The sequence below is a fragment of the Microtus oregoni genome, unplaced genomic scaffold (genome assembly GCF_018167655.1).
Source record: "Microtus oregoni isolate MIOR12 unplaced genomic scaffold, Mior012 000074F_001, whole genome shotgun sequence".
Classification (NCBI taxonomy): Eukaryota; Metazoa; Chordata; class Mammalia; order Rodentia; family Cricetidae; genus Microtus; species Microtus oregoni.
The window spans coordinates 418,104-706,461 of record NW_024543988.1 but is presented as its reverse complement, the minus strand read 5'-3'; the positions used below and the strand labels follow the sequence as shown (position 1 = coordinate 706,461).

Genomic DNA, 288,358 nt, shown 5'->3' with positions numbered 1-288,358 from the left:
ACAACTCCCCCTATGAAAGATCCCAGCTTATCTGCTGTAACGTCACTTCACAAAGCTTTTGACGTACGACTGTAAGTGCAGAGTAAGGTCAGGGTCCCTGGCTGCAAAACAGGATCTATATATCCATAGATTAGGACAGGACATCAATTAACAGGATGTCTGTTCCCATACATCTGTGCTGGGAAAGGGGTTGCTGCAAAACAGGATCTTTATATCCATAGATTAGGACAGGACATCAATTAACAGGATGTCTGTTCCCATACATCTGTGCTGGGAAAGGAAAAACCCCCTGTGCCCCTTGCCCCATTCCAACTGACCACTAACGATGCATTTGCTTCTGTAATCTGCTTCTGCTGCCCTCTTTCCTATAAAAAGACCTTCCCCCAGTCTGCAGGCGCGCTTGTCTCCCGAAAGACTAAGCCGCCCCAGGTACCTGTGTACTCAATAAAAGCCTCTTGCTGTTTGCATCCGGAGAGTGGTCTCGCTGTTCCTTGGGAGGGTCTCCCCGGTCTGAAAGACTGCCTACCACGGGGGTCTTTCATTTGGAGGTTCCACCGAGATCTGGAGACTCTTGTCCAGGGATCACCGACCCACCACCGGGAGGTAAGCTGGCCAGTGATTGTTTCCCCTGAATATCAGTGTTTCAGTGTATCCGTGTTTCGGTGTTCTGTGTTTGCGCTTGCGACTGACTCTGTACTAGTTGGCTGACTAGGTCTGTATCGGGCGGACGCGGGGGGAGCCGACGGGCTCGCACTCCCGACCGCAGCCCTGGGAGACGTCTCAGGGGCATCTGGGGCTGGATGTGGTGCCTGGCCCATCGGTAACTCTGTGAATCCTTACCGAATAGGATTGTTTGGGGCGCCCCCACAGTCCGAAGGGTATGTGATTCTTCTGGGAGACGAGGAATCCGGATCCTCAGAGTCTCCGTCTGAAGTTTTGCTTTCGGTCTTACGCCGAAGCCGCGCTGCGCGATTTTGTGTTGGTCTAAGTTGTATTTTGTGTGTTTGTCTGATTGTTACTGTCACCGCGGTTGAGAGAATGGGCCAATCTGTAACCACCCCTTTAAGCCTCACTTTGCAGCACTGGCGAGATGTCCAAGACATTGCAAATAACCAGTCACTGGACATTCGGAAGAGACGTTGGGTAACTTTCTGCTCCTCGGAGTGGCCCACATTCAATGTGGGCTGGCCTCGGGATGGAACTTTTGACATCAATGTTATCTTACAGGTGAAGGCCAAGGTGATGGATCCTGGCCCTCACGGGCATCCAGACCAGGTCGCATATATTGTGGTTTGGGAAGCAATGGTTTATGACCCACCGCCTTGGGTCAAGCCCTTCATCGCCCCAAATCCCCCTACCCTCACTTTCTCTGCACCCACTCTACCCCCTCCACTCCTTCCCACCCCTACGGGACCCCCGCCCCGCTCCTCCCTCTACCCAGCCCTCACCAAGTCCTCAGGATCCCCTATCCCCAAAGTTTTGCCTCCAGAGGACGACTTGCTAATGGACCTCCTCACGGAGGATCCTCCCCCGTACCAGGAGCCAGCCCCGCAGTCTCCGAATGAGGCTGACCCCACTGAGAGAGAAACGCCTGCCTCTCCTGATCCTTCGCCGATGGCCGCGCGCCTGAGGGGACGGAGGGACCAGCCGCATGCAGCAGATACAACCTCCTCACAGGCATTCCCTCTCCGCACGGGAATGAACGGCCAATTGCAGTACTGGCCATTTTCCTCCTCGGACCTTTATAACTGGAAAAATAATAACCCTCCTTTCTCTGAGGACCCCTCTAGGCTGACCGCATTGATTGAATCTATCTTGATCACCCATCAGCCTACATGGGACGACTGCCAGCAGCTGTTGCAGACCCTGCTGACTTCGGAGGAACGGCAGAGGGTCCTCCTGGAAGCCCGGAAGGAAGTCCGGGGACCTGATGGCCGCTCCACCCAATTGCCTAATGAAATAGATTCTGCCTTTCCCCTTGAACGCCCCTCTTGGGATTTCACCACGGTGGAAGGTAGGAATCACCTAGTTCTCTATCGCCAGTTGCTCATAGCGGGTCTCCACAGGGCGGCTCGACGCCCAACGAATTTGGCTCAGGTAAAGCAGGTTATACAGGGGTCAGAGGAAACTCCCTCTGCGTTCCTTGAGAGGCTTAAAGAGGCTTACCGCAGGTATACTCCTTATGACCCCGACGACCCCGGACAGGAGACCAATATCTCCATGTCTTTCATTTGGCAGTCAGCCCCAGATATCAGGCGCAAACTGGAGCGCCTAGAAAACCTCAGGGAAAGTTCACTCAGGGATCTGTTAAAGGAGGCAGAAAAGATTTTCAATAAAAGGGAGACGCAGGAGGAGAGAGAGGACCGCCTCAGGAGAGAAGCAGAGGAGAGAGAGGACCGCTTCAGAAAAGAAGCTGAGGAAAAGGAAAAAGAGAGGGATCACAAGAGACATAAAGAAATGACTAAGCTTTTGGCCACCGTAGTGTCAGGGCAAAGGCAGGATAGACAGGGAGGAGACAGGGAAAGGCAACCCCTTGACAAGGACCAATGTGCCTACTGCAAGGAAAAGGGACATTGGGCAAGAGATTGCCCCAAGAAACGGAGAGGGCCCAGGAGATTCGGGCCACCCCGGACCTCCCTCCTGACCCTGGACGACTAGGGGGGTCAGGGCAAGGAGCCCCCCCCCTGAGCCCAGGATAACCTTAGATGTTGGGGGGCAACCCGTCACCTTCCTGGTCGACACAGGAGCTCAACACTCGGTGCTAACCAGGGACCCCAGACCCCTGAGTGACAAGTCTGCCTGGGTCCAAGGGGCCACTGGTGGAAAACGATACCGATGGACCACGGATCGCAAGGTTCACCTAGCAACCGGTAAGGTGACTCATTCTTTCCTCCACGTGCCCGACTGTCCATATCCGCTCCTAGGAAGGGACTTGCTCACAAAATTAAAAGCTCAAATTTTCTTCAAGGAAACCGGAGCACAGGTAGTTGGCCCTCAGGGACAACCCTTACATGTGCTGACTCTCAGCCTAGAAGATGAATATAGGCTGCATGAAAAAGATAGTACCACTGCGGCCCCCACTGAGGCTTATTGGCTGGACCGCTTTCCCCAGGCATGGGCAGAAACCGGGGGAATGGGGCTGGCCAGACAGCAGCCCCCTCTAATGGTAAGCCTCAAGACAACTGCTACTCCTGTCTCGATTAAACAGTACCCCATGTCTCACGAGGCAAGGGAAGGAATAAGGCCTCACATCAAAAGGCTTCTTGATCAGGGAATATTAGTCCCCTGCCGGTCCCCTTGGAATACCCCCTTGCTGCCCGTGAAAAAGCCAGGAACTGGGGACTATAGACCTGTACAGGATCTAAGAGAGGTCAATAAACGGGTGGAAGACATACACCCGACAGTTCCTAACCCCTACAATCTGTTAAGTGGACTGTCACCCTCATATACTTGGTATACCGTCCTGGACCTCAAGGATGCATTCTTCTGTCTGAGACTGCACCCCAAAAGTCAGCCTATATTTGCTTTTGAATGGAAGGATCCTAAATTGGGGATTTCGGGACAGCTGACCTGGACCAGGTTGCCTCAGGGTTTCAAAAATAGCCCCACCCTGTTCGATGAGGCCCTACACCGAGACTTAGCGGATTTCAGGGTGAGGCATCCTGGCCTGATGCTGTTGCAATACGTTGATGACCTCTTGCTAGCTGCTACCTCGGCTCAGGACTGTAAAAAAGGAACCGAAGCATTACTACAAGCTTTGGGGAACCTAGGGTACCGAGCTTCTGCCAAGAAGGCCCAAATATGCCAACGGCAGGTCACCTACCTAGGGTACCAAATCAAAGAAGGACAGAGGTGGCTAACGGAGGCCAGGAAAGACACAGTTATGAAAATCCCTACACCCCGGACACCCCGCCAGCTGAGAGAGTTTCTAGGGACAGCGGGATTCTGCCGGCTCTGGATCCCCGGATTCGCGGAACTGGCAGCCCCTCTGTACCCACTGACTAAGCAGGGGGTGATGTACTCATGGGGATCGGATCAGGATGAGGCTTTCCAGAAAATCAAACGGGCTCTGCTCACAGCCCCAGCCTTAGGCCTCCCTGACCTGACTAAGCCTTTTGATTTGTTTGTTGACGAGAAGCAAGGATATGCAAAAGGGGTCTTGACCCAGAGGTTGGGGCCCTGGCGGCGGCCAATAGCCTACCTATCCAAGAAGTTGGACCCCGTGGCCACAGGATGGCCCCCATGCCTCAGAATGGTAGCAGCAGTGGCAGTCCTCACCAAGGACGCTGGCAAACTGACTATGGGCCAACCTTTGACCATCCTGGCCCCACACGCAATTGAGACTCTAATCAGACAACCCCCAGATCGCTGGCTCTCCAATGCCCGCATGACCCATTATCAGGCCATGCTCCTGGACTCGGACCGAATCCATTTCGGACCAGTGGTGGCGCTCAATCCTGCAACCCTGCTACCACTCCCAGAGGAGGGGGAGATGGAACAACACGACTGTCTCGAGATCCTGGCGGAAATGCACGGGACCAGACCGGACCTGACGGATCAACCCCTCCGGGATGCGGATGTCACCTGGTACACTGATGGCAGCAGCTTTCTGCGGGAAGGTGAGCGAAAGGCGGGTGCAGCGGTAACCACGGAGACCGAAGTGATCTGGGCACAGTCTCTGCCTGCAGGGACTTCTGCGCAGCGAGCAGAGCTTGTCGCCTTGACACAAGCTTTGAGGATGGCAGAAGGTAAGAAGCTCAATGTCTACACTGACAGCCGATATGCTTTTGCCACTGCTCATGTTCATGGGGAAATATACCGAAGAAGAGGGCTACTGACTTCAGAAGGAAAGGAAATTAAAAATAAAACAGAGATCTTAGCCTTGTTAAAAGCTTTATTTCTGCCTCGAAAACTGAGCATTATACATTGCCCAGGACACCAGAAAGGAGACAGCCCTGAGGCTCGAGGAAACCGGCTGGCTGATGAAGCCGCTAAACAGGTGGCCCTGCAGGCTCCGCTAGCCATACTGCCCATGCACCAGGATAGGAGAGACCCCCTCGAATATGATGAGGAGGATCTGAAGCTCCTGGCAGACATGGGAGCGGAGCAGGACCAGAGAACGGGCAAATGGACATGGAAGGGAAAAACAGTGATGCCGATGGCATACACTTATAAGATGCTTGATTACTTACATAAACTGACCCATCTAAGCCCCCGAAAGATGAAAACATTGTTAGATCGGCAGGAGACTTTTTGCTATTTACTGGGGCGAGACAGCATCCTCCAAAAGGTTGTGGACAAATGTAGAGCATGTACACAGGTGAATGCAGGAAAAGCCAAGGTGGGACAGGGGGTGCGAATTCGCGGTCATCGACCAGGAGTACAATGGGAAATTGACTTTACCGAAGTAAAACCAGGCATGTATGGATACCGGTACTTATTGGTATTTGTGGACACCTTTTCGGGATGGGTGGAAGCCTTCCCGACCAAGCATGAGACCGCAAAGATTGTGACCAAAAAGCTACTGGAAGAAATCTTCCCCAGGTATGGCATGCCCCAAATGTTGGGCACTGATAATGGGCCCGCCTTCGTCTCCCAGGTAAGTCAGTTGGTGGCCAAGCTATTGGGGATTGATTGGAAATTACATTGTGCATACAGACCCCAGAGCTCAGGACAGGTAGAAAGAATGAACAGAACTATTAAGGAGACTTTGACCAAATTAACGCTTGCAACTGGCTCTAGAGACTGGGTACTCCTACTACCCTTGGCTCTATACAGGGCCAGAAACACTCCAGGACCCCATGGACTTACTCCCTTTGAAATACTATACGGGGCGCCCCCGCCCTTCATTAATTTCTTTGATTCCAATATTTCAGACTTTGCTAATAGTCCTTCTCTGCAAGCTCATTTGCAGGCACTCCAAATCGTGCAACGTGAGGTCTGGAAACCACTTGCTGCAGCCTACCAGGAGCAATTGGACAGACCAGTGGTGCCTCATAACTACCAGATTGGCGACACCGTGTGGGTCCGCAGGCATCAGGTTAAGAATCTGGAACCCCGCTGGAAGGGACCCTATACCGTGCTACTGACCACCCCGACCGCGCTGAAAGTTGACGGCATCGCAGCCTGGGTCCACGCGTCGCACGTCAAAGCAGCCAGCCCTCCTGACGAAACCACAACCGGGGCATCATGGAGGATCCACCGCACACAAAACCCTCTAAAGATAAGACTCTCCCGTACCTAGTCTTGATGATGCTCATAACCTCCCCCCGCGCCCTGGGAGAACACTCAGTCTCGCCCCACATTGTGGGAAAGAGCACCTGGACCCTCATAGTAGCCGGTACAGATGTGATTCTCAATGTTACAACCATGAAGGGACCCAAGAATCTAGGATGCCCACCCGAAATGAAAGCCAATCTAGTCACCTTGTTCCAGGCAGTGGGAGGGCAAGTTCCCGGTAACAATGCTGATTGGTATGCCTGTCCGGGGACCCGGAGCCATAAACGATGCTCACATAGCACGGCCAACCAATATTATTGTAACGCTTGGGGCTGCGAAACCTCCTCCTGGGGATCCCTGGCTAGCTCTTGGGGAACCCCCCAGGGAAATGATCCCCTACACATAGAATACTGGGATAAGACCCCTTACCCCTCCGGCCCAAACATTCGCCTGACCTTTTCAAAATGTAAGGACCAGGCCCCTGCCCTAACAGGATCATGGGGGATCCGGAGATACGACCCCACCGGTCCAGACCATGGAGCTATAATCACTCTCACTTATGGCTTCACCCCGGATTCTCCATCCTCGTCCCTGGGCCCCAACACAGTCCTGGGCGACCAACAGGCTCCATCCCCTCCCAAACCTCCCCCAGCGCCAGCCCAACCCCCTTCAGGAAACGCCACCCCGGCACTCTCCTCAACTTCTTCAGCGGAGGGCTCGTTCCCGTCAGTGCCCGCTCCGGCGGTATCCGGAACTGGGGACAGGTTGGTCGGCCTTATACAGGGGGCATATCAAGCCTTAAACCTGACCAACCCTAACCGGACTCAAGAATGCTGGCTCTGCCTACTACCTAGGCCCCCCTATTATGAAGGGTTGGCACTCATGGGGAATTTTACCAATCAGACCTCCCCACCAGCCCAATGCTCCAATATACCACGGCACAAGCTGACGCTATCGGAGGTGTCAGGAGAGGGCCTTTGTATAGGAAAAGTCCCACCCTCACATTCACTTCTCTGCAACACCACACTAGCCCTGCCCCAGGGCACTTATTACCTAACACCTCCCAATGGCACTTACTGGGCCTGTAGCACGGGACTGACCCCCTGTGTGTCTTCCTCAGTCTTAAACATATCCTCTGATTATTGTGTGTTAATTGAGTTATGGCCAAAAATAACTTACCATGAACCAGAATATGTGTATGCTCAGTTTGAAGGAAGACCTAGATTCAGGAGAGAGCCAGTGTCCCTCACCCTAGCCCTCCTGCTTGGGGGATTGACTGTTGGAGGCATCACGGCAGGGATAGGGACCGGAGCAACAGCCCTTGCCGCCAGCCAGCAGTTTAGGCAACTACAGGCAGCCATGCACACTGACATAAAAGCCTTGGAGGAATCGGTCAGTGCATTGGAAAAGTCCTTAACCTCACTGTCTGAGGTAGTCCTACAAAACAGGCGGGGACTAGACGTACTGTTCCTGCAGGAAGGAGGACTTTGTGCAGCCCTAAAGGAAGAATGCTGCTTTTATGCAGACCACACAGGATTAGTCAGAGACAACATGGCAAAGCTGAGGGAAAGACTTAAGCAGAGACAGCAGCTCTTTGAATCTGACCAAGGCTGGTTTGAGGGACTGTTCAACAGATCGCCCTGGTTCACCACCCTGATTTCCTCCATTATGGGACCCCTAATCATACTACTATTGATTCTGCTTTTCGGACCATGCATTCTCAACCGGCTAGTACAATTTATGAAGGACAGGCTGTCTGTCATCCAGGCTTTGGTCCTGACACAACAGTACCACCAACTTAGACAATTTGATCCCGAGAATAGGGATACCGCAGCTGAGTAAATAAAGGATTTTATTCAGGAAAAAAAAAAAGGGGGGGGAATGAAAGACCCCCACTCACTAAGCAGCAGTAACGCCATTTTGCAAGGCTTAAACTTTGCAGCAACGCAAGTAATTAGAGCAGGGAAGTTCGACTTGAAAATGAGGGCGGAGAAGCCAGGCAAGATATCCGCAGTCAGCCGGTCAGCCATCTGGCCTCAAGCGATAAGGAACCCGCAGCTGGCCTGCTCTAATGAGAACATCCCGGTTGCTTAGGGAAACAGGATGCCTATAGTCAGTATACGTGCCCAATTTAGAATATCAGTAATTCACAGAAGAGACAACTCCCCCTATGAAAGATCCCAGCTTATCTGCTGTAACGTCACTTCACAAAGCTTTTGACGTACGACTGTAAGTGCAGAGTAAGGTCAGGGTCCCTGGCTGCAAAACAGGATCTATATATCCATAGATTAGGACAGGACATCAATTAACAGGATGTCTGTTCCCATACATCTGTGCTGGGAAAGGGGTTGCTGCAAAACAGGATCTTTATATCCATAGATTAGGACAGGACATCAATTAACAGGATGTCTGTTCCCATACATCTGTGCTGGGAAAGGAAAAACCCCCTGTGCCCCTTGCCCCATTCCAACTGACCACTAACGATGCATTTGCTTCTGTAATCTGCTTCTGCTGCCCTCTTTCCTATAAAAAGACCTTCCCCCAGTCTGCAGGCGCGCTTGTCTCCCGAAAGACTAAGCCGCCCCAGGTACCTGTGTACTCAATAAAAGCCTCTTGCTGTTTGCTGTTCCTTGGGAGGGTCTCCCCGGTCTGAAAGACTGCCTACCACGGGGGTCTTTCAAATACACAGGTACCTGGGGCGGCTTAGTCTCTCGGAGGACAAGCGCGCGCCTGCAGACTGGGGGAAGGTCTTTTTATAGGAAAGAGGGCAGCAGAAGCAGATTACAGAAGCAAATGCATCGTTAGTGGTCAGTTGGAATGGGGCAAGGGGCACAGGTGGTTTTTCCTCTCCCAGCACAGATGTATGGGAACAGACATCCTGTTAATTGATGTCCTGTCCTAATCTATGGATATAAAGATCCTGTTTTGCAGCCAGGGACCCTGACCTTACTCTGCACTTACAGTCGTTCGTCAAAAGCTTTGTGAAATGACGTTACAGCAGATAAGCTGGGATCTTTCATAGGGGGAGTTGTCTTCTTCTGTGAATTACTGACATTCTAAGTTGGGCACATGTGCTGACTATAGGCATCCCGTTTCCCTAAGCAAACGGGATGTTCTCATTAGTGCAGGCCAGCTGCGGGTTCCTTATCGCTTGGGGCCAGGTGGCTGACCGGCTGACCGCAGATATCTCGCCTGGCTTCTCCGCCCTTGCTTTCAAGTCGAACTTCCCTGCTCTAATTACTTGCGTTGCTCCAAAGTTTAAGCCTTGCAAAATGGCATTACTGCTGCTTAGTGAGTGGGGGTCTTTCATTCCCCCCCTTTTTTTTATCATGGATTTAATCATAAATTCATGTGTTTAAAGACCTCTACGTCATTCTGCTTTAATATCTGATATTGCTGGGAGAGTACCATGGTTTGGATAACTGAAAGTCTGTCTTTTATAAATTGCACCAGGCGATTTAAAATGTAAGGGCCGATTGTAAAGATAAGAAGTAAAATAAGTAGGGGCCCAGCTATAATGGAAATTAAGGCTTTTAACCATGGTGATTTATTAAACCATCCTTTAAAATATCCTTGTTGAGAAGATAGTAGAACATCTCTAGGGTTTGCAGAATAGCTCTTAGCAAAAACTATCTGAATGAGGCTTGAAAGTAACTACATGGTAGACATTGTGAACCACTGTAGACCCGAGAATAGCACCCAACATTGTGGCAATAATAGTCTATTGACTACAAAGAGCTTAACTCAGCCCTAAGAAACACATGGATGCCTTCTCCCAAGAGGCAAGTTTAGTATTATGAAGACAAATCTCTTTTGCTGTAGACACCGGGAGTGTTGTTCCTCAGCTCCAGAGAATGTGCCGGAGAAGTCAGTTTCGGTCCAGCTGGCACCACATGGCATTTACGAGTTTCCATTGCATCCCGTAGCATCAGCTTTATCCAAATGTACAGGGTTGTGTCCATTGTGAGAACTTTAACAAACAATGAGAGAAAATGCAATACAGGATGACAAATGTTTAAAACAAAACAGAAAGCCCTAAAGCCAGAGGACAGCCAATGAGGACATAAATATCTTTTTGAGACTGACCTTACCCAGGCTTCACATTTGTAAGTACAGCATCAAAAAGTTTTAACATCCCATTGATATCTATTTTATTATATATTAAATTACATCTGTTTACCTTTTGAAAGTCATATCATTTTATAACCCCATAGATTAAAACAAGATTTTCCTGTAGAAAAACAAAACCTGTCAAGAGGTAAGGAGGCTTTAGGTGTGTTTGCTTCTCTCTGCAGTTATCTGCACAAAACGGTCTGATCTGGAAAAGTCTCAAACTGTACTAAATAATTCCTGTCAATAGGTCCCAGACACACAAAGGAGGAACAGAACAGAATTGTCTTTTGCTTCTGCTGTCTGATATTATGCTTCAAAAGACATTAAAAATGAGCAGAGCCCTGTGGGTTTCTGACTTTAGGAAAGAAGAGCCTTAAAGGTGATGTAAGCCCATCTTACAGCAGATGTGCCTGCCCTGTGCAAGCCTTGAGCTCAGGATTCCATCATCAAGGTCAACCATTGTCAGCAGATACATGAGCAGCAGCTAACTAGCCAGGCAACAGAGCTAGTGGCAACGATGCCGGGGTGTTTTGAACCCAGAACAGGACAGGAGGGAGGGAGGTCTGTCCAGTCATTTTTGCTGGTCTCCAGGGCCAATTATATCAATTTGTTTTTTTAGAATCTTACTTATCCTATCTATCTGACCTGAGCTTTGAGGTTGGTAAGCTTAAGTTCCAATTGATCCCCAATGTCTTGGCCACACCCTAACTTGCCTGGGCAACAAAGGCAGGCCTATTATGGGACATGATTATCTTGGCCATCCCAAACCTTAGGATGATTTTTTTTTTTTTTGATCTTCTTAGCCATTACATTGGGTGTCTCAATCTTGGTCAATGTATGATGGCTATCTTCTTTGGCAAATGCGTGGCCTCCTGGAGGCTCAAAATTTCCGCAGATGTCAACAGTCCTTTTTGTCTGTATATTGCTTTATATATATATATATATATAGGTGAGGGCAAAAGCATACCTGCTGTTAGTATAGACGTTTCCTCTGCCATCTGTAGAGCTTGTATCAAAGCCACAAGTTCAGCGTTCTGGTCGGGCCACCATCCCTGAAGGGAGGCTACTGGCCCAGATCATTTGCTTCCTGTCCACCAATGTTGCCCCCGCCTTCCGCTTACCTTCGGTCTTCTGTACCTGCTTAGCTCGGACCGCCAGCCTTGTACCCCTGGCAAGCTTCACCCTCATTTTCGGTTCTGCCTGGCACAGCTTAGCCTGCCATTTTGCCATTCGCCTGTCCTTTAGGCAGATGCTGGTAGGATCCATAGTCCATCGACGTCAGCCCAGCACAGGAGCAGTAGTCTGGCACAGGAGGGCACCTGTGGTAGCATGGTGACTGCTGTATCGCAGTCTGACATGGGTGAGGGGAGCAAGACTGTAGAGTGAGCAGTCAGGGCTCATGCAGGCTTTAGAGCAAGCACAGCATCAAGGCAGTTGCTAGGAGGTGAGGATTTCTTCAGCGGTGAAGGCAGGGAGAGGTGGTCATCCTGGTGAGGAGGGCGTGGTAGAGGCAGAGGCAGACAAGCAGCCTGTGTCTCCTGCAGAACTGAAAACAGCAGCGAAAGCAAAAGTCCCTCGTTTGGTCAACAAAAGGCTTTGGTCATACATTCAGAAGTGACCAGGGAGGAACGAGTCATTTATTTGTCTTTTTCCCAAATTTATAGTTCGTAAGGTGTCCAGTTTGTATTCTTTACTCAGTTCCAGTGTCCCTCTTTATCTGTCTTTGATCTTCTGTTGCCCAGGCTCCTAATCTGTCTGAGTCCTATCTTTCTTTTGCTTCCCGCCTCTCTCTCTCTCTCTCTCTCTCTCTCTCTCTCTCTCTCTCTCTCTCTCTCTCTCTCTCTCTTTTTTTTTTTTCTCTCTCTCTCTCTTTCTCTTTCTCTCTTTTGTGGCTACTGCTGTCTGCTGACCTTCAGAGGTTGGGTAAAATGCCTGTAAACTTTCATTAATCATTTAAGGAACACAGATTTTAACTGGCCCCTGGAGAACCTCTCTTATCTCAGCCGAATTAGTGGGGTGCCTTGCAGCCCCCGCCTGAGATTTGCCATGAGCCCAGCATTTTGACTGTCAGTTTCTCCCTTTAGAAGAATGAAGATAGATCCATATTTTTCTCTATGCACAAAACTGAAATCCAAACAAATTAAAGACCTTAACATAAAACCAACAATATTGAACCTTTTATAGAAGGAAAAAAGTTTAAAATTTATTTTAGCAAAGGATATAATCAACAGAACGTAATATCAACCTGTAGAATGGGGAGGTATCATGAGACATATAAGGAACTTAGGAACTTAATCCTCATTAGTACAATTACGTCACAGACCAAAACTGTAAATTCTCAACAAATGAACTTGAAGTGACTGAAAGATATTTAAAATTTGTTTAAATACAACATCCTTAATCATCAGGGAAATGCAAATTAAACAATTTTGAGGTTTTATCTTATTCTTGTAAAACTGACCAAGATTAAAAATATCATTTGACAATTTATGCTTACAGCTACTTTGAACATTAGCATGGTGGACTTTCAAAATTAGATAACATATTACCTTAAAAACTTAGCGACATCCTTTATATTATCATTGACAGAATCTGAAAACAACTCAAAATGCACCTTTTTTATATTAATAATAAATGAGAATCTTCGCCATGTTTTTTTTTTAATAGCCATAAACATTATAAAGAGTCAAAAGGACCATTTTAACTCAACCTCATCATTTAGTAACACCCCCTTTGCCATTGTAGTGGGGTGAGAGGCTTTAGCAGATCTTTGTCTTGTGGGGCAACTCAGGGCCCCCACCTTATCACAAGCATTGTGAGCAGACAAGTGTTAAATTCAGATCTAAACATGGGCTGGCTTAGAAGCTCAGCTGGGCTGTTCATATGGCCCCGGCCCTGTGCCAGGCCTTCTACAGCAATAGTTCTTGAAGACAGTGTAGTCCTGCATCCATCTAAACAGAACTGGGAATTTACTTTTCTTCTAGACACACTGCATAGTAGTTTTTTTTTTTTCAAATAGCATATTATTTTAAAGTGACTTAATTTAATTTTCCCAATTTTTAAACCAGAGGCTTTTACCTGGATGCAGCACATGATGACTGGTATAGAGCATCCCCAGAAGACAGATGTTATTAGGGCTGGCAGGCCCTTTTAATGTCAGCTTATTCCATTAGCTACTACTCCTGAATCCATACTTATCATTTATCAACAGCCACAGGGAAATTTACTTGCAATCTCTTGCCCTACTGCCAAAATGGAAAGGTCCAGGTTCTTTAGGGGACCTTTGCTTTTTAATAGGGTATCCGACCCCAGAGAAATAGCCTACTGCAGGTTCCCAGGCTTAGTTCTGTGACCCTGGCGCTAGCACCAGCTATTTCCCCTGGGCAAGGGCCACAGATCTTTAGTACAAGGTTTTACATGGCATTTGCAGATGGGGGCTGCCATTCAGTCTCTAGCACCTTATTTTCTAAGGAAAACAAGCCTTCTCCACAGGGAACCCCACTGGGGATCCTCCCAGGACCTGGCTTCAGCCTCAGCTCTGTCCACAGTGAGCTCCTAGTTGTATAGCACAAGCTTCCCACATCCCATCTCTATACTCACAGCAATCTAGCAGCTTTTCTCTGAATGGGATTCCAGAGGCCCCAGGAGGCATTCCCTCCAGGGAACTTGTGAGGTCAGGATTGGTCCACTCAGTTCCTCTTAGCCCTCACACTGCCAGTAGCAGCTGGGAAGGCCTTTGCATTGGCTGTAGGGGGAGGGAACACCTTGGACTGTCTAAGGCAGCCCTCCTCCCCCAGTCCTCCCGTGCGGTGCTGGTGGACTTCAGGTCAGCAAGGGAGGACGTCATTTTCAGCACAGGGATTTCAGGGGGGGCCACGGCTGCCCCCTTCTCTGACTCGGGCCAGGGTTGCTGCCATGCCCCGCCCTGCGTCCTGCTGAGAGGTTTGCTCAGAGCTGGAGCCAGTTGCCCCGCCTAGGCCTGGCTCCAGGCTGTGCCTCAGGAGATCACAGTCCTGTTCCCTCCCCCCTCGCGACAGCAAGCAGGGCAGTTCAGCAGCAGAGCCTAGAGAAGTAAAGGAAGGGCAGACTGTCTGCATTTCTTTTGGATTTTCCTAGAGTTAGGGTCAAAGAGATGGTTACTTACTGCCCCATGGTACCAGATTTAGACTCGAGTACAAACAGATATACAAAACAAAGAACATATTAAGCACAAAAATACACAGACAATACAGATGCGCAGGCGCGGTTTCGGCATAATGCCGAAAGCAAAATTTCAGACGGAGACTCTGAGGATCCGGATTCCTCGTCTCCCAGAAGAATCACGTACCCTTCGGACTGTGGGGGTGCCCCGAACAATCCTATTCGGTAAGGATTCACAGAGTTACCGATGGGCCAGGCACCACATCCGGCCCCCAGATGCCTCTGAGACGTCTCCCAGGGCTGCGGTCGGGAGTGAGAGCCCGTCGGCTCCTCCGCGGTCCGCCCGATACAGATCTAGTCAGCCAACTAGTACAGATTCGGTCGCAGGCGCAAACACAGAAACACTGAAGCACAGACATTCACGGAAAACAATCGCTGGCCAGCTTACCTCCCGGTGGTGGGTCGGTGATCCCTGGGCAGGGGTCTCCAGATCTCGGTGGAACCTCCAAATGAAAGACCCCAGTGCTGGGCAGTCTTTCAGGCTGAGGAGACCCTCCCAAGGAACAGCGAGTCACTCTTCGGATGCAAATAGCAAGAGGCTTTATTTAATACACAGGTACCTGGGGCGGCTTAGTCTCTCGGAGGACAAGCGCGCGCCTGCAGACTGGGGGAAGGTCTTTTTATAGGAAAGAGGGCAGCAGAAGCAGATTACAGAAGCAAATGCATCGTTAGTGGTCAGTTGGAATGGGGCAAGGGGCACAGGTGGTTTTTCCTCTCCCAGCACAGATGTATGGGAACAGACATCCTGTTAATTGATGTCCTGTCCTAATCTATGGATATAAAGATCCTGTTTTGCAGCCAGGGACCCTGACCTTACTCTGCACTTACAGTCGTTCGTCAAAAGCTTTGTGAAATGACGTTACAGCAGATAAGCTGGGATCTTTCATAGGGGGAGTTGTCTTCTTCTGTGAATTACTGACATTCTAAGTTGGGCACATGTGCTGACTATAGGCATCCCGTTTCCCTAAGCAAACGGGATGTTCTCATTAGTGCAGGCCAGCTGCGGGTTCCTTATCGCTTGGGGCCAGGTGGCTGACTGGCTGACCGCAGATATCTCGCCTGGCTTCTCCACCCTTGCTTTCAAGTCGAACTTCCCTGCTCTAATTACTTGCGTTGCTCCAAAGTTTAAGCCTTGCAAAATGGCATTACTGCTGCTTAGTGAGTGGGGGTCTTTCAGGTGGCCTTAGATTCTACCTGAGCCTGGTGGCACACACATGTAATCACAGCCCTTGGAGAGCTGGAGGCGATTTGACGAGAACATCAAGGTCATCCTCAGCCACACAGTTTTGTTCTGCTTTGTTGTTATCTCTTAGAAGCTTGTTCTTTTCAAAAGAGAGACAAAAAAAAAAAAAAAGGAGCAATCCAGGTGGGGGTGGGGGGACTGGAAGGAGTGAAGGGAAGGGAAACTGTAATAAGGATAGACTGTACTAGAAAATAATCTATTTTTAATAAAAGAGGGAGAAATAAATACAAACAGACAGATTTAAAATAAAATCACTATTAAAAAGAAAAAAAGTTTCCAGCCTGAGATATATGAAACCTTGATTCAAAACAATAAAAACCTATAATTCATGGGCAGGGGGTTATAGCTTAGTGGTAGTGTACTTGATGGGCACTCAGAAGTGGAAGAAAAGGTATGTAATTGTGTAATTATGTAAGTAGCCTTTTCCTCTACAGTTCTCAATGTGACACACAAATATAGGTCAGGGATAAATATGTTTACCTTGCCTGCTAGGATAATCCCGGTTTTGTTTTGAATCTTCTATGTATATCCTGTATACATATTCTGGGAGGGGGAGCACATGGATGCACTTGAGCTATGGAATACATATGAAGGTCAAAGAACAAAATTAGATTTTCTGTTTTTTTTTTTCCTCTCTCTACCTCTGTGAGCACTGAGATTGTAGATGTTGGATACTGTGTCCATCTTATTGTGGGTTTCTGAGACGTGAATTCAGGTGCTCTAGCTTACTTGGCAAGCACTTTAATCACAGCCATCCGCCAGGATTTGGAATGCCTAGCTGTAACTGGGTAGAATTAAAGGCAGAAAATAGTGATCAAGTTTCCAATAGTTAAATGTGACTGACCAGCCTGGCAGGAAATAGATAGTCCCAAAAATCCTAACATCCCCAGGCTTGGAAGAAGACCTGGGAATGTTATGGTTTTCTGTCTCTTTAAGAGACAAGCCACGCCCACTCCCCTCCCCATCCGCTGAGGCAGGCTGATCTTCAGCTTCCGGCCTGAGCTCGATCTCTTTTCCATCTTCCTCTCGGAGAGGCAGCTTCTCTTCTGCCTCTCTCCCCATTTCTCTGCTTCCCTCCTTCTCTGTCTCTTTCTCTCTCTCTCTCTCTCTCTCTCTCTCTCTCTCTCTCTCTCTCTCTCTCTCTCCCCTTCTCTTTTCCCCCTTCCCCCTTCATAGCCCCCTGAATAAATATTCAACCTCACCTAGCACAGGCTACAGAAGATGTTTGCTAGATACTGATTTCTTTCAGATCACTCCTCTGATTTCTTACCCAGTTTAAGCCCTCATCATGTGGTGTATGCACGTGGTTGCCATTGTTTTATACCTTTGTGTCATCTGGCAAGTTCCCACAATGCTCTGGGCCAGATCTCCATCTTGCTGTGATGTGTTTGACCACAAATTGACCTCATTTGGGGTTGATGGGATTAGCTCCTGCTTTCTGGATCTACAATTCAGGCTTTACTGCTGTTAATTTTGTTTCACATAGCTGAACCCTGTTATAGTTCCTTCTCCGGGGAGAACCACTCACCTGCCACAGCGGTACATGTGTTTCCTGTAGAAACATAGAGCCCACTCACATACACACGGGCAGCTGCCATGTGCACTGTGCTAATGAAATAATCCTCCCCTTGCGTCTGTGAGTGCTCTGCCATTTTCTTGTTGACACACTTTTGTTTTTCTCAGTGCTAGTCACCACTCACAGCTGGCTTCATGACCAGCTCTTTTTCAGGACATACTCTCCCTAGGCTGAAAAACATTGGTCTAGACCAGTGGCCTTTGGCCAGTGGTGATTCTGCCCCAGAAAGGAGATTAGGCAACGTCTGGAGACATTTTTAGGTTGTCAGACAGGGCTAGGGAAGGAGTGGTATAAAATAAAACACAGAGATGGGCCCATCACAAACATGCTTGATCTCCAAATGTCAAATGTGCCAAGGCTTAATGTACACCTTTAATTCCAGCACTGGGGAAGCAGAAACAGGTGAATTTCTGTGAGTCCGAGACCAGCATGGTCTGCAATGTGAGTTCTGGGACAGCTAGGGCTACTCAAAGAAACCCTGTCTCAAAAAAACAAATAATAAGCAAACAAAAAGTACTGAAACTGAGAATCTTAATTTTACAAAGATTACCAGAAACTTCTAGAAAATTTTAGCTTCTCACCAAGCGTGGTGATGAATGCCTTTAATCCCGGCATTTGGGAGGCAGAGGTAGGTGAGTTTGAGGCCAGCCTAGTCTACAAAGTGAGTTCCAGGAAAGCCAGGGCTGTTTTACACACACACACACACACACACACACACACACACACACACACACACACACACAAATCCTGTCAAAAAGAAAGAAAGGAAGGAAGGAAGGAAGGAAGGAAGGAAGGAAGGAAGGAAGGAAGGAAGGAAGGAAGGAAGGGGAAGAAAAAGAAAAGAAAGTTTAAACTTTTCTCATTCACCACCAAGCTTTTGTAGAGAAGCAGGTGAGCATGCTCTCAGGTGAAGCTAGATAGGACTTGCTCTTTCTTCCCACTTGTTCTGATTACTCTTGCTTACCTGAAATTCACCGGACTAAAGAGGGGAGGATATTTTTAAATATTTGCATATAACTAATGAGATATCTTGGGAAAGCAATTAAACTCTAAACACTAAATTCCTTTCTCTTTCACAAATACCTTACTCAAAATATCCTGATGGTAATTTTTTTCCTTTTTATTTTTTAACATTTCTTTATTTATTAGAAAGACAGCATGGGTGTTCTGTGCGTGTGGAAGTCAGGGAACAAGTTGCAGGAGCTAAGAGTAGGTTCCAGGGATTGTATTCGGATTATCAGGTTTGGCAGCAAGAACCTCTACCTGCCGAGCCACAATTTCCATGTGTATGTGTAGAGTGGGTGTCTGTGTAGACATGTCTGAATGTCTGTGTGCAGGTACACATATGTGTGCCTGTGGCAGACTAAGGAGAATGTCATTTTTCTGGGGTCATTTCCCTCCCTGAAACTGGACCTTTCCGGTTTTACTAGTTCATCTAGACAGTTTGCCCCTGGGTTGCTCTGTCTCCACCTCCTGTGTCCTGGGATTACAACTAACTACAGCACCTACCCGCTTTTTCACGTGGGTGCTAAGTAGCTGAACTGCAGTTCTCCTATTTGCATGCCACACGCTTTATCTACTGAACCATTGGCCCAGTTCTGAAGGTAATTTTATGCATTATTTTGTTATAATTTAATGCATGAAACAAAGCCACATGGTATGGATTTTTTCCATGACATCTCAATTTAAAAAACATTTTTGTTGTTGTTGTTGTGAGCTTAGCTTTTAATGGCTGAGCTATCTCTCCAGGCCTCGGGGGTTTGTTTGTTTGTTTGTTTGTTTGTTTGGCTGTCCTGGAACTCGCCCTGTAGACCAGGCTGGCCTCAAATACTCAAAGATCCGCATACCTCCGCCTCCTGAGTGTTAGGATTAAGGGCTTGTATCGTCACACCTGGCACAACTAAAATTATTTGATGTCTTAGAGAACTTCTAATTTTTGCAATAGGGGCGTTCAAGCTGTATCTCTTTCATTCACACACTGTAGAACCCCAGGCAACAATATCTCAGAGTGAGGAACACTGACTGCACAGTCTCGATTTTCTGTCATCAAGGGCTGGTTCAGGGTGGAGTGCAGAAGCAAGGTCTTTCTCCATGCAGAAGAGTATTAATCAGATCCCTAGATCGCAACCTCTGGTGACCACTTTTCAACCCCCAAATCTGAACCTGCTCACTGCACCCACCTAGCTATGTTCTGGAGGGGTCCTTCCTGTCTTAAGGGTGCCCCTTTGGGCTTGCTTTAAAATCAAGATACCTCTTAGCAGACACACAGGCAAGCTTTGCTTCTGTCCTCTTTCCCTGGTCTGAAAATGGCACAGGCCTGACTCCCCCAAGGCGTCTTCACTATAGTGTGTGTCTCTCTGCTTATTTGTCCACTCTTGGCTCCCTGCTGATCATCTCTGCTCCATCCACCCCAATCCCCACCATACCATTCTCCCAGCCAGACTATTTTCTGCTCCTGGAAAAAATTCCTCCTTTCAAGCCCCTGTCTGATCTTCTCTTCCTGGATGTGGTAGCCTAAGGGATGGGTTTAGCGCACCCTGTCTTCTTCCTCTGTCATGATTTCCCAGCACGGAATATTTGCTATAGAATTTCTCCAGGACCTTAACAACACTAAGACTAGGATTTCCTTGTTCTCTGAATATTTGATGTGCCTGTCCAAATATTTTAAAACTCCCCAGGGAGTCTACCCTGCAGGCAAGTATGGAGAAGGCTGGTACCCTTTGAGCACACTGTGCATATGTCCACCATATTCTGCTGTAGACATCCTAAGCACCTCCTGTTTTATCTGTTTTATTATGACACAGAAACCATCATCACCCTTGGGGAGGCATTCTCCTGTAAGTTAATATTGGCATTCGGATGCATGCCAGCTTCTCCTAGGGAAGCCATAATAGATTGTTTGATGAGAGGAAGAATCAAACAACATTTAAAAAATATTTTTCATATGTGTTTCAACATTGAACATACTGAATGGAAATGATATAGAAAAGATGAGTGTGGGCCCCAGACAAGGGCAGTGATCAGATTATGTAAAGAGCTTCATATTTTTGACCACACCCATCAAGTTTGCTTTCCAGCTGGGAGCCGGTGAGACTGCTCGACCACCAAGCCAGACAACTTGAGTTCAATCCCCAGGACCCACGTGGTAGAAGGAAGAGAATTAACTTCTACAAGTTGTCTTCTGACCTCTGCATGTGATCCACACAATGCAATAAGCAAATAAACAAACAAATAAATAAAAGTCTGCCCTCTGGCTATGTATTTTAAGTCAGATCTGGTAGTATGGGTGTCTGAGGTTGAACACTTCTTGGAGCTGTCCTATATAGTGTAAGGTGTTTGATAGTGTGCCTGGTCACTACTGTGTATATGTCAATAGTGTCCCCGGTTATTACAACCAAAATTGTCTTCTGATACTGCTAAGTGTCCTTTGGAAAGACAGAAATGTGTTTCTTCTTTACAGTTTTGAGCTGCATGAAATAAAAATGTTCTTAAGATAGCTTGTAAGCCAGTAACTTAAGCTGACTGTCCTCTGTTGCACTAAGACAATTACCAAAGAGCTTCAGAAGAAGAGACAGAAGAAGAAGAAAGTGAGGAAAGACACAATTCAGGGGCTAGGGCAATGACTCAATTGGTAAAGTATAAGAACCTGAGTAAGATTTCTCCGGCAACATGGTGAGTGGGGTAGTTAGTACCTGTACTTAGAAGCCCAGGAGTTGGAGCAGAGACAAATTTGCTGGCCAGCTAGTCTAACCAATCAGCTCCCACCCCCTGTAACTCCCCTGGCATTGATTCAATGCCCTCTTCTGGCCTCCAAAGACTCGCATCTGCACACAGGTACACAGCCCTAAGCAGTCTGATGGAACCATGCCAGGGACTCTTTGAGATGCAGAAGAGACACGCTGTCCCCAGCTCAGCTACACCTTGCTCTTCACACATGGCTAGTCTCTGGCATCTGAAAAGACAGGTTCAGGGAAGGAAGAGATCAAAGGGTCCCTAAAGACAACAACACGTGGACGGATGTAGCAGCGTAAACGAATGCAGACAGAGTGTAAAAAAATATATATAGCTTTAATGTAGAAATAGACTTACAGAACCACCGTTCCCGCGGAGACCAGGAAAGCAGAAGCGAGAGCTCGGAGCTTGCTCGCCAAATTTATAGGCAGACATTAGCCCGAGGCGAACACGCCCCTTAAGGGGCGGGACTTATCCCTACATCTCCCCTTTTTGTCTAAATAAGACAGAACTAAACCAAATACAACTACATACAATAACAACAAATAATAAATACAACAAACAATATTGAGAACAAAAGCTTTGCTAAACATTCTATCTCAAGAAGTCCAAATAATGTAAAGAGTAACTACAATTATATAATCTTCAACTCAGTCAAAGATCTGAGAAGGGAATAAACACTACTCAACAAACGAGATATATCCAAAATGTGCAACAATTGACAGAGACAACTGACTACCTGGGCAATCACCCAAAGTCTCGTTTGCAACGTTGAGTCAACCAATTTTGGCTAAGGCCTAACATAACTGACATACCATTATTAAAGGCAAGGAACTTTTCAAAACTATCTTACCCTGTCTTGGCAGGATATGACAGTCCTGTTTTATCCATTGATGCACGCTCTGTATCTGTGTCAGTGGTTGAGGTATGGGCATTTCTTTGCCCAAAGGCCAGTTCTGCCAAATAGAAAGGCTCCAGGTGGAGTGTTTTTGGTGCTCAACATTTTCTCGGGAATAGAGCGGTGTTGCCAGGAGCAATTGTGTCTCACTATCACGAAACTCTGAGTTAGATTAAAGGCCATTTTCTACAGCTCTTTGAAGAGGTTGAAGATTATCTATCTATACTGAGTATAATCTCTATATATCTAAAGAACCTGATTAGTCTAATTATAAATGACAAACTTAGATGACAATTAGTCTATATAATTCTCAATATCTATCTAACTTAAAGAATAAGACAATAAACGACTGTGAAACAAATGAGGACAATGACCTCCAAATATAAACAATGTACAAATATACATTGCAGTAGGTAAATATATATCAATACACAAATATTATATAAGTATCTTAATCAGAGGTAGAAATGTACACTGCAATATGGTAAATATATACAATATATATATATATATATCAATACAATATATGTCAATACATAAAAATGTTTTAAACAGAGGTAGAAACATGCATGCGTACAATAGTCAATATAATTTAACTTTGTATCAATATACAAGAATCTATACCAATATATTTGTCTATTATCCCATCATCCCTCTTTTTTTTTTCAAAATGATCCCTGAGCTTATAAAATTCCTCCCCCAACCCTCAATCATATACTAATTATAATCAACCCCTAAATGATGTCCCTAAACCCAAGGGCAAACTTTACTGGGAGAGGGGACGTCGTTCTCTAGAATTACTTCCAGCTGTCATAGGGGCGACGTTCTTTTTGGGGGATCCTGTGAAAGTAAAATGATGGTTAAATTTCAAGATAATGTCTTTTAAAATTGCCAATAGTCTCTGAGTATTTTGTGCAGGTCTGGCCAAAATGTTGTATAAGATGTGCACCATTTCAGCTAACCAAGTTGGAACTGTCTTGTGCAGCTGGTACCCAAAGCAGGTCTTGTAGTAGCGCTATCAGTATCATGACGTCATATCAACCAGGTGGAGTTGTTGTTATGGGGCCCCATCTTCTTCCTGGAAACTTCAAATGTCACTTCAGGAAAAACTCATTGTTCATTATGAAAAACTTAAACATTAATCATATAGACATATATAGACATATATATATATTCAATGAAAGACATGATAGATATATTCAATGAAAAGTATGATAGATATGAAGAAAAAGCAAAGATGTTTTCTAAACTCATATTTCTTTCTGTCCCATATCATGGCTCTTGACATGAGACAGAAACTCCAGAAACTCTGGGTTTTTCTCTTACTAACAGGCTTGGAATTGGAGAGGGACTGAGCCAGAGTCCAACTTCAAAACCAGCTTTATAAATTTAGAAATATGGTTTAATATTACTTACACAACCCATTCAGTTGTCTTGATATTTCCTATTGGGCAGGTATTTTTCCATCTGTCAGTAACCAAACATCCAGGGTCCCTTGAATTTCTCAAAGATGAGTGTTTTCCTGTGGAGATAAGAACAGAACCCTGCCCCCATTCTATATGTTTTTCTTACCACCTGTATGAATATCATTGTTGTGGATGAGTTGTCATTTCTCCTTTCCAAGAGGTTTCTCCTCTTCAAATCGAAACTTTATTAATTTTGATGGTATCCACAATTTTTCTTCTCCTGTGGAAACAAGAGCAAAACCCCTTCCCCAACGTAGCACATCTCCTGGCTTCCACTGAGAGGTCAGCACATCTTTGAAATAAATCGGTTGATTTAGTTCAGCAGACTTTTCCATTATCCAATGTCTTTCTGCTGCTGTCGTTCCTTTCTCATTAGCGTTAAGAAAATTCAAGGTTAATAAAGCATTATGTAATATATTTCTGGGGGTATTTTCAGTCCCTTTCTGTTTGTTCAGCATATCCTTTATAGTACGATTTGATCTTTCTATAACTGCCTGACCTGTAGGATTATTTGGTATACCTGTAATGTGTTTTATATTATAATAATCAAAAAAGCGTTTCATTTTCTTAGATACATATGCTGGACCATTATCTGTCTTTATTTGCGCAGGTATACCCATGATGGCCATAACTTCCAATAAATGTGTGATTACTGAATCAGCCTTTTCTGAGCTCAGGGCAGTAGCCCATTGAAAACCTGAATACGTGTCTATGGTGTGGTGTACATATTTTAATTTGCCAAATTCTGCAAAGTGGAACACATCCATCTGCCAGATTTCATTCCTTTGGGTGCCCTTTGGATTAGCCCCTGCAGGCAGTGGCGTTTGGTTATAGAAAGAACAAGTAGGGCATTTCTTGACAATCTCCTTAGCTTGTTGCCATGTAATTGAAAACTCTTTCTTCAAACCTTTGCTATTAACATGATGTTTTTTATGAAATTCAGAGGCTTGTAGCACACTACCAATCAATAATTGATCAATTTCTGCATTACCTTGTGCTAGAGGACCTGGCAGACCTGTATGGGATCGGATGTGTGTTATGTACATAGGGCAAAGCCTGTTCCTGATCAAATCTTGAACCTGGAGGAACAATGAGGTTAGTTCAGTATCATTAGGTATAAATTCAGCAGTTTCAATATGTAAAATAACTCTTTCTGCGTATTGTGAATCTGTAACTATATTAATAGGTTCTTTAAAATCCCTTAGCACCATAAGAATGGCATATAATTCCGCCTTCTGGACAGAAGTATACGGACTTTGTTCCACCTTATCCAAGTCTTCTGATTTGTAACCTGCCTTCCCTGATTTATTGGCATCAGTATAGAATGTACGGGCTCCAGTTATTGGAGCATCACGGACGATTCGAGGAAGAATCCAAGAAGTTCTCTTTATGAAGTTAAGCCGCTTGCTTTTTGGATAGTTGTTATTAATGTCTCCCAAAAAATTAGCACAAGCTCTTTGCCATGGTTCATTATCTTCCCATAATTTCTTTAGTTCATCAGCAGTGAAAGGCACTATAATTTCTGCTGGGTCTATGCCTGCTAGTTGACGAAGTCTCAGCTTGCCTTTTATAATTAACTCAGAGACTTTTTCCACATAAGTTTTCAGTTTCTTACTTGGTTTATGTGGTAAAAAGATCCATTCCAAAATAATATCATCTCTCTGCATTAAAATTCCTGTAGGAGAAATTTTTGATGGTAGTATGACGAGAATACAATCGAGCTCTGGATTCACCCTGTCCACATGTGCCTGTTGTAATTTTTCCTCAATCATTGTCAGTTCCTTTTCTGCTTCAGCTGTTAATTCTCTGGGACTGTTTAAATCCTTATCACCATCCAAGGTTTTGTTCAAATGAATTATTAGATCAGGTGTTATTCCAATAGCTGGTCGTAGACTGGAAATGTCTCCTAACAGTCTTTGAAAGTCATTAAGAGTCCGTAGGCGATCTCTCCTAATTTGTGCTTTTTGTGTCTTAATTTTTTGCAAACCTATTTTATAACCTAAATAATTAACAGAATCTCCCTTCTGAATCTTTTCAGGAGCTATTTGCAATCCCCATTTAGGTAAAAGTATCTTTATTTCTTCAAACAGTCTGTTCAAGGTATCCATGTTTGAATCGGATAACAAGATGTCGTCCATGTAATGGTATACTATAGATTTGGGAAATTTCTTGCGTATTATTTGCAATGGTTGGTTCACAAAATATTGGCACAGGGAGGGGCTATTTAACATACCCTGGGGGAGAACGGTCCAGTGGTACCTCCTCGAAGGTTGAGAATTGTTGTAAGTAGGCACTGTGAAGGCAAATTTTTCTCTATCTTCTTTTTGCAAAGGTATAGTGAAAAAACAATCCTTTAAATCAATAACTATGAGAGGCCATCCTTTTGGTAATAAAGAGGGCAAAGGAATTCCAGATTGCAGAGGGCCCATAGGTTGAATAACCTTGTTGATGGCCCTGAGATCTGTCACCATTCTCCATTTACCTGATTTTTTCTTAACCACAAATACAGGAGAATTCCAAGGGCTGGTAGATTCTTCTATATGTCCAGCATCTAATTGTTCTTGTACCAGCTGTTCTAAAGCCTGTAACTTTTCCTCAGCTAAAGGCCATTGCTTTGTCCATATTGGTTTCTCAGTCAACCATTTTAGAGGCAAGGCTGTTGGTATCTCTGAAGGGACATCAATTGCTTGTTCTTTTACAGCCCGAATGGCCGGTTTTCTCAGTTTGTAATATCTTTTAATATTATTCTCAGAAATATAGGCTCTAGATTTAGCAGGAATGTTAATTTCAGTATTCCATTGTTGTAATAGGTCACGACCCCATAAATTCATTGCGATATTGGCTACATATGGCTTTAATTTTCCTATTTGTCCCTCTGGCCCTATACATTCCACCCATCTCGTGCTCTGCCTTACTCGAGATAGGGTTCCAATTCCCAGGAGCTGAACATTTACATTCTGAAGAGGCCAATACGGATGCCAAGATTCTGGGGTAATGATACTTACATCAGCACCTGTGTCCAGCAGGCCAGTAATAAAAATGCCATTTACACACACTCTCAGTTTAGGTCTTTGATCATTTATAGAAGTTTGCCAAAACACACGTAACTTATCTTTCTGATCATTATTGCTTGTAACAGTAGGCATGGGGCTTCCTAATTGTCCTGATGAGGTACGTTCTCTGCAGAAACTGGATATGACTGAACCATGTTTGCCATGGGGGCCTGTGAGGCCCCCCCTCTCACGTTTCCCGGATGTATCAGGTTGCCTTGTCTATCTCTTGTAGACCTGCATTCATTCGTCCAATGTCTGCCCTTTCCACATCTTCTACATAAACCTGAAGGCTGAGTCCTCCTATTTCTGTTATTTCTAGAAGATGCATTATTATTATTATTTCTGAAAGATGCATTATTATTATTATTATTATTTCTGAAAATCCGTTGTCTACAATTCCTTTTAATATGACCCATTTTTCCACAATTAAAACATTTGGTATTCTGGTGTCTCCTTTTACCATTGGAAATTGCTTCTTCTACCCATGCTTCAGTGTCATAATCAAATGTATCAACATTGAGTGTATGCAAGACCCATTCTTCCAACGGCGCTGATCTGAGCTTTAAAGGACCCAAAATCCTTTTGCATTCCACATTTGCATTTTCATAAGCCAAAGACTCAATCATTATACGTCTTGCTTCTGGGTCAGATATCCCTATTTGTACAGCCTTAGTTAATCTTTGTAAAAAGTCACTAAAGGGTTCTCTCTGACCCTGTTTAACTCTGACAAATGATTCCATTCTCTGTCCTGGGTCTTGTACCCTGTCCCAAGCCCTTAAGGCTGCTGTAGTACACATGGAGAGTGTGTTTTCATCCAAATTAGCTTGTTCCTGAGGATCGGAAAAGAGCCCTTCACCTAGAATTTGATCTAGGGAAATGTCAATTCCCTTCGCTTTTTCCTGCTGTTCTAAGAGTCTTGCCTCTTGCCTGAATAAGCATTTCCATTTCAATTGCGGTCCACTCTCGAGTACCGCAGAGCTCAGCTGGAGCCAGTCTGAGGGGGTTGCTCTGCTTGTTGTGGCCCAAGATCTTAGCATCTCTTTAACAAAAGAGGCTTGCATCCCAAAAGTCATGACAGCCTGTTTTATTTCCTTGAGATCATTCATACGGACAGGCTCCCATGTATCCTCCTTGATGACCCTAGGGTTTTTGGAACCAATCACCTTCTCTGTTGTTATTACTGGAAAGGCAGGTAGAGCTGTAGGTAGAGCTTTGTGGAAATTGTCCCGGAGAGACTTACCCACAGATGTAGTTAAAATTTGCCTTTCTACCCTTTGCTCTTCCTCATCAGAATTTAGAAATTCCTCAATCTTTTCAATTCTATTCACCATTGCCTTCTGCAATGTCTGAATCTCCTGTCCAGAATTATGTTCCAAAGCCTTCATTGAGGATTCTAAAGTATGAAGTTTGTCCGTTAGAGATAACATCTCATCTTTGGACATAATTTTTATGGCATAAACCGTGCCTTCTTGTATTGACAATCTTTCCGTCAATCTGTCATAAGCTTTAGACAAAATCCGATTGTCACATTCAGCAGTTTTGATTCTCTCAGTTAATGTTTCATTTCCTACAGAAAGGGACTGAATCTTATGGTCCAGATCAGCTGTTCCCTCTTCCATAGTAATGAATTTCTCCTTAACATCAGCCTGAAGAACTTCAACCTGATTCTTGAGAAGATTGTTGTCATTCTCAATTGTTTTTAAGCGTTCAATCTCTACCTTAAGAATCCTGGATTCGTCTCGTAAAGACTTTATCATATTTCTATTATCAAACCATTTGGTGCCAATGAAAACTACGAATCCCAGAAGGATCCATATATGTGGGGTGATAGACACCTCTTGTAAAATCTCCCACATGGTACAATTAAAAAAATCATTAAATTCTTGAACAGTAATGTGTTCAGACATTTTATTTATAAAAGAAAATTTTTTTACCTGCAATGATCGGTCCCTGCCAGTGGTGGTCTCTGTGTTTTTGGAGCCTGTCTTAGAACTAGCTCTTGTAGACCAGGCTGGCCTTGAACTCACAGAGATCCGCCTGTCTCTGCCTCCCAAGTGCTGGGATTGAAGGCGTGCACTACCAAGGCCTGGCAGGCCTCAAATTCACAGAGATCTGCCTGCCTCTGCTTCCCAAGTGCTGGGATTAAAGGCGTGCACTACCAAGGCCTGGCAGGCCTCAAATTCACAGAGATCTGCCTGCCTCTGCTTCCCAAGTGCTGGGATTAAAGGCGTGCTCTACCACTGCCTGGCCGGCCTCAAACTTGTGATCCTCCTGCCTCTGCCTCCTTCAGCAAATCCTACCGGCGTGGGCCACCACAACCGGCCAAGTCACTTTGTAACAGACCAAATCTGACACTGTGGCAGCTTTTGTTGCAAAACCGCAAGTACTTGAGCTTCTGCTAATTCAGGCAGTGGGGTTCCACTGCAAAACTTAGCCAAGGCAGGCAGAATGGGCCTGTGTCGCCGAGTGTGTCTCGGACTTGGCACTGGGGCCGGAGTCACGAACTGAAAAACAGCACTCCCGGGTGCTGTGTTAGCTAGCGGGCTACCCGCTTGAGTCGGGGGCAAAATAGCCCGACGTTGGACGCCAAAATGTAGCAGCGTAAACGAATGCAGACAGAGTGTAAAAAAATATATATAGCTTTAATGTAGAAATAGACTTACAGAACCACCGTTCCCGCGGAGACCAGGAAAGCAGAAGCGAGAGCTCGGAGCTTGCTCGCCAAATTTATAGGCAGACATTAGCCCGAGGCGAACACGCCCCTTAAGGGGCGGGACTTATCCCTACAGACGGAGGCAAAATGGAGCAGGTGCAGTATAGGGAGGGCAGCAGTGGAAGCTCCAGGGGACTTAATACTGAAGTCCAAGAACCCTACCACTCAGCTCTACCCCCTGCCCTCAGATTTCACTCTCAAATCACCAACTCAGAGACAGTGAACAAGAACTTCGGGTTAGAGATGGCAGACTATTATACCCAACCTGTCTGATTCCCAGTTAATTATAAACCATGCATGATCTCACTTGTTTGTTTGATGAAGCGGGGTCTTACCTTACTGCCCTAGCCTTTCTAGGCTAAAATGATCCCCCTGCTTCAGCTTCCTGAGTAACTAGAACTACAGATACATACTACCTGAAATGGTTAATCTTGACTGGATCTGTAATCAAGTAGAAGACAGGCAGGTCTGTGGAGACTTTTCTAGGAAGAATTAGCAGAAGGAAGATGCTCCTGCAGACTGGGTGATACCTTTTACCAGTGGCTCATGTATAAAGGGGTCACAGGAAAAACATTAGTGTTTTTCCTGCCTACTTTTGCTTCTTGCTGGTGAATGTATCTACTTTGTTGATGCTGATGATGCTACCATCCTTTGCTAGGGACTGCTGAGATGTCCAGGTTGGTAAGCCAAGCAGCTACCAAGTTCTCAGCCTCTCAGTATACAAGGCAGTCTGATAAATTAATTTTCATTTTATATATGCATATATATATATATATTCATTCTTAAAGGTTCTATTCCTCTAGATAGTCCTAATACCCCACCATGCCTGAATTCCTGGGCTTAAACTTAACATTTTAAAACACTTTTTGCTGTTTACAATGCCAGCATATTCCTTTTAATTTTTTATGGCATTGCAATTTCCTATGCATTGAGACCACACCTTTCTTCAATTGCATTCCTTTTTTATTGTCTCTGTTACACATTTCTTGGTTGCTTCATAAAAAGAGCCAAAATAAATTAGCAATTTTTAATGTCTGTGTGGGGTCCAAAAAATAGTCATTACATAAATGTGTATTATTGGTCCCTCACTTGAAAATATACTGAAAGTATTTGTGGGTGATTTTGAACATAACTGGCTGGGTGGGTGATGTGGTCTGACAGAGGCAAGGTGTGATGGAAAAGGGTTGTCACCCTAAGCTAGTTCTACCTGTCACCATTCTCTCAGGGTATCTGGTGTACATGGAGTTGAACTATTGAATCTGCTTAGCTCTTGGTGTTGGAACTCCAAGGTGAGATACTAAGGGTCAGGCTTCATGGCACACACTGCATGTTGCTACAACACATCCCGTGTTTAAAATCGACCTCCAGGATGTCAGCATGTGTCAAAAAATTGTGACACACTAGGTCTCCCAGGAGATACCATGGGCCCCCTTTGTTCTGGCTGTTGGGCTTTATTGTTACACATCTGCAGGCTCCAAGAACTACAGGTACCATAGCTCCAAAGGCATTGCACACACCACAGTGGTGTGGACTTACGCAACAAAACTGTGCTATCCACCTGCAGCCTTGCAAGCAGCTCTCAGCTACTGGAGGTTCCAGGGTTAAACACGGAAGCAAATCACATCCCCCTGCTCCAAGCTTTTCAAGCACTCTTTGTTCTCTGTATTTTAGCTAAATACTGGACACAGACCTTACTGGCTAGATAGAAGCAAAACCTCCAAATGCAAATGCCTTAGGCTCGGGAATCACAATCCTGCCTCTATTTAGAAAATGGCATTGTTTTTGACCATTAGAAACCTTTCACATAAGATATCATTTTTGTTCTATTCTTGAGAAAGATGTGCTGACTTAGCACAATTCTTGCACTGTAGCTCAGCATCATTCTTTGGCAGGAGGGACTGATTTGCATAAGACTGCACGCTGTTGCCATTGATGGGTGTCTGAAGTCCTGTCTTTTTGCTACTTCTGTTTATCAAGACATATACTCATTACTTGTAACAAGGAGTGTTTGGCTGTACATTTACTGTATAGTCTTGTGGGCTGCAGCTTGCCCTTGTTGAGCTTGCCCTTGTTCAGGTCAGAACATTTCCAGTGTTTCACTTAATTAATTGTGTGTGTGTGTGTGTGTGTGTGTGTGTGTGTGTTTGAATTGTGAGGGAGCAAGTGTGTGTGAGAATGTGTGGATGCCTGTGTGAATGTATGCCATTCGTAAGCTAAGGCTTATTACCAGGTATCTTTCTCCATGACTCCCCACTTTAATTAATGAAGCAAAGTCTCTTGCTGAATAGAGAGCTCAACAATTCAGCTAGTCTAGCTAGCCAGGCAGCTTGCCCAGGTACCATCCTTTCTCCAACTCCCTAACTAGGATTTCAAGCCAGCTACCATCCCATCCAGTTTTTTGTGTGAGTGCCTTGGATCTGAATGCTAGTCTCATGTTTGTGTGGTGAACACTTGCCCTGCTAAGCCCTTCCCTGTGCTCATCCACTAATTATTTTCCTTTTATTTTTATAAGCATTGCCAATCTGGGCTCAAATTCAAATGATCTCTCTGCCTCAACCTCCTAAGTACCTGGGGTTGCCAGTACAAGTCAGTGTGTCTGACTACTTTATCATGTTCTAATTGATGAGTAATGATTGCAAGTATTGATGGGAAGTCAGGACATTTTTTCTGAAGGATGCTATTTGGCCAACATTGCCTAACTTCTCTGAAATTCTCTCTCCCCCTCCCTGCCTCTCTGTTTTTTTTTTTATTTGTTTTGCATGTGTGTGTGCATTCATACAAGTGGAAATGCACATGTGTGCACCTGCATGTGGAGGCTAGAGCTCCACCACCAGTGTCAGGAACTGTCTATCACCTCTCACTGGGACCTGCAGCTCACCAATTAAGCTACACTGGCTGGCTAGCAAGCAACAGGGATGCAGAGTTGGGATTAGAGGGACCTGCCATCACACCTGGCTTTTTTTGTTTCTTACAAGGAGATTGAACTCAGGTTCTCGCGTTTGCAAGGCAAGTTCAAGGCAAGCACTTTACCCACTGTGCTATCTCCTCGGGCCTTCTTTGAAATGTATAATTTTGCCTCAAACGATGTGTTACTTTCTTTATTTAAATCATGAATACATTCTAAAATTCAAGGGCACCAGAATTCCTAGATGCAGTCTAAACACCACTAAGGCAAAAGAGGAAAAGAAAAAGGAGAGCGATGCGTAGCTGACTGCTTAGGAGCTTCTGGAAGCTCTGCAAAATAGGGATAAATCTACAGTTTACCTGGTATTTCAGAGCGATGTGTTGGAAGTAAAATTCATTCAGTGCTGAAAAGCCTATGTATTCTTTTAAAAATATAGTTGTGTATATGGAGGGCAGAGGACAACTTACAGGAATTGGTTTACTCCTTTAATTATGTAGGTTTGAGGAATGGAACTCAGGTCCTTGGAACTGGCAACCCAGACCTTCACTCACTGCACCATCTTGTCAGCCCAGAGTCTTTTTTCAGAGTACAAATGTTCGTAGTCCTCTGAACAGCTTTGTAGTTCACACACTTCATAGAGGTGTCCTGTTGGCCCATACTGTACCCCAATCTCCTACCTCTAAAGAGAGGTGAGCTACAGGGCAAGAAAATCTTGGATCTTTCTCCAATGTCTCTGGGTAGCTAAACTTCTTTCTTCTTTTTTCTATGCCCTTGGCTTCTTCTCCATTTCTTTATTCTGAGTCAGCTAAAAGCAAGTATCAAGGGACCACAAAGGAACTCCCATGAAAGGCAGCATCGCACCGCCTGGTACTATTAAGAAATCGTTGTCTAGTCTAAGGATGTACTAATCAAAGTGAAGGGCTCCTTGGAGATTCTGAGACAAGAGAGCCCCATCCTAAATGTGATCAAGGTCAGCAGATAGGGTGTAGCTCGGTTTGCTTTGGAGCTCAGCCTCAACCTCTATATGAACCCCAGGAGCCTGCCTTGTCTGCACGGAGTCACTTTTCATAAATATCTGAAGGCGCAGGGGATGCCAACCAAGGCAGCTGCCAAAAATAGCTGACTTCCAGAGCTACAGAGAAACTGCAAGAACAGCGTAAAAGGATCCCGTCATTCCATTAACCTATTTATGCCAGATGGTGGACTACTCCTGGTTACAAGACATACCTGCATGTTGAAAAACATGGATTCTAGGGCTAACACTCTAGTTGAATTCCCTGCCCTACTGCTTGGGGTGTGGGGAGGGTGATGGAGGAAGGTCATTGGCTAATAAAGGAACTGCCTTGGCCCATTTTATTGGTTAGAACATAGGTAGGTGGAGTAAACAGAACAGAATGCTGGGAGGAAGAGGAAGTGAGCTCAGACTCCACAGCTCTCCTCTCGGGAGCAGATGCCTCAGAGAGATGCCATGCTCCCAGCTCCCAGGCAGATGCATGCGATGAAGCTCCGACCCAGGATGGACATAGGCTAGAATCTTCCCGGTAAGCGCACCTAGGGGCGCTACACAGATGATTAGAAATGGGCTAAATTAATATGTGAGAATTAGCCTAGAAGAGGCTAGATAGAAATGGGCCAAGCAGTGATTAAATGAATACAGTTTGTGTGTTGTTATTTCAGGCATAAGCTAGCCAGGCAGCCGGGGTGCTGGGGACGCAGCCCCACCGCCCTTATTGCTACAGGAGGGAGCCATATCAATAATTTTGGAAGTCTGGAGATTTCCATTTCATCCCCAGACTCCATAAACTAGTCTACTAAAAGATCACAAAATCACCCTGGCCTGGAGGTGAAGGGCTGACATCTCAGATACTCCTGAGGCTGAGGTAGGAGGATCACAAATTCATGGTCTGCCTGGACCACAAGGTGAGTTCAAGACCAATCTGCTCATCTTAGAGAACTTCTGTCTCAAAATAAGGCTAGAGTTCATTCACAGATGAACCAATAAAGAAAATGAGTGGAGGAACAAACCATCATGTTAAGGGAAATAAGCCACCCCCAGGAAGATGAATATCTCATCCTTTCTCTCATTGTAGAATCTGAACTTGAGGTATGGATGATATGAACGTATAAAGCAGACTAGAAGGAGAAGGAAGAGGTCTAAAATGAAGAGGAAGGAAGAATAAAGTGTGATGATAGAATATACGCATCTTGAAAGGAGAGGCTGATGGAGGAACAGGACCAACAAGAGAGGGGTGAAGAGGGACAGAGTATTGGATGAGAGCAAAGTATAATCATGTTTATTTTACAATGAAAATCATTTGTTTGTGTGCTAGCCAGAAAGTTAATTTAGAAAGACAAGGAAGGGAAGAGGTTGGCCTTGAACTCCTTATCCACCTGTCTCTACCTCCTGAGTGTTGATTACAGGGATGACCTACCACACATAATTTATACAGTACTAAGGATAGAACCAGTGGCTTTATGAATGTTAAGCAAGCACTCTAGCAATCTGGCCACATTCTCCAGCTCAGCGCCTTCCTTCTGAGTGCAGCTCAGATCCCCCTGCCTCTTCCTCTTCAGTTCTGGAACTAAAGGCATGAGCCACCACTTTCTGAATAGGCCAAAGTGAAGGGTGGGAGCAAAGAAAGGCAAAATCCTAATTCTAACAGGAAGGGCACCAATTTCAATACAGACAATTGAATATGTGTTCTGTCTGCTTGCTAAGCTTGGAGACTGCCTGTTGACAGGGCTGAGCAGGGGAACTTGTTGACTTTCAAAGCAAGATTACTAAGTAGAAATGTCTTTCCAGTTCTATTATTTGGATAGCTGACACACAAATTAAGGATCAGAACAAGCAAAGAAAAGGATCAGAGAAAACTGACATCACAAAAATTACTTGATCAAGTCTCTGCAGGCAGCCTCTAAGTAAAAAATGACCATCATCAAACCCGAGTAGAACCAGGAGAGCATCTTCGTAACTAAGCCTGGGAGATGCTTTTAAATGCCTCCAGGGTACCAAGGAGAAGACGTTAATGAGTTCCAATGTGGAAAACTGTATAAAGTTCTGTGCATATTGCTGACTCTTTTGGATCAGAAACAGTTTATGGGAACTAGGATGATGGCCCAGATGGTAACGTGTCTGTGGTACAAGCTTGAGGACAAGAGTTTAACCCCCCAAAACCCAGAAAAATACCTAGCACATTCCTGTGTATTGGGGAAACAGGAGGATCCCTGGGGTTTGCTGTATGTTTAGTGTTGCCTAATCTGCAAGTCTGGGAATTCAGTGTGTGTTCCCAAAAACAAGGTAGGGCCCACCCATAAGATGACTCAGCTGAGGAAGAGCTTGCGGCCTATACCTGACAAACAGTTCAATCCTTGGACCCACATGGTGGAATGAAAGACTTGACCCAAAAAACTGTTCTCTAACTTCCACACAAATGCTGTGGTACATGCACCCACACACATCATATATGCAATAATCATAATCATCATTTTTGAAAATTAATGTGGGTGACTCTTGAGGAACAGCGCTTGAGGTTGACATCTAGCTTCTACAGATCCGTGCTTGCGCACCTTTAGGCACATGAACACACACATATACACAAAAGAGAGAGGGAGGAACAGAGGTGGTGCAGAGGGCAGGGAAGGAAACAGGAAGAAAAAAGGAAGGAAGGAAAGAAGGAGGGAGGAAGGAGCGAACAAGTGAGTGAATGGACGAACTATGGGAATCTTGTTTTATTTCTTTGCAGACCATCTAGGTTTCTGATTTTGACAATCTCAATAAAGATGTTTAGCATGATCTATTATCTTCAGTGAGCTTCATCACATCTTGATCACAACTGTATTTCCCAAAACCTTGTTCCAATAATAATGATGATGATGGTACTAATAATAATCACACAATGAAGAAAAAAAGCTCTAAAGTTGACTGCAAATGTACTGTCTAGAGTCTACCTCATGGGTGTTATATGTACATTGACCCTTACAGCATAATGCAGGCCCTGTTAGCTCACTTCACTATTGGCTTCAAGATAAAGGAAAATGAACTTGAGCCAAGCCCTTTTATGGGAGAAGTACTGAAGTTTCTATTGCTCTCATTTTTAAAATTTTATTTATTTATTTTGTTGTTTGTTTGTTTGTTTTGAGACAGGGTTTCTCCTGTTTCTCTGCATAACCCTGACTGTCCTGGAACTCCTTCTGCAGACCAGGCTAGCCTGGAACTTAGAGATCTGCTTGGCTCTGCCTCCCAAGTGCTGGGATTAAAAGTGTGAGCCATCACTGCCCAGAACTCTCATTTTTATTTTAAGGTAAGATCTTACTGTGTAGCCCTAGTTGGCCCAAATTTGTAATCCTCCTGCCTCAGTCTCCCGGGTCTTGGGTTTACAAGCCTGTACCACCATGCCTAGTTTTGACATTTTGTTTTAAAATATAATCTCTTCCTTTTCTTTTCCTTTTTTTTTTTTTGTTTTGTTTTTCGAGATAGGGTTTCTCAGTAGCTACGGAGCCAGCCCTGGAAATTGCTCTGTAGACCAGGCTGGCCTCGAACTCACAGAGATCTGCCTGCCTCTGACTCCTGAATGCTGGGATTAAAGGTGTGCGCCACCACCTCCCAGCCTCTTTCTTTTTTATTGTTGTTGTTATTGGTGGTGGTTTGTGTTTTTATGTGCTTCCTGGGAAGTGAACTCGGGGCTTTGTGTATACTTGGCAGTGTTCTCCCACAGAACAATATAGTCCTAGTCCACTAAAATGAAACAAGGCAGGACTTGAAAGTCTTTTCAGTTTAGGGATGTCTGAAAGTCCATACAGTCCAAGATCCCTTACCTAAGACCATTAGTTACTTTTCACATTGCTGCGATAAAATACCCTGACAAAAGCAATTAAAGGGAGAAGGGTTTATTTGGGGTCAGAGTTTAAGAAGAGATACAGGGTGGTGTAGAACTGACAGAGCAGCTAAAAGCATGTGCTGACGACCCAGGTTTGGTACACATTACCACATGGAAGTTCAAAACCGTATGTAACTCCACTTCCGGGGGCATCTGACACCCTCTTCCAGCCTCCTTGAGCATCCTGATGCGTGTGGTACACTTAAATACATACAAGCAAATGCTCACGCATAATTGTTTTTCTTTTCTTTTTAATTTAAAGAAGGGATAATACAGTCCTTGTGGCAATGGAGCATGAAGTGAATGGTCACATTGTATCTGCAATCAGTAAGAAGAAAGAAGATAAGGAGTGGGGCCAAGCTGTAAAGCTTCAGGGTACACCCTAGTGACCCACTTCATCCAGTGAGACTCCACCTCCTAATGTTTCCACAACCTTTCACAACCCCACCAGCTGGAGACCAAGTGCTTAAACACATGTACCTATGGGAGACAGTTCTCATTCAAACTACACTGCTGTGCTTTAAAGCATAAAACAGTGCCTTTTACACAATGTGCCAAATAAAATCTAAATGCATAAAGAAAACGTAAATCAAATATTCCAACCATCTGAAGCAGGAATTATTACTTGGTGTACCAGGAGCCAGGATCTCCTGCAACTTCTGTTTCTCTTATTGTGAGGGGATTTGCTGCCCTGAAACAGTATACCTGAATCTGGTATGAAACTGCCTGGTAGCAGATGGTTGCATAAGCCTTGGTCCTCAACATATAACCCAAATATAAAGGATTTTAGATCATTTCTCAATTGTGTTACCATTGACCCAACATGTGGATCTGTATAGCTCAGAGTTTCCCAACCTCAGTCTATTGAGATTGATTCTTTTTTATTTGCTGGAGGCTGTATTAGGGGATTTCAGGGATGTACTGAAGAATGGTTAGGCATCCTCTCAAGATTATGTCAGGCGTCAAAGATATAGCTCAGTTGGTAGAGTATTTGCCTAGCAGGCATGAAACCCTGGGTTCCACCTACAGCACCATATATTCTAGGCCTGGTGGCACAAGCTCCTTAGAGGTGAAGGCAGGAGAATGAAGAATTCAAAGTCCTCCTAGGGTACATAGTTCAAGGCTAGCCTGAGCTACATGACACTGTCAATAAATCAATAAGAATACGCTAGGTATGATGCTGTATTCCTCTCATTATATCTGTTTGTTCTTAACCATCATGATTTTGCACAGAGAGATCCAAGAGTGTGCATGCAAATTAATAAAACGCCCAGAGATGGGAGTGGGGAGATTCTTCGAGACTTAGTCTATGAAGTCATTTCCTGGGGCAGAAGACAAGATTGTGGCCATTTATCTGCTTTTGAAAAAGACACAGAGGTAAGAAGCCCCAGAGAGACAGTGAACCACTCTTCACAGGAAATGCAAGTGATTAGTACAATCAACAACATCAACATTCATGCTAGAAAAATCAATACAAAAAAACATTCCCTCCTCTCTCACTCTTTAATTTTCCTGCGCCTTTCTTCCTTGCTACCTGCTTTTTCAATAATGTATAAATCTTGAGTTTCTACACAATGAGATTGAGGTCAGCATGGAAAGAGAAAGTGAAGAATCATTAATTTTATCTCGTCTAGTCCTTCGGTTATGACAGTGACAACAGCCTTCAGACAGATCCCCAGAAGCACAAAGTTTCCCAAGATGCTCACTGATTCCATTTTTACATGCCCCAGCACTCCCAACCATAACCTCTTTGGCAGGCTCTTACAAACTCATGATATTCTGAATGAAACAGCACACTTATACAGAGCCCATTATATAATAATAATCCTACATTAAAACATAGCAAGCACAGATGGTATGGAGCCCTTAGCCCCCTCTTTATTTTGTATTTCAATGACTTTTAGCATTTAGAGAGCTCCTACTGTGTGCCAAAGTCTCTGCTAAATGACAGGAAGATAATATAAAGATAAATTTAGAGGCATCTGTCTTTGAATAACTTGTTTTTTGCTATGATACATTTCAAAGAATCAACTAGCTGATTCATTGGACAAATTGGTTAGTGCATTAGCTCTACTACAAGCTGGGCATGGTGGCACACTTCTGTAATCCCAGTGCTAGGGAGGCTGAGATAAGACAATCCTGGGAGCTAACTGTCTAACCATTCTATTCTAATTAGTGAACCAGTAAACACCCAAAGAAAGTGGGTGATGTTCCTGAAGTTGGTCCCTAATGTTGTGCTCTGCTTGGCCTCCACATTCAAACACACACACACACACACACACACACACACACACACACACACACACACACACACACACACGGGGGGGGGCGGAGAGAGAGAGAGAGAGAGAAATATAGAACAAAAGAAAGCAAAACAGGAGCCACAATACACCATCATTATCGCCGTGATCCAACCTGTAGGCGACATCTCCATACTAAGGAAGGGCTCTGTATTCCTAGCAGCCCATGTACAGAAAGAACCATGATCACTCATGCATTGATAATGTGAAAACAAAAGGAGCAAACACATTAGCGCAAACACTGCCTTTCTTCCTGGAAAAACATTCTCTCCCTTATTTCCATGACGCCATCTCCTCCAGTACACGGAGCTAAAGGAGCAAACAATGTAGGCAGAACAAAGACAGAGAAATGAAGTACCTAGGAATACAAGCAGTGGGTGGAAAGTTAACTGTGTGTATAAATGCATACAACGGGCAATAAAAGAAGAGTGGAAAGGCTGGAGAGACAGCTCAGCAATTGAGAGTAGCTACCACCCTTCCAGAGGACTCTAGTTCAATTCCCAACACCCACATCATGTACCTACAAGTGCAGGGGGTTGCAAAATGAGACCTACCGTTGGGAACAACAATATAAACATGATGGCGGAGATATAAACAGAGACCAGTAGGCTCACTTAGAAATGCTGGTTTCGCTGGCACTACAAAATAACAAGCAGTTCCTCTGCTTGTATGCTCTGAAGTTTGCTTGGAAGAGCAATGATATATTGAGGAAAGAGGAGGCCTATGACAAAAAGAAAAAAACAGCTTTGGGCTTTAAGCTTGAGCAGCTATGAGATTGTAATAGCAATAACCAAACTAGGCAGACAGACACAGAATCTTCAAGGCCTATCACACTAGTCAGCGTAGTGTTTCAAGAAGTGGCAGTGGCAGCTCGAATTAGTGTTTGCCCAAAGAGCCTGGGTAAAAGAGACAGGTGACAGAAGTGTTCCACACTTAGATGGAAAGAAGCTAGGCACACACGATGTGGGCTTTTGTCAAAACCTGCCCAATGACCTATCTAATTTTTGAATTTTTGTAGGCTATGGTGGTATATGTGTGTACCTGCTTGTGTGTATGCACATTGTGTGGAAATTTACACTATGCACATATATGTGGAGACCAGATAGCTGTCTTTCTCAGGAGGATTCCATCTTAACTTTTAAGTCAAAGACTCTCACTGAACCAGTAACTCACCTAGTCAACTTGATAGGTCATCCAATTTGCCCAGACCCAAATAATCACACAAAACCTATAATAATTGCAACACTGTTTGACCAATGACCCAGGAATATTCCTCGCAACTCATACATCTTAAATCAACCCATTTCTACTTATCTGTGTGTCACCACGAGGTTGTGACCTACTCTGTTAAGTTCTGGCACCTGTCTCCTTCGGCAGCTACATGGTGTTTCTTTGACTCTGACTACTCTTTCTATATACCTCTTCTAGCCTGGCTATGTTCTGCTGTGTCATAGACCAAATCAGCTTCTTTATTAACCAATGGTAATAAAACATAGTCACAATATACAGAGGAAAATCCCACATCAGACAACTGAGGATTGAGACCTTGAATTTGATAGGGCACTGGGTAAGTTATCTAATACATTTGAATACCTCCATGTTAATATTTGAATTATCCATAAAAGTATCATATACTTCTTATTTGTTTGTTTGCTTGCTTGTTTGTTGAGACAGGGCTTCTCTGTGTAGTCCTGGCTATCTTGTAACTCATTCTATAAAACAGGTTGACCTCAAACTCACAGACATCTCCCTACCTCTGCCTCCCAAGTGCTGGGATTAAAGGTGTGCACCACCACCAGCAAAAATAGCAAATGTTTATTAAGATCACTGCTAAAATAAGCTGCAGAGAATGTCTATGGGGTTATGCTTTCCTTTTAAATATTTCAGGCTTGAATGTCTTAAGGATGTTTTTTCTTACCTGCAAATCCCTAGACATTTCCAGATTTTAATTTAGGACTTTTTAGTGTGTTCTGTTAAATCCTAATGTGTTAAACATTTATCTCAGCAGCACACATCTGAAATAAAAAACATTCTGTTGGTGAGTGTGTGTGTGTGTGTGTGTGTGTGTGTGTGTGTGTGTGTGTACGGAGATACTTAGTAGTTTTTTCTCAGTTTAGTTAAAAACACACATGGAAGTTACATCTCTTGGCTGATTGTGTGGGAGGTAACCACAGTATATTCCAGATACTTCCAGACACTTCTCCTGTATCTTTGGGTCAAGGAAATAAAAAACATTAGAATCTTAGGCTTATGTCATTTAGTCCAGAAACAATGAAATCTAACTAGTGTGGCCAAAATGGATCTTTGCTCAACATGAGCCCTTGAATCATGAAAGTCACCTTGTGTCATGTGCCAAAGCTACCTGCTATACTAGTTACTCTTCTTGTTGCTGTCATAAAACACCTGGCAAACAATTTAAGGAAGCGAAGGTTTAGTCTGTTCCACATGTAAGAGTATAGTCCATCATGGTGGGGAAGACACAGCAACAGGAAATAGGTCGTAGTTTTTTTTTCCCACAGCCAGGAAGCAAACAGTGAAGAATGTCTGGTGATTAAGGTAGTTTTCAGCCAGTATCAGCCCATGATCTCTAGGATTCATGAGCTCTGAATTATTTTTGCCATGAAGTATTAAGAAAAATCAGAAAGAACTTGGACATGGTGTATATGCTTGTAATCCAAGTACTTGGGAGGTAGAGGCAGAAGGATAAGGAGTTTGGGTCATTTTACAGTAAATTCAAGGCCAGCCTAGGTTAAATAATAATCTCTCTCAAAATAAAATAAAGTTAAGTTCTGGAGAGACGGCTTAGCAGTTCAGAACAATACTAGTTTTGTAGAAAAGTTGAGCTCAATTGTTAGCACCTACATCAGGCAGTTCACAGCTGCCTGTGACTCCAGTTCCTGATGATGCCCTCTTCTGGCCTCTGTGGACACTAGCACTCATGTGCACACACACACACACACTTTTTAAAAATTTTAATTTTTTAAAGCAGAAGGGAGCTGTACATATGCCACATAGAGTACCTAGCTAACTTGCTGGGGACTCCTGCGTTCAAACCCCAGCCCTACATAAATTAAATGTAGCTCACCAGGCTACAAAGGCAATTGTGCTCCCTGCCTGGTTCTTGACAGAATAAATTTGCCCAACCTTCTTCTATACTACCAAACATTCCAAGATCAGAGCAACCAATTCCTATGTTAAATGAACAGCTAACATCTCAGTACTCAGTATGCCCTTTTGAGAAACCCTAGCACAAATCTTGATAAAATACCCACTAAAGAAGACCAGGCTCATTCACTGGCTACTGCAGGTGCACAGGCCATAAGCACATTTCAAGTTCAGTTTGGTGTGTGTGGCCAATATGAAGCTCTTGCCCACCTGCTCTGTGCACTTCACATTGTTTCCTAGTTTTTGACTCTGGTGTTGTGCTTGCCCTGGACTCTGCAATCACGTAGGCAGTCCTGACAATATATATTCATTTCTCTTCTGACTTTTCCTTTCTTTTTGTTTAAATCCAGGGCCTTGCATATGCAAGTCAAGTGCCATAGCACTGAGCCACATCCCCAACCATTTGGCTTTTAAAAACAGATCTTACTACACTTAGGTGTATGCCTATCTGCCTGCCTCTGCTTCACGAGTGCTGGGATTATTAGCGTGTAGCACCACACCCTGCTGCTTCTGTTGCAACTCCAGTTTTAGCTTTACCCATCAAAGTACTGATCATCTGTGCCCCGAAAGAGCCCCAAGGAAGCATTTCTTGCTCATCAGTCCTCTGCAAACAGTCTTGCTGCAGTTGATGCTCTTGAGCTCTGTCAATATTCCCTTTCCGCTCATCCTTCATACCAAAGGAGCATGCTCAGCTGTGTGCCCAACAAGCCATGAGGCAGAAGATCTGGGTTCTGGCAAAACTCACTAAGCAAATAGCTCTTGAGAGTGGAGTATCAATAGTACAGCTTGCTGTTCTTCAGCTAAAAGAGATGCCAGGTATGTCCTATGTCTCCTCCAAGAGGTAGGAAACCAGGAAGGCTAAGCCTCCAGCAAACCACAGCAGTCCCAGCTTTGTGATACTCCCCCTTAATCACTGCCTCCATTTTCCTGTCTCTCTTTACATTATCTTATGGGGAAAATCATGGGGTTAGGTCACACATAAACCACTGTGCTCACACTAGATCACACTTAGACCTTTGGAGAAAACCCAAACCTAGAGACTGCTGTCTTTAAGCAGTTGAGGCATGAAGAATACATCAATTGATTAATGTTTTAAATAATGATAATTTAGGGCTGAGGAGATAGCTCAGTTGGTAAAGTACTTGCTGCTCTATCATGAGGACCTCAGTTCTATTCTCAGCAGCCAAGTCAAATGTCAGACCTCATGGTGCATGCTTGTAACCCAACAGGTCAGGCATCATGTGCATGCCCGTAACCCAGAGCTGGGAAAATGGAGAGAGGAGGATCCTAGGAAATTGCTGTCCCACCAATTCAGTGGAAATGGAGAGAGGACGGTCACTGGGGCTTGCAGTCCCCACTGTCTCAAAACATAAAGTAGATGCTCCCAAGGAATGAATGAAGCCTGAGGTTGCTCTCAGGCCTCTACACACATACACACATGCATGCACACATACAAACACTAATTTGACAAGGTAGAATGAAAGCTATTTAGCTTTTTTCTACAGTTGTTCACAGACATTTGTCTCCCATGGTCTAAAATGGGCTTTGACGAAGCCATGGGAATTGGTGATAGCAATGTACAGGTAGAAAATTACATACAATTACAAGGTATTTTAAAAGGGGGGGAGAGAAACTGTGAGATGGCTCAGGGGGTAAAGGCATTTGCCACTAAGCCTGACAATCTGTGTTTGATCTTCAGATCACACAGTGGAAGGAGGATTCCTGCAAGTTGTCATCTGATCCCCACCCACAATACACCTGCGCTCGCACAGATGTATTATACATACATGCACGTAAAGAATTTCTGAAAGAGGCATTTTTCCACATGGTTCATGAATGTAATATGTCACTGCTAAATCATTTTCTGTACAAAACAGAAATCTGACTCTGCTGAAAATATCTTCATGAAAAAATAATAAAAGAACATTAGAGAAGAGAGTAAGCATGGATTACCAAAGCGCAGTCTCAGTCACCTGACTAGCCAGGCCAGAGTTCTCAAGCAGAAAAGATTAAATATTGATTCTCAGTGGAGATGGAGAGAAAGCTCTTTGTTTCTTTATTTCTCTTTACTTTCTTCTTTCTTCATTTTTTCTTTTTTCTTTTTGGAGTGTGCGTGTGTATGTGTGTATTGTGAGTATTTATATGGTACATGTATATATGGTGTATGTGTGTAAAGTGAGTGTGTGTGTAGTACATGTATGATGTGTACAAATGTGTGTATGTATGGTATATTGAGTGTGTGTGCGTGATGGTATGTGTGTGTGCGTATATATGAGAGAAAAGGAGAGAGAGGAGATTGCTGTGTGCATTTTAGTGTGTTAGTGCATATACCCAAGGAGGCTTTCAGAGATCAAGAGAGAACGTTCAATGTCCTGCTCTATCATTCTCCCATTATGCCTTTGAGATAGTGTCTAACTGAACCTGATGCTAGGCTGCCAGCCAGCAAGTTCCACGGATCCTTCTGTCTCCACTGCCTCATTGTTCTTGAGTTACAGGTAATTGGACAACCCAACCATATGCTGTTTTTTAAATGGGTGCTTGCTTTTGTTTTTTAATTGTTTTATTGAAAATAAAGTTATTTTCATACAATATAATCTGATCACAATTCCCCATCCCTCACACCCTCCCAGATCCTCCCCCATCTCCCACCCTTCCAAATCCACACCTTGTTTTTAATCTCTCTTAAGAAAACAGACAGGCCAATAGAAAAGATAACTAGACAAACAAAAAAAACGAAAGAGCACAAGAAATGTATGCACACACAAGCCATAAAAACTCAAAATTGGAAATATGCAAGCAAATACAATATAATATAATATAATATAATATAATATAATATAATATAATATAATATAATACAATATACAAGTAAGGTTAAAAATGCCCAGACAAAGCATTATGAAACTAAAAATAATCTCCAAAAAATACCTTCAAGTTCATTTTGTGTCAGCAATCTGCTCCTAGGCATGGGGCTTCCCTAATGGTCGTTTGTATACCCAATGAGAGTGGAAATCACCTGAGTGCAAGTCAGGTGATCTAGGTGCTGAGCATTTGAGCCCAAGTCCTCCTCATGCTCCCAAAACAAGTACTGTTACTTATTGAGCCTTCTCCCCAGCCTCTCTCCTTCCCCTCCTATGCATCTCTATCTTTATCTCTTACATGGGGGAGAGGCTGTTCCAGTTTCCCCTGCACATTCATGATGGCCTTCCCCATCTTATAAAATAAATGAGTTTAGGAAGAAAATCTTACAGACATCATTTGTCACTGGGGAAAAAAGATCGCATCCCCTGCAGGGAAGATATATCTTTCTAGGAGTGCAAATGAAATTTGAATGTCAGAATTATTCGCTGTTGACATTAAAACTTAATGTACAAGCTTAGGGCTGAAATGACTCTTAGTATCTCTCATAGAGTTTTTTCTTCCTAAACATGATTTGCTCCTATTATAACAGATGGGAAAGTCAGTATCATATATAATAGATAAATGATAAAAACAAAACCAGCTTGGTTTCAGAAGGTGCTTAGGAAACCTGCACTTTGTGCTGCTTTTCTGCTGAGTTTAGGCACATCATCTCCTTTTCATTTTTTAAAAAAATAATTTTATTTAACTTCATTTTATGTGCATTGGCGTGAAGGTATCAGATCCCCTGGAAATGGAGTTACATATAGTTGTGAACTTCCATGTGGGTGCTGGGAATTGAACTTGGGTCCTCTGGAAGAACAGCCAGTATTCTTAACTGCTGAGACATCTCTCCAGCCCCATCCTCTCCATTTAGAACAAGAATAAACATCAATTTCTTAATGTAATTTTTTTAAAATAGGGAATGGTGGTTGACTTGGGCCATCTTAAATTTTCTCTTCCTTTTGTTCAGTGACTGCCAAAACCCTAATGCATGTCCACACTGTGCACACAGTGGCCTGCACTAAGTGGAGGGAGATGTTAGTGTCATCACCCAGGCCTCCTGCAATAGTATTAGCTCTTGGAAGGCCCTTCTACAGAAAGGTCCTCAAATATTTTCTGAAATATATCAAGCTTGCTTTTCTGTTGACCATAAGTGACAAAGAGACGAAACACCTGGTTTTTAGCATCACAAGAGTTTCTGATCCTATTGCAAAGAAACCAAGTAGTAAAGTGCTAGAGTAAGCTCTTTAATGTCCTCTCAGTGCCTTATATAGAAAGGGCAGCCTGGGTGCAACTAGGAAGTACTGAAAGCTTCAGGAGTGGAGGCTGGTGGGGAAAAGTTAGGTCATTGGTTACATGCCCTTGAAGGGGATACTGGAACCTGATCCCTCCCACTTTTAGGGAACTCTAACCCATGGAGTCATCACCCCAGTTCAAATAGTATTTCTTTTTTTTAAAGATATATTTATTTATTATGTATACAACTTTCTGCCTCCATGTATACCCAAACGCCAGAGGAGGGTGCCACATCTAATTACAGATGGTTTGGAGCCACCATGTGGTTGCTGGGAATTGAACTCAGGACCTCTGGAAGAGCAGACGGCATTTCTTTAAAAGAAGGTATTTTAAAATTCTTCTCTCATACAATACATCCCAACCATAGTTTCCTGTCCCTTCACTCCTCCCAACCGTCATCACACCCCCTTGTTGGGGGAGGCTGCTTGTTTGTTCCGGGACACCCAGACCCCCAAAATAACAACACAGAACACTGTATTATTTAAATCACTGCTTGGCCCATCACTTAAGCATATTGCTAGCTAGCTTTTCCATCTAGAATTAACCCATTTCCATTATTTTATATTTTACCATGATGCTCATGGCTTACTGGCAAGGTTCCAACTAGCAGCTTGCATCTTTCCCCTGTGGTGGATATGTGGCCTCTCACTGACTCTGCCTTATTTCTCTTCTAGTTTTCCCCACCTAGCTCTGTTCTGCCCTGCTATAGGCTCAAAGCAGTTTCTTTATTCATTAACCAATAAAAGCAACACATATACAGAAGGACTAGTCACATCACACACACACACACACACACACACACACACACATACACACACCGTTCCCCAGGTTCACTCCTCCTCCATTCCTCCATTCCCCTTAAAAGAAGGTTTTTTGAAATGAAATTATTATAGAGTAGACTAGAAGCTGGATGATAGCACATGCCTGTAATCCTAGCACTTGAGTGGCTGAGGCAGGATTGTGATTTCAGGCCAGCCAGTGGAACGACTAAATATGGAACCAGGCACAGAGGTGCTTGCCTTTAATTCTAACATTTGGAATGCAGAAGCAAGTAGTCCTTTGTGAATTTGAACTACATAGCAAGTTCAAGGTTAGCCAGGGCTATATATATTGAGAAAAAAAACAGCCAAATAACCCCCCAAAAACCCACCCTAAAATATAAAACCAAAACAAACAAAACACCTAAAGTTGAAGGTAAGGCCACAAAATATCATCATAAAATGTGGTCACAGAACCTGCAAGATAAAGTCACTGCAGAGAATTAACCATAGGAAACAAGACATTTGCAGAGCCAATGATGTAACTCAACTAGTAGAGTATTTGCTAAGCATGGACTTAACCATATCTTCAAACCCTTTTACCTCATAAAACTGGGCAAGCAGTACATGCCTGTAATCCTAGCACTCAGGAAGTGGGGTCAGAAAGATCAAAAGTTGAAGGTCGCTCATGTCTGATTGCAAACAATAAATAAAATAACTGAATATTGTATAGCACATGTCGATCTCTAAAATCCCAGTAGGGAAGCAAGAATTACCACTTTGTATCAGCCAGGGAGATGGCAGGTTCCAGACACATCATAGATAATAAGAGTCAGGGAATGTGGGCTTGATCCTGCTCCTAACTCCAAATGCGATTCAATTGAAAAGTTAATTTTTGCAGGATCTGATTCTCATTGTAAATAACCAAAGGTTCAGAGTTCAGATGGAATTGGAAAGTTTTGTCACCTATGCTTATTTCTCTGCCTGCACTCCTTGCCCTGAGATGCAGCTGAAGAAGGAAAATCAGTTCTCTGGCATTCTTCCATGGTCTTAACTTGGAAATGACATCTGATTGAATACCAACTTTCAAATAGGGCTTTGCAAACCTCTGTATAAAGGGGCAGTGGCAGGGCTGGAGAGATGGCTCAGTGGGTAAAGCTGGCTCCACAGCAGTTCAGATCTGAGTTCACATCCCCCGAAGTCACAGCAAAGCTAAATATGACAGCAGAAGCATCTTACAATTCCAGATACCCTGTGTTAGAAAGAGATGGGGGAAATCTTGGAAGTTCACAAGCCAGCTAGCCTAAAGAACAATGGTGAACAATGAGATCTTATCTCAAAAGATGAATGGTAAGAACTGACATCTAGCTTAGTGTAGTGGCCCACTCCTTTAATCACAGAAAGAGGCAGGAGTAGATCCCTGAGTTTCAGGACAACCTGGTCTACATAGTGAGTTCCAGGACAGTCAGGTCTAAGTAAAAAGACCTTGTCTCAAAAAAAAAGGAGACACCTGATATGCAATCTCCACACATGACCCATATTCACACATATGAACATATATACTCAAAGGACAGAGCAGGATTCTTGTATATTTAGTCCCCTGTTTGTTTCACAAACAGCCTCTGTCTTAGCTACCCAAACCCGCCTTGGTAGCCTAAAGCCACCATTTGTTATACAAATGGGCATGTGTAGATGCCAATAAAATTTTATTTATGAAAACCAGACAGTAAATTCATTGCAGTCCATGCTCCTCTGCTCTAAACTCAGGATTGAGGATGGGTTTTTGCAAGCTAGAAACTGAACCTATGGCTTCACACTTATGTGATGTACCACTGGGCCATATCTATCTACAGTCCTTGATTTCAAGTAACTTTAGATTGGGGCAGAATAATCTTTTAGTACACTGTGAATATGTGTCACTCTGATTGGTTTAATAGAAATCTGAATGGCCAATAGCTAGGCAGTATTTGGGGAGCAGAGAGGATGGTAGGAAGAAGAAGGGTGGAGTCTCAAGATGTCATCAGACAGAGAGAGGAAGCAGCATGGGCGATACAGAGTAAAGGTAAGAAAGCCATTAGACAGAAAGTAAATTAATAAAAATGGGTTAAGTTGTAAGAGCTAGTTAGTAACAAGCCTAAGCTATCGGTAAGCTTTTATAATTAATAATAAGTTTTCATGTAGTGATTTGGGAACTGGCATAAGGGACAGAAAAATCTGCCTACAGAAGATTGTCTGGATCTTACCACCAAAAATCACCCTGCATCAATGAGCCATTGCTGAAGAAGGAATCAGAAGATAGAGTTGAGAACACTGTCTGTGTTACCCAGAGCAGAAGCAGGAACAGGAGGTCCTATTGCCACACTTGGTTAGGTGTCACTGGGGTGAAATACCAGTTAGAAATAGGTAGGTCAACTTTGTATCCCTCCACCATGCCCAGCCCTTGATCAAAGCAAAGAAAGAGAAAAGAATCCAACCAAATTAATTCTTTGCTCCAAGCAATTATACAGGCCAAGGTTGATAAATTATTTAAAACAGAAATTAATTATTTAGTGAGTTTCAGAAGCAACATTTGTGTTCCTGCAGTCTCAGAGAAGGGCAGGCCAGATGCTGCCTCTGAACTAAGATGCACAGAAGCCAGTGCCTAGAGACTACAGGCTAGGAGGGTGGGGCATACCCCAATCCTTAAGGACTCTGTGCTTCTAAAGAAAAAAAAAATTGGGGCTTAGGATGTAGTTTTATCAATAGGATGCTTGTTTAGCATGAATAAAGCACTGAGTTCTATCTTCAGCATTATGTAAACCAGAAGTGATGGTGCACATCTGTAATCCCAGTGCTCTGGACACAGAAGTGACAATCAGAAGTTCAAAGACATCCTTGGCTACAAGAAATGCTCAAGGCTAGCCTCAGGTACCTAAGACCCTATCAAAAAACACAAAAGCAGGAAGAAGAAGAAGAAGAAGAAGAAGAAGAAGAAGAAGAAGAAGAAGAAGGAGGAGGAGGAGGAGGAGGAGGAGGAGGAGGAGGAGGAGGAGGAGGAGGAGGAGGAGGAGGAGGAGGAGGAAGAAGAGGAGGAGGAGAAGGAGGAGAACAACAACAATAACAATAATGACAACAAAACAGAAAAAAAAACAGGGCAAGTAAGATGACTCAGCAGGTAAAGGCACTTGTGGACAAACATAATGACCTGAGTCTGATCTCTGTGGCACAAGTGTGAGAAAGAAAACAAGCCCCTGAATGTTATCCCACACTAAATAATTAAGTAAATAGAAAATAAAAGAAAAGAAATCTAAAAGTAAAGAGAAAGGAGGTGAGAGGAACATCTATCAGTTGTCTAAAGGCATTGCCATTTTCATGGACCAAGAGGGAGTGATCTAGCCTGCTCTGACATATGGGCTGCTTGTTACCTCTGTGATCAGGCATACTGTGAAAACGCAATGTTTAGACAAAGCTACCACTGTGGTCAGTCACAGTCTGAGCAGTGCTTGCCAAGCCCTTTCCTGACAGAAGCTCAAACGAAGCTCATGAGCATTCTGCTGGGGGCATGGATGAACCTGTTCAGAGGATCATCTTCATGATTTCTTCACAAGCCAGAGTGTGCCCACTAATTTGTATGTCTCCTTCTTGTTGTTGTTTTAACTTCTGACTTGGAAATAATTGGATGGTCATGAGAAATCATAAAATAGCACAACGAAGTTCTTTATGCTCATCCTCCACCCTCCCCAAAAGAAGGGTGTCTTTCACAACTAGAGGGCACATTCCTACGTGTAATCCAGTCCCTTCTTCCAAAGACCTTATGAAATGTCACTTTTTACACATACTTATGAAATGGGTTAGTCTTTGCATTTCTATGACATCTTGCACTGTTCACAGACTCCTAACCCTTACACATGCACGCATGCACACACACACACACACACACACACACACACACACACACCATGGTATAATTCTGTAACTATAAGGAAACTCCAATCTTGGTCTTTTGGGAACTGGCTTTCTCCACTTATCATGGTCTCTTGAATATTTATGAAAGTTGTATTATGCATCACTAGATATTGTGCTCTTTTTATTGCTAACTCATACGCCACATTGTAGATAGGCACCACTATTCACCCACTGAAAGATGAAAGATATCAGGGCTGACCATGTGAGCTGATAAGTACTACAGATATTTGTAGGGGAATATCCCGACATTTACAGGGGAGAAACAATCTAGTTCACTCATGATGAGTATGCATAGAATCTCAGAACTTGATAAGTTGAAGTAGAAGGACTGCAGAGAGTTCGAGGCCAGCCTGAGCTATGTAGTGAGTTCCATGCCAGCCTAGGACATAGACTGAGACTCATCTTTAAAAAATAAAATAAAATAAAACAAAGAGGTGGCAAGATGACCCAGCATTTAAGAGCACTGCAGCTCTTCCAGATGACCTGGACCTAACCTGATAGCTCACAACAGTAATCCAACACCCTCTTCTTGTCTTCTCATGCACCAGACATGCACATAGAATGCATATATGCAGGCAGAACACATAAAATAAAAAAGTAAATCAAATAAGTAAGGCTAAACATATCTTCAAAAAGTGTTCTATTTGTTTCAACTTACTCTTTGAAGAAACTTACATATCATTCTGCCTCAGCCTCATCTTTTTTTGGCAACCAAGAATAAACTTGGTTCATTAGGATACTGAATTGAACAGGTCACTACTATATTTCTTTTGTAAACACGTGATATATGACCTTGACCTGAGTGAACTCAGAAATGTACACCTTAAACTGAGCATGCTCACAAATGCACCACAGTTCCAAAGTATGCTTTCTTGTAAGAATATCTATAGAATCCCCATTAAAATCACCACACTCTGGGTGAAACCATTGCTTTGTAAATAAGTCCAACCCACTTCATTTTCCTCCATCCTTTCCTCTTCTGGTTAAACTCACTGCTTTGTGCTCAACAAAGGTGAACCATTGCATTGTTAGGGTAATTGTTGTAAAATATTGTTTTAACTGTGTAAAGGTAAGTTTAATTTGTTTTACCTTGCCTGCCTAAGGCACCTGATTGGTTTAATAAAAAGCTGAATGGCCGATAGCTAGCAAGAAAGAGATAGGTGGGGATACCATGCAGAGAGAATAAGAAGGAGAGAAGAAGGAGGAGAGAATGAGAGAAAAAGAGATGGACAAGCCCATGGCCAGAAGCCAGGAAGCCACCAGACAGCCATGGAGACAGCAGAAAACTAAGACATGCAGAAGGAAGGAAGGAAAAATAAAGAAGCCTGAGACAAAATGTAGATGAAGGGAAGCAGGTTAAGTTATAAGAAGTAGGAAAAAATGAGTCCAGGCTAAGGCTGAGCATTCTTAACTAATAAGAAGTCTCCACATCATAATTTGGAAGCTGGTTGGTGGCCCCAAAAGAAAAAGCCTGCTACAGGTGATGGCTTGGTTTCTCTGAATAGGAATTCGGGTGAACCTAAAATTTCATAAATGCCCAGGTTTGACTGCTGGATTACATGTCAGTCCTACTGTCCAGGTTTCCAAATGAGATCCAACAAACATTTAATGGTTTTATTTTTGTGTCTCTATTCCACCTTCAAGGGAAATTGCACACCAGAATTTTGGGTTCCTGACAAGACCTATCATGGAATTTGCTGGCTCAACTGGAATCTTAGTCAATCCATTTATTTTATGCAGGATCTGTGCTCTAAGTAAACAAAGGGGAAAAAGAGAAACCAAAGAATTTCTAAGAGGGTATTTGTCAAGAGCCAGAGAGGTCTAGGAAACAATGAAAGATTTCTTTTGGCAAGTGTCTGATGAACAAGAATTTCCCAAGCAGTGGTAGGTGACACATGGTGGGGCCCCTGGGATTCCTTGGCAGTCCTAGCTGGAATAAAACACTGCACAAGAAAACTAGCCTTTCCTTTCTAACCCTTCCCTGTTGAATTTGGATCTGAAGCATATGGCTTGGGAGGTACATCAATGATCAAGGCTGGCCAAAGAGGTTGGCTTCTAGCTTCCATCTCTTTATGGAGTCTTTCTTCCATGGTACTCCACACACGCTATAGTCACAAGCATTTGGGTTATTTTGGTAACTCATCCTTTAAAAACTTAATTGTTGTGTAAAAATCTATTTGTACACTGTGGAGATGTGTTGCTCTCATTGTTAATATAAAGTTTATTGGTTGATGACTAGGCAGGATTTGGGGAACAGAGAGAATGCTGATGAGAAGAAGAGTGGAGTCAAAGACATCATGAGACACAGAGTGAGCAGGATGGAAAGTACATAGATGAGGTAAATGAGCCTAGGAACAGCACAAGGCATGCTCTTCATGGCAGGCTTATATCCCATTCTCTGGGAGGCAGTGAGGAGCCCAGCCTTGGGTGACTGTTGTATCCACCAGAAAGTCTGTCTGGCAAGGACATCACATGATATAACTCAAACAGTTTTACATTCTCTGTCTCCCCACCCAACAGAGCCTATTTTACATGCTGGCCAGGAAGATAGCATCTGCCAAATGCAGAGCAAGGACTATTTTGTTTCTTGCTACAACTCTAGAGGTGACCATGGTATTCCACAGAAGATATCAAGAAGTATCTGTGGAATATACTAATGCTGTATGTGGGAGGATGGCCTTGAACTTGGATCCTCCTGCTTCCACCTTCTAAGTATCGGGATGATGAGTGTGCAGGACCATGCTCATTTTATGTCATGTTAGAGATTGAACCCAGGGCCTTAGGCATATTAGGCAGACACTCTACCAACTGAATTACAGAAGTATGTAAAATGCATTCTGCAGGCATTTGATGGCTACAAAAACACTAGTGTTCAGGTCTCTTACTCTCATATCAATAGGTAAAATGGTTGTTAAAACAAAAATCATGAATCAAACTACCTGGGCTGTAAGACATTTCTACTACCGTGTAGCTATATGAAACCTCCCACTAGGGCTGGCTGAGTGTGGTGAGGGAGGCCATCACAGTAAATTCAAGACTGAGCAGGGATACACAGCAAGACCCTACTGAAACAAAGAAAGGGGGAGGGAGAATATCAAAGAAGGGAGGCAAGAAAAAGGAACAAAAGTAGAGAAGGAGAGAAATAGGGGAAGAAATTAAAAAATAAATAAATAAAAGGGGAGGAGATTGTTAGAAATAAGTTCAGGGTCACAAAGAAAGAGACTGCCACTACAATTGAAGCATCTGGACAAGGCAAACTTTACTCTTGATCAAGAAGGTGTTCTTGGAAGAGCAAAACTCATGAGACAGGAAGTGCATTTGGTTTCTAGTCTAACTCAGGTGGTGGCTGTGTCTTTTTCCTGTTGGCTGAGGTCCAACCTCAGAATCTTATTCAATTGGCTAACCTGAAAAGATATGGTGGGCAGGAAATGGAGGAGTAAGGGGGAAGAGGTCCCCGCTCCAAGGAGAAAAAAGTCACTGCTCTGAGCAAGCAAATTCCTAGACTAGAGCAGTGGGGGCCTTTGTGTAAAGAAAGGTGTGACTGGGTGGAGAGAATTAAAGCATTTGTGTAAAAGTCTCACAGAAGGGGGGAGTTAAATAGTATTTATCAGAAAAGACTCATATTTAATATTTCTTACAAGGAAATAAAATGATAGGGGAAATAGGAAATGTTCTTGACTACTGTGAGTTCTGGCCCACACCTTGATTTTATACTTCAAGCCTTCATAACATTAAGATCATAAAACTCCAGTTCTTTGTAATGTGTCATGGCCATCACAGCAGAGGAATGCCCTTTTATCATGAGACATTGACCACCGTCTAGTTGAGCAGGGCTTATAGCAGTCTCCTCCTAACTTAACACCTTTCACATCAGCACTGGCTCCTATGTGAAAAGGACTTCTGTGAAAAGACCCTTGCTTGGGAGCACTGATAGCCCACTATCAGTGTTCTTTCTCTAGAGAAAGCATGGTGTCAGTGAGAAGAGTGTGAGTGACTGCCCGAGAAGCTGCCAAAAAAGGCAGCAGTGCATGCTGCAGCTGCTTCTCCTTCTCTTCCTCCTCCTCTTTTTCTATCTAATGTGTGTGTGTGTGTGTGCACATGCGTGTGCGTGCATGTGTGTGTGTTTGTGTGTGTGTGTGTGTGTGTATGTGTGTAGTGCCCAAGAACAACAGAAGAGGGCATGTAACCCTTCCTTGGAATTAGACATACATACAGTCAATTATATACGAACAAGCATGGGTCCTGGGAACAGAATTCTGAACTTCTAGAAGGGTGGCAAACACTCATAACTGCTGAACCATCTCTCTAGTCCTGAGGTGTTTTCTAGATGTCCAGAAGTACTTGGAGAAATCCAGTAATGGTGGCAGGGCTATAATCTCAGCCCTTAGGAGGTAAAGGCAGGGGGATCAGGAATCCGAAGAAACTTCCTTTGATTCTCCAATGAACTCAAGGCCTGCTTGGGATACTTGAGACCCTATCTAAGTAAAGTAGAATTAAATAAAATAAAGAAAAACAAATTGTAGGAGAGAAAGATTCTCTCATCATGCTGGCTTTCCTAACTCTCATATTTAGTTTAGGAGCCCAAGGATTCCGTATTGAAATATGAGTGGTAAGTTTTCATTTTAAAGAAATGATATCCATACCAGGCATCATGGTATATGCCTTTAATCCCAATATATGATCAGCAGTGGAAGACAGATCTCTGAATTGGAGGCCAGCCTAGTCTACATAGTAAGTTCCAGGCCAGCCAAGACTACATATAGTGAGATACTGTCTCAAAAGGAGAAGGTAGAGAGAAAGAAGTGATACTCTGGGGCTGGAGAGGTGGCTTGCCAATTAAGAGCACATACTGCTCTTGTAGAAGACACGGTTTTGTTCCAAATACCACATCAGGTGGCTCATAGCCACCTCTAATTCTAACACTAAGAGATCTACAGTCCTCTTCTGGACTCTGCAAACACAGAGACATGCAATTAAAAATTGTTTTAAAAATCTTTTTTTTTTAAACAAAAAGAAACACTATCCTACGTATTCATAGTGTCTTATACTGTGACTAAAGCCATCTCCAGGAACCTTAGAGCTGGAGGATAGCAGGGTGAGAACTTTGTGAGCAGGAAGATATGAGTTGAGGAGCTCCAAGAAAAGTAAACAGAACTTAAATTGGGGAAAGGGCTGCTTCTTACAGGGGATTCCTGTCAGACAGGGCAAAAATGACTCAGCAAGGCACCCTATATCATGGTGTCCTTAACCCCCTAGCTTGGGACTTTAAGTTTGTAGTGGTGCCATGTTTTATTTTGTTTAGTTGGGTTTTTTGTTGTTGTTGCTTTTTAGTTGTTCATATAGTTTTTGGTCTTCCAAGACAGGGTTTCTCTGTGTAACAGTTCTGGCTGTCCTGGAACTCACTGTGTAGTTCAGTCTGGCCTCAAAATGCATGGAGATCTGTTGTAATAGGTTGTGGCTGCCCCCGTCCCTCCGCCTGGCTAGTTTACACTTGAAATAATTACACGGAAAATGTATTCATTTAAACACTGCCTGGCCCATTATCTCTAGCCTCTTACTAGCTAACTCTCATATCTTAATTCACTCATTTCTATTAATATGTATTGCCACTTGACTGTGGCTTACTGGCATGAGTCTAACCACCGTCCGTTTTGGGTAGGAGAATCATGGCATCTACATGACTCTGCTTTCTTTCTCCCACAATTCTTTTCTGTCTTCCCCACCTACCTATGTTCTGACCTATCAGGCCAAGCAGTTTTCTATATTAATTAACCAATGAAAGCAACAGATAGATGGAAGACCCTCCTACATGATTTCCCTTTTTTTCTGTTTAAACAAAAAGGAAAGCTTTAACTTTAACATAGCAAAATTGCATATAACAAAACAGTTATCAAGCAAGAAATACAGTTACAATATTTATATCTATTTTATATTTTATCATAACTAAGGAAAACTATAATGAACCATTCTTCAACTCCATCAAAGATTCCAGAAGGGTATAATTTTACCTAAGTAAACAAGAAATAAGCAACTTTCAAAACTCTAGAAATGACAGAGACATCTTGCTGTCTGGACAGTCACCCAAAGTTTTTTTGTACCGTTGGGGCATCCATCTTCAGCCTACAGGCCCACAGTATCCAGCAGACATTTCCATGAAGCAGGAAATTTCAAAGACAGTTCAGTCACTTTTTGCTGTGTCCTGCAGAATGTCTCATAGACTCTTTCATAAATCAGGAACCCTGAAAGACCATCTCACCTTTAGGCAAGTTCAGCAGTCCTCTCTCTGTGGGTTCTTCATGTCCAGTTTATACAACAGTCCAGGCAAGAGCAGTTTCTTGCCCAAATGGCTATCAAACTCCATAAGGAGCCTCTTCAATGCCCATCTTCCTCTTGAAGTAGCTGGTGCTACCAGGAACAGATGTGTCTCATTGTCATGAAAAGCCCTAAGTTATTAAAACATTAATTACCATATTCTGTAGTCTTTGAAAGATATGAAGAATGCTTATCTAACTGAAATATATCTCTATATGATGTAGGTGGGTCATCTGTCTATGTATTACTTTCATTGGTTAATAAAGAGACTGCCTTAGCCTTTTAATAGGGCAGAAAATTAGGTGGGCAGAGTAGACAGAACAGAATGCTGGGAAGAAGGCAATGAGGCAGATGCCATAGTTCTCCTCTCCGAGATGGATGCATGATGGAGGAAGGTCATTGGCTAATAAAGGAACTGGCTTGGCCCATTTTATTGGTTAGAAGGTAGGTGGGAGGAGTAAACAGAACAGAACGCTGGGAGGAACAGGAAGTGAGCTCAGACCTCGACAGCTCTCCTCTTGGGAGCAGACGCTTCAGAGAGAGACCGTGCTCTGCTCTCCCGGGCAGACGCGATTCAGCTCCGACCCAGGATGGACCTAGAATCTTCCCTGTAAGATTATCGGTGCTCACAGATTATTAGAGATGGGTTGATCGGGATATCAGAATTAGCCAGTAAGGGCTAGAGCTTAATGGGCCAAGCAGTGTTTAAATGAATACAGTTTGTGTGTTGTTATTTCGGGGCAAAAGCTAGCCGAGCAGGCGGCCGGGGTGCTGGGAATGCAGCCCCGCTGCCCATATTACTACAGATGCAGATTAGAATCTTCCCGGTAAGCCACCACCTCATGGTGCTACACACATTAATAGAAATGGGTTAATTAAGATGTGAGAGTTAGCCAGTAAGAGGCTAGAGATAATGGGCCAGGCAGTATTTAAATGAATACAGTTTGTGTGTTGTTATTTCCAGGTCTAAGCTAGCTGTGCAGGAGCCAGGCGGGATGAAAAGCAGGCCTGCTTGCCTCATCACTACATCTATATATCTAGAAAATCCAACTAACATGACTACAAGCTTGAGTATTATTGATGACTATCCATTAACAACCTATATTTCCTAATTATACATTACATTTTTAAATGAACTACACAATCACGATACCTTAATAAAGAGCAGAAATACATATAAATATAACAAAATTGACCTTATCCATACCAATGCAAATTATTCATATCTATATCATATCCCCCTTTAAATGTAAAAGAACATTTATAAACAATATTTGGGAATATGAATGCAGTTATTTCTCTCCAAACTGCTTTGTGCTGAATGGGGGCACTATTAATCAGATCTTTCATGGTGTAACCTGTGTGCCAGGTTCATCTCAGTCAGCAGTTGAGTGAAGTAATTTTTTGAGGGTGTTCACAGCAACCTTTCAGGAGGGCATGATCTATCATACCCATGTTGGGATAGAAGCAATCCACAGGGTCTCATCCTCTGTGAAAACAAAAGAAGACCCTCTCCAAAGCATCATATCCTTAGGCCCAAATTTTGAAGTCATGATACCTTTAGAACATGCATGTTGGATCAGCTTAGCAGCCCACACAATGAAATGTCTCTCTGTACTTAGCTCCTTCACAGTCAAAAAGTTCAAAGAAAATACAATATACAGAATCCAAACTCTGTGAATTTTCCATTTTTATGTGGCTTACTTTTCTTTATTTCTCTAATCTATAACTATCTGTACTCTGTCTCTTTAAAGACTTTACCCCCTTTTTAAGGCATCAACTTTATTCTCTATATTCTTTTTCTTTTCTCTCCCAAGCCTATGTTATATCTAACACTATGACCGATTTAGAGTTCTTTTATGTCTGAATCTGTCCTATTGCACAGTCTGTTTTCTAAGCTGTGACATTCCTAGGTCAAAAACAGGTACTGTGGGCTTGCCCCGCCCAGTCCAACATTGTGGAGCCACTTGTGACTGAATCAGGCTGCTCTGGATGTTGGCTCCACCTCTCTCCAATTTCAACATGGAGGATGTACCATTTTCTACTAGCTCTGGGACTGCCAGGTAGGAGCTGCCAGGTAGGAGCCGCACTCAGCACTTTAACTCTGTGACTGACTGTGCAGCACAGAAACTCTTTTCATCCAAGTTACAGCTAAATCTGACAAGAAGAGCACTGTGCAGTCTGGAAACATTTCTCTGTATGGCAGCAGAAATCCTACATGCTCTCCCACCTGCCTAAGCCTGATCCTGCCATATGCCCAGATGCAGGCAGGGAGCGCTGAGCCATTGGCATGGTCTCAGAGTACTTTCTTTCTGATCCCAAGTGGGCACACCAACATCCAGCCCACAAATGCTCCATAGCCGGAGTTTGCACCTGCAGCACATCCCAGGAAGCTGCATTTTAAAATGGTGCAGTTTTTTTTCCTGCTGAGGCTGCTGAGTCAGGAAAATTTCTCTGCAGCACACCCTAGCAAACAGCAAAAAGCTGTGTTAAACTCTCTCTCTCTCTCTTCTTTTTAAGCCCTCTCAGGTTTTTAATTGGATTTAATCCATCACATTGGAGTGCCAATTTGTAGTGAAAGGAGTGGTGAGCTGCTTCCCGCTTCCTGGCTCTCCGGCTAGTTTACAGACACTGCTAATTAATGTTACAGGATGGTGCCCAATGTGGATAACTGCATCTACTGAAAGCCTGAGAAAGCTTGGGAGAGAATAGAGTAAAGCATGTTTCTTGGTAGCATCAATTTCTTGGGTCTGCTCTGCTTGCTAGTGGAAGTCTCTCATGTAAGAGAGGCTTCTTGACTCAGCTTTAGCTGCAAAACCCTGCAGCTCTTTTAAGAGGTCCTGCCATGAAACACTTAACAGGTTTTGATGAAAAGCTGGACGCATGCTTTTCGATTTTCAGCTGTAGCAGGAAAAAAGCTGCACTGTTTTAAAATGCCAACTTTCTGGGGCGTCCTGCCAGGGCAAACTCTGACTCTTTCAGGCAGGCAGTCCAACTGAGTGTGGTCTGTGAGCAGAATGCTGCAGCTTGCTTGCTGGCAGGGACCTTGAAACACCATAGAGTTGTGGCAATAAAAATGGCTACAGCTGGTACCTCCTCCATGAGGCTGGAAAGCTAAGGGAATGGGCTGGATCTAGCCATCAAAGCCACAACTTTAATTCTCTCCATAAAGACTCATGTGATCAGAAAAAGAGAGATATACAGTAAAGAGAGATTCAAAGATGAAGAAAACCTCTAAATGGTTTACAGTGTGTTAAAAATATATGCAGGCTAAAGGTTAAAGTTCTTAAAAGTAAAAAAGAAAGAAAGAGAGTAGTTGGCTGTGGTGGTACACACCTTTAATCCCAATGCCTGGGAGGCAGAGACAGACATATCTCTGTGAGTTCCAGGTGTTGTAGCACACACCTTTAATCCCAGCACTGGGGAGGCAGAGGAAAGTAGATCTCTGTGAGTTCAAGAACAGCATGGTCTACAGAGTTATTCCAGGACAAAGATATACAGAGAACCTGTCTCAAAAAATAAAAGTAAAAATAAACAAAATAGAGGTTAAAATAATGCTGCACAAAGATGGAAAATACACAGAGAATCTTGATACTGTATGCTATTATGCTCTCTTTGTTTTGTTTGAATTCTGAGGAAGGAGCAACAGCTGCTAAAAGATATTTGATTATGAATGCTGCTGAATTAATCCAAGATTGGTATTTTGAAAATACCTTGACTTTAATACTGAAGTCAAAAGGTATGTTACTTTGGAAAAGAGATTTTGCTTTTGTTTCCACAGGAAATGAGAAGCTGTGGATTCATTCTGAATTAAGAAAAATCAAGTTCGATCAAGGAAGACCACCTGAGAAATCTCCGGTAGGAACAGATGGCCCAGATGTCAGAGTTCTACATCCAGAAAAGATTCAAGACTGCTGCCTGAGATGATCAAGCCTCACAGGATACTCCAGTCAGGACTTGATAATAACTCTAAATTTTCTTTAGGTCCTTAAGATTATCAGCGCCCCAACCAGCAGGAAGTAGCCTGGAATACTACACCCGCATTCCCAAAAAATGGACTATGGGTATTTTCCTTTGTTTAAAAAAAAAGAGGGAAGTGGTGCAGGAGAATTATCTGTATTCTGTCAATCATGTATTTTAATAAAACGCTGACTGGCCAGGCAGGAAGTATAGGTGGGTCAACCAGACAGGAAGTAGAGGCAGGACGATGAAAACAGGAGAATGCTGGAAAGGAGGAAGCCTATTCTTCTCAGTCCAGCCCAGACTTCAAAGAAGCAACTTGTGATCTGCCCTACTGTGAAAGGTACTGAGCCACATGGCTAACACAGATCAGAATAATGGGTTAATATAAGTGATAAGAGCTAATAAGTAGCCTGAGCTAATGAGCCAATCAGTTTATATCTAATACAGACTCTGTGTGTGATTTTTTGGGGCTTGCCGGCTGTGGGGTACTGGGCAGGACAGAAACCCCAACAAGCCGGCCCTTAATGTTACAGAGATCCACCTGCCTCTGCCTCCCAAGTGCTGGGATTAAAGGCATGTGCCTCCATGCCTGGCTAGTGCCATGTTTTTAAAAAGTTCATCCTTATGCATACACATAAGTGTACTGGGGGTGGGGGTTGTACATTTGGGTGTGTGTGGAATGCATGTGTGTTCTGATACCAAGTATTTCATTGTGTGTCACTTCTACCTTATTTTAGGTTATTTGAGATAGGGTTTCTCACTGAATCTGTAGCAGACTGACTAGGGTAGGCTGGCTAACCTGTGGACCAAACCCTAGGAACCTGTCTCTACCTCTGAGTACTAGAATTATGTGCATGAGCTACCACACCTGGCTTTTCTATGAGGGGTGTAGAACCTTACAGGGGCCAGAGTAAGATATTAGGTCCCCTGCTCTAACACACTCTACCTTATTTTCTTGAGACAGGGTTTCTCACTGGATCTGGAGCAAGGCTGGTGTCTAGAAAGCAACTAGGATCTTCCTGTCTCTGCTCCCTGGGGTAGAGGTGTAGACAGGCATACCCATTTTTGTTTTGTTTAACATGGGTGCCAGGGATTCAAACTCAGATCCTCAGGCTCCAGTGCTTCAGAAAGAGCTCTTGCCCATTGAGTCATCTCTCCAGGTTCTCACGACACATCTCATGGGGACTTTCCACATGTTCCACAGTTCACAGCCACTTAACATGGGCAGGGTACAATTTTAGACCCTTCTCTTTGTCTCCTGTATTCTGGGAAGCCCCGCAATGGCCCTTAAGAGTGTTTTTGTACTGTTGTCTTGGCTCAAGCTCCATGGTAATCCAGGATCCTTTCAGAACCATACATCCCATGTTGTCCTTGCTAGAGTCCTACTTTAAAGCTTTGTCCTAGGCTTCTCCATTCCATGGGCATTCTGGACATTGTAAGAGTAACTGAATCCAAGCTTTCAGTGTTTAGTGAAGAATTCTATAAGGATAAGGAGTTGGCAACTTTCCCAGTAGGGAGCCACCACACTGGGTCCCCTTAATATCCCTACATTCCTTAGGTCCCTACAGAGAACAAGGTATGCAATGTGTTCTTTGACTCCTGGGGAAGGGGGGGTCAAGTTTTCAACACTTCCTCTTAAGCAACCAGAAATTCCTGGGCCTGGTAACCCTTTGGCCCTTATTGAGCTAACATGCAAAAAGAAGCCTGTAGGTCTGGCCAACTGAGTGCTAGCCCTTGCTAAAATGGGACTTGGGCAGACTTCCCCTCTTTGCATGCTGGGACATCAAGCATACTAGTCACTTGGAGAGCCCTCTCTCTTCTATCATGCTTCTTTGTCTGTCCAGAGTGCTGGGACAGATCAGACTCCCAAAAGGCAACTAAGATTAAACAGAAATCTAATCCAAGTCTGTTTGATTAGGAGACAGGAGATTGCTCCCTACTACTCATTATCACCTGTGCACCTCAGCCATCGTCACATACTGCACAGACGCCCCACAGTAACCCCATCAGTTGTATCAGCTGGTGGCTTCCTCCCAGCCACCCGAGTGATATATTTCTCCGAGCAGATGTCCACCATTAACTAGCTCTGTGTTTGTCAAACATCACTTACCAGGAGCCTGACACTAATCTAAAGCCCTTCTACAAATATTACCACATTTAATCCTTGTAACACCACTGCTGACAGCACGGTTTGCAGAGCAGAATGTGGTGACCAAGCACAAGCAGTTGGCTCCAAAGTCCTGTTCCCGGCCTCTATGGAGGAGGCACCCTTATCTCTGCGGGGTGGTGAGCTGACTCAGTAGGTAACAGCACTTGCTGCCATGCCTGATAATCTAAGTTCAGTCCTTAGAAACCATACGATAGAAGGAGAAAGGGTGTCTTCTGAGCTCCGTGTGTACGCTGTGGCCTTTTGCTACATAAATAAATCAAATTTAATTACAAAAATTTTAAAGAAAGTCAATGGGCCCGGGTAGAAATTTTGCATAGTGGACTTAAATAAGAATCTTAGAAAGTGTAGTTGCCTTTTCAAGTTTTGAGTTCTGTTTTGATAAATGTATATAATAAGCCTTTAAATATTTTCATGATTAATTATAAATGTGTGTGATTTGCTGTGTGTGTGGGTGCACACAGAAGCCAGAAGTAGATATCAGTCATCCTTTTCAGATGCTTTCTACCTTGGTTTCTTGAATCAGAATCTCTCTGAATCTGGCACTCACTGATTCAGTAATACTAGATCTGCTAGACAGCAAGTCCCTGGGATCTACCTGTCTGGACCTCTTTTCCTGCCACAGTTCTGGAGTCACAGGTGTGTACTGCCATACCCAGTTTTCTAAGCAAGTACTGAGGATCTCAACTCAAGGTCTTACATTTGCATAGCAAATGCTTTAGTGAGAAAGCTCCTTCCCCAGCCCTCTCAAGTTCTGAATTTTCCGGAGTCCTCCAGTTTATAGCCTGATCAGCAAGGAAAGCCTAGAAGAGCAATCCCTAAAGAAGCTGAAGACACACCCAACCTCACTCCTACCCTGTACCCCCCAATAGCTACCCCTGCCAATACCAAGTTGAATGTAAAACTCCCACTTAATAGTGCAACTTCACTTTCACCCATCCTTGTTTTCTGCCATGAACACATTTTTGGGCTTTGGTTTATATTTTAGGGCTGTTGTTATTGTTGTTGCTGCTGCTGTTGTTGCTTTTCTTCTTCCTGCCTGCCTTACTCAGCTTTCTTGCTTCCAGGATTGATAACGAGCATGTGAATTTCCAACCTTTTGTATGTTCCTTGCTAGGAGCCAGCAAGTTCCTAATTAACAAAAGATGATGAATTTAGACTCTGTTAATTTGCATGACATGATGGTTTTGACAGAAGCTGGCAAGCTCTAGCCTGCGATCCACCAGGGCTTGCTAATCTTTGGAATGCTGGAAACACTGCAGAGACCTGGTAAAATATATTGTTTTCAGGTTCCAGAGCTCTGATAATTTTTTGCATACATGTAAATAGTTCATACTGGATTTTTGTTTGTTTAGACAGAGTCTCCTGTAACACAGGCTTGGCCTCAAACACCCACATAACCAAGTATGACCTTGAACTCCTAATCTTCCAGCCTCCACCTCCCTAGTGCTGGTTTTATAACCGTGCACCACCACGCCTAGTTTATGAGGTGCTACGGAGCCAATCCAGGGCTTCCTGGACTTTAACGTGCTGTCCTCCAACCACACAACTAATCCCGGCCCACTTCCTGTTTTTCCTAAGACTGACATACATTTAAATTTATTTCATCTTTTGTTTTTCAGACCCTGTGTTAAATTATCCCTTCCCTTCTGGTTCTTATGTGGGAGGCTGTGTCTATGTGCATGGTTGTGGGAGCACATGTGTCTGTGCAGTGCATGCACTCACAGAGACCAGAGCCGGAAAAATATCTGCCTCTTTGCCTTGAGATATGGTTTCTCTCGGAACTGGAAGCGGTCCATTTGACCAAGTTGGCTGGCCAGCAAACTCTCAGGATCTGCCTGTCTCAGGCTGCCAACACTGCATTTGCAAGCATGAGCATGACTGCCTTTTTGATTTCACTTGGATTCTGAATATTTGAACTCAGGACCTCATGACTTCAGAGTATGCGCCCATACCCACTGAGCCATCTCCCCACTCCCTAACCATGTTGTGTTTTTTGTTTTTGTTTTGGTTTTACATCATTTTCATGCTTGTATTTGCTTCTCTTTACATTCCCTGAATGAGTGTATCCTGCCAGCCATACCAGAATGGGTGGATACATTTTGCCTCTAAAAACCCTGTGCACTACTGGGAACTAGAGAGATGGCTCAGAGGTTAAGCACACTTGGTGCTATTGCAGAGGACCTAATTCAGTTTCCAGTATCTTCACAGAGACTCACAGCTATCTGTAACTCAAGTTTCCTGATACCCTCTTCTGATCTCAAATGGCACCCGCACACATGTGTTACACAAGCACACACTCAGGCACATGCATACGTACACACATACACACACAAATGTTTTTATAGAAAAAATTAAAAAGAAATCCTAGATACTTCCAGGGTTCTGAAAGATTAGAAACTTTATGTAACAACTGAGTCTAGGCAGAGAGGCTGTTAAAACAAGAAAAAGGTTTTCTGCATCATAGAGTACAGCTTTTTTTTTTAACTTACTAAAGATAAAAATAGCACAACAGGATAAATAAATATTCTGAACTTAGAAACAGAGACATTTGACATAAGTGCTCAGGTGTGTAGAGAGACAGTGGGACCAGGAATATGTGTGTTTGCTGAAGGAAAAACCTGGAAGTTGCCGATGTATACATGAGCCCTGAATGATGCTGTAATTACTTTTGAATTAATTGTCAGGAATAAATTAACGCAGGAATATGGCTTTGGGGTTGAATATACTTTTTTCAATTAACTATTTCAAGTCAAGTGTTTTCAAAAGTCTGTTGAAGTGTAGCACTAATAATTAATAGGCTCTGGTCCTTGAACCTCCTTTAACAAAGCTGGTAGGGCTTAGGGAGGTGGGTTGGTGGGTAAGAGCACTTACTTATTTTGCAAACATGAGGACACGAGTTCAAATACCCAGCACCCTAGTGAAAAGCTAGGCATAGCTGAATGTGTTTGAAACCCCAGCACTGAGGAGACAGAGACAGGTGGATCCCAAAAATTCACCTAGCTAATATGGCCAACTTTCATTTCAGGGAGAGACCCTATCTTGCGGTGATAAGGCTAAAGTGGTAGAGAAAGATTGCCAGCATCTTACACAGGTGTGCTCACCCACACAGGCATGTGCATGCACCTCTCTGTCTCCTACACACACAGTAAACAATTAAATAGATAAAGTTTCCTAGATAAATATTGAGTGACTATGAATTTTTTCCACAGTGCTGATATTTTTAGCGTGTGTCTAAAAATATGCTGTTGGATATTCCAAATATGTTCTTGAATTTCGTACCTAATTTCACCGTTTTGTTTTCCCCAACACTCCCCACCAAGTGCTTTAGTGACTGTGAATTTATGGCTTATCCTCAAAGGACACTCTTAAGATGACTTATTAACCTAAGCCAGGTTATTATATGTTCTAAGCTGCTGCACTGAAAGTACAGTTGCTGAAAAACATTTTAAATTTAGAACCTTTGTATAACATCACAGCAATTTCCCAAATGGCCTGACCTGGCGTCACTTTACCTTTACCCATGACCCATCTCTGCTAAATGAATCCAACCAAGCAGGAGCCACTGTGTCTACAAGCACAAAATGTTCAGTGGATGACTCCCTTTAAGAGATGCAAAATTCACTTGCGGGTGCTTACATCACCCCACTTAGACAGCTAGCATCTCACCCACGAGGTACCCAATCCATAGTTGAAAGTTGGCCAGAGAATCTGTTTCCCTCAGTCTTCTTTATGTCCTGTGGTTTTCCAGAAACATTAAAATAAAGCCACTGCCTTGGCCGTAAAATAAGTAGCTCTCGAGGGGTAGGAAGATGGCCCAGTTAGTAAAGGGCTTACTGTGTGAGCATGGGAACCTGATTAAGATCCCCTAAGCAAAAAGCCATGTGAATCATCACACATCTGTAATCTCAGTGCTAAGGAGACAGAGACGGGAACATCTCTGAAGCTTGATAAACTGTCAATGTATTTGAATAGGAGATCTTAAGCAGGTAGAGAGTGCTTGACAAAGACACCTGACACCTCTGGCTACACACAGAGACGGATAGACAGATAGACAGACACACACACACAATATGTAGCTCTCTACTTGGTCTAAATGAGGATTAACAAGAACAATAGGAAGGGACTTGGAATGTGGTGTACATTTAAGTGGCAAAGACAGTATCTCCTGCAACTACGTTAAGTATTATAACAGGCTAAACACTTGCTTGATCCCCGTCTGATGACACTATTGCTAGGTGATGGAGCCTTTAGGCAGTGGGAGGAAGTTAGGTCTTTGGAACTGTGCTCTTGAGCCTCACTTTTTTTTTTAAAGATTTATTTATTATGTATACAACATTTTGCCTCCATGTATGCTGACACACCAGAAGAGTGCGCCGGCTGTCATTACAGATGGTTGTGATCCACCATGTGGTTGCTGGGAATTAAACTCATGACCTGTGGAAGAACAGCCAGTCCTCTTAACCACTGAGCCACCTCTCCAGCCCTCTTGAGCCTCACTTTTGAGATTTCTCTAAAAAAGCTCATTTATAGGCCCTTTCAAACTCAGTGTCATGAGGATCAGAAGAACCTATGTGGGAGACACTTCATAAGTGACAAGGGATAGGTACCTGTATATTCTCCTGTGTACATATGGTTGTACTGTCTCAAATAGGATGTGTTTTGAGTTACTTGGTTTTATTTAATTTGTTTTTGTTTTTTGGTGATTGGGGATCGAACCTAGAGCTTCATTTATGTTAGGCAAACACTTTACTATGAAGCTGTATCCCGACATAGCCTTTTTATCTGTTATCTTTTTATCTGTTTGTTCATTTGTTTGAGAGTTTTTGGTTAGATTTTTATTGTTGTTACTAGTTTTGAGACAAGAGTGTGGTGTGTGTGTGTGTGTTTGTGTGTGTGTGTGTGTATGATCATATATAACACAGAGTGGCCTCACACTTGCCATGTAGCTGAGGATAACCTTGAATTCTCTAAGTGTGTGTATAGAGTTGGCTACATGTGCACACAGCTGCTGCCATTTAATGCCCTACTCAATCACTTCACCTTATTTTTTGAGACAGGATTTCTTTGAACCTGGAGCTCTCTGGCTAGACTAGCCAGGAAGCCCCAGGAATCCTCCTGTCTCCACCTTCCTTCCCAACACTGGGGTCACAGGTATGCATATTACATCCTGTTTCTCAGCCCTCTTTTTAACTTTGAAATACTTTTCCTACATTGCCCAGGGAGTTGTTGAACTTGCCATATTCCTGCCTCAGTCTCCCAAGTAGCTGGGATCACAAGACTGTGCCAGAAGACCTAGCTAAAAAGATGTCTTTACACTTCTTCTTTGAAAAAAATTGTAAAAATTTATTTATTTTTATCGAATCTGTAAGTGTGAGTAGTTAGGCTGAATTCCCAGTCCTCCCCAAATATTCAAAATTAAAATTAAAGAATAACAATTTTAGCAAGAGGGCAGGATTTTCCAGACCCTTTTCTTCCCATCCTCCTGCTCAGCATCCATTGTATGACAGGCATCCTGCTAAGCGTTTCCATGAGCTGAATTGATCCTTACTGCAGGCTCTTGTGACTATTGTACAAGGAGAATTGGAAACCAGGGTAGCAGAATAGAGCCCGGGGCTCCATGTCACAGTGCAGACCCGGAAGGCCAGCCCTGCTTTGAGCCTGTTCTTCCATCTGCCACAATCTAAATCAGCCCTCAAGGGCTTGTGCAGTCTCAGGGGCTGATCAGAACCACGAGATAAATGAGCCTTATCATCCTGAGACTCTGATTTTTATCTGCAAGTTAGTTACAGAAGAGGCTATTAAACATGCGCGGGGAGCCTTGGACCTAAACTTGAAAAGTTAAAAAAAAAAAATACTTGTTCTCAGAAATTGCTTCCAACCATGCCCAAGGCTGCCAGGAATCCAGCCACTTGCCAACCAAGATAGAGACCACAGTGAGAAAAACTAAGAGCTACCCAAGTGTGGACTTAGTTCCAGAGCAAAGAACACAGTGTCCCTGTACTGTTCAGCTTGCTCTGCCCTTTCTTCTCCCTGTCCTGTGAACTCCTGTAGGGCAGAGGCCAAGCTCTCATGGAAAGGAAGACACCTACAGAACTCTGGAGATAGCCGTGCATACTTATAATCTCTGTACTTGGCAAGTGGAAGCAGGAAGATCAGGAGTTCAAGGCCAACTTCAGATACATAAACAGCTCAAAGTTACCTGGGGTACATAATACCTAGTCTGCAAAAAAATAAATCAAACAGAAAGACACTATGAAAAACAGAAAATTAAAAGTTAAAGAGACAGCTTAGTCAGGAAGCAGGAGGACCTACACAAAAACCAGGCATGATGGCAAACACCTACATGCGGGGCAGGGCAGAAATAGCAAAATCCCTGGGTTAGCTGGCCAGCCAAGCTTGTCAAAATGGTGAGATCCAGTTCAATGAGCAATCTTTAAAAAAAAAAAAAAAAAGGAAACAGAGATAGAGGAAGACACCCAGATTCAATCTCTAGCATCCACACATACCTGTATAGTCTAGAGCACACGTGCACACACATGACAGACACACAGCTTTCTCAATATGGTTAGCCATGAATTATTTACAAGAAATTAGTCTGGGCCCAGGGAGATGACTCAGCAGGTAAAAGCACTTGCCATGAAGCCTGACCACTTGAGTTCAATCCCTGAGACCCACGTGGTTTAAAAAAAAAAAAAAAAAAAAACGACTGTGGGAAGTTATCTTTTGGCTTCCAGGCTTCATGTGTGGACACGGGAAAGCAAATGCATGCACACACAAACACAAAATAATATTTTCTTATTAAAATATATTTTTTCATACAGTATATTCTCATTCAGGTTTCCTCTCCCCCACTCCTCCTAGTCCTAGTCCCCCTATCTTTCCTCCCCATGGAATCCATACCCTTTCTGTCTCTCCTTAGAAAACAGCCGTCTAAAAAATAACAACGATAAAATAAAATGGGATACAATAAGATAAATCAAAAACAAACAAATTGGGATATGACAAAACAACCAAACAATACAAAGAGCCAAAAGAAACACATAGACACAGAGACACAAGCATTTACACACATGGGAATCCCATAAAAAACCCCAAACCAGAAGCCATTATATGTGCAAAAATCCTGTAAAGTAGAAAAAAAATGTCCTGACTTAAGATTATGAGAAAAAAAATCTCCAAAGATGCTGTTGAGTTTGTTTCATGTCGGCCATCTACTGCGGAGCATGGAGCCTACCTTTAAGAGTGGGTTGTTTTTAGTGAGATTCCCCTGGAGAGCACTAATTTTTCATTTGAATTCACTGTTTAGATCTCTACCCCATTTTTAATTGGGTTGTTTGGTTTTTTGATATCTAGTTTTCTTTATTTCTTCATATATTTTGGATATGAGGTCTCACTACTAATGTGTAGTTGAAAAAAATCTTTTCTGTATCTTGCTGCTTTCTCTGAATGATGGTATCCTTTGCTGTGCAGAAGCCTTTCCATTTCATGAGGTCCCGTTTATTAATTGTTGTTCTAGTGCCTATGCTAATGGTATTCTGTCCAGAAAGTCTTCTCCTGTGCCAATAAGTTCAAGACTATTCCCTACTTTCTTGTCTATCAGACTCAGTGTATCTGGTTTTATATTGAGGCCTTTGATCCATTTGGAGTAGAGTTTTGTGCAGGGTGATAAGTATGGATCTATTTTCATTCTTCTCCTTGCAGACATCCAGTTAGACCAAAACCATTTATTGAAAATGCTGCCTTTTTTTCTATGTATATTCTGGCTTCTTTATCAAAATTCAGATGTCCATGAAAAAAGTGTGTAGACTTATATCTGGGTCTTCAGCTTGATTCCACTTATCAGCATGTCTGTGGCTATACCATGAGTTTTTCTTACTATATTTCTGTAGTGCAGCTTGAAATCAGAGATGCTGATTCCTCCGGAAGTTCAGAATTGTGTTGAGCATAACTGGGTTTCTTGTGTTCACATATGAAGCTGAGAATTATCCTTTCATGTTCTGTGAAGAATTATGTTGGAATTTTGATGGGGATTGCATTGAACCTGTATACTTCTTTTTGTAGGACAGTCATGTTTTTACAGTATTAATCCTACCATTCTACGAGCATGGGAGATCTTTCCATTTTCTGATATCTTCTTCAATTTCTTCTTCAATGGCTTAAAGTTTTTACCAAACAAGTATTTCACTTGCTTGGTCAGAGTTACTTCCAGATATTTTATATTATTTGTGGATATTATATAAGAGTTGTTTCCGTGATTCAAATTGTTCATCTGATCTTGATTTGACCTTTCTAAATGGTGAATATTGAGAAAATTATCCTCTTTTGTTTTGTTTTTTGAGACAGGGTTTCTTTCTGTAACAGCTCTGGCTGTCCTGGAACTCACTCTGTGGACCAGGCTGACCTTGAATTCACAGAGATCCACCCGCCTCTGCCTCCCAAATGCCGAGATCACCAAAGGTGTGCACCACCACCACCTGGCAATTAACCATTTTTTTTAGATTTTCTAATTTGATGGACAATCCTGAGTTTATGTCTTGCCATCTACTCCTTTTGGGTATGACTTTTTTGTTCTAGAGTTTTCAGATATTACCAGTATGTTACTAAAGTTTCCAGATATTACCAGTAAGAGATCTTTCCATTTTTTATGTAGGCACTTAGTGCTATTTTGTCCCAGAAATTTGGTTATGCTGTGTATTCCTTTTCATTAAATTATATAAAGTCTTTCATTTTCTTATTTATTTCTATCTTGACCCACTTTTCATTCAGTAGAGAATTTTCATTTTCCATAGTTTGTAGGCTTTCTCTTGTTTCTGTTGTTGATATCCAGCTTTAAGTCGTGGTGATCAGATATGATGCAGGGTGTTATTTCAATTTTCTTGTATCTGTAGAGACTTGCTTTGTGTCCAAGTATGTGGTCAATTTTGGAGAAGCTTCCATGAGCTGCTGAGAAGAAGGTATATTCCTTTTTTTTTTTGTTTGGGTGAAATATTCTGTAAATATCTGTTAGATTCATTTAGTTTATGATATCAGCTTCAGCATTTCCCTGTTTAGTGTTTGTCTGAATGACCTATCTATTGGCAAGAGGCAGATATTGAGTGTCTACAGGAAGGAGGAAAGCAGGCTGTGCGCCTAGGATCTGCTTAGTCTCCTGCGGATGGGCACAGAGAGGGAAGAGAAGCCATGACTGTGGTCTGCTACAAAGCTGGAAGTGGGACTGGAAGAGAGGAGGGACAGTGAAGATCTGAAGATAGCCTACCTGCTTCCCTGGCCAGGGTGGTCTGTAGGCTCCCAGGAAGTGCCTAGGGTAGTTGGCGACTGAGACAAAGGAATGTTGTGGAGGAAGGCTAGAAGAGATCTTCATAATCTTCTGGAGACTGGGCAGAGAGTGAGGGGAAGTTACAGCAGTTGTCTGCTACAGAACTGGGCATGAGACTAGGGGTTTGGGTTTGGAGAAGGAGGGAAAATAAAGCTCTGAAGATTGCCTACCTGCTTCCCTGATCAATCCAGTTTTTGAGACAGGATCTCACTATGAAGCCCCAGCTGCCCTGGAAGTTGCTCTGTAGAGCAGGTTGGCTTTGAACTCACAGAGCTTCACCTGTCTCTGTCTCCTGAGTGCTGTTTTGTTTGTTTATTTTTCGTTTTTTTTTTTGTTTTTGTTTTTGTTTTTTTGTTTTTTCGAAACCGGGTTCTCTGTAGCTTTGGAGCCTGTCCTGGAACTCGCTCTGTAGACCAGGCTGGTCTCGAACTCACAGAGATCCACCTGTCTCTGCCTTCCGAGTGCTGAGATTAAAGGCGTGCGCCACCACCGCCTGGCTCTGAGTGCTGGTATTAAAGACATCTACTACTACATCTGACCATATTTTTTTTTTTTTACTAACGTGGTCTAACTTAACAGCATAAAAGTCCATATGTAATTTTTTTCTTTGGTGTTAATATAACTATGTAATTAAATTGTATCAATACTGAGTTGAAAATTGCCATTAACAATCATAACTGACACCAAAGATTACCAATAACCCTAAAAATCTTACTGTACTTATAAACAAGGGCTCTCCACTGGGAAAGCATTCATTTCTGAATGCGCTCATGTTTATTAAGGAGTATTTTATTAAGGTAGAACTCTAGCTCTAATTGTTAGACCCATAAACATAGCCTGGGAATCAAGAGCCAATGTAGCAGAGCAATCCCAGTGTGTACCCAGGAGGGACTTCATGTTGATCTGTAGATCCTGGCAGGAAACAGATGAAGTACTGGAAAGATTAAGTGGAGAATGTTATATGATGAAGGTGTTTGCAGGGAAAAGTGAAGCAGAGGGAATGAACATAGGAAGCTGTATATGGAAGATACCACTGTCGGCTGTCCTTTAAGCATTGTTCCTGGCTCTTGTCTGGGACTCTTTTAGGCAGAAAGTACTTTTCTGATGCTTTGACCTTCAACTTCTTCATGTGGTATGTCTTATAGAAACAGCTGTGGCAAAACACACCTAAGCAAAGCTTATTTTAGTTTACATTGAGATGGAGCTCATGTGCCTCAGCCTAGCCTCATACTCACTGTGGATCTGCTCTGATCCTCCTGTTTCTACCTTCTGAGTAATGGGATTAGGGTCCTGAGGAACACTTATAGTGCGCTCTTTGTTGCTATGATAAAATACTAAAACCAGCTTGGGGAGGAAAGGGTTGACATGGCTTACATCATTGAGAGAAGTCAGCCAGGAACTCAAGGCAGGAGCCGGGAAGCAGAGACTATGGAGGAGTGCCGTTTAATGGCTTGTTCTCTGCTTCTGCTCGCCTGGCTTCCTTATATAACCTAGAACCACCTGTCCCATTCTGGCACTGCTCACAGTGGGCTAGGTGCTCCTCTATCAATCAGAAATCAAGAAAATGCCCCCACAGGCATGCCCATGGTCAATCTAATGGAAGCGAGTCCTCTGTTGAGGTTCCCCCTTCCCATGTGTGTCAAATTGACAACCGAGGATAGCCATCAAGACCACTGTCTCATGCTTGGTTTATGTGATGCTGGGAATGGAACCTGGGCTTTGAGCATGCCAGACAAGGGCTCTACCAACAGAACTACATCCCCAGGCCCAAGGAGTGATGGGGGAAGGTCATTGGTTAAATAAAGAAACTGCCTTGGCCCTGATAGGTTAAATGCATTGGTGCATCTAGGTTGGCATGTACTTGGCCTTCAGAAGAACAGGCGCCAGTTAAGATATGGCACTAGATCTGGGAAGAATATATGCAGCTGAGCCAAGTCTAGTCTGGCAAGACTCCTCAATGTGAGCTGATGCATCAGCATTAGGAGCAAGGACTCTGTGTCTGCTGTGAGAGCAAAAACTCCCCAGAGGCACCAGGCAATGCAGTGTACAGGCACCAGCCACCACGACACGCAGCAAACAGAGAGAAGCTGAGGGTATACAAGGAGATGTGTGGTGATGAACTCCCCTGGAAGAGCACAGAGATAGAAACAAAGGAAGTTTATTTCATGCAGGGCCAAGGGAAAAAATACTGCGATCTGCACAAGGCAAATGCGTCAAACTGACTGCGGGAAAACAGTACACAGAGAACATTCAGCAAAGACAGCAGCACACCAGCACTCCAATTTGTCTCCCTGCCAAGTCCCAATACTGTGAGGAAAGGGTCTCCTGAGAGACAAGGAGATGCCGTGACATGCATTCCCAAGCAGTGGCAATGAGGTCCCCTTTCCTGCATCCAGCTTTGACTTTAAGGGCTTATGCAATCTGCAAGGGACACGGTGAAACAGTGGTAGCTTATGTGCTGTGCCAGGGCCCCTCAGGAAGCTAGTCCTTACAAGGCTGTGATCTTGATAGCTTGATGGAATCGAGAATCACCATGGAAACACACCTCTGGGCATGTTTGTGAGAGAGTGTCTATGTTAGGTTAATTGAAGTGGGAAGACTCACCCTTAATATTCCACAGGTCTTGGACTGAATAAAAAGAAGAAAGCAAGCTAAATACGAGCATCCGTCTCTCTCCGCAGATGCAATGTGGTGGGCTGCCTCAAGCAAACTGCTACCATGACTTCCCTACCATGATGAATAATACCTTCAAACTGTAAGTCAAAATAAACTGTTACTTCTGTCAAGTATTTTATCTCAGAAACAGGAAAGGCAATCCTCGGTGGCAGGGGGACAACCGAAGATTCCTTAAAGGCAGGAACCCACCATTACACATCTCTGTAAGCTTATATATCCTTAATAACTAGGAATCCGTACATATTTACCACTGTGTATGTAACACCCTCCCCTAAGAGATGTAATGAAGAGGAAATGAAATATGAAAGGATGGGTTGGGCCAATAACATTAGCATTTGATATTTATCTGTCACCTTGTGAGAGTCTCCCTGTAGCTGATCCCAGACAGAGAGAACAAACGTCTTTTCTTGGCTGTGTTGGTGGAAATCAAGCTTCAACTTTGTTTGCGTGAGTATGTTTACTCATGTGGTGCATGCATGTGTGTCTGATATGTGTGTAGGATTATATAAACCTGTATTTCTACATGAAAGCCAGAGGAGAATGCTGAATTCCTACTGTACCACTCTCTGACCTATTATTCCTTTTTAGACAGGGTCTCTTACTGAAGCTGGAGCTGGCTTACAGTTTCAGAGACTTAGTTCATGATAATGGTGGGGAGAATGTAGTAGGCAGGCATGGTGCAAGAACAAACAGCTTACATTCTGATCCACAGGCAACAGGCAGAGAGTGGGGGGGAGGGAAGAAGGGAGGGAAGGAGGGAGAGAGAGAGAGAGATATTAAAATCCTGCTTGGTGGGGGATTCTGATACTTCAAAGTTCACTCCTGGTGACACACCTTCTCCAGCAAGTATATGCTTCCTAGTACTTCCCAAATAGTTTCACTAATTGCATTAAAATATATGAGCCTATGGGGCCTATTTTCATTTAAACAATCACAAATATGTTTCTTTAATATTTGGAATTAGGCCCCTTCTATAGAAGCTCAGTGCCTCTACTGGAGGTCTTGGGCTAACATCAAAATCACAAAAGGCTACTAGGGGAGTAATATTCAAAATGAGCTCTAATGTGATGCCACAAGCCAAAGAGGAATCAGGGAGAGTATTCTAGATAGGCAGAATAGAATGTCTCATTCCCATGGAAGGATGGAGAGAATGGAGGGTGGACAGCCTCAGAATGCTTAAGGCCCAGAAAAGACATTCTGAAAGCAACAGGCTGCTGCTATCTCATTGCACTAAAAATGTGAGGAAAAACTGGATTCAACACAGTCAGGCCAGACAATTTGCTCCTTACCATCTTTGCTCCATTCAAACTTTCCATTGGTGCCGGTTGGTAGTGGTGCATGCTTTTAATCCCAGCACTTGGGAGGGAGAGACAGGCGGATCTCTGTGGGTCTGAGGTCAGCCTGGTCTACAGAGCAAGATCCAGGACAATCAGAGATACACAGAAAAACCTTGTCTCAAAAAAACCAAAAAAAAAAAAAAATAGCTAGCACATGAATCTGGATGTCAAGGAACAAATATCCTTAGTTTGACAGCATTTTCAGATAGTTTTACAAAACATCATTGTTCCCTGCGCCCTCTTCCTAGGTATTAGTTTCTTTTTTTTTGTTTTTTGTATTTGTTTGTTTGTTTGTTTTTCAAAATAGGGTTTCTCTGTGTAGCTTTAGAGCCTATCCTGGAACTCACTCTGTAGACCAGGCTGGCTTCCAACTCATGTTTGGTATTGCATGTGCCTGCCTCTGTCTCCTGAGTGCAGGGATTAAAAGCATGTACCACCACCATCTGGTCTAATAATTTGGTAGCTCATTTTAAGTTTTTTGTTTTTGTTTTTCAAGACAGGGTTTCTCTGTGTAGCCCTGGCTATCCTGGAACTCACTCTGTAGACCAGGCTGGCCTGGAAGTCAGAGATCCGCTCCTGTCTCCTTGAGTGCTGGGATTAGAGTTATGTGCCACCACTGCCCAGCTTTGTTATAAATTCTTTACTTACCTCCACCACAACCTGACTGCCATCAGATCTTCTCTGTACCCTAAGGTGTATAGGATGCTGTGGCAAATTATTGTCTGGAATGTTCATATTTGGAGTGTAGGTATGAGCCTGCAATGGTGCACGTATATAAGCCAGAGGACCACCCTGAGTGTTGTCCTCTCTTTCCACCTTTTTTGAGGCAGAGTGCCTTTGTTGTTTGGTATTGCATGTGCCAGGCCTCCTGGCTCATGAGCCTCATGGGATTCTTTTGTCTCCACCCCCATCTCACTGTAGGACTGCTATGATTATAGAGGTGCCCCCCACATTTGGTTTTCCATAGGTCTTGGAATCCTAACTCAGGTCTTTTACTTACTTATTTTATTTATTTATTTATTTATTTATTTATTTATTTATTTATTTAGGATTTCTGCCTCCTCCCCACAACCGCTTCCCATTTCCCTCCCCCTCCCCCGATCAAGTCCCCCTCCCTCATCTGCTCTAAGAGCAATCAGGGTTCCCTGACCTGTGGGAAGCCCAAGGACCGCCCACCTCTATCCAGGTCTCCTAAGGTGAGCATCCAAACTGCCTAGGCTCCCCCAAAGCCAGTATGTGCAGTAGGATCAAAAACTCACTGCGAATGTTCTTGAGTTCTCAGTATTCCTCATTGTCCGCTATGTTCAGCTAGTCCGGATTTATCCCGTGCTTTTTCAGACCTAGGCCAGCTGGCCTTGGTGAGTTCCCGATAGAACATCCCCATTGTCTCAGTGTGTGGGAGCACCCCTCGTGGTCCTGAGTTCCTTGCTTGTGCTCCGTCTCCTTCTGCTCCTGATTTGGACCTTGAGATTTCTGTCCAGTGCTCCCATGTGGGTCTCTGTCTCTGTCTCCTTTCATCGCCTGATGAAGGTTAATATTCATGAGGTTATTTTTATTTTTTTAGAAAGAAAACAAACTACCTATTTTCATTTTACATACCAATCCCAGTTCACCTCCCTCCTCTCCTCCCGATCCTTCTGCCTTTCCCCCAACCCCACCCCCATCCACTCCTCAGAGAAGGTAAAGCACATTGCTTTGGGAAAGGTCCAACGCCCTCCGTACTATATCTAGGCTGAGCAAGGTATCCATCCAAAGAGAATAAGTTCCCAAAGAGCTAGTACAAGCAGTAGGGATAAATCCTGGTGCCACTGCCAGTTGCCCCACAGTCTACTCCAGCCATACAAATGTCACCCACATTCAGTGGGTCTAGTTTGGTCCTATGCTTGTTCCTTCCCAGTCCGGCTGGAGTTGGTAAGCTCCTGTTAGCTCAGGCAAACTGTTTCAATGGGTGAATCCATCATGATCTTAACCTCTTTGCTCATATTCTCACTTCTCCCACTCTTCAGCTGGACTGGGAACTCACCCTCAGGTCTTTATGCTTGTACAGCAAGTGTTTTCCCCACTGAGCCATCTCCCCAGCCCTTTTACACTACCAACAGCGTTCATGTCATCTAATCTAGTATTGGATGGCCTTGTCTTTCCCAGGGCTTCAAGGACAGCCTGGTCCACAAGGTAAGTTCCAGTCTAATCAGTACTATATACTGAGACCCTGTATCAAAATAAAATTATTTATTTGTTTTATTTTATGTGTGTGACTATTTTGCCTATATGGATGTGTGTGTGTTTCACGGGTGCTTATGTGCCCATGGAGGTCAGAGGAGGACATCAAATCCCCTGGAACTATAGTTACAGATGGCTGTAAACTACCATGTGGGTGTTGGCAACATAGATTCTCTTGCAAAAGCAGTAAGTGCTTTTAACCACTGTGCCATATCTCCAGCCCCACCTCCCATTGTCTATGGTAATTTTTAAGATAAAAAATTATGTGCATAAGTGATTTGCCTGAGTATATGTATGCATGTGAATTATGTGAATACCCAGTGGCCATAAGAGAGCACCAAGAACTGAGCCACTATGTAAGTGCTGCCAATCAAACCCAGTTCCTTTGCCAAGAGTAGTAGCAAGTGCTGTTAACCTCTGAGCCATCTCCCTAGTCCCCCACGGTATTTTGTCACAGCCACAGAAAGCTAATACATTGATGATGAATCATTGTCCAACCCCACATTTTCTATTTTGAGTCTCTGAGCCCCTTAATAATTCTTAGATCTCTCTGCCCTACACCCTACCCCAGCTTTTTCATAGTTGCCTTATTTTGCATTCTGCACTGGAGACAGCAAATTCTATTATGAGCGTTGTATCTGCTCACATTCCTACACTCATTTCAGATAAATCTTGCAGAGGAATCCTCAGAGCTTCAATTTGTTAGTCAGTTGCTGTGTGCCATAGTTCTGACCACAGAAACCAACTTACCCCTAGGACAGGGATAATGCCGTCTCAGTTTTCAGAGGCCAAATGTGGAAAACAGCCAATGAAGTGACTTCTGCATGGTCCCAATGGCTGTTCATGATCTGAAATTCAAAGCCAGGTTTAGCTAGACACAGTAGCTGGACCCATGGACCCAGGCACTTGGGAAAGCTGAAGGCTGTGTGAGCTGAGGAGTTTAAAGCCAGCCCAGGAAGTATATCAAGACCTTAAGCAATAACAAACAGGGTTCTTGCTCTCACATGAAGTCTTCTTAGAAACGTGAGCGCTACACGAATTTTTTGCTACATCCAAAAGGTTTGTAGATTGGCAGAGTTTATTTGAAGTACCAAGGTCAAGGCTGTACGAACATCAAAGGGCTTCCTTCCTGTTCCATTGTTTAACCACTCTACATATCTGTTCTGAAAGGGCGTTTGTACAGGTTGTTCTTTCTGTTCTGGGTAAGATTAATACGTCTTAAGGAGCACTGAAGATCACAGCAAATGTATTAAAAAGCCTTCCCTACCATGTCAAACTGGCACTTGGCCTTGCTGCTACAGCCAGCGAGCCCCACAATCACAGGGTAACAGACAACTGTTTTATTGTCACCTTCTCTCACTGGTGCTGATTTCTTGAAAACTCCCACACTGGTCCTTCTTCTCAATATGTGGCTTCTTCTGTTTCAGACACACCTCCTACCCACCTATGTCTCCAGTTGGTATGGCCCTGTGAGTCAGTCCCTAAGCAGACCCTGCCCCGAACACTAACAACTCCCTGTCCTGCCTTTGCTGCTATCACCAAATACTTTGTGCTGGGTAAAGTATAATGAAGAAAGGTTTCAGAGACTAAAGCTCATGATTTGGTATGTGGTCTCCTCCATTTGACTTTGTTGGGTGCCTTGTAGATACATTTGAACATGGTACACAGCATCAGAGGTGGAGTTTGTCACATGGTCTGTTACGTTTCGTTGTACTATGATAAAATACTTGGTAGAAGCAATTTTATAGTCAAAACTTTTACTTTTGGCTCAGTTTAAGTGTTTGGACCATCATGGTGTGGCAGGAGCTTAAGGCGGCTGGTCATATTGCATCTGCTGTCAGGAAGCAGAGGGAGGTAAATGTTGGTCCTTGGCTAACCTTCTCTTTTTTTTGAGACTTGGTTTCTCTGTGTATCCCCAGGTGTCCTTGAACTCACTCTGTAAACAAGTTTGGCCCAGAACTCACAGAGATCTGCCTGCCTCTGCCTCCCTGGTGCTGGAATTAAAGGTATGTGCCTCTATCCCCCTGCGTAACCTTTTCTTTTTCATTCAGTCCTGGACCTCAGCCCTTAAGATGGTGCTGCCCACATTCAGGGTGGGTTTTCCCACCTCAGTTAGCCTAATCTAAATAATCTCTCATAGGAATGCTTAGATGCTTGTCTCCTACGTGATTCTAGAACTCTTTCAGGTGATAATCACTAGTAATCATTATACGTGGTGAAGCCAGACAACAGGAGTTCGGGTGGGAACAGGCTTGCCCTTTTATAATGACCCTCTTTCTTGGGATCTAATCCATTTCTATTTTCCTAATACGAAAACAATTGGGAGACTAACCAAACTGCAGCACCCATACAGATGTGGGAGAAACAGGGGAAACAGAATGCCAGGAAGTAAGGAAGAAATCATACCCCTCGGCAATGCACCAGTGTTTGGTGACTTAGTCAGTCATCAAACATCAGTGTTATCTAAGAAGACCCTCCGCTCCCAATGACCTGGAATGGTCACCATTCTCTAGCAGCTTCAGATGGGGACCTTAATGAAACAGGAGCAAGAACAAAACACCAACTCTGTCACTGCAGTCATTTGTTTCTGTCTACAATGTGCAGCCCCAAAATAAATGAGGTGGGGGAATCATCTTTTTAAAGCATCTTTCCATTGAAAACATTTACTGTCTACTGAAGCCCAGTTACTACTACAAATCATTCAGTTAGCAGCAAAATATTCCCGTTTAGTTTTGAACTTTGTTCTTCTATGAGAATATCTGTTTTTTTGTGGGGCTTTGAGGAGGAAATCAGGCAAAGTTCAGGTGTCTGGCTGACCCATGCTTTTGTTATGTTAGGCTTTGTGAAACAGGGCTAAATTCAGGCCTTCTTTAGAGGGCTTCTTTTAGGCAGTTCGATGTTTTCTTTATGTGAACTTTCCAAATGCTTATGACACCTGATGAACTCCCTTGGTAAAAAGGTGTGTCCTCCACCTTTCAGGGTTGCTTACTACTAGATGGTGTTTGGCCAGGGAGAGAAGAGACCTCCCTTGCAGGGCACACATCAAATGGATTTCTTTCCTATTGATCTGAAACTGTTTAAACAGACGATGGGAGAAGAAAAAGAAAGAACTCAGCAGGAAATCACTATAAGAGATTATGGCTTATATCTTATATGTGCCTCCTATCTTTCAGGCCCTGACTGGTCTCGAACTCACAGAGCTCCACCTGTCTCTGCCTCCCTTGTGCTGGGATCAAAGATGGGTTTTAGGTAGCAAGCTGGCCTCAAACTTGCTACGAAGTAGACGACAGCCTTGAGCTCTTAATCCTCCTGTCTTTATTTCCCAATGGCTGTGAGTTCGAGGCCACAGTTGTTTACATAGTGAGTTCTAGGACAGTCAAAGCTACATAGTGAGACCCTGTCTCAAAAAACAAATAAATAAAAACAAAACCCCATACAAACAACAACTTTTTACATTTCAGTAAATGAAGTTATAAATAAGGGGATCACAAAAGAAAACAATAAAAGACAGCAAATGGCTATAATGCCCCTTAAGTAAAAAAGAAATTTAGATAAAATATATCCTTTTCAAAACAGTCATGAGCCTCCTTCCCCCCACACTTAATTGCATTTCTTGCCACTCATAGTTTATTTGGGCTGAGTTTGTTTCTGTTCTTGTTTTTGTTGCTGGTAATACTGTTGTTTGTGAGTTCCCACTCTGTAGTCTTAACTGGCCTAAAACTTGTTGTATAAACCAGTTTCTCCCCAAACTCATACAGATTCACCTGCTTCTGCCTCCCAGTACTGAGATTAAGAGTGTGGGCTACAAGAAGAGGAAGAGGAGAAGAAGAATCAGCAGCAGCAGCTGGGCAATGGTTGAGTCTTTAATCCCAGCATTTGGGAGGCAGAGGCCTGTGAATTTTTGAGCTCAAGGCCAGTCTTGTTTACAGAGTGAGTTCAAGGACAGCCAAGGCTATACAGAGAAACCCTGTCCCCCAAAACAAAAGAACAAAACAAAACAAACAAAAAAGAAAAAAGAGTGTGGGCTACCACAACTGACTGAGTCTGCTTCTAATGGAACTATGTACATTTCTAGAAGATGGTATTGTGTCTCATTGTCTTATTTCCCCTACAGAACCATGAACTATACTTACTAAATATTGAAATAGAATTAAATGTACATTAGTTAGAAATATTTTCATTTCCAGCTTGTTTATTTTTGCTAGAGGAGACACTGAAATTTCTGTTCTAAGAATAGCTTTAAGTCCTTGCTCAGGAGGTCATGATTGCAGTAAGTGAAGTAAGATCTAAATACTTCCAGGTCCATTAGGAAATTATAACTAATATGATTTAAAAAGAACATTGGGTCAGACATTTCATACATATCTCAGCTTACAGTGGTTTAAGTTTAAGTAAACTTTGAATAAATGTTTTGCATGCTGAACTCAACTCCAAATGGATCAAATACCTCAAAATAAAACCAGATACACTGAACCTGATAGAAGACAAAGTGGGGATAGCCTAGATCATATGGCACACAAAAAGAGTTTCTGAATAGAATACCTTTAGCACAGGCACTAAAATCAACAATTTATACCTAATGACGCTAAGAAGTTTCTGCAGAGCAAAGGGCACATTCATTTGGACAAAGTGAAAGCCTACATAATAGGAAAAGATGCTTACCAACTATACATTGGATAGACGGCTAATATCCAAAATATATCAAGAACTACACAAAACAAAAACTGGACATCAAGGAAACAGATAGCAGGGTGGTACACACCTTTAATCCCAGCACTCTGGAGGCAGGCAGGTCTCTGAGTTTGAGGCCAGCCTGGCCTACAGAGTGAATTCCAGGACAGTCAGAGTTACACAGAGAAACTGTGTCTCAAAAAAAAAAAAAAAAAAAAAGAACCTAGAAAAAGAAAAAAATAACCCAAATTGAGAACAAGCCGGGCGGTAGTGGGGCACGCCTTTAATCCCAGCACTTGGGAGGCAGAGGCAGGTGGATCTCCGTGAGTTTGAGACCAGCCTGGTTTACAAGAGCTAGATCCAGGATAGGCTCCAAATCTACAGAGAAACCATGTCTCAAAACACCAAAAAAAAAATTGTATAGCCACATACAAATCAGTGTGGTGGTTCCTGAGAAAGATGGGAATCTATCTACCTCAAGATCCAGCTATACCACTGCCACTTTTGAGCATATACTGAAAGGGTTCTTCATCCTACCACAGAGACATGTGCCCAACTATTGCTGCTCTATTCATAATAGCCTGAAATTGCAAACAGCCTATATGTTCATTAACAGATGAATGGATAAAGAAAATGTGGTATGTTTACACAATGAAATATTACTCAGCTATTTAAAAAATGAAATCATTGGCCAGTTGGTGGTGGTGCATGCCTTCAGCCCTAGAACTTGGGAGGCAGAGATAGGCCGATCCCTGTGAGTTCCAGATCAGCAAATCAGCCTGGTCTACAAAGTGAGTACCAGGACAGCCAGGACTGTTACACAGAACAACTCTTTCAGAGAGAGAGAGAGAGAGAGAAAGAGAGAGAGAGAGAAAGAGAGAGATAGAGATAGATAAAATCCAGAGGTAAATGGATGGAACTAGAAAAAAGTCATCCTGAGTGAGGTAACCCAGACTCCAAATTACAAATATGGTATGTTTTCTCTTATATATGAATTTAGCTTTTAACCTTTAATAAGCAAGCTACAATCCATATAACCACAGAGTTTAGGTAGGTATAGAGTAAGGGATTGGGAGTGGGAAGGATTTCCCAAGGAAGGAAAATAGAATATATATAATCAGAGAGAAACAGGGGGAGACTGGGATGGGAGTATTAAATGGGGAGGAGATAGGAAAAAGGGAATAAGATAGGGCATATTGGGAGGGATAGCTAAAAGTAACGGCTATTTAAGTGGTCTTATGGAAACCTAACATAGTAGAAGCTTCTTAAAATATATTTATGTATATGAAGGAAATCTAAATGTTGTGGGAGTAGCCAACCATATATGATTTGAGTTATGCCCCACTCTGTTAGATGGAACCCAAATGATACTGCTTGGGAGGCTAAGAATATGAGACTAGATAGCCAAGGGACCTGAGGTAAAATCCTTATTACTACTGTTCTACTAAAGGAACCTAGCAATAAAATGACTCCTAAAGGCATTCTGCTATACTCAAAGATCAGTGTCGGCCTTGGTCTTCATCAGAGAAGCTTCCTCCTGCAATAGATGGGAACACTGGATAATGTACTGAGAGTGAAAGACCTTGGAACAGGCAATCTTAGATATAATGTCTCATCAAATCCCGTCTCTCAGGGCTCAGGGAGCTACGTGGAAGAGGAGGTGGAAAGGATGTAAGAACCTGTGGGAATGGAAGGTACAAAGGAATCAGTCCCTCATAGACCTGACATGTCTGCCACACATATGAACTGTGGCAGTATGCACATGCACAGGTCCATGTGGGGTTCCAGTGCTGACTGGAGAAGTCCCCCAAGAAGTTAGCTACAATCGACAACTGCTTACAAAGGAAGAATTCATTTTCTCCAAAGGAGACTTGCTGGTTATACAAATCACTCTTTTTTTTTCACCCCTCGAGACAGGGTTTCTCTGTGTAGCCCTGGCTGTCCTGGAACTTGCTAGCTCTGAACTCACAGTTGCTTCTGCCTCCAGGTGTTGGGATTAAAGGTGTGCACCAACACTGCCCAGCTACACACCGCTCTACCACTCTTCTGGGCAGGCCCCATTCCCAGAAGTAAATGGCCAACACAAAACAAACTCAACAGTATTTTTTTTGTCTCATAATGTTTTGGGGGGTATTTTTAAAAACCTTACATTTCTTTTGTTTATATATTATGGCTTCTGGTTTGTGCTTTTATGGGTTTTGTGTGTGTGTGCATGCGTTACATGTTTCTCATGATTTGGTTTTTTTTTTTTTCTGTTTGTTTGCCTTCCTTTTCCTAAAGAGAGAGAGAAAAAGAAAGTTTGGATTAAGATGGGGTGGAGAGTTGGGGAGAATCTGGGAAATAAGAGAGAAGAAACCATGATCATAATACATTGTATGAAATATATATATATATAATATATTTATATTATACACACACACACACATATATTATATGCTGGGATTAAAGGCATATGCCACCACCGCCCAACTACTAACAGAAAATCGCAATCTCAGTTTACATTATTGCATGAATCACATGACCTTTAACGCTATCAAGTGGCAGAACACCACACTGCATTCCAGTTTCTGAGTGCCAATGCACAGTATCTAAATGTTGATGCCTGCTGACCTTTCATCTGCTGAAATAGTTCTTAAAAACTCAGTTAAAATTAAATCATTGGTAACTTGGCAGTGGAGGTGCGCACATTTAATCCCAGAATTTGGGAGGCAGGGGAAGGTAGAAGATCTCTGTGAGTTCAAGGCCAACCTGGTCTATAGAGCTAGTTCTAGGATAACCAGGGCTGTTACATAGTGAAGCCCTGTCTCAAAACAGCAAAAATAAATAAATAGATAAACAAACAAACAAGTCAATCAATCAATCAATCAATCAATCAATCTTTGGGGCTGCGGCTATAGCCCAGTGGCAGAACACTTGCCTAGCATCCATAAAGCACTGAATTCCATTCGCAGCACCATGCAAAACAAGGCATGGTGGTGCACACCTATAATTTGGGTATTTAGGAGGTCAAACAGGAGGTCAAGGTCATTCTGAACTGCTTAGCAAAGAAAGAAAAGGGAAAAGGGAGGAAAAGAAGATGAGAAAAATGCCTTGGAGACATACTTGAGCTATTTTTCTGGATCCCTGATCTACCCTGGCAGGGTCCTCAGAGGACCCACTAACTGCCTTTTCCTACATCAAGGGGATGTCCTTACTCATCACCCAGAACATCAGACTCTTAATTGTATATTTACCACCTAATTGATTTGTTCCATTGACTATATGGCTGCTTTTGTGTCAGAACTATACTGTTTTTATTACTATGGCTCTGTAATATATTTTAAGATCTGGAATTATTCCCTCTGGCATTGTTCTTTTCACTCAGGATTATTTGGCAATTTTGTTCCATATAAATGTTAGGCTAGTTTTTTTCTGAGAAAAGTGAGATGGGAATTTTGATTGGGATTGTATTGAATTTGTAAACAGCCTTCAGTTAAATGGTCATTCACAATGTTAATTCTATCAGTTCCATGAACAAGGCATGTCTTTCTGTTTTCTAGTGTCTTTCCCTAACTCTTTCTTCAGAGATTTAAAGTTTTCATTATAGATCTCTTTCCCTTCCTTGCTTAGGTTTGTTCCTGGGTATTTTGTTTTCTTTGAGGTTTTTGTGAATGGGGAGTGCATCCACGAACTCCTTCTCTGTATGTTTGTTGCTGTTGTATACTAAAGTTATTGAGGCCTGGCAATGGTGGTGCATACCTTCAATTCCAGTATGCAGGAGGCAGATCTCTGTGAGTTCGAGGCCAGCCTGGTCTACAGCATGAGGTCCAGGTCAGTCTCTAAAGCTATACAGAGAAACCCTGTCTCAAAAAAAAAAGAAAGAAAGAAAAAAAGAAAAAAGAGAGAAAAGTTATTGATTTGTGCAGGCTGATTCCTTATCTTGCCATATTGCTGAAATTATTTATTATGTCTAGAAGTTTTCTGATAGAATTTTTGGGATCTTCAATGTAGATATCACGTCATCTGCAAATAAAGATACCCTCATTTCTTTTTCTATTTTGGCTTTCAATACACATTCTTGGTTATTTATACTTAGTGCTTGTCTATGATATGTGGTGGGATGCTCTTCTCTGGTCTTGTATACTTGGTGTTCTGTGTGCTTCTTGTATCTATGTATTTTTCCTTAGGTCAGGGAAGATTTTCTTCTATGATCTTGTTGAAGATCTAGTTTATGACACTGACTTGGGTTTTTTTTCTCTCATCTATGCCTATAATTTGAAGGTTTGGTCTTTTCATGATGTTCCACATTTACTGTATATTCATTTCCTGTATTAAAAAATTGGTAAGATTTTTCTTATATTACTTGCTTATTTGGTCTAGATCCTGTATGTTATTTTCAGGTTCCTGATATTCAGTCTTATGCTTGATTTATTTTACTTGAAGGCCTTCCTTCGAGTCTTCTAATTGGGCTACTGGGGTTTTCAGTTTCATCCTTGTTTTTGTCCTACCCATTCTTGCAGTCATTCAGTCCCAAAGAAATCACATAGAGATTTACATCAATTATAAACTGATTGGTTTAGTATCTCAGGCTGTTCTTATTAACTCATTCTTACATAGTACATTAACCCACTATTCTTGTCTGTGATAGCCATGTGGCTTGGTACCTTATTCAATGAGGCAGTCACATCTTGTTCCTCTGCATCTGGTTCATGGCTGCAGACTGCAGAATTCTCTTCCCAGAATTTTCCTGTCCTCATTCCCCGGCCTATACTTCCTGCTTGGCTACTGGCCAATCAGCATTTTCTTAAACAAGTACAAGAAACAAATGTTTACAGAGTAAAACCATTGTCTCACAGCCCATCCTCATTTCAGTTTGAGCCCTCTTTAAAGTTTCTATCTCTTTATTGAATTCCTGGATTTTTGCTGTCATTTCCATTAGTCTTATGTTTATAATTTCTTGGGCATTGCTCAGGCAAAGGATTTTCTGTAAATGCTTTCTCCTTGATTTCATTGAATTGTTTCTTTGTGTCTTCCCTCAAGTCCTTGAATTCTCTGATGAAACTTATGATTGTTCCTTTAAATTCGATATCCTGGGGTTCCTCTAGGTAATTGTCATTGGCAAACATTTCTGCAGAAGTGGTAGATTTGGAGACAAGATACTGGCTTGATTATACATACTATTGTTTTTGTGATGAGATCTAGGTGTGTAGACTTCTGTTGATTCTGAGTTTGTTATGGATAAGAGCAGCTTGGGACAAAAGAGAGGATGTGTGGGTGAGTTGGGTTGGAATTGGAAATGGCTTGGTGGAAGTAAAGTCAGGTGGATAGAGGGGCCTGTGCTGTCTTACTGGATGTGCTTTTTGGTCTAAGCCTGGAGTGTGGGAGTGGATCTGGCTGAATTTTGAGCTAGGGAGTGTTTTGGCCTAAGTCTAGAGATTGTTGGCTGTGCAGGACAGAATAGGCAGGTGTACTAAATGTGGGCCCCAAGCTAGATCTCGAAGGTTGCAGAGAAGATAAGGATGGGGAGGTCAGGGAGAGTCACCTGGCTAGACCTGGAGGAGGATGTGTGAAATCTGACTGTTGGATAGTTAGATGCAGCACAGAGTGGACCTGTCCTAATTTGATTTTCTAAAGGAGCGAAGTGTTTATCATTAGAGCCCTCATGATTCAGAAGCATAAAAGCTGGTATTTTAAATGATTTTGTGATTTTTAGGCCTTGAAGATGATTTATTTCTGATTGCTGCTTTTGCACAATTTGGTATACTGTCCGCATTTATTTAGATTATGTTTGGTGGGCTGGAGAGATGGCTCAGCCATTAAAGGCTAGGTTCATAATCAAAATAGATTATGCTCAGGGTACATTGTTAGTAAGTGCTGTTTACTATTACAATTTTTATATCTCTGTGTGTGGTGTTTGCATGGGCACACATTTGATTGTGAACACATGTACACATGTGTGCATGTAGAGGCCAGATGTTGATGACATCAGGTGCCATCCTCAAATATCTTCCTCCTTTTTTAAAACCTCCTGGGGAGCTGACTTCAGGTCCTCATGTTTACATGGCAATCTCCTTTACCTAGTCAGCCAGCTCCTCAGCTTGGCAGATGTGATGAAGTTAAAATGAGATCATGTAGGGTAATAGTGGGTCCTAAAAATCAAGCAATTGCTGTATTTGTAAGAGAAAAGAAGAGAGGAAGATTTAGGTGTGTGGATGGATGTATGACAGATATATAGATTTGTATACAGAACTTTGTGAAGACAGCTAAGACAGAGGAGTGATGTAACTATAAACTAGGGAACACCAAGGAGGCTGGCCACCACGGGAACCTGGAAAAGGTATAAAACACATGTGTTTACTGCTAATTGGGGCAAGCATTTTTAGGGGTAAAGTTCTAAGTTAACACATCTTCAAGGTTTCCTCCCTGTCTTTTCAGCCACAACTATCTGGAGAGAGTTGAACATGTCAGAGGCATTCCTGTCATTACAAGGGAAACCAAGCATGGCTAGAGGTATTCTTGCCCAACATTTCAACCTTTAGAACATTTTTTTTTTTTTTTTTTTGGTTTTTCGAGACAGGGTTTCTCTGTGGTTTTGGAGCCTGTCCTGGAACTAGCTCTTGTAGACCAGGCTGGTCTCGAACTCACAGAGATCCACCTGCCTCTGCCTCCCGAGTGCTGGGATTAAAGGCGTGCGCCACCACTGCCCTGCTCCTTTAGAACATTTTGCTCCATGAAGTTGAGCTAAGTATTGCCCAAATAGATGCCTGTCATTTTTTCTTCATAAACTGTATTAGAAATACATTTAAGATTGCAAGTAGAGAGACCATCATGCCAGCTGACGTGCCTGAACAAGGCAAATTTTTGTCTGGATTCAGAGGGTGTGCTCAGATACAGGCAGTGGTGGTGCATGCCTTTAATCCTAGAACTAGGGAGGCAGAGGCAGGTGGACCTCCAAGTTTGAGGACAGTCAGGCCTATGCAGAGAAACCCTATCTCGGAAAAACAAATTTTAGAAAAAGAGCGAACACACAGAGGCAGAAGTGCACTTGGCTTTTATTCTAACTCAGGTGGTGGCTTACCCATTGGCTGGGGTCTGGTCTCGGTCTCAGAGCCCTAATTTAATTGGTAGTCTGAAAAGAATTGGTGCACAGAAAGTGAAAGAAGGGGGGTGGGAGGGACCACATTGCTCAAGGCTATTAAATTCTTGGAATGCAGCAGGGGGCACTGTGTAAACAAAGGTTTTACTGGGTGGTGGTGGCGCGGATTAAAACATTTGTATAAAAGTCTTACAAAGTAGCGGAGGTAGAAATATTTGAACTCCTTGTCCTAAACACAAGGTTTATAGTATTTGATAGAAAAGAGCCATATTTTATATTTCTTACAACTGGAACTGTCAGCTGAGCAGTCTCAGGAATTTGTCCCTCCCTACAATGTTGTGCTTGTGTTAACTATCCACTCAGCATAATGTAAATCTGTTTGGTTAGAGATCCACACAGAGAGCCCCGAGATGGAAAAGGACTCTGTTGATGTCTCCAGTTTGAATTTTGAGCTTACAGAACCTTGGGAGAATATATGAATGGTGCCTTAAGTCACCCCATTTGTGGTAGGTACTTTGTTAGGGTAACTCTAGAAAATACCCAATAGGGTACTTGATACAGTAACTTGGAGACTGTTTTCTAGGTGCAAAAAAGATTATCCCATGTTCCTTTTCTTTGTTCATTGATACCCTTGCTTTATGGATGGACTATACACCCTGTGGAAGGGTGTCTGGTGTTTGTAGGTTTTGACAGCTGTAGACGAAAACCCCTTCACATACAGGTTCTATGGACCTTAAACTTTCATTCTCAAGTATACTGGAAGCTGGATACAGTGGTGCATATGCTCATGTCTTAGTTAGGGTTTCTTTTGCTGTGATGAAACACCATGAGCAAAGTAACTTGGGATGGAAAGGATTTATTTGGCTTACACTTCAATATCACTATTTATCACTGAAGGAAGTCAGGACCGGAACCTGGAAGCAGGGGCTGATGGAGAGGCTATGGAAGAGTGTTGCTTACTGGTTTGTTCCTCATAGTTTGCTCAGCTTGCTTTCTTATAGAACCTAGGACCACCAGTCCAGGGGTGTCTCTGCCTACAATGGGTTGGTTCCTCCCTGAACAATCACTAATTAAGAAAATGTTTAACAGCTGGATCTTCTGAAAGTATTTTCTTCGTTGAGGTTCCCTCTTTTCAGATAACTCTAGCTTGTGTCAAGTCGACATAAAACTAACCAGCCAGCCCATGACATACATATGTGAAAGTAATATGAGGTTATTGATCTGTCAAGAACCACAGAGTCACTGAAGCATCTCTTGAAGAACTTTTTTTTTTGGTCAATGTAATGTCATGCTTGACAAAGGATTGGTGTGTGTGTGCATGCACACACACGCAAACAGGTACTATTTATAATGAGATCATCCTTTATCCTGTGTTCATTCCCCATAGACCCTATTCAATGCTAACTGCAGAAGAGGAAGCAAAGGGAGAGAAAAAGCATGTAGAGTCTCATCAGGGATAGTGGAAATCAGGAAAGGACATGGCTGTGGTAAAGTGCTCATCTGGCAAGCACGAAACTCTGAGATTGATTTGTAGAACCACACAAGCAGGGAATAGTGGTTCACAGAAGATGGGGAATTAGAAATTCAAGATCATCCTCACAGAGACTTCTGGGGACACCCTGGGCTCTGTGAAACACTGTCTCAAAGGAAGAGGAGTAGGAGGAAGAGGGTGAGAAGGCAGCAATTTTTGATGTCGCCTGGAGAGATGGCTCAGTGGTTAAGAGCATTGGCTGCTTTTCCAAAGGATCTATCTTCAACTCCCTGAGCCCACAAGGTGGCTCACATCCTTCTGTGACTCCAGTTCCAGAGGATCTGATACTCTCTTTTGGTCTTCATGAACTTAGCATGCATGTGGTGCACAGACATGCAGGCAGACAAAACACTCACACACATAAAATGAAAACAAATTAAAAAATATTTTAGAAGTGGAAGAGGAGGAAGATAAAGAGGAAGAAGAAGATGAAGAAGACAAAGACAAGGACCCCTGCCACCAGTGTTACTGGAGCCATTGTCACCATTAGGCCTAGTGGCATGGCTCTGCAATCTTGGACTACTTGGAAGTCTGAGGCAGATGCATTGCAGGTTCAAAGCCCGCCTGGGCAATTTCGTGGCATTGTGTCCTAAAATAAAAGTATACAAATAGCTCTGCTGAGATGGCTCAGCTGGTAAAGGCACTTGCTACTAAGCTTGATAACCTGAATTTGATCCTCCATCCCCACAAGGTGGAAGGAGTGAACTGACTCCAAAATTGTCCTCCGACCTTCACCTATGACCTCCATGAGGCAGGTGCATGCACACATACAAATTAGTAAATGTCCAAAAAAGGGATTGCACATTTTCCTTAGGGTGAATGCCTTTTCTTTTTTTTTCTTGAGACAGGGTCTGACTGTCTGGCCAAAGCTTTCCTGGAACTCTTGCTCATCCTGCCTCTACATCCCATGTGCTGGGATTGCAAGCGTGCACCCCTACATACTTAGTGCCTCAGTTATTCCTTTGCTCAGCACTTTGTGCTATTATTTTGACTTTCTCTGGGTATATTGCCGTGCCTCTGAAACTAGCCCTTTCTGTTTTTCTGGAATCTAGTGCCATCACCAAACAGAGGGAGCTTGGTTTCAAAGGGCACCTGGTACTCCCTTTCTACCGTCATTTCCTTCCCTTGTTCTATTTTAAAACTAGCACACACTCTAACATGCACATGCACTCATACAGAAATGCAGCAATATATTTGGGGCCAGCATCTATAGTTCAGTGGTAGAGCACTTGCCTGGCCTGCATGGAGCTCTGCAAGATGGGCAAAAGGCATTATAATGTTTATCTTGACATATTGTAGGTGGCTGCTTATTTGTTCCAAGCTGGCCAGACCACAAAATAACCACTCAGAAACTATATTATTTAAATCACTGCTTGGCCAATCACTTAAGCACATAGCTAGCTTAGCTCTTATATCTTTGGTTAACCCATTTCCATTGTTTTATATATTACCACGAGGCTCATGGTCTACCAGCAAGGTTCCAGCTGGCGGCTTGCATCTTTCTTCTCTGGCGGCTCCATGGCAGCTCTCCAACTCTGCCTACTCTCTCTCTCTATCGCTTTCAACTTGTCTTTATTCTGTTAAGCCATTGGTCGAAAGCAGCTTCTTTATTCATTAACCAATAAAAGCAACACATAGACAGAAGGTCTTCCCACACCATTGACAATTGTATTTTTTGGTACCTCTTTCAATTTCTTTTCAGTTGTGTAAGAGTTATGTCACAAGATATAGTAAAAAGACCAAATTTTATTTATTTATTGAACTTATTTTTAGATAGGTTCTCACCATGTATCCATGGGTGGCTTGGAACTCACTATGTAGACAAGGCTAACCTCCAACAGTGATCTGGCTAACTCAGCCTCTCAAGTGCTGCAACTGAAGGTGTGCGCCACCACACTAGGACAGAGAACTAAGTCTTTAAAGCTACATTTATTTACCTGAATATATTTGTATGTGCATAGGCATGTGAATGGACACTAGAGGGGAGCTTCCAGGAGTTCATTTGCTTCCGTTCTGGCCTTTATGGATGAGTCACCTCTTCAGCCTTATTTTATTTCCCATCTATTGCTAATGTGTTTCTTACCGCATGAAGGTTAAGACTTCTTTGGGCACTGGAAAGACGGCTCAGCTGGTAGGAACAAGTGTTGTTTTTATAAACGTTTTGTTCTAGCACCACATGGACAGCTCACAATAGCCAGCAACTCCAGCTCCAGGGTTTCCAACACCCTCTTCTGGCTTACACAGTCACTTACACTCATGTTCAGAGACACATGGACACATAATTTTAAAAGTAAACAAAGAGAGGTCTTTGTATATTTTTAATGCCAATACTTTTTTCAGGCATGAGTTTTACAACTGTTTTCTCTGTTTTTGGCTTGTCTTCCATTCTTAACAATATTTTTGCAGAATTCCATAATTTTGATGAAATCAAGCTCACTTTTTTTCTTTCACGTTTTTGGTATTATATCTCAAGCCATCACTGTTGAGAAAAGAACAATCTCAGTCTTGCACAAAGGCATACATGAACAAAGTGAAAGCAATTCAACAAGTCAATTTCTTTTTGCAAAGTGTTCACCAACACACACACACACACACACACACACACACACAGTGTACCTTACTCTTTTTCCTCTTTAGAGGGCACTAGCTGCTTCTCTGTTATTTTAATGTTTTTTTTCCACACCAGCACCTACAGCAGACAGCCAGAGTAAATAAATAAAACAGTCTAATTTTCCACTCATGTAGTAGCACTTTGGAGAGAATTTTGTTAATTTTATTATTTAAAAAGGGGCCTGTTTTCTTGTCTTTAGTTCTTACAAAGTTGCGGTGGTTCCTATGAGTCTTTATTACAAGCCCTTGATTTAATTTTTTTTTGGATAGGGTCTTGCTATATATCCCATTCTAATCCTGCCTCAGCCATTCCAACATTTGGGATCTTATCCATAGCCCTCTACTAACTTTCTTTCTAAAACAAAGCAAAACAAGGGTTATTTAGTCGTTATTCTTAGGTCTATGTGTACCTTTGAGAATCAAGTGCCCCACATGCATGTAGGAGTCATAGGAGCATAGAACGAGGGCACAGAATTTTCTGGAACCAGCGTTTCTGGGGCAGTGAACTGTCTTGAAGGTGCTAGGAACTGAACCTTAGTCCTCTGTAGGAGGAGTAAGTGCTCCTAATCATCGAGCCTTCTCTTCACATTCCTAGTCCTTGACTGTCGAAAAGCAAGAACTGGGATTATTGCGATACTATATGGAGTTGGCAAAAGAGAATCAAACCTCCTACTTCGTTAGTCAGAGGAGGCCTGTAATAAAACCTAGTCATTCTGCACCCTATATGAAAAATGAGATTTTTTTCCCACCACTTTTCCATTCTTTAAAAATGATCATTACTTGCCAAGTAATAGAAACATGTAGGGAAGCTTTTAACCAACTTCAGTTTGGAATTACCAAGCACTAATTTGGACAAGGCAAGCCGGGCAGGCTAGGTGGGTAGGGTTTGATGCGCAGCTACTCGAGGGTCTGCGGTAGTCGAGAGCTGACGACCGGGTAAAGCCTGAAGCTGTAATGATGTCAACTTGTTATTTACTTTCCAAATCTGAATGACTGAGCAAGGCGAAAGGAGAATCAATCAACCACAATGTGACCCTACAGGCGGAAAAAACGCAGTGCTACCACCAGCATGCAGTGGGGGAAGGGAAGCACGTGTAAACCGGGCCAGGGTTGCATCATGAGCGGGCTCGGGTTTGCGATTGCACCCTTCTGTAATACCTCAGCATCAGTCTGCACGAGCTCAGGAGCCCGGGAGCTACGAAGGGCAGACTCAAGGGATCCCCACCAAATCCTTTGGGGTGGGGGGACTTCAGTGGCAGCCGATAGCTAATAAGCCAGTGTTCTGCTGATTCACAATTATGGAGACTGTGTAAGTGTGTATTTTTTATTGATGCGCTCTAATAACGGTGTACCAACAGTCGTTTGACATCTTTGACGTTTCGCAGCAATATTTTGCAAGGTAATTTTTAGGTCCGCCTGTATGATGGAGAACCGGCCCCTTAAAAACTCGCTCGGAGTTCTCCCCCCTCCCCCCCTACCACCAGAGCAACAAACGCCTAGTGTTCAAGGAAGGAGCAAGTGAGGTTAGAGTTTAAATTGCTGAGTGTTACTGGGCTCTTAGCACCAAGCTCATTAGAAGCCTAAGGGAGGGGCAAATTGATTTTAAAAATACTCAACAAGGCAGACACCAAAGGTGCTGAGGAGGAGGGCCGGATATTTATTTAATTGAATTAAAGCCGGGAGTTGGGGGAATCGTCACCAACGTGGAAGGGAGGAAGAAGCGAGGAAGAAGCGCCAGGGCTGGGCCTTACCAGCCATGGCAACAGAAAACACTTTGCCAGCGCCTGCGGTTTCAGGCCTGGGGGTGGGGATTTACAGATCTAAGGACCTCAGTACCGTAACATACCCCTCCCCAGTTTATTTGTGTTTTCGTCTTGTTCTGAAGCTTCTCCTCTCTGCTTTTCTGATTCCTGGCTGGGGGGTGTTTTGCAAAGGTCATGGCTGCGCCCGAGTCCTCATTTTTTTTTTTTTGTGGGTGGGCGTAGAGGCAACTTGGGGAGGTGCTTTAAATCGTTAGTTTTGAAGGAGATGTTCCTGGAGACGGGTTGCACGAGGACCTCCTAGGCCAGCTGGGCAGCTTCATCTTTGAGGTGGGGGATGGTAACACTTTCAGTGGCTTGGGTTACCATTCCCTCCCCCAACCTGCAGGGTGGCCCTTGTTCTCATCCCCCCCCCCCCCCTCAAAGCCACCTTGGAGTGCCAGGGTTTGGGATTGGGTATGTTTGTGGGGGCCCTGTTCCCCTCATTCCTCTCGGAGCCTGTAGAAAAAAAGCTAGAGACCGTGTTGGGGCCCAGAGGGCAAAGCTTGGGCTTCCCTCCTCCACCTTGGGCGTGGGGAGGAGTGGAGTGGGGGTGGGGAGGCTTTAGGGTGAAGAACTGCAGGGGTGTAAGTCTCTTCCTTGCCCCCGGGGGGGGGCTGGGTCTGGACTTGGTAGGGGTGAGGGCGGGCCTGGCGTCCTAGCCCTTCGTGGGGGAGGGGCTGCCGCGTGGGGACTCGGCCCCCCCCAAGGCGCTAGGGGGAGGGGCCGGCGGGGACGCGTTCGGGGAGGGTAGATCTGTAGAGTGCCTCCTCCAGGTGTCTGGGGAGGGCGGCGTGCTGGCGACCCCCTTGGCACGTCTCCCAACCAGGGTAGGCGCGCTCGCGTCCCTCCCAGCGGAGGTCACTTGGCCGTGTCGGTCCCTCCCACCGTCCCGCCCTCTCCCGCCGCCGCCGCTCCCAGCCCAGCCCCCCCAGTCTCGACGCTCGGGAGCGACAAGCCGCCAGCGCCCCCGCCCCGCCGCCGCTGCAGCGTCCTCCGGCCGCCATTCGCCACCGAAACTTTCCAGCGCCCGCTCTTCTCGGGGACTCGGTGGCGGGCCGGGGGCGGCGCGCGGCTGCTCCGGGGCGCCTGGCCCTCGTTGGCCTCTGCGTGGCCAGGGCTTGGTGACGGTGAACCCGCCAGTACGCACAGAGCGCGGCCACAAGTTGCACGGCTCGCGGCGAGGTGAGTGCACGCCGGGCAGGGGCGCAAACTTCTCGGGCCCAGGGGCTTGGCGGTGACCCCTATCGCGGAGGTCCGACCCTGGAGCTCCAGGAGGGGCAAATTCCCGTGTGCCCCCCCACCCCCGGGCTGGCGCGCTCCCTGCATGCTGAACAATACCTCCGGGGCGGCCGCTCCCCAAAGTGGCCGCGCGCGCGGGGGGCGGGAAAGGCCTGGGTGCGCCTTTGTTTTGGGGAGGGGGAACAAGCAAGTTTAGGGAAGCGCTGCCGTTTAGTCCCTGCATCTCTTTGTCTGCGGCTCCAGAGGGGGCTGACTGGGCTGACCTGGGTCGCTTTGGGACTTGGGGGCCGAGCGGGATCCCCTTGTGGGGGAGGGGAGCCCCATTCATCCTCGAGGCGCGGGCCGGCGCTCCCGGAACCCAGTGGACGCGCGGCGGCGCGCGGGGGAGAGAGAGGCTGGCCCGCCTGTGCTCAGTTTCTGAGGCACAAACTGTCAAGGAAGTCCAGGAGCCCTCTCCCTACACATCTTCTCAGGCCTCGACTCGGGACCAGACTTGGGGGGGTTGACACCGGTGAAGGGCGGCTCCCCCGGCTAGGTAAGGGTAAGGGACCGCCCAGCGCGGCCTGGGGAGGGTGTAAACCTGTTGCTTGGGGCTGGGGAGGGGTTCTCCAGATCTGCCCTCACCCACATCCCCGTCTTAGGAATTTCCCTTACGCAGAGACGGGTGCTGGGAGCGGGAGTTTATGTGGGAGGGGTGCGCCTTTGAACATTGGTGATCTCCGGGTTTTGAGACAACTTTAGGAGGCTGGAGGCCCGCCGGTGCTGGATGAGGCCTGGGCTTTACGTGCGTGACCAGTGCGCAATCAGGAGCTCAGGGCTTGTTTTTTTTTTTTTCTCTCTTTTTTTCTTTATTCTTTTTCTTTTTGCAGTGTCTGGCGTTCTCAAAGCCCTACGCACTGTAAATTCCGCAGTTAGGGTCAGCTCCTACCAAGTGTTGTGGAGCAAAACCTAAAACAGCCCCCCCCAACCAAAACCTAAGCCTCACTGCTAGTGCAAGTGTTTGTTTCTGTTCTGCTTTGGTGTGTGCGCCTTGACCTGACTTGTGTTTTGCTCGGAGCTAGTCCCTGGTTTAACTTGAAAGAGGACACAGGACTGACTGTAAGAGGAGTGAGCACCTTTTCCCCCAGGGCGTCAGTTTAGGATAGCAAATGGGTCTTGATGGCTCTAAGAAATTTACCATTTGAGTCATTTCTAGAAGACACATAGAAGAAATGAAAGAGTGTTGAGTGTAGATGGCGCTTTTATTTTTAAAGGGATTTCGTGTCCAAGTGTGCTGCAGATTTCCATGGAACCATCCATCCACCTGGGTAATTAGTACAACGATGAAAGTTGAAATTCACTCGATCCACTTATTAAAATGGCCCCCTAAAGCTTTTCAAGCCTTTAATCTCTCTCTCTCTCTCTCTCTCTCTCTCTCTCTCTCTCTCTCACACACACACACACACACACACACACACACACACACACACACACCTGTGGGGACTGGTATGGACGATTTGGGGTGTAAGGCTCCCATCTACACCAGGATACCTTCTTACTCGGGTCGGAGAACTCCATTTTGGCAGTACTACTAAAAGAAAAAGGAAGGCATTTTACCCCTTTTATGGTATTGGATAAATACTCATTTAAAAATTACCTCGGTTTTGCTGTTGGGTAAATGCTGGGTACTCTGCTAGGTCCAGAGAGTCACACCAAGGCAAGGCCTTTGGGGGACACTGGAAAATGGGGGCTGATTGGTGTTTAGTAAGGGTGGGCTACCAGGATCTGTGGGCTGCTGACAATTGCCTTTGATCCAAGATTATTGTGGTTTGAATGAGAATACCTCCGTTTGCTCATATATTTGAATGCTTGTTTCCCAGTTGGTGGAAATGTTTTTTGGAAGGTTTAGGAAGTGTGGTCCTGTTGAGTTTGTGTATCATTGAAGGTGGGCTTTGAGGTTTCAAAGGCCCACAGCATTCCGTTAGCTCACTCTCTCCCTGTGCTTGTGGATCAGATGTAAGCTCTCAGCTACTGCGCCAGTGTCATGCCTGCCTGCTGCCATGCTCCCTGCCATGCTGGACGGTTATGGACTAATTAATCCTCTGAAACTGTAAGTCCCAATGTGTTTTTCCTTCTACAAGTTGCCATGGTCATGTTATCGCTTCAAAGCAACAGAAAAGTAACCAGGACCATCAGATCAGTCCAGAGAATTAGAAATATCTTCAAGTTTTATATATTTATCTCTACATCTTAAGTTTGTGTGCTTTAGTAGGTGGTGTAGGGCTGTGGAATTGTAAATGATCCTGAAGTATGTTTTTGTGTGTCCTCATGTGTACATAGATGTTTGTGCACTTGTGTTTCTGGTTGCATGTGTGTATGCATGGTGGCAATCAGAGGTTGAATGTGTCTTAAATTGATCGCTGTCGACGTTATTTTTTCAGGCAGCATTTCTCACAGATCCCAGAGCTCACTAATTTGGCTAGACTGGCTGACCCCCAAATCCTAAGAATTCTCTTCACTGTTGGGATTATAGACACAGGCTGCAGTAACCACATTTTTACATGGGTCTCCAGGGATTAAACTCATGTCCGCACTGTACTGACTGAGCCGTCTCCTTGAACACCAGTTTTACATATCAGAGTCTGTGTTTTTATCTGAACTGTAAAAGAGCCCCCCAATTGACCAGTTGCTGGACTGTGAACTCCTGTAATTTTTTTGAGCATCATTCTATACATATAGAAAAATCAAAAAAAGGGGCTAAGGATATAGCTCTGTTGCTAGGCTACTTGCCTAGCCATCAAGAGGCCTGGTGTTCAGTCCCCAGCTATGGGTGTAATCTTAATATTGAAGAGGTAGAAAAAGAAGGTTAGTAGGGGCACAGCTTGGTTGCAGAGTGCGGGTCTCAGTTCCGAATGCATGGGGCCTTTGATTCAATTCTTATTACCTCAAGAAAGAAACAAAACAACAACAAAAAATTGTGAATTTTGGTGTGTGAATAAAGAAATAGACTTTATCACAGTGTCCCTACAATGAAGATTTTATTTTTTTAAAATTACATTTTCATTTATTTGTGTCTCTCTCTGTGTGTGTAAGTCAGGACAACTTGTAGGAGTGAGTTTTCTATTTCCATGATGTGGGTACTGGGTATCAAACTCAGGTTGTCAGACTTGGCACCAAGCTCCTTATCACATTATCATTATCATCATATTATCTTGTGATGAAGACTTTATAGAACTTTCTGCTGTGGATTATATTCACTGTTTCCATTTTCCAGCCAAGGAAATTGACATTTTTTTTCCTGAGACAGGGCTTCTTTGTAGCCCTGGATATCCTGGAACTCTGTAGACCAGGCTGCCTTCAAACTCAGAGATCTACCTGCCTCTGCCTCCAAAGTACTGGGATTGAAGGTGTGCACCACCATGGCCTGGCTGGAAACTGACATGCACTCATACATGGGGAGGGGGGGAAGGGCATGTGAATCCCATGGTCCAGCCCTTAAACTTGGTCTTTCTCTGCCTTCTTATCTATCTAATGTAAACTTTCCCATATGAGACAAGAGGTCTGTAAATTTCATTCCGTTTTCCTGCCCCCTCAGATCTTCATTAAATGTTGATAGAAATCTGTCTATTAGTATTAGTTGTCTTTCAACTTCTTGGAAGGCAGACCGTGGTGCAGGGATTATTTTCTTATATAGCTTTGCCACTGAGTCACGTGTGTGTGTGTCCTTAGACTTGAATTAGCTGAAAACACTTCTGGTCGATCGGAGTCCATTTTATGGATTCAAACAGCACATGGAACTAAACTAATAAATTAACATGTCTTATTGGACAGAGTTAAATGTGCAAAGGTTCGGTTGCCCAGGGCTGTTCTGGTATTACTTAGTGAAGTTTTCGTAAAAAATGTAGGAATTTGAGTGTAATTTTTGTAGGGCTGTCTTTTGATTTTGAAATAATTCAGACAGGTAGACTTATTTAAACAATCGTGTGTGTGTGTGCACGTGCGCATGCGCACGCATATTCATGTGTGTACATGTTCATGTCATTGGACAACCTCTGATACAGTTTCTCAGGTATTGTCCATGTTGGTTTTAATTTGTGTGTGTGTCTGTGCATGTGTGTGCAGATGTGTGAGCATGTGGAGGCCAGAAGTTGATATTCAACTTTATTTGCTTTTCAAACAGGGCCTCTTATTGAACCTGGAGCTCACCAGTTTATACACACTGGACTTAACTGGACTTAATATAAACCACCTGACCAGTGAGTGAGTGCCGGGGATCTTCCTCGTCTCTACTTCACAGTTCTAGGATAATAGGCATATACCACAATACCCTCATGGATCCTAAGGATCTGAATTTGGATCCTCAAGCTTATGCAGCAAGCACTTTACCTACTGGGCCTTCTTCCCAGTCCCCCCTCCCTTTTTTTCCTTTTGAGACAGGATCTCATCATGTAATTCTCATGAGCCTGGACATTTGCTTTGTAGACCAGGTTGGCCTTGAACTCAAGAGATCTGCTGCTTCTGTCTCCCAAGTGCTGGGAATTAAAGTGAAGTCACTTACCAGCATGCCTAGACCCCACCTTGTATTTTGAGACAAATTCTTTCATTGGCCAGGGGCTCTCCAGTGAGGCCAAGCTGGTGACCTAGTGTTCACCTCTGCACAGCTTTTTTTCCCTCCCACTGAGACAGGGTCAGTGTAGCCCTGGCTGTCCTGGAACTCACTGTGTAGACCAGGCTGGCCTCAGACTCACAGATTTCCGCCTGCCTCTGTCTACTGAGTGCTGGGATTAAAGGTGTGCACAACCACTGCCTGGCCAGTTTGCACAGCATTTATCTGGCTTCTGAGGATTAAATTCAGGTCCTTCTGCTTGTGCTGCAAGGGCTTTGCTAGCTTGACTACCTCTCCAGCTCCCACGTTATGTTTTCATGTACTTGTTTGTGTGTGAAACTGAGGAATGTACTCTACCATGGAATTAACTACACCCCAAAACTCCAATTTTACTTTTTTTTTCCTTTTGAGACAGGGTTTCTCTGTGTACCTTTGGAGCCTGTTCTGGAACTAGCTCTGTAGACCAGGCTGGCCTCAAAATTACAGAGATCTACCTGTCTCTGTCTCTTGAGTGCTGGTATTAAAGGCATGCACCACCACTGCTTGGTCATTTTTACTTTTTTTTTTTTCTGAGACAAGACCTCACCAAGTTACCTAGGCTAGCCTTGACTGGGTGAGTGATCGTCATGAGTAGCTGGCATGATGGCCCTGTCTCATCACACCTGGTCTGTGTCTAGTGTTTTCATTCAATTTCTTGTAAGCTCTGGGTACCTTGGTTTCTTTCCAGCTCTTTCTTGAAGCTGAAATCTTAAATGTTGAGTTTGAATTCAGGAGGTCAAAGTCTTCCAGATTAAAAGATCCACAAAAGACATGCTTCTACATGGTGCTAGTCATAACAGTCAGTTCCTTTAAAAAAGGAAAATATAGCTGTTAGTGTTTCCTGAACATTGGCCCATGACGCAAGGTATTTTTTTTTTTTCGAGACAGGGTTTCTCTGTGGCTTTGGAGCCTGTCCTGGAACTAGCTCTGTAGACCAGGCTGGTCTCGAACTCACAGAGATCCGCCTGCCTCTGCCTCCCAAGTGCTGGGATTAAAGGCGTGCGCCACCACCGCCCGGCTGACGCAAGGTATTTTTATTAGTTATTTGATGTATGCTTTGCATAGTTCCGTACATGTGTTAGAGATGTCATTTGTAAGGGAGGATGAGGGTAAGGAGAAACCCAACTTTGTGTCTACTGGAGATACTTTTTGCATCTGTTCTCATGTACTATTTTTAGCTTTTGATTTTAATTTTATTATTTGGATTAATTTATTCCTTTTCTCCCCCTCCCTTTCTTTCTGTTCTTTGAGTCAGGGCTTCACTACATAGTCCTGGCTGGCTTTGTAGACCAGGCTTGCCTGTCTTTGTTTTCCAAATGCTGGGATGACAAGTTCTATGCTTGGCTTAATTAGTTCATATTTTGTATGTGATGTATATATGTGTTCGTGTATGTGTATTTGGACACACAGATGTGTATGTATGCACATGGTTTCTGTGTACGCATGCACACACCAAAGGTTGATGTCAGATGCCTCCCTCAATCATGCCCCATCCTACCATTTTTGGAGACAGGATCTCTCACTGAACTTGGAACTCTTTCTCACCAGTTCTCCAGTGCTGGGATTCCAGATGTACACTGGTGCTGTTCCTGGCTTTCTCATGTGGATGTTGGGGATCCTGACATGTCTTTGTGCTTGGATGGCAAGCACTTTACTAACTGAACCATATCCCTATCCTCTACTTGTTTTATTTTGAGATAGAGTTTTTACTGTGTAGCTCAGGCAGGCTTTGAACTTGATGTCTTCCTAAATCATTCTCTCCCAAGGGCCCCACCTGCTGGTTGAGCAGCCACTAGACAGGGAGGTAGTTCCTCCATGATTGGTGTTTTTGGTTTTGTTTGTGTTTTGTTGAGATGGGGTGTGTAGACTAGGCTGGCCTGGAACTAGCAAAAGATCCATAGGCCTCTGCTCTCATGAGTGCTGGTATTAAAGGCATGTGATACCAAACCTGGCCCCTTGCTTTTTCCTTGAAGACTGTGAGTCTCCTTGCTGACTCAGCACTTTGCTGGCCTTTATGATGTGGACTTCTTTCTGTGCCTTCCAACACCCATCTTTTTATTTTGCTTGTTTGAGTTATGTTTCTGCTGGTGTGGCTCATGAGGCTCACGTGAGCCACAGAGAAAAGATGGAAAGAAGGGAAGGATGATGGAGGGTGAGATTTGAGGGGAAAAATCTTGCCTCCAGTCTTGTCTCCAAAGGCCAGTTCCTTCCTTCATGCTAAAAATAGTCATGGAAAAAGAAAAACGTTTATCTTTCCAACATTAAGAAAGGATAAATGTTTACAAAATGATTTTAATCTTGCTTCCTCATTGGAGCTAGTTTTTAAACGTATTTAGTGAAAGATTAACAGTTTATTGAATGTTGTGTACATGTGACTTTTTTTTAAAGGGGGGAAAGGATGAATTCTAGGTGTCAGAAAACCTGAAGGGGGCCTAGAGTCTTGTCTCACTCAGCCCAGAAACTGTGATGGTCTGTGCAGTTCTGAGGGATCACTGTAGGTCCCAGCACAAAGTAGGGAAATCTTGATCAAGAAGGTGGGGCTCAGAATGGGGAACCTCAGGAATAATTTGAGATACCTCTATACTTAGCAGGAAGCGAAGACAAGACCTGAACTATGGGCTCACTATAGATGGCCTTTTTGAGTCAGGCTTCCCTCAGTGGCTTACTTTGAGCTTGATCTCCTTCTGAGGCACTATTTATTTATTTATTTATTTATTTATTTATTTATTTATTTATTTATCACCTACAGAAGAGCAGCACCTCAGGGCAACCCAAATATCCTGATGGATATAGACATAGGGCCTCTCATACTTATCTGTTGCTTGGAAGAGAATTGATTTCAGATTCTTTGGGAGGCCAGTATGTGGTGTTAGGCACTGAGCCTTTTTTCCAACCCTTCCTCCAACTCTTGAGCAGTCTTTAGCCTTTCGAGTGCTGGGATTGCAGACGTGTATTACCCAGTTGGCACATAAGTGTTTGGGGGGCAGGGTATGTTAGTAGGAAATGTTAGTTGACAGCTGCCATAAGAATCTCAGAGCTCATGGAAAAAGGCAAGAGAGGAGAAATGGTCCTTGAATGGTTGAATTTCAGTCTTATACGTATGGGGAAGGAGGCTGCCATATAAACTGCCCTGCAAGCACTCAGAACCCCTGGAATCCACAAAACTGTCTCTATTTCTTGTTTTTTTTTTTTTTTTATGTCAAAGATGGTTAGGTCTAGCTTGAGGTCAGCTTCTTGTTATTTGTGATGAGGAAAATCCCCAGATAGCTCTGTCTCTTGTTTATGCAGACCCAGGAAGGAACTAGCAACACTGGCCAGCCTGGAATTTCATTGCCACACAGGTAGGCCAAGAAACCTGGAAGGATATAGTCAAGGGAATGTCTCAGGCTTTGGCTGGTTGCTGACTCTAGATGCTGCTTCTGTCTACATTTGCATAGCTTGTGGCATAGTGAGGTTTTTGGCATTGAGCCAGAGGATTGGGGACCATGCTGGTCATTTTTTTTTAAAACTTGACACAAGTCAGGGTCATCTAAGAAGAGAGAACCTCAACTGAAAAAAATATCTGCATCCAATTGGCCTGTGGGTAAGTCTGTGGGGCATTTTCTTTATTAATGATTGATGTGGAAGGGCCCAGCCCACCTGGGAAGTGCCATCCCTCAGCAGGTGGTCAGGTGGTTAAGGGTTGTATAAGAAAATAAGCTCTGCAAGCCATGGGGAGTAAGCCAGTAAGTAGCACCCATCCATGGCCTCTGCTTCAGTTCTGCATTCAGGTTGCTGCTGTTGTTTACTGTTATTGTTTTTTTTTTGAGATTATAATATAATTCAACATTTTCCCTTGCCTTTTCTCCCCCCAAACCCTCCAATATATCCTCTGTAACTCCAATCCCATGGGATCTGTCACTTTCTTTGTGTACATGTTTGTATATGCACATAGAGCACATACATACATGCAGGCAAAATACTGATACACATAAAATAAGTGAATATTTTTAAAGAGTTGTAATCTTTCTGTATAGAACTGCTGACAGGTATTTAATATAATCTAATATCTACAGTGGCTCAGAAGTGGTGTTCAGGCTGTTAGCTTCAAACTCTGGGCACTTGAACTTGCAAAGCTCTTGAAGTCGTGCCCATAGATCACTCATGTGAAAATAAGCCATGGTAAAACTACAGAATTCATTTTGTATTTGACTTTTGGGAAAAAAAAATGGAATGAATTCTTGTTATTTTTGTTGTTGAGACAGCAACTCTTGTTGCCCAAGTTGGTCTCACATTTACTATGTAGCCGAAGTTGGCCTTGAACTCCTGATCCACCTGCCTCAGCTTGCCAAGTGCTGGGATACTTTGTGTGCACTGCTGTGCCAGGCTCTTAAAAAGAGCAAATTCTTACTTACACTGCTCACTTATGTTTTACTTTGGGCTATACTTTTGTTTTCTGTGTTCTCATGGCAGCTGATATGTTTACTAGAAGACTCTTCATCTTGACAACTTAGGTCGTGTATTGGGTGGTCTTAGTTAACTTTTCTATTGTCATGACAAAACACCATGCCCAAGACAACTTAGAAAAGAAAGCATTTAATTTGGGGGCTTAACAGTTTCAGAGGGTTGAAGTCTATGACCACCATATTGGGGAGCATGACAGCAGGCAGGCAGGTAGGCATGGTGCTGGAGCAGTAGCTGAGAGCTTATGTTTTGAGGCAGCAACCCTGAGTCAGAGCAGACTAACTGGGAAAAGGGTGGGCTTTTGAAAATTCAAAACCTGTCCCTAATAACATACTTCCTTCAACAAGGCCACATCCCCTAATCCTTCCCAAACAGTTCCACCAGCTGGGGACCAAGTATTCAAATATATGAGTTTATGGGGGCTATTCTTACTCAAACCACCATAGGTGGCCTGCCAAGTGTATGGAGTCACTTGAACCTGTGTGCCCAGCAGTGTATATCTGTTTGTGTAAATGCGTGTACACGGTCATGCGTTTGCGCATCTATGTGGAGGTAAAAGGTCAACCTTGGGTGTCTTCCTCACTGTATATTTAAAGACAGTTCCTTACAGAACCTGGCGCTTGCTCATTTGCTGTCCATTCAGTGAACTCCTGGACTCTGCTTGTCTCCATGTACTCAGCACTGGGATTACAAACTACTACAGCTGACTTTTATATGGGTTCTGGGAAAGGAAGTTAGGTTCCTATGTCTATACAATACATGCCTTACAAACCACATCTTCTCAGGGCTAAGTGTTAATAATTAGGAAGCCAGACTTTTTTTTTTTATGCGCATGACCACTTTTTTCCTTCAGATTTGTTAAGGCTCAATATTTTATGTTGACTAAATGCTGGGGTTGGGATGAACAGAGAGTTATTTTTATCTCTGACTTGGACCGTTGTTTTTCCCATGATTAAAATAGGTACTATATGGTTAATATCAATAGAATAGGTTGTGTCTTACAGTTACACTGGTTCACACATAACATACACATTCCTACCCCTATAGTGAAGGTTAGGTAAGTGGAGATTCTCTTGGGCCTAATACCTTGTCTGCTCGCCATTGCTCAACTTCTGAATGAGACCTTACCTGGTGCCCAAGCAGCTCTCAGTTTAATGTTGGAAGCAGGTCAGCAAGATCCTGTGACACTGCTTTAGCTCTGAGCCAGCATCTTGTGTCTTTGTTAAGTGACAACACTCATTATCCATTTGATGATTAGCCAGACAATTGCATGATTGTAATATTATAATGTATTTCAGAAATCTGTTTTGAAGGCTGGTCCTAAGTGGGCTTTATCTTCTCAAACCTACTGATTTGTATTTCCTGTGTGCTGAAAGAATAGGCTTACTATGTGCAGGTGTTTCTGCACTGTTCTCGGAGTTGGAGGGGACTGGTCAAAGCAAGGGTAAAAGCTATTGGACCATGAATGCTCTTAAGTCTGGGAACCTGGCAGAGAGAACACAGAAGGAAGTGCATGGGCTGGTTACACTGTGGAAGGACTGTTGACAGAATTCACTCAAGAAATGCAATGGCTTCTTAGAAGGTGGCACTATTAAAATGAGCTGTCGTGGTTTTTTCATGGAAATAAAAATCAAATCATTTTTTTTGTTCAAATAATTGTATGTGAGATTTTATAATTATAAAGATCTGAAGTTAGCAAAATTATATAGCCCAAGTTAATTACATTAATGCGTTCAAACCAAATATAGAGGAAGATTAGCATGTCTATGTCACTTCTGGGCCTCCTAGCCTTAGAGCTGTCTTCTCTCCATTCTCCTTTCTTTCTCCCTTCTGTTCTTTTTCTTCCTTCCCCTTTCTCTTCTCTTCCTCCCTTCTTACCTTTTTTTTTTTTTTTTTTTTTACTGAGCCCATGTCTTTGTACATGGTAGGCAAACACTATACCACTGAACTACATTCTGAACATTCCAGTTAGCTGCCTTCTGGATGCATTTTATTTTAATGTTTTGAACATCCTAGGTCTGTTTTCAGGAAATTAGTTGAAACAAACTTTTTTGGGGGTTGGGAGTGCCAATTCCTTAAGCATCAAAAGCATGGGGTAATTTGCCAGCTCTTTGTTCTGTGGTACTAAGATGGAACCTAGGACACTGTGTGAGGTAGGCAGGTTATCTACCACTGAACTATCTTCTCCTCACCCCCATTTAAGACTAGCAGAAGATGACTCTGAATTTCTGTTCCTTCTACCTTCCCAATACTGGGATTATAGGTGCTCACCACCATGCCAAGTTTATGTGGTGCTGAAGAACAAATTTAAGGCTTTGTACATACTCTGCTAAGCTATAGCCAGAGTTTTTCCACTTAAACATTTTTTTTTAGCATCCAGGTGCAGTGGCACATGCCTTTAATGCCAGCACTTGGGAGGCAGAGGCAGGCAGATGTCTGAGTTTGAGACCAGTTTGGTCTGCAGAGTAAGTTCCAGGACAGTCAGGGCTACACAGAGAAACCCATCTCAAAACACCAAAAGAAAAAGAAAACAGCCAAAAACAAAAACAAAAAACCTCACAAAACCACTTTTTTATATTTAGATAAAATATTACTGAATTACCCCAGCTGACCTCAAACGTTAAACAAGATTTTATTTTTTGAAATTTTATTTGTATAAATCGGCTCTAAGGTTTAAAAATAATGAGGACCCAAAGTACGGTGAGTAGGAAAGGGAAGGTGGATATGGGAAGGGTTGGGTGAAATGGATATGAGACGATTTGGGGAAGGTGGAGGAATATGATCAGTATACATGAGGATATGCTCAAAGACTCCAAAAAGATAGTTCCAAATAATTATTTTAATTTTATAAATTGCACTATAGATTATTCATTCCTTTTGCTCCATAGCTATTACAAAGATGGGAATTATGTTGGAAAAGGCCATTTTGATATAGCTAAACAGGTTTGAGTTACCGAAACAAGAAGTTTGCTTTTGATCATTTCACATGAAATGGTCAAATGGTCATTTAACAAACTGAAGTATTGAGGCAAGTTTGGTACCATATGGCTGTAATCCCAGGATTTGAGAGGTGGAGGAAGGATGATTAGGAATGGAAGACTATCCTTGGCTGCATAGCAAGTTTGAGGATAGTTTGGGCTACACTAGACCGTATTGCAAAAACAAATAAGTAAACAAACAGAAGTTTTAAATTTATAATGTTCCTTAAAAAATAGAAATCATGTAACATACACCATTTTGCATCAAAATGATACTTGGAAAGTAAGTATAGAAATGTGTCTATATCACCTGGTTCATTGCGAATGTTTAACAAATATTGTGTACAATGTGAGAACTAAATATAACAAACTTCTGACCTACTTTTGGTACATAGAAAATGTTAACAATTTGGAGAAATGTGTGTGCCTCTTACCTGAGGAGATCAATCAGAAGAGGGCATGGGTTTGCCTGAATTGATGTTACAGAAGGTTGTGTATTGCCGTGTGGGTCTGTCAACTGATCTTGGATCCTCTGGAAGAGTAGCAAGTGTTCTTAACTGCTGAGCATTCTTTTATCTCTCCACCCCCCCCCCCTTTTTAGAATGAGACAGTCTCATTCTAGCCCAGTGTGACATGGAACTGATTGCTAATCCCAAACTCCTAGCCTTTACACTCATGACTGCCCTTTTGCCTCAGTCTCCCAAGTGGTAGGATTGCAGGTATGAGCCACCCTATATGGCTTCAAGCTTGTCCTGAGAAGCTGGAATTGCAGGTGTTCCCATCATACCCTGCCTAATTTGTCATTTTGGGATCTTAACTTTCTTTCTGTTCTATGCCTGTTATAGTAAATGAGCAGCAGGAAGCCATTACCTTAGTCTTGTTTTTCTGTGATGCCTTCGCCTTCTTTTTTCAGTTCATGGTTTGCTCTCTGTTTTTCTGTTCTATTTACTTTTCCATTTCGTGTTCTATATTTGGACAACAAATGTATTTCTGTGGGTGGGTTTCTGATGTTCCAGATGTTCATGGGAGTGGAATTTCCCCAAGCACACCAGGGGGCCTAGGGAGCAGCTAGTGTTTGGCTTTGTGTATCTCCTAGAGTTGAAATAAATGGCCCTGAATGTGGATTGGGCAGCAATTCCCTTTGTTTTGCTTAGCTTTGCCTTCAGTGTTTGCTTTAGTTTCAGTTGCTGGAGATATCAGCTTCAGGGATGTTTCCTTTGTCATAGACCTCATTTTCATTTATTTATTTTTCTTTTGCAGCACTGGAGATGGGACCCAGAGTCTTGTGCATTCTCTCTCCCACTGAGTGATACTTCCCCCACCCCCCTCCATCCTTGACTTAAAATTCCAAGATCTGCTTTTTAATTGAAGTTGGTTTTCCTAACCAGCATTGTTGAAGTATAAGTGACAGACATGCCATGAAAGCCACCATCTTAAATGAGCCATGTAAAGCTCACCATTAGAAAATGGTACAATATTCTCATTATAGTTCATGTTCAGCTGTCATTTGGCTTCCCAATCCAGCCATGGGCAAGCTCTAGATAGGTTTTCTTTTTCTGGAATTTTAGAGCCCCTTTTAGTGTCTCTCTGTTGATTGAACTTTCTGAGTTGTAATATTGGACTTAATTCTGGTCTTCCTGCCCCAGAGGATTGAATGTTGAGGTAGGAAGAAGAGGCTAGTATATTTGGCATCCTGCCTCAATTTCCTTTTTTTTTTTTTTTGAGGTGGAGTACCTCAGACTGGCCTCAAACTTCTAATTCTAATGCCTCAGGCTCCTGAGTGCTAAGATCACAGGCATGGGCCATCATACCTGCTATATGCAAATTCTTGGGATGGAACCTAGGGCTTTGTGTATGCAAGGCCAGCACTCTACCCACTGAGCTACACCACCAGTTTAAAAATATAGATACTTTATTTTTATTTGTTATACGAAAATCCTGGGGAGTCTGTTCTCTCCTTCTACCTTTGTCTGTGTCTTGGGGATCCAACTGGTTCGCCAGACTCTTGTCTGGGCGAGTCCTCTTGCAGCTTGCTGGCTCCAGTTTGGAAGGAGGTACTTAGATCCTTCATAAAGACTGAAGCCCCTGGCCTAGATATTCTCTCTGATTGTGCTCAGAGAAGAAATATAGCCTTTGTTACTGACCAGAAAGTAGGCATTACTTTTATAAAACAAATGATCCACAGACTCAGGAGCTCTCATTAGAGCGGGAAATGGTTTTCTGCTCCCTTGGAAGTGTTCATTCATAAATAAACAATGAATGTACAATGCAGAGAGAGGAACTAAAGGCATGAAGTTTTCCTCTGGGAATTGTGTTTCATCTGTTGGGTTCTGTTCTAAAGGTGCCTGGCAGACATTTTCTTAAAATCTCATGAACTTGCTACCTGCAGTTTGCATGGCCTGCACAGATCTGTCTGCTCCTGCCCCAGGACTCTGGCCTGCAATTTCTATGTGGCTCTTGGCTCTTTTTCTGAGATAGCTCTCTTTTTCTGTGTTTTTGATACAGTCTTGCTATGTAGCCTAGGCTGGCCTGGACTCGGTATGTTGCCAGCTTGGCAGTGATCCCAGCTCTAAATCCATTTGTTTTTCTAAGACAGTAAATACATGAATACTGCTTTAAAAAGAGTCCAGGCTGTGAGAATCTCTTTCTCTGCCATCCTCTAGAGTACCTAATCTACAGTGTAGAGTGCAACATTTTTTTCTATTGATTTCTGAGGTCCTGTACAAATATGCAGCCTCATGCTGCATCTAGATAGAATCTTGTTATAGCTATTTAGCTCCACCTACTTTATTTTTGTTTTTATTAAGGTATAATAGAAATAAAGTAGGATTGACACATACATTTAATCATTTTTTGCACACATGTATGTGCACACACATAAATATCTTTAAGATTGCTTGACAATCAAATGGCAAGTGTTCTTCCTACTCTCTAGTTTCTTGGTCCCCTTTGGTAATTTCACTTTTACCTCTGGACACCCCTGTTTTGCCCTTAGGTAACCACTATTTCTTCCCTCTCCCTACTCCCACCCTAAGCCTTTGTGCCTGCTAGGCAGTTTTTCTTCTACTGAGGTCTACAGCCTCAGACCCTGAGGTAAATGTGTGACCATACAGGTGGCAGTTAAATTGGCCTCTGGAGGTCTTACTAGCATACATGATGACCATCCCCCACTCTTAGGTTTCTGACTCTGGGATAGTTGTGCCCGAGCCCACCTTTCTAGCATCTTCCCAGGGAAGCTGTTGTTGGAAGGCTCACACACACGTTGAAGGGCTCCTGCCTTCAAGGAAGTCCTTATAAATGGTGACAAGGACTCTGTACTTTCTGACACTCTTCTCTCCTAGACTCTTTTTTTCCCTTGTTATAAGGTTGCTGGTAGCTGAGTCACTAGGTTCCTCATTTTTGTATCTTTGGTTGAATGTGGCTTCTGGGTTTTGATTTTTTTTTTAATATTTTTATGGTTTTATTAACTTTATTTTATGTGCATTGGTGTGAAGGTGTTAGATCCCCTGGAACTAGAGTTATAGACAATTGTGAGCTGCCATGTGGGTGCTGGGAGTTGAACCCAAGTCCTGGAAAAGCAGTCAGTGCTCTTAACCACTGAGCCATATCCAGCCTGGGTTTTGATATCTTGATGAAAAGAAAAATCTTTTGGGAATATCCTGGGGTGAGTGGGGTAGGGTGCTAATAATTTCTAAACATTAGCCATGATTCTCTCCCTTCCCCATCAAATGGGGGGGGGTTACCTTTATTGGTCCCTGCCCATAGCTGGTATGGTCATAGGATGGAGTGGTAGGAAAGGGTGAGCACCTACCTATGTGTGACAGGATGGTAGGCATACCTTCACCTAGGACTGCAGGGTACTGGCTCTACCTGGCTGGGCTGTAAGGGTAAATGGGATGCATCATTTGTTTTTTTCTTTCAGAGCTAAACCAATTGCATACTTTGTGCACCCACACCCCTCAAAGAGCCACTCCCAACCCAGTCAACCCACGGTTTGAATTTAATGGTCTGTCTCTTGAGGAGAGTGATACAGGACCATGTTGGGGCAGCTAGAGATCATAAAATTATTTAGATCATAACCAATAGTTTGGTAACATTGATTTATTTTGTTTGGGGGAAAGATATGCTTGTATTTGAGAGAGCAAGTTTCCATGGTCACCATCTTCCTGGTTCTCTCTTTCACATTTGTAGGTGGTGCTGGGAATCCAACCTGTGAATGCTAGGTGGATCTTGGCCTCTGAGCCCCAAACCTCAGCCCCATATCTAAGCAGAGCTCATTCTTAGCATAACCAGGTCAGAAGATGCTGTAGGAGGGAGTGACTTATGGTGGACGATTTCATGAATAAGCATGTAATCACTTTACGTAGTGTATGACTGACCGGTGAAATGATTCCATCCTTGGTGAAACGTTGAGTTGATTGATGTTACTTACAAGAGTAGGGGTGATTCAGAGGCAGCTATGTCACTGAAAATTCCACCCCAGTGTAGTTGACAACTCAAAAAAGCTGCATTCCTGAATCAGCTTTACCATAGAGATTTCTTCTACAGTAGTTGCTTACTGTTTATATGGCCTCAGGGATGGGACTTTTGAATCTTGCAACTTAAAAAAATTAACATTTATTTAATGTGTGTGTGCACACACTCACACACCCATACACCACACACATGCTCATCATGTACTATCTTCCACAGTGTCAGAGAATAACTTTGGGAATCTGTTCTCTCCTTCCACCATGAGTTCTGGGTTCCTTTACCTGAAAAACCATCTCACCAAACAAAGTCTTGGAACTTTCTGAGGTTTCCTGAGCCTAGAAGTTTCATTAACTTCCTAAGTCTTTTTGAGCCTATTTCTTCCTTGTTTGATTTCCTAAGAAATAGCTAAACACCACAGTCTCTGTAAGAGTACTGTGTCTATGGAATGCTGGAATTTAAAAATACCTGCACTACATAGTTGTCATGGCTTCAGGTTCTGTCTGCTGCCTAAGCATTTTTTCCCCCTGGGGGTGGGGTATGGTACCGGGGAGACTGGGGATGGGAGGATGAGGGTTGGGTGGACTGGGTGGAAATGGGGGTGGATGCTAGAGATTGAACCTAGGACCTTGCTTGTGTTAAGTGTGCTTTGTACTGGTAAACTCTACCTCCAGTCTCCTATGCTTTTACAATGACAGGTTGCCTGAGAATGCACACAACTTGACCCTTTAAAGTGTGGAATTGAGAACTTTTATAGTGTATTTACTAAATAGTCCACTCAGCATTTCTAATCCTAGAACATTTCATCACCTTCCTGTGACATTATGATATCAACTCTATTGTTTCTTCCCTGAAGTCCCTGGTAGCCACAGATCTCCTTTCTGTCTCTATGGATTTATCTAGTCTTTGTATTTCATAAAAATGGAGTAATACATTATTATATGTGCCCCTTAATACCTGGCTTTTTGCTCTTAATTAAAAAAGAAAGCCACAGCCGGGTGAGTGGGCACACCTTTAATCCCAGCACTTGGGAGGCAGAGACAGGTTGATCTCTTTGAGGCCAGTCTGGTCTACAAAGTGAGTTCCAGGACAACCAGAGCTACATAGTGAGACCCTGTCTTAAAACAAAATAACAAAGACATACAAAACAAAGCAAAAACCTCGTCAGTTTACTTAATTGTGTATGTGTACATGTTTGCTTGTGTATACATGCATGTGTGTGGAGGCCAGAGATTTCTTTAAGTGTCTTCCTTAATTGCCCTTCATCTTATTTTTTGAGATTGAGGCTCTTACTGAACCTGGAGTTTATTGATTGAGCCAGGCTTACTGGCCAGCAAGCTCCAAGGATCTTCTTCCTGTCTCCATATACCTAAAGCTATGATTAGAGGTGTGTACCACTGTACTTAGCATTTTTTACTTGGGTGCTGGGATCCAAACTCAGGTCCTCAAGCTTGCTTGACAGACACTTAACACAGTGAGCCCTCCCTCTCCCCAGCACTTCTGTTATATTTTTGTTGTTTATGCATGTTGAAGGATGCTTGGGGCCAAAAGGCTTGGTGTGAGGTAAAGATGATAGGGAGTAGTCGTAATTAGCATCTCCTGTGATTACACTGGGTGTGGAGAATGGTGTACAGGTATAGTAGTGTGCCTTAAATCAGGAGTGCTTCAGCTGCTAGTTGAGCCTGAACTGCTATTTTTCTCCCTTCTCTTTTCATCCTTCTTTCAGTTCCCTCCACCCAGAGGTCAACTTAGGAAACAGCTCAGTGGGTAAAATGTTTGTGGTGCAAGCATGAGGAGCTGAATTCAGGTACCTAGTAGCCATGTAAAAATCTGGGCATGACCCCAGTGCTGGGGAGGTAAGAGCCAGGAGGATCCCTCGGGTTCATGGGACAGCCAAGCTGGGCCACTGGTGCAGTGAGAAATCCTGTATAAAAAAAAGCAAGGTGTGAAGTATATTGAGAAAGATAGAGTTGATGTCTGTACACACACACACACACACACACATACACACACACACACACGAACGTATGCACACCCCAACACACACATACCTCAACATGCACATGTGCACGAGAACACACATAAAAAAAGATTTTTGGGGGTCATCTGCTTCTGCTGACCTCTGTCTTACGAGGTGGTGCATTTTCAGTGGAGTGTTAGGAATGTGTGGGAGTCCTTTCTGCAGTGAAGATTCAGGAAACCTGACTTCCCCGAAGGTATGTGTGGCATGTATTTGGTGTCTGGGGGTGCCAAGCACGTAGAACATTCCAGAGCCACAACCTTTGCTAACATAGTGGTAAATTATGAAGCATTTACTTTTCTCTGCCATTTCTGTATGTATGGCCTAATTTAAACTTCCAGAATTGAGTTTGAGAATATAGAAATTATTTTTATTTTTGTGGTGCTGGTGATGGAACCTGGAAGCTGATGCTTACTAGTCAATCACTCCATCCCTGAGTTGCTTCTCCCAAGGCTGATTTTTATCCAGTTGCACATGGGGATACCTATACTTGTTACGGTTGGTAAGGCTGAAGGTATTTTTCTGGCTAATCTTAAAACAAAAATTCATTACAGGACCACCAACTTACAGTCTTCAAGCAGCACTCACCTCATTTTAGTTTTTTAAAAATTGTTTTCTATGTGTATGAGTGTGTGCATGTATGTTGTATCACATGACTGCAGTGCTTGGGGAGCCCAGAAGAGAGTGCCACAGAACTGAAGTTGCCTATGGTTATGAACCACCATGTGGCTGTTGGGAACTGAGCCTTCATCCGTAAGAACAGCAAGTGCTCCTAACTGCTGGGTCATTCCTCCAGACCCCTGTTTTATACTTTTGAAGGTCAGAAGTCTGAAGAAAGCAGCAAGCTACTTTCTTTTCTGAATGCTCAAGAGGTCAACCCCATTTCTTTACTTTGAGTTTCAAAGGACCGGACAAATGGTCCTATCTCATTTTGTTATAGGTATACTTAGCCAGGATTTCTTTTCCTTTTAGAGAGATTCTTGGCCATGGTTGGGGTTGTACTTGTACAGTTGGGGTCTGTTTCCTTCCCTAGAGCCTCAAGGTCTGTATTTGCTGCTTTGAGCTTTTGGGGCTTTTTCTGAGTTGCAACCACAGCCACTTCCATGCACTCTGACTTTTAAGTCTGAGTCTTGAGCTGAGTTTGAGGAATGAGACTGCCACAATGGCAGCAGAAGTAGCAGGTAGGACCTAGGAATATGAGGATTCTCTGTATGACTTTGTGAGATCCTAAATCCATAGCTCCTGAGCTGTGCCACCCTGGAATGGTAGAGGAAGTCAAATGGGATTAGGATTAGAAAACTGAACTAAATGTTGTTGCCTTCTTGGTCAGAGTTTTATGCCTTAGAAATCATTTAAAAGTGTATCAGTCAGCTTTTTACTATGGTACTATTACATAACAAATAACACCACCCTATTCAGGACATTACCATATTTTGGTGTCTCTTACTTACCTAGTTAGTGGCATAGCCATGACTGCTGTTGTCTTGGCTAGTGTCAGGAAAGGCTGGTTAGGTTCTGCAATGGATGATGTATTTTGTAATGTGGCCAAGGGATCCTAGAGCAGGTCTTTGTGCTTCTTTCATCAGATATAATTAGGTGAGCATGCAGACACATTTAAAATATCTACTTGTCACTCTCAATAACATCTCTTTGATTAAGTCACAACTTCCCTAGGGAGGTGGAGGGTTATTTTAGTTGGGAATAGCTGTAGAGTCACATGGCAGATGGAGCAAGCATAGATGTCTATTATGGGCAGGCAAGCTAGGATGGCTTTTGCTTTGTTTGTGGAAGGCAGGAAAGATGACCTAAGTACAAGAGTCTGGTTACTCTTAAGTCAGGAAATCATCTCTTGGTGGATGCTGGGAGCCCGGAAAGCTAGTTACATAAGCAACTTCTTGGTTCCATATTAGGGCTGTGATTTGCAGCTGAGACACTTGAATAGTTACAACTAGGGGTGGGGGTGGGGGCTTGCCTGGCTCCAAGTTGGTGGAAGCTAGGGTTGTTCCCAAAACAAGAAAGTGTTTTGCTCAAACATCAGGAGTCCCAGAGCTGAGAAAGCAAGTCATGGGGCAACTTAGTGCACTCTGTAGGTAAGAGTAAAATCTTACAAGACTTCCCCATCTGTGAATGGGAATTGATGAGTCTTTCTGAAGGGCCAGGTTAGAAAGTTCACATCCAAAGGGTAAAGTGCATGTGTGAAGCCCTGGCCTCAATGCCCAGTACTGGGGGAAATGTTAATTGTCCAGAATCCCACAGATAACTATGTAGTTGAAAGCCAAGAGTCATGGTGAGGTTTCTGTTACTTTCAAATTGTTTTTTTCTTCGTAACTACATTTTCCAGCTTCTTTCCTGTTATTCAGATTAATAAACGAACCTTTTATTTGCTGTGGAAAATATGTACATTTTGATTGAGATTTCATTATGAGCTTTAACTCCCTGTTTGCTTTTTAAGCGGCTCTTGCTGTTTTTTTTTTGGGGGGGGGCAAGGACAGTGGTGCTGGACATCTCCCCAGTCCTAACTGGAACCTTTTTTTTTAGGGGAGGAAAGGTTTATTTGGCTCACAATTTCAGATTACAGCACATAATTTTAAGGAAACTAGAGTAGCAAGAAATTGGAAGCAAGCCAGATGGTAGTGGCACACCCCTTTAATCCCAGCACTTGGGAGACAGAAACAGGTGGATCTTTCTGAGTTCGAGGCTAGCCTGGTCTACAGAGTGAGTTCTATGACAGGCTCCAAAGCTGCAGAGAAACCTTGTCTCAAATACCACAAAAAAAAAAGAAAATAAAAAAAAAAGAAAAAAAATCAGACACAACTGTTCCCATAAGAGCAAAGAGTACTGATTTAGATTCTTGATAGCAGCACTTGTACCTTCAATGTTTTTTATGCGCCAAAGAGTAGTTGGTGTAGGGTAATTACTGGTTGGTTGATAATGACATTAGTTGCAACATAAGTGAAAGTTGCACACTGGTGAAGTACTGTTTCTCAAGTATCTAGGGAGTAGTCTTTTATATGTCACTGTTAGTTCCCTTGCTCCCTTTCTCGCTCCTCCCTTCCCTTCTTCCAAGTGGAAAGACACTGGTTAGCTGGGCCCCTGCAGAAGGATAGGACTTCCCTCCCTCCCTCCCTCCCTCCCTCCCTCCCTCCCTCCCTCCCTCCCTCCCTCCCTCCCTCCCTCCCTCCCTCCCTCCCTCCCTCCCTCCCGTTTGGGTCTCCAGTATCTCAGGCTGGTTTCAAACTGCTGTAAAGTCAAGGATAATCTTGGAACTTCTGATCCTCCTGCCTCTACCTCCCAAGTGCTGGGATTATAGATGTGCATCTTCTTGTCCAGTTTTATGCAGTGTTAGGGGATGGCTAGCTCTCTATCCACTGAGCCATATCTCCAGCCCCTCTGTTGCTCTTCTTACCACCTATTAATTTGTTTCTCATCTTCTTGGCCATTAGGACACAAGTGGTTAGGAAGAGGAGATGGAAATAGAAACATGAAGTGAATTGGTGTGTGCATGTTGAGCAGGGAAGGGGGCCTGCTTGGCTTTGTTAAGAAAATGAGAAAGGTGGGTGGTATGTATTGTCTAAGCATAGAACTGTCAGTTTCAACTGTCACCAGTCTAGGTCTTTTCCAGCGATGTTTTCTGTCAAAGAAAGTTGATATGAGGGACCAGAGAGATGGCATCTGCTGCCCTTATAGAGAACCCCAGTTCAGTTCCTAGCCCCCATATTGAACAGCTCATAACTACTTGTAAGTTCAGTTCCAGGGGATCTGGCAACCTCTTCTGGCCTCTGAGGGAGCCTGCATTCATGCATTCATACTTTGTGACACATAATTAAAAATAAATCTTAAAGTTAATGTGAAAATAATATAATCTCTTCAGAGTAAAAAGTTAGCAGTTGCAAAACAATGTCAGTTTTTAGAAAAGGCACCCTAAGACTGGCAGGTATGATAGTAAAAATTTTCTTTTAGTGTGTGTGTATAGGCAGGGCCATGTCTAGAAGTCCGAGGGCAGCTCAGAGTTCGCTCTCCTTCCACCTTGAGTGTTCTGGGCCTCGAACTGCTCATTAGGCTTGTTTGCAAGCTACTACTTGTTGTGTATGTAGCCCAGGCCATACCTAAACTGAGGCTTTTCCTGCTTCAGCTATCCAGAAATTCTTGTGCTTGGTAGAGAAAGAATTGTCTTGTGCATGCTGGTGGCTGGCTCCCTCCCTCTCCTCCTTCACTCCATGTGTCTCTTCGTGGTGCTAGGGCTTGAACCCTAGGCAAACACTCTCTCACTGAGCTACATCCTTAACCCTTTTTCTCCTCCTCCTCCTCCTCCTCCTCCTCCTCCTCCTCCTCCTCCTCCTCCTCCTCCTCCTCCTCCTCCTCCTCCTCCTCCTCCTCCCCCTCCCCCTCCCCCTCCCCCTCCCCCTCCCCCCTCCTCCCCCTCCTCCCCCTCCCCCTCCCCCCCCCCACCACCACCACCACCACTGTGTCTGGTTTATGTCTTTCTAGTGTGGAACTGAAGGCTTTTTGTGTGGTAGGCCAACACTACCAACTGATCCACATCCTCAGGCCCCTTGTATGGTTTTTCTTTTTTACATAGTTGAGAATTGAACCTAAGCATGACATAATTAAAAGCTGACTTGGATCCTGTTAGAGAAAAATCATTTTGGATGCTAGTGTAGATAAAAGTAAATGAATAGTTACCTTTTCTCATGATCCTAGTTGTCTTTAGTACCCTGTACCATGCTGATATATGTCACATGTGGAGAGATCTTTTTCCTTCATAAAATGTTCTTAGAGAATCAGACACATTCTTTTTTTTTTAAATCTTCAAAAAATTTAATTTTTTAAATTGCTTTGTTAAAAAATGTAGCCTGGAGCCGGGCGGTGGTGGCGCACGCCTTTAATCCCAGCACTTGGGAGGCAGAGGCAGGCGGATCTCTGTGAGTTCGAGGCCAGCCTGGTCTACAAGAGCTAGTTCCAGGACAGGAACCAAAAAGCTATGGAGAAACCCTGTCTCGAAAAATCAAAAAAAAAAAAAAAAGTGTAGCCTGGATGTGTTTCTTGTGCTTTTTCTTTGACTATTTTTCTTGTTTCTTTTTTTCCCCTGTTCTGGTTTGTTTGTTTTATTTTCATTTTATTTTATTATTGTTATTTAAATACTGGTTTGTTTTCTAAGGAGGGTGGCAGAATGGTGTGATTTTTGAGTGGGTAGAGAGGGTGGGGAGGCTTTGGTCAGTATTGTGGGAGGGAAAAACCATAATCAGAATATATTGTATGAAAAAATAAAAAATCGATTTTCAGTAATAGAAAAAAAGAAAATTGATAAATCTTTTTTTGAAATCTAAAATTGAAATAACATTTCTTTATTTTGGTGTGTGTGTTCACACATGTGCACCTCTGGAGGTCAGAGGTCAACTTGCAGGAATTGATTCTCTCTTCCACCTTATGGGCTCTGGCTATGGAACTTTAGGTCAGCAGGCTTGATGGCAAGTACCTTACCCAGTGAACTGTGTCATCGCACCGTCTTTTGTGTATTTATTAAAGAACACATTGGTCCCTTTTAAAAAGATTCTGTCTGTCCTCATCCTTTGAGAATGTGGGCAAGAGCAGTCCTCCTGGAGTGCTCAGCCATGTTTGGCTGTTGTGATTCCCTACATTACAGAAGAAAGGTTCACTTGAGTCCCTGTGGGTCCTTTTTTGCTCCCTTGGAAATGTCTCCACATCTGGTCTTAAGACTTGTGTAAAACAGGAAGAAGCAGTTAACAGACTGTTTCATAACTTAGATTTGCTGCTTGACCTCAATTGTCGGCCCCCCCCCCCCCCCCCAATCTACCTCTTAAACAAAAGGGTCAAATAGCAAAGTTCCTCTGAGAGATGCTGAGTCATAGAAGTCTCAAGGGAGACCGGGCATGGCAGACAGTTCCAGAGCTAGCACTCAGCACAGGGGAAAGACTGACCTATGGCCTTCATTTCCTTTTTTCCCTCTTTGGCTATAGCTTTTTCCATTTGGAACTGCTACTGATGGTCATGTTACCAAATTTCACCTGAATAAAAGGCTGAGCATGTGACATCGCAAAACCATTCACATAAGCTGCATATGCTGAGGAGGCAGGCACACAGGGTCTGGGAGTGGAATATGAAAGGGTAGTTTAAGATGTCTATAGGGACAGGGAAGCACAGTTGGGTGGATTTTAGTGTCTTTTTCTTGGTGAATGTGAGGCGGTTGCTGTGATGTCTAAACATTCCAAGTAGAACTGTCTAAGCCTTCATTTTTGCATTTCTCCACTGTTGATTCTGATCAAATTCTTTTTTTTTAATTAATTAATTAATTATTTATTGTGTATACAGTGTTCTGCCTGCATACATGCCTGCAGGCCAGAAGAGGGGACCAGATCTCATTACAGATGGTTGTGAACCACCATGTGGTTGCTGGGAATTGAACTCAGGACCATTGGAAGAGCAACAAGTGCTCTTAACCACTGAGCCATCTCTCCAGCCCCTCTGATCAAATTCTTATAAGGAAACCAGTATTAACTAGCCACTGTTCAACACTCTGCTTGTGTGTATTCACTCATTTGTTTATTGCTAGTCTGGCCTTAAAGTCACCTAGTCCAGGCTATTCTCAAACCCTGGATTCTCTCTCTAATCTTAAACCACAGGAGTGCTGGGATTATAGTTATGAACTGTCACTCTTGGCTTGGAACTAATTATTTACTTTTTTGGATTATTATTATTATTTTTTTGAGATACCATCTCGGTGTAGTCCTGGCTCTCCTGGAACTCGGTATGTATAGGCCAGGCTGGCTTCAAACTCACAGAGATGCTTGCACCACCATACCTGGCTTGGAAATAATTCTAACCAGCAAAAATTAAAACAAAAACCATAACTGTACATAGTGCACTCATTTTGTGGAGGATCTCTATTTTTTCCAACCTTTTTAGTGCATTGTACCATTGATGTAGCAGAAACTGCAAGTGATAGAATTGATATTATAATATCAATTCTTACTTATAGATTTTATACTTTATAGATTTTATACTTATATACTTATATAATTCTTACTTACTAATAGATTTTCTTAGGAATCATTAAGTTTTACAAGTGAAATTTAGCAAAGGAACACTACCTCCAAAATATCCCAAAGGTAAGTAGTGTGTTAACCAGATCTATTAGAGATAAGGGAAATTTAGGATACTGGGTTGTAAATGTTTATTCAAATGGATTGACCAATCATTAATTAGGCTCTGATTCCCACATCAACACATAAACCATGAATGCCTAACATTGTGGGTATAGTATAGGGTCACAATCATTAAATCCAGGTCTGCCATTAAGACGCCTGAGTTCTTTTTTTTTCTTAAATATTTATTTATTTATTATGTATACAATATTCTGTCTGTGTGCATGTCTGCAGGCCAGAAGAGGGCACCAGACCTCTTTACAGATGGTTGTGAGCCACTATGTGGTTGCCGGGAATTGAACTCAGGACCTTTGGAAGAGCAGGCAATGCTCTTAACCACTGAGCCATCTCTCCAGCCCGACTCCTGAGTTTTTATCAGGAAAAACTTTCTGCTAGGTGGTCAAAATGACCTTGAATGACAACTATTTGAAAAAAGAACAATATTAGTATACTAAAATAATTCTGACAATGTGAAATACCTTTGCTGTGTAACTCTCATCTGTCTAAGTGGACAGATTTATAATCTCCTGTCTCTGTAAAATCTTTTGAAGTGTTACCTGGGGCCAGAACCAGAAAGAAAGAAATTAAAGATGACAGTGTTTGTGGAATGCGTAGGCCTAAAGTGTATATACGTTAGTACCCACTGAGCTGTAGGGCAAAGGTGGCCTCTCTGCTTTTGTTAGGTTTTGAATAGAGAGGAGAGTCTTTCATTCTCTTTCATTTGGGGTTTAATTCCCAGGATTTCTCTGTGTAGCCTGGCTGTTCTGGAACATTTCTTCCATGTAGAACGACGAAACCCGCTGTTCTGTCATTCGAAATGCCTCCTACCAACCAACAGCCTTTTTAAGGAAGGGACAGCAGTCAGGAATTTAAATACATAGCTCTCATGGCTAGGTGCTACTTTGTATAATTTAATATTTGTTTTAGTCCATGAGAATGAACTGGTCATGTCATTTTCCTTCCGGGTCGTCCCCCCACCCCCACCCCCCTGTGCCAGCAAGACAGGGTTTCTCTATCTAGCCCTGGCTGTCCTGGAACTTGCTTTGTAGACCAGGCTGGCCTTGAACTTAAGGAGATCCACTTGCCTCTGCCTCCTGAGAGCTGGGACTAAAGGCATATGCCACCACTACTGGCTTTTCCTTGTGGTTTCTTCAGTCCTGAAAACCCAAGTCTTGTTTTAAAATTGCACCACTGAAAAAAATTTATCAGGCATGAGAGACAACAAACAGGACAGTGCCTCTCAAAACAATGGGAATGTTGCATGGCATTTCTACTATGAAGTAACTTCCCAAACTTGATCTTGAAGCTATGATCATGTCCAATAAATGCAGGTCATATCATTAAAAACGTGCATCTGGGACTGGGCTATTGCTCAGCCGATAAAGTGCTTGCCTAGTATGCACAAAACTATGGCTTCCGTCCCCGGGACTGTGTTTACCAGCCATGGTGGCTCATACCTGTAATGCCAGCACTTGAGAGTTAGAGAGGCAAGAAAATCCATGAGTTCAGAGTCATCTTCAGCTACATAGCTAGTAGGAGTCCAGCTTAAAGTAAGAAGAATGTTTGATAATTAATTGGTGGGTGGATATAAAAAGTGATGGCATCCATTGTTAAAAAATTGACTTGTTTGGGTGGATTTTTGGTGTGTGTATGTATGTTCATGTGTTTCTGTGTGTGCATGTGGCAGCATGAAGATGCAATGTGCATGTACCTGTGCAAGCCAGAGGTGGGTGTTGTTTTCCATAGATCTATTCAGCTAGATTGCTTGACCAGCATGCCTCAGGATTCTCCTTTCTCTGCCTTCACAGCCCTGGAATTATGGGTGTGGTCCACCATGCCCAGCTTTTTTTATGTGGGTGCTGTAACCTAAATTCAGATCAACAACAGTTTACCAATTGAACTGTCTCTTCAGCTCTGTTTTGGTGTTTTGAAACAGTGGCTTGTCATATAGTCCAGGTTGGCTTAGAATTTTCATCTCAATACTTCTTTTGCTCTCTTGAAACTGACTTGAGCCAATTCTAGCTCCCCTTTCCTTTTAAAACTTTTTGAATTTTTTATATGTATTTGTGTTTACGCACATGTGAATATGAGTGCCCAAGAAAGCAGGGAATCCTGTGGAGCTAGAGTTACCTGGTTGTGAGCCATAAACTTCCCTAAGTGTGTGAAGTTTCCTGTGTTGAAATAGTATGGTCACTGAAGTCCACAGGTCACAGGGTCACTCTATGTGTTTGTTGTCTGGATTTGAATAAATGTATAATGAAGTGTGTCTACCTGTGTTGTACCAAATAGTAGTTTCATTGCTTTAGAAACCCTCATGTCCTTCCTGCCTTGAATCTGCACATTATCTTTGGGAATACTGCGTTTAGGGCTGCGTATGTGACTCCATTTGCAGAGTACTTGCCTAGCATGCATGGAGCCCTGGGTTGCATTTTCGGCACCTAATTAAACTAGACAGGTCGCACATGCCAGTAATCCCAGATATGGGATATAGATAATGGAGGGTCAGAGTAATGATGGTCATCATTGTCTACATAGTGAGTTAGAGATCAACTTGGCTTATTGAGACCTACTGAGACCTCTCCCAAAACAGAGTGATTCCTGTATTTTGCTAATGGCAAAAAAAAAAAAAAAAAAAAAACCTTCATAGGTCATGGAGTTTCTCAGATCTGATATCCCAAGGAAGTGAATTATTGTCTTCAACAAGTAAGAATGAGGCCTAACTAAGTTATATTGTCTATAAAGCCTGGCCTCTTTATAGACAATTGAGCTTGTACCCCCTCTCCCACAACATGATGCAGATTTGAATCTTGCTTAAGATGATTTTTTTTAAAAAAATATTTTTAAATTGATTCTTTGGGAATTTCACATCATGTACCCCAATTTCACTCTTTTCCCAGTCCTTCCACATCTGTCTTTCACCCTTGTAACCTCCCCCAAAAAGGAAATAAAAAAATAAAAATCAAACCCCAAACAAAACATCTTGCAGCTACCTCTGGATAATGACCTGCTCCTCTTATTAACTCCAGCATTCTATCACACCTGTCCCAGCTGCCTTAGCTTCGGTTCTACTGTGTGTGTGTATGCCACTTCACTCTTCCTTTCCCTTCTCTCTATCACATGTTGGTTCATTTTAGTGGTGTTGGAAGCTGCGGTGCATCACACAGTGTATTCTTTTGCCCAAACAGCTTTGCTTGCAGTTGTTTGCTGCAACACGAGTTGGTGGTCTGGTTTAAGGCCTCTGTGTTCTGCTACTTAGTCACTGGACCCTCACTGAGACTCGTTTCTGCTATTCTGCTGTTGCCCTGAGTCATGGAGATCCTGAGGTTACAGGGTCTTCTGCACCCAAGCCACTGGGGTCAGCTGTCCCAACTCCATGCCATCGGGGCCAGCTCTCCTGTGCCCATGTCATATTGGCACTTCTTTGTGGTAGCTGGTGAGGAGTGGGGCCAGTGTTCCCATGATGGGTTTGTTATTCACAGAAGAACTTTATTTTCTGTGTATCATTTCAATAATGCAAGCACTTACAGGTAATTTTATATATGGTGATCATGAGCATGTAACAAATGCTAATTGTAGAGACAAAGGGGTTCAGTTTCAAGAGGACTTGTGAGAATTGGGGATGTGGCTCTGCTGTAGAATGCTCACCTAGCTTGCACAAACCTTGGGGTGTCTGTGATCTCTGCCCAGCATATAGGTAAAGTACACAGACTGCATTCAGGCTCACAGGAGTTTGAACCTGCACTTTGCCCATACCAGTTGTGTATGAAAAACAGTTTGTGAACTCTCGAAAGTGTACAGTGGGCATTGTTGTGCATTTCCTTAATGGACTGTGAAGTTTTCCACATGGTGCTTGCAGAGCTCTGCACTGGCAACCCCACTACAGGAACTGACTATGCAGGAGATGATATTATTGGCATGAGAACAGGAGAAGACTGTCAGACTTCTGTCAGAAGACTCTGGCTTCTCTTTTTCAGGTAGCAAAGAGAATCCTTTTGACAGTGGCGGTGGGGCTGTCAGGTGAAGGGACCCACTAGCATATTCTTCCTTCTCTCTGGACGGCACTCACTGACCTCTGAGGAGCCTAAGACTGATTCCTGTGTTGTTGCAGGCCATGGAGCTGTTAGTGCCTAGGTTTTAGCTATTAAGATGGGTGGATGATAAGGGCCTTCACTGTCCTGATGGTTTACTGGGGACAGGTATCTGGTATTGATGCAATTTTAATGCTGTCTTTAGATTTCCATGTGGGTGAAGGGAAAGTGTTTATATCAAATGACTCACAGAGCACTGGGCCAGTGTTTGCAGATGAGCAGACTCTAGCCCACCTCTTGCCTGATTGGAAAGGCTTGTTTCTGTTTGGGGCTCCTCTTCCTGCTCCTAACTCCTGCTGTAGGCTGCAACCTCAGACAGGAAGTTCTTGAATAATTTTGATACTTGTAATCTTGCAAGGTCCGGTATGATTGATTGGTAGTCATGGTCCTCACTAGAATTCATGACTCAGGGCCTGTCTAACTGAGAGGCCACAAGAAAGGGTAAAATGCACCACTGATTGAAAGAATCAGAGCCAACTGGCCAGGTATGTGATGTAATGTGCCTGGAAATGATGACTTGGGTCATGAACCTTAACTTCCATTTAGTACGGGATGGTCCTTGCCTCCTAAGATTCAAAGGCCAAAACAATAATAGTTTTTTAAAAAATTATTTTGGTTGATTTGTTTTCTTTTTGGTTTTTTGAGACAGGGTTTCTTTGTGTAGCCTTGGCTGTCCTGGAACTTGCTTTGTAGACCAAGCTGGTCTCGAACTCATAGACATCCCCCTGCCTCAGCCTCCCTTGTGCCGGAATTAAAGCCTAGTGCTGCTGCCACACTTGGCTTGGTCTGTTTTCTTTTTGAGACAGTGTCTTAACTAATATGTACTTCAGGCTAGCCTAAAACTGGACACTCTCCTGCCTTAGCTTCCGAAGTGCTGGCATCAGAGATGCGCTTTAGTAGGTTGCAAGTCCTTTCCTAATAGATGTGCATGGCCCAACCATATGTAATGTGGAAAGATAAGGCTGCCCTTATGCTTTTGTTGTAGGGATATATGCCTTGGTAATGAGATTGGAAGTGGCTAATGACTGAACAGTGATTCTATGTGGAGACAGAAGTGGCAGTACTTAATTTCAGCAACCATCAGCAACTGATGGCCCTGTGCCATTGGGCATCCCTCACTCAGAACATCAGATGTGTGCTGAGAGTTGAATAACAGATACTAGCTACTAAAGGCGGGTTTATTTACTGGCTCGTGCAAGTGAGGCACAGGTGAGGAGTGGGAAGTTGGGGGATGTCATATGTGCATCTGTGGCAGCTTTGGGTTTAAATAAGTAAGAGTTTGTTCTGTGTGTGGAGACAGAAAATAGATTACTAGTGGCCCAAGTCTTGGGAAGATCTGGAGATAAGCTTAACATGTTCTTCTGTGGGGTAGAATGAGGGGGGGAACAGACAGGCTGGCTTCAAGCTGGCAGTGTTGTCAAGAATGGCCTTGATCTCTTTTGGGTAGCTATTAGGTAAGAGTTTAGCAGGAGCAGTTTCCTGGAAAATGGTACCCAGGCAACTAGCTATCTTTTGTTAATTCCCATGGGCTGCACTGATCAGAAGGTGGCTTCGTTAAGGATTATAAGGAGTAAACAATTACAAGGGACAGAAGAAACTTGCTAAAGGAGAATTTAAAAGTCTACATATAAAATATAAAGAAGTATAGTTTGCTGTGTATGTCCTTGGGTGGATAATGATGAGGCAGGCTGGTAAGGTGGGATAGGAGCCAAGAGGCCCAGGAAACCGGAACCTTGAAGAGGAACAGTTGGTGGAGCCAGCCCCCCTCTTTTTCAACATGGAGGGCCTGGCCTGCCAGGGGAGGGCAGCAGTGTGGCCTCCTGGCAGGACAGTGAAACTGCACCTGAGGAGGACAAAAAAAAAAAAAGGAGAAAAATAATTAGGATAGCAGCTGGGACATTTTTTGGGCCTCTGTTATCAGCATGGAATGCCTTAGTGTGGCACTGGAGCTGATGTAACAGGAGTGTATCACAGGAGAGATGCTTTCTGTTTATAATTGGGGAAACTGTGGGGAGGGTAATGGCAGCATCAGCTCTCACACGTCAAAGCTACAAGGATACCAATGGTGGGATGGCCACAGGCGGGGCCAGTATGATTTCCAAGCCCCTGTGGTTTTGGGATGGTATAGTGCTTTTTCAAAATGCAAGGTTTCATGCCATAACGGATAGTGAATTCCACAGTGTCCTGCAGAACCCATAGGCCATCAGTGTTTGGGTTGAGACCCTGTCATGTGTTCATGTATGCAAGAGAAACCTATAGAAATGACAGTGTGTGTGTGCCGGGAAGATGGCTCACTGAACTGTGCGTGTGTGAGGACCCAGGTTCAGAGCCCAAGCATCTACAGAAAAAATCAGATGCTTCTAACCCATTCTTGGGTGTGGCTAACACGGGACGATTGCTGGCTTTGCCTAGTTGGGGTGGGGGTTGGGGGAGACAAGGGGAAGAGGGGGAGTGTGGTGGAGAACAACACCTGGTGTTGTCCTCTGGCTGCAGATGCAGTGCGTGCAAGAACAAGTTAGAGACTTGTAAGGCAGAGGCCAAACTCTCACCTGTTTTTGTGAACCAGGAAGGGTTTTATATTTTTAAATGATAAGTGCAGTGTGTATATGGAGGTGAACTGGAAACTGTGTGACAGGTGAAAGTGATGTGGAATTCCAAAGTTAGCATACACGGTTGCACAGGAACCATGTGTATTCACGTACTGTGTGTGGAGGGTGTTGTGAGGATTGTGACACATCAACTTGACTGCCTGGGGGAAACCTGTGGCGTTTACTGTCTGGGCTGGGGGAGATAGCTCAGTTCATAAATGCTTGCTGTGCAAGAATGAGGATTCGAGTTCCACCTCCAGAAAAATTGTAAAAAAAAAACCAGAGTATCTCTGGGTCTTGCCTACCTTGCCTTGTGAGCTCAGATCCTAGAGAAAGATATTTGTTTGTTTTTGGCAGGATCTCTATATAACAGCCTTGGCTGTCCTGGAACTTGCTCTGTAGACCAGGCTGGCCTCAAATTCACAGAGATCAACCTGCCTCTACCTCCCGAGTACTGGGATTAAAGGTGTGTGCCACCACTGCCCAGCTAGAAAGAGAGTGATCCTGTCCAATAAAGATGAAGTGGATGGCACCCAAGGAAAAATGACACCCAAGACTGTCCTTTGGCTTCTGTATGCATGAATGCACATGTATACACATACCTTTGCACTGCGCATGCACACACAACACATACACACACACACACAGAGCATTCTGTCTGCATGTTGTCAGGTATGTGGCAAGTGTCCATGGAGTCTCTTGGGTTGATTCTCTCCTACCATGTGGGTTCTGGGGATCAAACTCAGGTCATCAAGGCTTGGCAGTAAGTTCAGAGACATTTCACTGTTCAGACCCTATTTTTATAATGTGGAAATTGATCATGTTTTTCTTTTGGGGGAGAAAAATCATTTCTGACTAAAGCATGTGAGGTGTTAGGCTGTTTGGCGATGACTCTTGTTTCAGTTTCTTTTCTCAACTCATATTCTGGCATGTGTAGTAGGAAGGCAGAGTGTTTTCATCCATTAGCTGTGAGTTTGGTAGACAACTTACTTCTTTGGGTGCTTGTGTTATTGTTCTTTTCTCCTCCCTCCCTCTCCCTTTTCCTCTCCCTCTCTTTTTCGTCTCCCTCTCCCTCTCTCCCTCTCCCTCTCTCCCTCTCCCTCTCTCCCTCTCTCTCCCTCTCCCTCTCTCCCTCTCTCACCCTCTCCCTCTCTCCCTCTCTCACCCTCTCCCTCTCTCCCTCTCCCTCTCTCCTTTCCATTTTTGAGATAAGTTTTCTCTCTGTAACAGCTCTGGCTGTCGTGGAACTCACCCTGTAGACCAAGCTGGCTTTGAACTCATTAAGATCCACTTGCCTTTGACTCCTGAGTGCTGCGATTAAAGGCAAGTGCTACCACTGCCTGGGCTTCTTGTCTTTTCTTTTGGGCCAGTGGGGGTGGGAAGAGCTTCAGGTAGCCAAGGATGACCTCGAATTTACATCCTCTTACTTATACTTCCTGAGGGCTTTGTTGTTCTTCAAAGCATTCAAGATGGAGGGGCACACGGACACACACATACACATAAACGTTTTTGGTCCGGTGAGCAGTAGAAGGGGGTTAGAAGATAGAAGGTTATGTAGAATAGAAAGTTAACGATGACTTCTAAGAAGTTTCTTGCAATTTGCCTGGGCAAATGGAAAGTGTGAGAAATCTTTTTGATTTTCCTGTTCTACTCTGACAAGATCTAAAAGTATCTTGTTTAGGAGATGAGCTCATGGCCCTCTGATCATCTTAACCTGGAACAGTTCTTTCTCTTTAAAATAAAAACCAAGCCAGCTCCTACTTACTTTGTATGTTTGCAGGTGCAGGGGCTGTTGGCACATGTGTGAAGGTCACAGAACAAGCTTCTCTCCTTGGTACTTTTTTTCCCAGGGGTGGAAGTAGGGTCCTGAGTCATGCTGGCAATCGTCCTTATTGATCTCGAGGGCGTAAGGTTAGTTCTTAGAGCAGAGTTTAAAGGAACTTGGCATCCTTTACTGAATCTCCTGGAGTCTGGGGCTGTGGGGATGTGGGGGTAGGGCCCCATGCCTGCAGTCCAGTCTGTCTTCACTGCAGAAATATTTGGTATGCCTCGGGTTTCCATTACCAACTTCCCTAAATAGTCCTGGCCCACACCTTCCTTTTATGTAGTCAGAAACTGTTGTACATGTGTGTAAGACCTATTTGCTGAGGGCCTCCAGCTTCAGAATCAGTAGAACTAATCTTCACCTGCTTGAGTCTTTAGACTTGCTGATGAAACAGCAGAGGTGATTTCACAAATCTTTGGTGGTAATGTGCTGGGAAGCTCTGCAGATAGGAATTTGAAACCATTTCTCACTAAAGCCCACAAGATGGGTGAAGCTGGGAGCAAGCTCTAAAAGCTAGGTGGGCTTTAGAGACCCTGAACAGTGACAGAGAGAGATAAGTTGATAGAGTCCAAAGGTATCACCTGTAGAAATGAGGACTGGCCGACAGGAGATATGGGTAGCTTTTGAAATTCCATGATAACTTTTTGAGGTAAGAGTGTTGTTAGCTCTGTGGTGGTGGTGCACACCTTTAATCCCAGCACTTAGGAGGCAGAGGCAGGTGGTTCTCTGAGTTCAAGGCCACCCGGCTCCTGTATGGCTAGCTTTACACCCGAAATAACAACACACAAACTGTATTCATTTAAACACTGCCTGGCCTATTATATTAGTTCTAGCCCCTTATTGGCTAATTCTCACATCTTGATTAACCCATTTCTAATAATCTGGGTAGCACCATGAAGTGGTGGCTTACTGGGAAGATTCTAACCTGCGTCCATCTCAGAGAGCTGTGGAGTCTGACTCATTTCCCTTCTTCCCAGCATTCTGTTTTGTCTACTCCACCCACCTATGTTCTGACCTATCAGGCCAAGCAGTTTCTTTATTAATTAACCAATGAAAGCAACACACAAAGAGAAGACCCACCTACATCACTGGTCTACAGAGTGAGTTCAGTTACATAGAGAAATTCTGTCTCGAAACGAAAACCAAAACCAACTGAACAAAAACGAGTATGTTGTGCCTGCAGCTGGATGAAGGCCGAAGACACTGAATAGTGGATGAATGGGGAGGGTGCATATACCTCCTTGGAGACAGGGCTGACCCTGAGGGTAGGGAAAGAGAATCAGTGGCAGGAAGGATAAGATGAAGGATGATTACTGGGATGTGCGCACATGTTTGAGAAACTGTGTCTTAGATGTCGCTCACTATTTCCCTCCTTTTTGAGACATAGTTTCTCATTGGCTTGAGGCTTGCTAATCAGGCTTGATTGACTGGCCGTGAAGCCCTAGGGATCTTCCTTTTTCAGCCTTCCCAGCACTGGGATTACATGCCAGACCTCTCATATTCACCTTTGAAACAAAAGCAGAAACACATTTTGGGGATAGAATATAGGTCTTCGTGCTTGCAGGGCATGCACTTTGAACTCACTGAATTTTCTCCCAAGCCCTGTTTTGAAGCTTAGCAAGTAGACTATACTGTCTGGCTGTCTGATTTACTAGCCAGAAAGCTCCAGACATCTTCTTGTCTCTGTCTCCCCAGTCGTGGAGGAAAGGCAACCTACCCAGCTATGAGCATTATTTATTTTATTAAAAAAAAATCCATGAGTTTGGGAGACCAAATTCAGGTCCTCTACTGAGCCACCACCCCAGATTCTAGATGGGTAGGTAGCCATGTGGTTGAATCAGGATGTGAAGGGGATAACTGAGAGCTGTTGTCAAATGATGTTTCCAAAACAGGCATGGCTGGCTCTGCAGCAGCTGCCTTGGGGACAGGAGCTTCAACAAGTCCCTGTGCCAAGGCCATATGCGCCAGCCTCCTGCCTTGTAGGCAGGAGTCTGTGCTGCAGACTTAGGTTGCCTTTTTCCTCTGATACCAAGCTCCCTTAAACCTTTTGTTTTGAGTTCTCTTTACAGCAAAGCTCCCTTGGTCTCAGTCGTTTCTAAATACATTGAAAAGCACAACTGCAAGGAAGAACTGAGACACTCTGATCATAGCAATGCTATTAAGAAATGATTTGCTGAGTAGTTGCATGCTCTTTCCTTTACATTGATGCACAGGTTTATCATAAGTAATTTACCTGTCAGTCGCTTGAAGTCTATCACTTCTTCCTGGTAAAGGGCATTCATTTATATTGTCCAGAGATTCTGCAGAATTCCTTTAATCTTGGAGATCTGAAACATTTTTCCTGCTAACTATAACCTACCCACCCCGAAGCGCCCAGTAACTACCATCCTATTTTCTGTCTTTGGATTTGGCTTCTTTGTTGATCTCATATATATAAGTGAAGTAGTGCAGTTATATACAGTATTGGGTAGGCATGGGGGGGTTAATTTTATTTTCCTTAGCACAGTGTCAGGCTTCATCCACATTGTGGTGTGTGTCTGAGTGTCTTTCCTTTTGAGGCTGAAATAATTTTTAACTGTGTGTATATACTATGTAGTGTTTAGCCATCCATCTGTTGATTTGGTGTGTTTCCAGCCTTTGGCTTCTGTGAACATGCTGTGGTGAAGCTGACTACACAGGTTACTTCTGAGATTCTGTTTTTTTTTTTATTATGTGCGTTTTACTTTTTAATTCTCTTTCTGCCTCCTTCCCATATCCCTGTGTGTCTATGTGTATGTGCATGCCATTGTTGTGGAATAATCTCTTTGTATTATGCCTGCATGCCATGGTATGTAGTAGTCAGGACAGACAACCTTGGGTGTTACCTTGGGTGTTAAGCCTCTCCTTCCACTCTCTTAGGTGACTCATGAGCTTCTGGAAATTCTCTTGTTTTCCTCCCATTTTCCCCTGTGGGAGTGCTGGGATCAGAGGCATCTAGCTCTTAAGGTAGATTCTGGGAATTTGAATTTGGCTCCTCATACTTACATGATGAACACTATACCTACTGAGCCATCTCCTCAGCTTCTGAAACAGTTCAGACAACATGATCTGGCAGACCATATTAGCTGCTACTATTTCAAAGTAGTGTTGAGTGTTGTGGAATGCCTGTGCCATCTGTTGATGCATCTTGAGAGTTGCTTATCCCAGCAGGGTTTATCACCTGCATCATGAAATCTGCTGAAGGCTTAGTTAGTGAAAGTAAAGCAGGTCCCACCTTCCACTCCATTGTCCACATTCCAACTAAGTCCCAAGATTGGTATTTCTAGAACACCTCTGGAGATTTTTCTTTTTTCTTGTTATCACTAGCTTGAATTTTATCTCTGAACATGGCTTGTTCCCATCCCCATTGCTCATTCATTCACTCACTAGCTTGATTAGCACTCTGTGCTGAACTCATTTTGATTAGCATTGTCTGATACACCAAACCAGAGATACAAGAGAAAGAAAGAAGATGGAGGAGGTATATGTACATTGCTCTCCCATGCAAGAGAAGGAAGGGGAAGCAGAGATGTAGCCACAGATATCATTGAGTTAGAAAAAACCATGAAGGCTATTGCCAATTTCAGCAGCTATGAGGGTCTATGGGGTACAGGGTGTCTTACTATGGGGAAAGGATGTTTAAGATAGGATCTCAAGGGTGGGTGGAGAGGCGAGAATGTGTGTGTGTGTGTGTGTGTGTGTGTGTGTGTGTGTGTGTGTGTAGTGGAGGAGCAGAGCAGGAAGGAGACACTCTGAACCTGGGAGTGCTGGGCAGTACCCATGGAGGGGAGTGCTGTCCTAATGTGCTTCTATGGAGGATTGTGATTGCTTGGAGCAGAATGTCTTGGAGATAGACAGCAGGGAAAGAAAATTAGTTGTAAGAGACTGTTGGAATATTCTAGAAGGAAATTTACTTGGGCTAGACTGAAGAGAATATGTTGCTCTTGCTCAGCATAAGCTACGTGTTCAAATTAAAGGTCCATTTGCCTGAATTTTGCCTCCTGTACTTTAGGTCAGAGAGGAACTTGCCTTGATTTGGATATTGGAAACATTTTATTTAATGTCTGAATTGAGTCTGGAATCTGATGTGTCTGAGAAATTGGGACAAATTTATCTGGAAGAGAATGAGAAGGTGAAATCTCCCTTGTGGTGGCAAGTGCCGTGGGAGGCTAGGTACTCTGGGCTCCTGTGAGAGGAAGTTATTAGCCTTCCCGGGAATGCTCACTGTTGTAAGGAGAGTGGGCTGTGGGCCCTGCTCTCTGGCTAGCTTACACCCAGGCTGGCGGGCTGCTTGTCATCCTGGCCACCCGGCTAGCTTATGCCCAAAATAATCACACGGAGATATGTATTAATTAAATTGCTGCCTGGCCCATTAGTTCTAACCTCTTATTTGCTAACTCTTACATATTTGTTTAACCCATCTCCACTAATGTGTATCACCACTTGACTGTGGCTTACCAGCGTGAGTCTAACCAGCATCCCTCTCAGATAGGAGAGAGCCATGACATCTGGCTGCCTCTGTTTTCTTCCTCCCACAATTCTGTTCTGTCTTCCCCGCCTACCTGAGTTCCGCCCTATCAAAAGGCCAAGGCAGCTTCTTTATTCAACCAATGAAAACAACACATAGAAGGACCTCCTACATCAGCTCACATGGTCTGGAGATGGATTTTTGAGATGGAATTGTAGAAGTGTGCTTTTTAGAAAGTACTTAAGTAGATCGATTTAAATGGAAGAAACTGGAGTCTCTTGGGATGTGCTTTGGTTCTGTGCTGTACAAGGTCAGTCTGTGAACAGAGGGAAACAGCCCTTTTTAACTGTCATACAAATGTGCTGTGCTAGTTAAGTATAGGTGGCACATAAAACAATACCAGCCTGGCCAACATTTATTTTCTAAGTGGACAATGTGATGAACACATTGTGCCCTGTATGTTTCCGTATGTGTTTGTACACAGAAAATTTTTTTCCCAAGGAGACTTGAATGCTGCAATTCCTGATACTGTGGGAACTGAGAGGTATCGTAGGTTTTAGTTTTCTGCGTTTTGCCTCCAAGAGAAGTTGCTGTGATATGTGAGTGTTCTGGTACACTTCTGCATTAATTTCTTCTAGTTTCTGAAACTCTTGTTTCAGAAATAAGATTAATAGGTGCAGTTGTGTCTCGTTCAAAGTGAAGGATCAAGAGAGAAGATAAGGGATGGAGGTAAAAAAATGAAAGTGTATGTATGAGAGAATGGTAGAGTGTGTCTCTATGTAGGTATGAGAGAAACAATGCATGCATTTATGAGAATGTGAGATCAACATTAGAGAGGCCGAATGTGTGTATATGTGTGTGTGTGTGTGTGTGTGTGTGTGTGTGTGTATGTATTTGCACATGAGGAAGAAATGGACAGAGGATGGTAGAGTTTTCCACTGCACGTTCTATTGTGGGGGTGTGGGGATTGTAACAGAGATAGAGAGCACAGCTTTGATCTCATGTTAACTCATTTAGGGGCTGGAGGTTGAGATGAGAGCAATACAAACAAAAACTTACTTAGTTGCCCTCACTGACTTAGACTCTATAGCCCAGGCAGGTCTTGAATTGTACTTGCCATCCTCCTGCCTTTAGCCTTCCAAGGAACTTGGATAACAGATGTCCTTCACTGGGCCCAGAATTGGCTGTTTTCTTCAGTAAGTACTTTTTTTTTTTTTTTAGAAGATTTATTTATTATGTATACAGCATTCTGCCTCCATGTATGCCTGCAGGCCAGAAGAGGGCACCAGACCCCATTACAGATGGTTGTGAGCCACCATATGGTTGCTGGGAATTGAACTCAGGACCTTTGGAAGAGCAGCCACTGCTCTTAACCGCTGAGCCATCTCTCCAGCCCCCAGTAAGTACTTTTTGATGACCTAGTCCATCTAAGCAACACCACCCCCACCCGTCATTCTTGGGTCTTGTAATATAGGTTGAGTCCATCACACTTGAAATATATGATGTTTCAAAAATCTTAAAACTTTTTTTTAATATGTAGGGGAGACAAGTGACAAAGTGTCACATTGCTAGTTGAGGGTGACCCTGAATTTCAGATCCTTCTATTTCCACCTCCAAAATGGTGAGATTCTGGTATGTTCTACATACTCAAATTTTTCTTATAAAACAGTTAAAATTTTTATATGTATATGTGTGTGTGTGCACGTGCATGCCATAGTGCAAGTGGAGGTCAGAGGACATGTTGGCTCTTTTCTCCTCCCACCATGTAGTGTCTCAGGGATTGAACTCAGGCGTGGTGACAGCACCTTTCCTTGCTGAGCCATATTGCTAACCATCACCCAATTTTATGATTCTGGAGATTGAACCAAGGGCTTTGTGTATGCTAATGTAAGCAAGTAAGCACTACCAAATGACCTACTTTCTTAACCCCCAAATCCAAGTGCTGACATGATATTCTAAGTAGAAACGTCTACACTTGAGTTCATATTATTGAGTGCTGTCAAAACACACAGGTACTACAGATATGTAAAATTATGTTCAGGTTGTGTATGTAAAGTACATACATATGAAACAAATGAATTTTGTGTTTATACTTGTGTCCTATCCCTAAGATTTCTTATTGTAAATGTACAGATACTTCTGTAAGATTTGAAATACCATTGGTATTGTGCATTTTGGATAAGGGAAAGTCACCTTACAGGGTGGAAAGTTGGCTTTCTGGAGTTGATACATGGGTAGAATTGGAAAGGTAGATACAAGCATAGCAGTTACAAACATTCCTTGGTGTACCCAAAGGGAAGTCACATGTTAGGGGATTCGTGATGGGAATCATTTTCTTCTCCTGGTTTAGAAGACCCCACTGGTGGGTACAGTTGTGCTAGGAATGAATGAGCAGATGGAGGTATGGTTTTAGGAGGCAGCCATTCACCAACCTGTGTCTGTCTATCTTTACTCAGATAACAAAAGATACTTAATTTATAAGGATGGAACTCAGGGCCTTGAGGAAGCTAGCAGACAAATGTCCTTGCTACTGAGATACTTCCTAAGCTCAGACAGTCATTTTGAAAAGAGGATTATATGTGCAAAGGACAAGAGCCATGTTTGTTGAACAGATTTCCTTTAGACAAAAGTCAATGTCACATTTCATCATTGTCTTCCTGGTAGAGTGACTTTTCACTGCATTCACTGGTCTCTGGGTCAGATTTAACTACTGACCTTAAGTTTTAGGGCAATCTGATTCATTTTTGTCAGGGGTCAGCAAACTTCTGTGTCGAAGAGCAGATGGTAGTGTTTCAGGTTTTCAGGCCATGGGTTCTCTGGAGTATGTGTGACAAAAGCAGCCACCGACAGAGCTTTGGCAAAAAGATGTGACTGTGCGCCAAGAAAACTTTATTTACGAGTACCATGATGCTTATATGTCATTCTGCAACCTTCTCTACCTTTCATAATTCAGAAGATTCTCATTATTACACATATATTAATAACCTTTCTTTCCTATGATAAAATACTTTGACCAATGTAAAAAAGAAGGGAGGGCTTTATTTTGGCTTAGGTTTCCAGAGGGTTAGAACACTCTGGGAAGGCATTGCAAATAGAAGAAGCTGTCTGATTAGATTTCATCCAGACATGAGAAGTAGAATGAACAGTCTGTCCTCAGTGGTGGAGTTAGTTTTTTTAATCACATCTCCATGTCCTAAAGGTCCAATGCCTCCTGTCCTCCACACACACGACAACAGCACCTCCAACTGAGAATCAAGTGTTCAAATATCTGAGGTCCTTATCATTTAGACCACAACACCATGCTGAAGCTCAGGGACCATTAAACTCTGTCTACTTCCTTCCACTTATCCTTGGCAAATGAGATATCACATTGTTCACTATGAAGTTTTTTGCATGTGTCATGTGTGAAGTGTGTGCCTGTTTGTGAGTGTACATATATGTGAGCATGCATGTGCTTGTGGAGGCCTGTAGTTGACTTCAGATGTTTTCCTCGATGACATACCTTCCACTTTCTCATGGAAGCAGGGTCTTTTACTGGAGCCCACTAACTGGACCTATATGTCTAGCTAACTAGCTAGCTTGCTCCATGGATTCTGTTTTTGCCTCTTCAGTGCTAGGATGACTGATCAGACCATCCCAGCTTTTTATGTGAACTCTGGCTCACACACTTGGTGTGGCAATACTTTACTGATTGAACCATCTCCCTAGCCAGTCTGTGAAATAGACTGATTACTTTAGGGAGTACGTGTAAGTGATCATAAAATGCACAGTTGTAGTGATCATCTGCAATTCCAGCACTTGGGGAGCACGATTGCAAATTTGAGGCCAGCCTGGGTTATCTAGCAAGATTATCTTTCTCAAAAAACAGAACAGTAAGCAAAATCATCACATTGATTCTTCCTTCGGGCTCATTATATAGGAATTTCGCAAACAAGACTCTATGCAAAGTTATTTTTTAGCCCTCTGTGGCTTCCCTGGAATTGCCCTTGAGGAAGGAAATCTCAGGAGTTGCATCTGTTCTTTGCACATTTGAGGAACTTGTGTGGAGGTAAAAGATAAGCTGTGTAACACCAGTGTTGTTTTCAGAGGTGGCTCTGAAATGAACATCAGGTGAGGATGGAAACTCAAAAGTTAGAGTTTCCCCATTTGTGTGGCTCCCAGTGTTGGATCTCTGACAGTGATCACAAAGCTACAGGTTGAACAACCTTGGGGATGTTGATCACTGTATAGGAAAGAAACTCTTGGAGGAAGCTACCAGGATCAGAAAAAGGGGAGGCAGAGGAGTTAGGGAAATAGCATTGGGCATTGGGAGATGCTAGTCTGTGATGAAATTATAGGACCCCTAGGGAGATCCATCTTCCCCTGAGGCTGGGTTTTACCTGCTAACATAGTTTGACTCATCAAGAGACCAACTTAACTCCATAACACTTACTTTTCACAAACCTGAGTTTCATACTATAGTATCCGCTATATTAACTTGTGCAGCCAGCCACAGCATTAACACTAATGGTCGCGAGCCCCGTGGTATAGCATCCACCACATTTTTGTCAGCCTCACACTGCAGTATCTACTTTATCGACCTCAGTTGCATGTTATGTATAGCATTCATTATTAACTGATTTCATATAGCTCAAACTGACCTAAAACTTGCCCTGTAGCTCAGGAATGACCTTGAACTTCTCATCTTCCTATCTCCACATCCTGAATGCAGACGTGAGCCGGTATGCTTGGGTTATATCACGTTGGGAATTAAACCTAGGCCTCTGCATGCTAGGTAAGTACTCTACCCACTGAGCTTCATTCCTAGTCCTCCCCACCCATCCACCCTTGACATAATTACTATAATACTTTTTGGGTTTCCTTGACCCTGGGGAGAGCAGAGTCCAGGAAACTGCTTCAATTTGACAATGTCATTCTTGGTAAATCACCAAAAAGTGAAGAACATACTCAAATTTTTCCAGCACTGTTAAAAAGCAATTAGAGCAAACTCAAGTCTTTGAAATTGAAGTTATTGTCTGTGTAAATGATGCTTTAAGATTCAGTGTATCTCAATACTTATCTTTTTTTTGTGATTATAATTTTTTTTTTATTAAGAAAAGAAGAAAAAAAAACATAGACAAAAAACAAGTTTCCACCTCCTCCCAGCCTCCCATTTCCCGGCTGGAGAGATGGCTCAGCGGTTAAGAGCATTGTCTGCTCTTCCAGAGGTCCTGAGTTCAATTCCCAGCAACCACATGGTGGCTCACAACCATCTGTAATGAGGTCTGGTGCCCTCTTCTGGTCTGCAGGCATACACACAGACAGAATATTGTATACATAATAAATAAATAAATATTTAAAAAAAATACTTATCTTTAAATTAATTGACCACATTGTGGTCTAAAATGATCAATGACCTTTTTTTCAGAACTGTGTTCTTAAATTCTACATGGTTTCCTCTGTCCTTTTCTTCACAAATTCTGAACTTTCTTTTAAAATTAGGTCAAAAAATTCCTTCAGCCTTTCAGTTTAAAGGTATTTTTGCTTTTCCAGCAGAGTATGTGTGTGTGTGTGGGGGGGGGGTGTATGCTGTCTGCATGTGTGTGTGTGTGGTGTATGCTGTCTGCATGTAGTGATCAGAGGTCTATGTATGATATCATCTTTGTTGTTCTTCACCTTACTTTTTCCTATAAAGAAGGTCTTTTACTGAACCTGAAGCTCTCCATTTTGGCCTGACTGACTGGCTTCTCTTCTCTGTGGTTGGTTTTGACGTGGGTGGCAGGGGACTGGAACTCAGCTCTGCATGCTGTGTATGTGCGAATTTACCCACTGAGCTATTTCTCCAGCTCCAGCCCTTGAAATCAAGATATTCAGGATATATCCTCAAATTTTGTTCAAGTTTAAATTTTATTTTTATTTACTATTTCCTTTTTCTCATTTCTGGTGACCAGAGCCCGCTTCTGGCTTACTCTATAAGAACAGGAATAAATAAGAATTCCACTTACTTAAGAAGGGGACGCTCACAAATCTGTGCAGGTGTAAAGTGACAGGATCTCCAGAGATTTGGGGACAGTTTCTGGATCTGTGGATGTATGGGCACACTGGTAATGGAAACCATCCTGAAGAGGTGATGAGAAACTCTAAGGAATATTTTTGCTTTGTGAAAATAAATGTGTCCTTTCCTTTTAGATGATGGAACTTGGCTTTGCTTTTCCGTTGAAATGAATAGTAAAAGTGGGACCCTTTCTATTTGCCTTCCTTGGCTATCTTGAAAGTTCTTCTCAGTGTTGAAAGTTAGACATATAGGATTCTTTGATAACTGAAGAGAATGGAAATAAACAGGTGTTTAATTTTTTTAACTTTAAACATTTTAAAGCTCATTGTTCTTCCTAGTTCTAGTTCTATCATGGATGTTTTTGGTTTTGATGTGGGTAAGTGCATAAAATATCTTTGATACTGAAAGTGGAAAATGTTTCTGAATGGTTGTTCTGTTGAGTTGTGTAGACTTTGGTCTGTTTAATTTTGATGTGGTATTTTTATTTATTTGCAAGGTTTTTTTTAATCATGAAATTTATAAATTAAAGTGTGTGTGTGTGTGAGAGAGAGAGACTCGATTGAACAGAGATCTTGTGCTGTTTTTATTTTATATCAACTTGAAACAAGTAAGGGTTATAAGAGGAGGGGACCTCAATTGAGAGGATGTCTTCATATGATTACGGTATAGGCAAGCCTGTAAGACATTTTCTTAATTATTAATTGATGTGTATCTGTAACACGAACTGGGCCTGCTTCTTGTTGGGGTTTTTGTCCTGCCCGGTACCCCACAACTGTTTAGCCCCAAAGAAAATCACACATAGGTCTCCATAAATTATAAGCTGATTGGCCCATTAGCTCTAGCCTCTCACTGGCTAACTCTCACATCTTGATTAACCCATTTTTCTGATCTATGTTAGCCATGTGGCTCAGTACCTTTTTCAGTGGGGCAGATCACATCCTGCTTCCTTGGTGGTCTGCACAGGACTGGGAGGAATCAACTTCCTCCTTCCCAGAATTCTCCTGTTCTCATTACATCATTTCTACTTCCTGTCTAGTTTTCCCACCTATACTTCCTGCCTGGCCAATCAGCGTTTATTTAAAACATGATTGACAGATTATAGATAATTCTCCCGCACCATGTGCCTGCCCAGCCCACTGTGGGTGATGCCATCCCTGGGGTGCTAGTCCTGGGGTCTATAAGAAAGCAGGCTGAATAAGCCATGGGGACCAAGCCATAAGCAGCATCCCTCCAGTGTCCTCTGTATCAGCTCTTGTCTCCAATTTCCTGCTCTGTTTTGAGTTCCTGTCCTGACTTCCTTCTGTGATGAACAGAGATATGGAAGTGTAAGCAAAACAAATCCTTTCCTCTCATCCCCTCAAAGTTACTTGGTCATGGTGCTTATCACAGCAATAGAAACCAGACTATGACACTTGTATATGTTGGGAAAAAAAATTTCTTATCACTAAGCTACACACCTAGTACTTAAAGAAGGATACATTTTTTTTTCCTTTGGAGTAATCTTTGTACTTGACAGTGATGAGCAAACACCCCACCCCAATATATGTGTGTTCATACGTGTGTGTGCACGAGCATGCATATGTGTGTAGCAGCCTGCTAGGCTGGCCAGCTTGTTTCAAGGGTCTGTCTCTGACTGCCTGGCCCTGTGATTACAAACTGGAGCCACCATATTTTGCTTTTTAAACAAGACCCATCACCACCCATGGGTTCTGGGGATTGAGTTCTGGTTCTTATATTTGCATGACAAGTATTTTGACTGAGCTATTTCCCTAGTACCCAAAGTAATGCATTTCCAGTTATGATTAAGGCATGAGTGATAGAGTATGGTCGAAAAGCACCCAGGAAATGAAATGAGTTTGTGAGTGTTCAAGGTCATGCAATGTATTCAGAATGATTTATTTTTTACAGTAGAGTGATTTCAAATCCATCAGCCAGAATTAACCAACTTTGGCTTGAACACATGGATTCTATTTCTAAAGACACACAATTGCATTGTCTTTAATGTACTATGACTGTCTGTAGTGAGCTATCACAGGCAGTCTTTACCCTGTGCCAACCTAAAGCTATAGCTTTTATGCTTTTTAAAACACTTTATGAGCCACTGTATTAGTCATTACAGGGATTATATATAGCCACTGGATGTATGTTGAGTGTTGGGTAATTCTTGTTTGGCTAAGCATCGACACAGAACACTTTGATTGTGTGGTATTGTTTTGTTGGCGGTGCACCATGCAGTTAAAATAAAATCTGTGCATTTTCATTGCACAGGTAATTACTGCCGTGGGATCAGCATTGGCCTTTAAGCTCATCTATGAGGTCACAACAGAGTTAATTGTGATTGGAGTAGGGTCCATGATACTATTCATACATGTTCCTTTCTGACCACAAGAAAGGTGACAGGCAGGGAGGAAAATGACTGCAGGTCAGAGGCAGATGCCTGAACTTTTATGGCAGCCATGGCTTTCTTTTTCCTTCCAGTGGCAGGAGAAGACATTCATGTGTTGATGTCTATTTCCCAAAGTCTATTACCCAAATTGTGAGTTATCCTAGAAAGGTTTTGAGATATTATGTCACTGAGCCTTTTTTTTTCTCCCCAGTCTTGAAGCAATATATTAGAAGGTCACACCACTAATTCCTTGCAGAGTTATGAGACACCTTTCACTGAACCATTGGAAGTTTCCTCTGCATAACTCATGTTTGTTAAACTCATTGTTAGTAAAGTCAGATGCAGTGGGGCATGGTGGGTAGTCAGAAAGGATCTCTGTCCTTCAGTGCCTTATCATCTTGAGTCATATATGTTATTGATGGCATCATTCGTGGGTTTTTTAATATAGAAAAATTTGTTATTATTGCTAGTTTTAAGGAACTGTGGCAAAATATACTATAGTGTAGATGGGATGCCCCAGTGGGTAAACATGCCTGCTCACAAGACGGATGTCCTGAGTTCAATCCCAGAACCCAAGAGGTAACAAGAGAGAACCGATTGTTGCAAGTTGTCATCAGAGCGCTATATGCACCACGCACTTGAATGCACTCTTAAAGAAGTGAGTAAATAGAATGAATGTAATTTTAAAAAAATTAAAAAAAAATAATTCAGGCCCTGGTGGCTTACACCTTAAATCCCAGCACTCAAAAAGCAGAGGCAGACAGATCTCTTGAGTTCAAGGCCAACCTGATCCACAGAGCAAGTTCCCAGGACAGCCAGGGCTACACAGAGAAACCCTGTCCTGAAAAACCAATCAATCAATCTGAAAAAAATTACACATAACATTTATCATCTCAGTACCTAACACTGTTTCCTACTCTACCTCCTTTTCAATTCCTCTATCTCCCTCATCTACTTCTTCTCTTCCTCTACATTTTATCTTTCCCCCTTCCTTTCCTCTTTTGCTCCCTTTCCCTCCCCTTTTCTCCTCCACTCTCCTTCCTCCTACTTTTCTTTCCCCTTCTCCCCACTTTTCCCTTCCTACATCCACCTTTCCTCTTCCTTTTTGCCTCCTCCAGTGCTGATGATTGAACTCAGAACCAAATAAGCCCCTTCTCCCTTAAGCTTGCTTCTTGTCACATACTTTACCACGGCAGCAAGACAACTAGTACTGTATCAAGGGTTACTCATTTCAGAATTTGGTAACAGGAGTTTCTTCCTTTGGTAAGCTGGACCATTTTCCATTCCAGAGATAGAACAGGCTTTGTTTTTCTGGCTATCCTTTTGTGGGCACCTGTTTTTTTTCCTACCTGTTAGCAGTTGTTAATGATGCTCCTGTGAGCCTTGATGTGTATTTGAAGTTGTTTCTGTTGACATCTGTGCTGACTCAACTTGACACAAGCTAGAGTCATCTGAGAGGAAGGAACTCCAGTGGAGAAAATGCTTCCATAAAATCGGGCTATAGGCTAGCCTGGAGGGCATTTTCTTAGTAATTGGTTTGGGAGGGCCCAGCTACTCTGAGTGGTTCTTCCCCTTGGGCTGCTGGTTTCAGATGCTATAAGAAAGCAGGCTGAGCAAGCCAGGGGAAGGAAGCCAGTAAGCACCTCTCCATGGCTTTTGGATCAGCTCTTGCCTCTGGTGCCTGCCCTGTTTGAGTTCCTGTCCTGTTTTCCTTCAGTGATGGACTATATTATAGAAGTGTAAGTGAAATAAACCCTATCTTTCCCAAGTTGCTTTTGGTCACGGTGTTTTATCACACTAGTAGAACCCTCATGAAGACAATATCCGTGTAGATAGCTCTGGGCATTGGTTTGGGTCCATCAATACTAAGAGGTCTAGATCTGTGTGCCTATTGTGGGCTGGGGTTCTATGGAACTTAGATATGATCTGTGTAGGTTCAATGGAGATATCGGTGACATGGGAATTTGGGGTTCAGAGTGATAATCTCAGAGGTGTTTTCGAGACAGGCTTTGGAAGTCTGTGAGTGGACGGGAATGGATGCTGAGTCAAGGAATGTTTGAATTGCTAAGTAGGGTGGGTCTTTGTTAGCTGTGTGTGTCTGTGTGTGTGTGGGGGGGGGTTCTAGTAAATAATTTGAAGGAGAGGTTATCGGGACTGAAGGTTTGAATCCATTTGTCTTATGTTTTTGTCTTTTCTTTCCCTTCAGATATCTGGGTCTTGGTAGTAAATGCACAGCATTTCATATTCATAATTCCAGCCTAATTTGTGTTCTAATGCCCAGAGGATGCAGGTCACAATTGGTTTGGGTACAGGAACTTGTGCAAGTGTGTATGGAGGTCAGAGGTTGATATTGGGTGTCTGCCTCTATCATTTTTCATCTTGCTCCCAACCATTCTGTTTTTGCATCCTGCTGCTGGGATTGCAGTGCTGTGCCTGCTTTTAAATAAATGCTGGGGTCTGGCTTTTAAATGGATGCCTAGGGCGTGACTTTTACATGGATACTGTGCCTTGCTTTTAAATGGATGTTAGGGCCTGGCTTTTAAATGCATGTCCAGGGTCTGACTTTTACATGGATGCTAGGGCCTGGCTTTTACATGGATGCTGGGCCTGGCTTTTACATGGATGCTTAGGGTCTGGCTTTTTTTTTGTTTGTTTGTTTTGTTTTTATTTTATTTTTATTTATTTATTTATTAAAGATTTCTGCCTCCTCCCCGCCACCACCTCCCATTCCCCCCCCCCCCCCCATCAAGTCCCCCTCTCTCCTCAGCCCAAAGAGCAATCAGGGTTCCCTGCCCTGTGGGAAGTCCAAGGACCACCCACCTCCATCCAGGTCTAGTAAGGTGTGAACATCCAAACTGCCTAGGCTCCCACAAAGCCAGTACGTGCAGTAGGATCAAAAATCCATTGTCATTGTTCTTGAGTTCTCAGTAGTCCTCATTGTCCGCTATGTTCAGCTAGTTCAGTTTTATCCCATGCCTTTTCAGACCCAGGCCAGCTGGCCTTGGTGAGTTCCCAATAGAACATCCCCATTGTTTCAGTGTGTGGGTGCACCCCTCGCGGTCCTGGGTTCCTTGCTTGTGCTCTCTCTCCTTCTGTTCCTGATTTGGACCTTGAGATTTCAGTCCGGTGCTCCAATGTGGGTCTCTGTCTCCTTTCATCGCCTGATGAAGGTTAATATTCAGGAGGATGCCTATATGTTTTTCTTTGGGTTCTCCTTCTTATTTAGCTTCTCTAGGATCACGAATTATAGGCTCAATGTCCTTATTTATGGCTAGAAACCAAATATGAGTGAGTACAAGTATATGTTCAACTATGTTCATAGCAGCATTGTTTGTAATAGCCAGAACCCGGAAACAACCTAGATACCCTTCAATGGAAGAATGGATGAAGAAAGTATGGAATATATACATATTAGAGTACTACTCAGCAGTAAAAAACAAGGACTTCTTGAAGTTTGCATACAAATGGACCGAAATAGAAAACACTATCCTGAGTGAGGTAAGCGAGACCCAAAAAGAGGGTCTGGCTTTTATGTGGATGCTAGGGCCTGACTTTTACATGGATGCTGGGCCTGGATTTTTTTTTTCTTTTTTCTTTTTTTTTTTTTGATTTTTCGAGATAGGGTTTCTCCGTAGCTTTTTGGTTCCTGTCCTGGAACTAGCTCTTGTAGACCAGGCTGGCCTCGAACTCACAGAGATCCACCTGCCTCTGCCTCCCGAGTGCTGGGATTAAAGGCGTGTGCCACCACCGCCCGGCTTGGGCCTGGATTTTATATGGATGCTGGGCCTGGATTTTAAATGAATGCCTAGGGCCTGACTTTTACATATGGTAGGGCCTGGATTTTACATGGATGCTGGGCCTGGCTTATACATGGATGGTAGGGCCTGAGCTCAAGTCCCTGTGCTTATGTGCTAAGCTAGTTCTTCAATCACTGAGCCACTGCTCTGGCATGATTGTTTTGATGGTGGTACTGGTTATTGTGCTGGGGCTGTACTTTAGTGCCTTGTGCATTCTAGGCAAGTGCTTTGTCACTGAACCACACCTTCCCACCCTCCCCCTTCCCTCTTGTAAAGAAGGATGTGTGGGATGTTCCTTTGTATGGGTTTCCTGGGAGATGTTTGCTGTTTATTTTGTTTGGAAGATGCCATGTGTTCAGAGCCCCAGAGTGTCTTTCTTACTTGCTGGCAAGCCTGAAGTCTGCATGCCTGTCCGTTGGCAGGTACTGGTGGCAGGGGAAAGGTTGTGTGGCTCAGTGCCAAAGTAGATGTGCACTTGCTGTGAAGAAAGCTGGCCTGAGGCCCTTTCCCAGTGCTCAAGATAAGAATGGGCAGTAGAGCAGATGGATGACTTAGCTGCCTAGAACATGCTACTCAGTGAGCAAGGAGAGAGAAGTGGCAGGTTAAGGTGGGGAAGACAGAAGATGCCAGTTCTGGTTTCTGTCCTTTTTGTGAACCATGTGGTGGCCTGAGTAAGGATGAGGGTAGAATGTGTGTAGGAGTGTGTGACAAGAAATATCACAGAACACTGTATGTATTTAAATATGTAGAGACCTTGTGACCTTCACTGCAGTATTGTGGTTCCATGAAGGCCATAGGGCCAAATGAAACTTGGTTGATGAAATGACAGGGATCAGGATGCATAGGCAGGGCTCCTACATGGATTAATCTCTTTTTACCTGTGCTTAAATCAGAATGCTTGATGAAATTAAGCTTGATGAAGTTGTTAGGTTTTAGTGAAGTTGCATAGGTAAGCAACCCGGTGCACGTGCAGTTGGTAAGAGTTATTTTTTTTTTATAGACTTGGGGTGTTCTGTGATGGCCCCCTACTCCTTTTTCCAGCTGAATTCTACTTATTTTTGACTTGCGTAGATATTGCCCATGCTCAGAGTATGTAATACGTCAAGGGCTGTAGCACTTCTAGGTTGACTTACATGTGTTTTAACCTTTTGTCGCTGTGACAGAATACCTGAGAGAGCTACTGCAAAGGAAGACAGGTGTTTTATTTAGCTCATGGTTTCCAGGTTTTGGGTACATGGTCCCCTGACTCTGCTGCTTCTGAGGCTCCTGGGTGGTGAGGCAGTTCAACTGGGGAGTATGTGGCTGGGAAACAAGGCTTACCTGGTGAATATGAGGATGAGAGAGACAGAGAGAAACAAGTTGAGACTTAAACATCCAGTCACTTCCAAAATCCCCATGAACTGGTGTCTTCTCCTTTAGGCACAAGAAGTCTTCAGGGATAGTTCCTATTCAAGAAGATACTCAAATATCTTCTGATAATCTTTGGACAGTTCTGTCACCCTACCAAAAATATTCTGAGATGTGGCCAAAGCTGTGATATTTTCATCTGTGTTCATTAGATCTGGCTACAGAACTTGGTTCTTGCATGTACTCAAGGGGCAAGGCTTTTCATCTTACAGCTTATCTCTGGTGATATACTTTAAGCAAGACTGTACTACCTAAACCTTCCCCAAAGTGCTACCAAGTAGGATCAAAGTGTTCAAGTACCTGAGATCATGGAAAACATTTCTCATTCAAACCAATATGTGTAGCTCTAGATGGCCATATTTGCACATGGAATATATTCATGGATATGCAGAGTCTGTCCTTTATAACCTGAGTATACCCAGCGGCTGGTCCTTGCAATACAGGAAGAATTGGGATAGTTTATGATGACAAGATCAGTGGGCCCATGTTTACTCTGGGCAAGCTATTCTTTTTTTCTTCATCCTTGCCATCTCATTGGTGACATGAAAACATCATAAGTATGTGGCAACTGAGATTGGAGAGGCAGTAGTGTAGTAGAAAGGTCACCAAAACAAACAATGTCACAGAAACTAGGTGGCCACACACTCACAGGGAAGGAAGGTGCTACAGGAGGCTGGGTTTTAGAATCTGAGAACAGGATCACAGCCAGATGGGTCAGCCCAGGAGGAGCCAAGTCAGTTTTCAGTGAACCAGAGAGAAACCGCAAACCAGAAAGGCCAGCACATGGCCATGGTCTTTTATTGTATACAAAGTCCTCCTGCTGTGTTTCTGTCCTCATAAAACTGACCATCTTATAAGGGAAGATAAATTAAAAACAGGGAAGTGACAGACAAGGCTGAGGCAGCCAAGAGAAGTGACTGCAAAAACAGTCACTCTTCCCTTCAGAAATTTAGTGGTTTGGGGCTGGACAAATGGTTTGTGTTCACAGTTCATGAAAGACTTAGACCTTTCAACATCCACAAGTCTAAATGCTGAGGCTTTGTCCTGATGCGATTTTCCCATTTTTTTAAAAATGAGATACTTATGTATTTACTAATAACTTGAATATTCTTGGAAAGGCCTCCAAATTCATGACAAACCCCAGGGAATATTATTGTGAATTGTTTAGCATCTTCTATTGTTTGTGACTCCCTCTGGTACTGTCTTTTAAAGGGTGTGAAAATGCATCTTTCAGCATTAGTCAAGAATGCAGTCCCACTCTGCTGTCTAACTTTGCCTGGGCATAAATGTAGAATGTTCTTTCTGTAAAAAGTGTGTTAAGTAATTAACAATTAGAGGGAGAATTTCTGTTTACTAGGGTAAAGAAGGAGCCTGAGAATCAAACAGTATAAAAATATAACCAAAGAAAATAAAGCGAAATGCCTGTTTGGTGAAATTTAGCTCTCATTAACTCTACTAATTCAATATCATGAGAACAAATAGTCCTGAGGGGATAATGGGGCAATGTTATTTGTTCCTGGGTTTTTGTTTTTAATTCATTGCATGCTCAATATCTGAGGCAGGATGCTTAGTATGTGGGACTTTAGCTGTGAGAGCTAGATTGGGCCCATTTGGTGCTGTTTCTCTAAGGGACAGGAAAGGGATTTCACCTCTTGCATATGAATTTACTAGATGAATAGATAGAATTTAAGCCAAAGATGGACATGGGCAGGGCAGTGGATGTAAGAGCAGTTTACCAAAGGAGTAAGGAACTGGTGGTCCAAAAGGGTGAGTGCATTCTCCTTTTCAGATTTTTGTGTACATTTATGTTTCTTTCAGCACATGCACATATTTAGTTTAATATAAAAAGGCAAGACAGTAAAAGTTTAAAAACTAAAAGCTTCTTTCTCTCTAAATCTCACTTTCCATAGTAAGTTGTGATAATAGTTTCTTGTATATTTTCTAGGACGTTTTATGTGAAAGTGTGTGTGTGTGTGTGTTTGTGTGTTTCCTAGTGTATCTTGGACATATTAGCATACCAATGGGCTCAACATCCCCAGGCCAGTCACGGAAAATATCTCTTAGGGTTTATTGAAGCTGGGATAACAGAAGCAGTTTGTAGTTAAGCTAACAAGGTTTTTTTTTTTTTTTTTTTTTTTTTATTAGCATTGAGGGAATTGTGGAAATTGATTGAGGGCAGGGATGTTCGCTGTTGGGGTGGGAGAGGGTGGGGTAGCAGGAGGCAGGGCAGTTTTGCTGGACTGAGAAGCAAGCAGAGAATGTAAGGTGTGACAGGAACAGTGTGACCTAGATAACATCATGTTGATAAGAGAGACTATTCCTCTCCTTGGACTGGTACCTCAGAATTCAGTGTGTGCATGAGCATGCATGTATAGTAGCTAGTTGATTGAGCTGGTATTTATGTGTTCATTCACAGTCAAGACCAAGGACAAGAACTTGGCTCTCACTCTTCACTTGACACTTCACTAGGTTTTGATGGATCATAAGCAGTGCTATACAGCTTTGAAAAGTTGACAGTTGATGTAGACATTGTAGTCTAAGAAAATGATGTTTATGAATTAATTGCCTGATAGATGTCTGTCCACTCTATTCCATATCTTATTTATATTTTATCTTTTTTTTTGGGGGGGGGGGAGATAAGGACCAAAACCCAGGGCATTGTACTTGCCTAGCTAAGTCCCCAGGCCTGTCCCTTTTGAATGAAAAAATGTGAGCCCCATAGTGGTTTATACCTGCAGTCCCAGCCACTCAGGAAGCTGATAGAAGAGGCTCACATGAGACCAATTTGAGTAGAGGAAATAGTCTCTGGAGGGTGATTCTGTCATTGGTGGTGCTGTGATTGTAGTTCACAACTTGTCATGGGCAAATGTCTGTGAATGTCTGACTTCTTAACTGCTTTGGGAAATTGCCTGCAATTTTATTTGCTAGGGGTGTAAGGTGGTAAATACATTGTTAAGTGATCAGAATTCCCTGGAAGGTTTTTCCAGAGTGCCTGGATTTCAGATGCCTCCTCCTACCCTCAGGCTGTTCCCAGTAAGATTCACAGTCTGGCACTACCCACTCCTGGCCTGACACTGGCTGATTTGTATCCTCTAAGCTTTGTTGGAAGTCATTGCTGCGCTGGGCTACTTAGTGGTAACTATGGGATGAGAAAGAGGCATCCCACTAAGCCTGAATGGTACACTTTTTGTCACAGTGGGAGAGACTTGGGGGCCAGATAGAGGCATCCCACTAAACCCTCATTGTACATTTTCTGTCACAGTGGGAGAAAAGGTATCTTAAACTGATGAATGGGATTACTCTGTCTTTATCTGGTATACTACCATCATGAATTTGGGAAGACCTTGCTTTGAATTTTCCTAAAAAATTTAGGAGAACAGATTGAGGGAAGGTACAACTCCATAAATTCTGTCGTTAACATTCTTTGTCAGGCAGGGGCAAAGTCTCAGGTTTCCTAGGCTGGCTGCAAACTTGCCATGTAGCTAAGGGCCATCTTAAACTTCTTATCCTCCTGCTTCGACCTCCTGAGTGCTAGGATTACAGGCCTGCTGCACCTGTCACTCCCTGTTTATGTGGTGCTAGGGAGGGCATTGTGCTTGGAGACAAGAATTCTACCAACTGAGCCACATCCCCTGCTCAACTGCTATTTGTAAGGCAGAAAGGGAAATAAACCTCACAGAAAGAAAGTGGGGATGTCTTATACAGAAGATGGGTGTGTAGCAGTAAAAATTGAAGGAACCAGTCACACTGTTAATTCTATCTGACTGCCATGGCTAGGATAGGGTTCTCCACCACTCTGTGTGTGTGTGTGTGTGTGTGTGCCCCTGTCTGTCTGTCTGTCTGTCTGTCTGTCTGTCTGTCTGTGGGTGTGTGTCTTTGTGTGTGTGTTGTTTAGGATAGCTGCTGATTGCAAGGACTTAATCAGTGGGCACTTTCAAAAGCTGTGGTATATTGCGAGACAACTACCATCCCAGATAAATGGAAGCTCAGTTACTGTGCACCTGAATGCTGCAGCTTTGGTTAGGGAAGGAAGAAGCAAGTGGGAGCCCCTAGCCCACATCCCCCAGACCTTAGCTTTGGTTTCTGCTGGGTAGGGAGGATGACCTGGATAGGACAAGAACAGTGGGACTTCTTGGCTCATGTCCTCAAGCCTCTCTGCTCAGTCATATCTCAGTCTTCAAACTTCCCTGTTCTTTGTCACCCTATCCAACTTCTGTAGGTGCTTTGCAGTTTTCATAATTCCCTAGACTGTTGCTGTGACATAAACAGAGCAGGTGTGACTGCATTTCAGAGACATCCCACTGTTTGTTTCGTAGTTAAGAACTTGCTGAATGATGATGTGTGGGACAAAAACCTTTGTTTTGTATTTTGGTTGACCATGTGTCCTGGTTGCCTTCAATACATCCATGACCTTGAGTTTTTTAGTTGTCTTGCTGTGTGTTTAAGTGTCTACTCATGAGGTTAGGGAAAGGAGGAGTCCAGGTGCCATGCCTACCCAAGTATGAGTTGTGTTTCAACTTCCTATGGGTGTCACTTTTGAAGGCAGCAGAGATTCTGGGTATTTTTATTTTTATGGTTCTAAGAGATGTGGCTCAGTTTTCATCCTCACATTCATCTTCCTTATTTTTTTTTTCTATTAGCTTGCATACTGTATGTGGGGCATACTAGAGCACCCATTTATAGAAGAAGGAAACATAGTTCTTGCAAAGTGGCATGTTGCTTATGTGCAACATAAACAACTATGTAAGTATTTATTGCAGGAAGTAAAATGAATGCCTATTTCCTCACCTACTTTTGATTATGTGAGTGGGGCCAGTGTATGTACACATGTGTATATGAGTGTGCACATACAGGCCAGAGGAAGATGTGGGATAGCTTGCTTCCCTTAAGACAGATTCTTTCACTGAAAGCTTCTGCAGTCTTCCTGTGTACCTCACTTCACAGCTCTGGGATTATAGTGCATAGAGCCATGCCAGGCTTTTTGCATGGGAGCTAGATATTCGAACTTGTGTTTACACAGCAAGCAATCTTTCCACTTCATCCCCCTAATCCTTTTATTTGTTTTTATTTATGTGTATGTACACTTGTCTTGTGTGTGAGTCTGTGCATGTGCCTTCAGAGGCTAAAAGAGGCTGTAAGATCCCCAGAGTTAGAGGTGATGATGAGCCATATGACTTGGGCCCTGGGAATTGAAGTCTGGTCCTCTAGAAGAGCACTAAGAGCTCTTACCTGTTGAGCCATCTTTTCACCACTTCCTTGATTTTTTAAGGAGAAAATGTATTATTATTATTATTTGTGTGCGTATACTTGTAGAGGTCAGGACAGTTTGCAGGAATCAATTTTCTCCTTTCACCATGTAGATCCTTGGGATCAAACTTAGGTGTCAGGCTTGGTGGCAAGTGCCTTTACCTGCTAAGCCATTTTGCAGGCTATTCTGAAGAAATTGCTGCCACACAATTCATTCAAGTGAACATAGGCAGCTTACTGCCACACCGACCAATCATACTTTTCTTCAGTCATTTGATCATTGTTATCTGAGTACCTCCTCCCTGTGTTTTGTTTTATGTCTCTTTAGTCATCTCTGTGTTGGAGAATCTCCCCTACATCCTCCCAAGGCACAGGAGTTTTGATGATCTCTGTTTTCTTAGGATTAGAGTGAGATTAAGAGCTACACAGCTGAATATACCCATCTAGAGTAGTGAATGAAGGTCTACCCACCAAGTGGCTCCCTTAGGAAAGTGGTGCCCAGTCTGAGGTGTCATTACTGCTTTATTGTCACATCTTTCTCATTCAGTAGTTATGAGCATTTACTGCTCTTGCAGAGGACCATTGATGTATTATTACACACATCAAGAAGGACACATTTGGGGAACTGTGGCTTTCTGTTAACAGGATCCCGTAAGTCCTATTCACTTGCATGTTGACAGTGGCTGACCTTATGATAAATAGAGGCAGAGGAGAACGTTGGGAAAGAGACTGACAGACTTACAAAGTGAAAAGCATTCTCTTTGGGCAGCTCCTCAACCCATGTGCTGTTAGTTAAAAACAACAAAAAAAAATTATGTGTTTCTAATTCTATTTATTTTGCATATATTAGAAGGCAGTCTTTTATATCTGTTTTTATTGTATGTGTATGAATGTTTTGCCTGCATGTATGTGTACCACATGCATGCCCATGGATTCCAGAAGAGGATATTGGATCTCCTGGAAGTGTGTAGTTAAAGACAGTTGTAAGTCACCATGTATGTTCTGGGATTTGAATCTTTGGTCCTCTGCAAGAGCATCAAGTAACTTAACTACAGAACCATCTCTCCAGCACCCTGGTTAACAATCTTTAGACATTCAGCTCTGCTTCTTTGTAAAAGAAGCCCTGTGTGATTTTGATTGTTAACTTGACAGAATCAATCCTCTCCAAACCTCTGATATATGTGAGTGAGGGATTTCTAGATTATGTTAAGTAGGTTAGTACCATAACTGTGGGCAGCACCACCCTGTGGGCTGGGCTGGGCTTCTGGACTGAATGAAGAGGAGAATGAGCTGAGCATCAGCATTCACTTCTCTGCTCTTCACAGTGTATCTAGCTATCTTGAAAGGTTATGCTTCCATGCTTTCTTCATCATGACAGACTGCTCAAACTGTGAGCCAAAATAATCTCTTCTATCTTTAAATTGCTTTGGTCAGGTATTTTGTTATTAACAGCAATAGAAGTGACCAATTCAGTCATTTATCCTTTAAAAATGTGTTATAAGCTGGTTTAAAGGTGTGTTATAAGCTGGTTGTGATGCCACGTGCTTTTAATCCCAGCAGAGGCTGGGGCTGGGGGTGTCTATGAGTTTGAGGCCAGCCTGGTCTACAAAGAATTCCAGAGAAACCCTGCTCCAAAAAACCAAACCAAACCAAACCAAACAAACAAACAAACAAACAAAACAGTGTTAAATTTCCTAGTGGAAGTCTTTTCAAGATGAGTCCTGGGTCTTTTGGTCTTATTTCTCTCTGACCTTTTAGGCATATCCTTCCTTGCTGGGATGCAAAGCTGTTCCAATTCCTAGAGCAAATTCCCAGGTTCTGGCCTAGAATCAGGTCTTTTTGCTATGGCAGTTAGACGTTAAGAGCTGTTAGTTTGCTCATTGCTGTTGGTGTTATTGGCTCTTTCAGAGAGGAGGCCCTGGAGGTGGATATTGTTTACCTGTGTGGCTTCCTGCTGATGTTCATTGCCAAGTGCAGCTCTGAAGAGTTTTTCTTTTAACATCTTTCTGTAGTGGTTTCTTTATCCATTGTTGCACAGCCCCCATCCTGTGTATTTAGGTCCCAGAGTTAGGGTATTGGTCTGTGCCAGTCTTCAGCGCCAGTCTTTAGTCTACACCAGCTGGGCCCAATTCTGCAAACTGTTTATTTTTAGAGACATTCAAGCTTTGAACAGTTTGGCACTTTTAAGTAGTTGACGGTGGGGGGTGGAATTAAAAGAGGTGAATTGTGTTGTTAGATAGCTCAGTTGGTAAAATGTTCATATAACTATGAAAAACTGTGTTCAAAATCTTCCGCACATATGTGAAAACTTGGGTATGGTAACATGTGTTATAATGCCAGAGCTAGAGGTGGGGGCAGAGAGTGATCCCTGGAAATTACTAGCTGGCCAGTTTAGCCCTATTTGATGAGCTCCAGGTTCAGTTGGAGACTCCCTCAAAACCTATGGTGCAACTGAGGAAAGCATCTGATGCTAGCTATGGGCCTGCACATGTGCTTGCATGCACACAAAACATGAACCTTATTTCATGATGTGAGGGACTGCTTTCATGATAGTCTACAGACCCCGACAGAAGACTGGTGAGGGTGCCGGGGATGGTGGTCACAGATCAAACTGTTCTGAGGATTCAGGGCCAAAGGCACACTTGTATGACAGTTCACTCACTCCAAGCCCACCCTGGAGAATTGGCTTGATTTCTAAGAGCCCCTTTACTTCTGAGCTTGGTTTTGTTAAAAGGAGCTACAGGCCTGGGATCCCAGAAATAGCCTGGGATTCTGCAGTCTGGCTCTGCTCTGTATGTGGGGGTAGGGCATGGGGCTAGGAGTTGGATGAAAGTCCCCATTGAAAGCATGGTTAAAAGGATAAAAGAGCTTTGATGTAGACTGTTTCCAGCCATCCATTTAATTCTCAGTCCACAAGTGGAAAGAAAATAAACAGCCATTCAAAAGTAATATTTATGTAACCTGCAGAAATCTCGGCCAGCCATGGGAAAGATGATGCACTTTGACGTGCAGGATGGTCTCCCGAGTTCCCCCTGGCTGCAGGCCTCTGAGCAAAGCTAATGAGAGTGAGCAATCTCTGTTTCTGTCAGAGTCCTCTGAATCCTCTTCATAACATGGGAACATTTTTTAAATGGAAAAATGAGTTGTGCAGATTTTACATTTAGGTCATTTTCATGGAATATAGGTCACTCACACAGATGCAATGCAATTGCTTTTACTATTTTGGTCTATATACATGTTGTGTATGTGTGTGTACGCACGTGTGTGTGTGTTTGCATGTGGATCCAGAGGCCAGATGTTGGGTGTCTTTTCTCTACTGATCTCTACCTTTATTGTATTTTATTTTTATTTAAGAAAGATATATTACATGCCTGTGAGTGGATGCTGTATTAGTATATGTCTATGGAGGCCAAAAGAGGGTGTTGGTTCACCAAGAGTTAGAGTTAGAGATGGTTGTGAGCTGCCAAATGTGGGTGCTAGGAATCCAACTAAGACTCTCCAGGGGAGCAGCATAAGCTATATTAATTGCCAAGCAGTTACTTCAGCGCTGTACCTTTAATTTTAACTGACTGAGCTAGGCTGGCTGGCTGGTGAACTTCAGGAGTCTACTTTACTGAAGCTGGTGTTTTCTGTGGATTTGGGGGATCTGAACTGAGGTCTTCACATTCAAGCCTCTATAGTGAGTGGGATTCCATAGTGAGTGGGAACTTTGCCCACTAAAGGTATTTCCCCAGCCACATATTTAATTTTGTTTTAGACCCCCCCCCCCCCCAGAAGGGAATTACGGTGAGATTTAAAAGAATGTGGGAAGATAGACTGAGCTAGTGTTGAGGATGGAGTATCCTTCAAATAAGTTCAGGCTGTCTGGGTGTGGTGGCTCACTTCTGTAATCCCAGCACTCAGGAGCCAAGGCAAAAGGATTGCTTCAGTTTGAGGCTAGACTGGGCTGCACAACAAGTTTTAGGTCAGTTAGGGCTACATAGTAAGACTCAGTCTCAAAAAACAAAATTACAAACTTGGGTTGCTTTTTCACTGCAAAGTTTTGAAAGGATAGGATGCTGTCTCTCTCTCTCTCTCTCTCTCTCTCTCTCTCTCTCTCTCTCTCTCTCTCTCTCTCTCTCTCTCTCTCTCTGTGTGTGTGTGTGTGTGTGTACAATCAATGAAGCCTGAGTATGTGCCCAATGAAGCTAGAGGTTGATAGGCCGGTATCAGTTGCTCTCTACTTTTTTTTTTTTTTTTAAAGGCAAGGTCTCTTACTGAACCTGGAGCACCCCAATTTGTCTAGCCTGCCTGATCAGGGATCACTTATCTCTGCCTCCTCAGCACCAGAATAACTAGGACATACCATTCACTACACCCATTTTCTATAGGTATTGGGGCTCTGAACTCAGGTTCTCATGGCTTGTGTGGCAAGCAGTTTATACAGTGAGCCCAGACCCAGGGCAGTTGTTTTTAAACTAGGGTAGTTGTATCCTTCAAGGGCCTTTGTCAATACTTTTTTTCAGTCGTCACAAATGTTGGGGGAGGGGTACTTCTGGTCTCTGCTGGATGGAAGCCCAGAATGCTGTTACAAGTCTATATAGTACTCCATACTAGTCTTCTCTGCCTGTCCCAGAATGACTTACCTCATACAGTGTCCCCACCAGAATGAACTTCAAGTAAGATGTTCTCTGATCTCATTTCTTAGCCTACATCACAAGATTTTCCTGGCTAATTCCTCATATGGAAATAGAGATAGAGGGACTCCCCTGTAGACACAGTGTCCCCTGTAAGCATGAAGGTAGAATTTTGTTGGCCCAGAACCATTATACACATGTTATCACTCTCAAGTGTTTACAAGAAAGTTTTTCCCATGTTTTTCTTCAGAAATGAAGTTTCAGAGATGGGGAATATATTCATAGTACAAACCTCTTTTGCGTACCTGTAACAAACAGCAGGTACTCAGCCAACTCTGAGATGCAGAGTGTACCTTTCTTACTCTGAAGAACCACCAGTCAGGCTAGAGAGGTGGCTGAGGATTCTGGTGATACCTACTCCAGTGCAGGGGACAGGTGGTGCATGTTCCAAAGACACTGATCTGAGCTCAGTCAGGACCCGTGTGGAGCAGGTATAAAGGAGGAAACCATACTAGGGTGTTTTGAAGATTAGGAGATAGGGCCTCACCTGAGGTCAAGCAGGTGTTTTGTGCCATTAGGATGGAAGCTGTGTAGCCTGCAGGTGTCTGATGCTGTGTGCCTGTGCAGTTCAGGAATGCCATTCTATCTATTCGATGTGGTTTGGGGAGATCATAATGTGTGTGAAGAGTGAGGGAGACAGGATGAAAATCTAGAGAGCTTTTTATTAGCTTTTGAGTTCAGAGTTAGATGGGAATTGCTTGGGCTTGCATCTATCTATGTCTGTCTTTTTTGTTGTTCTTTTCTTGCTTCAGATGTAACTATTCATTTTCATGCATTTCCCATGAATTCTGAAGTGGAGAACATAGATTGGTTATCCAAAAGCAAGTGTAGATGTGTAGATTTGCTGAAAGCAAAGACAACTGTTCAGAAAGTACGAAAGGAAGCATGGCCCCTGGCTCAGTGTGTAAAATGCTTGTTGTGCAAGTATGAGGACCTGAAATGGAATCTATAGCACTGTGTAAAAAGTGTCCACATAAAGATGTGGTGGTGCACACCTGTAATACTACAAAATGACAACACTGAAGCTTTGAGGATCTGGGGCTCATTGAACATCCACTCTACTCAACTACTGAGCTCCTGGTTTGTCGAGAGACACAGTCTCAAAAAATAAGGTCAACATCTGGCTTCCACATCCATGTGTGTACACACACACACACACACACACACAGCAATATTCTTGCCTACTGTTGCTCTTTCTGCAGCTGTAATTTCAAATGGAATGACATGGTAGGTAGAATCATGACCCCAAAGAGGTGTCCCTTTCCCACTCCTAATTGCAGGTAGAATCCTAAGATGTATAGATGGTCCATTTGTATGCACAGTAATGGCAAAGGTGCTTTGAGTAGAGAGGGATTCAGGAGATTCAGAATTCAAGCCCTGAAAATTGGCATTCTTAACATAGATGGAACTGAAAATCTACTTCAGAAATGAGGGGTAGGAGGGGAACTTGGTTGGGGGAGGGGGAGGGAAATGGGAGGCGGTGGTGGGGAAGAGACAGAAATCTTTAATAAATAAATAAACGGGGAAAAACATAAAAAAAGAAATGAGGGGTAGTTCTTACCCTCTAGTAAGCAGACATTGTGTGGTTTCATCAGCTGGGTTCTGTTGTGATTAACAAAACACATTGCATGCATTTCAGTTTTTCATCAAAGTCCAGCTGAAAACCTGTGCTATATAACCACATTTACTGTTTGGATGTAATTTGAATTAGAAAGCCATTCTCTGTGTTTCTTATTAAATTGAATTATGCTTTTATGCATTTGACAGGAGAGGGAATGTATGTATGTTAAATCGGCTTATATCCCAGAGCATATAAAGGATTTTCATGTTTGAGAAATTGTAGTGTTTTGACTGTCAAGTAACAATGAACATATATATGGCGTTTAACATTTGTACATTCATACTTCTGGCTTCAAAGAGCCCGGAGAACTTTAACAAAAGGAAAACCATGTTTTGTTATTGCTTTAAAAATTAAATTATTATTATTGTAGTTTATGTGTGTGTGTGTGTGTGTGTGTGTGTGTGTGTGTGTGTGTGTGTGTGTGAGCTCCTTGGTGTGAATGTAATAATCAGAGAACAACCTGTGTAGGTTGCCTCTCTCCTATCATATGGACTCCAGGGATTGAACTCATGGCAAGTGTTGAGCCATCTCACCAGCCCCTTGTTTGTTTGTGTTTTAGACAGGGTCTCATTATGTATCCCAACCTGGCTTAGAAGTCATGGCAATCCTGCTTTAGCCTCCGCAGTGGAGGTTATAGGCTTGCACCCTGTGCCTCACTAAAAATGAGCTTTATTGAGCTCTAATAGCAATACACTACAAAATTCACCTTTCTTAAAATATTATTTATGCATATGAATAATCTATTTGCATGTATGCCTGCATGACAGAAGTGGGCATTGGATCCTCTTATAGATTGTTGTAAACTACCATGTGGCTGCTAGGAATTGAACTTAGGACTCTGGCAAGAGCAGCCAGTGCTCTTTTTAATGGTCAAGCCATCTGTCCAGCCCTCAGCAAAATCTGCCTTTTCATAGCTCTATGATCCAGTGACCATTTTGTGTGTATGTGTGTAGGTAGGTGTTATTGGGTAGACTTTTTATCTTGGTGAAATCATTAGCAACACATTGTGACCCACTCTTCCTTGGCAGCTACTAATTTATTTCTGTCTTCGGATTTATATATCTAACTTCAAAAAATTTTTGCACAGGTGTTTAATTAGCTTTATTTGTAGAGTGGGGTGTAAGTGAAGACAAAACTATATTAATTATAATACTGTTTGGCCAATGGCTCAGGCATATATCTTAAATTTACCCATTTCTATTAATTTATGTGTCGCCACGAGACTGTGGCTTACTGGTAAGGTTCTGACGTCTTTCTCCTTTGGCAGCTACATGGCATCTCTTTGACTCCACTCAGGACCACTTTAGTTGCTGTTTCTGTATCCCATGATTTTGAAGATTTTGAAGATAAGGCCATTATTATTGATAAGATAAGGCCACTATGTATATAGTGCACATGCTTTATTTTTTCTTTTTAAATTTTTATTATTTCAGAGAAGGTTGTATTTTAAACTAGAACCTGGTGCTCCAGCATAGACATGTGCCTAAAGTTGGGCTGTCTGCTCAAACATTTCAGGATATACAGAAAAGCACTTCCTTCCCATCATGATAGAATTGATATTAGGATGCCATATCTTAGTGATAACCAGACCTTAGGAGGATTAAATGGATACATTTCTGGTATTTTTCATCTCTAGTTCATCTCTTCCTCCTTCATATGGTGTGTCTTGAGGGTACTGCCATTTCTCCCCTAATTCTACAAAATTCTCACCTGCAAGATCTACTTTAATTTGATTTTTGCTCACTTCTTATTTCTGCCTACATTGTCCACAAATTATAATTCAGAGGAAAAATGGATCTTTATTTCCTGTTAAACAAAGAACACTATTACTGTATGAAGATTTACTAAATCAGCTCAAGAAAATACCGTCAACATGATCACCATTATATAGAAACATTTTACATGATCTAGAGTAGGGTCTTTATCTCCAGATAAGGTTGAGAGCAGGCATGAAGCTGGAGCAGTAGCTGAGAGCTTACATCTAATCAGGAGAGAGAGGGGGGAGGGGGCAGAGAAGAGGGGAGGGAGAGAACTAGTCTCATGTTTTAAATGAGTGGGTCGTAGAATTTATTTGTGTATGTGTTTGGCGTCCTTCATTTTGTAGAATTGTTTCTCACCCCACTGCATTCATTCTTGTCATTCTCCCCTCCTTCCATACCTCCCTCCCTCCCTGCCTTCATTTAGTACTGGGAATTGAACCCAGAGCCTTGCTCATGCTAGACAAGCACTCTATTATTGAATTATACCCCCATCATTCTTTATGTCTTACTTTGAAACAGGGTCTTGCTGAGGTGCCCAAGCTGGCCAGAAAATCACTGTAGCTGACACATCTGTCTCAGTCTCTGGAGTATCTGGGATGACAGACCTGCACCAGTGGGCCCAGCTGCTATAATATATTAGGGTTCATTCATATTGTGACACGGATGGATGGTAGATGGCTCACTGTACTGTTTAATGACACTCCATTTTACTATATTTTGTTTATTCATTGATAAAAACATGCTTTTTGTTTATCCTTTCTTCAGTTGATGGTCATAAACTCTTTCTGCCCTTTTCTGTTGTGAATATAGCTGTTATGATATGTCTTCATTGTCTTGATTACATTCTTAGGAGCAGAACTGTTTAGTCAGATTATGCTATGGTTTCAATGAGAACTATCTCCCATAGGCTGATGAACTCTGAATACTGATGCTGTTTGGGAAGGTTGTGAAACCTTTAGTGGATCTCGCCTCACAGAATGAACTGGGGTCAAGTCCCGATGCCCTACTTTCTATCTGCTTTGGTTTCTTGATTAAGTAAGCAATGTCACCTACCTGCACTTTCCCTGCCATGGTGGACTATCTTTTCAGACTTTGAGCCCAAATAAACTCTTCTCTGAACTAAGGCATTTGAGCATAGAAACAAATATAAACAAGAAAACAAATATAAATCTTCAACTTTAAAAAATTTAAAAATATTTTATGTGTATGTGTATTTTGCCTACACATATGTCTGTGTATCATGCACATGCTTAGTGCTGAGGGAGGCCAGAAGACAGCACCAGATCTGCTGAAACCGGAGCTACAGAAGGTTGTAAGCCACCATGTAAGTGCTCGAAATTGAACCTGAATCTGGAAGTGCAGCCAGTGCTCTTTAACAATTAGCAATCTCTCCAACCCCATGTTCAACTTTTTCAAAGATATATTTTTTTTTTCTCTTTTTATGTGTGTGGTGTGGAGGCCAGAGGTCAATGTCAGATGTCTTCCTCTATTGCCCTCTACATTTTCCAGACCAGGGACCCTCAAGGCCTCTGGAACTTGCTGAGTATGCTAGAATGGCTGATCACTAAGCTATAGTATTTAACTCTCTCCACTGTGCCTGGCTTTCTACATGGGTGTTGAGATCTGAACTCAGGTCTTGTGCTTGCGTGACAAGCATTTTGCCAACTGAGCTTTCTTCCCAGCCCCAACCCTTTATTCTACACTTTTAAAGCACAGAGTGCAAACGTTCCTTGATTTCAAAGGTGCATGCCAAGAATGAGGCCAAATGAATGACCCAGAGTTTTTCAGAATGGAAACTTTAATGCAGGGAACAAGATGGCATGGCATGAAACTGAAAATAAGATACCGTGCCTGCCCCTGAGGGAGTGTGAACAGAATTTTCAGGAAAGTAAGGACAAGATGTAAGAGTGAAGTGAGTATGGGCAACAGGGTATAGGACTACAACAGGAGGTTCTCACTTAATGTGGCCTGAGTCACAGGTGTCCTTCTTTCACTTAAGCCACAGGGATGAGTTTTAGGATTGCTTGTTTGAAGGGCAGCAAAGAACTGCCTGAGGTGTAGAACTGGAACTTCATATTCATTGTGCAGTACAGAGGCTTCTAACGCAAAATGCTAAGTACTGTAAAATGGTGTGAATGTTCTGCAGTGGGTGCTCAGCAGTGAGAGGGAAGAGGTGTATTCCACCAACTGCTGTAACAATCTTCCTTCCATAAACTCAGGTGAGTAAAGTAGCACATGTTTACTGTCTTACAGTTTGGAGGTCACAAATCTGAAGACAGCTCATTGTTATTTTCTGGTGGTTCAAGGGACCCCCTGTCCATATTTCTTTAGCCCACAGCTACCACATCCCTTAGCCCACAGCCCCTTCCTCTCAAAGCCAGTAGAGCTGACTTGCATTTTTCTCATGAAGGATCCATAGGCATTAGGTCTTCTACCCCTTCCTTGTTTAAAGGATTCTTTTGAGAACACTGTTTAGAATGAAATTGGTTTGTGTGCTGTGACCTGCTTTAGAAGACTAGTAGTGGGAGAGAAGCTCTTGTGTTGCTACTTAGCAAATACCCCCTCATATATCCCAGGGTGTAAATGCTGTAAATGCTGTCAGATCTTTAGCAACCTGATTTCTCTTTGCAACTTTCACTTCCCCTTGTCGGTAACTAGACAGTTCCAGCTTGAGGGGATTGAAGTGTAGGAAACACTGATGGTGAGGAGGACATTATTTTACTTACTACAAATGGAATATGAAGTATTGTATATAATTCTTGTGAATGTTACTGGTCCTCATCTCCACCTCTCCTTGTGCCATAGGAAGCACATGTCCAGGCAGTTGATGGAAGGAACCTAGTTTGTTTTTCTCAGATAGTGATGTAACTGATGGCATTTTTTTTTTTAAATAATGAGCTATGGTCAGACTGTGCCGTAGCAAGAATTGTATATTTTTACAGAAGGATTGATCAGGTTGACACCAATTCTTGTCATTATGAAGAGACCACAGCATACCACCAATGGAAATGATAGTACAAGTAAGTTGTATATGCAGACAGAACACTCATATACATAAAATAAATAATAAATCTTAAAAAAAAACAGCTATAGCCTGGTGGTGGCACACACTTTTAATCTCAGCACCCAGGAGGCAGAGGTTGGTGGATCTCTGAATTCAAAGTCAGCCTGGTATAAAATGTTAAGGGTGCACTATGGCTACAGCAATAGGACTTAAGATTTGATGCAGAGGATGATGGGGAGGGAGAAAGGTTGAGAGTCCAAGATGACATTGGCAGTGTTTGGAGCCTGGAGGAAAAGGATACCAGTTGGTAAGTCAGAATGCTGAAGACAACTTAAGGCTAGAGAGTAAGTTGACATAATGATTTCTGGGTACCAGACAGGGACCCAAGTAGAGATATAATACTATGCCTTAGCAACTATTCTATTTTATTGCTGTGAAGAGACACCATGACCATGGCAACTCTCATTTAATTGGGGCTTGCTTACAGTTTCAGAAGTTTAGTCCATTGTCATCATGGCAGGAAGCTGGTCGCACGCAGGCAGACATGGTCGTCTACATCCAGATCTTCAGGCAGGCAGCAGGAAGAGAAGCCACTGGGCCTGACTTGGGCTTTTGAAACCTTCAAACCCACCTCTCAGTGACACTTCTCAAACCAGGCCACATATACTCCAAAAAGACCACTCCTCCTAATCCTTCTCAAGCAGTACCATTTCCTGATGACTAAGCATTCAAATATATGAACCTTTGGGGGCCATCCTTATCCAAATGTTCCCATACTGACCTGTTTCATACATGTTGACTAGGTCAAACCCCAGTGCAGCCCTGGTCTGCTTGGAATGGGGAATCCATGTGCAAGGCTCAGGACTCCGTCTTTGAATGTAGTGGCTATTACATAAGGCAGTAATGGAGGCGGTTCTGAGGCAGTTCTGAAGCAGCAGTGCCAGATGGTTCTGGGAAGTGGGCAGGTCGAGGCTCAATGTTGCATCTGTAGAGTTTATTGAGGTTATTGTTTTAACACAGCAGATGTAGAAGGCTCCTTTGGTGATTCACATGGTTCTAATCTGGGGCCTCTTTTTCTCATTTATGTTGTCACATTTAAGAAGTCCTAGTGTCTGTGTAGAGACATATGCTCAGGCTTTGACTTTTCCTAGTTGGTCCAGCTATAACCACCATCTTGGTTATTGATCAAGTAAAACATATGGTGACCATGTGATACATCATCCAAATATAGACAATTCTGAAATAGAATCACTATTAATAATGATCCTTCTGTCATTAGTGCCAGCTTCTGAAATGGCACGACTTTGTGATATCTTCCTAGTTCCTTCCATCTGTAATATTTCTTCAGTCTACAGTATGACAAAATACTGTTTTTCTAGTAAGCTGACTTAAATTTTTGCCTCAAAGGCTAAACTCCCAAGAATGTAAAGGAAAGATGGTGTTCAGAGTCACTACTCTTCCAACTTGCAGAATACTGAGGACATGTGTTTTTAAACTAAACTTGCTTTCTGACATTTGAGATGAATGCATACACACCAAATGACTATTATTTATGTACAGGACTTGAAGTTGTAGAGGAGACAAAACAGACCCTACTGGGTCTAGAGAGATATAGCTCAGTGGCTAGGAACACTTCCTGCTCTTCCAGAAGACCTAGTTCAACACCACCCATAACTGCAATTCCATGACATCTGACACCCTGCTCTGACCACTGTGGGTACCAGGCATGCATTTGGTGTACATATACATACATGCAGGCTCATGAATGCAAAATAAAACCTACGAACAAAATAACTACAGAGACAGAGAAAGACAAAAGATACTTGTTTTATTCTAGTCAGAACAATAGAGAGGACATTTGCTATCAAGAAAGAAATGACATCACCTTTGCTGTATCTGCTTGGTCAAAGTCACTTCAGTCACTAGGTTCTTATCTCAGAGAAGATTCATTTAGTCACTGTCTTCACATAGATGAGGGAGGAGCAGGCACAGGGAAGAGTCTATTCAGGGTAACCAGAGATACTGCAATTGAAGTTTGATGCCTCTAATTTGTATCTTGTAATGATATGTTGCTAGACTGAAATGTTAGTCATAATTTGCTCATTATGGTTTTTCCTTCCAAAATTCCCAACCCAAATTTATGTAAATGTTTTAATGCTAGATGTTTCGAAATTATTTCCCAAGAAATCTGGAATTTTTATGCACCCACCAGCTATTGTTGACAATCTTAAATCCATTGTCTCATAAGTATAACTTTTTTTTTTCAAAAAATCCCCAAACATTTGTGTAATAAATGGGAATATAGATTATTTAAACATCATCCTGGAATATAATGTCATTGTGTAGTGTAATCTTGTTATTAGATATGCTTTTCTAACCCAAGCTTTGGGTTTTACTGTATATGGGATTCTGTTGTAAGAAGCCACTTGTTTGTTACCTGCTGCTCAGCCCCGAAATAACCACACAGAAACTGTATTAATTAAATCACTGCTTGGTTGTTCACTTAAGCGTATTGCCAGCTAGCTCATATCTAGAATTAACCCATCTCCATTAATCTGTGTATTGCCACGTGGCTGTGGCTTTACTGGCAGGATTCCAGATTGACTGTTACCAGGTGCAGCTACATGAAGTCTCCTGACTCAGCCTTCTTTCTCCCAGCATTAGTTTAGTTTTCCCTGCCTCACTCTATTCTGCTAAGCCATTGACTGAAACAGCTTCTTTATTCATTAACCAATAAAAACAACATATACAGAAGAACTTCCCACACCAGAATCCAGACATTTTTTGATGCTGATAATTTTATTCTTGGATGCCAGGTGTGATGTCTCATGCCTGAAACTTCAGCATTCGGAGGTAGAAACAGCAAGAATGCTGGAAGTGGTAGGCCAGTGCTGGTTCACATAGCAAGCTCTAGGTCAGTCAGAACTACAGAAGGAGAACCTATCTCAAAGGAAAAGAAAGGAAACAAATCAGCAGTTGATGTTTGGCTCAGTTAATATGCCTAGCATGCAGCCAACTCTGGGTTTGTTCCCCAGCACTCCATAAAGATATGGTAGCATATGCCTATAATAATGCTGGAGCTTAGTTGACGGCAGGTGATAAGGAATTCCAGATTCTCCCTGGCTGCTGAGAGTTTTCAAGGATACTCTGAGCCACATAGTGAGAATCAGTTTCAAAAGAACAACAAAGAAAGGTTCTTCAGCTGGGGGTACAGTTAAGTGGTAAAGCAGTTTCCTAGAACATGTGGAGCCCCAAGTTTAATCTCTAGTACTATAATAAAAATTGTAAAAATAGATAAACATTTTTTTTTTAATTTTTCTTGCTTTCATTTATTATTACTTTTAGCAAGTTGAAGGCAATGGCAAAAGACCTTGATCTAGCTATATTATGGATTACCAAGCAAATGTTAAAAATAATATTATTGATATTTTCCTGCCAGGGAAGGGAGATACCGTGATCATGAATGTGGTTTTCCCAGTGTGAGGCTTCTCCATTGCACCATGGATGTGTTGGCCCCTGTGATTTCCCCAAAGGTGGGAAACTCATAGTAGAGGACTGCATTCTCACTCTCCCCTTAAAAAAATTAAAAAAAAAATACAGAACTGACACCAAAATGTGATTGCAAGATACAACAGTGTATTTGTGAAAACCCCAGGGACAGGCAGGCAGCTAGCTCATATGGGCCTGTGAGTGCTTCTGCAGTAAACCAGGCTGCAGCGATCTGCACTGTAGCCACTCAGGTTTTGTTTGCTTAACTGTTTTTTGGTCTTGCCCAGTTAGCCAGGATTGAGGGTTATTGAAAGAACTGCCCCTTTTGTTTACTAAGCCTAGCTTGTTCCTACTTCAGAATATTTTCTTTCTGGGACTTGTGGATGAAATTTTATACATGCATAAAAAGTCTAGAAGTGGAGTTTCTGATAGTCTGTCTTTACTGTTGAATAATCACCTCATTGTCTTCCCTTAGTAGACTCCTGAGAAACCAAGAGTAAGATCTGTGGTTCCCATCCTCCTGGTACAAAGTTGTGTTCACTGGCAGCCTTTATACAGTTGCCTTCTTGTTGGCTTCAGCTTCATTTCCCTGCTGTGGTTCCCTTCTGTTTGCTGTGGTCCATCTTGTTATTTCATTTTTGCTATTTTATATGCGATTGTGAGAGCCATGATCATTTTCCCCCTCTTTTCCTGGGTGCAGAAAGATAAGGATTTCACTGGCTGAGACGGTTGTGGTTTCTTGGAGGTTGTTAGCTGGCAGTAGCGTTTGAATTCTGGTGTGTTAGCTGCATGCATCCTATTTTAATCTTGCTTCCTGTGGAAGTGCCTCAGGGACACAGTGTATTGCTAAATTTAGTGTGATGGATACTGGATCACACAGTTTCTGCCAGACCCTAGGCAAAGCCTTGGAGGTCGTTCAGGTCTGCACATGAAGGATAAAGTTCTTCAAAAGTAGTTTTTACATGAAAGATTCTTAGTGACTAACAAAGCACCCAAATCATTGAATTTCAGTGCAATTAAAAGAGTCTTGGGGGCTGGAGAGATGGCGCAGAGGTTAAGAGCACACTGCTGCTCTTGCAGAGGACCTAAGTTTAATTCCAGGCACCATGTCAGATGGCTCACAGTTCTAACTTGAGGGGATCTGATGTTCTTTTCTGACCTCTGTAGTGTGTATACACAAAAAAATTAAAATTTTTTTTGGAGGCATTAGATTACATACACCTTAGTTATTTTCTGTCTCCTTACCTGTTAGAGGGTGATATTTTTCTAAACACCATTGAAATTTGTACATTAAATAGGCTTCATGAACTTTACAGAAAAGCAGAAAATGAAAGTGAGGTATTAGAACTAAAATAGTTCACAGGAACTGGATGGCTTGGTGGGTCAAGTGCTGTAGTTCAGATCACCAGCACCCATGTAAAAGGTGGCTGTGTTAACATAACATGCATCTGTAACTTCATAGCTGGGGGTCAGAGACACATAGACACTGGGGACTTGCTGGTCAGGCAGTTTTGCCCAATTGGTGAGCTGCAAGTTCACTTCAAACTCTCCAAACAAACATGGAGAACAGTAGATGAAGACACCTGATACAGACTCTGACACACATACACACACCCTACACCCCATGCCCCACACCCCAAAAGCAAAGAAAGAGCTACAAGTTCTTCAGTGTTTCCATTGAGATAAATACAAGGAATTGGTACAGAAATAACTTTTTCTTGACGTAAGAAGGGAAAGTTTAGAGTAATATACTTTATCGATTCTTCAGTATCCTTGATACTTTTTAAAAAAACCTTTTAAAATGATAGCTAGTAATGATGTCTTTCAGTTGCTTGCTTAGTTATTTATTTTACCACACAGCCTATTTGTTTGTTTGTTTTGGCACACAGTCTTGCTCCGCATTCCAGGCTGCCCTCAAACTAGAGATCCTCCTGCTATCTGTTGAGTGGTGAGGTGTCAGGTGTGTGCTACCAGTTTGGCCAGCTGATGATATTGATGAGCTAGGAGGAGTAACACTATGCGTTTTCGATATATCGTTATCTCTCCCAGCACCTGGGTAATATAGTTGCCCCTCATGAGGGGACCCCCCCCACACACCAGGTTTTTGTTTGACAAGGCTGGAAATTCTTCATACACACAATGGAGTTCAATCCCAAAACCAATTTTAGGTATATAACATTCTCTGCATGCCACAAAGGATTCTCTAGGCTCTTTAGTGAATGTGGTAGAAGCTATCCTCTAACATTGTGTCATCCTTCAGGAAGTCATTTACTCTATATAGGCAAGGAATAGAAGGCCCTGAGCATGCTGGACCCTGGGATGTTAAGCCCAGATTTTGTGTTAGCTTCTCTGACCTGGGATCTGTGCTCTTAATTCCTAGAGAGAATAGAGTCATAAAAACTGTCTACTTCATACCCAGAGACAAAGACTCAGAGACCATAGTGCTCCTTGCGGGTTCTTGTCAGTTTTGAGTCAAGGAACCAAAAGGGTGTATTCTGCAAAGAATAAATCTGACAAGACAGCCCTGGACTCTGCATAAGAAGCAGAGGGTTTGGTAATGGGTGTGAAGGACAGAGGTGATGACTGTGCTGCAGGTCTGAACAGGGTAAGTAAGTTCTCTCCAAGGGCGTGAGACTAGGCAATGGGAAACCGGTTAGGAGACCTGCTTAGTTACCCTGAACAAGGAATGAAGGGTGGGTGGGTCTAGACATATGGCATTCATAAAACTGGTGAGCACAGATTGCAAAGCTGTGGATGAAGCCAATCTGCCAGTTTGCTGATCATAGGAAACCATTGCCTGTGTTCATTTTTTCTCCCTACCTTCCTCAGATAATAACTTCATGTTTGTGTCCTTTTAGCTCCTCACACTGTCCACAGTGGAATGCACCACTCCAATAGAATTAAAATAGTTTCCCCCTCTCCCGTAGGTGGGGCACTTAGCTTAAGGTCTCTAGTAGATTCCTAATAAAGCTTGTATTATATTTTATTTTTCCTATGCCAACTATATATGTGTAAGAAAATGGAATGTATGTTACCACAGTAAGATACATAATATAATATATAACAGTAATACAACAGTTGTAACAGTATACTATGATAAGAGCTACATGAATGTGAATTTCCCTTACGATATCATTATGTGGTACCCACTGTTCTTGTGATGCCTTTGTAATGAAGTGAAATGAGGTGGGTAAATAAGTAAGTTTAGCACGAACGTTATTATTAAGTAAAATAAGAAATATCTGATTACATGAGTATTGTAGTGCTATGTGTGACAAGCCGTATAATAATGGATGTCCTCTAATTGACCAATGTGGGGGCTGGTATGTATAGTGTAGATGTGCCAAACTAAGGGATGAATCTTACTTTGGATGAGATGGGGACAGAACAAGAATCCATACAAATCATAGTTGTGTACCATTTAAAACAAAGGAATTGTTTAGTTGCAGAATTTTGCACTTAATATTTTTAGACCACATATAGCTGAAACTAACATCTCAGATAAGGGAGAACTGCTGTATGTGATTATAGGATTTGTAACAGCGACCCTACTTTTCTACCATTCCACACTAAGAACATTTTCATATTCAATTGTAGTAACCACTGTGGAGACTATACTCATGCATGCGCGTGACGCACACACACATGCAGAGAGACACCATACATATATAATAAAAATAAATAAGAGTGCAGTCCACTACAGTGTGGCTGCTGTGTTAGTGCCAGTTATAGCTTGAGGTCTGCCCTCAGTGGCTTACTTCAGCCATGACTCAGTTCTTAAAAGTCTCATAGCTTTTCCAAGCAGTGCTACTAGCGGGAGACCATGTATTTAAATATGTGAACAGGTATCTTGGAGCTGACTTTGCCAGCTGCAGATGTTTCAAAGCTGCTGGCCATGAATTCTTTCAGCCTACACTGGCTGGGCATGCAGCAGTTGTCTATATCTAAATGGCTCTGTTTCCCTGCCTGGGGTTAGAGGAAGGCAACACACCAAAGAGTTAGAATCCTCAGTTTCCCTTTCTCTTTGTCCTTGCCCCATTGGCCAGGAAGGCCCTTTAGGTTTTCCCTGGGCTGAGAATATGTAGACATGAAAACAAGACTGTTCTACATGCAAAAGACACAGAGGATAAGTGAGAATTGCTGCTGTTCTCTGAGATACCACAGGAAGCTCACAGTTCAGTGGACATGGTTCAGCAGTAGGGATCATGCATGGTGGACACACTTACTCATAGTCATGACTTCTTAGCCCTACCCACATTGGAAGCTAATGTAGGGATTACAAGCTTAGCTTGCTCTGGAGTGTGTCTTGAGGTGTTACCTGTGCTGGTATAGATATGAGCTCTCTGGAAGTCAGTTGACCATGGTTCTTTATATGCATGTGCACATGTGTGTGTTTGAATTTGTCCACAGAACTATTTGTCACTGGAAAGTATGGACATCACATGTTCTGACTATCCTCCTCCCTTGCCTGTGCCCAGTGAGAGCCATCTCTTCCACCTTATGCTTTCCCTACCTTATGCTCTTAGACCAGAAAATTCTAAACAGGCTGTTTATGTCCTTTGGGGTGCTTTGTGTATCTGGGAAACAGCTGTTTCAATCGGCACAGTCAGAGTGACTATGTAGGCTACTATGTTGCCCAGACTAGTCTTGAACGTAAGATCCTTCTGTTTCTGGTTTCTGATTCTTGGGATTAAAGTTGTGTATCACTGCATTCTGCCCATTTAAAATTATTTTAGTCTTACCTTTACTTGAAAGATCTTCAGTTTTCACTTGGTGTTCTTTTGGATGACAGAGGAGGTTGTGTTAGCATTGAGAAGGTTCCTGGAGGGATTTCTGTAACTGAGAAATGTCATTTATAGGCTGCTCCTGAGCATTCTGAGATCAGGATAAACTCTGAGCAAGTTTGTGTGAACTGTCTGTGTACTTTATGCAGCTGTATAGTCATTAAGTTCATTAGTGACGACTTCCTGCCACCTTATGTGGTTCTTAGTAAAGCTACAGAATGCTCCTATTGTATAGTTGAGGAGCTCTTCAGGGGGTATGTGCAAAGGAATGCGTCCTTAGATTTTTGCTGGGTGGGCATCCATAGAGTACGTGCACTGGAAGCAACCTAGTTGTGATGCCACAGATGATAAAAGTGTATGGGGTCACTGTCTTATATGTGGTCCTTTGTTGACTAAAGCGTCTACATGCAGACTGATTAGATTTAACTAAATCACCTCTGTCCAGTAATAAGATGTTGACATATATACTTCAGCATGTATTGGTTGACATTTTTACCTTACTTTGGCTATTATTCATTAACAGGTAATTGAAGATAGACGAGAAGTCTGAAAGAAAAGGATTTGCCTGCGTTTACTTCTGAGTAAGTGAAATCGTAAAATGGTTTCTCACTATGTAGTGACTTAACATGTCAGTCTTCCTGTGTTTCCTGAGCTTAAAAAAAAATAAATGTGACAATGTTGGGTTTCTGCATTGGAAATGGTGATTTACCAACATTTGTTGCAATTGGCTGATTTTACTAGCAAATGGTTGAGAAGGAAAGGATGAGCAATATCAGCAGTAATTCATAATAAACGGCTTTCACATTTTTTTTCTTAGATGTGCTGGACCTGGAACCCTGGACCTTGTACATGCTAGCAAGGTACCAAGCTGCACTCCTAAACACATAAAACCTTTAGTTTAGCTTTAGGAAGTTAGAGATTTATACCTTTTTAAAAAAATTTTACAGTACTGGGATTGACTGTCTTGTGTATGCTGCAGGTGCTTTGCCACCAAGCTACACCCTCAGTCCTGTATCAATTTTAGAAAACAAACATGGAGAGTGACCACAGTGTGTGTACTTTTCAGTGGAGCATAGCTGCTGATCTCTTTTGCCATGTACATATGAAGTTCTTATTTTACCCTGACTTTTAAAAACAAATTGAAAGCACTTGGCTCTGATTTCTATATCCCAGGCTTTCAGATGCTCCTCATGAAATTAGTGTGGAAGTGAACTAAGCCTTGAAAGTCTGTGTATGTCAGCCAGATTTTTCCATAAACATCTTTTGGCCAGATTCTGAGGTAGCATGGTTAGTAAATGGCTGCTGGGGAAGCAGTTTTCAGCAGTGCTGGTATGGGTTGTTTATCAAAACCAGAAGCAGGCAGCCTCTGGTAGAATGGGACCTTTGGAAGCTGATATGCTCATTGTCCTTCCTTTGTCACTAGGTTTTGATGGAAAGCATCTGTTATAGGCACTTTTAATAAAGAGTCTCATTGCTGGCAGTCCTTGACCTGTTACTTCTGTCTTGTAGAGAACACAGAGTTATGTGATGTAGATTTGAGTTTATTCGGAGTAGGAGCCACAGGGTGTGATTGCAGGGTATGTCTGGGTGTGTGCCTTTTGCTAAGCACTTCCCACCTAACGTTTGGTTCTTGGTAGCAGCTTTTCTGAGATGAGATAGTTTACCCATTTGATGCATACAGATAGTTTACCCATTTGATGCATACAGTTTAGTGATTTTTACTATATTCAAGAAATCATATCCCCACCATCATGTTTACAATAGTTTACCAATCCCTAAAGAAACTCTGTTACCAGTCTCTCCCCAGCTCATAAGTACCATACACCTACTTTCTGTGTGTGCATTTGCTTAGCCTTTTGTGTGTGCTGGTTTCCACTCGAAGACTGTTTTCAGGGACTAAAGTGTGGTTTGGTATCTATGTTTCATTTCTTAGTAGACTCAAATGCTATTCCGCCATCTGCTCATTCATGCACCATACAGTCATTTTGGAAACTTTCTCTTCTCTTCCTGTGGTGATGGATACCACACTCAGGACATTGCACATGCTTGGCCAGCAGTCTACCAATGAACTGTGTTCTCCAAGCCTTTTTATTTTTCTTATTAATAAGACATAAGGTCTCTCTGTGTTGCTCAGCCTGACCTCTAACTCACACTCATGCTTTACCCTCTGGAGTGCAGGTATGTACCACCATGCTGCTCAAAACCTTTTACTTTGAAACCTGGGAAAACTCACCAGCGAGTTACAAACATATTACTGTGATTCCTGTCCTTCACCTTTTCTAGTAGTAGTCACATTGTCCTATTGTCCTACAAGACAATCTGTCAGTATATGTACTTTTGAGTGTGCATTTATGAAAGAGAGAGACAGAAATACGCGCGTGCACACGCGAATGCACACACACAGAGGGAGCAGATTCTTACAATATACAGTACTTCAGGAAGAAGCGACATGTCCTTAGATCCCCTAATGTGCATGCTCTCAGTGTAACTACATTGGGAAAATAATCACCATACTATATTAGGTCATTCAGGTTGAACTAAAATCCTCCCCTCCAAATACATACCCTTTTTCCTCATTAGAATACATGTGGGCATTTAAAAATAATAATAAAATAAGCTAAAATAATAATAAACTGGAGTAGTATGAAACAGACTGAGAAAAGAAAATGAGCCAAAACAAAAGTACAAGAATCACCTAAACATGTGTGCACACATGCTCTCACACACACGTGTTGGTTTGAACTCCCATAAAAACACAACACAGGAAACCATAATATATACTCAAAGACTTGTAAGGAAGGAAAAAGATAATGCCCAGTCAAGGCATTATGATACAAGCAGGGAACCTCCAAAAATACCATTGAATTTGTTTTGTATTGGCCAACTACTGCTAGGCATGGGACTTGCCTTTCAGTGTGGTTTATATACTCAGTGAGATGCAGTTGAATAAAATTAATTTTCCTTTGCAAGTAGTTATCAATTGGAGAAAGCTTCTAGGTTAGGGATTGGGGATTTGCATCCACTTCTCTCAGTTCTAAGGATGCCATCAGATGCAGACCCCTGTATACTCAGTACATGCTCAAACTCTGTGAGTTTGTATATCTGTAGATCCTGTTAAGTGTTTGGAAGAAACTGTTTTTGGTGTCTTCCTCCCCACTAGTTCTTACAGTCTTTTTGCTTCCTTTTCCGACCCATTCCTGATCCCTGAGGGGAAGAATTTGATGGCGACATCTCATTTAGTGCTGAGTATTCTAAGGTATCTCACTCTCTGCATAATGTCTGGCTATGGGTCTCTGTATTTGTTCCCATCTGCTGTAGGAGGAAGATTGCCTGTTGATGACTGAGCAAGGCACTGATGTATGTGTTCAGCAGAATACATTAGGAGTCATTTCACTGTTATGTTTCTTGAGCAGAACAGTAACATTTGGTTTTTCACCAGGTTCCTGGTCTCAGGTTCTTGGCCAACCAAGCAGCATTGGATGTAGGTTCCATCTCATGGTGTGGACCTTAAATTCGATTAGTTATTGGTTGGTTACTCCCACAGCTTTTCATTACCAGTACACCAGAGTATCTTGCAGGCAAGTCACTACTGTAGATCAAAGGGTTTGTACCTGGGTTGGTGTTTACATTTCTCCTCTGGTTGTGTGCAGAGTAACTTCCAGTAACATGGACATTAGTCAGTAGAGGTGAAGGCCCTAGGTGTACACCAGCTTGACTTCTCCATGTTCAGAGAGTTATGTAGGTGCTGTCTTCAACAACAGGGCTTTTGCATCAGTCTGTGGAAAGCAACCAACAGCCTTGGCAATTGCCTGCATTGTGTGGGGTGTCCATGGAGCCTCATTGGCTAACAACTATATTAGACATTATCCATTACTGGCATAGAGGTTTCATTTGGCGTGAGAAATGTCTAGTTGGGATTTTGTCTCTCCCGTTATTTTGTGATTCCATTTAGATTACTTTCACATACATACATATTTTAAGAAGCTTTTACTGTATTAGGTTTCCATATGAACCCCCAAATGGCCATTAGTTTAAGCTATCCCTCCCCATATTCCCTCCCTTGTCCCCTCTTCTCTCCCTTCCCCATTTGACATTCTCCTTCTACACTCTGCCCCCATTTATTCATAACTATCCTATTTCCCTTTCCTAGGGAAATTAATCCCTCCCTTCTAGTCCTTTATTCTTAAAACTAACTGCTGTGGGCCTATGGATTGTAGCTTACTTATTGAAGACTTAAGAGCTAACATTCACATATAAATGAATACATAGCATTTTTGTCCTTTGGGGTCTGTGTTACCTCACTCAGGATGATTTTCCCCCAAGCTCCATGTGTTTATGTGTGAATTTCATCTTCATTTTTAATGGCTGTGTAATACTCCATCCTGTAATTGTACCACATTTTCTCTATCCATTCTTCTGTTGAGGGACATGTAGGTTATTTCCTTGTGACATGTAGGTTATTTCCTATATCTGGATATTATGAATGAAGCAGCAGTGAGCATAGTTGAGCATGAGTCTCTATGGTAAGATGAAGAATCCTTTGGCTATATGCCCAAGACTGGTTTAGCTGAATCTTGAGTTAGATGAATTTTCATCTTCCTGAGGAACCATCACATTAATCTCCATAGGGGCTGACTTTACAGCAATGGAGGAGTGTTCCTCCTAATCCACATCTTCACGAGCATGAGCTCCTACTTGTTTTATTGATCTTAGTCATTCTGACAGGTGTAGAAGGGAATCTCATAGTTGTTTTAATTTGCATTTCCCTGATGACTAAGGGTTCAACATTTCTTTAAGTGTTTCTCAGCCATTTGAGTTTCCTATATTGAGAATTCTGTGTTTATTCATGTATCCTAGTTTTTAATTGTTTTTTTTTTGATATCTAGTTCTTTGTCCATTTTGTATATTAGTCCTCTATTGGATGTGTAGTTGGTAAAAACCTTTTCCCATTCTTTAGGCTACCATTTTGCATGGCAGAGTCCTTTGTTGTGTAGAAGCTTCTCAGTTTCATGAGGTCCCATTTGTGAATTGATCTTAGTGGCTGTGCTAATGGTGTTCTGTCAGAAAGTTTTTTCCTGTGTGTGTCCATTTTTCTATCTTCTTTTGAGAATGCCTACTAAAGTCTATTGCCCATTTAAAATCAGGCCATTTGTGCGAAGACTTACTTCAAAGATAGATCTGTTATATGTTATGACAGGAATTTGAGGTGGGACATGTACTCTCATGGAAAATTCTAGACTGCTTTTCTCAAAGGCTTCTTTCATAATTCATTTTCAAAATTCTCTGCTACTGTTTTGGGACAACTTCTACCTTTTTATGCCTTCCAGCTTCCAAAGGAAAGAACAACAGAAGAATAAAAGCAGTAGAAGCTTCTCTAATGGTTCTTTTTGTTGTTATAGTGCAAACATGATCTCACCTGCTGCCCTCCCATCACAAGATGTTTGCTAGGACCCTCTTTTCAGGACTGAGTAGCAGTCCCCTGCCTGTCTTCCTTTACTCTAACCCTAATTCAGACATTCCTCTTTCCCACCCCATATAAGGTTACTTCCATGAAGAGCTGTAGACTTTGGCTCTGTGTGGATGAGTTGCATGACTCCTGCAATCAGGGTGATGAGGTTTCGTCTTCATGTGAAAGGGTTCTTGAATAGTCTGAAATATGGTATTTACTTCTTAGCAGGTTGCATCTGACTGGAATCCCAGCTCTGTATTTGCATCTGACTCAATTCCAGCTTGTTATCAGAATCTGTAATCCCAGGGGTATTATGTTTATTGGCCAAAGGTTTGACTTTATGTACATGGAATAATTGAGACAGACTTCTTTGCTATTTTGGTATGAACCTATAGAGCATCTCCTGATCTTCATTCACTGTTCCTTTGCCCAGCACAGGATACCTCCTCTCCCAGGCTGGGGAGATGGTACAGCTAGAAAAGTGCTTGCTATGCATGCTTTATTCCTAGCACCTGTTTTTGAAAAGCTTCATGAGGCAGAGTGGACCTGTAATACCAATGCTGGGGGAGGGAGAGACTAGGATGCCTAGAGCTCATGGGCCAGCAACTCTAGCCAGTGGTGAAATCCAGGTTCAACAAGAGACCCTGTTAAAGAAAGTGGAGTGTGCTGGAGGAGCATGCCCAACACCTGTCTACCTTTGGCCTACACAGGCATGTTCACATGTGTGTGTGAGCATGTGCACACACGCGCGCACACACAGAGGAATACACACGGAGAATAACCTGCTTCATAGATAACAGCAGGGATTTTAGTATATTAGTTTGTGGTAGCCTAGGTTTCATCTGACTCTTGGTTGAGAATGGAGAATACATAGGAAGCAAGTGTGAGGCTCTTTGAAATAATGAAAGTAAGCTGCAGGTGCTGGGGAGATGGCTCAGGGGATAAAGCACATGTACATACATGAGGACTAGAGTTTGGATAATCATCACCTCATACAAAATAGCTACTGTACAACGGCCCGCCTGTAACCCCGGGGTTTGGGAGATAGAGATGGGATTCCCATGGAAAGCTAGTTTGTTAGAATACCCAAATTGGCAAGCTTCAGTTTCAGTGAGAGACTTTGTCTCAGTAAATAAAGTGGGGAGTGATCAGGAAGACAGCTGACACCTATCCATTACACATACACACAGAGATACTCACAAACACATATATTGGCACACACATGGAAGCGTGTGCACATATACATTTTTAAAAAGTAAGGTGATCTGTAATATGTTGTGGAGATAATGTCCTTTATGTTATCTCTGAGTGCTCTGCTGGCATTTTCAAGCACATTCTTGCCTTCTGTTACAGTTATTAACTATAATTATATATATACATATATATGTGTGTGTGTATATATATATATATATATATATATATAATTTAGTTGTTGTAAACTAAATAAAATACAGCTTTGAAGTCCCTTTCCTCCTTTGAAAAACTAAAGAGAAATTTTCATTTGTAGGGGGCATATATCCTCACAGCCAGGTTTTCTGGGTTATCTACTGGGATGCATAGTTATTTATTTTATTTTATATCACTAATTTTAAATATGGCTAAGAATTTAATTTATATTTTTGAAAACATCATGGGCTGCTTTCATGGTTTTGTCTAAGAACCTGAATTAAAGGCAACATATTTGACGACAATGGAAGGATGGTATTTACTGCTGTGTAAGCTTCTTTACATCCACTTTAAAGACACTTTCTTTTTCATATGAATAATGCTTAATTTATAGTATATATATATGTTCAAAATAGCATGTTTTGTCTGCATGTGTCACTTTTTGACTGGATCTTTTTGCAGATTTATTTACATGGATATTTGTTACTTTGCACTCTGTGGATATTTGTCTTTGTCAATGAGTGGGGGGGAATAATATTAATCTTGTGTGACATTCAGATAAGGAGGGAATGGATAGATTTATGGCTTTGCAGTTGAGGCTAGTTGGTGAATTATAAATAAATTCTGGGAGGGCTGAGGAGATGGGTCAGTAAGGTATTTAGTGTATGGACATGAAAACCTGAGTTAACCCACATTAAAAAGCAAAAAAAAAAAAAAAACCCAAAAAAACTCAGACATTAATTGTAGTGTGAGCTTGTCCCAGCAGTAGAGACCAGTGGACCTGTGGCTTGCTGGACAGCCAGGATGACCTACTTGGGGTCCTGTCTTAATAAACAGGCTGGATAGCCATCCTTAGGAATGTCACCTGAGGTTATGCTTTGACACATACCTTTCCTTCTCCATATACAAAACTCTTAGCTGTCTCAGTGAGCCCTGGACTGACCTAATTGGCCAAAGACCACATCACAACATTCTGTGTATACCTTGTCTGATATGTCTTGTCCTTTTTGGTACTATGGAGTTGAATTGGTTTCTTTTTTAGTAAAGAGGAACTGGTGTGATACCTTCATCTTGTATAAGAATCAAAAATCTGTGTGTGAGCTGTCCCAGGTATTCTGTATTCTAAAGATGACTCTGGAATTCTCATACCAAAAGCAATTTCTCAGTTGTGTTTAATCTCTGAGTGCTGAAGAAAGCCTCTTTCCAATCTCTTTTCTCCTGTAACTTAGGTGAGGGCCCAGGATGCCCAGGAGATAAAAGAGATTGTGTTCCCTTCTGATGCATTTTATTTAAATGAAGCCCATACCATTCTTTATAGGGCTGACAACTTCCTGGAAAGACAGCGTTGCAGGCAACAAGTAGTGGGGTACATTGCTATGGAGTTACTTCCAGCATGACAGCCTGTTTCATGCTTTTAGAAGGGCCTAAAAACAATCACACATTTTCTGGTGAGTCCAGCTAGGAAGGTTTCATCTAAATAATGGATTCCCAGACAGAGGAACTTTGCCTGGAAAGGTTTGATGTTGGAAAGGCAAAAACGTGCTGTGTGTTGCATTCTTGTTACCCCGGAAAAACAACTGAACACTATCCTCCTCTACTAACATTACTAACCTTCACTACAGTAGTGCCCCAGGTACCATTGTACCAAATCCCACTTGCCAGCAAGCTAGTCTAGCCAACAAATTGGTAAGCTCCAGGTTTAGTGAGATGCCTTGTCAAAAGACAAGGTAGAGAATGATAGAGGGTTTTTTTTTTGTTTGTTTGTTTTTGTCACCCAAAACAGAACATCATAAATGAAGTATGCAAAGATTTTGAGTTAATTACAGCTTCAAACCTATTGCAGGTCTTGCCCCTGCCCCCTCTTTTCTTCCTAAAGAGTAGCTTATGGGAGCTGTTTTCATCTCTGGAAGGTAACAGCTTGGATTTAGAAGGTGCTTACCCAGTTAGAATGCAATAAGATGGCCTGAGTGACAGTTAACTGTACAAGAATATGGTCTGTGTCACTGATGAGTCTCTTTCTGTTCATGTGCTTGGTGTTTTGTCTCAGAGTTTATTCAGGTGCTATGCACTCCAGGAGAGCAAACTGGGCTGGCATCCATTAGAGAAGACTGATTCACATGGTAAGATAAAGAGATTCATTTCTGCAGGCCCAGACAGTATGCCTGAAAGAGTGGGGACTCCAGCCCTCTTCTTTTCCCCAAAGCCATCATTTTAGACCTGGCTCAGTATTTACCATGTTCATACTTTGAAGTAATTGCATTTAAATTATATAAAGTTAGAGTGACAAATACCTTCTCTTTTGGCTTTCTGCTTATTTTTAAAACTGATTTTTAAAATCATGAGCTCGCCTAATATTGAGCAGTTAGGTTGTAAAAAAATTAGATAATTTAAAAAATATTATAGACTATTATTGTATAAGTGTGTGATTGTTAGTGCATTTATGCTATGACCTTCATGTAGAAGTTAGAGGACAACTTTTTTTTTTTTCCCCCCCGAGACAAGGTTTCTCTGTGGTTTTGGAGCCTGTCCTGGAACTAGCTCTTGTAGACCAGGCTGGTCTCGAACTCACAGAGATCCGCCTGCCTCTGCCTCCCGAGTGCTGGGATTAAAGGCGTGCGCCACCACCGCCTGGCCCTGAGGACAACTTTTGTAGTTTGTTTTCTTCCTCCACTGTGAGCTCTAGAGATGAAACTTGGCTCATCAAGCTTGAGTAACAAAGATACCTGTGATGTCTGGGAAGTAGAGTAGAAGAGGAGGGGCCAATGTCTTTTTATCTCCTGCACAGGCACCACCCCTCAGTGACTTAAGTTGCTCCTGTACACGTCTGTGTTTTAAAGGTTCCACTACTTCCAGGTAGTTTTGCCCTAGGGAGCAAGATTTTATTAACACATGGACATCGGAGTATTTTCCCAATGCTATTGGCATACAGTACACACAGAAGGTGGGGATACACCATCTTACATTGCCACTCGGAGAAACTGCTTCATGCTGAACAGACTGGGCAGGATCCCTACAATAAGATATGTATAAGCAGCCAACTCCTGTTTATTATAAGCAAGGAGTCAAGGGACTCTGAATGAGGTCAGAACTCTGGTAGCACGCACAGGTAGACTGGTAATGCTAGGGCTCAGATAGGAAGCCAGGCATCTGACTGTCATGTAGTTTCCCAGGCTATCTTTCCTTTGCTGTTCTGATTTATGCTAAGTGTAAACTATAGATTTGATGTTGTATAATTAATTGCCTGTTGTTAAGGAATGTGTATGTGTGTGAGGGGGCTGATTGGTAGAATGTTTGCCTAGCATTCACAAAACCCTGAGTTCAGTCCTCAGGCCCTCATAAAGCTGGGTGTGGGATACATACTTAGAATCCTAACATGTATTCCCATCACTTGGGAGTTGGAGGCAGGAGGCCATTCCTTGCCCACATGACAAATTACGAGACAGCATAAGCTACATGAATACCTTCCCCCCAAAGAAAACAAAGAAGACTGGGACATGACTCAGCGTATAAAGCATTTGTACAAATGTGAGGGTTAGTATTTGATTCCACATAACCATAATAATCATAAATACTGGGTGGTTATAAAAGCAGCCCATCTGTGATTTTAGCTATCAGAAAGAAGAAATGGCATCCTCAAAGCAAATTGGCTAGCTAAACCAGGCTATATTTCAGAGCTCTGGGTTCAGCTGATAGACACTGCCTCAATAAGGAGGAGTGCCATTGGGAAAGACATCCAGTGCCAACCTCTGGTCTCCACATTCATCACCGTACATGTGCACATGCACCCCCGACAGGTTGGCATGCATACCCACATGCATGTACACTACATATACATAAAGATTTTTAAAACTACCAGTAAGCATTAAAGGCAAAAATAGAACAAGCCCCTAGGCCCTGCCCCTGCAATTTGCTTTAGAGTGCACAGGCCCTGTGTTGCAGCATTACCATGGCGAGGTAAAGAGGGATAGCTGAGCAGTACCTCTTTGTCCTTGTCTTTAACAAACATCGCTTAGACAGCAACTGGAAAGTCAATTTAGTATAGCAGTCTGGGCAACCTCCGACTAGACAATTGGATCATGACAAAAAGATTTTGACTTATTTGTTAAAAGCTACAAGAGAATTTTTAAAATTCCTATTGGATAATCCCTATCCACTGTCGGTCACATACCCTGGAGGAAGCTTTGGCCTCTGGAGAGACAAAATTGTAGGTATGGTCATTACTAATACTTGCAGGTCTAGGTGTTGGGATTGACTTTCTCAATTGTGCCAAGCTGGCACAGACAGAAGGGAGCACAGATCCACAGAGAGCTAAAACAGTGCTGTGTTAATGCCATGTAGAACTAGGCACTGCAATAAAACAAGTGATTCCCTGTGCACCAGTACAACTGGGACTCCTGTGGCAGAAGACAGGGCTGGTCTTGGCATGGAGAATGCTGCTGGCATTGTCAGACTGATTTTTCCATTTGTTTGAGATACTGCACATTATTGTAGTGTTTCTCCCCCTGACGAAGGCAGATCAGCTTGCCAAACGAACAACACTGATAATAATTATCATACTAGAAGAAACTGCACTACTTAGAAATGAAGCCTGTTCATGTACTGCTTGGCAGAAACTGAAAAGTAGCATATGACAATTATGTCAGCCAGGTAGTAAGATGGTTATGCGAGAATTGAAACTGAAATCATTCAGAAAATAAGCGTTCTGGAAAACCACAAGTTCCCAGGAGATGTGGGCATTATCAGATATGCAGTTCTATGAAGCAAAAGCCAGTGGCATTATGTGTTGCTTACAGGTGTAGATACTCTTTCAAAAACAAGGATTTGACTCTTGTTTTTTTTAGACAGGGTTTCTCTGTGTATCCCTCCTAGCTGTTCTGGAACTCACTCTGTAGTCCAGGCTGGCCTTGAACTCACAAAGATCCTCCTGCCTCTACCTCCCAAGTGCTGGATTAAAGGCGTGCACCACCACCACCTGGCAAATTTGACTTTTTTAATAATTAAAATATAGTTGACTGGAATAGCAAGCCACAACATTTTAATCAAGTGTTATTCTCCTAATGCCAAATGCCTTGTATCAGGACAGAGTCAGTTTGTTGGGCACCACAGATTGTTTCTGCATGCAAGGAAGGGATCCAAAGCCTGCTCTGTTTTTTCTTTAAGAGTACTTAGGGAAGAAAAGATCAGGGATCAGTGACTGAGATGCAGGTGTCTTTTTCCTTTACAGTGCAAAAGTCAAACGTCAGTGTTGGGGAGTCCAGCTGCATGTTGTGTGTCAGGAGTCTTTGTGTGTTGATGCTGAGAAAACCCTTTCACTGGGCATGCTGCGTAGTAGCAAAGAGCTATAGCACATGGTATGAGTTGCCTGCTATTTAATATGTAGGTGTTTTCCTAGAACACTAGCCTGCTCATTTGAGCATGTTGCAGGCACAGAAGTACCTCTTTCATCCTGGATTTGGAATGTTCTTCAACCACCTTGATGAAGAAAAGGACTAGGGAGGTAATTCCTGAAGGAGATACAATCATTAGGGAATGCTTTAAGAAGATTCATATGCCATATGTTTCCTTTTTTAAAAATTTGGGGTGTATGTGTGCATGTTCATGTGTGTTCAGGTACTCATGTGCATGTACATTTTGAGGCCAGAGGGTAAACTTGCTCAGAAATGATGACAAGGTCTCATTGGCCTGGGGATTTCCAAGTGGATGCTGAGGATGGAACTTGGGTCGTCATGCTTACAAGGCAAGAACTTTACCAGTTGAGCTAGATAGACTCTTCTCACTCGTGTTTGTAGTTTTGATGTGTGCTGAGAGCCCTTAGGGCCTGTCTAATGTTTAGAGAGATGGCTCACTGGGTAATGGCACCTACTGCCAAACATGAAGACCTGAGTTCTCGGACCCACGTGGTGGAAGGAGAGAATGTACTCCTGAAAGTTGTTCTTTCATTCACACATGCATAGTCCCTCCTCCCTCACAAAATAAATAAGTAAAATTAAAATTAAAACTGTAAGAACCCTCTTTAAGTTCTGGGGAGATGGATAATTATGCTTGGTTGATGCACAAGCATGAACATTGACTTCTGATTCTAGCACCCATGTAAAAAGCTAGGCATGACTTTCCATGCCTGTACCCTGCCTGGTCTGTGGAAGTTAGAGACAGGAAGATTGGGTATTGCTGACTGCCATCCTAGCTCTAGGTTCACTGAGAGTTTCTGTCTCAAGGGAATAAAGTGCAGAATGATAAAACAGGTCACCTGGTGTCTTCCTTCGGTCTTTGTGAACACATAGCTCCACACACGTGTGCATTCACCACACCCGCATCCTCCTCCTGCAATCTTCCTCTAGTCTTTATAAACACATAGCTCCACACACATATGCAATCAGCACATTCCCATCCTTCTGCTCTCCTTAACCCTATCCTTAAAAAAAGCAAATTTATGTTATATATGAGTCTTACCTGTGTGTTAGTGTCTGTTTATGTGCATGTGTGTGCTGCTGCCTGTGGAGGCCAGAGGAGGGCATTGGATCCTCTGGAGCTGGAGTTACAGGCTATTGTGAGGGGCACCTCTTGTGGGTTATGGGAATTGAACATTGGTCCTTTGTGGTAGTATGCTGTTAACCACTGAACTAGCTATCTTTCCGGTCCCTTATCCTATCTGTGAGTGAGTGTTTGTGTTGTTTTAGCTGTTCCCACTTTGAGAAATTAAGAACCATAAAGAACAGTTGCAACATCCAGGTGTTTAGAAATTGCCCATAACTGAACTAAAACTTTAAAAACCCCTTTCATATGCTGTATTTGTTCAAAAGCAATTTCATTTTACCTTCTCCAAAGTTCATCTGAGTGTATCCAATTTCCTTGTCTATCTGTACGTTCTCTTCTTATGGTCTGTATGTGGATGATTTATTGTGTTTCTTGAATAAAAAGGGAACAGAAGCCTGGGCTTGGTGCCATATGTCTTAGTTCCAGCTCTTGAGGAGGTGGAGACAGAGAAACAGTAATTCAAAGCCAGCCTCAGATATAGAGTGAGTGAGGCTGGTCAGGGTTATTGGAGACACTGTCTTAAAAAATAGGTGAGTGACACAGCTCAGGGAATCCTGCAGAGTTTGTAAGAACCAGAGGGGTGGAAGACACCAGGAGAACAAGGTCCTCTGAAACAACTAAGCAAGTGCTTCGAGAGACTGAAACTGCAAAGGCCTACACCAGCCTGCATCAAAGTTCTCTGTGTAGATGTTACAGCTGTCAGCTTGGCATTTTTAAGGAACTCCTGACTATGAGAATGAGTGGGTCTCTGACTCTTGTGCCTGTTCTTGATAGTCTTTTCCTCCTGTTGGGTTGTCATGTCCAACTCCAATATGATAGTTTTTGCTTTATCTTACTATATTTTATTTTGTTGTGCTTTGTTGTTATCTCTTAGAAGTCTGTTCTTTACTAATGAGAGGCAGAAAGGGAGTGGATCCAGAGGGGAGGGGAGGTTGGGAGGAACTGGGAGGAGTAGAGAGAGGGGAAACTATAATCAGGATATATTATGTAATAAAGGAACCTATTTTCAATAAAAGAAAAACGTAGGTTGTCAGACAGATATTACGGAATAAGAAATACTAAGTTTTGAAAAAAATGCATATTCTTTAAATTACACGGTTTAGGGCCCTTCTTTCCAGTAAAAGTTTATTCAAAAATGAGTGAGTGAATGAATGGATAGATAGATACATAAAAATAAGTGGGACATTAGTTTGCACTTTGTTTCAGATGGTCCAGAATAGTAGGACTTTGGTCTGTACACTGTGAGGCTTCTTAGGAGGGTGGCACAAGTGAAGGACATTGTGTCTTTCAGCAGAATCTTGGCAAGGCCTACAAATACTTGTGGTTGTCACATCTTAGAGGTGCTACAGGCATCTGATGGGCAGAGTCTCTGGATGCTTCTAAACAGCCTCCTGTTTAGACAGACAGACTTCAAGGACAGAGGGTGCTCTGCCAAATGCCAGGAATGCTCATATAAGTACGGATGTCCTGCAGTATTCTCTACTGGCTCCATGTTTCTGTGAGGTTTGTCAGGTGGAATTTCACCTTGGGGAGGGCCAAGACCCTGGCCTGGTGAACATGGAGGGAACAATAGACTGCTTATTTGTGAAGCCTAGGCCAAGAACTGAGTGAGGTACCCACTTTGGGAGCAGAAGGGATGTAAACCACACCGACATCAAGAGAAATTATGTTAATTGAGAAATGTAATTCACTTGAGCTGTACAGTCCATCTACTTTACATGTAGCATATATTTAAAAAATGTGCAGTCATGCTTACATTAGCTTATAGCAATAGTTCATTCTCTGAAAATAGTTCTCCCAGTCAGTGGCAGTTACACCTCACCCCATTGTCCCACCCCTGCCAACTTGATGGAGGAAGGTCATTGGCTAATAAAGAAACTGCCCTGGCCCATTTTATTGGTTAGGACATAGGTAGGTGGAGTAAACAGAACAGAACGCTGGGAGGAAGAGGAAGTGAGGTCAGAGACTCCACATCTCTCCTCTCGGGCGCAGACGCCTCAGCAGAGACGCCATGCCCCGCTCCCGGGATGAAGCTCCGACCCAGGATGGACTAGACTAGAATCTCCCCGGTAAGCGCACCTTGGGGTGCCATACACAGATGATTAGAAATGGGTTAAATTAATATGTGAGAATTAGCCTAGAAGAGATTGGGCCAAGCAGTGTTTAAAAGAATACAGTGTCCATGTAATTATTTCGGGGCATAAGCTAGCCGGGCAGGCGGCTGGGGTGTTGGGGACGCAGCCCCGCCGCCGCCCTTACTACTTCACCAACTTCTACACTTCTTTTGTTTTTCTACTTCAGGGACTGCATAGAAGGAGAATCCTGCAGTTCTATCTCTTTATATCAGACTTCATTCATTGATGTACGGGGGTTCATCCTTATTGCAGTCATTGTTTAAACCTCATTTTTCTTTATTTCACACTGCTCTTCTGCTGTTAGATATATAGGCCACATTTTTTCTGTTCATGTTTGCCTGACATTTCCATCTGCTTTTTGATGTATGTATGTGTCTGTCTGTCTGTCTGTTGGTAGGGAAATTATGGGGATAAAAGTGATAGATAAGATCATGGCCTAGCATCTGCCTGCTGGGATGGACCCAGAAGATTCCCTAACCAGAACTGATAGCAATTTTGACCTCAGGAATCTGTTTTGTTCACAGGAATCTTACTTTATCTTCTATGAGGCCCCCTGCCCCAGAGCCAGCTACAATTTAAGGAAGATAGGGGACTACTGACAAGGTGAATGGTTGTTTTAAATCATTTTTGCTCTTCTTTTATCTAGATGTAAAATATATTTCTCTTTGAATCAATTTCTAGTACTGCCCTAGTGTGTTTTCTTTCCTCCCTTCTCCTTCTATCCCTCTTCCTTTCTCTTTTCCTTCTGGTCACCCCACCCCCCACCTCCACGTTTGTTCAGAACAGGCTTTCTCCTCTCCCCTTTCTTTTCTTGTTGCTGTGGATGGATCCCAGCACTTCTCATTTGCTAGCCACACACTTAGACCCTATTTTATTTTTTTGTCTTGAACTATTTGTAAGCTGCTTTATCTCTTCATAAACTCAGCCTTCCAAATTTGACAGTTGACATTTATCTTCTCCTGTGGTGCCTGCTGGCTGTAGGACCCACCCCATGGACACCACAGCCACAGGTGTGTGAGATCTGTATGTGAAGTGATGTGGTGTCTTCATATAACCCATGCACATCTGCCTCTAGGATTTAATTCCTTTCTAGATGCCTTAACAATTCCTAATACTGTTTTATTGAAAAGTGCTATGCAGAGTTGTTAATGGTAGTGTTTATGGGAATATTTGAGAATGTATATGCTTAGCAGAAACTTCTGTAATAATTTTGATCTGTAGTTAACTATATCAGCATGCAGGGACCCACAAATAGGGAGGTAGTAAGTAGTAAGCAAGTCCTTTCAGGAGTTCTAAGTTGAAACTCTTTGAGGTTTGAAAACTTCATTTTATCCTTGCATTCTGCCATCTCCGAATAAGGTGGCCTAGAGTTAGAAAGCTTTCTACACATTACAGTCAAATAAAGACATTGTAGGCCTGAGTCTCAGGCTTTTTGAGCCAGGTCAAAGAAAGCCGGTGACCTGTCCCTAAGACAGTCTCCTTTCTCCTTTGTGCTCCCATACTGTTCTTTCCCTTTGGAGAAAAGATGATTTAGAACTCATCTGGCAGAGCAAGTACTGCTAGCAGCATGGGGACTTTGGATCTGCCCAAGAAGGACAGGACTCCAGCTTGTAGAGCCATCTCAGAGGCTGTAAGGTGGTCTCTGCCAGCTGGGTCTTGGAATTCCTAGTCCTGTGTGACTGATGATGGTGGTGGTTTCAAATTCGTATATGTATCGGCTCTTCCAAGCTACTATAGGGAGCATGGAAGAGTTTAGAAACTCAAATATGAAAGATTTTCCACTTGTAATCTGGTTAAATCAGTGTGATGTGTGGTGTGTTTGGAGACAGGGGGAGACAAATGACCGTGTTCCACATTTGAGTATATCTTTGCCCAAATGCTAGTCTTGTTTAGGTTTTTAAGTATGGAGCCTTGACACGGGAAGCAGTGCTTTCCAGAGCGCCTGCTCAAAGACCAGAGATGAAAAGGAGTCCTGACTTGGCCCTTAGCAGCTGTTAATGATTAACACATCCCATGCAAACCCGCATAGCTTTAAAACATCTAATTCATATTTCTCTTTTAAGTGGACCAACATCCTGAATTGGACTGTTAGGAGCTACACCACTAAAAAACACAGTAGATTGGTCATTCCAGTACCCACAGCTGACATTTTGGCAACAATATTGGAAGACTATGAATGGGTGAAATAAAACGGAGTTTCATACTGTGATTCATTTAAAATCATACCCCACCACAAATTAAGGTTAAAGAAGACATGTGGTTGTGGGTCTTCACCTTCCACCTCATTTGAAACAGGGTCTCTTTTACTGTTTCCTGTGTTGCAAGCTGCTGAGACTCAGAAAATATTGAACTAAAAATGGTTCATCTATACCTTCTTCGTTTCAGTGACTCAAGTCTACTAGGCAAAATAAGGAGCTATAATTAAGATCTAGGTCAGCCCTTCTAATTCCCTACAAAATGAGGGGTCAACTTTTTCGACCATTCTCCAAGACCTGTAAACTGGTCCGGTCTCGGGGATGTTTTGCTCCCTGGAGGACTTTTGGTAGTATCTAGAGATAAGTTGGGGTCATGATTCAGGGAAGGGTACTTAATGAAAAAAGATCAGGAGTGTTGTAAAATGTCCTACAACACGTTCCTCATGCAAAATAATGCCCCCCAGAACAATTTCATAAGCACTGTGCCACTGTGCTTCCTTTCATATGACAAAAATCTTTCCAGACATTATATAATGCTTCCTCAGGGAGGGGGAGGATAATTACCTTTGTTTGGAACCACCTCTCTGAACTCAAAGGCTGTAAAATCAGCTGTTACTTCCCTTCTCTTGAGTTCATGTAAGTTAAACTACATTACCAGTTGCCCTGACTTTTTGTAGGGACAGAAATCAAATTCCAGAGCTTTCTGCTTATTCTCTTTAAATGTCATTTTTCATCTCTGGCAAAGTAACACAGACAAAAATCATTTACAAAAGAGAAGACTCAATGTGGGTAGGAAGATGACTCAGTCAGTAATGTGCTTGCAGCTTAAGGATGAAGACCTGAGTTTGATCCCCAACATCCATGTAAAAGGCAGACATGATGGTACATACTTGTAATCTGAGTCCTATAGGAGTGCAGGCTGGAGTACTCCTGGGTCTTGCTGGCCGGTCTAGTCAAATTGGCAGTATCCAGATTCAGTGAGCAATCCTGCCTCAAATAGTAAGAGAGTGAGGAAGACCCTGATTGTCAACCTATATTCTCCATGTGCACGTACTCACACATACATACACACAGATACACACACACGTACACACACACACACACACACACACACACACACACACACACACACACACACACCAAAATGGGGGAGGGCATGGGGATTTATTTGGGCCCATAGGTTCAGAGATCTTAGTTTGTGGTTGTTTGGTCAGTTGTTTTGGGCTGAGGTGGGCAAAGCATTGGTGGAAGGGTGTGGAGGAGCAGAGCTGCTCACCACTTGGTGGCCAGGAGAGAGTGGGATCCTAAGTCCTGAGGGACAAGGTGTATCCTTCAGTGACAGTCTCCTAGTGACATCCTTCCTCTTGCTAAACCATACCTCTTAAAATTTCCACCATCTTCTAATAGTACCATCAATTTTGGAATCTATCAGCAGATTACCTCATTGCTGAGGGGTTAACCCTAATGATGTAGCTATTCTGCCAAGCCTACATCTGCACAATGTTGCATACCTAAGTCTTCAGCACCTATCCAAACCGTGACAGCCACTCACAGAGTCAGTTCTTGATACAATTTCTTGATCTCTCGAGATACCCCAGGGTAGCTTTTCTGAGTAATGTTTCATTATTGTGGATGTGAATTTAAAGTTCTTAATAGCAACTGATGGCTTGTGATATATGTGCAAGGAAAAGGCATTCAAAAAGAAGGTAAGTTATATATTCTTCAGGGTGTAACAATATGTTGTGTGGTGATTTCTTCTGAGATAAACCTTTCGTCTTGGTTGGAAGCGCCTCAAGATACAGGATATTCTCAGAGGAAGTGAAACACTCCATCTTGCTGGGAACCTCTTTAAGACCATAAAATAAACAACTCACAGGCTTTAGCAACACCGACTCCCCCCAAGCCTATGTAAGCAGTAAGGGACACTGAAAGTCACTTTCAGATAAGCTGAGCTGCCTAGACGAGTCTCAGAGCAGGTGAACCCCCTGGAATAGAGACCAGCCAAGCTGCCTGGAAGAGACAACTTTTTTTTAAACTTACTTTTTATTGCTCTATAAATAATACCATTCAAAATTTCCACTTCCTCCCCTCCTTCCACTTCCCCACTCCCCTTCCTCCCTCCCTCCTTATAAGAGGGCAGGGTGCCCTGCCCTAAGGGAAGACCAAGGCCCTTCCCCCTCCATTCAGGCCAAGAAAGGTGTGCATCCAAATAGACTAAGGACCCAAAAAGCCAGTACATGCAGTACAGACAAATCCCAGTGCCATTATCATTGGCTTCTCAGTCTGCCCCAATTGTGAGCCACATTCAGAGGGTCCAGTTTGATCCCATGCTCACTCAGTCCCAGTCCAGATGGCTTTGGTGAGCTCCCATTAGATCAGGAACACTATTTCAGTGGGTGGACACACCCCTCCTGGTCCTGACTTCCTTGCTCATATTCTCCCTCCTTCTGCTCTTCAACTGGACCTTGGGAGCTCAGTCCAGTGCTCCCATGTGGGTCTCTGTCTTGGAAGAGACAGACAACCTTTAACCTGCTCAGCTGCCTGTAGTTTGTGTGTGCTGTGTGCTCCAGGTTTCCAGCTTTCACGAGCTGTCACTTATACTGGGGTGGGCTTTTAGTGATGCAGCTGTGCTTAGTCATTTCTGTTCCTGTAAGTAGACCTTCACCCATATTCTTCTAAGTAATCCCAATAAAACTCATTGGTTCACTAGTATGGAATTTGGTAGTATCCTTCCTTACTTTTTTTTTTTTGTTGGTTCCCTATCTGGATTTCATGTCTCCCCAGGACTGGTGTCAACACAGCACCACCAAAGTAGGCTAGGTAATGTTCAGGGTAGCTCAGATTGTCTTGTGATCATACAAAGCAAAATGCACATTAGAGAATGTCCCTCAATAATAGAGTAACTGTGTTGCATGTAAAAGACCTTGGCTGGGTTTCTGGTGGGGGGATACACTGAGGGGAGTGGGGTGGGAGAATTGTTTATTTAACTTTGTTGTGTTTGAGATATGCTGGTCTCAGACTAGTTCTGTGGCAAAAACCAATCTTGAAGACCTGAAGAATTAGGCTCTATAGTTCCCTGTAATGGTAATAGGATCTGAAATACCTAGTTAGAAGTAATTGGTCTGAAATGATAAATTTTTGACATTGTCTCTTAAATATTCATAAAGGAAAAAGTGTAAATGAGTATAATGAGGAAGGAAGAGAACAGAGACTGAAGTGAGTAGAAGACTTGAGGTTAGTCGTGTTAGAAATAAGAGTTAACAGTGGTAGCAAAGGAGATTAGTGTGATGGTGCACACTAATTACAGCACAGAAAGCAGAAGCAGGAGGACAGAGAAATCTAAGCTAGACTGAGCTATATAGTGAAACTCATCTTAAACAAAAAAACAAAATGCACACATACTTTAAATATATTCACATACAGTTTTTTTTTCTTAATATGGGAAACAGGGCTGGGGAGTTACAGGAATGAGGACTTGAGTTCTGTCGTCAACCACATACAAAAGTCTGGCAAAATCCCAGCCAGCCCTGGGGAGGCAGAGGCAGGTAGATTCCCTGAGTATCATTGGCCATCTGTCCAACGTAGCCTACCTAGATAGTGTCATGGTGATGAAAGACTCTGTCTCAGACAAGAAGAGTGGGTGATGCCTGTGCGTACACATGGATGGGCAGGGACAGACATGGGGACAGACACACAGATGATGACCTATGCAGAAAAGATTTTATGAACAGTTGTGGGGCTTCAGAGCACTTACTACTTAAGAATAGAATGCTTTTGCCTTCTGTATTTTACTGATTTCTTTTTTTGCAACGCTGGGGGTGAAGCCCAGGTATCTATGCATGCTAGACAAGAACTCAACTGCTTTACCTCTATCTAATATATCATATATTAGTGATATGTTTAAAAGGCTGGAATTATGGTCCTATGAATCTCCTGTTGCCTTTCCCTGTGAAATTCTGCAAGCATTTTCTCTCCCAAAGATACTAATTTAGAGTATTCTTGAATGCCATTTTGAGATCTGTCAATACCCACCACGACCACCACCCCATCACACATACATGCCTAACTTCCCACAAGGCAGAATGTATTCCAAATGCTGAAAGATAAAGACATGGGCAGAATGACTTCTCAAAGAAAATTGAATCTCTGAAATTTATGGAAAAGTTGACATGCAGCAGGCTTCAAGCCAAGGATGGTCTTCAGGAGTGCTTTTGTAGTGTAACTTTTGGAACATCTCTAGTCCTTGGGGGTGGAGTTTCTATTTCTTGCTGAAATGCAAGCCCTATCTTTAATCATTCAGGGCAGGCACTCTTCAACTTAGTATGGTGCTCAGATTCAATAAACCCTTTATAAGTTGAAATATTATAAAGGCACAAATGCATTTAGTTCATCAAACCTACCACACATTATAGCAGGGTGTCTTATTGTATTTGTTATCATAAAATACGAGACTGGGTAGTTTACACAGGAGATTATTTCTTTGCAGGTTGGAAATCCAACATGACAGCATAGCAGATTGGTATCTGGTGATGTCTGCTTCCTGGTTCATTGATGGTTTCTTCTTCTTACTGTATCTTCACAAGTGGGGGTTCAGGGGGCTTTCTGGAATCTCTTAAAGCACACTAACTCCACACATAAGGCTCCATGTTTGTGACCTCATCACTTCCCCAAACCCAGTCTTTTAGTAGTGAATGTATCACTTTGGGGATGAGGCTATAACAGGAGTTTGACCAGGTTTGGAGGTACTGTCATCTAGGCACATGGCTTTGTAGATTAGAATGAGTGTCATAGAGAATAACATTTTTCCTTTGCAACAGAAACTTGCATACCTTTCTTCTTAGATCATATCAATAAGCACATTTGTGACCAAGCAGGTCTCTTTGGAAATACTTCTTTACAAACTGGTAAAACAAAACAAAACAGAGTCATTATTAAACTGTGTTGTTTGCCAGCACCATGAAAACCCATGGTAATCATTTCTGAATATGTTTTAATGCAGCCAACCCAGGGCGAGTACTACAGGTGCTTTGCGGGATCCAGGAAGGGAAATGATAATTGAAATTTGTTTTCTTTATAGTATGAGTGGGGGGAATCAGCCAAAGCGCCAACATATCTCTCACCACAACACTACTAAATTAATCAGTGTACCAACCCAGTGTCTCAGGAGCCAGGACTGAGAGAGGGTCTGAAGGAAGGCAGCTTTTTAGTGAAGCCTACAAGAAAACTTCAGGCCAGTACATGCACTGCATTCTGCATGTGCTCCATGGAGCACTGTTGTATGGAGAATGATGCACGAAATACAAATTTCTGGCTGAAAAAAAAAATCAATCCATACAGGCAGAATTCAGAGGACGAGGAGAAGGGGACTGGCACCAAATCAGCCACCACCTTCACAGCTAATCTTTCCTCATAGTATGAACATGTGGATCTCCAAAGAAAGCTTCTTGTGCCACATGGATACCCCATAGAAGTCTTCAGAAGATGCAGTGAACTGAGAGCAGGAATCTTCTCAGGAGGCTATATCCCTTGGGCTTGAGTTAGACTTACTTGCACTTGTATGTTTTTTCACGTGTGTGGGTACATAGTATGCACATATGTGTGAAGGCTAGAGGTCAACCTCCGGTAACATTCCTCAGATTCTACCCAAGAGTAGATGAGAGTTCACACTGCCCTCAACTCAGCTGATAAAGCCATGCTGGCCTGCCAGTGAACCCGAGGGCTCCACCTGACTCTGCTTACCCAGCTCTTGGATTGTAATTCTGTGAAAACATGCCTAGCTTTTTAACTTGGTTTCTGGGACTGGAACTCTGGTTCTCATGCTTTCTCTACAAATACTCCACCAGTTCAGCTATTTATTAGCTCTCCAGTCCTAGGCTTGGGTTTTTATTTCATTTCATGATTGCAAGAGGATGATGAAGCTATTTAGCTCTGGGCAACTTGCACATTTATTTACTGCTGAACCTTAAGTGACAGTGTGGGATCTGCATGTACATGGAATTTTATTTTTGAGAAAACTTACGAACTGTACAGCCTAGAAGAATCAGGAAAAAAATGTAACGAATGTATGAAATATATGTAGAGAATAGTCTTTCCATTTACATACATTATGGATATTGTAAAATATACAGAAACATATAAAGTTAGAACTGACCTGTTGGTGGTGGTGCATGCATTTAATTCTAGCATTTGGGAGGCAGAGGCAGACCTATCTCTTTTATTTTTATTTTTTTTATTTTTAATTTATTTATTTATTAAGGATTTCTGCCTCCTCCCCGCAACCGCTTCCCATTTCCCTCCCCCTCCCCCGATCAAGTCCCCCTCCCTCATCTGCTCGAAGAGCAATCAGGGTTCCCTGACCTGTGGGAAGCCCAAGGACCGCCCACCTCTATCCAGGTCTCGTAAGGTGTGCATCCAAACTGCCTAGGCTTCCCCAAAGCCAGTACGTGCAGTAGGATCAAAAACCCACTGCGATTGTTCTTGAGTTCTCAGTATTCCTCATTGTCCGCTATGTTCAGCTACAGACCTATCTCTTGAGTTCGAGGCCATCCTGGTCTACAGAGTGAGTTCTCAGGACAGCCAGGGCTACAGAGAGGAACCTGGTGTTGAAAAAATGAAACGAAACCAAAAAAGTTAAAGAGTTTAAAGGCTGAGGTATAGCCCAGTAGTAGAATGTTTTTAGTATGTGTGATAGTGCTGAATATAAAAATAATATTTGAACTTGCTCATTTTTGTTGACTTAACACAAGCTTAGACATATCTGGGAAGAAGGAACTCGCAACTGAGGAATTGCCTTCATCAGACTGGCTTACAGGCAAGTGTGTGGGGTAGTTACTGATTGATTGATACGGGAAAATAATCTGTTTTCTTGGTAATGCAGTTAGTTGACTTCAGGGCAGAGAAGCATTAAGGTGCAGGATCATTCCATTCAAATCCTGGCTGTGTCTTTGAGTTCCTTACCTTGTTTTTGTACCTAAGAGCCTGGATCTCAGCATAGTTGCCCACCAATTTTCAGGTAGCTTGATGAACCTGAATCATTTTTAGCCATTTGTTGTTTTTAGTGGAAGTCTTTCTTTGAATCCTGAGACTATCCCATTGTAGAAAGCTGTGTCGTGTATGTTGAGTTAAGATATGTGCACTCAGAGGAATAGCATTGACTGGGAAAGGCTTGCCTGCCTTTGAATGGTTTTGAAGTTTCTCTTTCTCACATGAGCACACACATGGGTTGCTTTTGTTCTATTTTTTGCTGGGGTAGAACTTGTCTCTTTGTGCATGTTCAGCATATGCTGTACCAACTGAGTTACACCTTCAGCATGTACACATACGCAATAATACCCATACATTTTAAGCATTTTAGTTTTTGAGATTATAACATAATCACATCATATTACCTCTCCTTTTCTTCCTTCAGTTCTGCTGTACTGTCTTTCAAACTCATGCATGGTCTTATTTCTTTAGCTGTTGTTACATACATACATACACACATACATACATACATACACACACACATATACACAGATATTTATTCCTAAATACATAAGTATGACCTTCTCAGTCTTTATAATATCACTTGTATGTATGTTTTCAGGGCAGACCATTTGGTATTAGTGTGCTCTTCCCTGAGAACACTATCTTGCTCTAAGTTTTTTTTTCCATTGCCTGTAGTTCTTTGTTTAGGATTGAGGCCTTGTGTGCTTTCCCTTTTCCACATTAGTGTGCCTCTTGTGTTGTCTGTGTTCAGGTCATGCTTAGGCAGCCATGTTAATGAGATTTCTTGGCTTTAGCTTTTGATATTTTTAGGCAACACAGTCTCACAGCAGTCTTCCTGATCATCTGGCTCTTAGAATCTTTCCTCACCTCTTCCACAATGTTCACTGAGCCCTTGGCGTGGGAGTTGTATTGTAGATCTATCATTGGGATTGGGATCCATAACTCTACATTCTGATTTGATTATGGAATTTTTGTACATATATATTCTTTTTAATGGAAGGCTCTCTAGTAAATTGAGAGTGTATGCTTTATTTTTCTACTTCGTGTATACTGAGTATTGTAGTACAACTGACGAAAATTTCTTCATCTTTTTCCCATGTAGAATCTCATTGCACTTAAGTTCTTACAAGATGATGTATGCTGTGTTAGATTTCTTTCATTGAAATTAATAATTTGGAATAAATCAGTTTATAAAAAGACAGATTTATTTGAGAGTTCTTCAGTTGGTTGGCACAGTCACTTTGGATAAAGTCTCATGGGGTAAAGTAAAACTATGTACCTAGAGAGAGTCAGGACAAGATTGAAGTCCCATTATTCTCTCTGGGCATGCCTCTAATGGTCTAACTCCCTTCCATCCCACCTTCTAAAGGTCTTATTAGCCCCCATCTTACTTAGCATCACAGGCTGAAGGCCAACATTTGATACATGGCATTTGGCGAATATTAAGGTAAAAACTGCTTAATACTTTATGAAGATGTCAGGAAAGCTTTAGTCATCCTAAGTGTTATGCATTTTCATATAATTGCTTCTTATTGGATTACCCAGAAACAATAGAGCCCAGAAACTAACCACAAACCGAGGCTTAGCCTTGATTCAGAACTGAATATCTGTCTTGATCCATGTGGTCTTGGTGTTCTTGGAGCTGTTTTGTGGACAAGAAGCCTCAGTTAGAGCTCCCTGATGATACACTGGACAAATTTCCCAGTTAATGAGGATTTGTTCACCTTTCAGACAACCCAAAAGGTGGGCATGGAAGCAGGTGCCTACATTTTGCTCAGGGATGTAAGCTTCTCACTGCTTTTCTCCATGAGTCTTTCTACTTTAGAAGACATTTCAACTTTCTATAGTGCTTTATTTTGGTACTTCTGGGCTTCGGATTTCACATGCTAGGAAAGCGTTTTGCTGCCTCAGAATTTTGTGTGTGCGTGTGTGTGAATATGGAGATCAGATGTTGGTTTGGATTGTCTTCTTTGATTATGCTCCATGTTTTTCATTGAGACAGGATTTCTCACTCGAACCCAGAGCTCCCCAGTTTGGCTAGTGTAGCTAGTCAGGTTGCCTTGGAGACTTCATTTCTCCATCTCCTGAATGCTGGGATTACAGGTAAGCTTCAGTGCCTCCCTGGCATTTATGTGGGTTTGAACTGAAGTCTTTAAACCTGTGCAGCAAACATCTAGCCCTCAGCAGAATTTGTCTTTTGTTGATCTGAAACTCACTGAAACCTATTTTTTAAGAATAATTTTAATTTTTTTCAGAATAGTACTAATAATGAACTGAATACAAAGACATGTGTATAGCTGTGGATACTAGGACTGTGAAAATAAATACCAGGGATGTAGATATTTGGATCTGTGAAAACAAGATGCATATTTATGTGCATTGGAGTCACTAAAATTCTGAGTTCATAATTTGGTATCCAATTTCCACCAGCATATGGATGGTGGCTCTAGAGCAGTGGTTCTTACCTTCCTAATGCTACAACTCTTTAATGCAGTTCATCGTGTTGTGGTGACCCCCAACCATAAAATTATTTTTATTGCTACTTCATAACTATAATTTTGCTACTGTTAAGAATCGTATTGTAATTATCTGATATGTGACCCCTGTGAAAGGATTTTTCGACCCCCCAGAGGGGTCATTACAGACAGGTTGAGAATCACTGCTTTAGAGGCTCACAGTAGGCTATTGATGAGCTTGTGCAACAGTAAGCTTAGGTCCAGGTCCAAGGTCAAGCCCACCAGAGGGTCTGTTTGCTACCTGTAGAAATGAGTGGCCTTGAAGCATGTCGTGTCTCTGTTTGTTTTAAATCCCCAGAGTTGCTGTCATATTCTAGCCCAGACTGGAATAGGTTAGAACATACATTGTCTCCCCTTTCTGGAGGCCACAGGTTATAAACATCAAGGTGTCATTGGATCCACAGGGGAAAATAACCTTCTTCCTGAGTGTCTGCCTTTCTGTTGCCATTTTAAGAGGATACCATACACACTAGATTGAAGGCTTCCCCTTCTGCAGTCTAACCTCATATTCCAGATCTCTGTGTAACCTTGAGGCTGGCCTTGAATGCCTCCCAATCCTCAGATCTACTCCCTCAGTGCTGGAATTTTTACAGGCATACACCAGCATATCCAACACAAGTTCAGTTATATTTACAATGTATGTATGTATGTATGTATGTATGTATGTATGTATGTGCACCATGTGTGTGCCTAATACCTGTGGAGGTCAGAAGAGGTGGAACTGGAGTTACAGATGGTTGTGAGCTGCCATGTGGGTGCTGTGAACTGAACCTGGATCTGGAAGAACAAGTGTTCTTAACTACTGGAACCATCTCAACAATGATTCTTTTTGAAAGAAGAGGTTAGATTGTGGGTGTTTGTATATAAGAGTATGTCATTTTGGGGAACCCAGTCCAACCCATAACAGTTTTCATACACCACCCCTTCCAACCCCACATTTGTTACAGATTTCAATGCTACCTATGAGACACTACAGAACAGCCAAAGGAACTCAGGCAGGTCATGTTCTGTTTTTGTAGTGAGCGTGTACATAGAACAAGTTTTCTTTCCCAAGTACAATAACCCCTAAAAGGCTGTTTCTACTCCCAAGAGTAGGATCCAAGCAGCAAGGTGCAAAGCCAAACACAGATGCTGGAACTGAAGTTTGTGTCAGCCTTTACCACCAGTATTCTGGATGATATCTTTCTGAATGAAGGGTGGGTTTTGACTCAGCAAGGCATGAGTTGATGATCTGTGCTGTTGGTAAGTTTTTACCCTCTGGGGCTTTTTCAGAAATCTTCATGGTTTTATGCTTTAGGTGGGTTTTGGTCCAGGTAACTTAACAGGAGGAATGCAGTGAGCTTTGGTATAGGTATGGGCTGAGAGTCTGTTCACCCCTGTATTAGTACTCAGGTCACAGAGAGTTTTGTGAGGCCTTCAGCTTCATTGTGGGAGTATGGTGGGGTGCTTTCTGAGACAGCTGACTGGGAACAGAGCTGTGATGCTCTTCCAGTGGTAGGTACAGAGGAAGAGAAGAAGCTAAAAGTGCTGACTCCAAAGAGTACTGTGCATTTTTCTCCAAAAGAACTGATTTTTTTGAGTCTTGGGTGCTAAGCTCAACATCTTTCAACACTTTTAGCTCTTTTCAGGGAAGTGTGTTATACAAACAGATGGCCTGCTGAGAAATGCTCTGTGTTTAGAAGTCTTGGGCACAGCAGGGGAGGCCTTGACCTGGGGGTTTCCTCTTAGTGCTGTTGACTTCAGATGTAAACAAAACGTAGTTACCTTGGTGGTGTGTCACCAGCCATCAAGCAACAGAATGGCAAGCCCTAAAGACTCAGCTTTCAATGGCAGTGTTATGGGTGGGAGATGCACCTTGCATCTTGTATGATTAGAAGCCTCAAAGAAGATCCTGCTTCATAGGGAGTCTAAGGCAGTGGGCATGTGTGCAGTCATTGGTTCTGTGATGCTGGAGACAATGACCAAATACCTCAGAAGTGTGCTTTGGAAGGAAGTTTCAATTCTGCTTCATGATACAGCATGAATCTGTAATGTAGGGCAGGGCAATAGCTTCCTTTAGTCTTCCTTAGTTTTTATTCCAAAAGTTTGCTAAGAAATAGCTGTGTGTGGTAGTGTGACCTTGTGATAAGGGGAAGATCTGGAGTTTAAAGCTACATAGATATCCTGTCTCAAACAAACACTAAAATAATTTACTAAATGAACTAGATGACATGAGGAGCTTTGAGCAGGGCATTTGCTATGAACTTAACAAGGCATGTCTTTTATAACATTTGCAAGTAGAAATGTTTCCTGGTTTCTAAGGCTCTGCATCTGAACATCTGAAAAGTAAGTAAATAGCTCATTAGATTTGGACTACACCAAAAGCAAAGTAACTTACGGCCCTTCATACTGGCTTGATTTTTGTTGTTGGTAGTGTTCATTGTTTATATGCTTATTTGAAGATACACACACAGAATGATGTAATACTGATTGGAAGAGACAGGATGTCACAACTTGGTTTTTATGTCTAGTTTTCTTGTCTACAAATGTGCACCAGTTTCAAACACTATATGAATTATCTTTTGAAGGCCAAGTGACAGATTACCTTGAACCTCTGCAAGTAACTGATGCTCTTATATGTGTCCTGAGACCAGGTGCAGTCCACACAGGCAGATGGAACTGGCTATATATATACTGTACTCAATCTACACATCTGGGAGGTCTCATTTCCACACCCACCAATTGTTCAGGACTGTTCTCAGTCATAGTTGAATTGTGCTTTTTCTTTGAGTTTTATTTATTTTTAATGATTTGGTTATTATTTTTATTTTATGCATAGGGTGTTTTTCCTATATGCATGCATAGCCCATGGAGGCCAGAAGAGGGAGGACCCTGGAGCTACTGTTAGTTGGGAGCTTCCATGTGGGTTTTGGGAACTGAACCCCAGATGACCTGCAAGAGCAACAAGTACTGTAAATACCTGGGCCATCTTTCTAGCTCTTATTTTGTTGTTGTTATTATTATTATTGTCGTTATTTTATACCTCGTAATACTATACTAGACAGTTTGTCATTGAGCTGCATTACAGACTTCTTGGCCATGATTTAAGAGTTGACAGTGTGACTGGGGAGATGGCTTGCTGGGTCAAAGGGCTTGAGTACAAGTGTAGGGGCCTGAGTTTGGATTCTCAAAACCCATATAAAAAAAGCTGCATGCTTCAGAGAGAGTCTGTAGTCGCAGCATTTCTAGCAAGATGTCATGCTATGATAAGAATGCTCAGAGGTTCATAGGCAGCAGCTAGCCTGCTGTATGCAGCTGCTGTGAACAATAAGAGCCTTGGTTTCAAATAAGGTGGAAGGGAAGGGCTGACACCAAAGCTTGTCTTCTGACCTCTCCAACTGCATTCACACTCACACACACTCGAACACTGTGATGGCCACTCTTGGCTGTTAGCTTGACTGCATCTTGAATCTAAATTACCACTTGCTGGATCAGACTAACTGAAGCAAGAAGACCCTAAATCTAGGTGGTATGTTTTGGTGGCAACACGGCTAAAAGGACGTAGAAGAAGCAAGCATTCTTCTTTTGCTCACTTACCCTCGTTCTTGTATGCAAGTCCATCTGTCTTGGTGCTGCAGCACTTTCACCAATTTAAAACCAACTTCTTTGGCTTTCTGGTGTAAACTGGAGACCAGCAATTCTTCAGAAATTCTCTAGGTTTTCAGCACCAGATTGGAACTCCTGAGACATCCAGCCATGTGGAGATTCTTAGCCTCTCCAAGTGTGTGATATTGTTGGATTATGCAGACCTCATTCATCCTCTAAGATAATTGAATAAATCTCATATATATTCATTCTATCAGTTGTGTTCCTTTGGAGAACCCTGACTAATACAAGCATGTTCACATACTTATCACACACAAACATTAAGAAAATAAAAAGTGACAATGTCTTTATTACACTTAGGTCATTCAACACTAAAATAATTTTGTTAATTCATTAATTTATTCAGGAGAACTCACTAGATAACTTTGTCCCACTCATCTGGTAAAGTTCTAGAAATGGGACTATGTGGGCAGAGAAAAATGATAAAGACAGACAGTATTTAACACCCATTTGCAACACACTAAATTCCAACAAATGATCTACATTTGTGCTAATACCATTTTATAAATATTGGAAAATTGCAATGAGTTAATGAATATTTTGGTGTGGGGGGTATGTTCTAGTTTGTCTTCTGTTGGCTGTGGTAAAAAATACTTTAACAAAAAGCCACATGGGGAGAGAGGTTTTATTTTAGTGTACAATTGCAGTTGGCAGTTCATTATAGGTAGGAAGCCTTAGTAACAGGAACTTAAACAGTTAGTTGTATCACACCCTCAGTAACAACCCTAGGGAGATGAATTCACACATTCTCTTTTGCTTGCGCTCAGCTAGCTTTCTTCAACCCTATACAGTTCAGAATGCCCTACCTAGGGACTGGTGCCACCCAGAGTAGACAGGGCCTTCCCTATCACATAACTTAAGATTGTCACCCATACATATTCACAGATTAACCCATTGTGGACAATCCACCACTGAAACTCCTCCCTTCTAAGTTTGTGTCAAGTTTATAGAGGTAATCAACAGAAGTCTGTTGTTTTCTTTTTGAGAGAGAACAGTGCTTCTTCTTGAACTCAGCCTCTGTGTACCTCATTCTCCTTTGTAGCTGGATTACAGATATGTAAACTACTATGCAAGACTGAATATTTTTGTAAGATCCTAAGATCTTACAGTTGGAGGGAAGCTTTGAGTTGCTCTTGTAGCTTTCTGTATTTCATGGACTTGCCATTGTGGTCCACAAAAGGAGATGGTTCCTATTAGGTACAGCAAGGGCTGGGATGGTGGAGTATAGTATGCCCTGGGTCAACTCCCTACATTTCTTATAGAAGGCATGCATCACATCAGTTCAGGTCTGTGGGTGAGAAACTACCATGTGGTTCACTTCCAAGTTCTGCTTCTGCACCTAGTAACCCTGACCTTTATAGTCAGTATTGTGAATTACTTTGTTCTGAAGTGTGTTGATGTCAGTGTTTTTATATGAAGGGCAACCTGTCTTTGAGAATTAAGGCTTTGATACCATCCTCTCCTTCTAACTTTTCGGTGAAGAATTTTCAAATCCCCCAATCTAAAATATCTGAGATGGTCGCCAAAATTTTCTGATGTGAGGAGTGATCTGGGAACTATAAAATCCAAAATTATACATTGAAGAGAATGACATCTGTAATGATCAAGATGGGGATGTTTGTAAATGTGGGCTGGTAATAGGGGAGAATTTTTTGTTGGTCCCAGAGGTATGTTGAAATCTTCAAGCTTTGAAACAAAATGTTAGGTACTCATTTGTGCCCCTGTGGCAGCTGTTAACACACTGTCTCAGGGTTTCTGTTGCTGTGAAGAGACACCATGACCACGACTCCTATAAAGGAAAACATTTCATTGGGACTGGCTTATAATTCAGAGGTTTAGTTCATTATCATCATGGCAGAAAGCATGGCGGAGTGCAGGCAGACAGGTATTGGAGAAGGAGTTGAGAGTTCTACATCTTGATCCACAGGCAGCAGGAGACTGCCACAGTGGGTGTAGCTTGAGCAAAGGAAATCTTAAAGCCTGCCCTCACTTCCTCAGAAAAGGCCACACCTACCCCAACAAGGCTAGCCTAATAATGCCACTCCCTATGGGCCAAGCATTCAAACATATGAGTCTGTGGGTGCCATTTCTATGCAAACCACCACACACACATTGGGCTGGTTGGTTTTTGTATGATGTACTTCTGCTGGGGAATGAGCTTTCTCATGAATCACAGGTGGCAGTGCTTCTACAGTGGCTTAAGAGCTTACCTGGAGGACTGATCCACAGAGATGTTCAGTTCATCAAAAGCATGAGCAACACTGGTAATTTTAACAAATGCTGCACATAGATGCTCCCTTTATCTTAAATTATTAACTATATTTTAGACTTTTTCAGGGTTTGCTCGTTTTCCCACAAATGTTCTTTTTCAGTTTGATGATACCATCTGGGAAACCTTGTTGTCTGAGTATTCCTGTGTCCTCTTATTCTGTGCATCTGTGGCAGTTTTTCAAACTCGTCTTGTATGGGTTGACCTGGACAGTTTGGAGGAGTCCTGGTCTTATGTTTTATGTTTTCTTCAGTTGAGGTTGGTCTGGTGTTATTCGGGTAATTAGAATGGGATAGTGTATTTTGGGGGGTATCCTGAGGGTGAAGTACCTCACTGTTCTCTCCTATCAAGGGGGTATATCGTAAACATTACATGCTGATATTGTTCACTTTTGCCTTTTTACTGAAGTTGTGGGAGATAAATGTCTGCATTATGAAGTTAATGCTTTCCCCTTTCTATACATTGTTCATTCTAAGTCCACACTGGGTTTGATGTGATAGATTTTACTTCCCGGAGGTGTTTTGCTTATGTTGTACATGAAAATATATCTGTTCACTGATCTCTCCATGAAAAGCATTGGGCTTCCTTTGAGAATGTTATCTTAGTGGTATGTGTATGTACATACATGTGCTTTAGAATTGCACATGAACATGTGACTGTGTGCCCCTAGAGGCTAGGGATCTACCTTAGGTATTGTTCCTTAGGCACTCTCTTTGTTTCGTGTGATAGCCCTCCCCCCACTGACCTGGAACTCTACAAATAGACTAGACTGGCTGGCTAGTGAGCCCCAGAGGTCCACCTGTCTTTGCATTTTAGCTTGGACATCTGCTTTGATTAACTCCATAAGAAAGCATTCAGATGGGTTTCAGTGGGAAAAATGTATGTGTTCTGGTAACTCATGAATTTATGTATTATTTCATTACTTTTCATAGATGCACCAATAATGTAATTCCACTTGGCAGGAGCACGTTTGGAGACAGTCCACAGTTGGGTGTTTCTATTTAGTCCCATTGAACCAATTCCGGTGGAATTCTAGGGGTTTTGTGGATGTTGTGAAGAGCCCAGTCTAGATGCTGTGGGCAGTTGGCAGACCCTCTGCGAAAGAATACTTCCATTAATTCAGCAAGAAATTTAAGCAGAGACCTCATTAAGTCCATATTTTTCTCCACTGAGTATTTTTAGAAGCAGCAAATATCAACCATAAATATTTAATGCTGTGTTTATAGACTTTAGCTTCACAAAAGTACAAAAGAGATGACTGTAGGGGAGCTTGATGCACAGAGTTTGGAGAGAGTATTCTAGAACCTTCCCTTGTATAAAGAAATTATCTCCAACATTCATAGGAAAGGAGATAAGTAGTTCATTTTAAGGAAATCACAGAGAAAGTATCAGTAATGAATTTACTCTTTGGGTACTAGACTCTTTAAGAGACTTTACTGACATAAAAATGAATGAATGACTGAATCAATCAATCAATCAATCAATCAGTCTTCTGTTAGCAATTTGGAAAATAAAATTAAACATGCAAAGACATAGATACATACATCCATAGAAATTCCCTCAACCTTTGTGTGTGTGTTTATGGGTATGCAACTGGCTGTTTATCTAGCTTTGAAATATGTATCTTAGTTACTTTTTTATTGCTGTGAATAGCATAACAGAGGCAATTTATAAAGGAAAACATTTAATTTCGTTACTCAGATTCCATAGGGTTAGCAGCCATCATTATCACAGCAGGGAGCATGAGAGCAGGCAAGGCACTGGAGCAGTAACTAAGGACTCACATCTGATCCACAACTTGGGAATGATGAGGGATTTTGGAACCTCAAAAGTCCACCCCTCGTGAAACACTTTATTCTATTAAGCCATACCTCCTAATCCTTCTCAATTATTTCCACCAGCTGTGAACCAAGCATTCTAATGTATGTGAGTATGGTTGTGAGGCATTCTCATTTAGGTGACCTCAGTACCTTCCCATTAAACTTGGAGAAAATACACATGGACTGAAAATACATGCCTACATCCCGCCTGTCAAGCTCACAGTCTATGATTTATTTAGCACACATGCTTGCATTTTAGACTGCTTCCAGTTTTTGCTTTAGGGGAGATTGCTGGAAATAGAAATGTAGGGCTCTTGAGGCAGATTATCAGATTGCTCTGTTGAAAGGTCAAAGAACTGGAACCATGGGGGCAGGTCAGAGGGGTTTGGGGTGGAGTAGAAAGGGGTTGCAGTCAGAGGAGACCGCTCACTTGCTCACAGTTAACAGAAGCAGGCATGCATGGCATCCTGTGTTTGCATTTCCCCCTTGCATTTCTTTGATATTTAATGGGGTGGAATGTTGATCTTTCATTTGCATTTCTTTCCCTGTACTTGAAAACTGTAGGGTTCTTTTGAGCTATATGCTATATGGGTTTCCTGTGGGCTGTTTTCAAGGACTGCAATGTCAGAGTTTTACCTAAAGGCACCCTACCAGACATTTGTTGGTATATTAGTCCCTGGACTTGAGCCAAATGCTGACTAGCAAGTATTAGAGCTGCATATTAAACAAAGGCTTAAGAGAACAAGTTAACAACTCATTGTGCTAAGATTGGACACTGCATCTGTGTAGTTAATTATGATACTTCTTTTCCTGAAAAGTCAGTGCTACATACCACAGTTTTAGTTGGTTATTCATGGTAATTGATATGCTTGGAGCCCCCATCTCCTAGCTCTAGTATCTAGTCCGAGATCGGTAGAGTATTTTTAAGGGTGGGGGTGGGTAGGTAACTTGGCTGCTAAATTGCCTTTCATACAAGGACATGAGTTCAGATCTCCAAGGCCCATGTAAAATAAAAGCCAGGCACTACACTACACTAATGTAACTAACTCTAGCAGTGGTGAGGTATTGGGAGACCAGTAGGTCTCTGGAGCTTGCTGGACAGGTAGTCTTGTCAGTCAGTGAGCTTCTGGCTTATTGAGAGACCTTATCTTTAAAATAAGGTAGAGAAAGCCTGGTGTGGTGCTGTATGCCTTTAACCCAGGAGGCAGGCTTTGTGAATTCGAAGCCAGCCTGGTTTACAGCCAGGACTACACAGGATTTTTGTCTCAAAAATCATAGCAACAACAAAAAATAAGGTGGAAGCTATGGGGGAACACACCAGATAGTTGGACTCTTTGCATACCCACACATGTGTGTACACAGCCACAAATATTACTTAGCCACCCCCCCCCCCACAAGATACTGTTTGTTTATAGCATGGCAGTTGTTGAAATTGCAGACTCTTATGATGTTAGGCAATAAAATATTGTTTTAAAATTTAGGTATGATTTAACAAGCATATAGTTTGTTTCTGCTGGTCATTCACCAGTATTCAGTGTTCTGAGAATGTGGATGTGTTGATATGTCTTGAGTTACATACAAGTTAGCTGAGTGTTTGATGTGGCAAGCTGTACACTATCTTAGAAGCACTGAGGTGGCTTGTACTCATGACATGGAAAGAAGAACTTGTCATCTGTATTTCTCTGAAGGCATCATTCAAACCTCGCGTGTGTATGGGGGGCAGTAACCATTTGGAGGTCAGAGGACAACTCTGGATATTTGTTCGCTCCACCTTGAGAGGGTCTCCCTCCCTCCCTCCCTCCCTCCCTCCCTCCCTCCCTCCCTCCCTCCCTCCCTTTAAAGATTTATGTATTTGTTATTTATACAATGATCTGCTTGTATTGTCTGCCTACAGGACAGAAAGAAGGCACCAGATCTCATTATGGACAATTGTGAGCCACCATGTATGAATGCTGGGAATTGAACTCTGGACCTCTGGAAGAGCAGCCAGTGCGCTTAACTGCTGAGCCATCTCTCCAACCCCAAGAGGGTCTCTCTTATTTGCAGTTTCATACTTGATATTAGCAGCATCCCTTGATTCTCCTGTATCTACCTCCTGTCTCCTGGTAGGGGCATACCAGCATCACAGATGCTTGTGTTACCTGAGTTCTGGGGATCTAAATTCATGTCCTCATGCTTGTGTGTCAGCACTTCACCACCAAGCCATCTCACCTGCACTGTTATTTAGGTGTTGTAATAGGAGCGGCGGGGCTGCATCCCTAGCACCCCGGCCGCCTGGCTAGCTTATGCCCGGAAATAACAACACACAAATTGTATTCATTTAAACACTGCTTGGCCCATTATATCTATCCTCTTCTCGGCTAACTCTTGTATCTGGACTAGTCCATTTCTAATAATCTGTGTAGCATCAGTCTTACCGGGAAAGATTCTAGCCTATGTCCATCCTGGGTCGGAGCTTCATCGCGTGTGCCTCAGAGAGCAGAGCTCTCGCGTCCCCCCAGGAGAGGGGAGCATGGTGTCTCTCTGAGCTCACTTCCTCTTCCTCCCAGCATTCTGTTTTGTTTACTCCTCCCACCTATGTTTTAACCTATCAGGACCAAGCAGTTTCTTTATTGCTTAACCAATGAAATCAACAGATTGATATATGACACTCCCACATCATTTAGGCTTCAGCTAACAGATCTCCTTTTATGACATTGTGATACCACTCTGTTCAAAGCATACTTAGTATCTATTCCAGCTTTTCCCTAAGCAGAATTTACTTTAGACGTGTTTCTTTATTTCTTCCTAAGATAGAATTCCAAACCTTGAAATGAAACAGAAGAAAGATGAGAAGAGCAATGATTGAGAAATTACTGCTGGGTCTCTCTGATAATTTTGGAGTAGATGGTCTATGTTTTACAGATTTAACTTCTTGATGACGCTCGCGTATTTTTTGCTCAAAAGTATGCTGACTGGGTAAGCCAGGCTTTGAGTGAATCATTTCCTGCCAGGTTCAATATAGTTTGAGCTAATCTGTAGAGATGTGGCTTGTGATTCCTTTTTTTTTTTTTTAAATCAATAGGAATTTACATGGTGCCACTTCGTGCTGTCGGCATAGACATTGGTCAGGGTGGAAAGCATGCTACACTTACTCACACCTTTCTTTCAGATTGTGGTTCCTGGTGGGTGATGATAATTTTGAACTGAGCCACATAGGGTTTGTGTGACCACTGCCAGTTTCATCCAGGAACAAATAGCTTGTGATCAAATGAACCCAGAAGCATATCTCTTCTTGTGCTTTGTAATTTCCATCTCACGAAGAGAGCTGCATACTTGCTGCATAGATCCATCATGTGCTAGGTTAGTTTTCAATTGCCCTTGCTGGCACAAGGGCTCCCGAGGAGTTTGATTTGTCACTATAGAGTAAATGCAGCTGTTCAACACTGCATACCCCAACATTTGAAGAAATTTGTTCTTTTGTATTTTTTTGAAGTTGAAAATAGATTTTTATACAATATATTCAGATTATGGTTTCCCTTCCTACTCCCAAATCTTCCCCACTTTCCCACCCACCCAAATCTACACCTTTTCTCTTTCATTAGAAAACAAATAGGCTGATGATAATAATAATAATAATAAAATAATAATAGAGATAAAATAATAAATAAACCAGAATAAGACAAAGCAAACAAACAGAAAAAAGGAGTCAAAGAAAAAGCACAAGAAACACATAGATGTAGAAACACATACTTACACATACAGAAACCCCATAAAAACAAAATTCAGAAATCATAGTGTGTAAGCAAAAGACCTATTGTTTTTTTAAATGCCCAGACAAAGCATTATGAGGCAAAAATACTAGTCCCCCCCCCCCCCGTGTTTGTGCGTGTGTGATTCATGACACCCCCCCCCCCCCCACACACACACAGGTGCGTGCACTTGTGTGTCTGTGGGGAAGCCAGCAATTGATACCTAGAACCTTCCTGGGTTATTCCACACTGTTTGTTGAGGTAATTTTTCGGTTGAGCCCATGGCTTGCCAGTATGACTGTTCTTTCTAGCCACCTTTCCTTGGGGATCATGCCCCTCTCTCTGCCCTTGGAACAATTAGACAGGCCAGGTCACCTACCCAGTATTTAAATGAGTGCTATAAATCTGAACGCCTGTCCCCAAGCTTGCATGCCAAGCCCTTTATCCACTGAGCCATCTCTGAAGGCCCTCCTGTGTTTTTAAGGAGTGAGACATGATTAGATTTTGTAACAAAGCTGAGAAATGTCAGCAACAGGATGTCCTGTCTGAAAGATTTAATAAGAATAAGTACAGTAGCAGAGAGTGGTCCAAGGTGCAACAATTTAGTGGGAGTCATCCAACAAAATTTGAGATTTGACTAGTGCAACTAACTGAAGGAAGACCTCACTAATGTCACCATTTGTCCTCTCTGGCACCTGTTAGGAAGGTCATAAATTATATCACATGAGTATTGTTTCAGTATACAAGGGAACCTCACATAGGTAGAGTCATTCTTCATTGTGTGTTTATAGTTCACCTTGCTGCCTGTTACAGCAGTAGCTAAAATATGTAAGAGTCACACAGCTCGATGCAGGGAGGTTGCTGTCAGCTCAGTGCAGGAACCACTTGCCCACAACATTTTATTCCAATACCCACAGCTTCTACCTGCAACTTGATCTAGTGTCTAAGGGAAGTTATACTAATTTAGTATATTAAAAATAATTTCAGAGAAAACTACTTTTTAAATTTTTCCTTAGGGATGACTTCTCTTTTGCCAGAACACTGTGAGATTATTAATGTGTTTCAGATTGGTCAAGGAGAGAGAAGGATGCTGAGAGCACAGAACTAAAACAGTGATTATATAGTCTTGAAAACATTCACCTTTGGAGGCTGGGGAGATGGTTCAGTGGGGGAATATGTCTACAACACCAGAGCTGTGGGGCAGAGAAGAAGATCACAGGGGATTGCTGGCTGCTGGGCTAGCTCCAATTTCAGTGAGAGACTGCTGCAAGGGAATAAGGCCAAAAGTTATAGAGTAGAGCACCCATTTCCTCCTTTGGCCTCCATGCACATTTGGGGACATGCTTGCGTACTTACATATAGACTGGACGCACAGATTTCAAGTACTTCCTCAACATTCCCAGCTACCATTAGCATATTTCAGAGCCTGCAGTCTTCATGAACTCCCTGTTTTCTTCACCAAGTAAGAATTGGAACTCAGCCGTGAATGAAATAGTAGAAAGAAACTAGTAAATTTATATTTAAATACCAGGCCCTGTGTTAATACTAAGGCTTCTTTTCATATATAATAGCACCACGACATTGATCTTTACCTAAAGGCTAGAGAGGTATCTCTCCAGTCAAAATCATTTGCTGCCTTTGTAGATGACCCAAGTTTGATTTCTAGCAGTCACTATGGTGGTTCACACACTGTGACCCAAGTTCAGGTGTCTGACACCCTCTTTTGGTCTCAGCTGGCACTGCACACATGGGCATATACATGCAGTCAAACCACCATATAAGGAAATAAAAATAAATCTGAAAAAGAATTATTTAATGGACCTAGAGTGAGCAGTTTAAGATGGGTTCCAGTCCTAGAACCAAATGGCAGCTTACACACCTTAACTCCAATTTCAGACAGTCTGACACCCTCTTTTGGCCTCTGCAGGAATTGCACATACATGATACAAATACATACACACAAGTAAAAATACACTTATACATAAAAATCAGATATATCTGGTTTATGCAGAATAATGTAATTTTTTTTTTTTTTTGGTTTTTCGAGACAGGGTTTCTCTGTAGCTTCGTTGCCTGTCCCGGAACTAGCTCTTGTAGACCAGGCTGGCCTCGAACTCCCAGAGATCCTCCTGCCTCTGCCTCCCTAGTGCTGGGATTAAAGGCGTGCGCCACCACCGCCTGGCTCAGAATAATGTAATTTCTATAGCTGCCCTTTGTCTTTCATATTACCCATGTGAACAGTGTGTGGATTTTGCATGTCATCTGGTTATATGTTTACAGTTACAGTGATGATATGGTCAGGGTTTGAAGCTCTCAGGCTCCTTTTTAAAACTAGGCAAACCAACTCATAAAATGGAAAATACTTTTCAAGTGGAAAGTTGCTCTATTTTTAGGCAAGGGTTAGTGTTAAACTAGGACAAGTTTGTGGTTATTAATGGATTTGGAAGTGGTTCAGGAAGAAAAATGCTGTAGACATGTAATTTAAAAATTTGTGTGTGAGCCAATTAGAGAAGAATTTTATGACCGAAAAGTTCCCCTTTTCAAGTGTGCATTTTATGAGCTTTCTTTCAGTCACGTATTTTCAGTGAAAATTTTACATCCAAGTTGAGATTTGGTTAATGTAAAAAGTGAAGACACTTTTATTGGTCTTGGAGTTTGAGTAGTAAGAAAAAGAAATGTATAAGGCTGTAATAATATTTTTGGGTACTTTAGATGTTGAGATGAGGTCTCACTATGTGGCCCAAGCATCTCTCTAACTTGTGAGCCTCCTGCCTCAGCCTTCTGGATCCTGGAATTACTTTTGTATACCATCATGCCTGGTTTTAAAAAGTAAATTTGTATAGGAGCTAGAGGGAGAAAAGTTTTGTTTTGGCCCATTGGTCTGGTGAAAAAACATAATGGTGAGGAAGGCATGGCTCCAGAAATGAGCATGAGACATCTGCTACCTTGCACCCACTCTCAGGAAACCGAAAATGGAGGCCAAGGCTCAGCTCATTTTCTCCTTTTTATTCATTCTAATTCCCAGTCCATATAGTGAGTGGTGCCACTCAGATTCAGGGTGAGTCTTCTACCTTTGTTAATCTAATCTGGGTAATCCTTCACAGTCATGCCCAGTGGCTAGTCTCACCTTGATTATTCCTTTCATGTTGGAGATTCTAGATCTTGTCAAATTGATAATCACTATTAACCATCACACATACTGTGGTCCTATACCTTTGTGACTAGCTCTTTGTTTAACAGATTGAACAACCCAGTGACTATTCATTGGGCAGTTACTGGGTGACATGCACAGAAGGTAACAATGCACAAATCAGGCAAACACCTTGAATCCTACTAGGTAAAGCATATGCCACACATAGCACTTGGCATGTCATGATGCTAAGAACAGAAACCTTATAAAATCAATGTGATTTTTGTGTTTTAATATGACATTGTTCACCAAAGAAGCATACAGCTTGTTAAAATATTGTTTGAATGAGGATGGAACCCAGGGTCTCGAGCACAGGATGTGAGCATTCTACCACTGAGCTGTATCCCCAGCCATTGCTGAACATATAGTATTATTTTGGTATGCTTGGAGTGTTACAGTTTTGACCTATGTAATTTAAGAAATGTGTAGAATATCATTTGTTTTTGCTCAGTCAGAGAAAAGAACATTCTTCAGGGCCTCTTTCTTAAAAAGACTACAAAGAGAAATTTGGTTTTTCCTGTAGTTGCTGTAGTCATTAGCAAATGTCATGTTTCTGTCCACATATTATCTCATCCAAGATATAACCTGCTCAGTCCATATAGTATTATTTGTATGTATGCTTTCAGGTCTGACAACTTAACCCTGAGCCAGAAAAAAAGAATTATATGTATTTGTATGTACACACATACATGTACACATGTAATAAAGAAAAAAGAAGCTATTATATTGATAATGGGGGTGTCTTGGAAGGGGCTCAAGGGACAGTGATAAAACTCTTATTTCAATTAAAAACATTAAAAATAATTTAACCCTTTAATTATTTTTATGAATTTAAATTCACTTATTTTACATCCCAGCCATGATCTAGGCCCTCCATGTATGTGTGACAGTTGTCTAACTTGATCTACTTATGGGACTAGTGGTGGAAGCAGGGCCTGTCCCTGAGTCCTATTCCTCATACTGGGTTGCCTTGCCCAGCCTTAACCCTTTATTTCTTGCTAAATCTTTTAGCATAAATTTGCCTTTAACAGAGCTTTGTAAATTATTTTAACTCTTTCAACCCAGAATGTCCATTCTTTTTTTAGGTTTCAATGTTTTATTTTGTGATGTTCATCGCAGCATTTGAAGGAGAGGTTCTCAATCCACACAAAATGGAAGACTCGAAAATGTACCCATTAAACTACCAAAAGTGGTGAGACTACAGCAGAAGTCCAGTTTAGATCCCGAGTAGTGTGTCTCTGTAATTACAGATCATGTAGACTCTGCCTTGCCTAGAGCTGTAGATCCTGGAAACTAGCTAGTTCATACTCGGTGAAAAGACAGGTGGGGCAGGGAACAATCTAAAAAGAAAGGAAGAAAGCCCAACATTAGAATAATTAAGTCCTGAATGATTAGCTTCATCCCACCCACCCTCCCTACCACTAAATGACACAAAAGACTGCTTTCACTGTAGAACAGGTACTGATGGGCTAGGTAGAAACAGGTTGTGGAGATTTGTCTAAAGTCTTAAAAAACACCTTCAGAGGTGTGTATACATACTACCAAGCTGTGAGCTTCTCAGCAGTTAGGGTTACAATGCCAAGGTTTGATGCAGAGTCACAATTTCATTCATAGAATCAATACAGATTTACAAAGAGCCTGCACATTACCAGCTTCCACATACAACCATTTCTAGATTAAAAAGAGAACCTAGCATCTCTAGAGACTCACCCCCAAACGTCTACAGCTGAAAGGACCTTATGGAATTGGGCTTCTATACCTCTAAAATGGTAATGGCTTGAAGTTGTGTCACCTTTAATCTGGAAGCCTAAGATGATATTGATTGATTCTCATGTCCCTGGTATTCATTAAAGGTACACTAAATTCTGAAGGTAGCTCTGCTACATAATAATTTAAAATTAATATTGTACAGTATTAATTCCCTTTCTTACCCCTGCCCCTATTCTACATATGTGACAACACATGCAATATTTGACTGAGTCTGGCTTACTTTTCTTAAACAGAATTTTCCAGCAAATGATATAATTCATTCTTTATCCTTGAATAGGATTCTCTCTCTCCCCTCACTCTCTCCCGCCTCTTTTTTCTCTATCCCTTCCTCCCCCTCCCTCCCCTTCCCTCATCCGCTCTCTTCATACACAGAAACCACAGTTTTTTACTCATCCATCCGTTGATAGATACTGTCCTGATTGATATTTGCCAACAAATCTAAACATATCTGGGAAGAGAGAATCCTAATTGAGAAAATTCCTCCATTAAGATTGGCTTTGTAGGCAAGTCTGTGTGGGCATTTTCTTGATTAGTGATTTATGTGGATTGATCCATTCTACCGTGGGTAGTGTAACTGCAGGACAGGTGGTCCTGGGTTATATATGAAAACACTGAGCAAAGCAGCAAGCAGCACTCCACTATGACTTCTTTTTCAGTTTCTGCCTTCAGTGAGTTCCTGCTCACTTATTTTAGTGACAGATTGAATCTAGCAGTTCTAAGCTGAAATAAAGCCTTTCATCTCCAAGTTGCTTTGGTCATGGTGTTTTATCATAGCAGTAGGAACTCTAAGACTGGTCAATTTTATATCTTGGCTGTTATTAATGTTATAGAAGTAAAGGTGAACATTTAAGTGTTTCTGATATTTGTCCTGATTTAAAGGTTCATTTCTAATGTAACCATATGTAGTCATATTATCTAATACAGACTTACCTTACTATGTATTAGGATACATACAGTTCTTTGAAACTTAGAAATTTTTGTTTATAGTTGAAGTCTTCCTGGAACTTGGCTCTGCACATTGATTTTTTTTTTATATTGAATGTGACTGTTTGATGCAACAACAGAATAGAGAGGTGATAGCAGAGGAAACATAGCCTCGGGCTGTTTTTGCTCTATCTTCTAAGAATAAATTTGAGCCAGATGCCTATAATCCCAGCACTCAGGAGGCCAAGACAGGCAAATCCATAGTTCTAGGCTATTTCAGACAGTATAACCAATTTGAAGCCTTGTCTTAAAATAGAAATAAGAGATGTGTGGGGCGGAAAGAGTTAATTGGCTAACCCAAGTTAGACACTTACGTACATACATGTCTGTTGACTGATACACCCATCTACAGGAATCAATTATAGTTGTTTAAGACCCCAAGGGGATAGAAAGGTATTTAAAAAGAAAAAATTAAGTAAACCAATCTTGAGTTTTGCTCATTTTAGTTGTATCCCCTTTTGTGCTTGGGATTCCACAACTTAGCTTTCTCACATTTCTGTCAATTCCCACTGAATTGAAGGTATGTTACAAAATCATGAAGGTGCCCAACTTGGGATGAGTCTTCAAAATTCTGTTCCTTTGTTCATGCTTAATTTGGGAACAAGATTTGTATGCAGCTAAGAGGTACTGTCTTTTTTAAGTTAACCCATTATAATATTACTAAATGGTATAAATGTCATTCTGAGAACACTAACGTGGTTTTCACACTGGGATATTTGAAAGAGCATGTATTCCCTCTGTGAACTATGTCCTCAATATCATGTTATTTTTATTAGTTTTACATTTTGTATGTGTATGTGGTGTCTATATTTGTGTGCACATATGCGCTTCCCATGATCTGCATCTCAAGGTCAGAGGACAGCCTCAGTCGGTCCTTAGCTTCCACACTTTTTGAGACAGTTTCTTGTTCGCTGCTATATATCCCAGGCTAGTTGGCCTGTGATTTGTTATCTCCTCTTCCCATCTCTCTGTACGTCTGCTGGAATTATAGATATATGCTGCAGCTGCTTTTCCATAGGTTCTGTGGATCCAAATTCAGATCTTTGTGTCCAGGGCTTTACCCACTAGCCATCTCCCCAGCTCTCCAGTTTAGGACTACACTTTGTGTTTGATTTCTTGTCAGGAACATAATTTCCAACCGTCATACCTATATCTGTGTAGCTTACATTTGAGCATATTGTTTTATTTAAATCACTATTTTAGGGCCTGACAGGCTCAAAGGAAAATAAAGTTGCAAAAATAGCTAGCACATTTGGAATTTAGTTTTTATAGGAAATGGGGCACGTGTGCTTTCACTTTTCTGAAACTGCATTTGGAAATTTTATTTGTATGAAAGACACTTTTGCTTGGAAAGAGGAGAAGATTAAAAAAAGAGAAAGGTGGGCAGATAAAATCATCTGGGAACCAGCCTGGAGAACTGTTCAGAGTGCCATTCATGTAGTCAGATTGGCACGATGCACACAAATTCAATTTGAGAGTTAGTAAAGATTTTAATGTTCTCTTCCAGAAGCATAATCTGCTAGCATTTTTTTCCTGTTTGGTCCTTTTTGCCTCACTAAACTCCCCTTGCTCTTTAAAAAAATAAAACTTATGTTACACAGAGGACAAATCTGTGTAGCATCCCCTTATGTGGTCATTTTATGTATACCTTAAAAGTTGTGATGTTCCAACCTCTCTGTAGTGCTAGCTTGGAAAGAAGGGTGGGGTTTTCAGGAGCAAGGTAGCTAGGTAAACTAGCTGAATTTGGGAATGGTCTGAATTCAATAGAGAGATCCTGGGGAGAGATCTGGGAAGATTCTTGATGTCAACCTATGACCTCCACAAACATGTGTGCCTACATTTGTGGTGAACATGCATATAAATATATGTCACACAGATTCACAGAAAAGGTTACACAGCATTCTGGTGATATGTGTGCAGTTCTACTCATTGTGTTCTTACTGCATGTGTGGCTTTACCTGCATTGTATCTTATGGCTTCATGTAGTAGAAGTTGAGAGCCTTTTGCCCATTCATCAACACAGCAAACTTGGACTATTTCCTACAAGATACCCAGCCTTCATGAGAAATTCTGTAGCTCATCTAATGACAGCTTCCCCTGGGAAATAAACTCCTCTTGAGAGAGTTTGTTAGTTTACATGGCTGGGGAGACAGTGTCCTCCTAATGATATGGGGTATAATTTCCAAGAAATAGGACCACACTGGAATTCAGAGACAGGAAAATCAAGGCAGCTTATGCTGTGCATAAGGAGAGTGTGATTAATATTAACAAGAAATGTAGTCAATAGTTTGATTTTAGAGTAAAACACAAAGAAATTGAGAAGTCAGAATATTCTTTATCCTGTTTATTTATGTGTGAATGCTGGCACATTGTGTCATGGTATGTCTGTGCGCGCATGGGCATGCTTGCCTCTACCTTGTTTGCAGCAGGGTCTCTCTCTTACTCTTTCTGCCATGTTTGGTATTCTGGGCTGTCTGACCTTTGAGCTAATGACTGTTTTCTCTTTGCTTCTTGCCAGGAGCAGCAGCTCTGGGGTTACAGTTGTGCATCTTATATGGGTTCTGGGGATGGAACTTGGGAGGCCAGGCTCTGCATGACTATTATTTTCACCTAGTTTTTGAGTTATTTAAGGCATCTTGACACAGGCCATGTGGTATAATGGAATGTCGATGGAATGCAATGTCAGTGACCTATGATCAGGCTTCCGTGGATGATTCTGGGGGAGGTGGTCAGATTTTCCTGAAAGTCTTAAGATGAGATGTATCTTTGTAGTACATGGTACTTGACATGTTATTGATCCTTTCAAATGAAGTTCATTGTATTTGTGTTGGCTTTAGTACTGCATACCCAGACTAGTAATCCTAAAAAGACCAGCAGTGATGATAGGACAGGACTCTGCTCCCCTACTTAGAAAGATATTAAATGGGCAGTTATTTAAAAATATTTTTTACTCCTGTTTTGAGCTTCTTTTGGTCTTTTGGATGAGAGCAAAACTTATCTTCTGTGTTCCTGGCCCTGCTACTCTTCTAGAGTTTTCTTTGTTTTTAATTACATTATTTATTTATTATTGTGAGGGGAGAGGACAGGAGAGGTAGGAGAGACAGCAAATATAAGTGCCTGATGTGTGAGTATGGGCATGGATGTGCTACAGTGTAGGAATGGAGGTCAGAGAACAACTTACAGGAGTCAGTTCTCTTCTTCCAAAGTAGCTCCTGGAGATTGAACTTGGGCTGTGAGACTTGTGTGGCAAATATGTATAGCTTGGATCCATTATCTCACATGGTCTATATCATTAGTGTATGGTACTTACAGTATAGCATCCGTACGTAATACCTGGAATCTCATGAGAGATATGTTAGTTGCTCCGTGAAACATGATGAACATGGCTTTTATTTAAGTGACAGGTTTCTTGCTTTGTGTTTGTCCCAGTGGTCTAACGCTGTAAACCATCTCCTTTGTATCTGCTACCTCTGAGAATAAGCTGTTGTCCCTGTTCTTTATTCACAACAAAGGTAATATGCAAAGTGGGACCCGCAGCCACATTATTGACGTACCTGAGAGAAGTCATATTGAATGTGGTTTTTGAAGGGTATCCTGCTTTTTACTGGTTTAGTGTTTTCCACACACTGAGTCCATTCCTATTAGCAATACCAGACAATAAGAAAGGGCACTGAGGGATCAGTGTTTGCAGAAGATCTGAGTGTTTATGTTAGGAATTGAAAAATATTTGCCTTCAGAATAGCTGGAAGATTTTGCAAGGCTGATTGTGTCCATGTTCTCAGAGCCTTATCAAAACATATTTTGGAATTCCTAAGGTGCAAATCCCAGGGACCAGAATGCGGGACCACAGGCCCTCTTGTGTTCCTCTCCTCTTCACTGGTATGTTCCGCAGTGACAGAAAGCAGACCTGTGTTACCCTAGAGTGATGTGCATGAACTTTCTAGACCCAGTGTGCAATGTCTGTCTGTGTTCACCCTGACGACAGCTGTAGATTATCTATTTTAAGTTTTCCATGTGTTTGCAGTACATGGATTATCTAGGCTGTGGTGATACTGCTTCATGGTAGAGGTCAGGAAACTATGGCCTGTAGGACCCCTCAGCCATAGTTTGTCTTTGTGGGTAGAGATGCCTTGAAACATGTCCTCATTTGACCATTTGCTTCTTATTGGCTCTGCTCCCACTTAGATTACAATACTTGCCTTGATAGTATAGTCATAGCATCTATGGTAGCCTAATAAGATGTACATTTTACCTTCATTGATTTATGTTATGGACTTCTTGGGTGCTTCTTTGTTCTTAGATGTCTATAATGTGAACCAATGACTTTATTAAAATGCCTATCTTAGGAGCATAACTTGAAAGATAAAGAACATCGTCATTTTCTTTGATTAAGAAGAATGAGAACAGCACTCATAATAAAGGTACATGGTGGCAGTTGTGTGTGATTTCTGTTACCCAGCACTCTCTATCTCCTGCCAATATCATCCCCAGTAGAGTGTGTGGATACCTGAATTACCCCCGTGAAAATGAGGAAAGTGAATCTCTCAAATGCCCCAGTGTGATTTGACTGTACTCCTTAAGGAGCCTGGTGGCCAGATCATTTTTCAGTCTTCTTGCAGTAGAGTGCTCTCTGTATATGATGGGATATTCACTTACCAACCATACTAGATATAGGCAGAACTCCATAGAATCCTTAAATGGTTTGTGACAAAGTCTTACTATGTAGTGTTTGCTGTCCTGGAACTTGCTATGTAGATCAGGCTGGCCTTCAACTCAAGAGATCCACCTGCTCTGACCTCCCAGATTATAGGTCTGAGCCACCAAGCCAGGCCCTCATTTTTTTTTTTTAAAAGAGACAGTCTTGGCTATATGGTCCCAAGCTCTTGATACTCTCTTCTCACCCTCCTAAGTCTTGGGATTACAGGCATGCACCTCCATATCCAGTTTATATTTTCTACTGTATGTTATTTTTGGAGAGGGAGGACAGAGGAGAGAGGACAGAGAGAGGGGGAGAGAGCGAGAGCACAGCAGGATGCGTATATGGTAGCCAGAGGATAACCTCAGGTGTGGGTCTTCATCTTTCACCTTGTTTGAGACAGGGTCACTTTTTTTGCTTTATTCTCTAGCTAGCTGGCCTGTAAGATCCTAGGGGCCCTCTTGTAAGCATACTGAGATTACAAATACACACTATTGTATCTGACTTTCCATGGGTTCTGAGGATCTGAACTCTAGTTCTCATGCTTGTAAGGCTAGCACTATATCCACTGAGTCATCTTCCTAGTCCCTATTGTCTTTATTTTTTAAAAATACTTTCTCCAGACTCAGTAAGGAAATAAAAGAAGTCACAAAACTCAGGAAGATAAATTGAGTATAATATATGTTTTCAGAGCTAGTATTAGTATTACTCTCTTTTGCTGTTGCTATGGTAAAATACTCCTGACAAAAAAACAACTAGGAGGTGCTAGAGAGCTGACTCTGCACTTAAGAGCACTGCTTCTCTACTCTTGAGGGAGCTGGGGGCTGCGTTCCTGCCACTCATCTCCCGGTTGCTTGGCTAGCTTATGCACCAAAATAACAACATACAAACTGTATTCATTTAAACACTGCTTGGCCCATTAGCTCTAGCCCTTACTGGCTAATTCTGATATCCTGATCAACCCATCTCTAATAAACTGTGTAGCACCAGTCTTACCGGGAAATATTCAGCATGTCTGACCTGGCGGCTTGCTTCATCGTGTCTGCCCAGGAGAGGGGAGCATGGCATCTGAGCTCACTTCCTCTTCCTCCCAGCATTCTGTTCTGTTTACTCCACCCACCTATGTTCTAACCTATTAGGGCCAAGCAGTTTCTTTATTAATTAACCAATGACCTTCCTCCATCATGTGGGTTCAGGTTACCCACATGATGACTCATAACTATCTGTAACTCCATATTTAGGAAATCTGAAGTCCTTTTCTGACCTGAGGGCACCAGGTATGCCTGTGATACCCAGATACACATGCAAGGGGCAAAACATTCACGCACATATAGTAAACAATTTTTCAAAACATCTTGAAGGCGTAAAGGTTTTTTCTGGCACACACTTCAAACAAAATCAAAGGCTCAGAAACTTGGATCAGTTGATTACTTTTCATCCACAATCAGGAAGCTGGGAAATCAGTTAGCTCTCTACTTTTTTATACAGTCCAAGACCACAGCCCAGGAAATGGTGCCACTCAATAATAGATCTTCCCTACTTTAATTAGCCTAATCAATGTTAGGCTAATTACAGGCATGCCCAGAGGCCAAATAGTTCCTCACAGGTATGCCTGAAGCCTTGTCTCCCAGGTGATGCCAGAACCTGTCAGGCTGAGAGTTAACACTAACTACCACATAGGTTAATATGAATGTGTGTGATTCACATTCATTCACATTCAGTTTATTGATATAATATATGTGAATATGTGTAATTAATATATAAATATTCTCAGTGATATGATCATCACAATAAGCATGCCATATATCATTACCATATACATTTACACATGCACACACAGTTTGTTTGTTATAGACATCAGTGGTACTTGGCTTATCACCCAGTTGTATTCTTTCAACACACCACTTAATACCACTCACTTTGTGTTTTTACATTTTCTGCATTTGTTTCTATCCTTTTACCATTCCTATATACTTTAATGAATTAGAGAATTTTACAATTCTGCTCTTTGATTAGCTGAATTTTCACTTTTTTTGTTGTGTGGTTCTAGTGTTTAAAGCCATCATCTTTGTCATCCTCTATTATATCTGTTGACATTGCTCTATCATGTTAGAACTTCACAATATCTATCTCTAGTCCTGAACTATTGTCACATATTTCATTTGTATACATGTTATAAACACTGACTATTGATTCCTGTAGTTAACTGCGTTTTTTCCTTTCATTTTTATGAATTCTAACACAAATTGGGAAGATAATGGTGGAAAATTCTGCGTTTGTGTTTTCATGTGCTTTTAACTAGGTCTTGACTTCCTGCACCCTGCAGACTTGGGGTTACCAAGAAAGCACTTGCCTGTTTGTAGGTATCATATAGAACATTGAACACTTGTGTTATCAACAGCAGTTGGCAGTACCTGCTAACTTACTATGTAAGTAATCTTAAAAGGTTTTCTAAAATCTTTTTTTTTTTTAAGTTTTTACTTATCTAGGTGTTTTGCCTCTCCCTTGTATGTACTTCTGAGTACCACAGGTATACCAGGAACTGGAGTTACATGTGGTTCTGGCCACCTATGGGTGCTGTTAAGTGAACCCAGGTCCTGTGAAAGAATAGCTAGTTTTAATTGCTGAACTATCCCTCCAGTCCCCATTTTTCCTATTAAATATATGTTCAGATATTGCTCAGACCCTGTCACAGAGGGTTCCTTCCACATGTTAAGGGAAAATTGATGTCATAAACCAAGAAGGCCACCTGCAGATAACATCACTGAAATGTTACCCCTGCCCCACAGAGACACTCTGTCTCCAATTCAGCCTGTAGACATGAAACAGTATTGTTTTTTTAAATCATTTTACCTATACTATTTTTAAATTATATATTTCTTCAGTGATCTTTGGTTTAAATTTATAGCTGTCCATTGTGTTTATGCTATATAGGCTCAGTTTTTAAAGGACATTAAATTTAGGCCCTCAGAATTTGTATACAAAATTAGAGTTATTGTTCAGAATGGCAGTACCATACATATACACTATAAATCTAAGTTTAAAAAGGGAGAGATTTCTTCTTTATTCAGGAATGTGTCTAAACATAGGGCATTGATGTACAGCAATGACAAAAAGACTGTGCCGAAGTCAGGCTGCTTTTGTTGTAATTCTACTCATGAAACCTTTTTGCACATGTAAGTTTTACACAATTCTGCATATATAGTAAATATAAAACATTTATTGATGATAAATCATAAACAAATTTATTCTAAAAATGTTTTTTGGTACAACTTTATCATTAACATGAAAGCAGATTTTTATACTAATAAGATGGATGTGCCTAATTTTACATAAAAATTAAGTCATGTTGTGGTATTATGTAGAGCTATCTTCATTGGTTTTTCAAAGTTGATCAATATTTTGAATTTATAATCTTCATTGCCAAGAATGCCACTTTGTATAAATATGTAGAACAAAATATTTAAGGCAATTTCAGAAAATTTTGGAAATTTCTGTCCTAAGCCAACATCCCACTATTCCTATTGTCATTATTATTATTATTACTTTGTGAAACTGATGTCCGATCTTGGGAGATGGCTCAGTGTATAAAGCAAATATGAGGACTTGAGTTTGGATCCTCACCTGTAATAATTCTATCCTGGGATTTCCCTGAGCAAGCTGGTTAGGAAGAGTAGCCATCCCAGTGATTTAATTGAGAACCTACCTCAATCAGTAAGGTGGAGGAGAAATCAAAGATGATTCCTAAGATCCACCTCAAGGCCTTCTACACAGAAGTCAAACCTGCATATACACAGGGGAGAGGGGAGAAACTCAGTTCAGCAACTCAGACATCAGTTTTTATGACATCCAAAAATATAGTAACTTGATACTAGCATGCTGAGCAGTGGTATAGAAAAATATGAAGTCTTTGTCCATAATTAAGCCATGCAGTTTCTATGAGAGCAGAAGTCTGTATACCTGGGGAAAGCACTGTAGATCATAACATATAACAGTCTCAGTTCAGAGAATGTTGTGGAGACATGGGCAGTACATGTGTTGTTTGTTCAGAACCAAAGTTGAAGTGAGGTTACACACACAGCATGGGTGAGCCTTGTTGGGAGCCCCTTGTATTCTTTCCAAGTTTGAATTGATTCTTGGTTGTATTTTCAGAAACCTTGGACTATTGCCAATTGTTTTTGGTAAGCTCTCCATTTGGTTACGTGACACCATATGGGATCATACACATACAGTTTAATAAGCTGTGGTCTGGTCTGAGGGAAAGTTATTCCACAGTAATTTAACATAAAGAAATCAATAAAATGATAGGTGGTCAGAGAAAACAATTCAGATTGTCAGTTTTCACCTTCCTGTTCCTATGTCATAGTTTCATGAGTAAAAAGAAAATTGAGGATGGTGGCCTGATTTTAATTCCCTGTGGATAAAGGTTCATGGAGACCTGCCCTACTTCTTGTAACTATTATTATACTTATTTTTTTAAGTCATTAGCATCTTGGCATACTTTTGTTTCAGTAAAATACTGTCATAGATTTCAGGCTTCCAGAGCCTATTGGGAATTGCACATTGATTTTTATATTTCTTTTGGAGAACAGATGGACCATATGTGTTTGTGCATATGTGCTTTTGTTTGTCTCTGTCACTGTCCTGAAGCTCACCTCCACTTGGTCTCTCCTGACATTGCCTTATGGCCCCTGGAAGGGAAGTCACTTAACACAAACAACATGGTGCAAGGCCATAAAAAGGAATGAGGCTAGATCCTTGCTGCGGAAGGAAGAGCTTTAGAAATACGGTTAGTGAGAGAAGCCAGACACAAATGGTCACTGTGTGATGTGTATTTATGTGAAATGTGCAGAGTAGGCAAATCCATGGGCACAGATATCCAACTAGCAGTTCTGATACTCCCGAGAGGAGGGGTAGAATGACTGTGAGTAGGAGGAAGGTTTTCCTTTAGTGCGATAGAAGTGTTTTGTGGGTGGTGGTTCCTTAAGATGTCATTGTACTAAATACCACCAAAGTGCACATTTTCAAAATGGTTAATTTTATGTTAAGTGATTTCATTTTACTTCAACTAAAAACAAAGTGCAATCTTGAGGATGCTGGGGTATATTTAGTTATAGCGAGCTCCAATTGGAATGTTCTTGTTGTATTGGGGTAAATGAGTCTTGAAGGCAGGATTTCCTCTTGTCTTGAAAATATTTTTAAATTTGACATCATTTTTAAGGAGGACTCTTTTAATTGCTAATGCTCTTCTCATAGGCTAAGAATGTAATTCCCAAAATGACTGATTGCCTTTGAGGAACACACTTTGAGATATCATTTGCTGTTTATCTCTGTGGTTTCTTATATGCAATTTAAAAGATCCATGTGATCATATGTGCTTCAGTGGGGGAACCACTTGCTAGACGAGGATGAGGACCAGGCTTTGGATCCCCACAGCTTACAGAAAAGCCTAACTAAATCCAGTACCTATACCTGAAATCCCTGTGGTCCCAAAGCTCATTTTTAATCCCAAGTACTCTTTGTAGCACTCATTTGTGGTCCCAGCACTGGCCCACAGTCCCTGCACTCATAACTAGTCCCAGCACATTCACTGTCTGTAACTCCAGGATCCAACATCTTCACACAGATATACATGAAGGCAAAACACAAATGTACATTTAAAAAAAAACAACTAAAAACTCTTCAGAGTATTTTTCAAATGTGCAGAGCTGTTCTGAAGCTCTGTAAATTAATAAACAGGGTTTAGAACAAAGTGGGAATGACTTTAGAATGGGCCTTAACAGAGGGTATTCCTGAGTTTGGACATTTAGCTACATCTGTGACTTCTCAGCCGTGTTGAACAGTAACTGGATGAAGAGTTAGAGAGTAGAAAAATAGGTGAATACTGGATCAGGCATGCTCAGATAGGACATCAGTGTGCTGAGATGTCACCAGGGGTGTAGAAAGAGTACCTACTTAAAATCTTGTAGCCCCAGCATTAAGGAGGCTGAGGCAGAAGGATCTCATTTTCCAGGCTACTCTGCATCATTAATTTAATGAGATGCTGTCACTGAAGAAAAGTGAAACGGGGCAGGGATGCTGCTTACTGGTAGAGAACTTGCATAGCGTGTGCAGGTCCCTGAATTCCAACCCACACAGGAAAACTTCCAAAGAAATCTTTCTGAACTCTAATATCCTTGTGAAAATATTTTACTTCCTTCTGGTATTTTGCAATAAAGACAGAAAGAAAGAAAACAAATGTGGCAGAGAGATTGTATGATTACTGTGTTAATCTGTGTTATCAACTACTGCAAAGTTCTGTGACCATATATGGTCCATCCATCCTCCTACTCTCTCTCCCTCCCTCTCCTTCCTTCGGATTACATTTACTGTAATTACCGCGTGTCCAACCTAGAGTGCAGAGATCAACATGGGATAGTATTCTTCCTATTAGGAGACATAAAAATGATTCTTTGAATAACATAACGGAAGGAAGCACAGGATTCAGTGGAAAGGTTCTGGGTTACCTTATGCTCCAGGAATTCTTTGTCCAATTTAGGAAAATAACTAAATAGTAAAAATACAATGAGTTTCTTAGTTGTTTTTCTGTTGCTCTGATAAAACACCATGACCAAGGCAAACTTGTACTTGTACTGAACCTGGAGCTACTGATTGGCTAGACTGTCTGGCCAGTGAGTTCCAATGATCTGCTTGTCCCTGCCTTACAGCATTGGTGTTATAGATGTTTAGTGCCATGCACAGGTTTTATATGGATTCTGGAGAATCTCAACTCTGGTCCTCATTTTTGCAAAGCAAGCACTTCATCCACTGGGCCATCTAGCCAGCCCTGAGAACATCAACTATTGATGATTCTTCTGTTTATGGTACTAATCATGGGGAAATCAGTCCAAACCAACTATTAAAGGACTGGTTTCTCATTTTAATTTACTGTGTTTAGCAATCAACTAATTATTTTTGACAGGTTGTATAACCAGAAGGATGCCATTAACCAAAGTTATAATTCCCTTTTGTGTTTGTGTTTGTGTGTGTGTTGATCACACACAGATGATAAAATCAATTAGGCTTACAGAGTTTCATAACATATATAAAAGATAGTTTTCAGTTTTGAAACTCTGATTTGTGAGTTACCATCTGTCTTGGACCTAGGAAAAGGGATTCAATTCTGAAGTTTTTTTTTTTCAGAACAGCTTGTAATAGGAACTGTTAGTATATTAATTGCTTATTGAATTATGATAGGGTTTAATCTTTTAATTTACAGGCAATTTGGAGCTTATTGTGGTGACAGCTGCTTATATTTTGATACTTTGTAGCATTTAGCTATTTCATCATAAGGCTTATCCCCCACCCCATAATTTACAACATACTCTGAGTAGTCATTTGCTTTCCCCTCAGCTTTCTTCAAAGAGTTTTGTGCTTTTCCACCACATTTTTCCTTTTTTAAAAGATTTTTTTATCTTTATTTGATGTATATGAGTGTTTGCCTGTATGTGTGTATAGGTGTCACATGCATATGCAGTACCAGAGGAAGCCAATATTCTCAGGAAATAGAGTTACAGATAATTGGATCTGCCATGTGGGTGTTGTGAATTGACCTCAGTCCTCTGCAAGTGAGCAGAGTACTCTTTAATTGCTGAGCCATCTCTCCAGTCCCTCTTTCCCACTGCATTTATTTGTTTTTATTTTATAAGCATATTTGTGCCTCGTTCAATGTGGTTTAGTGCCTTTTAATTTCCATTCAGAGATTTTTGTAGGTGAATTTTTATTTTCTTAGATTCTTATGATTTCTTTCTTTTTTAATATTGGAATGAAACGTGGAGGTCTGTGAACTTGACTGTCAAATCTCTTTCATTTCCTTCTTTTAAACAGCAGAACTATAAACATAACTTTGTAGAACTGATTTGTTTGAGTTTCCTGAAAACAGTTTATGATGGGTAATAAGCAGCACCCTCCCTCACAGCTTCACTGGTGGCTTTGAGTTACAACAAACTTGCACCTTTCAACTATTGCTCAAGATGATCAAGTAAGAATTTGAGAGGCAGGAATTTAATTTCCTTGGTTCTTGCATTTTCCAATGGTTTTGGATAGTTTGAACTCCAGGAGCTGGGTTCATTTATAACTAAAGAAATTTTACAAGGCTAGGAGTACATCTTGTCAGGCAATTATTGGTTAGCTGATTTGTGTTCCTAGTTACTGAAAAATAACAAATAAATAAGTTTTTAAAAAAATTTATGTGTATGTGTGAATTTCTGCATGTATGTATGTATGTGTACCACATTCATGTGTCATGCTTATAGAGGCCAGAGAGTATTGGATCTCTTGGAACAGGAGTTACAGTTATGAGCCAGCTCACCATATGGAATTTGGGGATTGTATCTGGGTCTTCTGCAGAAGCAACCAGTGTTCCTCACCACTGAGCCCTCTTTCCAGCCCCTTAAAGAAAATGTTGGTATGATGTACAGTATGATGTTTTCATGAACTAGGAGCCTAGCTTCTTTGGAATTACTTCAGGGTCCTGCAAAATGGCTCAGAGGGTTAATGTACCCAGCAGCAAGCTTGTTAACTAGCCTCAGTTGGATACCAGGGATACACATGGTGGAAGGAGAGACCTGACTTTGGAAAGTTGTCTTCTGGGGGCCTCAAGTGCACACACAGATAGGTACTAAGTAAATTAGTAAACAAGTAGGTAAAAATAGAGAAGTAAATTCAGGCAGAGCCCTTTGAAATGGCAATGTGTAAAAAACATCACTCGAAAGGTTGAAATGGAGCTGGGGTATGATTGAACTCTTGCCTGACTCCTGAAAGGCTCTAGGTTTTACCCCTAGCACCAAGGGAAACAAAAGAATAAAGACATTTATTAGTTGATAGTGCCTTTGCTTTTAGAGGAGCCAAAGATACAATATGAGTAGGCATGCCGATGCACCAACAAACATGCTAGACTTACCCTAAATGTTATGCATGTCTTTACCTGAGGGTGTGCACACGTTGCATAAACTACTGTCATAAAACTAAGGTGCTTCCTAGGACATTATTATTAAGTGAAAGAAAGCAGCACCAGCAGAATCTGTGCTAGTAGTGATTTTTATCATGTCAGAATTGCTACATGTATAATAATTTCTGACCAGCTATTTTAATCCCTATTCCATTTTGTATTTTATAAATTTAGAACCTGTGTCTTAATATAAAAGTTGAAGACAAAAGTGAATGAATAAAATGTAAAATTTGACTTAGGATGAGAAGGATCCGTAAAGGGACAATAGGAATGAGAAGGGCATGGATTCATAGATTTTTATGACAGTTTTTTCTCAAGTATTTCTGTTTCTCTGCAGGGTGGTCCTGGTCTTTGTGGGTACCTCTCAAGGTCCATGATTGGATGCTGGGTGGCCTATTGCTTCAGAGATCTACATATGCACTCACTGTGACGGTAAGACCCTCCTTCATGGGGTCCCTCTGTTTTGTGCCTGCCATCCATTCTGCAAAGCTCGGTACTTGATTTCAAATTATATTTTAGGAAGAAGTTGCAGGTCTTTCTGCTGAAATTGAAGGAGGGGGGGAGGGAAGGATAGAAGGAAGGAAGGAATATCAGTAACCTACTATGGTTTCCATGGTTACTTTTCACCTTTTATGACTGTCTAAAAGTTTTTGATCTTGGCTGAGTTAAAATAAGCTTCTCCAAGTGTCACTATAAGGAGACAACACCTTCAATAATCAGTCTTTCTTGTAATATCATACAATAGCTACATGTAAGCTGCAACTTTTATTGGGATGGGGCACAGGAGTATAGCTTTTATTTGGATCCCACATGTGAATGTTCTGCTTCATTAGTTTGTGAATATGATTTCTATCTGTCTACAGATTGACTTGCTGGCTGACTTTGAAATTTTGTAGTAAGTCATACAGATTACTCTGCATAAATCTAGTCAGACCAGAATTTATCCGAGAGCAGGCAGTGGTGTGCGCACCAACTGATCAAGTTAAATGCACATCCAAAACAAAACTGATGTTGTAAAGTTTTTACCTTGGAGTTAGCGTGCACTTCAACTGTAGAACATTTCCTTACCATGCATGAAGCCCTGGGTTTCATCCCTAGCACTGTAGTGAAATAAGCAAGTAAACAAACAAATAAATAAATGATTGTTCCTTTTATTTTAGAGTTTTATTTCCATATTTTTATATGTTCAGCTTCCTTTTTAATACCTTTTAAAGTAACTGATTCACTTCAAAAACCCACAAAGCTTTCCTAATTTTAAACACAAGATGACCCCTTACAAGCATAAGGACCTGGATTCAGAACCCATTCATGTAAGAGTCACATGAGGCAGTTGTGTGTGTAATTCCACATGAGCTTGACCTCTGACCTACATATGCTCATGCATATCCACATGTGCACCACACACACCCATGCACTAAATAGACCTTTGGAAAATATTACAATGTCATTTTCAGAAGTTAAAGCAGAACTAGTGAAAATGGGTTTAACTTTTAATAAAAGGAGATACATGATATTTCAGGCAGTTTTGGATTTCCTTTTCTGTTTATTAGTTGACGGACATCTTTTGTCTGCTCTAGAAAATGAGGTCCTGAACACTTGAATGCAAGTGTTTGTATGGACATGCTTTGTTTCTTTGGTGTATTTATTTCAGGGTAGGGTTTCTGGACCATATGATAGTTTCCAGATCTGGAATAGTGGAGAATTATTAATTTTTTTAAGTGACTGTTGTGTCCATCAATATTTGGAGTTTAAAAAATTTATCTATTATGCGTGGGGATGTTTTGCCTGCATGTATGTTTGTACAACACATTTGTTCCTGGAGCCCACTAGAAGAGGACATCAGGGCCCCTGGAACTAGAGTTAGAGATCGTGAGCCGCCATGGGGGTGCTGGGAATAGAACCTGAGTCCTGACAGAGCAGCCAGTCCTCTTAACTGTTGAACCACCTCTTCAGCCACCTGTTTTGGGAACTTTTGGACTGTATTTTGATTAGTCAAGGAAAACATGGGGAAGGGGAACTATTCTGCCTCAGTGTTTTGATTAGGTGTTGGATTGAGTATGTAGTCATCAGCATCCCTTGTTCATAGTCCTTTCTTGGACCTCTTGTTAAAATAGTTGGGTGTGTTTGTGAGGTTTGTCCACTTAGAGATGTCACTGTAAAGATCATTAGGCAGGATGGGCCGAAGCAGTTGTTTTCTGTAGTAAAAATGGAAAAACCTGCCTAGGAAAGACCAAGAGAGATTGGGTGGGGTTATTGTTTTAGTCTGTGTTTTGTTAGTAAAAGGAAATATGTGAGGCTGGCTACTTACTAAAATAGAGAGGTTTGTTTAGCTCACAGTTCTGGAATCTTAAAGTTCAAAACAGTATAGGTCTGGCTCATGCAGGGACCCCTGTAGCTGTATTAACCTCATGGTCATCATATCTCACTGGTAGGAATGCATGCAAGAGGGGATTACATCACAAAACCAGGAGACAGAGGAGGGGAGGGACCAGTCTGTGACCTCAAGAGGGCTTGCCTCTTATATGTCTACTACCACACTGCTTCCAGCATCTGAATCCTTGGGGGCACACTCAAACCATTGTATTCAGTCCATAGTGGTCAGCAAGCATCTTCTAATGGTTTATGTTTTATGGGCCAAGTGATATGTTGAAGCCATTTGAACTTGCTGAAGGTCAATCAGCTTGTATATATAGACTCTGGCAATGGTTGCTAACTTTAAGGTAGAAGAACACAGTGGTTTCCCAATTGTTTAAGCTGTAGCCCTTTGAGTTGGAGCTAAAATCTCCACTGTCAGGGACATGCTCCACAAAGGCCCTTGATGGGAATAACTTACAACAAAGAAGGTGCTGCCTTCTGCTATCAGGACTGAGATTGAGGAACCCTGCTCACTGCTGCTGTTGCCTTTTTATTTTATTTTGCATTTCAGATATTATCAGTCTTGGGGCTGGGGAGATGGCTCAGATGGTAAAGTGCCTGTCAGGTAAGCATAAGGACCTAATAACACCCAAGTCGAAATTGGGTGCAGTAAATACTGACTCCAGTGGTTTGAATGTGTCCCAAGGGTTTAGGTGCTGGCAGCAGTGTGGTAGTATATATTTAAGAGGCAAGGCCTACCAAAGTCACAGACTGGCCCCTCCTCTTTCCTCCTCTGTCTCCTAATCTTGTGGTGGTCCTGTGTGCCCTCTTGTAAACCTAGTTCTGAGGCAGGAGAGGGACTGGTAGATTCCCAGAGGCCCACTGGCCAGCCAGTCTACCCCAAATGGCAACCTCCAGGTTCAGTGAGATACCCAGTGGCAAAAATTAAGGCAGAAAACAATAGAAATTGACATCCATTCTCTATGTCTGGCTTCTGAATTTGCACATATGTGCATGTGCACCCCTATATCTCATATGTGCCTAGACACATACTCCACACAAATACCACACAAAGTATTACCAGTCTTGAACCAGGTATGGTGATATATTCCTTTAATCTGAGGACTCGGGAAGCTGAGGTAGGAAAATTGTGTATATAATAACCTGGTGTATATAATTAAAAAAAAAACAAACAAGCAATAAAACAAAACCACAAAAATGTTATCAGTCTTTTGCCTGTGGAATTTAAACTGGTAAACACTTAATCACCAAATGTAATTGCCTGTGAATGCAGGTAGAGAGAAGAGGCTCTTCAGATATTGTGATGTGAATGCCCCAACAAGTTTGTGTATTTGAATACTTGGTCCCCAGATAGTGAGTGGTATGGTTTTGAGAGGTTGTGGCCACTTTGGGAAGTGAGGCTTAGGTAGAGGAGGTAGGTCACTGGGGCCAAGCCTCAACAATTATAGCTGAGCCTGATTCCCAGACAGGCTTATGTCTGTCTGTTGGTATCTTCCAAGCCTCCTGATTTGCCAGTCGTGGGGGACAGAAATCTGTGTTTAGAAGAGAAGATTTTAAGAAAATCTTGCTGCTTGACTTGTGCACATCCTCCACTAGTGTGAAGTGGACTTCCTTAGCAGATGTCTGCTCTTACCAGGTAAACGTGTCCAAGAATGTTGCCTTCTGGGTCTGCCTCCTTGCATGCCTTTTGTGTAACATTAGCATCTGTCATGGGTGTGTACATGGGGTCTAGAAGAAAATCTTGGGAGGGCAAATTTTAATTAACGTAAATAAGGCAGCCAGGCACAATACAACTTTCTTGGCATGCCTTTTGGTGAGGATAATCTTATGTGAAAAGCAGAGTTCTTTTTCTAATAGAAGACTCCCTTCTTCTCCTTTCTCAATCCTGTACTTAATCTTTGCTGGATTTTAATTATATTTTAATAAATATAAAAACAGTTCATGTTTGTAATAGAAAATGGAAAATACAAAAAGCACCACACAGTGATGTAAATTAATGTAACTATCCCTAGAGCTAGTTATGAATGAAGATGAGAGTATAAACACCCAAAGCAAAGCAAAATGTAGTACCATGCACACACCTCCTTTTTTTGTTGATTGACCGATTTGTGTGGGGGTGGGGTGGGGGTATAAAGGTGTGCACCCATGACTGGGAGTGTGCTTGTTCTTGATACAAGCAGGCTCTTTCAGAGGCCAGAGGTATATGTCAGGTGCTGCTTTCCCCACTGAGCCACCTCCCTAACCCACACCTACTACTTTTTTTTCCTGCACAACACTAGCACAGGCATTTTCTCCTAAATATTGTTTTAATGACAGCATTTTATTCCACTGTGCTATTTCTTCCCATCCTTTCCTTGTTTGCAAATCTTCCACATTTGGGATCAAACTATAAAATGAATATGGCCACCTTTTTGGTTTTATCTCCTCCCCTTATCCCATTTTTAATCTGATGTACAAAGAAACATCTACCGTAGAACAGGAAAGAGAGAGGACTCAAGGATCATTGTATTAGTTCATTTTTGTGGCCATAAGAAAATTCTGAAAGCCAGCTCCCTATAATTAAGAGTTTTGTCTTGAAATACTACCAATTATGGAATGCACATGGATTTAACTTAGAGACTAAAGATGTTATGGAGAAAGAAGCCAGGGAGGTAAGAGCTGCTGAGACTAATACAGCAGAGAGAAGTACCCTTATGAAAAGTTATTTAGTATCCATACATGCATGTAATGCATTTGGAGCCTGTCCTTGCTAGAAGGGGTACTTTGAGACCATTTTCATCCACTGGTTGGCTATCTTGGGTCCTCATGGAAACAGGACCCCTAAGTTTGAGTCTCAGTACTTGTTCCTTTGTACTGCAGGTTCTTTTAGCATAAAGAACAGCAGGCTAATAGCAGGAACAAGACACTTTCTTACCTCCCTGAGAAACACAGACAGTTTGTCATGGCCATAAAAGTTCTCTGTATCATGAGACAAACTGTGAAAGGAGAATTTTTGCCATATAATGACATATCAGATGTATCACCCACGCTAAAATTTGAGCACTTTGCACCATCTTCTGCACTGCAGAACAAGGTTGCCCTCTGGTGGCAAGTAATGAATTTACAGCAGCACCATCTCTCTGGGATAGGGAAGTCTCCAGTTTCCATTTTTAAAGATATTACATAGCAATTTAGAGCTTGTTGATTTTGCGCAATCGTCTTGTTTCCCAACGATTAATAGCTATCAAATTCTGTTAAGCACACCTGAAAACTGATAATAAATAAATCACTTAACGGTCTGTGGATACTAAATCTTGACCTGTTTTGTGAAGGAACAGAAACTTCTGCAACCTTAAAGTCTTGAAAAGAAGACAGACAAACAAAAACAGTAGGTATAATGTTCTCTTAATTTCTTGAAGTCTTTAACACCAAATTACTATTTCTGTTGATAATTCTCTCTAGTGCAGGAGGTTCAGAGATGCCATCAACCTTAATGCCATTTTCTTTTTTCTTTTGTTTTGCAGGACAGGAAAGGGGGGAGAGGGGATTGATAAGTTGTGGATTCAACTACAAATGGAATTTTTTTATTTCCTTTCCTGTACAATTCCAACTCCAAAGACATCACATCAACTACTTGAAGGTGTCTCTATTGAAAACTAGTTCAGGCGAGAAAATAAACTCAGATGAAACACTCTTGTCTTCCCCATTCTGTTTGAGGCTGGGCATATATCTATGAACATAGCAAATGTTCTCTTTTGTTCATAACTAGGAGGGTTGCAGAAAGTTTCCTGGAGCCTATCAGAGCTCCAGGCTGAAGTGGGTGCCATCCTACTAACTAGTCAAGTCTTAAAGGAGAGCTGGGTTTCCACTTGCAAGTGACCGGATACCAGATGGCCAGCATGGGTTTCTGCACTGCTGCTTCCTTTGCTGGGCTTTGTCAGCCTCTCCTTTCCTGAGTGACAATCAGTGATGTGAACTGTTACTAGGAAACAGGGCCTGAGTCTACGTGATGACTGTGGTATGTTTTCCTGACTCATTCACGAGGCCTCTTTGAGTAATTTTAGCAACATTTTCAGAGCTGTCAGATAAGAATACTGGCTAACATAATGAAATATCTGTCATATAGCCCTTATTCCCAAGACTCAGAGAATGTTGCCGAAGAAGAAGTGCAAAGACTGTAAGTGCCAGTGGTTGGGGGACTACTGCAAAATAGTATCTTCTTGACACAACCATTGAACTCACAAATTCACAATAGTTGTTGCCTGTGCAAGATCAAACCAGTCACCATTCCAGCATGGGTAGGAGAGAGACTCACAAGCTTCCCCCACCCAGCTGAGGAGCTATTGATAGCGCTACTAGATGAGGAATAATCAGTTCTATTTAAGGATGGTTTGTTCACGCTCCAGTGGATGGCCCCATACCCATGCATAGATGGGCAGCATTAATTGTATGAACTCTGTGGTATAAACAGAGGACATGGGGCTCAGCAGCCCCTAACTGCCTATAATTTGAGTCTCTCGGCATCAGATGCCCCCTTCTGTCCTCTGCAGACACTGACATGCAATATACCCTATGCATATTTTTAATTGAAAAAAAAAAAGAGTATATGGGGCCTGGAGAGAAAGCCCAGCAGTTAAGAGCACTTGTTGCTCTTGCAGAGGACCCAGATTCTGTTCCCAGCAGCCACATGGCTGCTCACAAGTATATAATTGTAGTTCCAGAGGCTGTGACACTTCATCTGGCCTCTTTGGATACTGCATACACCTGGTACACATACCTGTATTCAGGCAGAAACACTCATACACCTAAAATAAAAATAAGTATTCTTTAAAAATACAAAGGGGAAATGAGGTTGGGATTCCCTGGAGTTGGAGTTACAGGAAGTTGTGAGCCGCCTGGCATGGGTGCTAGCACAAGCAGTGTGTACTCTTAACCACTGAACTAACTCTCCAGCACCATATTACCTGTTTTTATTTCCTTCCACAAATGTATAGCTAGCCTGGAGAAAAATACTGAAAACTATAGTTTACTTGTTTTGGTAAAAACCCATTTTCCAAATTATTTTCTTTCTGTCATTCTAATAACTCCGTGTGACCTCTGCACTTCCACTACCTTGTCGTAACAAATTGTTGATAAAAAAAAATCAGAGGTTTGCAGCATTGTGAGAGGTAGAGAAACCCTGAGACTGTATGCCTGTCATTGCAGCTTAGACTGTTATCATTATGATAATACTCAGCCTCACCAAGGGTCTGCTGGGCTGCTCAGGCCCTAGTGTTTTCCTGTACACATTATTGAATTGTCTAATTTTCTTAAGTTACATTTTTGTGAGGTTACACTGAATTTATAGGTATTTACTGAGTCTCTATTTCTTCCCCCTAAGGCATCAAGTAGAAATCTCAGGTCAAATTTTTGTGGCAGTGTTTGCACAAATACATTACTATCACCTAAGGAAAAATAAGCATTTTTAAGATATATTTTCATTAGTTCTTTGACAATTTCAATTGACAATTTCAATTTACAATGCATTTTCTTATTAATTCATCAATTCTTAATAGACTGATGCAGCAGAGTCTATTTTCATAGGATTCTCTCTGTCCCTCATGGTCCCTGCACTGCATCTCTTCACCTGGAGCCCTGACACAAAAATGATGTCAAGGTGCCATGTGTAAGCTACTCAGTCCCACACACCTATTCACCTTCCTTGGAGCTGCTCATGCCCTGTAGGTAGAGTAACCTTTAGGTGTATGGTACCGACCCCTTTAAAATACCTCAGGGGAAGACACTGTGATGCATTATTTCCCCAGGACCACATCATCATTCTCCCAAGGAAGATTTGACATCACTACTCTGTCTGCTCAGGTGTGTTCTGTTTGGGCAAGTGCTTAGTGCCTGACCCAGCCACATCTGCCCATGTCTGGTCAGGATTCCATATGTGCAGGGTTCCATTACTAAGCACATTCTTAATTATAATGCCCTGCAGTTTCACTAAATACAAAGTCAGCTGATTGTGCGCTCTCTTGACCCTGAATCTGGCTTCCTTAGTATGGTTTATATCTTAGTCTATGCGGACCTAAAATTTATACCAACTTTTCTCTTTGGGGAAAAACATTTTATCTGGGGTATGTTTAACACACATACGTAATACACACACACTCCTAATTACATTTTTTATTTCTATGATAAGATACCTACCAGTTTAAGAGAGAAAGGGTTTATTTGGCTTACAATTTTGTGATACAGTCCAACACTGAGAAGTCAAGACAAGAACTTGAAGCAGCTAGTCCACAGGAAGAGCAAAGAGAATTTGAATGTGAGCACGTGCTCAGGTTGCTTTTTCTTTATTCCTACACTCAGGACCCTGCCCCACCTGGGTACCACTCACAGTGAGCTGGGATTTCCCTTATGAATTGACACAATAAAGAGACTCCTTCACAGACAGCCATAGGCTACGCTGATCTAGATAGTCTATTATTGAGACTCTCCTCCCAAGCCACTTTAGATTGTGTCAAGTTGACAATTAAAACCAACTGTCACATATATGCACATATGAATACATTTATATTCTATAATATGATGGTAATTGGTCAACCTATAATATGTATGTGATGTTTTAATATATGATAGTAAATGCAAATGCAGTTTAGTATTGTTATCTTGGTCAACCTATAATATATGTGATGTTGTAATATATGATAGTAAATACAAATGCAGTTTAGTATTGTTATCTGTGTCTAACATATTTGTATGTAGTTATTCTGTGTGCACGTGTTTTGGTGGAGATCAACCAGGGCCATAGGTAGGATAGGCCCTGAGCTACAATGAAATTTTTAGATAATCACACAATTACAAAATATAATGTGAATCAGTCATTAATTTCCATCATGTATACAAAAGTATGAACATTATTTAAAAATCATAGGGGTGTAGTTCAGTAGTAGAGCATTTACCTAACATACTCAAGGCCCTGGACCTATCTGTAGCACTCCCCAACACACAAACACACACATACATATATTCAGAAGATAAATACACACAGTATATTCAAAACAGTATTTCTGGTGTTTCTCTAACAGAGGGTGGCTCCCACTTGATAGAGACGAAGACCTCATCGCCGCAAGGTGAGGCTAAGATGAGCATTACCAGCGACGAGGTGAACTTTCTGGTATATCGCTACCTCCAGGAATCAGGTAATAGCTTGTTTTTTCTGAAGGAAGTTCATTGGGCAGAATGGTTAACCACCAGTGCAAACCAGGCTATAGGATCATCAAAAATAACTAAGGACCCCCTTTGTAAGAGTATTAGGGATGAAAGAGTGGTTTGGGGGGCACTTCATTACTGGATTGGAATGTGGGAGAATGATCTTTCTCCTCATGATAGAGGTAAATCAAATTGAAGTTACTATCAAGAGCAGTTGAGCCAAGCCTGATGACAAATGTGCCTTTAATCCTCTCACTTGGGAAACAAAGACAGATGGATCTCTGAGTTCAAGGCCAGCCCAGTCAACATAATGAGTGAGACATGGTCAAAATGTTGCTTCATGGTATATAGTTAGAAGACTAGGCCAAGTGGTAGTGGTGCATGCCTTTAATTGCAGCACTCTGTAGGGAGAGCAGGTGGATCTCTGTAAGTTTGAGGCCAACCTGGTCTACATATTGTGTTGCAGGACAGTTAGGGCTGATGCACAAAGAAACCCAGTCTCACAAAACAAAATAAAAAGACTAGACACATAAGTCTCCTATTGACAAAATAGGCCATGTGGGTAGTAGCAGCAGATATGCTCAGAGAGAGCCTCATGTGGGACAAAATTCTATTTTGTCATGGTCAATGTGATTTCTGTAATGAGAGACTGTAGTTCTCAAGTAAATTATTTTTTAATTCTAACAACTTTAAGATATTTAAGACCTACAAAACAATACTAATGGAAACCCATTCTGATATCTAGCCTGCAGCTTAAGCAACAAGCCACTGGGGGCCAGTAGGTAACCCCCAATGTTCACTTCCCTAATAGAGAAAAGAAGTCCCTGGTGAAGTTGTTGGCAAGTGACTCCTGAGGGCTGTGTGGGGAGTCAGTTCCATGTCTCTCCTTACTTTGACGGCCTGTTGGCAATCTTTAGCATCCTCTGGTTTAAAGCTGCATTACCTTGGTCCTGATGTCTCAATGTATCCACATTTCCTTTTGCAAAGAAAAAGTCATATTGGTTCAGATCACTGGTTCTCAGGCTGTGGGTCATGACCCCAAGTAGCCCTTTTACAGTGGTCGCCTACCTAAGACTATCAGAAAACACAGATATTTACATTATGATTCATAACAGTGGCAAAATTACAGTTATGAAATACCAATGGAATAATTTTATGGTTGGGGGATCACCACAGCATTAGGAACTATATTTCTATTTGTTTTTTATTTATTTTGTTTTTTCCGTGTAACAATCTTAGCTGTCCTGGAACTAGCTCTTGTAGACCAGGCTGGCCTTGAACTCACGGAGATCTGCCTGCCTCTGCCTCCAAATCCTGGGATTAAAGGAGTACGCCACCACCGCCCAGTGAGGAACTGTATTAAAGGGTCACAGCATTAGCAAGGTTGAGAACCACTACTCTAGGATCTCAGCACACTTGTGTTTAATAAATTATACCCACAATGAACCTATTTTCAAATGGTCACACTCGAGATATATTGTGTTCCCACCTTCCAGAGTTACATGTGTAGTTAGATTTCTTCTATACCTCAAGCAAAGCAAATTAAAGGGGAAGTGGTTTCTCTGTCTTCAGAAGCCTTAGTCCATTTTTGCTTTTTTTCGGGTGCTTTTAGGACTGTTTGTGGGAGAACATCTAAATGGGAGTATATGGCATGGCAAAGTAGCTTACCTCATGATGACCAGGAAGCAAAGAGAAAAAAATGGGAAGGTTAGGGGAGTCACTAGTGCCCCCTTTAAATGTCACACCTGATGACCTGATTTCTCCCACTTCTTAAAGGCCCCATCACCACCCAATTTTGCCACTGGTTGTCACTCTAACCTTTAGCATATGGGCCTTTGGGTACACATCACAGCTAAACTATAGTACCCTTCTCAGTTATATAGTTAATTTCCCTTAAACCTATCTTAAGTTGAAAATGCAAGTCAGAGTACATTTAAGGGCTGAAGAGATGGTCCAGTAGGTAAAGTGCTTGCTTTGCAAGGGTGTGGATCTGTGTTCCTTTCCCCAACACCCATGTAATAGCCAAGCTTTGCCATCAAAGGCTAGTTTTACTCACACATCAGCACCATTCTTCCTTTCTCCTGCGTTTCCTATTCCCCCTGCCTGCTCAACCCTCATTCAGAAGCTGAGCTTCCATTCTGCAGCCCCTTAGTGCACACAGTTCCATGTTCACATCTCCAGCCCACACCCCTCTCCCTACTTTACTCTCACTTACCTCTGCTTCCCTCTAACTGCAGGATTTTCCCACTCCGCCTTCACGTTTGGGATCGAAAGCCACATTAGCCAGTCCAACATCAATGGGACACTAGTGCCGCCGGCTGCCCTCATCTCCATTCTTCAGAAGGGACTGCAGTATGTGGAGGCGGAGATCAGTATCAATGAGGTATGTTCATTCCTGAGAATGTGGCAGAGTTCCAGGACCCCCCACCCCCACCCCCCAGCAGATCTCTGGAGAATGTGTGGTTCTACTACATGGGTCTGGCATGCATTCATTCTAAGGTACCTGGGAAAAAGTGGAGGCTACAGAGAGGCCACTGCACCATCAGCAAGATTTGGGTGCCCCCTTGTGTAGGTTTGCAGAATCACAAGGTGTTGACTAATGAAAACAATCAATTCATTCTTTTATATACTTTGGCCCAGCATATGCATGGGCAGGCAAGCTCTCTTTCTGATTTTCCAGGGCACACTGGCCAAAGAGAGCTCACTGAATACTCATGAAGAGTCTGTATTTTGTGTGAAACTGACAGGGGACATAACCAAAGGGAAATTTGACCAGCAATTTTTCTTGACACTCTACCCATTTCTCCTGTTCTTACATTTTCTCGCTGTCACCATCCTTCTTTGATGTTCCCTGACTAAGCCTTGGAGTAAGTGATATAGATGTCTGATTTAGAGCTGCACATTCAGTGATCATTTATTTTCAGCACTTTTACCAGTACAAGTTTCTATAGTGAGTATTACCCACTGCAAAGCTAAGAACAGCACTAATCTATGATCTTAAACATAAATATTTAGAATTTGATAAGCACATCATGTCCATTTAGCAAAAGCATAACAGTACCTTCTCCAGCCACAGGCTTTTGGCCAGGTTTACAGTAGCAGATACGAATTCTGACTTGTGAAGCAGGTCTCAAATCCAATCAGAAAACAGTTAACTACCCTTATAACAGTCGGGCCACTGTTGTAACAGTGGACACATCTTGCCTGGCAGGTTGGTGGTATAAAGCGTGTGGGGTTCATAGCTGAGTAGCAATTCTTTCTCTGAAGTTTTCATAGTACCTTCTAGCCCTATGAAAGATACCCTATCCATCTCAGTTCCCGCTTGATTTGTGTCTTGCTTCTTAAAGACCAGTAACTAGTTCTGGTGGGAAATGGACAGCAGTAGCAATAAATAGCCTGTATTATTTTGGTTTTTAGGGCCTACCAAACCAGCAACCTATAAAGAGCACACCTTTGGCAGCTTTTTAAAAATACTTTGGCTTCTTGGAGCAGCTTTAGCTATGCACGTAGGATACCTCAGCTCATACTTTATTTTAACTTACAAAAGAGCAAGTTTCCTTATTACTTTTTCATACATACTTTGATTGACCTGCTCTAACACATACCACCTATCTCCTTCTCTCCACCCTTAGTCCACCCTTAGAAATATCTTGCCCAGGCTTTCTTTCTGTATTCTCTTTTAACTTTAAAAATTGTCCTTCAGAACACAAAAGTAATGTCTGATTTCTATTTCTCTCATCTTCCAAGAGGTTTTTGTTTATCTGTGGGTAGATAATCTTCGTCACATTTCCAGGCATTAAAAAAAAAAACCCCAAGAATATGTTTTAAATGTGGCAGTATTGACAGTGACCTCTTTTTTAAATTCATCAGTTAATTTGTGTTTTATGTGTATGTGTGTTTTGCCTGTATCCATGTCTGTATACCACAGTGGGTTTCTGGTGTCTGCAACAGCCAGAAGGGGCATGGGGTTGCCTGAAATGGACATTACAGATACTTGTGAGCTACCATGTGGGTGCTGGGACCTGAACCCAGGACATCTAGAAGAGCAGTTAGTTCTCTCACCGACTGAGACATCTCCCCAGTCACTTGTTTGCTGAGGCTCTCCATGAAAGAGGAAAGTAATATGGACGGATCAAGACTGATCAGCCTGGGCCACTTAATGGCCAGAATCCAGGGCTAAGAGACTAATGGGTGATATTATACCATGTTGTATTATTTTCCTTATTTTTCACATTGTATTATAATTTAAAAACAAAAGCAAACCAAAAAACCCACCAGGGGCGATGTGTTGTTTAGATGGTATTCAACCAAAACTTGTGCCTCTCCGTTTCTGGGATAATTGAAGTTCAGAGCATATGGGAACATGGTTTCTCATCCAGCAGACAGCCTGGAGTTATGTGGAGATTCCTGATTCAAATACCTGGAATGTTTCCTGAGGGAGGAACTTCTGTGTTTTTAAGGATGTGTGGAAATGTTTGTGTAATGGTAGGAACTACACAAAGTACAGTAAAACGTATGCATTAGGATCAAGTGAATCTGTTGTCTGGTGTATCGTGGTGCTATTTCATCTCTATGCAGAGACCAGAGAGTCATTGTCGAGCACATCCAGTGCTTATTAAATCAGATGGACTAGGAAGCCTATTGTGAGTAGTACAGTTAGTTATCTTCATATTGGGCTCATTGCTCCTTCATTGTTAATGGTGGCCATTGAGAGATGCTCACTCTGGTGGGAGCATCCAGTCAGGGTTCTGTGGCAGTAGTGCTTAGAGGAAGGATTTACAGTGCACCTTAGGATGGTGAGCAGCATGCCATGCTTTGCCCACTAGGTGGCAAGATAAACCCATGCTCCCACTGTTGCAATGACTGAAAATGGCTCACCCACATTGAGACATATCCTTCAAGTAGGTAGTCCTACCCTACTGGTTAAATAGTCATTGATGGTAGTAGGTTTTATCATAGGATAAAAGGAATACTGTTCAGATGTCCTTAATGCCAAAATTTGGCTTGACATCTATCAAATCTCCACTAAGGATGATCTTCACTGCTAACTGTCCATGAATAGTCCTCCTCATCCTCTTCCCTGTTCCTCTTTGCTCTCGAACCCTGTCCCACCACAAAAATTATTTGCACCTATTCCTAGTTCATGCCAACTTCTCTGGTCCATGGTAGCTGATGGGTAGCCCTTGTCTTGCTTTCCTAGGATGGCACGGTATTTGATGGGCGTCCCATTGAGTCCCTATCGTTGATTGATGCTGTGATGCCTGATGTGGTACAGACAAGACAGCAAGCCTTTCGGGAGAAGCTCGCTCAGCAGCAAGCCAGTGCAGCGGCTGCAGCAGCGGCGGCTGCCGCAGCCACAGCCACAACCACAGCAGCTACAACACCAGCAGCTGCTGCCCAGCAGAACCCACCAAAGAATGGAGAAGCCACCGTGAATGGGGAAGAGAATGGAGCCCTTGCAATAAGTAAGTGGAGAGTTATCTGACCTTCAAGAGACATGGTTGTGTTTTTCTTTGTTTTTCCTCGTGAATCTGTATATAGCTAAAGGAAACTTTAAAGTGCTGACCACTGCCAGTCTGTTAAATTGCTTTCTCATCTTTGCTTCTGATCTGTCCACAAGATCTCCATCTTCTACAACTTCATTCATATCCCTTGGTTTTAGAAAATATTGCTCCTCTGTGAGTATCCACTTTACAAGGGGAGCTTCTATAAGTCACCCAACATAAAAGTGTGTCATTTGTAGTAACCTTCAATCCCAGCTTCCCACTGGTGTCCCATACTAAGGGATAAATTGTACTGTCAGAACAGGTGGGGTGACGTCTACATCAGCCCTGCACCTGGACAGAGCAGGGGTGAACACATGTCTTAATGCATACTGGCAACTTACAACAGAGAAGGTATGTTCTGTGTGCACCCACAGCTCTGGTGGCTGTTCATGGTGCTTTCTGAAGGCATACCCCTGCTGCCACCTACTGAGGTTTCTGATTTGCACACCGTTCCTTGGGCTTGGTGCACCTGGGGTGCAGACCACAAGATTCACGGTCTGCTTTTGTGTTACTACTGCAAGGTAGCTTCTCCTTTCTGCTGCTACAGTGGCGGGCTATGTTCAGAGGGACAACATTCAGGAGTGGTTCTCTTTCTTCAACAAGAGTTTGGAGCAGTGCACTCAGGCCCATCAGTCCTCCAGGACTAGTACTCTGTCTGGTGGAGCCAAATCATTGGCCTTCTTGCATGATTCTTTTGAGAGTAGCAGTGCGAGTTCACTTTGTGTTCCTGTAATGACATATCTGAGGCAACTCGTTTAGAAGGAGAAAAGACTCGGGTCAGCTCACAGGCAATGCTTATACATGGCCGTGACCATGGTGAACGTGGAGGCAGAAACACAAGGTAGAAGAGCATCATGGGAGACAAAGAAGTCAGAGCATCCTAGAAATGGCTACTAGTGACTTTCCACTAGACACCACCTGCTGTTGTATCTACATGTGGACACCAAGTTTCCAGCACACGATCACTTTGGGAACAAATACACAGCATATCACTCTCTAAACAGAAACACAGACTGTAGACCAAACTACAGAAATGTCCACTTTTGCAGTCATTCGATGTATTGTGATTTTGGTACATAAAAACAAAGTAGTTTTAAAACAGTAGTGTCTAAGGATGCAATTTTTTAGTGGGTTGGTGAGCCATGTATGTTTTCATGTTTGCTTGACAGATAATCATTCAAAACCAATGGAAATAGATGGGGAGGTTGAAATTCCATCAAGCAAAGCGACGGTCCTTCGAGGCCATGAGTCTGAGGTGTTCATTTGTGCCTGGAATCCTGTTAGTGACCTACTTGCTTCTGGGTAAGAATTTGGAACAGGAATGCACCTTGGTCTGGAGGATGTGAGAGGGCTTTCTGGCACAGTTCCTTGAGGAAAGCACACGTTTGTCTTATCTTCCTAATGTGTACAGATTGAGGAACAGGCTGTTTTGTGCACCTTCTACTGTGGTGAAGCCAGTGGTTCAGCTGTTTCTCTGTGGGGTGGGGAGCAAGGCAGACACATCTCAAGTCAGTAAGCAGAAGAGGGGGATGAGGATGAAAATTGAGCAAGAGGGGTGGAGAAGACAGAGCACATTAGTCCCATTTGAACCAGAACTTAATACTTCATGTTGGTTTTGCAGATCTGGAGACTCCACTGCAAGGATATGGAACCTGAATGAGAACAGCAACGGGGGCTCCACACAGCTCGTGCTAAGGCACTGTATACGCGAAGGTGGACACGACGTTCCCAGTAATAAGGATGTCACCTCACTGGACTGGAACGTAAGCAGCTTCTGCAGTTCATGTATTAAATGATTACACAGCTACCCTCCTGATGAAGCATATGCAAAGAAGCAGACAGTTCTGTCTCAGCTCCCACCCTGGGTTGCTGGTATCAGGGGCTCATGATCAGGTCCTACTGGGCAGATAGCAGTCTGGGAATGGGAAATTCTTCCCATCATCGTGAGCATGTGTTGCCTGTGAGAGGGCTGACTTTTTCACACAGCTCCATGTGGAAAGGAGGCCCAGGAAAGTACCCAGATACTAATGTGCTTTGTCTTTTTTCTGTCCCCCAGACCGATGGAACACTGTTGGCCACAGGTTCCTATGATGGTTTTGCAAGAATATGGACAGAAGATGGTACGTTCCTCATCCCTCTTGTGTTAAGTAAGGTGGACTTTATGAGTGAACAGTTGGTGACTGTGAAGTCGTCATCTCTGTGTTTTCCCATCTCAGGTAACCTAGCCAGCACCTTAGGTCAGCATAAAGGCCCCATCTTTGCCTTGAAGTGGAACAAAAAGGGGAATTATATTTTGAGTGCTGGTGTAGATAAGGTGAGTATCAACTTTTAATGCATCCCTTTTAGCTATGGATCTGGATTTATTTTTAGCCTGTTAACTCATTTAGGTTCAGATTTCTCTGGTTTGATCTTACTGCTGACTTTGAACAAAATATCACCTCATAATACATTTACTTTTGTAGACCTTCATTCAGAATGTGCTCTCAGCCCAGTGATAAAAAGAAGAAAAAAAAATCTCCAAATGTTGTATTAATCTAGGCGGCAGTAAAATGGAGTTTATTAATCCAGGAAGCAGTTTCTGTGTTGACTTTCATCCACTAAACAGTTCGTAATCACAGACTCTTTTTCCTTCCCTTGGCTAAACCTTTCCTCACCTGATAAACCACTGCTTCCCATTATAGATGGCAGAATTCTCTGAGACCCAATACAGGATCATACTTCGTAGAAACTCATGAGACTGATTTAGAGTTTGATTTCTCAGTCCATACTTTGAATTTATGGCGGTTCCCCCAGTTTATAGAGTGATGGGGGATTGTTGAAGATGTTCATTCTTGTGGCAGTCCTTTGGAACAATGTCCAAAGGATATGCGGGTGTGCCTTCTGAACTGGTACTTAATGGTTTTCTAGGTTTGAAAGCTGAGGGGAAATTCCCATCAGTTTTGGTAGATTTCCCACATATTGGTGAAGGCTACTGTGTACTAGTTACTTTCATTAATGTGACATTCACATTATTGAGTGTGGAATGCACAGTGTACATCATAGACTTAGGTCAGAAATACAGAAATGACAAGTATAAATATTTTACATTCTTGCATGTATAAATGATATCAGTTTGGCTATACACAGGGATAAAATAAAATATGTTGTTAAATTAATTTCTTAGAAGGAAAGGGGGTTGGTTGTGTTTTCTATTACAAGACATTCTAGATAATTCTTTGAGAAGAATAGTAACTGACTTTTCCCTCTGTTTGCGGAGCACAGACAACAATAATTTGGGATGCCCACACAGGAGAAGCCAAACAGCAGTTTCCTTTTCATTCAGGTAGGTTTGTTGTTGGGGCTCTACAGAGGCACTCCCAAGAGTTTCTTCTTCTTCTTTTTTTTTATTTAAGCTTGCATAGTATTGTATAAGAGCAGAAACATGTCAAGAACCTTGGGACTAATGTGAAACAAAGTATTGGCAATAACAAAATTGGTGTTCTGGTCAAAAAATAACTGCTACCTCCCTTTTACACGTAACTGGGCCTGTCCCTGTGTTTTTTGTTTTTTGTTTTGTTTTGTTTTTCTCTTTCATAAAAAGGTGGGGTCTCTCTGCAGAGGCATCTTAATGCTTGTAAATTGGAAGGAAAGTGTCTTTAAGGTCTATGAAAGATGGTTTTCATGGTTTCTTTCTCTTGTCTCTTGCCCTGTAGCACCTGCCTTGGATGTGGACTGGCAAAACAACACTACCTTTGCCTCATGCAGCACAGACATGTGCATTCATGTGTGCAGGCTTAGCTGTGACCGCCCAGTCAAAACCTTCCAAGGACATACTGTAAGTAGCAGTTCTGATTCTCAGAGTTGGGAGTTGTAAAAGTGTGATGTAGAAGCCATCTTTTCAGTGAGTGCATTAAAAGTTAACTGCACAGGGGAGACCACTTGATCTACCATGCTTTGTTGCTTAGAGCCACAGTGCCTGCCCTGAGTGATGGAATTAACCCAGCTGAAGTGTCAGTGGTCCTGGGAATACCTCAGAGTGGCGTTCTGCTAACCTCTGTTTTATCCTGAAGCTGTTTCTCTTCTGACTCCAGTCTGTTTCCCAGCTTTTAATAGGGGTACCCATTTTATGTCTGATTTCTGTTTCCCTGCTTAGAATTTACTTCTCTCATACCCTTCCGCCTGGTTCCATAAATGATTCTCACTGATGCTGAGTGCTGTGAGCACTCCTAGTGCTCCACCTATTTGGGTCCTGAAACTGTTACTTCCTAAGACTGTGTGCAGGTTCTAGAAGTTTGACTTGAGATGGAAAAGGACAGCAAGAAAGAAAGCTCTACTCCCAGGAAGGAAGCATGGAGAGTTCCCATGGGGAATTGCAGATGGATCAGCTAGAGACAGACAGGTCATGTAGAGATCTGCCTGTGAGTTTTCTCTACAGCTACAGTTAGTTGGAGACATACACATTGTCACATTAACCTTCTACACTGCTGTGGCTCACACCCTTCCTCTCCCCAGCTTCTTCCAATTTCACACCCTTCAAAACTTGGTGTTCTTACAAAGGGGATCAACCACAACATTTTGAAGTATGAAATTATTTAGAAAACAGTCTGGTGTGTGAAGCTGTTTGTTAGGACAAGACAGCTGGCTCGGTAGAGGAGGCAGTTAATGGCAGTAGTGTTCCCAAAACCCCTCTAAAGAGACCCCCTAGACAATAAATTCCACTATCTTTCCCTCTGCCCCTTGCTCTGTATGCTGTTCCTGTCTGTATGGTGGAGCTGCAGGTGGCCCTTTATATAACCACATCCCCTTCTTCCTTCTGTACCAGAAGCCTTTCTCCTCTAGTCTTGGGGTTTCTGGTACTCAGAAACAAAGAAAACCTGACAGTTTCCTTGTTGTATGGTCCCAAAATTCAGCTTGATGAACCAGTGGGTTTTAGAGGGGTTACTTACAGAAGTAGAAATGTCTCAAAGACAGCTGCACCATCAAAGATCACTTCAGTATGGGTGATAACCTGTTGAAAGCTGAAAACCTGGAGCTCAGTGTAACAACCATTAGACTCTCCCTTTCTGTGTAGCTTGATCAGTCAAGTAGCCTGTCTTTGTTTCTTCTAGGAAGTTCAGCTGACCTCTGCTGCTTCCAGGGACCTATGTTTGTCTGAGAGTGACTCAGCAGTTTTTTTTTTTTATTTTTGCGCATATATACACTCTTGTGATTGGAGTTGATGGGTTGGTGGATCTGGTTAGTTTTAGGGATTTCTTGGAGGTTTTTTGAGTTGCTCATTTCCTGTCTTAATGAGCTTCCCTGTAGTATTTCATCTTACTTACAACTTCCTGAAAACATCCTGTCTTAAGAAGTTTCCCTTCGAAGTGGAAGTTTTTAACCTCAGAGGAAAAATGGCTACACAACACGAATCCACAAGACAATGGATTTTATTTCTCAGTGCCTTTTCTTGACTGGGTGTAGTTTCCCTGTACATAGGAATTGCTTGTGTGTATCTTTGTGCATTTGGATGGCACCGAAACCTTTGTCTACCTTTACCTTCTATCCAACAAGTTACAGGTCTTTCAACAGTATGATGAAGAGGAGCTGTTATATTAAAAGCACAGAAAGTGATGATCAAAGTTCACTTTTAAAAACAAAACAGTTTTAACCCAGTGGTGGTAGTGCTGCACACCTTTAATCCCAGTACTCAGGAGACAGAGGTAGGCGGATCTCTTGAGTTCAAGGCTAGCCTGGTCTACAGAATGAGTTTCAGTACAGCCAGGGCTACATGGAGAAGCCCTGTCTCAAAAAGCCAAGTAATGAATGAATGAATCAAACAAACTAGCTTTAGCTCTGCTTGATGTTTATTAGAACCTGTAGTTCTAATTAATACTCAGAAGGATGACAAAATAGTTCCAGACCATCATGGGATACATAAGGAGCTCCTGGCTAGCCTGTTCTGCATCATGAGACTCTGTCTCGAAGCAATAAATGATTTAGTTAGCTGTGCTTATTGTATGCAAATTCTTCATTTGGCTTTCTTAATAAGGAAATTTCCCCTAAAGAAATATGACTATGAGTATAGCTCTTCTTTTGTAATATATATCAGTATTTTTTCATGAATGAAAAGCAAACTGAGGGAAGAATAATCATGTGGGTGTGATCTTGTGTTGTGGTCTTTGATATTCTGTGAACTCCTGAAAGTCCTTCTGCACTGCAGCGCTGGCAGCATGCTGCTGCCCCTGGTGGATGCCAGCCTTTCTACATAAAGGCTCTAATTTCTTTGTGAAATGCTGTGCTCTCTTGCAGAATGAGGTCAATGCTATCAAATGGGATCCTTCTGGAATGTTGTTAGCCTCCTGCTCTGATGACATGACATTAAAGGTAATGTTGGTTCCTAAAGGGATGAGGTGGTTAATCCTATGCAAACCTTTGTATGGCACACAGCCCTTTACACCCTCATCACGTGGACCATTACTTTGACATTGTCTTTTCTCCTTGATTTTCCTGGTTTCTAAACTAAATGTCTTGTTCTTCCATGGAGTTTTTGACATCTGGGGCATGGTTCCATTTTTTTTCCACCCTTTTGGTTTTATTAAAAAAAAAATGGGGGGGGATCTTAAAGGGTAGGGAATGGGGGCGTAGCCCGGTCTCTCATGACTGCTTCCTGCTGGCTTTGGGGATCGAGGGATCCAGGGAGTGTCCGATTATTCTGACGATGTCCTGTTGTTTATGTCCTGTCCACTGGGGTTTTGAGGTGGCTGATTGAAGAAATCGCATCTGTCTGGCTCTTGGGTAGCTGGGTCATTGTTAAGATGCTGGAAAACAAAAGTCGCATTAGTAGAGAAAAAATTAGTAGAGAAGAAAAGAGGAGGTTTGGGAAATTAAAGAGGAGATTTTGGGAAATGAAAGGGGAGATTTGGGGTGGGGGGGTTTTAGGAGGTTTGGGGTTAAGAATAATAAAAAATTGAATGGTACTTATTCTGTTAATGATCCGTTTGGGCCTGCTTCAATCAGGTGGGTTGGGCTGGCTTCTTGGAGCCTAAAGGAAATGTCTTAAAAGAAATAAATTCTTAACCATGTATTATATTTTGGGCATTGCCTTAACATCCAGGAGACACTGCTGCAGACAGTGGTGAACCTGTTGTGTCAAGGAACTTTGTTAAGAATTTGCTTACCACCTGAACCTTTGGCTCCGTGTCTGATGATGAATCCTGTAATGACAGCTGAGTGGTTATTCAGAAATTTAGAAAAAGAGGAGAAAGGAAAATATGTTGGCACAAGAGGGTTGAGTAAAGGACAGGACCTCTACTTTCCTTGGACTGGAGTCCTCTGGAACTTAAGAGAACAAGGTCCTGTCTGAGTTACTGTGCCTGGCTGACTGCTTGCTGGCTTGTGAATATCTCACAGACCTGTTGCCTAAGTGATACCTTAGGTGCACTAGAATGAATGGTACTGAGACATTCTCAATTAGGGACACAGTATTAGCTCACACTGTTACCAATGCCTCTTCCAGATCTGGAGTATGAAGCAGGATATATGTGTCCATGACCTCCAAGCTCACGGCAAAGAGATATATACCATCAAGTGGAGTCCCACAGGACCAGGCACCAGCAACCCGAACTCTAACATCATGTTAGCAAGGTAAAGCAGGGCAACTTCACAGCTCTGTCTGCTTCCTGAGCACACCTTCACTCTCTGTTACTTAGTGAGTAGCTCAGCTGGGAAGACTCACTCACACTTAGAAATAGCAGGGTTGAATCCCTTCCACACTGAACAACATGGGAATTCACTGCGAAGGGGGCCAAGGACATGGAAGTATAACCTCCCTCAGTATCCATGGAGGTGGTTCTGGGACCCCCTCCCCTTATGGGTACCAAAATCCATAGATGCTTACTTCCCTTTGCCTATAGCCTCTAAATGCATTCCCTGTACTTTAAATATCTCTAAGTGTCCTCTATTACCCATACAATGATAATGCTGTAGTAGACTATGTAGTTTAGGTAACAGTGACCAACAAAAGGGTCTGCACATGTCCAATACAGTTTTTCATGGGTTTGGCTTGGTTTGTTTGAGATGGAGTCTCATTATGTAGCCCTGAGTACCTGGAACTTGCTGTGTACCACTTCCTCTGAGACACTAAAGTTACAGGCCTTCACAATAATGCATTTTTCCCTTCCCCCTCAATGGTTTTTTATCCGTAGTTATAAAATTATGAATGTGCAGGTATAGAGGGCTGGCTTACTAGAGTGAAAGTTTTTAAGGCAAAGAAAGGAAAATAAGTGTTTAGCTTGGAGCTCAAGTTTGTTCTTTTGAAGCTCCATTCAGGTCTGTGGTACTGGGATTTTGACTAGATATAAGTGATTCCCTGCTTTAGCCAAAGGTGACCCAGATCTCTTAATATTGGAACTGTTGAATAGCCAAGGCCCAGAAGCAAGGGGCCAGAGGTACCTCATCCAAACCAAGTCACTTTGGACTTTAGACAGCAGAACTGTTATATCCTGATGCATGTTAGAGTCCAGGAAACATAACAATCCATTCTTGGGCTTTTGGTGCAGGGATGGAAGCTCTTGCCTTGTGCATGCTGGGTAAGTAGTGTACCACGGAATACACCCCATCCCTCCTCTTGGTAGTGAAAGCATTTAGACAGATGAACTAAGGCAATTATGAGCCAGAATCCAGGACTTTTAGAATGATCTGGAAACCATGATAATGGATCTTAGGGGTTTGAATTATTCATATACTTAGTCTGGACAAGACCAGACCCCCAAAGGAAAGTTTGGTTTCTAAGGAGCAATGGGAAGCTTGGTCTGTGTTGTTCCAGAGGCTGAGGAGGAAGTGACAATAGGTAGGTAGTTCTTCTATAAGGTAGTAGTCGAGTGAGCAGTCTTTCCAACAGCTTTGTGGTAAGTGTTCAACCAAAGACTGTCTCCAAGAATAGATGGTGACACTTGACTATACCTCAGTGGTAGATCACTTGATTGGAATACACATCATCACCAAAAACTCATCCCAAAAGAAACTTAAGCCACATACACACAAATATTATAAACACTGAGTGACTGAACTAGAAGATCCCCAAGGTCTTAATTCTTTTTTTTCAATAATTATTCAAAAACCCACTTGCATATCAGTGATGTAATACTACATGTAGCGGTCATTTTTAATGACTAGGGAGATGCTTCTTTCTATCACATAATACATATCAGGAACAAATATATTATCCTGTTAAAAGAACAAAAGGACACACTGAACCTCGTGAGACCATTGGAGATACAGAAAGCCAGGTGGTAACAGCTATGTGATATGTAGTGTTTTATATCTGAAAATAATTAAACTCTGTAGCCCTTGCCACTGTGGTTGTATATGCACATGTGGGTTTGGATTTTCTTATGTGTAAGTGCATCTTTACTCAGCTTTTAAATTTTTTTTTCTAGTCCTATCTGGCTGGATTTGTAGTTGTTCAAGCAGGTATATTATAAACAATGATGGTGTTTTAGAAAGGTTAGTTGAGTAGTACACAAAAACATTTTGTGTTCAGAGGTGAGGGAACTAGAGAAAGAAATGAACACAGTGGCTAAGTGGGAAAGTACCTATCTGGCTTGTACAATGTCCTGGGTTCTGTTTGGTGGCAGCTTCACTTTTCTCTGGAGAGAAAAGGCTCACTAGAATGTTCTCTTGAAGCAAATTCAAGTATGTTTTAAATATTGCTAATAGGCAGTTCGCATGAGATACATCATAAAGATCTTGAAAGCCAACCCATTTCTGTGGTTGTGTTCCCTGCCGTCTTCCTAGTGCTTCATTTGATTCTACGGTTCGACTGTGGGATGTGGAGCGAGGTGTTTGCATCCACACACTGACCAAGCATCAGGAGCCCGTCTACAGTGTGGCGTTCAGCCCTGATGGGAAATATTTGGCCAGTGGATCCTTTGACAAGTGTGTCCATATCTGGAATACTCAGGTAATGTCTTGACTTCCTGTGGCCAAATCCTTCCTGAAAAGCATATTTTCAGTTCCTGGGCTGGCAAGAGGGCTGGGGGAATGAGTTATTCAGGAGTGAGTAGAGTGAGCCTTCCCATGGAGATCACAGATTCTGTGTAGTCTTTGTGTTCCCCAATGATGTACGGTTTTCCCTACGTACAAGCCTGGAGTCCTTTGGACTCTTTCCATCTGACTTCCAGCCAGAACATTTAGCTTGTCACCTCAGGAGCATTCTCTCTTGGAGTAACCACTGTCTTCAGCTTTCTTATCCTGGCAGGGACCTACTTCGTGTTAGAGAAAAAGCATGACCTAGTTTTGTCACCTTAGAAATGCTGCTGTTTGTGGGAAGCCCCTGTAGGTGGCCTTTATAAAACCTTCCCAGGGAGACACTACAGGACAACCAACTTTATCTTCTTCCTGTCCACTGTGGAACAACTCAGAGATAAAGGAATATGAGGTTTGGAGTTTTAACATTTGAAAGTATTACTTGTTTAATACAGGATCTTTGAATACTAGATTGTCATTTCAGCAGGAACTGAAAAAGGAAGGAGTTGGAATTAGTATAGCCACTGGATATCTCTGGCCTGACAGAGATGAGAGAATTCTGATTATTGAGCAGAAGTGGATGAAAACTAGTGGGGTAGAATGGGTGGAAGTATTACACTGGGCAGTTCTTGGTTTTCTTTTTGGTGCTGGGAATCCAACATGTAGAGCCTTGGAGGTGGCAGGCAATCGTTCTTCCCTGTGCTATGTCTAAACCCTTGGTCATCCCAATTGAAAATTAGTTAGGGTAAGTTACTGAGAAGAAAGAGCCAATTTGTTAGACTTGAGGAGAATTCAGTGCCCCACCTTTTCATTCCTTTTGGTTGGTTGACATTTAGAAGGATATGAATTCTTAAGTTCATGCCCCTTTGTGGCAGGGGAAGCAGTAAATAAGCCATGTTCTAGCATTCCACAGACATTTCAGGGACATACCCCAAAAGTTAGCAGCATGTTTCCGGGTATGCCCATAGATGCCTGTCACCTGCATGAGCTGTATTATCAAGAAGCAAAACAGAACAAAAGGTAGAAACGTGTGCAGAAATAACATCCTCATACAGAGAAAACAGATTTTGCTAGTGATAGCTCACTTTAAAAGTGCCAGCAAGATGAAAATGCAGGTGCTCCTTAATATCTTTGAGGGATAGCTACCCCCCCCCCCCCAGGGATACCTGAATTTGTGCAGCCCAGTCACTTGTATAAGACGGTGTGGTATGGTATGTGTGTAGAGCTGATGCACATATACATTTACTAGGTGACTCACAACACTTGGTACAATATGACATGAATATTATAGGAATAGTTGTTAGACTTTTTGGTTTTTCTTATCCTCCCTCCCTCCCTCCCTCCCTCCCTCCCTCCCTCCCTCCCTCTCTCCCTCCCTCCCTCTTCTCTCCTCCCCTCCCCTCCTCTCCCTCTTTTGCTTTGCTTTCCTTTTTCTTTTCCTTATTTAATACTAGGGATTGGATCCAGGGTCCTAAAACTCACCCACTGTATAGCCCAGGTTGGCTTTAAACTGAATCCTCCTCCAGCCTCTGGAGTAGCTAGGATTGCATGCTGGCTTATTATATTGTAGGATTTTGAGGGGCTGGGGTGGGAGGTAATGGTGAAATGAACCAGTGGTATTAGGTTCATATTGAAGGGAGCCAGGGAGTTAATTATTTTGAGACATCTTAGAACCCACATTAATTCTCTTATTATAAACATATATAATACTGTTGGCTTTCTGTTGTCCACAGCCACAATGTTTACTACCCTTTATTTTTCTGTGTAAACTGAAACTAATATTAATTTCAATGCATTTTTATTATGTTTTGCTACTACTTGCTGTAGCTTGATAATGGTAAATATATACATATATATTAATTATAATAAGTAAATATGTGTGTGGCATCGATACGTCATTGTTGTGGATAAGAACTAATGAATAGTTGGTGACCACTGGGGTTAGTGGCTGTATATAAGTCTTAGTTCACTGAAGGAATACAGCTGATAAAATGAAGCTGTACCAAAGAGGGATTTGTTAGGCCATGGTCTGGCTAGTCCAAGAATAGCTGTCTGATCAAAAAGGAAAGGCCAATCAAGAATCAATCTAGTAGTTGATCGGGCCACTAGGCTGGATGTTTCAGCTGGTCTTCAGTCTACATTAGAATTCTGAAGACATAGGCTCTATTACCAGCCAAATTATTACTTAGCAGCAGGATAGATAAACTTGCCAGTGAGGACAAGGAAGCCAACAGCAAAAGCTTACGTCTTCATGTCTTTTTATGTGGGCTGACTCCAGAAAGTGTGGCCCAGATTTAGGGTGGGTCTTTCCACTTCAAATGATCCAATCAGGAAATTGTTTCACAGGCATGTCCCTGATGCTTGGGTTTTAGTTGATTCCAGACATAGTCAAGTGGACAACCAAGATTAGCTCTCTCATACATGCTTTATAAAGATAAGCTGAACTGGCTTAGGCAAGTCTAGAGAAACCTTGACTCCCATATCTCATGACATACGTCAAGCCAACCACTACAGATACCGCAGCACAAATGTATGTATTCATCCTTCCAAACTACATATTCAAACTGATGGGAGTTTTAAGTTCATGATATGCTAATGCATCTAATTGTCTAATTGTTGGTAGGCTGGTGGTGTGCTCACGCAAGTGCTCTAAGGAGGAGACAGATAATCAGAACAGAAACTAGGTAGGGACTGGAGTAGGTAGAAAGACCTCAGCCCAGAGGACTGACCCAAGCTCTAGGAAGGAGACAAGAAAGGATGGCTTAATAAGAGGGTGCTCGGGTAGCCATAGAAGCTAAATAACGACTTAGCAAAGCCAGTGGGGAAAGCAGGGAATGTGGTTTAGTGGTAGAACTCATGCCTATCACCCTGATGCCGTTTTTAAATCCAGCCCTGAATGGTGGGAAAAGGTCAAGAGGAGGTCATGAGTTAAAGCTCCCCCTCTGGTAGGTATGCATCATTTCTTGTGCTCCCAAGTGCCATGCGACATTGCTGGGCATAGTCATGACTAGCTGAAATGTGGTGGCAGTTCTGTGGGTAACAATAGATTGGTGTTTATGGAAATCCCTTAACTTTTGTGTTCTTGAAAGCTCACTGATCAGATAGAGGTTTATGGAGGAAGAGTGCCCCCTTTTACTACTGTCATTTTGGGGACCTCTTCTGAGTTATCATGACAAATGCTTTGCTTTTCAGAGTGGAGGTCTCGTCCACAGCTACCGAGGCACAGGCGGCATATTTGAGGTGTGCTGGAATGCTCGAGGAGACAAAGTGGGTGCCAGTGCTTCGGATGGCTCTGTAAGTGGCACCTCTGATCTACTGGGAGTTAGGGGTACAGGGCAGCTGATCCCCTGATCCAGCACTAGATCCTTCCAAAGACCTTGTAAGGCTTCTCTGTCCTGCTGTGCCTTATCACCTAACAGGTGCTTGGTTACCACATACTATGTGCACGTGCAGGCATGACTATGGGAAGGAGGCTTCTCTTTGGGTTGAAAATAGCCTTGTCTTTGCCCCAGAATGTCAGTGAACTTGATTATTTTTAGCTGCAGTGACTCTACACACATGTGTGTACCCTAGTATATTAAGGAATATCTGGAGTCATACTAGGTTGTCACTACTTTGGCGCAGGGTGCTATTTACTGGTGGAGTCAAAGGATGCTGGTAAGTCTCTTACAATGCTCTAGATGCCCCACTTTGGCCAAGAAATATCTGGCCACAAATATCATTAGTATATAGGCTGAGAAACTTGTTCCTATTCCGTTGCTATGTGTATGTTCTGGCCAAACATCGTCATGATAAGCCATAGCTTTCATCAGATAGGCCTCCTGGTTTCTGTGGATCTTATTGTGGTCCATTAGCATGTGTAATTTTTAATTTGCCTCTGAACTTGAGGTTGCAATAATTCTAGGATGAGGTGCAATTCTGACTGATGGACCAAGTTATTAGTGTGGCCTGAAATTTGTTGTTATCTGCTCAACTATGTAGGCATCCTATTTGTGACCCCTGCTGATTACCTTAGACACTGTGAGTTCTGGAATCATCCATGACTTGATTTTTCCTTTCCCTGCTCTTTGCTAGAGTTTGGTTGTTCTGATGTTCAGAAACTAGCCCCTAGGGTTTCTCTCTCTTTTTGAGTCTTCCATTATAAAAACTTTACAAGCATCAAGTTGGTAGCTAAACTGTACCTTGCCAGCATTTGATTGAAGGCACCTGATATTATCTCTCAAAGTAACAGACACTTTTATCTTTCCTTCCAGGTCTGTGTTTTAGATCTCCGAAAGTAAACACAAAATGTAGAAAACCATTCTAATGGACCAGCAGTGAATGTGTGGGATTGCAGCATCCTTCCTATGATGGGCTCTAAACTGTGTGAACTTGACTTGTTCGAGTCTACTTGGAAATCACCTGTCCCTGGCCACAGGATTCTTCCCCCTCCCACCCCACCCCTAATCTACATCCAGAAGTTTAAAACAAACAAATACAAAGTCATACACATGGTTGTATCACAGGAATATGGTTTCCACCTAAAATGTTCAGCTGGGGAAGGATGAAGCCATCAGCTACATGATGCATGGTTTGGTTTCCATCCAGAACAGGCTCTAATGACTGAACAGGGAAGGAAGAACATAAAGCTGTGCCAAAAAATAAAAGGTTTAAAAAAAAAGAAAAACAAAAACAAAAAAAAATACAAAAACAAAAAAGAAAAATGCTGTGATAAACCAAAAGGGAGGAAAAACCTGTCCCTTATGGTATTTCCCTCCTATCAATTTGGATACTACAGTTGCTCTCCAAAAGACCAGTTTGTACCAATGAAACGTGTGACTTTGTAATCCCAACGCTGTATTTTCTAGAACCTTCTTTGGTGGTTTTTCTATCTGCTAAAATTCTGTGGTCTGGGGGCCTCCCACCTCAGATGGATACTGTTTTTGGCTTATTCTTTCTGTCCTCCCTTGTTGTTCCCCACTCCTTCCTCTGATGTCCTTGCTCTGGTGTGGTCTCACTTTTAATGAAATCCTACATAGATATGGCCACATGCACACAACGGATCTTTGATGGACAGCACTCTCCTTCCCTCTCATCCTACCCCTTCCCATCGCTTACTCTCTGTCCCTTTCTCATAGTTGCTTCACATTAGGTCCCAAAGGCACTTTCAGAGCTTAGTAAGTGCTTTATGTAAGAAGGCAGGGAGGGGGACTTTTTACAGAAAAAAAAAAGACTTATAAGAGAAAGAACCTGGAGTATTTTTTGAAAAAAATATTTTTATGTTAAAATGACTTTAAAATCCTAAAATGGCCATCAGACATAGAGAGTTTTGTGAAATTCATATTTAAGAGACTAAGAAGACACTGGCAGAGTCTGAGGTGTCTAATTACCCCTTTCCCTTCAGCTTCATGAAAGGCAGTTAGGAAAACCGTGGATTGGGAAGCGTCCTATGGAAGAACAAGGGATTTGTTTTGGCAGCTGGTGGGGAAGAGCCCCACCAGTTCGGCACCAAGCGGAATGCTGAACTGTTCGATGCACATTTACTTCAGCAGCCAATAGGAAGACAGTGAAGAAGCCACCCTGATCCACAGTGTGGCTCCATGGCACCTGCCAGCTACTTTCTCACAGCAGTGTAGCTACAGATGGGCACTTTATCAAGAGTGTGCTTGGTGAATCTCGCAAAACCGACCCAAGGGCCTCAGTGCCACTCAGTCTTGTGAAGACAATGAGTATCAAGGGAGACTTTGAATCCTAAAAATGAATTATGACCCAGGTAGAATGTCATAAATCATTTCTGCCCACTTTACAATTTCTCTTACAGAAGATTAGGACAACGCTTTTTTAAAAAATGAGGAAAAGGAAGAAGTTTTTTGGTTTCTGTTCTTTTTTTTTTTTTTTTAAACTAAGGAGTTGTGTGCCTGGTAAAGTTTGCCATCATTGAATCAGGTGACCTTGGTTTTGTCATAACTTGATACAGACTTGGTTTTTTTGTTTTTTTAATTAGTAAAGGGGGATAGGTAGACCAGAAGGGGGCTGGGCCAAGTCAGTGGGGCTGCAAATGGCAGTATACAGGGTCCAGTCTACAGCTGAGGCAAAGTTGTTACTTAGAGGAAAGTATCCATATATGGAGCCAAAAATCAACCAGCAGGAAGGTGAGGCGCTTCCTCCACAACAAACAAATGTAAGACCAAGAATGTGAATTGGCCTCTGCTTTCACATGTAAATTATGTGAGCCCTCGTATGCAAGTGTTGTGTTACTGAGTTGAGCTGTGTGTTTGGACTCTGGCACCTAAACACTTAGCAAAGAAAGCCTGAGTTCCATGGGGAATTTGATTATAGCAGGTGTCTCTGTGGATATGATGTTTCCTGCCCTGAGACTGCTTTAGCTTTAGAATATAATTTTGGAAGTCCACTTAAAACCCATCTTTCTTCCCCAAATTTCTGTTCATCTCTATAGAAGATCAGCTGTTAAAATTCAGCCTATTGTAGGGACATGGCTGTCATTTGACAGTTCCACATTGCTGAACGATGGTGATGGGTAAATGGCACATAAGGGGTTCATCAGACAATCTCTGGGTGTCCTGGCTACACCCACCCAGATGAATCTGAGCCACATAAGAATTACTGTTTTGGAGTCAATGGCTGTGAGACTAGGACAAAAAGGTTCAATCTACACAAGGAGAAACCTAGAGACCATTTATTTCCCTGGCCTTGCAGTAAAACATGGACAGGAATTTAGTGCTGGCCACAAGGGGACCAAGCAGAAGAATGCAGCCCACACCCCTGAAGTCCATCCCCATAAAACAGTTAAATCTACAGCTGTTTCTGAAGCAGCCAGCATTTGGACACCATCATTTGCCCTGCTGTCACAGGGCATGTGCATCATCTTTGTGGTGAAGGGGTGGCCCGTGTGTAATGCTTGTTACCTAACATTGTTTATAACTCCTAAAACATTGTGAGGAATGGTTAAAGTCTTGTGACCAAATTCAACCTTGAAAGCAGTGTAGTGACATAGCCTTTACAGGTATTTTTCCTTGAGTTTGAAGTAACCACACACCATTCCCAGCACATCAGGATGCTGCCTGTAGAGGACCGAAGGGCCAGATGGACATTACAAGGTTCAACTCTCTGACCCCACTCAACACCGTAGGACTTGACTTTTTGTTCTGTCTAACTAAGAAATAGATCATGGAGCCAAGTGAAGTGCACTTTGTCACATGTAAGGATCTGCTTTGTTCCTTGTTGCTTTTCCCTTTTCAAACCTTTCGTTCTACCTTTCCATTCTGTTGTCAAATGCATAAATGTTTGTTCCGCAGCTCACTGAAGTTTTGAATTCTGGCTTGTGCAGTTTTTATTGTCTGTGTCAGACGTACAGCCAGACATGGTCCTCTTTCCGCATCTTCCACATTCTCTTAAGCACCATCAAAACTCCCCTCCCCTTCTGTCCTCTATTCCCCCACTCCCGCTCACCCCTCACGCTCTTCAAGAAGAAAAAAGAATCACCTTGTGTGTTGTAGATCATTTGTTTCAAGAGAGAATCAACAGATCATATTCAGTGTCTTGAATAAATTGCTCTATTTTGATATTAGAGAACATAGTGACTGTTTTCTTTTTCTTCGTTTCGTCTTGCCTGGTATCTCCGACATCTGACAAATGAAAGAACGATGTGAATAGCTTTTCTTGTTTCTGTGGCAGGATACCCAACAAAACAGTTTTAGAAAGGAAAGATTTGTTTTGGCTCTTGGAGAAGGCACAGTCCATCGTGGTAGAGAGGTTGTGGTGGTCTTGGGCCCCATCCGTGGTAGAAAGACTATGAGGTGGTATGCTTATCTACCCATAGATCAGTAAGTGACACAAGCACCATAGCTAAACCAGCTACCAAGGCCTCTCAACCTCCCAAATGTGAGGCCATCATAGAAAGGGGGAAGCTCAAAGCCCCACCCCATGGTTAGGGAGATATTGAAGCTCACTCAAATAAGAGTGAAGATCGAGGACACTTTTTGGACCAGATGAATAGGTGTGAAACCCCTTGGGTTGCCCCAGTGGGAAAGTGTCAGGCAAAGTAGGGTAGAGCAGGAAGTTTCCAGGTCCTGTTGGGCTAAAGGATACCTTGTGCAGTGGAGGAACACTGAGTAGATGATCTTGTCTAGTGTAGTAATAAGGGCTATGGGGTTGCGTCCCCAGCACCCCGGCTGCCTGCTTGGCTAGCTTATGCCCCGAAATAATTACACGGACACTGTATTCTTTTAAACACTGCTTTTCCCTTTAGCCCTAGCCCTTAGTGGCTAATTCTGTTATCCCGATCAACCCATCTCTAATAATCTGTGAGCACCGGTCTTACCGGGAAAGGTTCAGCATGTCTAACCTGGCGGCTTGCTTCATGGCGTGTGTCTGCCTGGGAGCGGGGCATGGCGTCTCTCTCAGGTGTCTGCTCCCGAGAGGAGAGCTGTGGAGTCTGAGCTCACTTCCTCTTCCTCCCAGCGTTCTGTTCTGTTTACTCCTCCCACCTATCTCTAACCAATGAGAGCCAAGCAGTTTCTTTTTATTTAACCAATGAGCTTCCTCCATCATTTCCCCTTTTTCGGTTTAAACAACAACAAAAAAAAAGGCTTTAACTTTAACATAGCAAAATTACATAAAACAGTTATCAAGTAAAAGTTACAATAGTCTTTATCATAACTAAGGAAAACTATAACTATAACTAACTATTCTTAACTCCATCAAAGACTCCAGAAAGATACAATACTACTAAGCAAACAAAAAAGCAACTTTTAAAACTAGAAATGACAGAGACATCTCGCTGCCTGGACAGTCACCCAAAGTTCCTCTGTACCGTTGGGGCATCCATCTTCAGTCTTCAGGCCCATGCTATCCAGCAGACATTTCCATAAAGCAGGAAAATTCAAAGTCAGTTCAGTCACTATCTGTTGTGTCCTGCAGAATGTCTCGCAGACTCTTTCATGAATCAGGAACCCTGAAAGATCATCTCACCTTAGGCAAGTTCAGTAGTCCTCTCTCTGTGGGTTCTCTGTGTCCAGTTTATGCAATAGTCCAGGCAAGAGCAGTTTCTTGCCCAAATGGCTATCAAACTCCATAACGAGCCTCTTCGATGCCCATCTTCCTCTTGAAGTAGATTGGTGCTGCCAGGAGCAGAGTGTCTCATTGTCATGAAAAGTCCTAAGTTATTAAAACATTTAAAATGCCATATTCTATAATCTTTGAAAGATATGAAGAATGCCTATCTAAAATATATCTATATACATCTAGAAAATCTTAACTAACATGACTACAAACTTGACTATTATGATTATCTATTAACAATCTATATTTCTAATTATACATTACATTTTGAAATGAACTACACAATCACAGTACCTTAATCAAGATCAGAAACACATACATAATAACAAAATTGACCTTAAATTTAAATCACTAAAACAAAATCCATATCAATGTAAATTATTCATATCTCTATCATATCCCCCTTTAAATGTAAAAGAACGTTTATAAACCATATTTGGGAACATGGGCGCAGTTTTTTCTCTCCAAACTGCTTCCTGCTGAATGGGGGCGTTGTTAATTAGGTCTTTCATGGTATAACCTGTGTGCTAGGTTCATCTCAGTTGGCAGTTGAGGGAAGCAATTTTTTTTAATTAATTTATTTATTATGCATACAATATTCTGTCTGTGTGCATGTCTGCAGGCCAGAAGAGGGCACCAGAGCTCTTTACAGATGGTTGTGAGCCACCATGTGGTTGCTGGAAATTGAACTCAGGACCTTTGGAAGAACAGGCAATGCTCTTAACCACTGAGCCATCTCTCCAGCCCCCGAGGGAAGCAATTTTTTGAAGGCATGCACAGGAACCATTCAGGAGGACGTGGTCTATCATACCACATTGGGATGGAAGCAATCCACAGACTCTCACCCTCTGTGAAAACAAAATAAGAAACTCCTTTCCAAAGTATCATATCCTTAGATCCAAATTCAAATTATCTATGTTGGATTAGTTCAGCATTTATAAATAAATATCTTTTAGCAGCTGTTGCTCCTTCCTCAGCATTCAAATAGTTCAAAGAGAGCATAATAGCATACAGTATCAAGATTCTCTGTGTATTTTCCATCTTTGTTCGTTTTATTTTAACCTCTATTTTGTTTATTTTTACTTTTAACTTTTTGCTTTTTGAGATAGGTTCTCTGTATCTTTGACCTGAAGTAACTCTGTGGACCAGGCTGTCTTTGAACTCTCAGAGATCCGCCTGTCTCTGCCTCCCAGGCATTTGGGATTAAAGGTGTACACTACTACACCTTGAACTCACAGAGATCTGTTTGTCTCTGCCTTCTAGGCACTGGGATTAAAGGCGTGTGCCACCACACCTTGAAGTCACAGAGGTCAATCTCCCTCTGCCTTCCAAGTGTTGGGACCACACACAACAACTCTCTTCCTTTTTTTTTTTTTGTTTTTTACTTTAAGAACTTCAACTTTTAGTCTGCATATATTTTTAACACACTGTAAACCATATAAAAATTTTCTTTGTCTTTGAATCTCTCTTTACTGTATATCTCTCTTTTTCTGACCACATGAGTCTTTAATTTACCAAGCAATATCAGTAGGATTAAAGACGTGGCTTTGCCGGCTAGATGTAGCCCATTCCTTAGCTTTCCAGCCTCATGGCGGAGGTACTAGCTGTAACCATGTTTACTGCCACAACTCTATGGCATTTCAAGGTCCCTGCCAGCAAGCGAGCTTCAGCAGCCTGTGCTTGCAAACGGCTCGAACCGCCTGCGTAAAAGAGTCAGAGTTTGCCCTGGCAGGACAGCCCAGAAAGCTGGCATTTTTAAACGGCGGCGCAGCTTTTTTCCTGCTACGGCTGAAAACTGAAAAGCATGCGTTCAGCTTTTCGTCAAACACTGTTTAAATGTTTCGTGGCAGGACCTCTTAAAAGAGCTGCAAGCTTTGCAGCTAAAGCTGCGTCAGGAAGCCTCTCTTAGAATGAGAGCGCTTGCTTGCCTCTAACAAGCAGAGCAGACCCGAGAACACAGCGAGTCTAGTTGCCATCAAACAAATCGTAGCACTTTACTCCAAATGCTCTATTCAAAAGCTCTGTCTCCCGCAGGAACCAGACAGAGATCGCAATGGCGGCACAGCCCCAGGAAATCGCGCTTTAAAATGACACAGCGTTTTTTCTGCTGCTGTTGCTGAATCAGGAAATCTCTCTACAGCACGCCACCAACAAACAGCAAAAATCTGTGTTAAACTCTCTCTCCCTTATTTTTAAGCCTTATCATGTTTTTTAAGTGGATTTAGTCCATCACGTTGGGCGCCAATTGTAGTAATAAGGGCTATGGGGCTGCGTCCCCAGCACTCCAGCTGCCTGCTCGGCTAGCTTATGCCCTGAAATAATTACACGGACACTGTATTCTTTTAAACACTGCTTGGCCCTTTAGCCCTAGCCCTTACTGGCTAATTCTGTTATCCCGATCAACCCATCTCTAATAATCTGTGAGCACCGGTCTTACCGGGAAAGGTTCAGCATGTCTAACCTGGCGGCTTGCTTCATGGCGTGTGTCTTCCTGGGAGCGGGGCATGGCGTCTCTCTCAGGTGTCTGCTCCCGAGAGGAGAGCTGTGGAGTCTGAGCTTACTTCCTCTTTCTCCCAGCGTTCTGTTCTGTTTACTTCTCCCACCTATCTCTAACCAATGAGAGCCAAGCAGTTTCTTTTTATTTAACCAATGACCTTCCTCCATCAGTCTAGGGACTCCCAGGACTCAGTCCCCATGTTCCTAACAGTCCAGAATGGCCATATCTTTGGCCAGAATGGTCTGAAGTTGTTTTTGTCATAGGTGCTGACTACATAGGTCATGGTGGGAAGATGTAAGATTCTTTTAGTTAAAAGAATAGTGGTCTTAGTCCCCCTGGATATGAGAGAATAGTCTGAGGCCCCATGGAGTACTGGGCATGATCTGATGCTCCCTGAATCAGAGGGACACATTGTATGTCCTCTTGGGAAATAAGGAAACGTTCCCCTTGGTCAGAGAAAGTTTTTATATCCTCTTAGTAGAGGGAGTGTCTTGAGTTCACCTTGTTAAAGAGGAAGAAAGAAAGTCAATTCTGATCCAGGGATAGTTCTAGTGACACCTTTATCAGATGAGGAATGTGTATCTCTTAAGAAGAGGTTGGCTTGGACACAACCTTGTCAAAAAGAAGTTCTGAGAACTAAATGGGAATATTTTGAATTTCTCTGGAGAGAGGGGCAAAATCCCTAGCTGAGTTGGCCCAATAGAAAGATCTAGTTCCCTAATTATTGGACAGATGAAGGTCCCAGTTTACCTTGTACAGTAGAGAAAGGTCCCAGCATTACCACATTAGCTTCCAGCACTTCCCAGTTCCAAATATCCATACATGTCATGGAATCTTTAGATCAAAGAACAATCAGAACATGGTTTTAACACAATGAGTGGTTGTCCCAACTTGTTGATGTTCCAAGAGTTCTGTTCAGTTGTTCAGGTCTATGAATGAAAGATGAAAGCATTTCATTTCTTTTTTTTTTTTTGTTTGTTTGTTTTTTGAGACTGGGTTTCTGTGTAGCTTTGGATCCTGTACTGGAACTTGCGCTGTAGACCAGGCTGGCCTCGAGTTCACAAAGATCACCTGCTTCTGCCTCCCAAGTGCTGGGATTAAAGGCGTGCACCACCACCACCTGGTCATTTTCTAATGACCACCTTGAAGGCAGATGGCCAGGTTCGTTCAACTTTGTGATCTAAACTAAGAATGTCTGAGGTGCCATGGGTCTCAAGAATATTTGCCTAGCTATCTTGCTGAGACAGGGATGCTTTAAGGCCATCTTCGTTAGAATGAAATAGGCATTAGTTAGTCACAGACAGAGGATCTTTTAAAGCCTCCATTGTCAGAGGGGTAGGCCTGAAGCCCACTAAACAGAGAATATAGGTCTGAGGCCCCTTATTTACAGGGTCCCTTTACCAGAATGGCATGTTCCAGACCACCTTGAGCAAAAATGGAATGTCTTAAGTTCTCTTAGTCAAAGTGGAAAGATCATAGCCCCACCTCTTTTCTCTTGTGCAGAGGGAATGGTTTAAGTTTACCTTGGTCTGAGGTCTACTCGATAAAGTGTGAGACTTCTTTACACAAAATGAATGTTTAAGACACCCTTGGACAAATACCTAGGTCTGAGACAGACTTCCTATTAAGTGAGAAGGAGTAAGAGCCCTTGGGAATAGAGGAAACACCAAGATCATCTTGTGAGGATATTTTGCAGCTGAATTGGTCAAAAGTGAAGGTCTGAACCCTTGGGCAGAAAGGAAAAGTCCCATACAGCCTTGGAAGGAAAGGAAATGGAATGTTCCCTCTATCTTGTACCATGGAGTAAGTTCCCAGCACTGATTCAGCATGCTCCAATTCTTCAGTTTAGAATATTCACCAAGAGGAGACCATTCGCCAGTCTCAGCATTCTTTTTTTTTTTTTTTTTTTTTTTTTTTTTTTTTTTTTTTTTTTTTGGTTTTTTTCGAGACAAGGTTTCTCTGTGGTTTTGGAGCCTGTCCTGGAACTAGCTCTTGTAGACCAGGCTGGTCTCGAACTCACTGAGATCCGCCTGCCTCTGCCTCCCGAGTGCTGGGATTAAAGGCGTGCGCCACCACCGCCCGGCTCTCAGCATTCTTCAAGCAAGTTATATGTCTGTCCCAGGCTAGATTGCCTCCTCTAGTTTGTGTTCGTCTGTCCAGCTATGGGCAGGCCATTCCACTTCTCATGACTGGCTTAAAGGCAGGTAACTGGGGTTCCAGACTCTTGGTTATAGACTCTAGACTCTAGGCTTGTTCAGAGAGAGAATTTCTCATAGTCCTGTTGTAATAAGGCCACTTCATTTCCCCAGCTGCCCAGACTCCCAAAATAACCACACAGAAAATGTATTAATTAAATCACTGCTTGGCCATTTACTTAAGCGTATTGCTAGCTAACTCTTACATCTAGAATTAACCCATCTCCATTATTTTATATTTTACCATGAGGCTCGTGGCCTACGGACAAGGTTTCATCATATCTGTCTCTGGCAGTGGCTCCATGGCTTCTCCCTGACTCCTCCTTTCTTCAAGCATTCAGTTTAGTTTTCTACTAAGCCACTGGATGATACAAATTCTTTATTAACCAATGGTATTCACAGCATACAGAGGGGAATTCCACATGACGGCCCCATTGTCAGAACTATAAGGTGGGAGACCTCCTTGGTCAGTAAGGGGAAAGTGTTAGGCATTATAGGACAGAGAAGGAAGGTCTAAGACCTTTGGAGAAAGTGAGTGTCTCAGGGTAAATTGCACGATGTAGAAAGGGTCAGGCACTCCCTCACCAGTTTACAAATCTTTGGGAACTCCATTGCAGGACTAGCAGCAATTTGAGCATTCTTGTAACAAGCTCAATGGCAGTCCTTTTTTTCCGTGTTCCCCTTACGCTCACATTCAGCTGTATGAGTGTTGCCATGAAAAATGTAGCCTCTCCACTTCCCATGACCGATCTGAATGTAGATGGCATAGGTTCTATGCTAAGCATTTTACTTTTCTGCCACTTCAATCCAGAGTTCTCTGAGGTCCCTTTGGGCACAGGTGTGTTTATTTGCCTGGCCACCTAGTTCAGGCGTGGAAAATTTAAGGCCCTCTTAGTTGAAGAGGTAGATATGAGGCGCTCATGGACAGAAGGCTCTAAGCTTCCTTGGTCATGTGGGAGATACCTGGGGCACCCTTGATCAGAGTGTGATGGTCTGAGATCCCTTTGGTCACTGGGCCAGGTCAGTAGCCCACATGATTAAAGGGGAATATCTCAGGTCCCCTTTGTGCAGAAAGGGAATGTCTGAAGTCTCCTTGATTAAAGGAGAGAGTCCATAGATTTCCCTTAGGCAAAACATGAAAGTGGTAGGTTCGCATGGTTAGAAGTAGTAGATTTAAGGTCCCTTTTGGCAGTGGGAAAGGTCTAAAGCCCTCTTAGTTAATAGATCTGAAGACCTCTTGTGCATAAGTGGTAACTCCAACACTCTTTCAGAGTCCCTTGGTAAGAGCAGCTAGGTCTCAAGTTCTCTTGTGCAGTAGTGGGGGTTCTAAGGCCCCCGTTGTGAAAGAAACTCTAAAAGTCCCCTTGGAAAGAGATTTGTGGTCTTCTCATTAAGAGAGAGAATGTTTGAGGCCTGCTTGAGGAGAGTAAAATATTCTGAGACCAACTTGTTAAAGGGGGCATATTTGAGGCCATGTAGGCCCGTAGGTGAGGTTCTGAGGTCCTCTTGCATACAGGTGGAATGTATGAGGCTCTTTTGGTTAGTTGTGTCAGGTCCATGACCCTGTTAAGTAGAAGGAGTGAGTCACAGGCTCCCTTAATCAGACTGATTAGAGCTCTTGGCCTCTTGATCCTTGGTAGCATATCTAATGCTTTCTTGGCAGAAGTCAAAGATGTGAATCCCCCAAGTTCTGAAAGTATAGGTCCGAGGTCTTTTTGATCCATTGAAGAAGGTTCGAGGCCTTCTTGGGTGGAAATAGGTCTGATACACCATCTACCAAAAGTGGAAGATCTAAAGCCCTCCTTGATCAGATGGAGCATGTCTGAGGCCGCTTTGGGAACAATGGAAAAGTCTGAGGACTTGGCATAGAAGGAGAAGAACTAAAGTTCCTTTCATAAGAGAGAATAGGTAACAGACACCCCCTCTTAAATAGGACCCATGCAAATCCCCACTGGACAGAGTGAGAAGATCTGAGGCCTTTTTATGCAGAAGAGGGTAGTCTGAGACCTCTGAGGACAGAGGGTGAAGGTCTGATCCATCCTTGATCAGAGGGAATATTTCTGAGTGCCCTCCCCTTGGTTACAAAGAGCATATCTGAGGCCAAGTTTATTAGAAGGGGCAAGTCTAAGGCCGCCTTGTCCAGGGTGGGAAAATTTGAGGTCCCTTTTATTAAAGGGCTTATGTCTGATGCCACCTTCATTAGAGTAAGAAAGCCGAAGGCCCTGTTGATAGGAAGGAAAAGGTATTAAGGCTCCTTAGGAACAGCAGATAGGTTTCCATTTCCTATTGGAAAATGGAAGTCCTTTGAAGTCTACATTGGAAAATGTAGGGATATTTATGGTCTCCAATGGGAGAAGGGGCAGGCCTGAGGCCCCCTGTTTGTCATGGGAGAGATTGGTACTCCCTAGTGTAGTAATAGGAGCGGCGGGCTACTTTCCCGGCACCCGGCCGCCCGCACGGCTAGCTTTACCCAAAATAATTACACAGAAACCGTATTCTTTTAAACACCTCTTGGCCCATTATATCTAGCCTTTTCTCGGCTAACTCTCACACCTGGACTAGCCCATTTCTAATAATCTATGTAGCCCAAGAGCTGGCTTACCAGGAATGATCTTAACCTGCGTCTGCCTGGAGTGGGAGAATCATGGCGACTCCTTGACTCAGCTTCTTTCTCCCAGCATTCCGTTCTGTTTACTCTGCCTACCTAAGGGTTGGCCTATCAAGTGGGTCTAGGCAGTTTCTTTATTAATAAGAAATCACTCCCACATCATTTCCCCTTTTTCTGTTTAAACAAAAAAGAAAGGCTTTAACTTTAACATAGTAAAATTACATATAACAAAACAGTTATCAAGAATTACAGTTACAATATTTATATCTACTTTATCTTTTATCATAACAAAGGAAAACTATAACTACATATCCATTCTTCAACTCCATCAAAGACTCCAGAAGGATATAATATTACCTAAGTAAACAAGAACTAAGAAACTTCAAACTCTATAAATGACAAAGACACCTCGCTGCCTGGACAGTCACCCAAAGTTCTTTTGTACCGTTGGGGCATCCATCTTCAGCTTTCAGGCCCATAGTATCCAGCAGACATTTTCATCAAGCAGGAAATTCCAAAGACAGTTCAGTCACTTTCTGCTGTGTCCTGCAGAATGTCTCGCAGACTCTTTCATGAATCAGGAACCCTGAAAGACCATCTCACCTTTAGGCAAGTTCAGCAGTCCTCTCTCTGCGGGTTCTCTTTGTCCAGTTTATGCAACAGTCCAGGCAAGAACAGTTTCTTGCCCAAATGGCTATCAAACTCCATAAGGATCCTCTTCGATGCCCATCTTCCTCTTGAAGTAGATTGGTGCTGCCAGGAGCAGAGTGTCTCATTGTCATGAAAAGTCCTAAGTTATTAAAACATTAAATACCATATTCTGCAGTCTTTGAAAGATATGAAGAATGTCTATCTAACTGAAAAGTATCTCTATATATCTAGAAAATCTAACTAATATGACTACAAGCTTGACTATTACTGGTGATTATCCATTAACCTATATTTCTTAATTATACATTACATTTTTTAATGAACTACACAATCACAATACCTTAATCAAGATCAGAAATACATATACATATAACAAAGTTGACTGTAAAATCCACACCAATGCAAATTATTCATACCTATATCATTTCCCCCTTTAAATGTAAAAGAACGTTTATAAACAATATTTTGGGAACATGGGCACAGTTTTTTCTCTCCAAACTGCTTCCTGCAGAATGGGGGCGCTGTTAATCAAATCATTTAGGGTGTAACTTACCATTTAGGTGCCAGGTTTATCTCAGTTGGCAGTTGAGTGAAGTAATTTTTTGAGGGTGTTCACAGGAACTTTTCGGGAGGTTGTGGTCTATCATACCATATCGGGATAGATGCAATCCAGAGGGTCTGGTCTGTAGTAATAAGAGTGGCGGGCTGCATCCCCAGCACCCCAGCCGCCTGGCTAGCTTATGCCCGAAATAACAACACACAAACTGTATTCATTTAAACACTGCTTGGCCCATTTCTATCTAGCCTCTTCTAGGCTAACTCTCGCACCTGGACTAGCCCATTTCTAATAATGTTTGTAGCATCCCATGGTGCGCTTACCAGGAAGATTCTAGCCTACGTCCATCCTGGGTTGGAGCTTCATCATGTGTGTCGGTCCAGGAGCCGGGAGCATGGCATCTCTCTGGGGCGGCATCTGCTCCCGAGAGGAGAGCTGTCAAGTCTGAGCTCACTTCCTCTTCCTCCCAGCATTCTGTTCTGTTTTCTCCACCCACCTGTGTTCTAACCTATAAGGGCCAGCCAAACAGTTTCTTTATTTTTTTTAACCAGTGACCTTCCTCCATCATTTCCCCTTTTTCTGTGTAAACAAAAACAAAGGAAGGCTTTAACTTTAACATAGCAAAATTACATATAACAAAACAGTTATCAAGTAAAAATTACAATATTTATATCTATTTTATCTTTATCATAACTAAGGAAAACTATAACTATAACTAACTATTCTTAACTCCATCAAAGACTCCAGAAAGATACAATATTACCTAAGCAAACAAGAAATAAGCAAACTCTAGAAATGACAGAGACATCTCACTGCCTGGACAGTCACCCAAAGTTCCTCTGTACCGTTGGGGCATCCATCTTCAGCCTTCAGGCCCATGCTATCCAGCAGACATTTCCACAAAGCAGGAAATTTCAAAGGCAGTCACTATCTGCTTGTCCTGAAGAATGTCTTTCAGACTCTTTCATGAATTAGGAACCCCGAAAGACCATCTCACCTTTAGGCAAGTTTAGCAGTCCTCTCTCTGCGGGTTCTTTGTGTCCAGTTTATGAAATAGTCCAGGCAAGAACAGTTTCTTGCCCAAATGGCTATCAAACTCCATAAGGATCATCTTCGATGCCCATCTTCCTCTTGAAGTAGATTGGTGCTGCCAGGAGCAGAGTGTCTCATTGTCATGAAAAGTGCTAAGTTATTAAAACATTTTAAATGCCATATTCTGCAGCCTTTGAGAGATATGAAGAATGCCTTTCTGAAATATATCTCTATATATCTAGAAAATCTAACTAACATGACTACAATTTTGACTATTATTTATGATTATCTATCAGCAACCTATATTTCCTAATTATACATTACATTTTAAAAATGAACTACACAATCACAATACCTTAATCAAGACCAGAAATACATATACATATAACAAAATTGACTTTAAAATCCATACCAATGCAAATTATTCATATCTATATCATATCCCCCTTTAAATGTTAAAGAACGTTTATAAACCATATTTGGGAACATGGGCGCAGCTTTTTCTCTCCAAACTGCTTCCTGCTGAATGGGGGCATCGTTAATTAGGTCTTTCATGGTATAACCTGTGTGCTAGTTTCATCTCAGTTGGCAGTTGAGCAATTTTCTGAAGATGTTCACAGCAACCCTTCAGGAGGGCGTGGTCCATCATACTATATTCGGATAGAAGAAATCCACAGACTCTCACCCTCTGTGAAAACAAAATAAGGAACTCCTTTCCAAAGCATCATGTCCTTAGATCCAAATTTCAAAGTCAAGGCATTTTCAAAATATCTATGTTGGATTAGTTCAGCAGCATTTATAAACAAATATCTTTTAGCAGCTCTTGCTCCTTCCTCAGCATTCAAACAATTCAAAGAGAGCATAATAGCATACAGTATCAAAATTCTCTGTTTATTTTCCATCTTTGTACAGCTTTGTTTTAACCTCTATTTCGTTTCTTTTTACTTCTATTTTATATTCTCTGTATATCTTTGACCTGGAATAACTCTGTGGACCAGGCTGTCCTTGAACTCTCAGAGATTCGCCTGTCTCTGCCTCCCAGGCATTCTGATTAAAGGTGTACGCTACTGCACCTTGAACTCACAGAGATCTCTTTGTCTCTGCATTCTAGGCACTGGGATTAAAGGCGTGTGCTACCACACCTTGAAGTCACAGAGGTCAATCTCCCTCTGCCTTTCAAGTGTTGGGATTAAAGGTGTGTACTACCACACACAACAACTCTCTTCCTTTTTTTTAAGAACTTCAACTTTTAGCTTGCATATATTTTTAACACACTGTAAATCATTTAAAAATTTTCTTTGTCTTTGAATCTCTCTTTACTCTATATCTCTCTTTTTCTGACCACATGAGTCTTTAATTTACCAAGCAATATCAGTAGGACTAAAGCCGTGGCTTTGGCAGCTAGATCCAGTCTATTCCTTAGCTTTGCAGCCTCATGGCGGAGATACAGGCTGTAGCCATGTTTATAGCCACAACTCTATGGCGTTTCAAGGTCCCTGCCAGCCAGCGAGCTACAACAGACAACACTCAAGTCCTCTCTCTGTAGCCGGCCCTCCTGCCTCAAACAGTCAGTGTTTGCCCTGGCAGGACAGCCCAGAAAGCCGGCATTTTAAAACAACACTGGTTTTTTCCTGCTCCTGAGTCAGGAAAATTTCAAAATTGAGGACGTACCATTTTGTGCTAGCTCTGGGGTCACCAGGTAGGAGCGGCCCTCAGCACTTTAATTCTGAGACTGAGCGTGCAACACAGAAATTCTTTTCATCCAAGTTACGTCCAAATCTGACACATGGAGCACTGCACAGTCTGAAAACATGTCTCTGTATTCCATGCTCTCCCGCCTGCCTAAGCCTGATTCGGCCTTCTGCCCAGGTGCATGCGGGGAGTGCTGAGCCATCAGCATGTCGCAGAGCACTCTCCTTCCAATCCCAAGTGGGAACACAAACATCCAGTCCCGTAAAAGCCACTGGAATGCTTTAAAGCCAGAGTTCACGCTGGCAGCACAGCCCCAAGAAGCTGCGCTTTAAAGTGACACAGCGTTTTTTCTGCTGCTATTGCCGAATCAGGAAATCTCTCTACAGCATGCCACCAACAAACAGCAAAAATCTGTGTTAAACTCTCTCTCCCTTATTTTTAAGCCTTCTTAGGTTTTTAAGTGGATTTAGTCCATCACGTCTGGGCGCCTTTTGTAGTAATAAGAGCGGCGGGGCTGCATCCCCAGCACCCCAGCCGCCTGGCTAGCTTATGCCCGAAATAACAACACACAAACTGTATTCATTTAAACACTGCTTGGCCCATTTCTATCTAGCCTCTTCTAGGCTAACTCTTGCACCTGGACTAGTCCATTTCTAATAATGTTTGTAGCATCCCATGGTGCGCTTACCAGGAAGATTCTAGCCTACGTCCATCCTGGGTTGGAGCTTCATCATGTGTGTCTGTCCAGGAGCCGGGAGCATGGCGTCTCTCTGGGGCGGCGTCTGCTCCCGAGAGGAGAGCTGTCAAGTCTGAGCTCACTTCCTCTTCCTCCCAGCATTCTGTTCTGTTTTCTCCACCCACCTGTGTTCTAACCTATGAGGGCCAGCTAAGCAGTTTCTTTATTTTTTTAACCAATGACCTTCTTCCATCACTGGTCCTCTGTGAAAACAAAAGAAGACCCTCTCCAAAGCATCATATCCTTAGACCCAAATTTTGAAATTGTAATACCCTTATATCCATTCTGGTTTAGCTTGGCAGCCCATGTAATGAAATGTGTCTCTGTACTTAGCTCTGTCACAGTCAAAAATTTTAAAGAAAACACAATGTACATAATCCAGACTCTCTGTGAATTTTCCATTTTTACGTGGCTTATTTTCCTTTATTTCTTTTAATCTCTTAACTATCTGTACTCTGTCTCTTTAAAGACTTTACCTTTTTTTAAAACCATTAACTTTATTCTCTATATTCTTTTTCTTCTCTTTCCCAAGCCTAAGTACATTTATCCAACACTGTGACTCATTTAGTGGTCTGAATCTGTCCTATTGTGAATCTGCAATTTTTTACTATTCTGGAGCACTTTTGATTTGCGCCTTTAAATCACTAGGCGCATAAGAATCTAAGCTGTGACATTCCTAAGTCAAAAACAGGTACTGCCAGCTTGCCCCGCCCAGTCCAACATGGCGGAGCTGCTCGTGCCTCTGAGCCGCAGCAGGCAATGACTTTCTTTAAGGCACACAGCGAGTCTAGTTGCCATCAAACAAATCGTAGCACTTTTCTCCAAATGCTCCATTCAAAAGCTCTGTCTCCCGCAGGAGCCAGACAGAGATCACAATGGCGGCACAGCCCAGAAAGCTGGCATTTTAAAACAGCCAGTTTTTTCCTGCTGCTGAGTCAGGAAAATTCAAAATGGAGGACGTACCATTTTATGCTAGCTCTGGGGCCGCCACGTAGGAGCGACACTCAGCATTTTAATTCTGAGACTGAGCGTGCAGCACAGAAATTCTTTTCATCCAAGTTACATCCAAATCTGACACGCAGAGCACTGCGCAGTCCTAATCCGCCATGCTCTCCCGCCTGCCTAAGCCTGATTCGGGAAGTGCTGAGCCATCAGCACAGTCTCAGAGCACTTTCCTTCCAATCCCAAGTGGGAACACAAACATCCAGTCCCATAAAAGCCATTGAAATGCTTTGAAGCCAGAGTTCATGCTGGCAGCACAGCCCCAAAAAGCTGTGCTTTAAAATGACACAGCGTTTTTTCTGCTGCTGATGCCGAATCAGGAAATCTCTCTACAGCACGCCACCAACAAACAGCAAAAATCTGTGTTAAACTCTCTCTCCCTTATTTTTAAGCCTTCCCAGGTTTTTTAAGTGGATTTAGTCCATCATGTCTGGGCGCCACTCTGTAGTAATAGGAGCTGTGGGCTACTTTCCCGGCACCCGGCTGCCCGCACGGCTAGCTTTACCCAAAATAATTACATGGAAACCGTATTCTTTTAAACACTGCTTGGCCCATTAGATCTAGCCTTTTCTCGGCTAACTCTCTCACCTGGACTAGCCCATTTCTAATAATCTATGTAGCCCAAGAGCTGGCTTACCAGGAATGATCTTAACCTGCGTCTTCCTGGAGTGGGAGAATCATGGCGACTCCTTGACTCAGCTTCTTTCTCCCAGCATTCCATTCTGTTTACTCTGCCTACCTAAGGGTTGGCCTATCAAGTGGGTCTAGGCAGTTTCTTTATTAATAAGAAATCACTCCCACATCACCCTAGGGGTGAGAGCAGATCTCAGCACCCCACTTTTTAGTCCTCCTTGGATAGAAAGGGAAGATGCTGTTTTAGCTTGGTGCGGAGCATACCCTGTTGGATGGAAGGTCAATATTTGTGTCTCTCTTGGTTGATCTGAGGTCTCCATGGACAGAGGAGTTTGCTGTTTGGCTCTCTAGGCCAAAATACAATACTCTGAGACCCTCATTAGTAAGAGATCGCTGGCCACTCTCTTGGGCAGAATGGAAAGCCCTAAGACCCTCTTTTGCTGAAATGGAATGTTTGAGGCTCCTTGGATAGAAAGAGAATATCTCAAACCCTCTTTGGTAAAAGAAGGATGACTGAGACCTCTTTGGACAGATCTGGCAAATGCAAGGCGCTTTTGAGTAGTGGTAGACCTTGTGCCTATCTTAGCAGAAGGGGAAAATCTGAGAACCTTTCCCTGGCATTTGGAAGAAGCAAATTGGAAGGTTTGAAGCCTTCTTGTTCTGATGGGGAAGTTCTGAAGCCCTCTTGTACAAAGGGGTCATGTTTCAATCTCCTTTGGATATTAGAATTAGAATGCTTGGGGCCCATCGGGGAGAGGGGAAATGTCTGAGGATGCATTCATGAGAAGTGATATGTCTGAAGCCCTGTTGTGAAGGTGTGGATGGTTCTTGAGCCCCTTGGGTGGATGTAGAAGGTTTCAAAGCCCCTTATCAGATGTAGCAGGTTTCAGAGCTCCTTAGGCATATAGGAAAGGTTTCAGGGCCCATTGGAAGATGTGAAAAGTATATGGCTTCCTTGGGAAGTAGTGGTAGGGTCTTCAGCTCTTTTTTTGTAAGAAGGAAAGATATGAGCTCCCCTTTGGCAGAACAGGTAGATTTGAAGCCTTCTTGGTCTAATGTGGAAAGTTCTGAAGCTACCTTTGTCATAGAGAGCATGCTTCATGCTCCTTTTGGAAGAAATACAGTTCTGTCTTGGGTGAATGTCTTAGTCCCCTTCATAAGAGATGATTGATCTGAATCCCATTTATGCAGACTCAGATGATCCCAGATTGCCAGTTGGACAGATAAGGAAGATTCCAGGGGCATTTGGGCATATGAAAAAAGTCATGGAGCCCTTTGAATATATATGAGAGTTCTAAGAGTCCCTTAAGCAGATGGGGAAGGTTCTAGAACCCTTCTGTATATGTGGATATTCCTAAAGGCCGTTGGGCAGATGAGGAAAATACTAAATCCCCTTGTAGATAGGTGGCCAGTCCCAGAGCATATTGAGCAGTAAAGGAAGGTCCTAGAGACCCTTGTGTGTATTTGGAAATTAGCCCTTTCAGCAGACGGTGAAGGTGATAGAGCCCTTATGTATATGTGACCAGTCCCAGAGCTCCTTGGACTGTAGGGTAGGTCACAGTGCCCTCTTGGGCAGATATCCTAAAGCCCATTTAATAATCTAAACTGAAAAATCACAATTTCTTTGGCACATGACTTTGCCATAACATTAAACATCCTAGTGCTCTTTTCTTATCCAAATTGCACATTTTTTGCCCCATTTGTTGCTTTATTTGGTTGTAGATCTACCTAAGAATAATCAGTAATAGCCATGCCATGGAATACATGTTATGTGAAATTTTCTCTGCCAAATAAGTTCACTGTAGTGAGAGCTGCGGGCCTTCTTTTTGTCCTGCCCAGCTCCCGCATGGCTAGCTTAGCCCCCGAAATAACAACACACAATTTGTATTCTTTAAAACACTGCTTGGCCCATTAGCTCTAGCCTCTTGCTGCTAACTCTCACATCTTAATTAACCCAGTTCTATTAATGTGTGTAGCACCACAAGATGGTGGCTTACTGGGAAGATTCTAGCCTACATCCATCTCGGAGAGGAGAGCCATGGCATCTTCCTCACTGCCTTCTACCCAGCATCCTGTTCTATCTACTCCACCCACCTATGGTCTGACCTATCAGGCCAAGCAGTTTCTTTATTAATTAACCAATGAAAGAAACACATAGAAAGAATACCCACCTACATCATTTCCCCTTTTTCTGTTTAAACAAAAAGGAAGGCTTTAACTTTAACATAGCAAAATTACATATAACAAACCAGTTATCAAGCAAGAATTACAGTTACAATATTTAGATCTATTTTATCTTTTGTCTTTTAGCTGTTAATTCTCTGGGACTATTAAAAACTTTGTCACCATCTAAGGTTTTGTTTAAATGAATTATTAGATCAGGTGTTATCCCAACAGCCGGTCGTAGACTGGAAATGTCTCCTAACAAACTTTGAAAGTTGTTAAGAGTCTGTAACCGGTCTCTCCTAATTTGTGCCTTTTGTGTCCTAATTATCTGTAAACCTATTCTGTAACCTAGGTAATTAACAGAATCTCCTCTTTGAATCTTTTAAGGAGCAATTTGTAATCCTCATTTAGGCAAAACTATCTTTACTTCCTCAAACATTTTTTTCTAAAGTATCTATGTTTGAATCAGATAGCAAATTGTCATGGTAAATTATAGACTTAGGGAATTGCTTATGTATTATTTCCAGTGGTTGACCTACAAAATATTGACACAGGCTGGGGCTATTGAGCATTCCCTGTGGTCGGACAGTCCATTGGCATCTCCTAGTAGGCTGAGATTTATTATAAGTAGGCACTGTAAAGGCAAAATTTTCTCTATCCTTTTTTTGTAAAGGTATAGTGAAGAAGCAATCCTTCAAAACAATAACTATAGGAGACCATCCTTTGGGTATAAAAGAAGGCAGAGGAATTCTAGACTGTAGAGGGCCCATAGGTTGAATCACCTTGTTGACAGCCCTTAGATCTGTTATCCTTCTCCATTTACCAGATTTCTTTTTTACAACAAACACCAGAGAATTCCAAGGGCTAGTTGACTTCTCAATATGTTGAGCATCTAATTGCTCCTGTACCAGTTGTTCTAAAGCCTGGAATTTATCTTCAGCTAGAGGCCATTGCTTAACCTTCATTGGCTTCTCAGTTAGCCATGTTAAAGGTAGGGCTGTTGGTACCTCTAAAGGTTTGTTAGTTGCTTTATGTTCTTGTACAGCCTGGGTGGCTGGTCACCTTTGTGCATAGTGCCTTATTACATCCTTCCCAGAATTATGAGTTCTTGAGACTGCAGAAATGTTAATCTGAGTATTCCATTGTTGTAGCAGGTCACAGTCCCATAAATTTATTGCAGTATCAACTATATATGGCCTTAGCTTTCCTCTTTGACCTTCTGTACCAACACAGTTAACCCATCTCTTGCTTTGTTTAACTCGAGATATGGTTTCAATTCCTAGTAATTGAACATCTGCCTTTTGAAAAGGCCAATTTGGATGCCAAGATTCTGGAGTGATGATACTCACATCTGCTTCTTTGTCTATCAAGCCAACAATCACAATTCCATTTATACACACTCTCAGCTTTGATCTCTGATCATTTATAGAAGTTTGCCAAAATATATACTTCTTATTTTCTATTTGAATTTCTGACTTATGCTTCAATTTTGAGCCATCATTTAGAACCTTATGCTCTTGCACAGAAGGTTCTAGAGTTTTTAATTTTCCTGGTGTGACATGTCCTCCACGGTTACTGGGAACACCTGAGCCACTTTTGGCTTGGGGCCTGCGAGAGACCCCTCCAGGAGTTTCCCGATGGTATTGGGTTGCCTTATCTGTCTGTTGTTGATCTGCATTCATTGGTCCAATGCTGTCCTTTACTACACCTCCTACATATACCTGAAGGCCGAGGTCTCCTATTCTTGCCATTCCTAGATGAAATGGTATTCCTAGAAATTCCTTGCCTGCAATCCCTTTTCAGGTGTCCTAATTTACCACAACTAAAACATTTGGCATGTTGATGTCCCCTCATTGCTTTGGAAATCACTTCTCCTACCCAAGATTCATTATCATAGTTAAAGGTCTGAAAATTCATAATATGCTGGATCTATTCATCCATAGGTGCTGATCTAGACCTTAAAGGCACAATTATCTTTTTTATATCTAAGTTTGCATTTTCAAAAGTCAGTGATTCAAGAATTAGTCATCTAGCTTCTGGGTCTGTTACTACTATGTTCAGAGCCTTAATTAATCTTAGCAAAAAATCAGTATAGGGTTTTTCCCCTGTCCCTGCCTAACCCTGGTATATGATTCTATTTTTCCTCTGGTTCTGGTATTATATCCCAGGCATTCATGGCTGCTTTGTGGCATAGGGACAATACTTCTTCATCATAAAGACCAGCATACACTCCTATGCCAAGAATTTGATCTTGGGAAACCTCCACATGTTTTGCTCTTCCTTGCTGTTCCATATGTTTGGATTCTTCTCTGAAATAAACTCCAAACATCAAAGAAGGTCCATCTTCCAAGACCACTGATGATAACTGGGAGAAATCATGGGGTGTAGCTCTGACATTAGAAGCCCAAGTCCTTATCATTTCCCTAACAAATGTAGAGTGCAAGCCATAAGTAATGACGATGTGCTTAATTTTTTTCAGATCATTCAGTCCTATCAATGTCCATCTACCTTCTTTGGCTCCCTTTGAACCTTTAGAAGTTGATGCTTTGTCAGAATAAATTAGAGGGTATGTCACTAAAACCCTGGTTAAACCAGTTCTGACAGCTGGTGGTGACAGTGTATCCTGCCCTTGTGTCTTCTCACCCAGTTCATCACCCCTAATAATTTCCTCAATCACTTCAAATCTCTTAATCATTGTCTCACATAAGCCCTGAATCTCCTGACCTGCAAAGGTTTCTAGTGATTTCCCTATGGTACTAATTTTCTGGTCCCCATTCTGCACCTGTGATTCCAATGTCTTACTGTTTCCTTTCAAAGATAACATCTCCTCCTTGAACTGCCCCCAGATATCATGTAAGTTGCCATCCTGCAGGTATATTCTGTCTGTTACCTTATCAAAACTCTGTGATAACTTCTGAAAGTCAAATTCAACAGCCTGGACCCTTTCAGGTAAGTTCCTAGTACCCTTAGATATGGAGTCAATTTTGCCTATCATGGTATTAATCCTATCAATGTCATATACTTCCATAATGACATAATATGGAGAAGAAAACTGAAACCTAATAACCGGTAAATTGAAGTCATAGAGGCCTCGTGTGATTTCAGCAAAAACCTTGGCTAGAGTCCCATTATAAACGAAACCTGCCATTTTAGCTGTTAACCAGAAGATGGCGTTGTTTCTGGTCGTGACCTGAATCAATGGAACGGTGTCAGGATAGATCCTGTGGTACTTGAGAGGTTAGATGAACACAGAGGAAGAAAACCCAGAGTCCAGGCACAAAGAAAAAAAAAAACCCAGGGAGCTTCCAGCGGCTGATAAATAGCGTGGCTCACCCCGGGTGCCTGCCCTGCTCCCACCTGATACAGGGGGTCCTGACACAGCAGCTGCAAGAATGGCTGACTGCCCAGACTGGTGGGGATTTCAAACAGCACTTCTGTCAGATGTGGCTGACTTGCGCTGCCCAAGCCTTGCTTAACACCTGCTCAGACAAGATCAAACCAGGTGGGCAGAGACTGTCCGGGCTGTGAATCTCAGGAGACAGGGAGTTTTTAACTGCTGACTCCATGCACAGGCCGTGGCTGAGGGAGGGCTCATGCCAAGCTGAGCTGGCGGCAGGCAGTCGAGCAGGGGGATGGGGGTTGGGGGGTGGTTCTAAAACCAAACAGTGGGTGCCAGATAGTGCACAAAAAAATCCCACACCAGTTTGAAATTATTATTAAAAAGATTATTTATTTGAGGGAAAAAAAACTTACAGAATGCCATCCTAGACAACAGCCTACTACACGACCAGGAAAGGAGTATAGTCGTCGGAACCAGAGTCAGAAGCAAGAGAGAGAGAGGAGGGCTGCTGCTGCTTTTTAAAGAGAAAGAGACAAAGCCCCAGTGGGCTGGTATCTCAATGGCTATTGGCTGAAGAAACAGATGGAGCTCTCGCAGCACTCTCAGGTTTTATTTATTTATTTATTTATTTATTTTGCTTTTTCGAGATAGGGTTTCTCTGTGGCTTTGGAGCCTGTCCTCGAACTAGACCAGGCTGGTCTCGAACTCACAGAGATCCACCTGGCTCTGCCTCCTGAGTGCTGGGATTAAAGGCGTGCGCCACCATTGCCCGGCTCACTCTCAGGTTTTAATGTGGATTTAGTTGACCATGTTGGAGTGCCAGTTGTTGCAAGGTGATGGCCTGCTTGTTTGTTCTGGCTGCCCAGCTAGCTTAGCCCCAAAATAACCACACAGAAATTGTATTAATTAAATCACTGCTTGGCCCATTAATTCTAGCCTCTTATTGGCTAACTCTCACATCTTGATTTAACCCATTTCCGTTAATCTGTGTATTACCACATGGCAGTGGCTTACCGGGTAAGATTCGAACTGGCATCTGTCTCAGGCAGAGGATCCATGGCGTCTCTCTCTCTCTCTCCACCCTTATTCCTTCCAGCATTTGATTGTGTTTCCCTGCCTACCTAAGTTGTGCCCTTATCAGGCCAAGGCAGTTTCTTCATACAAGCAACATACAGAAAGAAGCACCTCCTACACCAATATATGGGGATGAAAAAAAATGCTTAAATGGGCTGAAGAAAGGAGGAAATCCATAAACCTTCAGAGTTGCTGAGTCCTGTAACATATAGGCAAAATTTGGAAAACATCACAAAGATAGCATCATGACAGGGAGCACAGATCTGTTTTTGTTTTTCATCTGGATTCAGAAGGTGATGTGAGAGATTAGTAAACTCCAACATTCAATTCCATGAATAGTGTGTTTGCTTATTATTTACCCTTGCCAACAACAGTCAAAACTTGGATCTCACAAAATCAGCACATTAACAAGATTTTAGCAAAAGCCCATAATCCAACCAAGGAAATGATGAAACAAGACAAAAATAGAAGGCCAACTTGACCATTTTCTGTCACAGGCTATTCTGGTGTGGTTTTGAGTCCTTGGAAAATTTATGTAAATGCCTTAAGAATATTTGCTATAACGT

The 288,358-nt window shown here is 42.4% G+C and overlaps 2 protein-coding genes and 1 pseudogene across 18 annotated transcripts; all 3 read left to right on the top strand.

Moving 5' to 3' along the window:
• The first annotated feature begins 1,038 nt into the window (after nucleotides 1–1,038).
• On the top strand, nucleotides 1,039–6,392 carry LOC121441221. The gene is given in 3 exon segments (XM_041642375.1): nucleotides 1,039–2,654; nucleotides 2,656–4,748; nucleotides 5,904–6,392. Coding segments are annotated over 3 exon segments (4,050 nt in total). The 3' UTR covers nucleotides 6,245–6,392.
• Nucleotides 6,393–75,857: 69,465 nt separating this feature from the next.
• Nucleotides 75,858–262,993, top strand: Tbl1x (transducin beta like 1 X-linked). 17 transcript variants are annotated; one of them, XM_041642349.1, is made up of 22 exons: nucleotides 97,771–98,225; nucleotides 175,696–175,753; nucleotides 175,990–176,032; nucleotides 191,201–191,279; nucleotides 233,806–233,900; nucleotides 236,395–236,448; nucleotides 237,344–237,480; nucleotides 239,156–239,211; nucleotides 242,897–243,010; nucleotides 245,258–245,403; nucleotides 248,221–248,485; nucleotides 249,736–249,868; nucleotides 250,188–250,329; nucleotides 250,623–250,686; nucleotides 250,783–250,880; nucleotides 251,828–251,888; nucleotides 252,259–252,380; nucleotides 254,834–254,908; nucleotides 256,041–256,168; nucleotides 258,320–258,485; nucleotides 261,743–261,844; nucleotides 262,804–262,993. In XM_041642349.1, the coding sequence occupies exons 7-22, from the start codon at nucleotides 237,464–237,466 to the stop codon at nucleotides 262,828–262,830; spliced, it is 1,716 nt and encodes a 571-aa protein (XP_041498283.1). In that variant the 5' UTR covers nucleotides 97,771–98,225; nucleotides 175,696–175,753; nucleotides 175,990–176,032; nucleotides 191,201–191,279; nucleotides 233,806–233,900; nucleotides 236,395–236,448; nucleotides 237,344–237,463; the 3' UTR covers nucleotides 262,831–262,993. The 17 variants fall into 17 exon arrangements, with proteins under 17 accessions (XP_041498285.1, XP_041498284.1, XP_041498287.1 ...); XM_041642353.1 differs by lacking the exons at nucleotides 97,771–98,225; nucleotides 175,990–176,032 and adding an exon at nucleotides 96,535–96,550; XM_041642344.1 differs by lacking the exon at nucleotides 175,990–176,032.
• LOC121441227 lies at nucleotides 170,343–170,444 on the top strand (annotated as a pseudogene).
• Nucleotides 262,994–288,358: the final 25,365 nt, after the last annotated feature.

Bases quoted from the DNA above. Each gene is read 5' to 3' on its own strand.
- Tbl1x (XM_041642351.1), top strand. The intron at 250,881-251,827 runs GTGAGTATCAAC...TGCGGAGCACAG, and splicing joins TGAGTGCTGGTGTAGATAAG to ACAACAATAATTTGGGATGC. The intron at 258,486-261,742 runs GTAATGTCTTGA...TTTGCTTTTCAG, and splicing joins TCCATATCTGGAATACTCAG to AGTGGAGGTCTCGTCCACAG.